Source organism: Haliotis cracherodii, unplaced genomic scaffold, assembly GCF_022045235.1.
Source record: "Haliotis cracherodii isolate W230 unplaced genomic scaffold, xgHalCrac1.p SCAF_20, whole genome shotgun sequence".
Taxonomy (NCBI): Eukaryota; Metazoa; Mollusca; class Gastropoda; order Lepetellida; family Haliotidae; genus Haliotis; species Haliotis cracherodii.
Window position 1 is genome coordinate 1,843,933 of NW_027266276.1, and position 288,358 is coordinate 2,132,290.

At 40.6% G+C, this 288,358-nt stretch overlaps 8 protein-coding genes and 1 pseudogene across 11 annotated transcripts; 6 read left to right on the plus strand and 3 right to left on the minus strand.

The window, feature by feature from the left end:
- Positions 1 to 31,445: 31,445 nt before the first annotated feature.
- On the minus strand, positions 31,446 to 32,123 carry LOC139470421 (uncharacterized). Its single transcript, XM_071252831.1, has one exon. The coding sequence runs from the start codon at positions 32,121 to 32,123 to the stop codon at positions 31,446 to 31,448; it is 678 nt and encodes a 225-aa protein (XP_071108932.1).
- Positions 32,124 to 53,140: 21,017 nt separating this feature from the next.
- LOC139470422 (transcription factor SPT20 homolog) lies at positions 53,141 to 55,227 on the plus strand. The gene is made up of 2 exons (XM_071252832.1): positions 53,141 to 53,266; positions 53,818 to 55,227. The coding sequence occupies exons 1-2, from the start codon at positions 53,141 to 53,143 to the stop codon at positions 55,225 to 55,227; spliced, it is 1,536 nt and encodes a 511-aa protein (XP_071108933.1).
- Positions 55,228 to 59,533: 4,306 nt separating this feature from the next.
- On the plus strand, positions 59,534 to 171,978 carry LOC139470207 (neuronal acetylcholine receptor subunit alpha-10-like). 3 transcript variants are annotated; one of them, XM_071252522.1, is made up of 8 exons: positions 59,534 to 59,713; positions 156,319 to 156,419; positions 158,681 to 158,823; positions 162,131 to 162,175; positions 163,237 to 163,346; positions 165,338 to 165,879; positions 167,972 to 168,168; positions 169,440 to 171,978. In XM_071252522.1, the coding sequence occupies exons 1-8, from the start codon at positions 59,673 to 59,675 to the stop codon at positions 169,794 to 169,796; spliced, it is 1,536 nt and encodes a 511-aa protein (XP_071108623.1). In that variant the 5' UTR covers positions 59,534 to 59,672; the 3' UTR covers positions 169,797 to 171,978. The 3 variants fall into 3 exon arrangements, with proteins under 3 accessions (XP_071108623.1, XP_071108624.1, XP_071108625.1); XM_071252523.1 differs by lacking the exon at positions 59,534 to 59,713 and adding an exon at positions 105,558 to 106,354; XM_071252524.1 differs by lacking the exon at positions 59,534 to 59,713 and adding an exon at positions 119,669 to 119,854.
- Positions 171,885 to 173,372, plus strand: LOC139470423 (uncharacterized). Its single transcript, XM_071252833.1, has one exon. It carries the CDS (start codon positions 171,885 to 171,887, stop codon positions 173,370 to 173,372), a length of 1,488 nt encoding a protein of 495 aa, XP_071108934.1.
- Positions 173,373 to 185,500: 12,128 nt separating this feature from the next.
- Positions 185,501 to 213,075, plus strand: LOC139470424 (P-selectin-like). Its single transcript, XM_071252834.1, is given in 20 exon segments — positions 185,501 to 185,570; positions 186,286 to 186,318; positions 187,663 to 187,845; positions 189,491 to 189,679; positions 190,346 to 190,528; positions 191,266 to 191,448; positions 191,934 to 192,116; positions 193,417 to 193,593; positions 194,073 to 194,252; positions 194,893 to 195,075; positions 195,297 to 195,441; positions 206,472 to 206,518; positions 207,055 to 207,237; positions 207,758 to 207,931; positions 208,350 to 208,466; positions 208,469 to 208,522; positions 208,927 to 209,100; positions 210,582 to 210,755; positions 211,387 to 211,563; positions 212,873 to 213,075. Coding segments are annotated over 20 exon segments (3,012 nt in total).
- A 568-nt stretch (positions 213,076 to 213,643) lies between these two features.
- Positions 213,644 to 217,483, plus strand: LOC139470426 (sushi repeat-containing protein SRPX2-like). Its single transcript, XM_071252835.1, has 5 exons — positions 213,644 to 213,815; positions 214,001 to 214,177; positions 215,862 to 216,116; positions 216,511 to 216,672; positions 217,257 to 217,483. The coding sequence occupies exons 2-5, from the start codon at positions 214,003 to 214,005 to the stop codon at positions 217,481 to 217,483; spliced, it is 819 nt and encodes a 272-aa protein (XP_071108936.1). The 5' UTR covers positions 213,644 to 213,815; positions 214,001 to 214,002.
- Positions 217,484 to 222,971: 5,488 nt separating this feature from the next.
- LOC139470199 (neuronal acetylcholine receptor subunit alpha-10-like) lies at positions 222,972 to 242,172 on the minus strand. Of its 2 annotated transcripts, none has more exons than XM_071252514.1 (9): positions 242,099 to 242,172; positions 239,709 to 239,798; positions 239,575 to 239,628; positions 235,326 to 235,453; positions 234,903 to 234,947; positions 233,975 to 234,084; positions 226,870 to 227,414; positions 224,419 to 224,609; positions 222,972 to 224,090 (listed from the first exon to the last, which is right to left on the minus strand). In XM_071252514.1, exons 3-9 carry the CDS (start codon positions 239,615 to 239,617, stop codon positions 223,803 to 223,805), a joined length of 1,350 nt encoding a protein of 449 aa, XP_071108615.1. In that variant the 5' UTR covers positions 239,618 to 239,628; positions 239,709 to 239,798; positions 242,099 to 242,172; the 3' UTR covers positions 222,972 to 223,802. The 2 variants fall into 2 exon arrangements, with proteins under 2 accessions (XP_071108615.1, XP_071108614.1); XM_071252513.1 differs by having other exon boundaries at positions 235,326 to 235,462.
- Positions 242,173 to 242,836: 664 nt separating this feature from the next.
- LOC139470427 (mucin-22-like) lies at positions 242,837 to 245,935 on the plus strand. The gene has a single exon (XM_071252836.1). The coding sequence runs from the start codon at positions 242,837 to 242,839 to the stop codon at positions 245,933 to 245,935; it is 3,099 nt and encodes a 1,032-aa protein (XP_071108937.1).
- Positions 245,936 to 254,586: 8,651 nt separating this feature from the next.
- On the minus strand, positions 254,587 to 273,950 carry LOC139470231 (neuronal acetylcholine receptor subunit beta-2-like; annotated as a pseudogene).
- Between the last annotated feature and the right edge of the window lie 14,408 nt (positions 273,951 to 288,358).

A 288,358-nucleotide genomic window follows, 5' to 3' on the forward strand; every position in this document is an offset into this window, starting at 1 on the left:
TGATTGAACGAAAAGTGGTCTTGAGGCAAGACCCTCTAACATGCTTCATTACATCGTGTCGTGTTGACGTGGAGATTGAGGCAGATATAGTGTGCAAAGTGGCATTATTCGCGGTCCACGGACCTTGCACGGCGTTTCATCCTCAAAGGGAAAAGAGGAAAACTGCATTATGGATTTTGAATGTTTGGCTTGATGGTTGTTAGAGTAGTAAAATGACAGTAAAACAAATGGTAGCTAATTTGTCATTGTTCAAAGGATGGCATATTTATGGTTCTTTTTTTCAGATGGATAGTTTTTATGGAAACTGTGACGTTTCTTACAAACATCATGAGACATCATCTGTTGCACTGTGTATTCGTCTATTGAGGTGTCGCTTGGTATACTCGTTTGAATGTACTGCGTGAAATGCTGTTTTGTTTTCTTTTCGTCCAATAAGGACTTATGATTTTTATATTGAGTGAGTGTTATGTCATTATCATTAATATGCCAATATTTAAGAGTCATGTCCACCAAGTTGTTCAGAAGGCAAACACCACCAAATACTACATCAAAATGCCATTGTTACAGGCCTACCATGTCTGCTGATTCTGAAGGTCATGCTACTTAATTTTGCAAATTTAAGTTAGGTCATGACATTGAAAACGTCATCGCTAGAGAATAATCTCTATCTGCGGAAATAGATTCCATCGGGCGTAAAAGACAAAGCAGTGATGACAAATGTGTGATTGGATCACTGAACAATCATTGATGACACCAGGTTTTCGTGAAAGGGGAAAGCAGGATATGTCATATTTGAAGATTACGAAAAAAACATCTAACACTGCCGCGATTCAGAATGCATATCCACTTACAGAATAAATTCTCTTTCTTTTGATGGTTTCCCCATATATGTATAATATCATTTACTTTCCTTTGTGCGTAAGAGCTATTGTGAATAGTATCTCAGTGGGAGACGGCATGTCAGTTTGTTGTCGAGGTACTACTGGTTGAAGACGTTTGTCACAGGTATGTTCACAGACCAAGGACACTCATCTGAGATTCAAAATCACGTCCAGTGGATTCTGGCAAGAGTAGGGGCGGTGGGGTAGTCCTTAAAGCGTTCGCTCGTCACGCGCGCTGATGGCCCAGGTTCGATTCCCAGTAAATTACTGAAAAAGAAAACTGTTCCAGAAAATTCATGGAAAATTCCTAAGTAAAAATCCACTATGACACCAGGTAATCGTGAAAATATTAAGCGTGTCCTGTCACACTGGTAGCACCCGCCCCTCACAAACCTTCATACATAAGTAAGTGTTCTTTGCCTGTCGCCCAACAGCAGTACTCCAAGACATACGATGGCGAACGAATAAATAGAAAAGAAGGTTTGTACTCGGCGGAAAGACTATTACTTTGTCGTCCCCTCAAACAAATAGATCTTTGCTCAGAAAGAAATAAAAAGTAACGAGAAAGAAGATCAAACAGTCGGTCTGTAACTTTGCTAGTTCGCAGCTCGTCAATTAAGACAACATTTAAGTACCACTTCTTGCCAAACACACGATAAATATTCTCATTAACTTTATTTCAGATCAAACTTGATATTGGATCTGCAGCAGAAGAAGAGATTTAGCATATAGTTTTTACTTGGACTGTGCCAAGTTGTATTTGTTTCAGGAAGATGTGTCCTGACAAAAAGTCTTTACACAAAACACAATCTGATTCAAACCATGAGGTAGAACGAACAATGAAAACAGAGTGTTTGATCATTTATTTCCCACTTCAAAGCTCTTCACGTGCTCCATGCTCCAGCCTCCATAATAAGAAACAAAAAGCGATATCGTTTAGTACGGGGAAACTACTTGGCAGAGTCTATGTGAACAAATGTTAGGTTTATTAGGAAACCGTCAAACGACTATCCTGGAGTCGTATAATGGATATTATAGGATTTCACGCTGAAACTGAAAGAAGTGCACATGTGCTCGTTAGGTACTTGCATTTCACAATGTAGCTGCCAATGATCATGCGAAGTGTTCTTTGCCAAGTCAAAACAAGTAGCTTTTGCATGGACTTTTCTCAAAAGAAAGTTTACAAAGAAACTTTTCACTGTGTAAAATAAATTCCGTCTCTAACACAATTCTCAGGCAGCATTTAGACTAGAAGCGAGCAGTCCGTTATGGTACTGAGTACAGTTTCCGAGAATGATCGAAACTGAATGGTTTGCTGTGCAGGATCTTTAGATCATGAGTTCGAGTCCCCATTTTTCACATATGATCCTTGATTTTATAGAAACATTCTTAGAAGAGGAATTAAACCCAATTCACTCACTTATTTATGTAGTGTTTGCAAATTGTTGTGCGGGCACTGCTGCATCGTGACACACGATGAAATCATTCAGGTGACTCAGTTGTTTGAAGGCCTACGTCGTATGGCAGGAGTATTGCGAGGTATGGGGTTGAGAAAAAAAACCAAAACTCACTTATTTATGCACATTTTGAGAGAAGTAGATTCTTATGGTAGAGCAGGAAATGCCTGGTGCTATCACTGATTTTCCGTTATCCGTTCATATAGTTTTAATCCCTATGTTGCCTTTGACGCCCAATGGAATTTCTTTTCACAGATAATCAAAACTGATTATTTTCAGGCAGTGTCACCATGATAACACATCTCCCATTCCGTAAGAATGATCATTTTCAAGACGATACATAGTTCGGATATAGATGGTAGAGAATGTTTTATTAAGAAAAATACACTCCCGAATCATATCATCGTAAAGTGTTAAGTGACGCCAGGCGTTACACTTGTTGCATCATGGTTGTAGGCCACGATCATTCAAACAAACCAAAGATGCCATGACCAGAACCTAGTGCAGAAAGCAAAACTGATAAAACACTATGGATCCTAGCCTAGGACACCGAGTCAACACAATTAGTTATTGTATATATACCTGATTGAGTAAGAGCCAATGCTTATTCTAGATAATTATTGTTCAGCTTGGAAGGTTAAATGTTTACCTTTCGAAAACTAAAATAATTGATTTTTGTTTTGTTAAACAATGTGAGAAAATGTTGTTGTCTTGACCTTGCAAGCTAAATTGAAAGATATGTCCAGCCAATAAAGGACTAATATACTATCATCTCGTATACACTTTGTACGATAAGTCTGGAAGCAGATTGTGTAATAGATTCGACGTTCCATACATTATGCCACCGACTTTGTACAAGGCTTAATATTGATACAAAATTCCAAAATATGAAACATTATGCACATATCTGAAGAATATCTAAGATTTGTATCATTTTACCTTTATGTGTCCATCCTTAACAGATATTCGAAAGCAACACATACCAAGTAAATATATAATTCGACCGTCATTCCGTGATTTTATTCGCCTTATGGTAACCTTTTATATCAAGATTTTTAATCTGTAATGTAATACTGTATTTCAACTATGCCTTCAAGACCAGAAACGTACTGAAATGAAACGTGAATTTATTTGCAAAATGATCATGTATTGTATTGCAGGCACGTATTTGGGCCCAATGCCTTTCATACAATAAAAATTAAAAAGTTTGAATGTCCTCGGATATTGAACGCATGGTTTCTATTGTCCGCGACCTTGAGTTTGTACGAGTGTTGCATCTTCGACTTAGAAGCCGGATCCCAAATGTACTAACACCAAAAACGGCGAACCAGACTGTAAGAGAGAGGCCAGAGCTTTTTTCCTTTCATGCTTCGTGTTTCATGCTTTGTGTTTGTTAAGTCATATTTAACTGAATTACACAAATGTGAGTTTACTGCATCGACCTCAGGAGACCGATATTGTGTCTACCAGACATGCTCTAAAAAGTACACTATGGTCCTGAGTAAATGATTTTTTTGTATTATTAATCGAATTCCTGCAAGACTGCCTTTGGCTTTATGTGTTATCAGGACACAAGTTGGTTGCTGAGCTGACCATGATTCGTCCACATATCTCTATCTGTGAGTAAATTAAAGGTTTGGGGCCTTTAGACGCGTGTATAATTGGATTGTTCTTTAAAATTGCCCTTCAATTCTGCCTCTGAGATCATGTTGTGAGAGCCTATGTGTAATCATGCAATATCTGGGTCACGACTGTAATGTGTGTCTTACGCTTATGGCTGTAATGCGAATCGGGAACTGTTGGTTATGATTACAGGATGTCTCTAAATAAAGATTGTTTTAAGTCAACGTAGACTCTATAGGCCTTTTCTGGAACATCTTGCCAATAAATCGATATATTCCAACTCACGTGTATTTCCCACGCATCTTGACAGACGTCAGTTGAAGGTGACAGCTCAAAACCAATGAAACTTACAGCTGAACAAAGCTAGTTCCGTTTTGTCAGTCCCAAACTTTGAAAATCCTTATTGTCCATCTATACTAACGACTTCCAAAAACTAATTCGAAAAGGTTTCCGTTTGATATATACATTAGCATATTATATTGACATTTGTTGTACCGAATTATAAAGCCTCCAAAATTACACTTCAGGTAATTAATAAACGCGTGGTGTCACCCTGGGCAAGTGCCTCTATTCACCCGGCAGGGAATTAGGACCCGATATGTGAGGTGGATGTAAAAACTTTCCAGCGACCCTGGGCAGCTTGGGTTGTATACTCCCCAGGGAGTTGAGAATGATAACTGGAATGCAAACGTATTTGAGCAGATACTAGTACCTGGATACCTGTGGTATATGAATGTATGGTTATTAAAAAATCAACATATGATGATCGCGGTCCCCAAACCCAAATGACCCCGATAACGATTCTTGGTGTGTCTGCATCATATATCTGGTGGTAGACATTTAGAACCTGCATCAAATTGAGCTTGCCTCCAAACTAATCTCGCAAAGATGTATTGATATGGCGAATGACTGAAGGAAGGATTTATAGCAAGCTGGTTGGGGCACTGACATACAGTACAGATGATTTTTCAAAGCCGTTTCCTTTTCTTAAACACATGGTGTTATCTGTGATTTTCAGTGATCCATTCATATACTTTTCACCGCTTGTGTGAATGGAATCACTCAATGGAATCTGTATTGGCAGATAATCGAGACTAGACTTTTTATATTATAGTGTTAACTTAAAAAGTTACTTCAGAGCAACAATGCATTATATATGAACATAGACACACTTCGTATACAACTGTTGTTGATAGAAAACATAAATGTAAATTGATAGATAATTCACATCTATTTGGGACTTCCATAAAAGAAAGGTTTGTGTGAAATTCGGGGACACGATTTGGGAGGAAGGCATCACAGTGGGATTAATATGAGAATTGAAGAGCTTATATTTTAATGCCTTTTTTAGGGGATACCTTACTTCTATAATTACAATGTATATATCTTAACGAGTTTTATCTATAGCAGAAAAGGGATGGTACACTCTGAAAATTCCATGAGTGACCATATCCACAGTCATTTAGCAGACATTTGACGTTGGACGTCCAGTTCTTAGCACCATGCAATCGAACATATGGTGACATCGCTGATTTTTTATTATCCATTAATATCAGCTGCTCTACTGTTTTGAATGGAGTATTGTTTGATGCGAATCACTTTAGATATACTAATGAAAAGAAGATCAAGAATAGCCGATGTTGTCCATATCATGACAGATCAACTATAGTCATATAAAAAACTTGGATGTTCTTCTTTGGAGTGGTATATTTATTCATAAATGGTTGGAACAAGTAATTGCCCATGTTTGCGAATATAGAGGATACACAACAGGTCAATGTCGTGGTAGCAAAATACCTTATCTTGTAATATTCTAAGGAATCAATGGAGAAACTGAGATTGAATTTGTGCGAGATTTCACCATAAAATGGATTCCAGTTTTTTTCGAGAACATAAAATAAACACAATCGTTTTCATCATCTTCATCCCAGTACCAACTTCTTCAACATGACAAGGAAATATATGGGCTTCGTGTCCATTAAGCCGTTTATAAGGCAAGCAACGCCAATAATCACATCAAAATACCGTCATTAGTCCTGTTTATATTCCAACTTGCCCTTCCATGTCCCCGTGTTAAGGGAACTAATCATCTGAACGTTGTTGGTGAAGATGTCGAGTTTACCTTTCTTGCTGATTCTGGAGAACATGTTATTTAATTTCAAAGTTTCAATTAAAACTGAGGAAAGATAAGAAAACCCTCCCGTTTTTACACTTCGTTTATTCCCCTTGATAAAACACATACTCCATCCCTCAAATAACCGATAAACCTTTACTAAGAAATGTAGTGATATGCACCTAACTTTCTACTGACTTATGGGACTCCTGCGATTATGAAAGTCTATTTACTTAATCACTGAAAGATAAGTTTCCCCTTGTATTTTTTCTTCTGGCGCCATGAAGACTTCCGTTGGCTTGGGAAAAAGCTGTTTGTTTTATCACACATTTTTAAATGAGAATAAATTCCCCGATTGGGAATATAGGCTTAGTGGGATGAAAGAGTGACTTTTACTCGGTGGATTTGAATAGACCCAATTAAGTGAATGTATTGCTCGTGATGTGTAACTGGTTTGTAATGGTAGATGTTATCATGGTAATGATGGATGTTTGTTTGATTCATGAAATGACAATCAAGGCAATTGAATGATGCTAGGGATGAGTAGTTTATACATCCATGACAAGTATACACAAATGAAGACTATTTGAAATGAATTAAATAAACCATGATTGAAATCAAGATATTATGTATGCAAACGACAGAAATCAACAGCTGTGGTTGCTGGTTATACAGGGAAGCAGACCTAATCACCAAAGTTACCGTTACACTGGAATCGTCCAGATTATCCAATCACGTTTTACCACGATAACAACTTTAATGTTGTAATAAACATTGAACTATATATATGTTGACACATGAATAAGTATTTTATTTGTTTGTTGTACATTTTTGTTTTATGTTTTATACAATACAAGAATGCACGCTGCCATAATCTATTTCATGCTAGAAATATTATGTCTTTATTAAAAATTCTGAAAGTCTATATTCAAATTTAAATTTAAATCTTAAATGCGTTCGTTCCTTCTAGGATTAGTATGTTCGTAAATGTATTCGTAAATATTATACAGTAGCAAGGTAATATACATATACATATTACATATTTGATTTATATTTACATTGGTAAACCATTCTTGTTAATGTCTAATTTACTCCATTTGGGAAGCATCGTGGTTAAAAGCCTTGGATCGGTAGGCCGAAGGTCAGGGTTCGATTCCCCACCGCAGTACAATTTCTACAGACCATTTCCGCTGTCTTCTGCTGTAATAATTGCTGGAATATGGCTACAAGAGACGTACAACAATACTCACTCATTCACTCTCATGTCATGACCAATGGCAAGATAGTGGTACTATCATTAAAGCGATAACAAACCCAGCAATCTGACTTTCATTTTTCTTTTGAAGATAAGAAAACGGCAAACGGTTGCATTTCAAAACCCCTGAGAACTAACCTTCCACAGCAACGATCACAAATATGCCATACCTGACCTGTGTGAATTAGGTGGCATTCGATGTAGTGTGCTTTTACTGCACGGACAATCATAGAGCCAATAATCCAAAAGCCATAATACAATTTTCGTCTTTTCCCTTTGATGATGAAACGCAGTACAAAGTCCGTGGACCGCGAATAATGCCACTTTGCACAGTATATCTGCCTCAATCTCCACGTCAACACGACACGACGTAATGAAGCATGTTAGAGGGTCTTGCCTCAAGACCACTTTTCCCTAATCAATGACATATATTAGTATTAATCTTCACAGTGTCATCCGCCGCCTTTCCTTATATCTTATTTATCATCGGTGTGTAGAAGAAGGTTTCTAGGAGTATTAAATCGCCTTTGCTCTGGCACTTCCTCGGAATGGCATTTAGAGAGAACAGAACATGCAATCATGAAGTCAATTACGCATGAGGGAGAGCAATGCGAAACGAGCAATGTCAAAATAAATGAGAGTTTTTCATAGCAAAATGTATTTTATTTTGACATTAATGGCATTGTTATTTGAAGTGTAACTTTCTTGTTTTCTACCTGGACTTTCTGTTAATGTTTTATATTAAAGCAGAACTTCAAGCGAAAAGCTGTGAACATATGTTGTCCAGACACTTAGTTTATAACAGCCAGGGCATATTGGCTCACCATCTTGTGGTTTACCTAAACATACACAAATTGCGTGAGGGCTTGGTAATTTAAACAACGTGAGGACCAGACGCAAAAAAACATAACACTTTCTAGAAAAAATTGAAATCAATAATATATATATCTTCTGGTTTTGCCAAAATAATAAATCATTCGATGGACATGTCTCATGGGCTGATACATAACGTGTTGTAATGTCGTTTTAAAGCTTACTGAGTGGTGGGTACCTCATTTGGAAAGAAACACGTTTGTGGAGCAGCAGTGGTAAGATAACATTTGCAATACTAGTCGCTCGTTGAAAGTGACAGCACCAAACAGATGGCCGTTATGCAATATATTGTAAGTCTTATATTTGGTTACATTGTATTACAACAAAGTTGTCCAAATGAACACAAATGAAAAGTACATTAGATTTGCACTGTTGATTACCATCTTGCAAAAATAGGAGATAATATATTGCGAAGTGAGTTATGAAACGAAGGGAAAGTAACAAGATCATACCCACAAGAACAAGACAATAAACAAAAATCAATTATGTACAGATATACATATGTAATACAAAGATATTTGTGTAAACTGTATTGTCCTCTCGGTTCACTTTCGCCGCGAATAGCTGCAAAGTTGCTGATGCGACGTCAAGCAATATTCACTCACTCACTGTTCACTTACCTTTCTTTCCTTTCTGTTCCTGTATAGTATAGAATGCTAATCAATGGTGTAAATATCTGGGAGAAGGTGTCCAAAGCTTGAAGACGTGTACCTAATCCCCATCCAAGTTTTCCGAATAAAATTAATGTACTCACCACCAAAAGAAACGCGAATACCACACATGTAAATATAAGAAGACTAACTCATATTCAAGAGATTGATATTAGATTTGCTAGATGTACAAACGAATATACTGTTATGTTGTGTGCACAGATGCTCGTGAACGCATCACATGTGACGTCATAGACACATGACTCAAGATGCTCTATTTGTCTCGAGCAGGATTAGCCAGTAAAGTTTTGAAATCATGTGCAGCATATCGTGATAAGAATAAAATCACTCTGTGGTAATACCTGACTGTGCGTTAGTTTTGTCATTAATTGGTACACGTTGGAAAATGTTTTCTTAAGGTTTTAAGGTACATGCTTCTCTATGCGTTTCTATGGATCGCGCTTCTTTTTGCAGTGAGTTTATGTTTAAACGATCTAAGTTGGAATGATCTAAAGAGACCCGAGCCTCCTTAAGCTTATCTTTGTCGGTGAAGTTGTTTCATGTCGGTGTGTACTTGAAGCGATGAACCCGGATATTGCTCTCTAGAAAGTCGGTCCTAGCTGTAGCATAAATAGTAGTATGTATATCGCGAGGACAGCTAGAGGTTACAGGGATACTGTTACATCGTCTGAGTGATGTCTGAGAAGGAAATGCGTGAGTGTTCATGTCTCGGCCTCCAGACGTGTCACGACTCAGAGCAATGAACTGCTTGCCTCTGTGGACATACTCGCTTGTCTAATCAGGGAGGGCAAGTGCTGTGTCCACTCCTTGATAACCCAAGATCACATTTTTGTAATTAGTTAGCAAAATCTTCCGTGGATCTATAAGGGTATCTCCCCTGCATCCATTGGCATATATACGGAGAGGATACATAAGAGAAGAGGTTACACATTGCATATCTCATATCATGACCACCATAGTGTTGATCATAGAGATGATCCAAAGATATGCTTCATCACATCTTGCCAGGAAAACCCAGGATCAAATGGTTTGCCGTGGCCGAGCCGCATCACATCTACTTGTACTTTCAAACAAATATTTATACTTATACCATACCTCAGTGCGACTGCAAAATCAAATAGACCAGAAATATCTGCTAGCTCATGCATCGCCATCATCTTCTTGACTGGAACGGTTCGCAACATCAACTGCACTTGGCCTCCTCCCTTCCTCCAATTCCTCTGCCATGATTTCATGCTGCTGTTGATACCGTACAACGCTCATACATTTTCCTCTATGCTATTTTGTGAAAGGTAAAACATTTTCTGGTCATGTAATGAAGGACGATTGACAGAACAAGTAAACAAGATGTATCGAGCACTTATAACAGTTCGTGAAAAGCCAAAGGTCTGTTACAGGAATACATAAGGGTTATATAAAGGTTCGATGACAGGCATAAGGTGTGTTTACAAAATGTTTTGCGGGATTTTGTAGTCCCTCATTTCGTGGTTACTGGTGAGTAATAATTTAAGAGTTGAAAGCTTTAAAGCATGCTTATGTCAATACTAAATAAGCGACAAGGCTTTTTGCCATAATAAAAAGAGCAAATCCCTCAAATTCATTATAACAATAAGATAGCTATACTATGGTGTAAAAATATTTTCTGCACACCCTAAATAAAAAAAACAAAAATACATTTGATTTGAAAACCCCAAATTATGGTATTTGTTGACGAAAGAGCATTGCTTTATCCCATATACACATAAATAGTAGATGGGTGCTGTAACAATCAGTCGGAAACTCCAAAAACGTGTGTAGATCATTTATTCCGATCCTTGATCCCGTCAGATTTACCAGAATAAACTGGCGATCAATTGAAAGTATACACCCAAGTCTGATGGTGGCCACCAATGAAACAAACAATGGCTATTTGATGATGATGTAATAAGCAGAGGGAAGAAGGTAATTTTGTTTTGAGCTCACAGATACCAGACATTAAGCCTGGTAACGTGTTAATAACGTTTGAATTTTATTTGGGCAAATCGAATTTTCAAGTGTATACTTTCTTTTGCTAGGCAGTTCAGTAGACCTCTACGACCTCCGACACCCAGATTTATCTTTCAGGCCACGTTAAGTTGCCACGCCTCGAGATCACTGGAATACTGTAAACCAACTCACTTGCTCAATGATCTCATGAAACAGTTCATTTTGATAGCCAACATTACAAACTGTGCATACATCAGCAATGCTCTTCTTAATTGTGCCTATTAACTTCCACTGATATACCAATCTTCCTTCCACTTCCAACTCGCCAATCTTATATTCCCTGTAGGGGAACATTATTCTTATTTTCAAAGAAGACAAAAACATTTATTTTTTTGGCCCAACCGACGGAAGTCGTCTCGGCGCCATCAGAAGAACAGCAAGTAGAATATTATCTGCAAGTGATTAAGTAAATAGACTTTCATAATCGCAGGAGCCCCTCAAGTCGGATAAAAGATGGGCGCGTATCCCCACATTTCTTACTAAAGGTTATCGTTTCTTTGAGGGATGAGCTATGTGGTTTATTAAGAGGAATAAACGAAGTGTAAAGACTGGAGGTTTTTCTTATCTTTCCACAGATTTAATTGAAACTTTGAAATGAAATAACATGTTCTCCAGAATCATCAAGCATGGTAGACTTGACATCTTCACGAACAAACATTCAGGCAATGAAATCCCTTGACACGGAGATGCACGGGCAGGATGGAATATAAACATGACTAACCACGATGTTTGATGTGACGTTGGTTGCTTTATGGACGCCGTGTTTGACAGGAAGTCCATGCATTTCCTTGTTATTATGAAGGAGGTGTTCGTGGGAGTGACAAGAGAGGTGGAGAGAGCGGGAAGCTGGTTGAAATTGACGGAAATATATATTGTACTCCGGTTAAATATAAAAATATATAGTTCACCGAGCATCCTGGGTGTTCTGGAAGAATATGTGTTCTTAGAACAAAACGGCAGTTGTCTTCTAGCATTTACTGAAAAATGCATTCTGTCTCGAACGAAAGTGACATTCAACAAGAAAACCGGATCTTCACGCGTCAATTACAGGTTCAATACTTATGGTTAAATTTATGTGTTTTTGTTTTATATATATTTTAGGAACGTAATAAATCGATATTTAACTCAAGCGGAGAAATACGATCAGTAAGAAGTAAATAGATCAATTGATTTAGTCTACACTACTCATGAAACTATCAACATGTGTTGGACAAGAAATGTTAGATAGCTTCTGTTGTATATTTTGTACTAATGTTATATATCAGCGATATATTCGATTTGGTTATTCGGGTTACAATTGGTCTTAAGTAAACTATGCTTGTTGTAAGAGGAGGTGAGGTGAAATGGGGTTTCCCGTCGTGTCCAAGATTATTGCACTTATATAGCATGCACGTGTGTGTGTGTGGCTGCTTGTACTAGTCCGAACTGATGCCGATTTATGGTGCTAGCCCACTGAGATACCATGCCGCAGTTTAACATAAATACTCAGACATAAATACTGACTCCGAGCCGACCGGTCCCTGTTTTAGCCCCTTAATGTCGAGCGCTAGAAAGGGTAGCAACAAGTACCATCTTTTAACGTCTTTTGGTATGTCGCGGCCCGGGATCAAACCTCGGACCTTCCGCTCTTCGGGAGGACGCTCTACCACTAGACCATGGAGGCGGTCTGTTGAGAGAGGAGATTAAATAGATAGGGTGGTAAGGCTCGGAGACTCGGAGACTCGGAGACTCGGAGTGAGTGAGTGAGTGAGTGTGTTTATGCTTTACGTCACATCGGCGATATTTCAGCCATATCGTGACGATCACGTATCTGCAGGACGTGGTCCATTGTTCGTAATATCAGCCATGGGTTGTGTGACCCAGACTCAATGTACAGACCGCAGAGCTATAGCTGGACCATTGTTGACCTTTGCCAAACAAACAACAAACATGCCGTCAACCAACATGTAATATTTGACCGAAATAAAGAAGAATTGAGCTGTTCTGTGAACAGTTGTTTTAACCTACATACCTTGATTTCCTTGTCAGAGTCAAGAGGCCCCGAATGACTCAGTCATGCAGCAGTTATTTCATATTTATAGAATAACAGTCGCTCACAACATGATTCCCGACATGTAGCTCTGATCTCTGCCCTTACGGAAACAGGATGAAAATCAATCCCGATGTTTACCACCGTCCAGTGCCCATACAGCCTCTAATTCACTCACAGCAACATCTATTTGGACGAATAATCACCCTCCGAGTTCAAACAGACGCCTTCTGTTAATGTCGGTGTCTCGAATTTACCTAATAATAACAGAATTTGCCTAGAGGAAGCCGTGCACTTCAAGTCGATTAATTTTCTTAAAGAATCTATTAGCGACTCCACAGCAAAGCTTAGTATCAAGAACCACTACTGACATTTGGAGGGAAAGGTCCCTCGATACACGCGGTTTTTTCGATGTTTTCGAATCAAATTGGTTGTCTAATGCGCAGGGTTTTAGTTTCTGTATTAGTAAGCATAATTGCTGTGAAATCAAATACTGTATCAAATGGCTCCCTGGGTTAAAGTTTCGGTTTTCGAACTGTCGGTACTTGTATAGCTTGTGTCGAATGTGGTTCTCGGATATCACAGATTTATGTTCATAATGACGCCGCGCACAGGACTCGGGTCCCATGTTTAACGTGGGTACAATTAGGGGACACCAATTATGGCACCCATATTCCCATACAAATAACCCACCCGCCCACTCACTCCCTCACCTTCCCACCCAACCAGAAACACTCACTCGCTCACCCACTCATCCACCCACCCAATCAGTTCATCCCTCATTCGCCCACCCACTCATCCACCCACCCAATCAGTTATCCCTCACTCGCTCACCCACTCATCCACCCACCCAATCAGTTATCCCTCACTCGCTCACCCACTCATCCACCCACCCAATCAGTTATCCCTCACTCGCTCACCCACTCATCCACCCACCCAATCAGTTATCCCTCACTCGCTCACCCACTCATCCACCCACCCAATCAGTTCATCGCTCACTCGCTCACCCACTCATCCACCCACCCAACCAGAAACACTCACTCGCTCACCCACTCATCCACCCACCCAATCAGTTCATCGATCACTCGCACACCCACTCATCCACCCACCCAATCAGTTCATCCCTCACTCGCTCATCCACTCATCCACCCTCCCAATCAGTTCATCACTCACTCGCTCACCCACTCATCCACCCACCCAATCAGTTCATCACTCACTCGCTCACTCACGCATCCACCCACCAAATCAGAAACACTCACTCGCTCACCCACTCATCCACCCACCCAATCAGTTCATCGCTCACTCGCTCACCCACTCATCCACCCACCCAACCAGAAACACTCACTCGCTCACCCACTCATCCACCCACCCAATCAGTTCATCGATCACTCGCACACCCACTCATCCACCCACCCAATCAGTTCATCACTCACTCGCTCACTCACGCATCCACCCACCAAATCAGAAACACTCACTCGCTCACCCACTCATCCACCCACCCAATCAGTTCATCCCTCACTCGCTCATCCACTCATCCACCCTCCCAATCAGTTCATCACTCACTCGCTCACCCACTCATCCACCCACCCAATCAGTTCATCACTCACTCGCTCACTCACGCATCCACCCACCAAATCAGAAACACTCACTCGCTCACCCACTCATCCACCCACCCAATCAGTTCATCGCTCACTCGCTCACTCGCTCACCCACTCATCCACCCACCCAATCAGTTCATCGCTCACTCGCTCACTCGCTCACCCACTCATCCACCCACCCAATCAGTTCATCCCTTACTCGCTCACCCACTCATCCATCCACCCAATCAGTTCATCCCTTACTCGCTCACCCACTCATCTACCCACCCAACCAGAAACACTCACTCGCTCACCCACTCATCTACCCACCCAACCAGAAACACTCACTCGCTCACCCACTCATCCACCCACCCAATCAGTTCATCCCTTACTCGCTCACCCACTCATCCACCCACCCAATCAGTTCATCCCTTACTCGCTCACCCACTCATCCATCCACCCAATCAGTTCATCCCTCACTCGCTCACCCACTCATCTACCCACCCAACCAGAAACACTCACTCGCTCACCCACTCATCCACCCGCCCAATCAGTTCATCACTCACTCGCTCACCCACTCATCCACCCACCCAATCAGTTCATCCCTTACTCGCTCACCCATTCATCCATCCACCCAATCAGTTCATCCCTCACTCACTCACCCATTCATCCATCCACCCAATCAGTTCATCCCTCACTCGCTCACCCACTCATCCACCCACCCAATCAGTTCATCCCTCACTCGCTCAACCACTCATCCACCCACCCAATCAGTTCATCCCTCACTCGCTCACCCACTCATCCACCCACCCAATCAGTTCATCGCTCACTCGCTCACCCACTCATCTACCCACCCAACCAGAAACACTCACTCGCTCACCCACTCATCCACCCACCCAATCAGTTCATCCCTTACTCGCTCACCCATTCATCCATCCACCCAATCAGTTCATCCCTCACTCACTCACCCATTCATCCATCCACCCAATCAGTTCATCCCTCACTCACTCTCACCCACTCATCCACCCACCCAATCAGTTCATCGCTCACTCGCTCACCCACTCATCCCCCCGCCCAATCAGTTCATCGCTCACTCGCTCACCCACTCATCCACCCACCCAATCAGTTCATCGATCACTCGCTCACCCACTCATCCACCCACCCAATCAGTTCATCACTCACTCGCTCACCCACTCATCCACCCACCCAATCAGTTCATCACTCACTCGCTCACCCACTCATCCACCCACCCAATCAGTTCATCACTCACTCGCTCACCCATTCATCCATCCACCCAATCAGTTCATCACTCACTCGCTCACCCACTCATCCACCCACTCAATCAGTTCATCACTCACTCGCTCACCCACGCATCCACCCACCAAACCAGAAACACTCACTCGCTCACCCACTCATCCACCCACCCAATCAGTTCATCACTCACTTGCTCACCCACTCATCCACCCACCCAATCAGTTCATCACTCACTCGCTCACCCACTCATCCACCCACCCAATCAGTTCATCACTCACTCGCTCACCCACTCATCCACCCACCAATCAGTTCATTCCTCACTCATGCCCAATGAAGATGACAATCCCAGATGTAAATATCACGACCTTTCAAATAATCTGCGACTGGCGATACTGCCAAGGAAACAAACGAAAACACGCACATCACTCGGAAAACGAAAGTAATTTTATTCTGCTACATCTCCGACAGAGCGGCCAACACAAATATTGAACTAACGACTATGAAGATGGCAGAGGTAGATATTTGTCTTCAGGACATTTAGGTAATAGAAACCGAAGAGTTGGTAATATGATTATCAATACAAGTAAACAAGAATATACATACTCACCGAACGCCTGCTGAGTAGGACATACATGTAGCTTACTACTTATACTTTGAAGGAGGCACGGCTAGCTCAGGCGTCAAAGGCGTCGCCGTTCGCTGGGCACAGTTGCGTCATGTATAACCTTTGGTCGTGGGTTCGAATCCCAGACTTTCCCTGAATATGTTTCTAGCTTTGTCAACATCAGTGCGTGTGGATTTCACCGATGTGGCATCATCTAAAACCATCACATTGGAATTTCCCCCCTAATCAAGCTGACACGCAGTAACATAACAGAAATGTAATGAGGCGTTAAACATCCTCACCCACTCATAATCTGGAAATATCACATTCAAAGCATGTATAAACATATCCAAGCTATCATTGACACCTAGCGATTATTGTCAATAAACTTGTTTCTCTGTTATACTACGTTTAGATTAATTTAATTAAATTAAAGTAAATGGCATAGTTTAAAGTGTTAAAATATTATTATGCCTTTTCCTCTCATTTGATTGGTTGTTCCATATAATGCTTCCTGACAGGTTGGAGTGATTTGTTCCCTGGTTCTGACGTCACGGTGACGACATACTGCTGACGTTTTATCGCACGAAATCCAAGTTGTAAAAAAATGCGTCAGGATTCAGATTTAATTGAGATGGCAAACTTCATTACAAAGTAGATTAAAATGAAATTCCCTCGTGAATACATTTATAATTACAAATTTAAATCACTCGGAGAATATAATACTTAATTCGTCATAGATCCAAGGACAGGAACATATCTATTAACCTCTCAGGCGACTGGGCAACAATGTTAAACCTCGGGAGACGTGTGCCCATTAACTCTGTAATTAGCAGGTACAAGTGCCACGTGTAAATCTCTCACAAAATCAATAAACATCAACAAAGTCTCAACTTGTTACGTTCTCCCTGCCCAGGAACTGTAGCGATGATGTTACCGTCATCGGAGACGTGAAGACGCCAATCGTGTAGAGAAATGGATGCTTCATCACCCTCACGGCGATCATCATATTTCGTCAGTTTCAACACACTGGTGATACCAGATGGTCCATCACCGGATGCGGTTTGTTGCCGTGTTGGCCTCTTCCGCTGTTAAAACAGCCGCCGTGTTACTTATATTTTGCCATTTATTTGATATAGCTTGTTGCTGTCAAAAGTGATTATCCCAACCGACACTGTTCTAATTGCTAAGGCCAAGGTTAAACACAACCCGTAACTGTTCTTGACAGCTGTGATACCACGTAAAGATGTCGATGCATGATCTTTCAACTAGTTCTTACCTACTTCCATGTGCATGGTTTTATACATTTACACGCGTTACATTTATGTTAAAAACAGGTTTTCCTTCTGTAATGTTTACATATTTCAAAACAGTTTACATTGATATACGTTTGATATATTTGTAACAATTACATTTACATCGTGATCAAGTCTAAAAGAACCTGCATACCACGTTTGCATACAATTTCCTAGCATAAATAAAACGAATTGGAAACCCTTTTAAGAAAGATATTAATAAAACATGCAAACCGAAAACACACAGACATATTAAAAGAAAAAAAGCTAAGCAGCAACCTTTCTTTATAAATATGTTCTGGTCTTCGATGAATCACAGGAATTGTTTGGATATCACGTTGATCTTACATTAAAATATCTCTGCCATACCACCAAAACCTGAAGAAAGGTCTGTTTGTTTGATGTTAAACCCCGAACTCAGCAATATTCAAGCTATTTGAGGGTGGTCTATAAATATTCGAGTATGGACCAGACAATCCAGTGATTCACATCATGAGCATCGATCCACGCAATTGGGATACGATGACATGTATCAACCAAATCAGCGAGCCTGATCACCCGATCCCGTTAGTCACCTCTTACTACAGGCACAGTCGCTTGGGTTGTTGAAGACCTACTCTAACCCGGATCTTCGCGGGTTGCAAAAAGGTCTGTACAAGAATGGTGTATGTTCCTGCACATGATTGCGTGAGGTGGGTTGCGTTATATGGTGCAATGAAGCAACGGTAGCAGTTCAAATAACATTGCAACGAGGTGAAATGGGATTTAGCTTCGCGTCTAAGATTATTGCACTTAGATAGCGACGTGCATGCATGTGTGTGTTCTTGAGTTTGGCTGCTTAGTCCGAGCTAATGCCGATTTTATAGTGCAAGCTCAGTGATATACCATGCCTCAGTTTAACATGAATACCCCACTCAGACACAGTATACTGACTCCGAGCCGACCAGTCCTTGTTTTAGCCCCTTAACGCCGGGCACCATACAGGGTAACAACCATCTTTTAACGTCGTCTTGAACCCCTTCCGCCCTCAGTTGCTAAGCATGTCATTAAATAACCGGTTTTGGTTCCTGGTGTCTCGGAATGATTATGTCACTTTGTGGTTTATTCGTCAGTACAACAGGCGAGCGAGCCTGCACGTTTGCTGTTTCATTCACTTCGGTTTCAAAATTATGTTTGGACAACGAATATGCATGAAAATCGCTAAATGTCCTGTGCATGACGATACACGTGAGCAGAAAGGGAATTCCCTCGACTGTAATATTGGGATTCTCCGACATTCCGAAGTAATAAAAGTAGTGCGCCTCGGTGGGCGGGGCTTAATTTTTCACATTCATTGGAAAATGAATCCAATAACACGTGACCAATTTAGCTAATCAGAACACAGAAATTTCAATGAACACAACCTAAAATTTAATTATTGATATTTAAAACCACGCATCTCGGTTATATTCCTCAGCTGCGGTTTTATTATATCATGGAAACCCCTTGAATAATGTGTTAGTCTTCACGTATAACTCCCTATATACATTCCCGGGTATAAACCTCTCGTTTGACCTTTAATAAAACCAAGGTATGAGAAGTAGCTCAGAACAACATGACGACCTTATTGGAACTAGATGTCTGTATGATTTCAACCTCCCAGTTGGATAACACAATTTTATACATGTTTAATGCGCAGAAAAAAATGAAGTCATTTCCAAATATGATACATAATCTTTTGGTGTTACCGATCTATATACATTTCTGTTCATGTGAATACATTACATAGTGGATGGTTGTGGGAATTTAGGAAATATACAAGATGTGCACTTTGTGAGATGTTATATTTCGTAATGTAAACGTTTATTATATCTCATCACATAATACCAGTTTGTGTCACCTCAAAGGGTTGGAAACTTTCAAGAGTCCCACCTCCTTATTAAACTTCGCTTTGGAAATCCAAACAAAACGATATCTAATTGTAAAGGCGATTCAAAATCACACCTTTTTGCTTCTTGATCGATGTAATTGTTTCAATATTTTTTACAAATGTTACAAAAACGAACTGGCGCATTGATTGCTAAAATTCTTGTACTCAGGTCATAGCTTCATTAAAAAAATCTATTTGAACCACAGGCTATGCATAGCGTGATAGAATAATTGATGTGTTTTCAAAACCCTGTGTGGAGGTATTCTTGTAAACTGGATAATGAAATAATTTCATCAACTCCTTGCACTCTCCAAAGGGCTCGCTTCTGCTACATCAAAGGCTGTGCAGTCTTATGGTCCCTGACGGTATCCTGCATGTAACATTGAAAGGATATTCCTATTATCTCAGCTAACGAATTGATAAATAATGCATGCAGCAGACACCGACTTTGGCAACGTTGTGCGCACGATGCTCGAGGACGGGGGAGGGTCAGCTATCGCTAGCGTTACAGATCTTACAGCCACTTGGCAATGTGGGTTACTATCTACACTTAAAGTGTTATTAACGATAATCGACGTGATAGAACCAAGATAACTGTACCTCCAACTACACCGTCCGTTACTTGAAGTATAAATGTTCTTATCGACCGGGTGATTAAACTGATATTTAAATTGGATGGTGATTGATCATTTCTATTTTGAAATTTTATAGCAGTGGATCCAGCTTCCAGCAATCTGAATGATAAACCCTAATCGACTGACGGAAATGGTGTTGGTGGGTGATAATTAAAATTTGATTTGATATACAGTGACTGGGTGGGGAGGTGACGTGGGTGGGATTTGAGTGAGTGAGTGAGTGGGTGGACAGAGTGAGTGAGTGAGGTGTTATATCAACAGTATTTCTGACTATGACAGTTTAATGTTGGAGAAATCCCAAAGTTACGCACGTCGTAGATTTTAACAAATTTATTAAAACCTACGTGCAGAATCATGATTAGATCGAAACTGAGATTCGAAATCTTGATTAGCGGATCCTGGCGCCTCGGTCTACTGGACCAACTACGCCCCAACATCTGGCGTACCTTTCAATTCAAGATACATGACAAGAAACAACCTCTGTCTAGTCTCCCTATATCGAGTATATGGACTACAGAACCATCAGACCACTGAACATCCGGGGTAGAGTAGGTCTTCAGTAATCCATTCTTACCGTAAAAGGAGGCAAATGCTTGTCGTAAGAGGCGACTAACAGGATGGGGTTGTCCGGCTCGCTGACTTGTTTCATGCATGTCATCATATCCCAATTGCATGACTCGATGCTCATGATGTCAATCACTGGATTGTCTGGTTAAGACTGGATTATTTACATACCGCCGTCATAGAGCTGGAATATTGCTAAGTGCAGCGTTAAACAACAAACGAAACAGTAAGCAGAACCATCACGCTATCAAGCCATGCTGTACATAACACAGTTATACGAGCGCCCTCTGGAGGACACCGCCGGTATCCGTTGTACATGTATGTACGAGAGCTTTTCAAGGGTTTGCGTGTACACACCAATCTGTATGCATACGCCAACTGCAGCTTGAACCATTGACTTACAAGCAGATAAGCAAACAACACATATACAGCACTAGTAAAAACTGAGTGAGTAGTTTTTTACGCCGCTTTTTGTAACATTCCAGCAATATCACGTCGGGGGATACCAGAAATGGGCTTCACACATTGTACCCATGTGGAGAATCAAACCCGGGTCTTCGGTGTGACGAGCGAACTGTTTAACGTCTAGGCTATCCCGCCGCTCCACCAGTGAAAACAAACACCCCTCGAATACCGACCGCCTTGTGGCGAAACGTTCGCGGTAACGTAACGATTGTGGAGGCGTTACATTCGTTTGTGAAACAAACGTACCATGTTTCTGTTTGCGACCGTGCTTAATCGTCCCTACGTCCCTATAATTGAGAACGTGTTTAATCGTCCCTACGTCCCTACAATTGAGGACATGTTTAATCGTCCCTACGTCCCTACAATTGAGGACATGTTTAATTGTCCCTACGTCCCTACAATTGAGGACATGTTTAATTGTCCCCACGTCCCTACAATTGAAGACATGTTTAATCGTCCCTACGTCCCTACAACTGAGGACATGTTTAAATGTCCCTACGTCCCTACAATTGAGGACATGGTTAATCGTTCATACGTCCTTGAGGACATGGTTAATCACCCATACGTTCGTACGTGTGCGTATGTATGTGTGTATGTGTGTGTGTGTGTGTGTGTGTGTGTGTGTGTGTGTGTGTGTGTGTGTGTGTGTGTGTGTTTAACCTGACAAAACACGGGGGCATATGGTACAAGTCAAAAAAGGGTGTTGCATCGGACATACTTCTTGTCACTGAGGCTTCAAATTTTGAAATGTCCTCCACATGTCCTCACCATAACTGAAGCCTTTGAAACCTTGATCAAACAGCTTTTGGGCAAGAGTCATATAACGCTTTTTGAAATCTTCGAGGAAAGAAAATATTACTCGAATGTTCCTCAATCGTTGTGGAATGTAGACACCACAGGCTGGAGCTGCTTGAATATTGCTCGACATGAAGGGAAAGTTGACTGTTGGAAAGTTAAAGTTTTCCCTCTTGTCTTGTGGAGTGTGTCTCCCTGTCACTGCTCCTGTCAGCTAACGGCCCCATCAACAACGCAGAATTGTCGTGTGGCAATTAGTGCCACGTAATAGTTAATAATACGCTAGGGGACTATATGTCTGGTTCGTGTGCAGAAGGTGCATGCAGATCTGCGAGCTTTAGCGAATTTTTTATGAGAAACGTTTGTGTCGTGGAGGATGTTTCACACACGCCTCCGTGGTTGTGGCGTTATAACAAACACATCAAGCAGGTAGCCCTTATTGTTTTTTACTGATCTAAATTCCAGCTCGTTAGCGCTGTTGGATATAAGTGCGCATTGACGCACCCGTTTCTGTTGGCACCGGGTGCTTTGTAGTGCATCGTATTGTACGTGGCTGGGCGTGGGTCGTGTGGCGCTTACAGCCGGCAAGGCTACTTCCACGGGGGATTAATAAGAATTATTTCTCTTTGATGAAGGGGAACAGAGGGGAATATAATGGAATAACAGTCGCAGTTAACATGATCATTAACCAGTATGATGGGACTGGTGCCATGTCCATTATATAGCACATGTTATAACGTTTTGTAGGTCAATTTAACCTAAACCTGCATACAGCTTATGTCCCAGGGCTTCGTCCGTCAGTCTGACTTATATGATTTTTTTTAAAAGCAAAATGCTCCATCAGTATGAACTTAAACTTCTAACTTATTATCCCATATACTTTTCCCGCCAGTGCGACCTCAAACTACATAGTTTAAGCAATAGAGTTTTATCTCTCCAGTCTGACCTTAAATTGCATACGGTTAATATTGTAAAAGCGTTTTGTTCGCCAGTCTGGCCTTACACTGCATATGGTTATTAATGTACGAACATTTTGTCCGTCAGTCTGACCTAAAATGCATAAGGTTGATGTTATGGCGTTTTGTCCGTCAGTCAGACTATATACTGAATATGGCTTTTGTAAGAGCATATTCACCGTCATTTTGACCTGAAACTGCATATCGCTTTTGCAATAGAGTTTTGTTCGCCAGTCTGACCTTAAAATGCACATGGTTATTGTAAGAACTTTTTATCCTCCAGTCCGACCTTACGCTACATATTGTTGCCCGTCCGTCTGACCTAGAATTCATAAGATTGATGTCACAGCGTTCTGTCCGTCAGCCAGACTTTAAACTGAATATGGCTTTTGTAAGAGCAAATTCTCCGTCATTGAGACCTCAAACTGCTTATAGAGTTATGACATAACGTTTTCCCACCAGTGCAACCTCAAACTGCATAGAGGGGCGGTCGGGTAGCCTAGTGGTTAAAGCGTTGGCTCTGCACGCCGAAGACCCGGGTTCGATTCCCGACATGGGTACAATGTGTGAAGTCCATTTGTGGTGTCCCCCGCCGTGATATTGCTGGAATATTGCTAAAAGCGGCGTAAAACCATACTCACTCACTCAAACTGCATAGCGCTTATGCAATAGAGTTTTGTTCGTCAGTCTGACCTTAATCTGCATAAGGTCATTGCAAGAGCGTTTTGTCCGCCAATCTGACCTTACACCGCCTATGGTTTTTGTGAGATCTTTTTTCAGCCAGTCCTACTGTCGACGCACATATGAACTTATGTAAAAAGAATTGAATGACCTCTAGTCATATAAAAATGATGTTACTTTTCGTTTGACTTGAAACGTACGGCACCCAACACCTCCTGGCTAATGAGTCCACTGTGGGATGAGGCCACTTCACAGCCAAGAATATCTAACCTTGGATCTTGGGAACACGCCAGGAAACATATGGGAATTAATGACTGATAATCTCCACATATTTAGACCCGCGTAACGATTTCAATGTGAGCGACACCGTCAGTTATTATAATATTTCACCATTGATCTATACTGCAACTTGTTCAATCACGGCGAGCGGCATAATTGACTTCAAATGACATCCCCGAAACTGTGGTACTCTAGACTAAAGACAACGTGTTATTTCTGTGGAATTGTAGATTTCAATCTCGACTGACATTGACAACACTTGGTGATCGATACGCCCTTATTTTCCCATAATGAAGACAACTACTGAAGGAAATGTATATGTGCATATTTCACGTGAGTGGGTTTTGTATCAGTCCAGCACTAGAGCTGAGGTCACTAAGTGTCCGGATCAAGTAACATACACATGTCAAGGGTCAAAAGAATGTGGCAAAGGTCAACACCTCAAGCTACAGGACATCACAGCGCATCCATTTCACCACTGTCATTCAAAGTAAGGATTGGTAAAGATTTCAGCCTTTTGAACACCTGGTGTCTTAGTTGGTGTTTAGCAGCATTCAAGACATTTAGCTCAGCTGGTGGATGTAACGTGGTGGAGTTTTGACACGGGGGTTTAAGGTGAGTGATTGGTGATTAACCTCCGTCATCCCTCTCTGGAAGATGTGGTAGAAACGCCGGGAGAATGATTATATTTTAACGTGTGTTCAGTTAAAGTGTCATCCATCACCCAGAAAGGTTATTGACATCGTGACATCATTCCCACACGCTCTCTTTCAATATATGGGTCATAATTCATTAGAATAAATCCAGGACTGTGTATTCTGTGTGGGGTCCACATAATGTAGTTAATTCAATGAGTGTGTTGGTAGATTTACGTATGCATTTAAACGTTTCTCAAAATATGTGCTGCTTGAAGCTTTAAGTATAAGAATATTAAGCCTATTTGTACAGATAAAGGAATTGTGACCTTTGAATGTTGCATATGTTTGTAATGGGTGTCACCAGATGGGCAGGATACTTTGACATTTCGCGAACACCTGATATCATTGCTGTTGGTAGTGATTCATAAACCCATGCTTATGACATATTCGCAAACGTGCAATGACCTCTGCTTTTAGTAGACATTTTGTACGATCATGAATTTTTTTGCTTTTATATAATTTTGACAGTCCGCTTGTAAGAGTGTCGAGTTAAATGAGGGTGAATTTCAGTTTATTTATTGCCGTAGTATTTTTTATATTTTTGTTGTTTTATATTCAGGACACATTCAATTAACATTATACTTTGTAAATTTATTTTTGTGCAAACATTTTTAGGTACAATTTGGAGTAAGAGAAGATACCACAGCATGTACTTATGTCGACAAAGCGACTATGCTTGTCGTAAGAGGCGACTAACGGGATCGGGTGGTCAGGCTCGCTGACTTGGCTGAAGAATGTCATGCTATCACAGTTGCGTGGATCGATTCTCATTATGTCAATCACTGGTTTGTCTCTTCCAGACTGGATTATTTACAGACCGCCGTCATATAGGTGGCATATTGCTGAGTGCAGCGTTAAACAACAAACTAAAAAACTTAAAACAAACGTGTGCCAGCACCACAGAACACGAACGAGTCTATCAACTGACTCCTGTTCATAAAGCACGTCTGTCTGTTTATGGTTAGTGCGCCATCACCTCTAAGCACTCATCCAACTCCTGTGAAAAAACGTGCGTACATAAGGGACTAGAATTATGACCACATTCGAGTTTCTCCCAAAACCTTTATCACTAAAAACTCTGTTTGTTACATAAATGTTCAGAACCGGTGATATTTCAATCCCTCAAAGGATCCTTAAATTTCCAAAGGTTGAAAGAATTTTATGAAAGGTCGAAGCTGAACAGATTTGTTTCAGCAGGCATTGAATAACGTGTGAAGTGGTTCCGAGCGTGCACAGCGTGTTAACTACGACTAACGAGCATCGGGATACAGTGACGGCGTGAGACATGGGCCGTATCGCATGTTTGTGTCAAGTCTGGGCCAGGCAAACAAATGGCAAACAGAGCAATAAAAGTTTTAAAGTCTTTCCACAAATAAGGAACCTGTACTATTCCGACTATATTATAAGAATTATGTTTATGAATAACTATCAAATAGTTATGATACCAGGTGTTCTCGATAAGGAGAGCGTGGCAAGCCTCACTATGGCAACCGTCATAAACACATGCAACGGCAAGTCAATTGTTCACCTAAAAAAAACCACGTGACTGTATCCGAAATCGGCCTTGTGCTGCAATCGGACTAGTTTAAGAAAAGGATATTCCATCTGGCATTATTTTGGCACTGATGCGTCAAATTTGGAAACGTTCTCCAAATGTCTACCAAAGTCACATGTCATATTAATATCGTTAACTTTCTTATGACTGTTTGCGTATGGTAAACATTTGAATAGAAACATTCAAGTCTTCTAAACATCTGTTCAATTTGACCACAAACAAATGGAAATATGGAACTTTGATTACAGTATAAAAATCCGAAGAATAATCTACCGTTACCGTCTTAACAACAGCAAAACTTCGCTAGCTCGAATATACATCGAGTAATCCGGATTTCGAAACAAGCGTAGTTATATCTTAAAACCATGGTACTATAACGGATTTGCATGAGACAGCAGAATGTCATCGTGTTTAACATATGTCGAGTTAATACAGACTGAGCTAGATTTCATGGTACAGAAACAATGTTTACCAAGATTGATAAAATCTTCACATTTTACACTTTATAAATCAGTATAATCGGACAAACACAATGTGATTTTGCTTCTTCAATACACAAGGCCATTATTTGGAAGTGGGTAAGCGAGCGGTAAAGCTGTTCGTCAGGTTCAGGTTCGATCCCCTGCTTGTGTACATTTCTGTAGTCCTCGAAGATATATCGATATTGCTGAAAATTACTAAAAGTTGTTAAAATCCATTCTCTCTCATCCGCTCCTTTAGAGGTGACTAAACGCATGATCACGTGTTGCCGAAGCATGCTTATGTCGTGGTGTTCACTCCAACATTGACTCAAGGAGACCAGAAATAGACACCATCTTTGACGTAAACAACCAATGTTGTTGGATGCACCAAACGCTTGTTGATCTGCTATGGACGATGATATTAACAAGCTTCCATCGTCAAGGCTGTTTATCCCAATGTGCCGTGCACGGACATTTTGCAGCTTTAATAACAATCTACGTTATCCGGAGTGGAGAAGCCATTAAAATGTCAAAGAGCTTTACGGTTTTGAAGCGTGACACTGCACCCCACACGACGTGCAATTTCTGTTGCTGAAATTGATAGCCTGTCGATCGTTCTGACTGCAATGCGCACCGATATTGACAACCAGTGTGTTATTACACAGGGGATGCAAAGTGCACGCCAATTCTCCGCTGAAATTATGGGATTTAGTATATGTCTGTGCGACCCTGAAGGGGCAACTTGGGGAGCTTGATTGAAGTCTTGACTTGCAGGGGCGTATATTACGTATGCTGGCTGTTTTTGTGTGTGTTCATACCCATTCCGTGTGGTATATATTCAATGCATGTTCTCTACCAAGTTTATGGGGGCACGGTTGATCTTCAATTCGTTATGTTAAGTTTGTCAACATCATACTCGTTCCGGTGGGTTTCACCAAATTGGTAAACAACCAAACTGTCTTACATCAATTAAGCTGACTTACCTTCAAATACTGTTCAAAGCTATGTAAAAAACTCATTCATTCACTCACCTGGTTAACCTGGCCAAATCGCCAACCGTGCCAGGATCCGCAGATCAAGCGGTCGAATCCCAGATTCGTCACCACTAAGTCTCTTTGGCAGTCACCACTGCTTGGGTGCAAGCTGCTTTTATGTCTTATACCTACGTCACCCCCGCACCCCCACCCAACATCCCCACCCAACACCCCCCCCCCCCCCCCCCCCCCCCCCCCCATCCCCGCCATACACACACACCTAAAACTTCGACAGTGACACTTTATACAACGGCTTCAAAACTCCTTGCATCATACCGTGTGGGTTTTGCTGGAGCAGATCTTGTTAATTCCGTAATCGGTGCTAATCTGCGTAAACCAACCACTAATACATTAGTAATAACATTAGTTACATTTCTAATAATATCAATCTCTGGTGTGTTTATTATTTACAGCATGTCGCCATTTAGCTAAGATAATATTATAGTGTGGCGTTAAAACATCAGACAATGTACACAAAAAATATTGATACTCCTTTAAATTAATTTTTTGTTGTTGTTGGTGACAGGATATTTTTTCAGTCTCTGCTACAAGACATACAATGTTTTCTATGAACGGATGAGCCGATTTTCTGAGGGCATCCAGCATGTTTTGGTCAATAATGTTTGGCAAAACCTTGAGGCAATATTTGTTGCAGTATTTTCTTTAGTGATGCCAAGACTACCTCCCAGAACTCTCCCCCTCTCAAACACATAATTCAAATGGTCTGTCCTTTAAAACAATATACGCCCACTTTCTCAATATTTTCTCCATCTAACTTTCTGCAGATACATCTGACAGCATCGCGGTACGTCATAGCAGAAAAAAACCCATAAAATATTAATTGCATCAGGAGTAAAAACAGTCTTGTGAAAATATCAATAATATTTTTATACGGTTTATTCACAGTCTCGTAATAATTACTTATTAAAATTATTTATGAATGAAAGAATAATAGGGTCGATTGATCAAAATACAATCTTTTTAAAAACAAACAGAGAGAGGTTGACTGCCTGGTCGATGCCAAGAGCGCGCTGCCTTGCACAAAGGTTACATTCATCACTATCTCAGCCTCAGCGCTGGTGTGAGAGGACAAGAGAACAAGGTCTAGCGCGTGGTGAGCGCTTGCCATGATTTAAAGCTTCTAGACGCCGCGAGGCTTACAATTCCCTGCTCAGGGTTGTGAAACCGCTTCTCTTGTTTTTACAAGGAGAATGAAAGTTTATATTTGATAGATTTTGTCGGTTATGTAAACATGGCATTTCACAAATGAACTAGCAAGTGATTCGTCACTGTTACAGACTTCTTCTCCGCATGCCTGGATAACTCGTGTTTTTGCACAGTTAACCGGTTGTAAACTTTATATGTATATTTACTTTCTTTATATTCTGAAGAGTTAACATCTTGGGGATTCTCTGATAGAATATGTACCAATGCTAATGTGGTGTGAAGTCAGTGTTGGATGGACACCAGGTGTTTATAATGTGCGACATGTGTGTCATCTACCCCGATGACGTCGGTGGGTTGTACACGTGACCCAATTTAACTACTTTGAGCGTCGATGGGTGCACAGGTGTCCAAAGGTAATCTACGTAAAGCGTCGAAGGGCGCACGGGTGTCCCAATGTAACCAACGTAAAGCGTGGATGGGTGCACGGGTACCCAATGTAACCTTCTTTCAGCGTGGATGGGTGCACGGGTGTTCCAATGTAGCCTACTTAAAGCGTCGAAGGGCGCACGGGTGTCCCAATGTAACCTACGTAAAGCGTGGATGGGTGCACGGGTGTTCCAATGTAATCTATGTAAAGCGTCGAAGGGTGCACGGGTGACCCAATGTAACCTACTTCAAGCGTCGAAGGGTGCACGGGGGTCCCAATGTAACCTACTTAAAGCGTGGATGGGTGCACGGGTGTCCCAATGTAGCCTACTTAAAGCGTCGATGGGTGCACGGGTGTCCCAATGTAGCCTACGTAAAGCGTGGATGGGTGCACAGGTGTCCCAATGTAACCTTCTTTCAACGTGGATGGGTGCACGGGTGTCCCAATGTAACCTTCTTTCAGCGTGGATGGGTGCACGGGTGTCCCAATGTAACCTACTTAAAGCGTGGATGGGTGCACGGGTGTCCCAATGTAACCTACTTAAAGCGTCGAAGGGTGCACGGGTGACCCAATGTAACCTACGTAAAGCGTGGATGGGTGCACGGGGGTCCCAATGTAACCTACGTAAAGCGTCGATGGGTGCACGGGTGTCCCAATGTAACCTACTTAAAGCGTCGAAGGGTGCACGGGTGTCCCAATGTAACCTACGTAAAGCGTCGAAGGGTGCACGGGTGACCCAATGTAACCTACGTAAAGCGTCGATGGGTGCACGGGTGTCCCAATGTAACCCACTTAAAGCGTGGATGTGTGCACGGGTGCCCCTATGTTATCTACTTAATGAATGGTACACGGGTGTCCTGGCAACAGTTCAATTTCGTAATCGTACTAGGGTCATATTATTCAGGGGTCGAACCCCAGAATCTCAGTAAAAGCGTCCATGGTACACTGTGTGTTGCCTTATTCTGGTGCCAGTTTCGAGACATCTTTCGGTAAAACTTTAGAAGCCTCAACAAAAAAACCCATCATGTCAAAAACAAGAAAACGTAGAATGATCCCGATACAGATTGCGAAGAAATGTCATGATTACCATCTGTTCGAAACACAATTTCCGTGGTGAGTGTGTTTGTGATGGAATGATATTCTGTTAATGTAAAACAAAAGCTGGCATGTTCTAATTCCGGCATCCGACCTGTGAAAAAAATCGTTAACAAAGTAAAATAAGAAACAATTTGGGCAATTCTTGTAAGCTGGATCGGAATGATTTCTGTCGAGAGTTTCAAACTATTCAAAGTACTTATGTAAAGGAACACATTGTTTGCACTGATATACCTGAGGTAATGTATTGTTTTGATATTCCAGTGGTATTCAAACAACATGCCATATTTTAATTTAATCAATTTCCTCGGTTACACGGTGTGCCTTTAGTGCAAGGCTGTGATCCTCTTGTTAACTGAGACACGTTGCTGTATGAGCCCGTTGTAAAACATGGGCATATTTTACGACGATAATTAACACAAAGAAAGGAAGCGATCACCTATTATTGTACGTATTAAATTCAAACATTACTTCAAGCATAAATGTTTGCATGCGATTGTAGAGTGAGTATATGGTTTTATGCCTCTTCTGTCAATATTCTAGCGAGTGAGTATTGTTTTACGCATTATTCCAGCAATATCAAAGCAGGAATGGACTTCAAACATTGTGCACATTTGGGAATCCAACCCGGGTATTCGGCATGCAGAGCGAACACTTTAACCACTGGGATACCCCTCCGCCCAATATGCTAGTAATATTACCGGGGGATGTCAAATGATTTGAAGTCTATAAGTGCACTGGTGCATGTACGTTAGTACAGGTAACCTCAATTTAACTCGTCGTATCGCTAGCCAAGTGGCCTTTGTCGTCACTCTGCCTTTGCTGCGTCTCTTATTCAAGGGTTCGAATCCCAGATTCGTACTGATCACTATCCTTGGTTTACCATCTCCATTCGTGGTAAACGTCTAAGACCTGCATCACTGCGAGCTTTCCCCCACAGTAAGCTGACACGCCGTGATATAACTGGAATATTGTTCAAACTCACTCACTCTATTCATGCTAGTGTGTTTCGACCTGCGTAATTGTGATACACCTCTCAAGATGATACGCCGTAAACCGACGCACTGTTAGTCGCTGTGGGTCGGGCGTGTGTGTGGACTGTTCATGCGGGTGATGGGGGATGGTGCTGGTGGTGGAGATGGCTGGGTGTGGGGGTGAGGGGTGAGTGGTGAGTGGGAGTGGGTGGGTGGACGGGAGTGGAGGTATGGGTTGATGGGTATGGTCTGGGGGTGAGGGGGGAGTAGTGAGCGGGAGTGGGTGGATGGACGGCTGGCTGGGTGGGGGTATGGGTTGAAGGGTATGGTCTGGGGGTGAGGGGGGAGTGGTGAGCGGGAGTGGGTGGGTGGACGGGTGGCTGGTCGGAGGTATGGGTTGAAGGGTATGGTCTGGGGGTGAGGGGGAGTGGTGAGCGGGTGAGGGGGGAGTGGTGAGTGGGAGTGGGTGGATTGACGGGTGGCTGGGTGGAGGTATGGGTTGAAGGGTATGGTGTGGGGGTGAGGGAGAGTGGTGAGAGGGTGAGAGGGGAGTGGTGAGTGGGAGTGGGTGGTTAGACGGGTGGCTGAGCGGAGGTACAGGTTGACGGGTATATATGGTGTGGGGTTGAGGGGGAGTGGTGAGCGGATGAGGGGGGAGTGGTGAGCGGGAGTGGGTGGATGGACGGGGGGCTGAGCGGAGGTATGGGTTGAAGTGTATGGTGTGGGGGTGATGAATGTAGCCTGCCAGAATTGTAAGCAATGTAGCATCATGTTTTGTGTTTATATGTCATTTAAGCACAATGTGCTTCTAATATATACTTTTTGTGTTTTAATTTGTGTCCCATAGGCCATGTTGGCCGGACAGTGTGCTGCATTGTATTCTCTATTGCATCTTTGTGATTGTATACTGTGCGACACATAAATCATTCTTCGTCTTCGTCTATGTCTGAACAATGCCGACGCGACGTTAAATTACAACTCACTCACTGACACCGTTCAAAGCGGCGTAAACCCAGCACCACCCACTCCTCTCCCGGGAGGACACAAAACACTGGTATATGAAAACCTAATCTTTAAAAAACGGAAATGTGTTGATAAAATCAGTCGCTTCCATAACACCAAGCAAAGGTCACAAAGTGACTGAAGTGTCTAAAAAATATGCAACTGAAAAGACACGCCACATAACTATTGAATTGGGGTCATTCTGTGCATTCAAAACACAGAATTACAACTCGTTATTGTAATTCGAACAGCGATGCACCGAACTATGGAACATGTTCAAATCAGCACGCAGCACATCTGAGGCAATAAAATCACTGACGTAGCAGAAATCACGTCGACAGATTTGAACACCTCAGTATCACCACCTCCTTTACAAATGATTGCAAGGAAAACGGTCTGCCATAGTGTGTCTTTTATGGTTAAATAATTTACTGTAATTGTGAAACATCGAATTAGAGCAACAAATTAACTCGTTCATCATCTTCATCATCATCTTCCTCCTCCTCCTCAACAGATTAGATAAATTTCATTATTTGTTTCCTCTCTTTTTTCATTTGAAAAGAGAGGAAACAGCTGTTTCATGAATATTATTACATCAAACCTAAGATGTTTCAAATTAATTTGCTATTTAATAATAGCCCAAGATTAGGTCGTTAGGAAAGCTGTCTAGGTTGTGTAAAATAATCAGGATAAAGTTCAAATCTTGAAAGAATAGTTCGTAAACGTTTGTACAAAATTCCAAAATTTGTCTTTCACCTAATCCTATTGATTGGAAAAGATGTTTATGAGAATGTAATACTGCTTTTACATAAATATATTTGTGAATAGTCAATACTTGAATGTAAATAAAGCTCAGTTCATTTCAGATAAAGCACAAAAAAATAAAAATTCATTTTTGTTAAACGAAAAGAGAGATGCACTTATTGTGCTTAAAACTAAGTGGTGAGATGAAATAGGGTATAAAGACTATTGCACTTACATAATTATATATATCGACTAAAACTAAGTAAATACATTGTAGGCTATCGCGTTTGTTTGCTGACAAAAAAAACCAAACGCAGTACCAGTAACCTGCTTCCGACCCTTCGCAATTACACCTTCGCGATGTACACACAGCTGATAATGTAATAAAGGCACTTACACTAATGTCCGGATATTTCATTACCTAATCTTCTTAAGTCCTTAGAGGGATTAGTCATGTTATTTTGCCTAATCGTACATTTCCTATGGGACAGCGTGGAGCCTTTCCGATATGCATGCCGTGCGTTGTGAAAAGATCCACAAGAATAGAAGAACATGGCTGAAAATAGCTGCCTGGTTTGAAAAATTAAATGTCAGCGTTCATAAAACTAACCGAAAGTGCATTGTTTTAATGCTTAGATATTCATAACTAATTATTTAACTTTGATTTATTCAAAGAGTTTTAAATTAAATAAAAATGTAAAATTATTTTAAAGTCTCATTTTAAATCTGTGTTTCTAATGTATTATATATGAGTGAGTGAGTGAGTGAGTATGGTTTTACGCCGCTTTAAGCAATATTCCAGCAATATCACGGCGGGGGACACCAGAAATGGGCTTCACACATTGTACCCATGACGGGAATCGAACCCCGGGTCTTCGGCGTGACGAGCGAACGCTTTGATCACTAGGCTACCCGACCGCCCCGCATTATATATGAAGGATGATGAGTTGGTAAACGATGTGAAATATTAATTATCTATATTTCAGACTGACGGACAAACAAGACTATTTAGATTTCCCCCGTGGACCCATGTAACTTGAATGACATAATTTATGCACGTACTTAACAGTTTAAGAATGCTGCATGTAGCTTTTGAAAACGGATGTATCATTACTAGTCAAAAGCTAAATAAATTTGCATTTGGTTGGTAAACATGATACAAGGTGAGAATATAATTCATTTCTGTAAACTTACTATCATAACAATTCCTAATGATGAGGAAATATCTCGTCATGCAATATACATTCAGACATTTATATACATGTATACATGTATTAATGAAGAAAGAACGATGAGGGGACATTGTGTACAGTACAATAAAACACTGCAGGGAGAATAAACCATGACGGGCATGCAATAAAACACTGAAGGGAGAATACACCTTGAGGGGCATGCAATAAAACACTGCAGGGAGAATAAACCATGACGAACATACAATAAAACACTGAAGGGAGAATAAACCGTGAGGGACATACAATAAAACATTGCAGGGAGAATAAACCATGAAAGGAGCACAATAAAACACTGCAGGGAGAATAAACCATGAGTGGAGCACAATAAAACACTGAAGGGAGAACAAATCATGAGGGGCATACAATAAAACACTGAAGGGAGAACAAATCATGAGGGGAGCACAATAAAATACTGCATAAATAAATAAATCATGAGGGGCGCACAATAAAACAAAGCAGGGAGAATAAACCACGAGGGAAGCACAATAAAACACTGAAGGGAGAATAAACCGTGAGGGACATACAATAAAACACCACAGGGAGAATAACCATGAGGGGAGCACAATAAAACACCGCAGGGAGAATAAACCATGAGGGGCATACAATAAAACATTGCAGAGAGAACAAACCATCAGGGGAGGACAAAAAAACACTGCAGGGAGAATAAACCACGAGGAGCGCACAATAAAACACTGCAGTGAGAATAAACCATGAGGGGTATACAATAAAACACTGCAGTGAGAATAAACCATGAGGGGCATACAATATAACACTGCAGGGAGAATAAACCATGAGGGGTATACAATAAAACACTGCAGTGAGAATAAACCATGAGGGGCATACAATATAACACTGCAGGGAGAATAAACCATGAGGGTTATTCAATATAACACTGCAGGGAGAATAAACCATGAGGGGTATACAATAAAACATTGCAGTGAGAATAAACCATGAGGGGTATACAATAAAACACTGCAGTGAGAATAAACCATGAGGGGTATACAATATAACACTGCAGGGAGAATAAACCATGAGGGGCATACAATATAACACTGCAGGGAGAATAAACCATGAGGGGTATACAATAAAACACTGCAGTGAGAATAAACCATGAGGGGCATACAATATAACACTGCAGGGAGAATAAACCATGAGGGGTATACAATAAAACACTGCAGTGAGAATAAACCATGAGGGGCATACAATATAACACTGCAGGGAGAATAAACCATGAGGGTTATTCAATATAACACTGCAGGGAGAATAAACCATGAGGGGCATACAATATAACACTGCAGTGAGAATAAACCATGAGGGGTATACAATAAAACACTGCAGTGAGAATAAACCATGAGGGGCATACAATATAACACTGCAGGGAGAATAAACCATGAGGGTTATTCAATATAACACTGCAGGGAGAATAAACCATGAGGGGTATACAATAAAACATTGCAGTGAGAATAAACCATGAGGGGTATACAATAAAACACTGCAGTGAGAATAAACCATGAGGGGTATAAAATATAACACTGCAGGGAGAATAAACCATGAGGGGCATACAATATAACACTGCAGTGAGAATAAACCATGAGGGGCATACAATATAACACTGCAGGGAGAATAAACCATGAGGGGCATACAATATAACACTGCAGTGAGAATAAACCATGAGGGGCATACAATATAACACTGCAGTGAGAATAAACCATGAGGGGCATACAATATAACACTGCAGGGAGAATAAACCATGAGGGGCATACAATATAACACTGCAGGGAGAATAAACCATGAGGGTTATTCAGTATAACACTGCAGGGAGAATAAACCATGAGGGGTATACAATAAAACACTGCAGTGAGAATAAACCATGAGGGGTATACAATAAAACACTGCAGTGAGAATAAACCATGAGGGGTATACAATAAAACATTGCAGGGAGAATAAACCATGAGGGGCATACAATATAACACTGCAGTGAGAATAAACCATGAGGGGCATACAATAAAACACTGCAGTGAGAATAAACCATGAGGGGCATACAATATAACACTGCAGGGAGAATAAACCATGAGGGGCATACAATAAAACACTGCAGTGAGAATAAACCATGAGGGGCATACAATAAAACACTGCAGTGAGAATAAACCATGAGGGGCATACAATAAAACACTGCAGTGAGAATAAACCATGAGGGGCATACAATAAAACACTGCAGTGGGAATAAACCATGAGGGGCATACAATATAACACTGCAGTGAGAATAAACCATGAGGGGCATACAATATAACACTGCAGTGAGAATAAACCATGAGGGGCATACAATAAAACACTGCAGTGAGAATAAACCATGAGGGGCATACAATATAACACTGCAGGGAGAATAAACCATGAGGGTTATTCAATATAACACTGCAGTGAGAATAAACCATGAGGGGTATACAATAAAACACTGCAGTGAGAATAAACCATGAGGGGTATACAATAAAACACTGCAGGGAGAATAAACCATGAGGGGTATACAATAAAACATTGCAGTGAGAATAAACCATGAGGGGCATACAATATAACACTGCAGTGAGAATAAACCATGAGGGTTATTCAATATAACACTGCAGGGAGAATAAACCATGAGGGGTATACAATAAAACACTGCAGTGAGAATAAACCATGAGGGGCATACAATAAAACACTGCAGTGAGAATAAACCATGAGGGGCATACAATATAACACTGCAGGGAGAATAAACCATGAGGGGTATACAATAAAACACTGTAGTGAGAATAAACCATGAGGGGCATACAATATAACACTGCAGTGAGAATAAACCATGAGGGGCATACAATATAACACTGCAGGGAGAATAAACCATGAGGGGTATACAATAAAACACTGCAGTGAGAATAAACTATGAGGGGTGTAAACAACGACCACGAGTCTTATATGAGATATCAACATTATGTACAGCCTCTTTCAGGGGTGTTAGTAAAATGTACACGCTTCAAAACTATTTACCCGTATTCAGATTATGCTGACTCCCTGAAAATAATTCGACTGCGGCAATGTCGGGCATATTCTCACAATCTGCACGTCGATTATCTGTACCTTTTCTCCATATACCGATTGTCATATATCTCCTACTTATGGATGCGATCGTTCGGTCATTGCCGTTATCTACGTTGCCCAGCAACTGCACATCTACAACTCATCTACAACGTCATTAAGTTGCGAGCGCATTTTCAAATCACCAGAAATGACGTCATGATAGAACAATGTTTCATCATGAAATAAACCACGCTTCGTTCGTCATTGTTCTTTGTGCTTTACCGCGTAGCTATCTTATATAATTACATATCAGTCCATGTCGTTGCGTGTTCTTAGATACATGTGCATCTGTTGCTTCTCCGTTTCCCTACACTATTGTAAGCCGGTGAAAGTCTTTACATTACAAGACCAAAAGGAAACCACACCGCTGTCATACCACAGGATATGACGTCATAATTTACAAGACGCGATGAAGTGGTGGCACAGGCAGGGTTTTCTCCGACTCAATTTCGGGGTTCGATTCTAAAGCGTTTATAATTCACCTCTTCCCGTCTGAGCGACGTCCGTTGTAAATTGCTTCCCACGTAGATGATGAGTAAATGGATGAGCTATTTGCCGGGGCATCCAATAGGGCATCAAGGTATTACGACAAAGACTCAACGTGTTGGTCAGTAAATGAACACACTCAATTTCCTGGTGGTGCTGGACAGAGAGGTGTGCATTCCAGACGAACTTCTCAGACGTGGGATTACTGTTACACGTTGTGAAATCACGTTGTCTAACTGTTCCTGGGAATCTGTGAGGAACGTGCGTTAAACGATGATCACGTGTCATCCTTATAGACAAAGACAAAGCGAATGTACACTGAAAGCATAAACCTGCTGGAAATATAATTTGCTTGAACAATGTATGGTCATGATATGTGCAGTGATGTAATTATTATTATAATAACAACATTAATGGTCCCCATCATCAATAGGCACTTTTGGCGCATTCGTCTAAAGCCGCTGTGCAAAGTTGCGTCCCTTGGGCACGCCAGGAACCTATGATAATTCGGTCGAATCCTAGTTCGCCCCGATTATGTGTGTAGGTTTGTCAGCACCATGTCAGTGCTCGTAGGTTTCACAAGTGGTAAACGTCTGAGACCTACATCAATTCACACTTTCCTCGAACATTAAGCTGATACGCCGTGATATACCTGGAATGATATTCAAACCAAACGTCACACTCATTATGATAAATATCATACATAACACAACTGATGCCACAAATGTACCCATAAGCATATCAAATACAACTTAACAAAAAATGTCCGCAGATAATGACAGTCAAAATATTCCAGTGAAAATTCCTAATTCACTAAAAACCGGCCATCGCAGTTACATTAACCCATTGTCTCCAACCACAGAGATCGGTACGCTTGTACTTAAGTAAGCAAGCATGTAATCGTCACCGAGTGAAGGTGTTTTGGGAGGGTCAAACATAGTCTGACCCCATCCAGCTGATGACATCGTCTCCCATCGATCTTTGCGTGCACTCACTTCCGCTGTTATCGATGCTTAAGAACCGGGGTAAGGTTACCGAATGTCTGAAAACAAATTGGCTCCTAGTTAGAAGGGTGTGCCCTGGCGGCTCCCTAGGCTCCGGTCACGGTGTGCGTGTCCGGGAGAAAGGAGGGGGTCCCTTCACACTAATCCTTTAGTTTCTTTCCATGTTAATTTTATTGAAAATGCAATCCTCTACTCGCGAGCTTACAGGAGGCGGGGTTTGCCGGTTTACGCCAAACACTGGAAATCGCTTAGAGTTGTGATTAACGAAGAGACATAGCGTACGAAGGTGGTGAATGGAAAATTGTTCTCATGGTTCGGCGTCCAATTCTGCTGGAAAGCAAAGGCGTCTACCGCTTTGCACTTTTAGCAACAAATTCTACTTACATTTTAAATCGAAATTGGAAATTAAAGCCGTTATTTGGCTTAAGAAGTGATTAATTATCTCATATCACGCTTAGATGAACACTTCCAAGTGATTTATGACTGTTGATTTACTCTAAAGAGAGGTTCATGAATTTTACTGACAGCAACAACTGCTGTTTAAAAATGAAATATCACTCATAGGCATCTCCGTTAAAGATCTTTTCATTTATTTAGATTCCGTCCCTTCGGATATTATTGTTTTTTGAAAGTATGTTTGTATATATGTTTGTTTATAGTAGGGGCCATCTTGTTTGTGCACATGTGGTGCCCGAACTAATAACATGTGACAGTGTATGAAAAATGAAATATTATAATATAAATCGTCAAGGGCAGACAATGAGTGTCTCGATTGTCTGTCCAAACAGATTCCATTAGCCTAAAAGGCAAAACAGTGGTCAAAATTGTATAAATGGATCATTGAAAATCAGTGAAGACACCAGGTGTTCGCAAGAAAAAAATGAGCATGTCCTGCTTTACCGGTATTACTATCAACTCACGCAAGTTAGATTCCCCACATAGGTACGCTTATGTGGTAAGATTCTTGGCGTTAACTGACATATTGCCGGAAGGTGGCTAACCCGTGACGTAAAAAAATACTCAATCACTCACTCAATCACTCACTCACTCACTCAATGATCGACCCTCTCATTTCAACTCAAGTTTCTTCACGTTTCGCACACTGTCCCCCCCCCCCCCCCTTGATGATTAGCGTAAACCGCAATGTAGTGAGTGAGTGAGTGAGTGAGTGAGTGAGTGAGTGAGTGAGTGAGCAAGTAGTTTGTGTCTTTCGCCATGATGTGGCTTCAGTATTGCATATTTTGTTGCATTATGACCGATGCTATGGACCAAGCAGAGCTATCTTGAATCACGCATTTTTCAATAGTTTTTTTATTTATTTATTTTTATTTTTGGGGTGGGGGGTGGGGTGGGGTGTGTGTGTGTGTGGGGGGGGGGCAGTCGTCTGTGCAGAGTTGCGTCCCCTGGGCAAACCAGAAACCTATGATTGATGGTTAAAAAAATCTCGATGCGCCCCAATTATGTTTCAAGGTCTGTCAGCACCAATCCCATGCTCGTCTGTTACACGACATTTGTAAACGTCACCTTGGGCTTTCGCCCACTTGAAGCTACCACGCCGTGATTTAACTCGAATACTGTTAATATCAGTGTTAAAACCAACTCACTCACTCACTCGATAGTGAGTTTCCTCTATATTCATCCTTTGCAGACTTGTGGCGAACAAGTCATTTTGAGATGATTTAGTTGTGAATGAGTTGAACCCTTCCGTTTAATTTAAAAACAAACAAGTTTCTAACAGTTTTCCTATTTGTCAATTGTTGACCAAATTGGCCCTGATCGAGCCTTATGTGTATCTCTTGATTAACATGGTTCAAAACCTGGTTAAAGTAATTAAGATGAAAGATGTCTACAGGAGCTAATCCTTCCCGTTCAGTAGACTCTGTAATAAGCACCACAGATAACACTGAAACCCAGCCATTTTATAACTCAATCACGGTCATAAAAATCGTGTTCCAAAATGAGGACAGCATTGCTAAACACGGTTCTAAGGATAAATTTGATAATTGACAATAATAGTCTGATCTTTAAAACTTCTACATAAATTTGACGAAGCGGCTCCAGACATGCGTTGAAAAAATCCTTCTTAGACAAACTGTATCGATTTCTTGTGATAAATACATGCAGGTCAGTGCTGATGATTGATAAACTGTCACAGAAACATGGGGGTCAATAGCGACAGTTTGTCAGCTGAGAGGCTCCATATGGGTTCCCACGTTAGACGGCTGCGATATTAAAATAGAATATCGAAATATTGTGTAATATTGCGAACACCTGGAGTCATGATTGTAAAAAAAACTATGTTTTTCTCTTAGCTTCAAATCTGTTGCCTGCCATGTTACTGGGATACAATTATGACTATGAACTTGCCCTGGACGGCGCTTGGATGTTTTCGGTATTAAAGAGACACGTTTTTGAAGCTCACAGACGAAAGAGTACAATGTCATGTCGATATTTTCAAAATGTCTGAAAGTGATACCTGTTTTAGATAAAGATTTTTTTCAGGTTTACGAGTGTTATTCAGTATTCGACGCATGGATATGTAATGACAAACCAAGTACGTAGCCAATCATTCTGACCAATTAAAGCAGTAAGTGAAGGAGTGATTTAGGTTTAGCGCACAGACGCAGCTCTCTGACGTTTATCACTTTGACGAAACCCACGAGCAGGTGGTGCTGACAACTCAAGAAACATAATCAGGACGTACCGGGATTCGAACCCATACTCAACGGTGTCACCGGTTAAAAGCAGACAGACATACATTTCTGTTTAAAAATTCATAATTTCAAAACTCTGTCCTTCGAGGTAAACTATCACTGATGAAGGACACTGTGATATATGAAATGCTGTTCACAACGGCGTTAAATCAAATTCACGTACTAACAAAAGAGTTTCATGTGATACGCTCTGTTAGAATTAGATTTCAATGTAGATACACGCCATGACTAACGGACCGCCTCTGTGGTCTAGTGGTAGAGCGTCCGCCCGGAGAGCGGAAGGTACAGGGTTCGATCCCCAGCCGCGTCATACCAAAAGACGTTAAAAGATGGTACTTGTTGTTACCCTGTCTGGCGCTCGATATTAAGGGGCTAAAACAAGGACTGGTCGGCTCGGAGTCAGTATACTGTGTCTGAGTGGGGTATTCATGTTAAACTGCGGCATGGTATCTCAGTGGGCTAGCACTATAAATCGGCATCAGTCCGGACTAGTACAAGCAGACACACACACACACACGTGCATGCACGTCGCTATATAAGTGCAATAATCTTGGACGCGACGTTAAACCCAATTTCACCTCACCTCACCTCACCATGACTAACGCCATCTTAATTATTAACTTCCGTTGTCGGAGGTCATCACATCCTCAAATTGGTTCAATTCCAAATATATCCGTAATGTATTGTAAAATTATTTAAATGTATTAGAACAGCCCCGACAAATAAGCAAAGCAGGTATACCAATTCCTACACTTTGTTTGTAATGTAATTGATCCTTGCTGTATGTAGCCAACCTTGCAAACAAACTTAGTGGCAATGCCATTCAGAAAACCCAAATAACATTCCTATGAAATAAAAGCGACAAACCCGTTTCTATAACCATAAGAAATCTCTCCTTAGGTCCGACTATATCATATGCATGTATTTCTGAATCGCTATCAAAAAGTAATGATACCAGGAGTTCGCGATAAGGTCAGCGTATCCTGCCCCACTGGTGGCAAGCGCACAAACGCATGCAAAGGCAAGTCAATTGTTCACCTACAAAAACACGGGGACAGATGGTAATTCAAAATAGGAAATTGTATTGGAAATTTATGAAGCTAACCTCTCTGCACTGCGGTATAGGCACTGTTATATCGCGTTTGATGCAGCACAGGGTATGTTATCAAACTGACTGTACCCTATGTTATGTTATCATCAAGCTTTCACGTTTCAAAACACAAACTTCCTCCAACCACCTACTATCGTTTATTCCGAAGCTCACATCCACTTACCCTTAACTGCAAAGCAAGATATGTTCCTTATGGAGATTACTCTAACAAGATTTTGTGGCAAAGAATCTTTCTAGCCTCGCTTTGCGACATCCAATTTGCTCATCGACCCATTTACGACAGAACTTCCGTTTCACGGAGCCTTGGTGAAAAGCTTTAACGAGTAAGAGTGCTCAGAGCTGAGTCCCGGGCTTCATTTCCGGCGTCTGGGAAACTCAAGAGCAGATTTATTTGGGTTGACAGATTTTGGGGTCAAATTGTCTTTCGACATGCTGGCTGAAAAAACCCGTTGTTAATTTCGGGATACTTTTTCTAAGAAATGGATCGAACTCGTTTTGGTCATTGTGGGCAGAAATATTTGATTCGTGTTGGAGCAAATGGGTTATGAATAAAGGAACCGTTTCGAATAACAGGGGATACTTATATTCAGCGACTTGTCGATATAGAGGGGCGAGAAGTGTCCCTTTTCTTCCCCTGTACCCGCTAGTTCACCACCAGCACACGAGTGTAGAACTGCTAACGTCATAGGCATTTCAAATTAATTGCCGTTTCTACTCCCGAAATCTGAGACTTTCCTGACAAACGCCTAAACTTCTCTGGTAGTGAGGAAGAATTAATAATCTGTCAAAGTTTAATAAAACTGCTCTCCTTGATGCTTCTGTATTTAATATTAAATGTTAAAGGGGAACATGTCTCGGGCAAATTTGCAGTCCAAGCAAGTTCAGTCTTCAAACACCGCTTTGTTTGTCCGTTAATGAATATACTTATAATTACTTACAGACAATATATCAGTGTTACACAGGTTCTAGGCCATGATTGATAAAGTTCTTCAATCAAATACGCTCAGGTACAGAAGCTCATGTTTATTGGATCAAACTGTGCTGAGCTTGATCTGTGACATGTTTTAGGAAGTAATACAGGTCATCAAAAGTATGTCTGGCCACTAGACTTTTGACGATTTCATAAAATGACGAATATCAAAGTTTCTAGCATCCTTGTAGTTCTTCACGCGGTTCAATTCTCTATCAGTATATGTGGCAGATGCTACATAAATATTACTTACATGGAGGTGTATATGTGTGTGTGGTGTATATGTGTGTGTGTGTATGTGTGTGTGGTGTATATATATATATATGTGTGTGTGTGTGTGTGTTTGTGTGTGTGTGTGTGTGTGTGTGTGTGTTGTGTGTCTGTGTGTCTGTGGGTGGGAGATGTATATGTGTGTGTGACTGTATGTGGTGTCTGTGATGTATGTACGTGTGTGCTGTGTGTCTGTGGGTGGACGGTGTATATATGTGTGTGTGTGTGACTATGTGGTGTATATGATGTATGTGTGTATGTTGTGTATATGTGTGTGTGACTGTGTGTGATGTCTGTGATATATGTGTGTGGTGTGAACGAGTGTGGGTTTATAATGTTCTTAGTACAAAGTGTCCTCTGGTCGGTATACCATGCATGTTGCAAGAAAACACAAGCTTGTGTATTGGGAGGGAGTAAACAGTCCATCCATCAACGCAGCGAATAACAAGTTGGAAGGTGGGGTGATCTGGTAAGCCATGCAATTATATGATGTGATCAAACAGAAATGCGTGTGTGCTTATGTACTCATCGCCAAATGAAATGCGAACCAAATAGAGACGTATATATATGTACGTTAAGAATGTTTCCAATGTGGACCACTTAGTGACAAAAATAGCAATCAGTCAAGTGTTACCACAGTGTATTTATTCTTATCGCGACATACTGCACGTGGTATCCAAACTTAACACGCTATTCCTGCACGAGACAAATGGTGCATCTCGAGTCATGGATGTATGACGTCAAAGGATGTTCATTTGTGCCTCGATCCAATCTAATACCTCTTGATTACGAGTAATTCTTCATATATTTACCGATATGTATGGTATTCGCGTTTCTTTAGCCGGTGAGTACCCTAAGTAGTGACCTTCACGAAGTCAGCCAATCATATAACAGAAACATCACTGTAACAGTATATAGCAGAGCTATGTATGGCAGGTGAAGGATGACACAGAGTTATATATGGTATGAAAGTGAAGGATGATACAGAATTATATGTGGTATTAAAGTGAAGGATGACACAGAGTTATATATGGTATGAACGTGAAGGATTATATAGAGTTATATATGGTATGAACGTGAAGGATGACACATAATTATGTATGTTATTAAAGTGAAGGATGATACAGAATTATGTATGTTACTAAAGTGAAGGATGATACAGAATTATGTATGTTACTAAAGTGAAGGATGATACAGAATGATGTATGTTACTAAAGTGAATGATGATACAGAATTATGTATGTTACTAAAATGAAGGATGAAACAGAATTATACGTGGTATTTAAATGAAAGATGATACAGAATTATGTGTATTATTAAAGTGAAGGCTGATACAGAATTATATATGTTATTAAAGTGAAGGATGATGCAGAAAGTACCTTTAATCCCCCACCTTCCACACATAGTTAAGCACCGTGTTCACATTACTGAGTTTTGATAAGAATGGTATACGGATCTACAACGAAATGTCATTACTACAGTATAATAAAGGCGTTGCCATCCATAACGTTTGTCTACGTTGTGGTTCAAGTTCAGTGAGCATGTTGAAGACAAAATCGAAATTCAAATGCCCTGTTTCTACCTTTTCAAATCCTAAATCCTAAAACCTCACAACATTCTAACGAAAGTTCCTTCTTAACATCCTCTGAAATATGAAAACAGTACATCAAGTAGTTACTGAGGAGAAGGGGATGCACATTACACTAATATGTGCTGCTGCGGCGGCCTTATTCATTATTATTTACTTAAAAAGGTTTATTTGTTGCCATGGATATGAAAATATGAACCGTCAACTCCAGGGACTAATCTCGATTATCTACCGAAACATCGGGCGTTAAAGGCCAACTAGCGATGAACATGGTATTAATTTATCCTTAAAACTCAGTGATGACAGCGGGTGTTCGCGATATACATGTCCCGCTCTACTGCTAACAGCCGTCACTCACACGATTTGCATAAAAGTAGGTGTTTCTGTGTTGCATAATACGGACCCAACCCTTTTTTGTGAAAACGATATTGATATATTCAGTAGTTGTGGAAGAGGTCAGATTTTAGTGGGGTGACAGATGCATGGATGATGATTTAAGACCCATAACATACATTCACAATGATTTTGACTAAAAGTACTGAATATGAATAACGTGTTTCATGTACATGTATCGAAGTGAAGTGCAAAGCAAATACACTTGTATCAATCTATGTCTGATATACACCCATTTTTACATAATCTGCGTGTCTAATCAGCAATGATGGAATAGTCTATCCAGTGAAATCATTGTGGCTTTCTTTTAGAGAAATAATAACCTGCATTTCTATGTTTTGAACGACTGGATCCATTTATCTTTCAAAAAATGCATAATGATTGTTGTTTTCTGCAATTCGGCTGTCTTGCCAATGAGTTGCCAGTATGATATATTGGCACGTCTTACCACCCATTCACCTTCATGACCCATTTTACACTATTTGAGAATATGACAGGTTATATCATACCCGTGGTTTAATGGCAAACGCGATTTCTTCTGACATAAGATTAGTGAGCGAGTATGTGCTTTTTAGAAACAGCAATATCAGAAATATTCTTCACACATTATACCCATGTTGGAAATCGAACCTGGGCCTTGGCTTTAACAAGAAAACGATTTAACCACTGGGCTATCCCACCGCTCCCATAATGTTCAGTTTTAAGATAAATCCGTGTTTACAGCATTACACGAGTCTGTAAAGCAGTAAACGTGTAGAGTAATCGTGATTCCCGACGTCATGAAAGACGAAAGAGGAGGCATGCAGCAAGAGTATTAAATAGTTATTTACATCTTGGTAAAAATAAAATAAAAAACACTTAAGTTCAAAACAGACACACTTTCAAAGTGTATATTCTAATGTTTGATGAGTTTTCATTGGATGTCTTCTTTCAAATTAAGTGTGAGTGGAATGGTACATATTGACGTAATCGGCTCAAAAATGTCATCCTTAATTACCTTGAGGGTTAAAATACATTTTCTTTAATTATAAGATATCTATAACCTTAGGTAACTGTGTCTGCAAAATGTTTGTGGTTACTATGTTTATGATTAATGAAATGGTTTTGTGGCTTGTATTAACGTAGGTTGGTTGGTTGGTGAGCAATATTCCAGCTTTATGACGTCGGTCTGTAAATGATCGAGTTGGGACAAGACAATCCAGTGATTAATATCATGAGCACCGATCCACACAATTAGGATCGATGACATGCATCAACCAAGTCAGCGAGCCGGACCACCCGATCCCGTTAGTCGCCTCTTACGACAAGCATAGTCGCCTTTTACGGCAAGCATGGGTTGCAGAAGACCAATTCTACCCCGGATCTCCACGGGTCTTATATTATCGAGAAGGTTCCAACAAGACCCGTGACACCACAAACAGTAACCTGACCTTATTACAATGCCAACCTGGTTATATTGCCGAAAAGCTATTGACTAAGGAGAATGTCAACACAAACAAGTATCTTCTGTAAAACCAAATCCCTTCAAAAAGGAAACAAAACATAATATACATATTTATCTTGTTTATCATTACATTTAGATAGTGTTCCCATTGTGATGAATCAGCCCAACAAACTGAGTACCACGATTCGATAGATATGCAAATGAGGCCACCTCGCAGGAACTATACATCGATGAAACTCCAAACATCGCTGACATGCTGGTTTGCTCAATAAGCTATTAACTAACATTCCCAGCATGGTAAGATGTGGTGTGTCTGAAAACAAACAGGGACCCATATCAAATAAAAGCGACAAAAGTCTTCCACAGCCACAGAGTCGGTTGTATGATTCCTTTATACAAAATACATATGTGACAAACCACGAGATAAGGGACCTTATGGGAGAAAATCCCATTTGGACGTTTCCTAATGTTTAAAACTACAGTATCTTCGGAACACAAAAATACTATTCGCATGCTCAAATTCATATTTATTACAGAGATGCATGGCATCAACCATGTTGACTAGTTTCCGACTTAAAACAGTTTATGTAATAACTGCAGCTTTTAGACATGATGTCTGATAAATTGAAATTAGTATGCTGAAATGTTTTGTCGCGATCTTCACTGAAGTTAGTTGACATCAGTTATTACTTCACAGCAAGATTGTATACTGGCACCCATAAGGTCCTTGTCACCAGATGGGTCACATAATATGCTTCACATACATGTACATAAAATGTATGATACAGAAACACAATCTCGGCTATCAAGATGTATCCATTCGTGCGAGTATATCTTGTCAGGCCGCTTGGCAGATAGATATCAGTGTACGTAATGCAGTTTATGTGTTAGTGGTCCATAACCCACGTTAATGCAATGTACACCACATCCTTATTACCATCCCGTGCTTTTACTATGGAGATTGTACAACCGTCGTGACATGAACATATTGTCAGGGACATTTATATCAATCACAGTTAACCCTAACCTAACGTCTTGTTTGCAGGCGATTTGGGTTGGGATCTGTCGTTAATTAGATTCCTAGGGAATGTACATAGCATTTAACATGTCAATTTACATCGAGTATCGAAATTGATTATTTTCATCCGTTATCAGAGCACAGTGTCCCAAATTATTGGCCCTGGTCGTGCAGAGGCTGTGGCCTGCAAACAGATTGCATCTTTGTTAAGCGTGGCTGGACATTTCGCTTCCTGGCATAGGTTTACTGCAAATACAACATGGTGGAACCGGGAGGTTAAATCTTATAATTTCAAACCATGACGTGTTTCAGGTTGCAGTGGAATATGTTTACCATAGTTTAGGGGATGGTCTCGGACTGACATTCCTGTCATAAAAATCCGAGAAACGGAAAATCTGACAAACTTTTAAAAGTCATTCAAACCCTGCCTCTTGAAGAGAGCCCTTGACTAGATCAGTCAGGGTCTATACACATTTGAGTAGTTGTTAAATTGATAAAATTTAGTAGTTGAAAAATGCGCTATACAAATTCTTAATTATTTTAAAATCAATTTAATAAAACCCTTTCCATGAATATATGAAATCTCTGCTGAAACCAGAGGCCGTACTGCGACTGCATCATGATAATGTGTTTATGAATCACTTTCAGAGAGTGTTGACACCAGGTGTTCGCGACAAGGTGAGCATATCCTGCCACACCAGTGACACCCGTCAACGTAAGACAGGTTCTTGATCGTCACGGAAGGCTTCTGACTTAAAGATGGACTGGAATTGTTTGTTCAATCATCCCAATGTTTCAATGTCATACATTGCAGTAAAAGCAACATCTGGAGCTAGGCACCACAGCATGGAGCAGAGTCTCCCTGTAAATCAATGCACGTCACAGACACATGTTGTTAGGATGGGCTGACTGCGAGTAACGTTTTTGATAGTACATTGATACCATCCTGTTTCAAGTTCACATGTTGATGTGATCCGAGGCTAAACTATATGACCTCTGTGAAGTGTTGATATGCCAATTTGCGATGTTCTGTGACAAGGCCAATATTTTGTCATATACTATATAAACTTTATAAACTATATAAACTTCACGGGTCCAAGGTGTGCCAGAATCATGGTTCGATTCCCAGATTCTCTCTGACTATCACACTTGGTTTAAAAGCACTGAGCTCTTTGGTTTCATGATCACAAAATTGGACATCGTCTACAATATTCATCCCCTCCGGTTTTCCGCTTGAACAAAAGGAACTGTCACTGGTTTTTGTGTGTGGAAAATAGCTGCTTTATGATGTTGAATCGAATTAATTTGGAAGATCTGAAATCTATATCATCTTTAATTAAGTATAACGCTAAGGAAAGATATTTATTTATCATATATCAAATTCAAATGTACAGGATAAGTCTCGAAAATGTTTGCCAGTTTTTCATCACGGTAAGACGGCCGTCGTGTAACCTCCTAGATTCGCTATGGGAATCCTTTATAAGATAATCGGTTCAAGATATTTATATATCCCGGTCGACTTGATATTAATATTGAAATATATCTAGGTATTGGGCTTGAGGGATTTCGAAGTTATGTGCTTTTTAATCAGAGATGATTGTCTGCAATACTCTGTGGAAGTCGACAGTATTGATCACTGGCATACGCTTGAATTTAGTTATTGTAACACTGTAAAACCGATATATTGCTTGACAGTGCCCTTGATATACACTTGATGAATATGTAACAAAGGGTAATTTTCTCCAAGGATAACCAAACAAACGAATAACAATGGTAACATTAATAATAATGATAATAATAATGATAACAATAAAATAATAACAATAACGTGGAGGCTCTTCATGATAGAATTGTTTTGTGTACCTTTTGCACACATTTATTTGTCTGATGATCCTCTTGTGAAGCATGTCAAGACTCATGATGAAAACAAGGCATTCCACAGTTTTCTTACACCAGCCAAGGATGTGGGACATAATCCCAACTTCAATGTTGATTTTGTTGATGTTTTTTTACTGCTGGAAGCGCCATATCAAATTGGCCTAGAGGCTATCTGAATGACCACTGCATCGAATTAATGTGAAGTGTGTTGATAGGGACAGCACCCATGCGGAGTCATTCGTCGCTTGGATGAAGTCGGCTGCCTGAAAAGTGAAACAGAAAGCTTTCTGTTTGCTGCTCAGAGTCAGTCACTTCCAGCGAAACCCTAAATGTTTGATTTTGCAAAAAAAAATGTAAATATAAAATGTAGATTGAACGTAATGAGACTGTCAAACACATTGTCAGTGGATGCCAAGCTTTGGCACAAACACAACATCTTAAACGACATGATGGAGTGGCTCGATAATTATATTACCGTCTATTATATACTTGTGGTTTTGACCCAGAATATGAAAAGGGCGTCATGAAAAATGATAGTTACAAATATCTTCTGAATAGGCCCATATACAGACTCAGAACTATCCAGGCCAGCAAACCTGATCTTGTCCTTTTTGATAAATCCAACGAAATCATATATATCATTGGATTTTCTGTCCCTTTTGACAATACTGTAATTGTCAAGATTCAGGAAAATCATATACGGACCTCGCTTACGAAAGTACCAAGTTGTCAGACTTCTCGTTGTACTCGGTGCCATAAGTTTGGTACCTCCCAACCTGTTGACTGACATTGGTAGAGTACCCGGGTTTGCAACAAGGAATACAGCCCTTGGTTTTGGTGGGTTCGACTAAGTAGAGCTTCCTTGGAGAAGTTCCATTCGCTATCTGGGCTGCGTATAGAGGGGGCACGGGCCCGGAGCTGATGATGAGCCAAATCAGCCTGACTGTGTCAGGATCACCCAAACCCTCTGTGCTGCATATTATATTTTAATCTGTGCATAACATTGATGCTGTAGTATAAGGCTGATGTATAAAATTACAGGTTTAAGAATATTTTGGGTAGAATCTTGGTAACAATGTTTAAAACCATGAAAATACATCACAGATTGAGAAAAATGATGTTGCCAGTTTTCCCACGAACCTTTATGGCAGCCATTTTGGATTTCAAAATGTCATCCATTGCTCGCTCGCTGTCTGTCTACTGTTGGTACTATTTCTTTCTTTGCAACTACTGGGAGCTAACTGGCTATGCACTGCTTGTTCCCTCACGCTTGCCAATGTCCTATGATAGTAGGTTCGAATCCTCGATCGCCCTTATTAGGATTCGTGGATTGTCAGCCATCGAGTCGACCGTCTGACACACAAATTTACACGAATGAACTTATCCAAAAGAATATTCACTCCGTAACGATTCTGAATGAAGTTAAGTATTCAATATGCTCGTGATCACACGTAGACAAATTAGCTGTTCTCATCAGCGATACTTCAATGGACCAATCTGTGCATTTTGACAGTTTTCTCCAGCCTTCAGAAATTCTACATTGAAATGCTCCTGGTAATGAAATCCCTTGACTCAGACCAAAGAGGCTCCTTCGCAAAATGATGCGACGTAACGATTTCATCTCATCTTTTGGCGTCAATATTTTCAGAATGAAAGGTTTGTGCTCTCGTGGTTTGGTTGCCTGAGAAAATATTTGTATTGCTGTTAGAAGCGCTAACTCTGCGACAAGCAGGGTGGATCAGAGATGAAGATGTGGAGGCGTTTGGAGAGGAATATGCAAATTGAGTCTTCATCAGTCATGTATCTTGGCCAATTGTTGGACGTTGACAGCCACTCTGTCAATGTCTTCTTATATGTATATGGCAACTGATGTTCGTACACATGGGGCACGTATAATTTACCCAGTGTTGTACAAGGTATGCGACAGCCGATGAAAGTTGGTCATCCATAAATCCTATCCTTACTTAGTACTCCAACTTCTAAATGCATGTCAATGAAGTTACCGAAAAGATGGATTTGACAAAACATTACAACCTTACTTGGTTGAACAGAGTCGCCTGCTGTGAGATAACCATTGATCTTAATGTAGTAAAGCCTATGATACCCGTATCAAATGCATCACAAATGAATAACTATAGTGTCGTTTTTGTTTTGTTGTAAGCCACCACCAAACAACATTCCTTTGACCGGCAGTTAGTGTTAGGGTGTATGAAGCACATTGCTGACTTATTGGAATATTGCCACGTGTGGGTAACACCATACTCACTCAAATATATATTGTTTCACAAACGTTTCAAACGCTTGTCCATTGTTCAGTGTGTTTTGCAATAAAATAAATATTTTCAAAACTAATTAACTATATAACAACATATTTCAGAGGTCGTTATCGTTCTCTTGTGTTTAATCGATCATAGTTTAACAAAGATGTCCTTTGAAATTAATTTGACATATTTCTTTGAAGTTTATCTGGTTTATATGGAAACTAAAAGAATTATAGAGTTGTAATTACTTAAGTTGATAATTAATGTTTCGTGAAGTATACAGGAAACTAGTGTTTAATTTGGAAAGATAATTAGTGCTCAAACCTGTTTCGGTTCAACACGTTGCTAGGCAACATGGTATCTTATACTATGAATTTTATTTGGAGAATCACTCCTCCTCCCGCACTGGTTGATTGCGTAGCGTCGTACCCGGACGGCGTGGGTCCTGGCTTATAATATCAATAACTGCATTGTCTGCTCCAGACTGGGTTTTTATAGGCCGCCGTCATATGGCTGGCGTAGTTCTAGGTCCAGCGTCAGACAACAAGCACAACAGAGTGACTGGATGATGGTACAGATAGAGCAACACGCACAACAGAGTGACTGGATGGTAGTACAGATAGAGCAACAAGCACAACAGAGTGACTGGTTGGTGGAACAGATAGAGCAACAAACACAACAGAGTGACTGTTTGGTAGTACAGATAGAGCAACAAGCACAACATAGTGACTGTTTGGTAGTACAGATACAGCAACAAGCACAACAGAGTGACTGTTTGGTGGTACAGATAGAGCAACAAGCACAACAGAGTGACTGGATGGTGGTACAGATAGAGCAACAAGCACAACAGAGTGACTGGTAGTAGAGATAGAGCAACAAGCACAAGAGAGTGACTGTTTGGTAGTACAGACAGAGCAACAAGCACAACAAAGTGACTGTTTGGTAGTACAGATAGAGCAACAAGCACAACAGAGTGACGGTTTGGTAGTACAGATAGAGCAACAAGCACAACAGAGTGACTGTTTGGTAGTACAGATAGAGCAACAAGCACAACATAGTGACTGTTTGGTAGTACAGATAGAGCAACAAGCACAACAGAGTGACTGTTTGGTAGTACAGATAGAGCAACAAGCACAACAAAGTGACTGTTTGGTAGTACAGATAGAGCAACAAGCACAACAGAGTGACTGTTTGGTAGTACAGATAGAGCAACAAGCACAACAAAGTGACTGTTTGGTGGTACAGATAGAGCAACAAGCACAACAGAGTGACTGTTTGGTAGTACAGATAGAGCAACAAGCACAACAAAGTGACTGTTTGGTAGTACAGATAGAGCAACAAGCACAACAGAGTGACTGGCTGGTAGTACAGATAGAGCAACAAGCACAACAGAGTGACTGGCTGATAGTACAGATAGAGCAACAAGCACAACAGAGTGACTGTTTGGTAGTACAGATAGAGCAACAAGCACAACAGAGTGACTGGCTGGTAGTAAAGATAGAGCAACAAGCACAACAGAGTGACTGTTTGGTAGTACAGATAGAGCAACAAGCACAACAGAGTGACTGTTTGGTAGTACAGATAGAGCAACAAGCACAACAGAGTGACTGGCTGGTAGTACAGATAGAGCAACAAGCACAACAGAGTGACTGTTTGGTGGTACAGATAGAGCAACAAGCACAACAGAGTGACTGTTTGGTGGTACAGATAGAGCAACAAGCACAACAGAGTGACTGTTTGGTGGTACAGATAGAGCAACAAGCACAACAGAGTGACTGTTTGGTAGTACAGATAGAGCAACAAGCACAACAGAGTGACTGTTTGGTAGTACAGATAGAGCAACAAGCACAACAGAGTGACTGTTTGGTGGTACAGATAGAGCAACAAGCACAACAGAGTGACTGTTTGGTGGTACAGATAGAGCAACAAGCACAACAGAGTGACTGGCTGGTAGTACAGCTAGAGCAACAAGCACAACAGAGTGACTGGCTGATAGTACAGATAGAGCAACAAACACAACAGAGTGACTGTTTGGTGGTACAGATAGAGCAACAAGCACAACAGAGTGACTGGCTGGTAGTACAGATAGAGCAACAAGCACAACAGAGTGACTGGCTGATAGTACAGATAGAGCAACAAGCACAACAGAGTGACTGTTTGGTGGTACAGATAGAGCAACAAGCACAACAGAGTGACTGGCTGGTAGTACAGATAGAGCAACAAGCACAACAGAGTGACTGGCTGATAGTACAGATAGAGCAACAAGCACAACAGAGTGACTGTTTGGTGGTACAGATAGAGCAACAAGCACAACAGAGTGACTGGCTGGTAGTACAGATAGAGCAACAAGCACAACAGAGTGACTGGCTGATAGTACAGATAGAGCAACAAGCACAACAGAGTGACTGTTTGGTGGTACAGATAGAGCAACAAGCACAACAGAGTGACTGTTTGGTAGTACAGATAGAGCAACAAGCACAACAGAGTGACTGTTTGGTGGTACAGATAGAGCAACAAGCACAACATAGTGACTGGCTGGTAGTACAGATAGAGCAAGTACCTGTAGTCATCACTGATTTTCAGTTATTCATTCACATACTTCATGCTTTTTTCGCCCTACGGAATGTTTCGGAACTCAGGTATTCGAGACATTAACGACTGGTTCATCCTGGTTTTCAATTTCCAATAAAAATCTCTGCATAAAGCAGAGTCGATTGTACGATTACGACCATCATGAGCATGTGTTTATGACTCACTAGTGATGATACCAGGTGTTCGCGAAAAGGTGAACATACCCTCCCACCCGTTACAAACACATGCAAAGGCAAGTCAACTGTTCACCCAAAGAAAGACGTGAATATATGGTACAAGTCACTGATACGTCAAATTTGAGAAATGTCCTCCACATGTTTATCATAAAACTTTTTGACAGCTTTACTGAGGCCTTGAAAGTTGTACCCTTGATCAAACAACTTCTGAGCAAGAGTCGCATGACGCTCTTTGAAATCTTGATAGAAAGAGCATGCTCGATTGCATCTCTAAAGGTTGTGAAATGTAAACTCATGTTAAGTCATCACCCCAGTCATTGTATGGTAAAATACAACGAAATTGGAACCGGTTTATAGAGTGCCCGGATTAACGAATCATGGTCATATATGGACGTCCTGAAAGATGAAGTTTCACTGTATATCTGCTCCATCACTCTTCCTCATCATGTATATCGTGGGATGCACATGTTTATTCATGATCATACCAGCACGAATTCTTCAGAGAAAGGTTTGAGATCCGAACGAAAAGAAGTTTCTCGCGCGTTCGGCACATTGACCCCAAATACTGGATTGACCCTCGTGTCTTTCTATCAAAGTTTATTAAATAGGTTCAGATGCAGATGGGAAATAAATCAATGAGTTCTTTCACAACTGACGGGGAGCCGCGTCGCAGACTTGGACGTTACAGAGGCAATTAAAATGGTCTTTTGAGCGTCCAAAATGTGCATGATTCGGGATGTAGCTTGAGAATTTTCTCCCAAGGGAAAAGTGGAAGAATTTAACTCTTTAAGTGGTAATGGTTAGTTAGTTACGTAAACGGGGAATTTAGTAAGTTAATGATTATTTTAAATTTACAATGCGCTGATGATAGCCCCGTGTTCGTCTTCTTAACGGTGCCTCAGGCTACTGAGGAAGCCATCTTTGCCTCAGGAGATAAACATATGTGTATATAGATTTGCGTATTCAATGCCCCGGAAGTTTCCTGTCAAACCGACATGTCTCGTTTTTGATTACAGTCAACTACGTTTCTTATAACGAACTGAGGGATATACCAAATTGTATTTTTAGGGATCCCGGCCATGTCCTGCATATTGTATCATTGTATCATACAGCATTGATGGATATAACGAACACGCTTATAGCGTACTCACTTTGTGGTTCCATTGAGTTTGATTTGAATAGGTCTCCAGCAACCCATCCTTTTCGAAAGAGGCGACTAACGGGATCGGGTGGTCAGGCTCGCCGACTTGGTTGATCGTTTGCATCGTATCCCATTTGCATAGATCGATGCGCTTGATGGCGATCACAGGATTGTCTGGTCCACACTCGATTATTTACAGAACGCTGTCATTTAGCTTGAACAAACAAGAAACTAAAAATAGTACTATAATCTCACGGCTACACAGTTACGGCAGTCGTTATACTTGAAGACATCCTCCAGATCAGACTCTGATTCCTTCTGTAACAGAACTCTCCGTTTCAGATACATATTGTTTTCAATTTTCCGTTACGAAATTGTAGCGTTTGTAGTTTGGTTAACGTGATCGCGTGTGCAACATTCACAGCCTTATACTGGTGTATTCTGTAGTGTGTTGAATTACAGATACGTCTCTGCCAGAATCCATCTTGCCTCAGGCTGCGTGGCCTTGTAATGGCAGTTGTAAGCTCCGAGAGTTAATTTCCGGTGTTTGCGTAAGAACAGCTCCCAAGTTTACACTGTTTACAAACATACGAAATGTTGTCGTGTCTGTCAGGCTAGTGACTGTGGTTATGTCATGTGAAGGTCAAACACACATCCTGAATACAGGTACAAGAGATAATCCAAAAACCTTTCATTTCAGACATTTGGGTAAAAAATAATATGTGTGCCCCTAATGGACTTCGTGTTTACAATGTCCCCAGTAACCTCTAGCTATGGTGTCGTACGAGGAGAGACTCGGTGTTCAAGCTCGATGGATAGCTTGATTTCGTATCAATCACCGGTTCTTCTCCTCCAGATTCGATGAATTAAAGATGGCCAACCCTTAACATGTAGCTGACAGTTACTTCTTTCAAATGACTTTTAGAGAATTCTGGTATCGACTTACCCTCTCTATGTAACAAACGAAATATGTTTGCCCAAATTATGTGCACCGCCTACTTGGCGCGTTGGTTCAATTTATCCTGGATTACCAGTATGCTTCAAGTATATCATGATCTGATATAATAATCAGCAAATAGCTAATTATTTTCACCTGATTTACCCACCTGTACGATAAATAAAGGAGAATAGTGAGACCGCCTCATCTGTTTCATATCTAGATCTAAACATAAATGTTCAGAGTGACAAACCACTCTCCACAAGACTGCATGACAAGAGGAATGACTCCAACTTGCCAGTTAGTTTTCACTTTATGTTGAGCAATATTAAGGCAGCTCTGGCTTTCGGTGTCTCCAATTAACAGTTTTTGAAGTACAATCGAACATGCTCAAAAGTTGCCTCAGTAAAGCTTTCAAAAGATTTTGTGGTTGACATGTGGAGGACATTTCCAAATTTGACGCGTCATTGCCAAAAATTATGTCCAATTCAAGTCCCTATGGTCCCCTGTGTTTCTTTCAGGCGATGAAATTGACTTGCCGTTGCATGTGTTTGTGACGGTGCCACCGGTGGGGCAGTCACGCTCACCTTTTCGCAAACACCTGTTATCATCACTATTTGATGGTGAGTCATACACAAATGCTTATGATATTGTCAGAATCTCCTTTTCAAAAGAGATTTCTTTAGATTATGGAAAGTGGTTTGGCGTTTTTATTTCATTGCAGCAGAGACAAAAATACAAATCAGAGCCGATTGAAGGATGCCAGTTGTCTCGACTTGTGTTTCAGTGTAGATCTGTTGGAAATGGTGCATTGTGTGAAAGTAAGACATTGTCTCCGTGTAATCATGTTCCGATAGACTGATCCAGATCATAAAACGTGAGTTTCCAGACGAGTATAGGATTGCAGGAATGAGCTGACAATTGGTTCGGCACTAGAGTCCCCGTAAAGAACGTTAAAGCGGTGAGCCACACGATTGACGATAGTCTCGCTAAGCTGGACTCCTGGGACATTGTTGACTGTTTATCAAAAACATCAAATGTAATTAAATGTAGCAATAAATAAATTATATAAATCAAATTCCTGCATCGACAATGTACCAATGTACCTGTTTTTGTAGGTCAATCCCACTTTTGTTCAGATAAGTATACGGTTTTTTTTAGTCTCTTTTCATCTCTAGGCCTGAAATTAAAATATTTGACGACTTCCATTAAATAACACTCATCCTTGTATAACACTGTTATTTCAACTTATGAACTATATGCAGTAATTAAGGAAAAGGTTCCAATGATCTTGTTAAGCCCGCACGTTACCCCGTGGACAAGACGGTTCTCTACCGATTCTCTATTTAATTTCCTGAATACATAAACTATTTTAAATAATCAGCGTTCATAAAAACCGATATTCTAATCTGTTTTATTTTCATAACAACTGGTTACCCTTAACGAGTGTTACCTCACTATGGCGGTTGTCTGAATGGTTTCACATGATTCACCCATCTTGAAAATAGAACCTCCCCTATGTTATACCGAGCTAACGCTTTCCCCTCTGAGCCAAACATAAAGGTTGTGATTGAAGTCTGTTTGTTTGATTGTTGTTTAACGCCGAACTCATCAACATTCCAGCTATATGACAGCAGTCTGTAAATAATCGAGTCTGGATCGGATAATCCAGTGATTGACATGAGCATCGATCAAATACGATAACAAACAATTAACCGAGCATGACAACCCGATGAATTCATCCGCTTCTTACAATTACGACTACCAGTTTGCTGAGGACCTATATCCTTGTTTGGAACCTTGAACCCAACATATACAAATTCTACCCTGGTACAAACTAGTGACACGTATATCCGATGTAAAAAAGTTCCGTACAAGTTCAGTACAAGTTCAGTACATGACTCTGGAGATCCCCCACACATTCAGCGCTAAAAGGGTTAGTGTTAATAATGCATACTACCATGCTTACTGTGAATAATTTGTATTCAAATCTCCTTTCCCACTGACGAGTATCCAGGGGCTTTTAACATACTGCACACAAGGTTGACGGACGAAATAGGCATTCAGTGTTACAAAATGGGCAGTAACGCCGAACAAACAGCGAACATCGCTGTAGCAAGTTTGCCTATTTCCAGAACGATGCATCTGGCTATATTTATAGATACGGATCAGGAAAGCTGGGGTCGGGTTGATGAAGATGGGCAAAATCTGTCTGAAGAGGATGAAAGCATTACCATTGTCGTGGAATTCCTAGATGCCTTATCACCTCTTTGACTGGAATTGGTTTCTATTAAGGTAGGGACGTGCCTCATACGGCGCTTGCTTTCTGTGAGGAGCGTTGTTTCAGAAACTGGTGACGGCGGTTATTAGCACGACCGTTCTTCAATGGGGATTGAAAACAAGACAAATATGCTGGGATATTTACATTGGGTAATGATCTTATGTGGCATCGAAACAATGTTAATATAACGTCGAAGTAGCTTTAATGGTAGCTATCCGTGACGTTGCCGTGCCGTCCTTAGACGTTATGCGCGTAACGTTACATGTATGTGACGTTATTCATGTTTAGTTTAATCACTTGAGAACGTATTGGCGACAGTCATGTCCAGGAAGCTTGAGTTACATTGTAGGTAATTGGTAAATATGAAAGGGTGTCTTTGGTGTCAACACTAATTATCAGTGATCCATTCATATTATTTTTACCAGTACGTTTCCTTTTATGCCTAATGATATCTGTTTCGGCGGATATTCGAGACAGATTATTCTCTGGCGTTGACGTTTTATATCAAATACTCTGATTTGCAATAACGCAAATCGATCGTGTGCAGACATCTTTTTCGAGTTTGATATAAATAGAAATGAATATGCTATAAGTTATTCTGAAAGCGCTATGCACGTCTTATAGAGACGTGGTGTGGTTACATGTATATCTATGTATAGAATCCTATATTACTGATATTAAATTAGGTTTAACGGGACTCTGTGAGACCTTTTTCAGATATGTACTGATACCGTCACGCATAGTTGCATAAGTAATTTACCGTCTATTACCGCATACTAAAACGCAGCACACGTCGAATTTAGGGGGCGTTTTTAATGCGACATGTTTCACAGATGAAATCCGATATAGCTGATCTTGGAATAAGTAGAGAAGGTGCCTACAGCGTCATGACATTTACTGTCTCTTAAAGTTATAATTTGCACACATAGTTAAACGATCGGCATCAATCATACGAGGGGTTGTTCCCCTCCTTAAGGAATCTTGGGGACAAACACTGAAGTGATCGCTTAAGTGACAATATTATGGTTGTTTTTTATGGGACGCTTCACACGTAATTACCCTTGGGTGTCACCTCATTAGGCAGTCAACACAGAAAACCCCTCCAAGAAATAACATTTGATTAAAGTGAGCATAAAGCCACTTTGCCATCTTGCTTGAGACATTCGCTGGGTCTTAAATTACATTTCATCTCACGAAATACCAAAGGCGACAGTTTCATGACATTTATTCATTGGATATCTCGAAGAGTAAATACAGGTTAAGCTGGAGTGAAGTTAAAATCTGTTTACGCGCCGTATCGTTCGTATATGCATTACGGTAACAATGTTTAAGGCTTTTTTCAACTCCATATCCTCGTGGTCGAACGTGTTTAAGTCTGAAATTAACCCTTTATCCTCCACAAAAAATAGTGACACACATTTGGGTCTTGAAAGGTGAGACCCGTCTTATGAATCGGAAATATTTGTAACATTTGTTTTAGAGGTAAGGCAAGCACAAAATGTTGGTCGGTGTTGGATATTCCACCTTCGGTTCTCTGTTATATGATTTTAGTTTGCACAGTTAGAAGAGAGATGCTCGATAAATCTTTTTACTAATAATGTACTTATGTATTATCCGTACACTAAATATAATGTGACTCTTGAAAAATATATATGAAAATTCGAATGCGTGTATTACTGACTGAAATTACACACCGGTTTGTAAAAGTGTGTTTCATATTCGGAGATACCATAATATCAATTATATTAATATTTAATTTAATTTAAATGTAGGTGTATCTACTGAAATCATTAAGTGGCAAGTAAGAGTTGTGTTGAACTTGTATTACAGTTAATTGACTATTGGACATTTGTCCCTGACAAAACAACAACCGGGCAAAACAAGGTATGCACAAACGTTTGATGGTGGCTGAGACAAACAAGAAATGGTAATTCGGTGGTGTATTTAATACGGGTATCATTGTTGTGTTTTGGAACTTAAGTTTCCAGTGTTTCGGCTTCCGTGTTAAGTCGCCTAGTAACGGTTTGATAAAGTTGGTATTTATTTTATCAGATCCAATTTCCAAGTATAAGCTTGATTTTGCCCGGCATATGGATATTTAAATATAAAAATTAAAAAAAATATTCACGTAAGTATTTAGAGTATATGGAAGGGATTGTGTGGTATCCTTGGGGTATGTTCGCTCGTTCAGCAAAATCCCTGGTTCGATTCCCAGCACGGGAGTCTGCTATGAACCCGTTGGTGGGAGGGTGCGTGCCCACTACACAAGAATACGTCACAACAAAAACACACGATGGGGGGCTCAAACTGGCCCGTACGGTGTAGGAAATAAAAGGGGATGCACCTCCCCCAATCCCCCCATCCCCCCATCCCCCGACCCTTCTGGTGCCGCCATTGCACTACATCACATTAAATCACTCTCTGTTCTTAAAGCGTATTGTCAGACAACAGAAGTCGTCTTGAAATTCCATCACTCAATTCAGTTCCCTCCCACAACCATTCTGTCTTTGCAGGCTGTGTTCGCGACAACGTTAATCAATACAGAGTTTTACAAGTAGCTTTAGAAAATAACGAAGGACTTTACGCCGCGTAATGTGTTTGAGTATTGTAGCTCCGTACGATGTTGTTCCGTGTAAGAGACAAAAGATATGTTGTGCTGGCTAAAAAACCCTCTAGACTAAAAAATAACCTGAAATGACCAGACATTTGAATCGCTTATGAAACTCATAGTATTCATTTAAAAAACTAAATTGATTCTATTAATACTATCACAGGAGTATTTAAGTCTATCTACTCAGTCTATGGTCACAATTCCTGCATCCATATCCGTATAATGCTCCCATTAATTCAAGAGACATCGATCACGGGACATTTCCCATCGCGCTTCCCCGTCAATGCATTGAAATTCTTAAAGGGGGAACCCACAGCACTAGCAGTCGATGGAATGACTTCTGAATCGATCTGCCTTAGAAAACTTTCTACACTCTCCTCTCCGAAAGTTTCAATATTGCTTTTGACTCTTGGACAAGTCTCACCGCGTCGATAGTTGGCGTGAGATGCAATGCCGTCTCGAGATTCATGTTTGAAGTCGTGAAATTGCCGCAATTCTCTCCTGGCCTGGGTGACGAGATCACACGTACGACCGCCATGCCGGCATTATGTCATTGCAAAATTTGGGATTCGGAAACTTCCAACGTCGTTATTCGGGCTTCGGCGAGCTGATGTTACTACCCGTCTCCAGCTGTTAATGCTTTGATATAAATGAAATAATAACTTTCAAAGTAGCGTTAAACTCAATTCACTCACTCACTCTAGATCGCTGGCTAGTTCCTCTCCGGCATATTTCTATATTATGTGTTATGGTATTTCTCCTTTGTTGCGTATACATATGTTGGGCTGATATTCGGGGTAATTGGGCCCAAATGATGGATATGCACTAACTTAATTATAACCAGTCGTATGAAATATGAGATGAGTGGACGGATTAATACTGAAAGTAAATGTGTGATAAGAATTTGTTACGAACACCCGTCTATATGAGCAGTGTAAATTATCTCAATGCTTTATTTCAAGGTGGAATTTTATTTTTAAAATCCACGGTTTTTGGGACGGTGCCATTGGTGGGGCAGGATACGCTCACCTTTTCACGAACACCTGGGCCCACTTGCACAAAGCGATCTTAGCGCTAAGACTATTGTAAGCCTATGCTAAAGTATGGGAGTTACGATCATCTTAGCGCTAAGATCGCTTTGTGCAATTGGGCCCTGGTCTCATCACTATTTGATAGTGATTCCTAAACACTTGCTCATGAACGTAGGAATCGCACAATGACCTGCTTTAGCCGAGATTTGTTAGGAATATGGACAGGGTTTTGTCGCTTTTATTTACGTACAGAGTAAATGTTTTATTCTCCTTGTACCTGTTCAATGTTCCACTTGACGTTTGATGAGAAATAGCATTTGTTTTTTTTCAAAAAGAGGGATTGCATGCATCTATCTGTTCTTGTAATCCTTCGGGTTAGGGTTAGGGTTAGGGTTAGGGCTAGGGTTAGGGTTAGGGTTAGGGTTAGGGTTAGGGTGAGGGTTAGGGTTAGGGTTAGGGTTAGGGTTAGGGTTAAGGTTAGGGTTAGGGTTAGGGTGAGGGTTAGGGTTAGGGTTAGGGTTAGGGTTAGGGTTAAATAACAGCTTGTTGACAGTAAATGTTTTGTAAATGCGAATTTGAGGTTCAGTCTGTAGCATACACAAAGACGTCTCTGCAACTTTGATTACTTACAGTCACAGAACACTTGATATATATGTCTGAAACACAACACGGACTACAGGCAGTCGGTTAGACTTACTCTTGCTCAACTAATTGACGTGCCTATTTTCAGCACTGTTCCCGTTTCACGTGCTGTGCTCTTTATGACATTCTTAGAACCATCCCACGTCTCCATACACTAGTCTCCTATTTCTTTGTTTTACCGTTATGAGGGTTTTATCGGCTGAAAGTGTCTCCCGCAATGTATAGATCTGTGAAAAGCAGTTATCGTACACCTATAAGCATGGCTTGAACATTAATCGTGAAAACGCAGGATATGTTTTAACAATCAGACGCCATCAGCCGAGCAGGGATGGAGAGCAAAACACGGGTTTTCCTTTAGTGCATATTTACATTTTTCCTGAATGTCAAGATATATTATTTATAGCAATAATCTGCTGAACATGCATTTTTTATAAGATGCGGTTCACAATGTTACATGCCGATAGTACTTTTCTTTCAACGGCTGAAATTTTATGTCTCACACACACACACACGCAAGCCAACTCCTAATCTCAATATATAGCTCTCTCTTTCTCTCACTCTCTCTCTCTCTCTCTCTTAATATATATACACTCTCTCTCTCTAAATATATATATCAATCTCTCTCTCTCTATCTCTCTCTCTCACACACACACAAGCCAACTCCTAATCTCAATATATAGCTCTCTCTTTCTCTCCCTCCCTCTCTCTCTCTCTCTCTCTCTGTATATATATATATCACTCTCTCTCTGTATATATATATATATATATATATATCACTCTCTCTCTCTCTCACACACACACAAGCCAACTCCTAATCTCAATATATAGCTCTCTCTTTCTCTCCCTCTCTCTACCTCTCTCTCTCTCACTTTCTCTCTCTCTCTCTCTCTCTCTCTCTCTCTCTCTCTCTATATATATATATATATATATATATATATCACACACACACACAAGCCAACTCCTAACCTCGTGGGGAATATAATGGCAGCCTGTTCGGTCGTCTCGGGACTAATGATGAACATTGTCCGAAGCAGCAGGTCTGCAGTTTGAACATATTTGCCTGGTGATTTTCTCCCTGTAATGAGACGTTTTGCAAGTCCAGCGACGGTAATTTGCGGTTGACTCAGGTTGATAATGTGCCTGGTTAACCACGACTTTCGCTTGAACATACCATAGTTAACCAAAAAGGATGAACACGGAGGGACTTTCATTATATCCTTCGCTATATGAGTAGTTGTAATTAATAATATTTGAGAGCTGCGATATCAGTGGCATATTAAAGCAGCGTTAAACCCACTCACTTATTGTATTATTCCCTAAAGAGTTTTTTGGATTATTACTTAGGTATTAAAGTTTGTTTGTTTTTTAATGCCTCACTCATCAATACTCCAGCTATATGACGGCAGTCTGTAAATAATCCAGTCTGAAACAGACAATCCAGTAATTGACAGCATGAGCATCGATCCACGCTATTGGAAGACAATGACAAGCATCAACCAAGTCAGCAAGCCTGACCACCCGATCCCGTTAGTCGCCTCTTACTGCAAGCACGGGTTGCTGAAGACCCATTCTTCACGGGTCGTAGTTATTAAAGTACCATTTCTATTCTGTTTAGTGATCTGCTTTATTGGGTGCAAATGATTAGCGAGTGAGTGTTGTTTAACGCCGAATTCATCAATGTTTCTGCTCTATCACGACGGTCTTTAAGTACTCGAGGTTTCGCCAGACATCCCAGTGATTGATACGATGAGCAATGAATCAGAACAACGTGGTCACAAGATCTCCTTTGTAGTCAGCTCTGTGACAAGGTACGAGGAACATATTTATGTTGTATAAGATTACGTTTAAGATCAACTTTTTATATTTCACAATTTTCGTCAAAATGTATATTTTCGCTGAGTTTGCTGATGTAAAATGTCTTAGCTTAGACCCTGCCACATTGTCTGTTTAACTGTCAGATTCTACTACGTATGGTGACAATATACGATGATCCTGCTGTATGGCTGGCTACCCGCTCTATAGCTATACCATTTGGCTTATTTACACCGTGCCCCGACAACTGGGATAGTCGACACTCGGACTATAAGCGACTCGTAAGCTTTTTGCAGCCCTATTCTATGAACGGTCGATGCACAACACAAGTGCAACTTTGTTGACTGAGGCGTAAAACCAAATCCAACTACGAGGGCCTTCTAGATTCTGCTTTGTTAGAGATAATAAAATCCCTTTATCTGCCGCTGTGCGTTTGGCTTCAAGCGCAATATGGACACTATCAAATTTACAGTTAACATAACCCTACAATGTAATTATAAAACGATGTTTTCCTAATCGGCGCACTCACGTTGGTTACGTCCGTCTGAAGGATACAGTTGTTAGTGAGAGGATCTTCCCTATATATCGCGGTAGAGATAAATAAGAACGACATAAAACCTTTTCCTTAATTACTAACAAGAAATATCTAATTAAAGGAGAGTTTGTCGTACATGTCCGACCTTATCAGGGGCACGTGTTTATGAGTCTCTATCAAATAGTGATGATACATGTTATGACACAAACTCAACGTTAACATACCGTGATATTGCTGGAATATTGCTAAAAGCGGCGTAAAAGCATACTCACTAACTCTTTATATGCAATTTGAGGTGAGGTGAAATGGGGTTTAACGTCGCCTTAAAGAATATTGGATTTATATGCGACGTGCATGCACGTGTGTATGGGTGTGGCTGCTGGTTCTAGTCCGGACTGATGCCGATTTATTGTGCTAGCCCACTGAGATACCATGCCGCAGTTTAAACATGAATATCCCACTCAGACACAGTATACTGACTCCGAGCCTACCAGTCCTTGTTTTAGCCACTTAGTGTCGAACGCCAGACAGGGTTACAACAAGCACCATCTTTGAATGTCTTTTGATATATCGCGTCTGGGTATCGAACCCCGGACCTTCCGCTCTCCGGGCGGACGCTGTACCACTCGACCACGAAGGTGGTTTTATATGCAAGGACAGGAGACTCAATTTGTAATGAGGTCTGTTATTTGTAATAAAACAAAGGGACCACGCTGCACCTTGAGGTGTTATTGGCCCATTCTTCAATCCTCTAATCATCACAGAGTGTTCTGATGGCGTCCACGTGCACATTTGTGTAGACATTTTTTCCCTTATCATTTAGAATTAAACGCCAACATTTTGCGGTTTGGTAGATAAATTGTTAAAGTGTCCGCTCTTAACGCCGGAGACCCGGTTTCAATTTCTCACATGGTTACACCTTTTGAAGCCGATTTTGGTGTCCCCCGCCTGATGGAATATTGCCATAAGCGGTGTTAAACCTACTCACGCAACACGAACTCATACTCTCATTTATATCACAACAAATGCAAACATAATTGAATGTGAAGTATTTAATATATGTAGGAATCATTGTATCACTGTCACTGACACCTGGTGTTCGAGACAGGCAATATTGGCACACACCATTCCATAATCAATTCGGAGGATTGGAGTTGCATTAACAAGAATGTTACAATTTGATACCTCTAAATTCAATTTGAAAGCAAACCCATTAAGTATATCATATTCATTCTACGAATTATTGCAAACTCTTTATTCCATCTGATAGCCCTGGTACGTAGCTTTGCCTTCAGGGTGTTGTGAGGTTTCCTATTCATGCTTTGAACCACATGATATCTTATTCATGCTTCAGGTGAATTATTTTTCCGGTAAAATGTTTTGTCGCATAAAATGAGCATGCAGCAAGTAAAAAGTTAGATAATTCATAAGCAAATGAAAAGTTAGATAATTCATATGCATTGATACAAACAAAAGAAAGGTTTTAGCAAAATACCACTTTGGTGAAACGCAGAGGCACGGGTATGGTGCTGACAAACCCAGAAACATAATCGGGACGAACCGGGATTCGAACCCACAATCATAGGTTTCTGTCGCTGCGCCTTAGATGACTGCCCCCCACCCCCCAGGACTACAATATGGGTTTCAACTTCTTTGTTCTTTCTGTGTAAGGTTTAGGTGCAGGAGCTTGTACTTGTCGGATGCAATTTCCTATTTTGACTTGTATATGTACCACATGTTCCTTTGTATTTTCACGTGAACATTAATTTGACTTTGCATGTATTTGTGACGGGTGTTACTGGTGGGGCAGGATACGCTCACTTTTCGCGAACACCTTGTATTATCACTATTGATAATGATTCATAAACACATGTTTATGATGTTAGCGTAGTCGTAAAATGGACTGCGTCTAGCAGAGACTTCTTATGGTAGTACGTCGTTCCTGCCACGTGACCTCATGTACATCGATAACACTATTATGTTTATCCTACCAAAGAATAAATACTGATTAAAACAGATGACCTCAACTCAAACATTCACGTGGAATTAAACGTGGATTCAACTGTAATCGCTAAACTCATCTGTATAAACATTCAATCGACGCGGTGGATTAAGTAGGAATTACGTCCAGTTTGGGGCGTGGAGGTCCCATCACCTTACGCGCATCAGAAACCCAAGATCGTGGGTTCGAATCCCAGGTTTGCCAGATAATGGTTTGTCAACACCATATCTGTGCTCGTAGGTTTCTCCACTGTGGTATACGTTCAAGACTTTCATTACTTCGGGCCTTCCTCCGACATCAAGTAGAAACAAAGTAAACAAATATTATTGAAAGCGGCGTTAAACCAAGCTCACCACTTACCACATCGTTGGAAGTTTGATGACTCTGAAAAGAATGAAGACGACTAATTTTTACATGACTAAATACGGTAGGGCGGAGTGTTCCTCCAGCAGTCAATTACATGTTGGACAATAGAAATAACATTTTGCAATATTGTAATTGGGAACTTATTGATTTGAATCCCGTGGTCACGGAAGCCGTTCAGGAACACAGTAGCTACATCCCAGACGCGGAGTCTGAAGGAAGCAGTCCAAATATAAAAGTTACATTAATGTCCCACAGAGCCAAAGCATGTTACACAATCACAGTAAATGTTCTTATTGTTTATAGGGGGCACGAAGCTGCAGAGACTGATGAAGTTTCCGATTCAGGTTACAAGGAGACTTTTACAATGGCGTGAGGTTTGCCTTGCAAATAATATTTCCAGTTAAAAGTAATACTCCCTCAAAAACATCAAAAGATAGTGCTCGAATCTTAATTTCACTGGCCGACCTATTTCCTTTCTTGCTGAAGATCTACAGGACAGGCTCATCTTTGATGTTCCATGAACTATGTTCTGAGACATTTATCAGTCAGCATGGAGAAGATTGTGTTATCTATCCATCTACATTGTATCAATACATCTCGATTACTTTATATATTTATATTCGAACCATTTAAACATCACATGCATCTATGCATCCATTCACCTAAATGCCCAAGAGACCAAGGTTACCAACCATTCATAGCATGCCTTCAGACAATACATCCATCAGTAATGACTATTGACTTGGCACGAAACATCTCGATCCTTACTCTGTTGTTTTACAACGGTTAACAATATCAACTTCTTGAAACATTAAAACTGCGAACACTACTTCTTCATGCAAGACTATCAAAGGAATTACTGATGTATATATGTCAGTTACGACCCAATAGGTTGTCGAGTCTCGGTATCGTCAACTGCAGAGCATTCCTCCTGCATCCTCGGCAAATCAATGTGTGACATCTGGTTATGCTCGGAACTGCCTTACATGGGCTATCACATAACCATAGTAATATCACACATAAGTAAAACAGATTTGCAGTTTTCCGTGCATGGATATATCACATCCCTGTGGATTTCCTAATGTAATTGTTCGGTATTTATACGCTGAGGATCAGGACTATCCACACTTGGAAAATACATTTCAGTAAGTAAATATTATGTCATGTCTGTGCTAGGTGTATATAATATATCATTATCTGTCTGATTACCTGAGCGCTCGTTCAGTGATGTGGATATATGCAGGGATAATGTGTTTATATATGTGGCATGCATGTTAAAATGAAGATGCGCAGTGGGTGTTTGGTTCTGTTGGAACGAAAGGAAGCACCATATGTGTCTGCAGGATTTTCGATGACCTTTCAATATCGTTATGTAAAGGTGTAAGAAACATATGATACCGAGAAGTATCTAATCAGGTAGAACGCATGAAAGACGGTATAGCGGAAGCATCATTTATACCTCTAGCGTGTTCGTATGACTATACATTTTACTTTGTTACATTATGCTCTTCATGTATCTTACAATAACAGAAACGCTATATGCCACATTATGTACACGTGTATGACTTGACAGAACCGTTTTTGTGAGAGCGGAAATGTGGAGTAATATAATTCTGGTTAAGTTCTTTCCAGAATATTTGGAACGAATATCCCTTCTTGAATATTGTTTTCTGCAATTAATGATTAAGAGATGAAAAGGAAGGGAGTTTCTGTATTGATTCCCATCCATAACATGCTGTTTTGTGACATTATTAATATTAAACATAATCCCTTTCAGAATCATAAGAAGTCAAGTGGACGATTACGACTATAAATATAGTTGATAAGACCATTTTCATAATGATAAGAAATGTCGGCTAAAAGCAGAGTAAAATTGTACTGTATCATACTCATGTGCTTATGAATCAATATGCAACAGCCATGACACCAGGTGTTTGCGAAAAGGTGAGAGTATCCTGCCCCAGCGTTGGCAACCGTCACAAAGCAATACAAAGGGAAGTTAAATGTTCACCTGAAAAAACACGGCATACATCAGGAATGGGGGCGTCAGTTGCAATCTGAGTAATTTATAGCGTTGTTTAATGGGATTTGATGCCAGACATTTTTTTTCTAATTTTCACCGCGTGTGAACTATTTTGTTCCTAAGCATCATACGGAACATTGCTGATGACTATTTGTATTTATCATTGTTGACGAACATTAAGCGTCACATATTTGTGAATGTTCTGGAGTATTCCGTGGTCGGAACTGTTTACATGTGAAACTTCCCGCTAACGCTGTCTGTTCCAAATGGATTTTGTAATGTAAAATTTTCCGGTCATCAAATACGCAATTAAACCCGCATAAATGAAGCAAATAAGGTAATCTCGTAATTGCAAATATTTCTACACTGTCACAACTCCTGTGGTTTATGATGGTGCAGGTATTTCTACATTGTCTATACAACTGTGGTTTGTGAAGCTACAGGTATTTCTACACTGTCTACACGACTGTGGTTTGTGAAGCTACAGGTATTTCTACATTGTCTATACAACTGTGGTTTGTGAAACTACAAGTATTTCTACACTGTCTATACAACTGTGGTTTGTGAAGCTACAAGTATTTCTCTACTGTCTATACAACTGTGGCTAGTGAATCTACAAGTATTTCTACACTGCCTCAACTACTTTGGCTAGTGAATCTACAAGTATTTCTACACTGTCTATACAACTGTGGTTTGTGAAGCTACAAGTATTTCTACACTGTCTATACAACTGTGGTTTGGGAAGCTACAGGTATTTCTACACTGTCTATATAACTGTGGTTTGTGAAGCTACAGGTATTTCTACACTGTCTATACAACTGTGGTTTGTGAAGCTACAAGTATTTCTACACTGTCTATACAACTGTGGTTTGTGAAGCTACAAGTATTTCTACACTGTCTATACAACTGTGGTTTGTGGAGCTACAGGTATTTCTACACTGTCTACACAACTGTTGTTTGTGAAGCTACAAGTATTTCTACACTGTCTATACAACTGTGGTTTGTGAAGCTACAGGTATTTCTACACAGTCTATACAACTGTGGTTTGGGAAGCTACAAGTATTTCTACACTGTCTCAACTACTGTGGCTAGTGAATCTACAGGTATGTTGCACTTCGATTATTAACACTGTTTCATTACTCAGCAACGTCTCTAGCCATGGGGTGTTGCTGTATGAATTGAAACATAAAGACTTGATGTCGTTTTCAAAGATTTTAGAAATATAAAATAATTTATGTCATATCTTTTCATAACTTCTAAAAGTTTAATTGAATAATATTTCAATGTTTTCTTTGTGACAAATACTGTCGGGTCATTGTAGCATCATTTGTGGACAATGGGGAGAACACCTTATATCCACGCGAGGAATTGAACCATGGTCTGCAGCGCGACGAGGCACAGCTTTAACCACTGGGCTACTCGCCAGTCCCGATTTAGGGGGCTGCTTGATATAAATAGTATATATGACATACGATTTCCTAAATCAAATCTAACTAAAAAAGTAATATGATTTAATACTGAGATAATAATTTTCTCTCCTCTTCTAAGACGACGGACCAGCTGTGTAAACTAAGATAAATGTTCCAAAGATTTCCTGTGACGTCACGTCATCATTTAAACATTCAAATATTATTCATTTACAGAAGTAGCATAATCTCAATGTTCACAAATGATCAATCAGCCGTCACGAAAACGTGGTCATGCTGCGTGTAACCTCACCAAGAAATCAACGATTTCCCTGACATTCATCAAATCACCTGTCACTGAAACCTGCACGTGTGCAAGTAAAAACGATGATTACGTCGAAAATACCATAACGCATTGGACAAAATCCTTCATATCAGAACAATCAGTAGCTATTGTCGATATCACACATGCTCTGATATGCCCCGTCAATGCCATTATTGGGTCACATGTGACAGCTCGTCACATCAACATAATCAATAGCTTTTACAGACAGCATGGGTGATTAAGTCCCGTCAATGACGTGATTCGAACAAAGCCGAGCTATAAACGTTTCTTTAAATGTGTTTGCAGGTATACGTAGGTGACTGTAATCTGCAGCTGTTGCATCGAAAACGCCGACATGTGTAACGAGAGGGTGTTTACCACTATGAATGCCCTGACCAACATAAAACCACCATATGGTCGAACATGTGCACTCTGCATGTCTCGAAATACGGATAACGCGATAGTACCCACAACTCCTGTGTATATGTATGGTATAATTGTGTTCGTGTTTGTGAGAGTAACTTAACTCCCTATATATCACAATTGAGTGGTGGGGGGTGGGTGGGGGTGGGGTTTGGGGGGTGGGGGGTGGGGTGGGGGGGTGGGGTTGGGGTGGTCTCTCGACTGAAGTGGTGCAGTCGAGGGTCAGAAAGTAAACTTTTCAAACATTCGGCGTTTTATATGAAATGTGCCTTATTTCCTATTTTAGGAAATGCATTGTTCTTATAACTATAACTTTTACTTTTAACCTATCAGTAGTAACTGTCACTGAATTGTCACCGTGTGTATGACGTCATCAATGACGCTGCATGTTAGAAAGTAAGGAAAACCATGCATTGCGAAACGATTTACCCATTTGCTGACAAATAAGAACAGTATGCGAAGGAAATATGATGTGCATATTTACATGGACGTTTTCACCACGTGTGGCTAAAATGGTTTTAAAAGTTGCAAACTTTAATAATTACACTTTTATGCAAACCTTTTAATACGGTGTTTTCTTAACAGTAAAGTGTGCAGTTGGCGTGGCAGTAAATACGTGCGTCTAGCGAACAGAATGCACCGTAACCCTTTCGTTTTCATTGGACAATAAGATTAAATCGTAAAATATTAAAATATTCCCAGGAATAAATACTTTGAGCGCAAGTCAGCGGATACCCTTAACACTGAAAATATAAGAGGAAATCTCTTCTTCTGAAATATCGACCACAAAGGCTTAATTATTGATTGTTTTTAAAACAATGCCATTTCATCTGAAATCCGGATTGGTCGTGTGGTGCATTTGTTATCGTCTAAATGATGCCTATTTTACTTGTTTGTGAATGAAGTCAATCACAATGAATACAATGTCGGATCACTGTAAAATCCTCTTCGCTCATAATGTGTTTTTTTAGCACCAGGAAAACTAAATTCCATGAAACAAATAAAACGGAATTGTTGACAATGCTGACATTCAAACATTACGAGCTATCATCTTAATGTTTTCTGTCACGAAAATGCGATAACATTTATTTCGCAGACAACATTATCGTAAATCGGGAACAAGTGCTTCACAAACTGTTAAACTGGTCTTTATGATTGAACAGCTCTGAATAAATTGCCACCATAAACGCACATTTCAATGCAAATCGCTCTTTTCGTCTTATGTATTTTTCGTGTTTTGTTTTATCATTCTTTGTTCTTTGTACATTTATTGTTCATGGATAATATTTGGCGGACTTTTTTCAAATAGCTTCCATTAAAGATATTTTTCGTTACAAATATTCAAAAAAAACCATGTCGAGTCAAGATAAAAGAGTTTCAAAGTCAGTTGTTGTTCACAGTTTGTTGTGGGTTGTTTAACGCCATCCAATTGAATATGGTAGCCTGTAAAAATCGAATCTGAGCAAGATAATTTAGTGGTTGATATTATGAGCAACATCCTACGAAAACTGGGTGCGACGACGCGTACACAACCAAGGCACCTAGCCTTCTCAACTGTTCTATTTAAGTTGCCTGAGTTGACAAATGAGTGAGTAAGTGGTTTGGGTGTACCAGCGTTTTGAAATGTATTTCAGTTATATCACGATGTGTCAGCTTATTGTGGGAAGGGGGTGGTCGGGTAGCCTTGGGGTTTAAGAGTTCGCTCGTCACGCCGAAGACCCGAGTTCGATTCCCGACATGGGTACAATGTGTGAAGCCCATTTCTGGTGTCCCCCGCAGTGATATTGCTGGAATATTGCTAAAAACGGCGTAAAACCAAACTCACTCACCCACTATTGTGTGGGGAAAACCCCACGAGCACGGGTACGGTGATGACAAACCTGACGACCATAGGCTTCTGGGGTATTCAAGGGACCGGACTTTGCAAGCGGTGTCCTAGACGCCCCCCCCCACACCCCCAACCCACCCCACACCCCTCCACCCTCCCACCCTCCTACCTCACACGACAAGCATAGGATAGCATACGATCAACGACAAAAGCGGTGTTCATAGTTTTGTCCTTACATTGGGCAAACCCCATCGTCTTTTCAACCGGGGAGAGCACCGGATGGACGCTCCTAGCTGTGTAAGTGCCCGCGTCTTCTAGATGGAATATTGATGAGTGCGGTGAAATCCCCAAACCCAAACATATTACCACTGTATTTCCACCCGGAACGCCACAACGTGATGCTGACCAGAAAACAGAGTAAGGGTCACTTGTCGAATCAATTTCCTTCTATAACTTTGGGGACAAATGGGAATTTCTAAATACGTTCCGTGAGAATTCCATTGGAATGCTAACTGAAATATTGCGTTATATACACATTTGCAAGTATAAATAGGGTAGAGCATACCCACGTGTCATCATGTTCATGATTGTCAATGATTTTTTTTTTAGAGAAATGTTTTGCAGGACATCGTTTTCCATAGCCGATGTCGTTATTGAACGTCACTGAGTCAGTTAAACAAACTTGATGTCAATCATTGTTTTTGTGTAAAACTGACCACAGTGGTACGGGTATATTACATTGAAAGAAAATACATTTAAAAGTCTTGAATGTCCGAATACATTGAATACTTTGGATAAATACAGCAATATGCACAGACTACATTTTTCGTCTTGTTTATTTCATACACTTTCCTATCTCAATCATGTCTCTGTGATTTGCTGGTCTTAATGTAGTAAGTCAAATACGAGATGTTCATATACATGATAATTGTAACAGATAGGGTTCTTAGTGAAGTAATTGCCTGTACATGATACTCTATTCTCCTTTTGATTGAACATTCTGCGAACGTACGCAAGAACTGTTTAAATTGATCAATAAAACTTATTGTAAAAAACTGACACTGGGTACGCTTTCAGACATCCAAAACAAACGATACACCAGGAGGATGGATTCAACGATTTGACTAACGCACAGTTACAACCATCAGTACTATTGGACGGATTATACATAACACATTGCATAATATGGGAAACCTATGGTTACAACACAAGCATGCCTTCCAGTGATACCATTCTAACCTTTATTAGGATTTCCGTGAAAATGGTCTATTGAGCGTCCAAAATGTGCATGATTCGGGAAGTACCAGCGTATCTATCTAATTCACTGTAGACCAACTGTCTGTAGACCTGTCCTTCGGCAAAAGTTGCAGGAGTCGTTTGATGTCTTTGAGTCGTTCCTTTCCTTGTGCAGTCACGATGGTGCCTCAGGGAAGGTCAACAAAAGTTCCAGATACATGGTATCATTTGGCCTTCGACCTTTCTTGTGACCACGGGTGACCGAATTTGGGATGCCAGAAACAGACTCAAAACATTGGCGTTGGCAGGTCTTTGGTTTGACAGACAAGACTGCCAATATATTTTATTTTGCGATTTCATCCATATGGCTTTGCTGTGCATCCAATGATCTTCCCTGGACAGTAATTCGACTGCATTTAAGGGTAATAGATGGTATATTTTCAGAATTGAAATGTTCTTAGACCCTTTCTGTTGATATCCGATCGTTTCGATAGTTTCTGTTGCGTTTCTCAATAAAGGAAGTTTAATCTATGTCATAAGGAGCCTGAAGCTAAATATGTTATTATTGGAATAATTGCAAAGCATTGATGCCTTTTTGAAAAGTCATTTTTAGTAAATGATAAGTGATAATCATATTATTATTTCAGACGCCCTTGTCACGTGTTGCAACAATTGCGGTGTCAGCTGGTTATATGTGCAATTCCAGTTGGAATAGCAATGCATACCGTGTTTGAATATATTTTGGTCATCGGATATCGCCGCTTATAGTGAGTGAGTGAGTATGGTTTTACGCCGCTCATCAGGCCAGAGTGAGTGAGTGAGTATTGTTTTACGCCGCTTTGAGCAATATTCCAGCAATATCACGGCGAGGGACACCAGAAATGGGCTTCACACAATGTACCCATGTCGGGAATCGAACCCGGGTCTTCGGCGTGACGAGCGAACGCTTTAACCACTAGGCTACCCGACCGCCCCATCAGGCCAAAGACCCGAGTATGATTCCGTATATGGATGCAATATGTGAAACCCATTTCCGGTGTCCCCCGCAGTGATATTGCTGGAATAATGCTAAAACGGCGTAAAACCATACCCACTCACTAACCATGGAGAACGCGTTACGTGTGGCACAGTGTGTAACATGCTGTCAGAACTAACTGTACTCATGTTGTGTTCGCATCACTTTAACAATTGTCAGTAATTAGGACGTTACAGTAATGGTTAAGGGTACCTTTAAGGGTAGCACAAATTGTGTGTGATTGCTTTCCGATATTTGCGCATGTGCATTTAAGCGATTCGTAATGAATCGATTTGACGTCACGGTGTTCCACTGTTGAGAAATATAGATATGACGTCCGATTGTTCATGATCCTTTCTGAAACGGAGACACCTGTAAGGCTTCTCTCCTTGATACTACCTCCAATGACAGCTTAACATGGGACGCTTCCGTTCACAAGTTTGTTGCCTCCGATGTACACGGGACACCAACAGGAGCACACGGGACACCAACAGGGGCACACGGGACACCAACAGGAGCACACGGGACACCAACAGGAGCACACGGGACACCAACAGGAGCACACGGGACAACAACAGGAGCACACGGGACAACAACAGGAGCACACGGGACACCAACAGGAGCACACGGGACGCCAACAGGAGCACACGGGACAACAACAGGAGCACACGGGACACCAACAGGAGCACACGGGACACCAACAGGAGCACACGGGACACCAACAGGTGCAGACGGGACAACAACAGGAGCACACGGGACACCAACAGGTGCAGACGGGACAACAACAGGAGCACACGGGACACCAACAGGAGCACACGGGACACCAACAGGTGCAGACGGGACAACAACAGGAGCACACGGGACACCAACAGGAGCACACGGGACACCAACAGGTGCAGACGGGACAACAACAGGAGCACACGGGACACCAACAGGAGCACACGGGACACCAACAGGTGCAGACGGGACAACAACAGGAGCACACGGGACACCAACAGGAGCACACGGGACACCAACAGGAGCACACGGGCTGCCCATGCGTGAACAGGGAATGAACTAGCTAGTGGTGTTGTTAAATAGTGATATATAACAATGGATCGGATTTAAGGGTCTAGCATTGGCTAGTATTGATATGCATTGGCTAGCGCTGATTTCTACTGAATAACATTGGTCAAGGTTTCATAGCATAGCATTGGACTGGAATAAACACATTTGGGTGATTGTCAGAGGATCCTGATACGACTCACTCTGCAGAGCGAAATCCTCGATGTGGGCCTTGGTGGACCTTGGGTCGTGTTTGAGCCGTGTTTGGGCCGTGTTTGAGCCGTGTTTGGGCTGTGTTTGGCCCGTGTTTGAGCCGTGTTTGAGCCGTGTTTGGGCCGTGTTTGGCCCGTGTTTGAGCCGTGTTTGAGCCGTGTTTGGGCCGTGTTTGGCCCGTGTTTGGCCCGTGTTTGAGCCGTGTTTGAGCCGTGTTTGGGCCGTGTTTGGCCCGTGTTTGAGCCGTGTTTGGGCCGTGTTTGGCCCGTGTTTGAGCCGTGTTTGGGCCGTGTTTGGCCCGTGTTTGAGCCGTGTTTGGGCCGTGTTTGGGCCGTGTTTGGCCCGTGTTTGAGCCGTGTTTGGGCCGTGTTTGGGCCGTGTTTGGGCCGTGTTTGGGCCGTGTTTGGGCCGTGTTTGGCCCGTGTTTGGGCCGTGTTTGGCCCGTGTTTGAGCCGTGTTTGAGCCGTGTTTGAGCCGTGTTTGGCCCGTGTTTGAGCCGTGTTTGGGCCGTGTTTGGCCCGTGTTTGGGCCGTGTTTGAGCCGTGTTTGAGCCGTGTTTGGGCCGTGTTTGGCCCGTGTTTGAGCCGTGTTTGGGCCGTGTTTGGCCCGTGTTTGGCCCGTGTTTGAGCCGTGTTTGGGCCGTGTTTGGCCCGTGTTTGAGCCGTGTTTGAGCCGTGTTTGGGCCGTGTTTGGGCCGTGTTTGAGCCGTGTTTGAGCCGTGTTTGAGCCGTGTTTGGGCCGTGTTTGGGCCGTGTTTGGGCCGTGTTTGGGCCGTGTTTGAGCCGTGTTTGAGCCGTGTTTGGGCCGTGTTTGGGCCGTGTTTGGGCCGTGTTTGGGCCGTGTTTGAGCCGTGTTTGGGCCGTGTTTGGGCCGTGTTTGGCCCGTGTTTGGGCCGTGTTTGGCCCGTGTTTGAGCCGTGATCTGTAAAAGGTTTGGATTGCAGTGCATAGAATGCGTTTGTATTGGATTACTTTGTATAGAACTGGATAGCAGTTGGAATAAACTGCATAGCAGTTGATAGCATTGGAATATACTGAATAGCAATTGATAGCATTGGAATAAACTGGATAGCAGTTGATAGCATTGGAATAAACTGGATAGCAGTTGATACAATTTGATAGAACTGAATATCATTGGGTTGAAAAAGTTTTCAGTTGATGGTATTGGAGAGAAATGGACAGCAGTTGATAACATTGGAAAGAACTGGTAACATTGGGTGGACACGGATGTCAGTTGATAGCAATGTATAGAGCTGGATGACATTGGCTTGAACTGGATGGCAGCTGATAGCACCGGATAGAGCTGGATAACATTGGCTTGAACTGAATGGCAGCTGATAGCACCGGATAGAGCTGGATAACATTGGCTTGAACTGGATGGCAGCTGATAACGCCGGTTAGAGCTGGGTAAAATTGGGTTGAACTGGATGGCAGCTGATAGCACTGGATAGAGCTGGGTAAAATTGGGTTGAACTGGATGACAGCAGATAACACCGGATAGAGCTGGATACCATTGGGTTGAACTGGGTGGCAGCTGATTGTATTCAATTTGTACTGTGAAGTTTAGAATATTCTGTAATAGAACTACAACGGTTCTGTATCGAACAGTTTGAAAAAATATACGCAATACGGTTGTATTATAAGATACCTCGTTTATAACGAAGTTATCGATGTGGTCTTTGCGGAGAGATACAGAAAATCAGCTGTGTATTTATTCCAAAAGTTTCCTTTTTTACTGATTTTTACGCATTGATTTATGTTTTGGCGTCTGAGTCACGTAGAGATCATCATGACCCATTTGTCTATCAATTGAAGCCCACTATCTGATATGCAAGCACCTACTAAGTGTTCTTTCATGTTTGGCTGTTTTTACAATACTTATTCATACACATTGATTTATAACTCTCTTCAAAGATGCACTTTAACATAAATTCCTAATTTTTAGTGTCAGTCTTATTCAAGATACGACCGCTTCTATGATAAAATAAACTTCAGATAATGACAAAATTCCCCTTTGATAAATACATAACATCTATCAAAACCAAATTACAATATCTTATCGTTTTATAGACTTTAGAATACAATGCGAAATACCAAACAGACAGCACAAACCTTTCTTATATCTTGAACAAGTCTACACGTAAAACATCCAAGCATATATCTTTGATTCTTCATTTTCGTTTTATGGTTTGTAAATAGGTCATGAAATGAAATTACTTGGTTCTAAATGGGAGGCTCTTTTCACTTTACCACAAACCCAGAAGCACCGTCGGCAGAAAGGCCATGTTCAATGGAGGCCTTTGCTAGTCTTTGCCCCTCGTGCACTACTTATCGAGAAACTAACAGTGTACTTCACTAATCCCAAACCATTGTAATAATTCTATAAACACAGCGTTTAAACTGAAACAGAGCCTTCTGGCGCCATCAGCATCATCGCAACATCGATTTCGTTCTAATTTTGTATTTATAATTCGACACGTGGCCTGGATTTGGTACCCTAACTGGGAGTTCAATTTGGCGAGTTCCTTTGAGGATTTGGTTAAATATAACTGACCTTACAGATAGTCCGCGCTATGAACGCCATTGCGGGGTATCTGTAATTTGATCAGGCAATAGGTCAGAAACAGACATAGTTATGTCAATACGTGAATAAGTGTCGGTAGAGTCTTGGAACATGCACCTGACTAGTAACCCGGAAACAGCATAGCCACTATATCAAATGAAACGTCCTTTACATGAATGCCTCTGTACCAAGTAGAATACAATAGAATGTTATTTGGGTTCCCAAGTGTTTAATATTTTCCTTGTTTAGATTAATGTTGCTTTTAACACAACCTACTGGGTGTGAAGATACGCTCTGGGACACATTGATGTTGCTCCAGAAGCAATAAAAGATAACTAAAAAATATCTGTTAAAAAAGTAACAGTTTTGATAATTAATTACAAAAATATTTTTCTGTCGATGCTATATCACTGGACGTGAAACCCTGTTTCCGAGCATAGAAGAACAAGGCGTGAAAACGTTTTCCATAATCATAAGAAACGCTCACCTCTTCGGGAACACCTGGTATCATCACTATTTCATGGTGTGATTCATAAACACATGATTTAGGATATAATAGGAATCGTACAATGTACTCATGGATATTGTTTTGTCGTTAATGTGGATGTTTTAACAATGTACACCGAGCATTTGGAAAGTTGTTTTCGTTTACAACTTGGCTGTATTGAGCACACAACAGAATCTATCGCTTTTTTAATCACCAAGTCCATGAAAAGGCATTTAGAATTGATACACATGAGGAAGAGAAGTTATGGATGTCAACTTGTTTATTATGAGGAACACAACGTGTCGGAGTATACATTTAAACCTTCATTCACCTGATGATTATTTTGATCATGTTGAAGCTTATCACTCTTGTAATTGCATAGTCGCGTGTTCGTAGTTGCAGCGGGTTCTCTGTCATCTGGCAATGTATGTATTCCACAGATATCAGGAAATTGAAAACGGCATTATCTCGTCAAACGGTGCTTTGAGCAGAAAGTCAGTTATATCACGTCGCGTCATCTAGGTGTGGAAAGAAGTCCGATGTGATTTAGGTTTTAGATTTTACCACGTTGGTGATCATGAAATCCACAAGCACGGGTATGGTGCGGACAAACCTAGAAAAAACAATTTGAGATTCGACCCCTTGATCACAGGGTTCTGGCAACCCAAGAGACGAAACTCTGCACCGTGAATACCGATGCTAGATTTGATTAACTTTGGCTGACCCCACCACCACACCCCAACGCCACCCTACTCTCCATTTTATTGAAATATCCTACATCAACAACATAGCTGAGACATGACCATTAGCCAACTCATTGTTGAACATATCCGAGTCGATGCCCACACAGCGAAATAACATATTGTCACGATGACATATTTTAATGTAACATGTTTAGCGAAATGTACTTTGGCTTTGAAACCTCTCACTAAACGACATGGCCAATGCCAATGGTTCATCGAATCAATAAAATTCAACTTTCCGAACCCGGAAAATGATTCATGTCCAGCAGAAAATAATTATCCGGAGACGAATTTATAAAGGAATTAATCCTCAAAAATTACCGTTGGGCTTGGCGATTTAGAGAAGGAAATTAGACCTAATTTTCTCCTTTTGCTCGATTTCCGTCAAATAATGCAATATCGCGGTACAGTCTTGGAGCACAGTGCCAAAGAAAGATGGAAATGTTTGATGATAAAAACTTAATTTCATATGATTACACTTACGATATTTGTAAGTGAATCCAATGTGAAACAGATTCAAAGTTTTACATACATATTGCCTGCATAGTGAATGTGATAAAGTGCAAGTCGTATACCACATCTTATACATGCACTTACTTACTATTTAGAATCCATTAGTGGTTGGCTCACTCCACGGTCAAAATTTTACTAATCGTTAGATTCGTTGTTCGTGAAGTTCCCACAGGGCATATAAAGAGTACATTGAACGCAACGGCGAGAAAGGCCCTCTGTATTAATTGCAATAAAATGAATGGCGGAATACTCGGTCCTTTTTTTGCATTGTGACTGTCCCTAACGGTCTTTACATGCCTCTGCGTGGTGTCTGCAGCTCTTTGCTAAATGAAGATCTTGCTCTGGCAGTGCTAGTCTGCATGTACTGGCGGTGATGAAGCGCTATATTATGTATGTCAAACATCATATCGACGCTGACGTTTTATGTATTCATGATGAATCAAAGTTCACCTGTTTTCAGACAGTAATATCAAATGTTGAACGCTAAGACGCCGTCTTATTGTACGTTCTGGTAAAGGATTTCATCGTTTGAGGGTCATGGCTGGGAGTCAGATTTATACCTATCAGATGTTGGATCGGGTACAGAAGAGTTCTATTTTTCTTTTATACAATTGGATAGAACTGAATATCATTGGGTAGAACAGGTTTTCATTTGATGGCATTGGAGAGAAATGGATAGCAGTTGATAACATTGGAAAGAACTGGTCACATTGGGTGGACACGGATGTCAGTTGATAGCCATGTAATTAAAGAGCTGGGTAACACTGGGTTGAACTGGATGGCAGCTGATAGCACCGGATAGAGCTTGATGACATTGGGTTGAACTGGATGGCAGCTGATTGTATTCAATTTGCATTGTGAAGTTTAGAATATTCTGTAATAAAACTGTAACGGTTCTGTATCGAACAGTTTGAAAAAATATACGCAATACGGTTGTATTATAAAATATATGTTGAATACAATTACCTCGTTTATAACGAAGTTATCGATGTGGTCTTTGCGGAGAGATACAGAAAATCAGCTGTGTATTTATTCCAAAAGTTTCCCTTTTTACTGATTTTTACGCATTGATTTATGTTTTGGCGTCTGAGTCACGTAGAGATCATCATGACCCATTTGTTTATCAATTGAAGCCCACGATCTGATGTGCAAGCACCTACTAAGTGTTCTTTCATGTTTGGCTTATTTCACAATACTTATTCATACACATTGATTTATAACTCTCTTCAAAGATGCACTTTAACATAAATTCCTAATTTTTAGTGTCAGTCTTATTCAAGATACGACCGCTTCTATGATAAAATAAACTTCAGATAATGACAAAACTCCCCTTTGATAAATACATAACATGTATCAAAACTAAATTACAATATCTTATCGTTTTATAGACTTTAGAATACAATGCGAAATACCAAACAGACAGCACAAACATTTCTAATATCTAAAACAAGTCTACAAGTACAACATCCATGCATATATCTTTGATTCTTCATTTTCGGTTTACGGCTTGTAAATAGGTCATGAAATGACATTACTTGGTTCTAAATGGAATGCTTTTTTCATTTAACCACAAACCCAGAAGCACCGTCGGCAGAAAGGCCATGTTCAATGGAGGCCTTTGTTAGTCTTTGCCCCTCGTGCACTATTTATAGAGAAACTAACAGTGTACTTCACTAATCCCAAACCATTGTAATAATTCTATAAACACAGCGTTTATACTGAAACAGAGTCTTCTGGCGCCATCAACATCATCGCAACATCGATTTCGTTCTAATTTTGTATTTATAATTCGACACGTGGCCTGGATTTGGTACCCTAACTGGGAGTTTAATTTGGCGAGTTCCTTTGAGGATTTGGTTAAATATAACTGACCTCACAGATAGTCCGCGCTTTGAACGCCATTGCGGGGTATCTGTAATTTGATCAGGCAATAGGTCAGAAACAGACATAGTTATGTCAATACGTGAATAAGTGTCGGTAAAGTCTTGGAACATGCACCTGACTAGTAACCCGTAAACAGCATAGCCACTTCATCAAATGAAACGTCCTTTACATGAATGCCTCTGTACCAAGTAGAATGCAATAGAATGTTATTTGGGTTCCCAAGTGTTTAATATTTTCCTTGTTTAGATTAATGTTGCTTTTAACACAACCTACTGGGTGTGAAGATACGCTCTGGGACACATCTCCAGAAGCAACAAAAGATATTTAAAAAATATCTGTTAAAAAAGTAACAGTTTTGATAATTAATTACAAAAATATTTTTCTGTCGATGCTGTATCACTGGACGTGAAACCCTGTTTCCGAGCATAGAAGAACAAGGCGTGAAAACGTTTTCCATAATCATAAGAAACGCTCACCTTTTCGGGAACACCTGGTATCATCACTATTTCATGTTGTCATTCATAAACACATGATTTATGATATGATAGGAATCGTACAATGTACTCATGGATATTGTTTTGTCGTTAATGTGGATGTTTTAACAATGTACACCGAGCATTTGGAAAGTTGTTTTCGTTTACAACTTGGGTGTATTGAACACACAACAGAATCTATTGCTTTTTTAATCAGCAAGTCCATGAAAAGGCATTTAGAATTGATACACATAAGGAAGAGAAGTTATGGATGTCAACTTGTTTATTATGAGGAACACAACGTGTCGGAGTATATACTTAATCCTTCATTCACCTGATGATTATTTTGATCATGTTGAAGCTTATCACTCTTGTAATTGCATAGTCGCGTGTTCGTAGTTGCAGCGGGTTCTCTGTCATCTGGCAATGTATGTATTCCACAGATATCAGGAAATTGAAAACGGCATTATCTCGTCAAACGGTGCTTTGAGCAGAAAGTCAGTTATATCACGTCGCGTCATTTAGGTGTGGAAAGAAGTCCGATGTGATTTAGGTTTTAGATTTTACCACGTTGGTGATCATGAAATCCACAAGCACGGGTATGGTGCGGACAAACCTAGAAAAACAATTTGAGATTCGACCCCTTGATCACAGGGTTCTGGCAACCCAAGAGACGAAACTCTGCACCGTGAATACCGATGCTAGATTTGATTAACTTTGGCTGACCCCACCACCACACCCCAACGCCACCCTACCCTCCATTTTATTGAAATATCCTACATCAACAACATAGCTGAGACATGACCATTAGCCAACTCATTGTTGAACATATCCGAGTCGATGCCCACACAGCGAAATAACACATTGTCACGATGACATATTTTAATGTAACATGTTTAGCGAAATGTACTTTGGCTTTGAAACCTCTCACTAAACGACATGGCCAATGCCAATGGTTCATCGAATCAATAAAATTCAACTTTCCGAACCCGGAAAATGATTCATGTCCAGCAGAAAATAATTATCCGGAGACGAATTTATAAAGGAATTAATCCTCAAAAATTACCGTTGGGCTTGGCGATTTAGAGAAGGAAATTAGACCTAATTTTCTCCTTTTGCTCGATTTCCGTCAAATAATGCAATATCGCGGTACAGTCTTGGAGCACAGTGCCAAAGAAAGATGGAAATGTTTGATGATAAAAACTTAATTTCATATGATTACACTTACGATATTTGTAAGTGGATCCAATGTGAAACAGATTCAAAGTTTTATATACATATTGCCTGCACAGTGACTGTGATAAAGTGCATGTCGTATACCACATCTTATACATGCACTTACTTACTATTTAGAATCCATTAGTGGTTGGCTCACTCCACGGTCAAAATTTTACTAATCGTTAGATTCGTTGTTCGTGAAGTTCCCACAGGGCATATAAAGAGTACATTGAACGCAACGGCGAGAAAGGCCCTCTGTATTAATTGCAATAAAATGAATGGCGGAATACTCGGTCCTTTTTTTGCATTGTGACTGTCCCTAACGGTCTTTACATGCCTCTGTGTGGTGTCTGCAGCTCTTTGCTAAATGAAGATCTTGCTCTGGCAGTGCTAGTCTGCATGTACTGGCAATGATGAAGCGCTATATTATGTATGTCAAACATCATATCGACGCTGACGTTTTATGTATTCATGATGAATCAAAGTTCACCTGTTTTCAGACAGTAATATCAAATGTTGAACGCTAAGACGCCGTCTTACTGTACGTTCTGGTAAAGGATTTCATCGTTTGAGGGTCATGGCTGGGAGTCAGATTTATACCTATCAGGTGTTGGATCGGGTACAGAAGAGTTCTATTTTTCTTTTATACAATTAGATAGAACTGAATATCATTGGGTAGAACAGGTTTCCATTTGATGGCATTGGAGAGAAATGGATAGCAGTTGATAACATTGGAAAGAACTGGTCACATTGGGTGGACACGGATGTCAGTTGATAGCCATGTAATTAAAGAGCTGGGTAACACTGGGTTGAACTGGATGGCAGCTGATAGCACCGGATTGAGCTGGATGACATTGGGTTGAACTGGATGGCAGCTGATTGTATTCAATTTGCATTGTGAAGTTTAGAATATTCTGTAATAAAACTGTAACGGTTCTGTATCGAACAGTCTGAAAAAATATATACGCAATACGGTTGTATTATAAATGATATGTTGAATACAATTACCTCGTTTATAACGAAGTTATCAATGTGGTCTTTGCGGAGAGATACAGAAAATCAGCTGTGTATTTATTCCAAAAGTTTCCTTTTTTACTGATTTTTACGCATTGATTTATGTTTTGGCGTCTGAGTCACGTGAGATCATCATGACCCAATTTGTTCATCAATTAAAGCCCACGATCTGATATGCAAGCACCTACTAAGTGTTCTTTCGTGTTTGGCTTATTTCACAATACTTATTCATACACATTGATTTATAACTCTCTTCAAAGATGCACTTTAACATAAATTCCTAATTTTTAGTGTCAGTCGTATTCAAGATACGACCGCTTCTATGATAAAATAAGCTACAGATAATGACAAAATATCCCTTTGATAAATACATAACATCTATCAAAACCAAATTACAATATCTTATCGTTTTATAGACTTTAGAATACAATGCGAAATACCAAACAGACAGCACAAACCTTTCTAATATCTAAAACAAGTCTACAAGTACAACATCCATGCATATATCTTTGATTCTTCATTTTCGGTTTACAGTTTGTAAATAGGTCATGAAATGAAATTACTTGGTTCTAAATGGGACGCTCTTTTCACTTAACCACAAACCCAGAAGCACCGTCGGCAGAAAGGCCATGTTCAATGGAGGCCTTTGCTAGTCTTTGCCCCTCGTGCACTATTTATAGAGAAACTAACAGTGTACTTCACTAATCCCAAACCATTGTAATAATTCTATAAACACAGCGTTTAAACTGAAACAGAGCCTTCTGGCGCCATCAACATCATCGCAACATCGATTTCGTTCTAATTTTGTATTTATAATTCGACACGTGGCCTGGATTTGGTACCCTAACTGGGAGTTCAATTTGGCGAGTTCCTTTGAGGATTTGGTTAAATATAACTGACCTCACAGATAGTCCGCGCTATGAACGCCATTGCGGGGTATCTGTAATTTGATCAGGCAATAGGTCAGAAACAGACATAGTTATGTCAATACGTGAATAAGTGTCGGTAAAGTCTTGGAACATGCACCTGACTAGTAACCCGTAAACAGCATAGCCACTTCATCAAATGAAACGTCCTTTACATGAATGCCTCTGTACCAAGTAGAATGCAATAGAATGTTATTTGGGTTCCCAAGTGTTTAATATTTTCCTTGTTTAGATTAATGTTGCTTTTAACACAACCTACTGGGTGTGAAGATACGCTCTGGGACACATCTCCAGAAGCAACAAAAGATATTTAAAAAATATCTGTTAAAAAAGTAACAGTTTTGATAATTAATTACAAAAATATTTTTCTGTCGATGCTGTATCACTGGACGTGAAACCCTGTTTCCGAGCATAGAAGAACAAGGCGTGAAAACGTTTTCCATAATCATAAGAAACGCTCACCTTTTCGGGAACACCTGGTATCATCACTATTTCATGTTGTCATTCATAAACACATGATTTATGATATGATAGGAATCGTACAATGTACTCATGGATATTGTTTTGTCGTTAATGTGGATGTTTTAACAATGTACACCGAGCATTTGGAAAGTTGTTTTCGTTTACAACTTGGGTGTATTGAACACACAACAGAATCTATTGCTTTTTTAATCAGCAAGTCCATGAAAAGGCATTTAGAATTGATACACATAAGGAAGAGAAGTTATGGATGTCAACTTGTTTATTATGAGGAACACAACGTGTCGGAGTATATACTTAATCCTTCATTCACCTGATGATTATTTTGATCATGTTGAAGCTTATCACTCTTGTAATTGCATAGTCGCGTGTTCGTAGTTGCAGCGGGTTCTCTGTCATCTGGCAATGTATGTATTCCACAGATATCAGGAAATTGAAAACGGCATTATCTCGTCAAACGGTGCTTTGAGCAGAAAGTCAGTTATATCACGTCGCGTCATTTAGGTGTGGAAAGAAGTCCGATGTGATTTAGGTTTTAGATTTTACCACGTTGGTGATCATGAAATCCACAAGCACGGGTATGGTGCGGACAAACCTAGAAAAACAATTTGAGATTCGACCCCTTGATCACAGGGTTCTGGCAACCCAAGAGACGAAACTCTGCACCGTGAATACCGATGCTAGATTTGATTAACTTTGGCTGACCCCACCACCACACCCCAACGCCACCCTACCCTCCATTTTATTGAAATATCCTACATCAACAACATAGCTGAGACATGACCATTAGCCAACTCATTGTTGAACATATCCGAGTCGATGCCCACACAGCGAAATAACACATTGTCACGATGACATATTTTAATGTAACATGTTTAGCGAAATGTACTTTGGCTTTGAAACCTCTCACTAAACGACATGGCCAATGCCAATGGTTCATCGAATCAATAAAATTCAACTTTCCGAACCCGGAAAATGATTCATGTCCAGCAGAAAATAATTATCCGGAGACGAATTTATAAAGGAATTAATCCTCAAAAATTACCGGTGGGCTTGGCGATTTAGAGAAGGAAATTAGACCTAATTTTCTCCTTTTGCTCGATTTCCGTCAAATAATGCAATATCGCGGTACAGTCTTGGAGCACAGTGCCAAAGAAAGATGGAAATGTTTGATGATAAAAACTTAATTTCATATGATTACACTTACGATATTTGTAAGTGAATCCAATGTGAAACAGATTCAAAGTTTTATATACATATTGCCTGCACAGTGACTGTGATAAAGTGCATGTCGTATACCACATCTTATACATGCACTTACTTACTATTTAGAATCCATTAGTGGTTGGCTCACTCCACGGTCAAAATTTTACTAATCGTTAGATTCGTTGTTCGTGAAGTTCCCACAGGGCATATAAAGAGTACATTGAACGCAACGGCGAGAAAGGCCCTCTGTATTAATTGCAATAAAATGAATGGCGGAATACTCGGTCCTTTTTTTGCATTGTGACTGTCCCTAACGGTCTTTACATGCCTCTGTGTGGTGTCTGCAGCTCTTTGCTAAATGAAGATCTTGCTCTGGCAGTGCTAGTCTGCATGTACTGGCAATGATGAAGCGCTATATTATGTATGTCAAACATCATATCGACGCTGACGTTTTATGTATTCATGATGAATCAAAGTTCACCTGTTTTCAGACAGTAATATCAAATGTTGAACGCTAAGACGCCGTCTTACTGTACGTTCTGGTAAAGGATTTCATCGTTTGAGGGTCATGGCTGGGAGTCAGATTTATACCTATCAGGTGTTGGATCGGGTACAGAAGAGTTCTATTTTTCTTTTATACAATTAGATAGAACTGAATATCATTGGGTAGAACAGGTTTCCATTTGATGGCATTGGAGAGAAATGGATAGCAGTTGATAACATTGGAAAGAACTGGTCACATTGGGTGGACACGGATGTCAGTTGATAGCCATGTAATTAAAGAGCTGGGTAACACTGGGTTGAACTGGATGGCAGCTGATAGCACCGGATTGAGCTGGATGACATTGGGTTGAACTGGATGGCAGCTGATTGTATTCAATTTGCATTGTGAAGTTTAGAATATTCTGTAATAAAACTGTAACGGTTCTGTATCGAACAGTCTGAAAAAATATATACGCAATACGGTTGTATTATAAATGATATGTTGAATACAATTACCTCGTTTATAACGAAGTTATCAATGTGGTCTTTGCGGAGAGATACAGAAAATCAGCTGTGTATTTATTCCAAAAGTTTCCTTTTTTACTGATTTTTACGCATTGATTTATGTTTTGGCGTCTGAGTCACGTGAGATCATCATGACCCAATTTGTTCATCAATTGAAGCCCACGATCTGATATGCAAGCACCTACTAAGTGTTCTTTCGTGTTTGGCTTATTTCACAATACTTATTCATACACATTGATTTATAACTCTCTTCAAAGATGCACTTTAACATAAATTCCTAATTTTTAGTGTCAGTCTTATTCAAGATACGACCGCTTCTATGATAAAATAAGCTACAGATAATGACAAAATATCCCTTTGATAAATACATAACATCTATCAAAACCAAATTACAATATCTTATCGTTTTATAGACTTTAGAATACAATGCGAAATACCAAACAGACAGCACAAACCTTTCTAATATCTAAAACAAGTCTACAAGTACAACATCCATGCATATATCTTTGATTCTTCATTTTCGGTTTACAGTTTGTAAATAGGTCATGAAATGAAATTACTTGGTTCTAAATGGGACGCTCTTTTCACTTAACCACAAACCCAGAAGCACCGTCGGCAGAAAGGCCATGTTCAATGGAGGCCTTTGCTAGTCTTTGCCCCTCGTGCACTATTTATAGAGAAACTAACAGTGTACTTCACTAATCCCAAACCATTGTAATAATTCTATAAACACAGCGTTTAAACTGAAACAGAGCCTTCTGGCGCCATCAACATCATCGCAACATCGATTTCGTTCTAATTTTGTATTTATAATTCGACACGTGGCCTGGATTTGGTACCCTAACTGGGAGTTCAATTTGGCGAGTTCCTTTGAGGATTTGGTTAAATATAACTGACCTCACAGATAGTCCGCGCTATGAACGCCATTGCGGGGTATCTGTAATTTGATCAGGCAATAGGTCAGAAACAGACATAGTTATGTCAATACGTGAATAAGTGTCGGTAAAGTCTTGGAACATGCACCTGACTAGTAACCCGTAAACAGCATAGCCACTTCATCAAATGAAACGTCCTTTACATGAATGCCTCTGTACCAAGTAGAATGCAATAGAATGTTATTTGGGTTCCCAAGTGTTTAATATTTTCCTTGTTTAGATTAATGTTGCTTTTAACACAACCTGCTGGGTGTGAAGATACGCTCTGGGACACATTGATGTTGCTCCAGAAGCAACAAAGGATATTTAAAAAATATCTGTTAAAAAAGTAACAATTTTGATAATTAATTACAAAAATATTTTTCTGTCGATGCTATATCACTGGACGTGGAACCCTGTTTCCGAGCATAGAAGAACAAGGCGTGAAAACGTTTTCCATAATCATAAGAAACGCTCACCTTTTCGGGAACACCTGGTATCATCACTATTTCATGTTGTCATTCATAAACACATGATTTATGATATGATAGGAATCGTACAATGTACTCATGGATATTGTTTTGTCGTTAATGTGGATGTTTTAACAATGTACACCAAGCATTTGGAAAGTTGTTTTCGTTTTCAACTTGGCTGTATTGAGCACACAACAGAATCTATTGCTTTTTTAATCACCAAGTCCATGAAAAGGCATTTAGAGTTGAAACACATAAGGAAGAGAAGTTATGGATGTCAACTTGTTTATTATGAGGAACACAACGTGTCGGAGTATATACTTAATCCTTCATTCACCTGATGATTATTTTGATCATGTTGAAGCTTATCACTCTTGTAATTGCATAGTCGCGTGTTCCTAGTTGCAGCGGGTTCTCTGTCATCTGGCAATGTATGTATTCCAAAGATATCAGGAAATTGAAAACGGCATTATCTCGTCAAACGGTGCTTTAACCAGAAAGTCAGTTATATCACGTCGCGTCATCTAGGTGTGGAAAGAAGTCCGATGTGATTTAGGTTTTAGATTTTACCACGTTGGTGATCATGAAATCCACAAGCACGGGTATGGTGCGGACAAACCTAGAAAAACAATTTGAGATTCGACCCCTTGATCACAGGGTTCTGGCAACCCAAGAGACGAAACTCTGCACCGTGAATACCGATGCTAGATTTGATTAACTTTGGCTGACCCCACCACCACACCCCAACGCCACCCTACCCTCCATTTTATTGAAATATCCTACATCAACAACACAGCTGAGACATGACCATTAGCCAACTCATTGTTGAACATATCCGAGTCGATGCCCACACAGCGAAATAACACATTGTCACGATGACATATTTTAATGTAACATGTTTAGCGAAATGTACTTTGGCTTTGAAACCTCTCACTAAACGACATGGCCAATGCCAATGGTTCATCGAATCAATAAAATTCAACTTTCCGAACCCGGAAAATGATTCATGTCCAGCAGAAAATAATTATCCGGAGACGAATTTATAAAGGAATTAATCCTCAAAAATTACCGGTGGGCTTGGCGATTTAGAGAAGGAAATTAGACCTAATTTTCTCCTTTTGCTCGATTTCCGTCAAATGATGCAATATCGCGGTACAGTCTTGGAGCACAGTGCCAAAGAAAGATGGAAATGTTTGATGATAAAAACTTAATTTCATATGATTACACTTACGATATTTGTAAGTGAATCCAATGTGAAACAGATTCAAAGTTTTATATACATATTGCCTGCACAGTGAATGTGATAAAGTGCATGTCGTATACCACATCTTATACATGCACTTACTTACTATTTAGAATCCATTAGTGGTTGGCTCACTCCACGGTCAAAATTTTACTAATCGTTAGATTCGTTGTTCGTGAAGTTCCCACAGGGCATATAAAGAGTACATTGAACGTAACGGCGAGAAAGGCCTCTGTATTAATTGCAATAAAATGAATGGCGGAATATATACTCGGTCCTTTTTTTGCATTGTGACTGTCCCTAACGGTCTTTACATGCCTCTGCGTGGTGTCTGCAGCTCTTTGCTAAATGAAGATCTTGCTCTGGCAGTGCTAGTCTGCATGTACTGGCGGTGATGAAGCGCTATATTATGTATGTCAAACATCATATCGACGCTGACGTTTTATGTATTCATGATGAATCAAAGTTCACCTGTTTTCAGACAGTAATATCAAATGTTGAACGCTAAGACGCCGCCTTCCTGTACGTTCTGGTAAAGGATTTCATCGTTTGAGGGTCATGGCTGGGAGTCAGATTTATACCTATCAGGTGTTGGATCGGGTACAGAAGAGTTCTATTTTTCTTTTATACAATTGGATAGAACTGAATATCATTGGGTAGAACAGGTTTCCATTTGATGGCATTGGAGAGAAATGGATAGAAGTTGATAACATTGGAAAGAACTGGTCACATTGGGTGGACACGGATGTCAGTTGATAGCCATGTAATTAAAGAGCTGGGTAACACTGGGTTGAAGTGGATGGCAGCTGATAGCACCGGATTGAGCTGGATGACATTGGGTTGAACTGGATGGCAGCTGATTGTATTCAATTTGTATTTTGAAGTTTAGAATATTCTGTAATAAAACTGTAACGGTTCTGTATCGAACAGTTTGAAAAAATATACGCAATACGGTTGTATTATAAATTATATGTTGAATACAATTACCTCATTTATAACGAAGTTATCAATGTGGTCTTTGCAATGAGATACGGAAAATCAGCTGTGTATTTATTCAAAAAGTTTCCTTTTTTACTGATTTTTACACATTGATTTATGTTTTGGCGTCTGAGTCACGTAGAGATCATCATGACCTATTTGTCTATCAATTGAAGCCCACTATCTGATATGCAAGCACCTACTAAGTGTTCTTTCATGTTTGGCTTATTTCACAATACTTATTCATACACACTGATTTATAACTCTCTTCAAAGATGCATTTTAACATAAATTCCTAATTTTTAGTGCCAGTCTTATTCAAGATACGACCGCTTCTATGATAAAATAAACTTCAGATAATGACAAAATTCCCCTTTGATAAATACATAACATCTATCAAAACCAAATTACAATATCTTATCGTTTTATAGACTTTAGAATACAATGCGAAATACCAAACAGACAACACAAACCTTTCTGATATCTAAAACAAGTCTACAAGTACAACATCCATGCATATATCTTTGATTCTTCATTTTCGGTTTACGGTTTGTAAATAGGTCATGAAATGAAATTACTTGGTTCTAAATGGGACGCTCTTTTCACTTAACCACAAACCCAGAAGCACCGTCGGCAGAAAGGCCATGTTCAATGGAGGCCTTTGCTAGTCTTTGCCCCTCGTGCACTATTTATCGAGAAACTAACAGTGTACTTCACTAAACCCAAACCATTGTAATAATTCTATAAACAAAGCGTTTAAACTGAAACAGAGCCTTCTGGCGCCATCAACATCATCGCAACATCGATTTCGTTCTAATTTTGTATTTATAATTCGACACGCGGCCTGGATTTGGTACCCTAACTGGGAGTTCAATTTGGCGAGTTCCTTTGAGGATTTGGTTAAATATAACTGACCTCACAGATAGTCCGCGCTATGAACGCCATTGCGGGGCATCCGTAATTTGATCAGGCAATACGTCAGAAACAGACATAGTTATGTCAATACGTGACAAAGTCTTGGAACATGCACCTGACTAGTAACCCGGAAACAGCATAGCCACTATATCAAATGAAACGTCCTTTACATGAATGCCTCTGTACCAAGTAGAATACAATAGAATGTTATTTGGGTTCCCAAGTGTTTAATATTTTCCTTGTTTAGATTAATGTTGCTTTTAACACAACCTACTGGGTGTGAAGATACGCTCTGGGACACATCTCCAGAAGCAACAAAAGATATTTAAAAAGTATCTGTTAAAAAAGTAACAATTTTGATACTTAATTACAAAAATATGTTTCTGTCGATGCTATATCACTGGACGTGAAACCCTGTTTCCGAGCACAGAAGAACAAGGCGTGAAAACGTTTTCCATAATCATAAGAAACGCTCACCTTTTCGGGAACACCTGGTATCATCACTATTTCATGTTGTGTTTTATAAACACATGATTTATGATATAATAGGAATCGTACAATGTACTCATGGATATTGTTTTGTCGTTAATGTGGATGTTTTAACAATGTACACCGAGCATTTGGAAAGTTGTTTTCGTTTACAACTTGGGTGTATTGAGCACACAACAGAATCTATTGCTTTTTTAATCAGCAAGTCCATGAAAAGGCATTTAGAATTGATTCACATAAGGAAGAGAAGTTATGGATGTCAACTTGTTTATTATGTGGAACACAACGTGTCGGAGTATATACTTAATCCTTCATTCAACTGATGATTATTTTGATCATTTTGAAGCTTATCACTCTTGTAATTGGATAATTGCGTGTTCCTAGTTGCAGCGGGTTCTCTGTCATCTGGCAATGTATGTATTCCACAGATATCAGGAAATTGAAAACGGCATTATCTCGTCAAACGGTGCTTTAACCAGAAAGTCAGTTATATCACGTCGCGTCATCTAGGTGTGGAAAGAAGTCCGATGTGATTTAGGTTTTAGATTTTACCACGTTGGTGATCATGAAATCCACAAGCACGGGTATGGTGCGGACAAACCTAGAAAAACAATCTGAGATTCGACCACTTGATAACAGGGTTCTGGCAACCCAAGAGACGAAACTCTGCACCGTGAATACCGATGCTAGATTTGATTAACTTTGGCTGACCCCACCACCACACCCCAACGCCACCCTACTCTCCATTTTATTGAAATATCCCACATCAACAACACAGCTGAGACATGACCATTAGCCAACTCATTGTTGAACATATCCGAGTCGATGCCCACACAGCGAAATAACACATTGTCACGATGACATATTTTAATGTAACATGTTTAGCGAAATGTACTTTGGCTTTGAAACCTCTCACTAAACGACATGGCCAATGCCAATGGTTCATCTAATCAATAAAATTCAACTTTCCGAACCCGGAAAATGATTCATGTCCAGCAGAAAATAATTATCCGGAGACGAATTTATAAAGGAATTAATCCTCAAAAATTACCGGTGGGCTTGGCGATTTAGAGAAGGAAATTAGACCTAATTTTCTCCTTTTGCTCGATTTCCGTCAAATAATGCAATATCGCGGTACAGTCTTGGAGCACAGTGCCAAAGAAAGATGGAAATGTTTGATGATAAAAACTTAATTTCATATGATTACACTTACGATATTTGTAAGTGAATCCAATGTGAAACAGATTCAAAGTTTTATATACATATTGCCTGCACAGTGAATGTGATAAAGTGCATGTCGTATACCACATCTTATACATGCACTTACTTACTATTTAGAATCCATTAGTGGTTGGCTCACTCCACGGTCAAAATTTTACTAATCGTTAGATTCGTTGTTCGTGAAGTTCCCACAGGGCATATAAAGAGTACATTGAACGCAACGGCGAGAAAGGCCTTCTGTATTAATTGCAATAAAATGAATGGCGGAATACTCGGTCCTTTTTTTGCATTGTGACTGTCCCTAACGGTCTTTACATGCCTCTGCGTGGTGTCTGCAGCTCTTTGCTAAATGAAGATCTTGCTCTGGCAGTGCTAGTCTGCATGTACTGGCGGTGGTGAAGCGCTATATTATGTATGTCAAATATCATATCGACGCTGACGTTTTATGCATTCATGATGAATCAAAGTTCACCTGTTTTCAGACAGTAATATCAAATGTTGAACGCTAAGACGCCGTCTTATTGTACGTTCTGATAAAGGATTTCATCGTTTGAGGGTCATGGCTGGGAGTCAGATTTATACCTATCAGGTGTTGGATCGGGTACAGAAGAGTTCTATTTTTCTTTTATACAATTGGATAGAACTGAACATCATTGGGTAGAACAGGTTTTCATTTTATGGCATTGGAGAGAAATGGATAGAAGTTGATAACATTGGAAAGAACTGGTCACATTGGGTGGACACGGATGTCAGTTGATAGCCATGTAATTAAAGAGCTGGGTAACACTGGGTTGAAGTGGATGGCAGCTGATAGCACCGGATTGAGCTGGATGACATTGGGTTGAACTGGATGGCAGCTGATTGTATTCAATTTGTATTGTGAAGTTTAGAATATTCTGTAATAAAACTGTAACGGTTCTGTATCGAACAGTTTGAAAAAATATATACGCAATACGGTTGTATTATAAAATATATGTTGAATACAATTACCTCGTTTATAACGAAGTTATCGATGTGGTCTTTGCGGAGAGATACGAAAAATCAGCTGTGTATTTATTCCAAAAGTTTCCTTTTTTACTGATTTTTACTCATTGATTTATGTTTTGGCGTCTGAGTCACGTGGAGATCATCATGACCCATTTGTCTATCAATTGAAGCCCACTATCTGATATGCAAGCACCTACTAAGTGTTCTTTCATGTTCGGCCTACTTCACAATACTTATTCATACACACTGATTCATAACTCTCTTCAAAGTTGCACTTTAACATAAATTCCTAATTTTTAGTGCCAGTCTTATTCAAGATACGACCGCTTCTATGATAAAATAAACTTCAGATAATGACAAATTTCCCCTTTGATAAATACATAACATCTATCAAAACCAAATTACAATATCTTATCGTTTTATAGACTTTAGAATACAATGCAAAATACCAAACAGACAACACAAACCTTTCTAATATCTAAAACAAGTCTACAAGTACAACATCCATGCATATATCTTTGATTCTTCAATTTCGGTTTACGGTTTGTAAATAGGTCATAAAATGAAATTACTTGGTTCTAAATGGGACGCTCTTTTCACTTAACCACAAACCCAGAAGCACCGTCGGCAGAAAGGCCCTGTTCAATGGAGGCCTTTGCTAGTCTTTGCCCCTCGTGCACTATTTATAGAGAAACTAACAGTGTACTTCACTAAACCCAAACCATTGTAATAATTCTATAAACACAGCGTTTAAACTGAAACAGAGCCTTCTGGCGCCATCAACATCATCGCAACATCGATTTCGTTCTAATTTTGTATTTATAATTCGACACGTGGCCTGGATTTGGTACCCTAACTGGGAGTTCAATTTGGCGAGTTCCTTTAAGGATTTGGTTAAATACTAACTGACCTCACAGATAGTCCGCGCTATGAACACCATTGCGGGGTATCCGTAATTTGATCAGGCAATACGTCAGAAACAGACATAGTTATGTCAAAACGTGAATAAGTGCCGGTAAAGTCTAGGAACATGCACCTGACTAGTAACCCGGAAACAGCATAGCCACTTCATCAAATGAAACGTCCTTTACATGAATGCCTCTGTACCAAGTAGAATACAATAGAATGTTATTTGGGTTCCCAAGTGTTTAATATTTTCCTTGTTTAGATTAATGTTGCTTTTAACACAACCTACTGGGTGTGAAGATACGCTCTGGGACACATTGATGTTGCTCCAGAAGCAACAAAAGGTATTTAAAATATATCTGTTAAAAAAGTAACAATTTTGATACTTAATTACAAAAATATGTTTCTGTCGATGCTATATCACTGGACGTGGAACCCTGTTTCCGAGCATAGAAGAACAAGGCGTGAAAACGTTTTCCATAATCATAAGAAACGCTCACCTTTTCGGGAACACCTGGTATCATCACTATTTCATGTTGTCATTCATAAACACATGATTTATGATATAATAGGAATCGTACAATGTACTCATGGATATTGTTTTGTCGTTAATGTGGATGTTTTAACAATGTACACCGAGCATTTGGAAAGTTGTTTTCGTTTACAACTTGGGTGTATTGAACACACAACAGAATATATTGCTTTTTTAATCAGCAAGTCCATGAAAAGGCATTTAGAATTGATACACATAAGGAAGAGAAGTTATGGATGTCAACTTGTTTATTATGAGGAACACAACGTGTCGGAGTATATACTTAATCCTTCATTCACCTGATGATTATTTTGATCATGTTGAAGCTTATCACTCTTGTAATTGCATAGTCGCGTGTTCGTAGTTGCAGCGGGTTCTCTGTCATCTGGCAATGTATGTATTCCACAGATATCAGGAAATTGAAAACGGCATTATCTCATCAAACGGTGCTTTGAGCAGAAAGTCAGTTATATCACGTCGCGTCATCTAGGTGTGGAAAGAAGTCCGATGTGATTTAGGTTTTAGATTTTACCACGTTGGTGATCATGAAATCCACAAGCACGGGTATGGTGCGGACAAACCTAGAAACAATTTAAGCGCTAAATTTAACATTGAAAACCTCATGATCACTCTGTGCGTTCGGTTCCAAATTCAATTTAGCGCGATTACATCTACAGAGTGTGTTTGTCTCCTAATTGAATGAGGTGATGACCCAGTATAGCTGCAATCTTGCCTCTAGTTGTAACCGCTCATGACAACAGGTAGGTGAGTGAGATTGTAAACTGGATCCAGCAAAATCCTATATAATTGTAGCAATATATGTATAACACTGATAATCACAATAGGAATCCATCCGATGATCGTGTACACCAATGTCCACTGCTACCAAAGAAACTGAGGTTTGAGACCCCAAGTGCTTCATACAAATATTGCAGTCAGCTGTTGTTTTATAGGGTTTGCATGAGTCAGATGACAAAATGAATGATTGAATGACTGACATTCTTCCCTGTAACTCGCTGCCAACGTTTTACCAGTTTTCTCACGCAAACGCCTACGTCATCATAACCATCTACTCTCTTTTCGAATCCGCAACAATGAGCCCGGGGTGGAGGAAACTTATTCAAGCCATGATTTCCCACGGGCACAATTTGCAAAAGATCTACCCTTGATGTCGGAGTACGCTAATACAACAAGACAACTGCGGAGAATGGTAAATGTACACAATAGTCCACTTATGCCATCCACAGCACGCACAATCTGAAATCTGATCGTGATGGCCATTATTGTGGTGGAAGACAGTAGTGTATCTATACACCCTGGGGACGACCTTTTAATATTCCAAGGGATGGTCTGAGATATTTGTTTGAAACTAAGTTGGTTTCGGTCACAGCTTCAAGAAGCGCATACCTTCTCTGGAGCTAAAAAACCTTTCCTTTGACAGATGCATATTTTTCTGGACATTTATTCAGCAATTATATTTTTTGGTATCAAGTGTTTTGTATTATTTTTTTCCAAATGATCAGTCCTTTACAATATACTTTCATAAGACCTTCATTCATGAATGACATTGATGACTTTAGTTATCGCGTTCTCAAGGTAACAAATGCAGGCAGCAATCAAGATCAAAGTCTCCAGGTGATATTGGAGGGTATTCCTGATCTGTCGGTGGTATAAATTAGTTCTATAAATACATTTATCGATACAGGCAAATGTCAAATGACTTGACAGTCACTGAAATGACCAAGGCATTCATTGTACAGTAAACTACGTTTATAACGAACACGCTATGATGAACTGACGGATATAACGAACTATTTTTGTCCTGTCTATTTGCTGTAAATATTTTGTACATTTGCTTATAACGAACTACGGTTATAACGAGTTAAAATTTGTGGCACCTCTGGGTTCGTTATAACCGTAGTTTACTGTACATGACATGGATACCGAAGGTAATATCTCCAAGAACATAATTCTATAAATGTCTTAAATACAGACAAGATGTATATAGTCTTAAATATTTACTGGATGGCATCGGCTAGTCTGACGTATCATCTGACAGATGCCCCCTGTACAGGTACAGCACTACAACAGGTCAACCAGGTCACATGGCCATTTTGGGGGATGTAACTTTCAAGTTAGTCACACTAATTACGTGTTATATCTAATGAAATCCTGAATTAAAAACAGCCATTAAATTAGTCAGGTTTCCCATGCAGCAAGTCCTGTTCCTTTGAAAATCATTATACCCCCTCTCCCTGTGTTACATCACGCAGTCCATCTCATTCCAGCACGGCACTCGGTCGACTATTGAAGTATGAATAGTCAAAATGTTGCAAGCACTCACTAGTTACCTTAGGCTTTAAATTACCGGATTAGACTTAAAGACATTTGTCCCAAAAACCACCGTCATTGATTTGGAGTTGGAATGAAGTCCCTTGAACTGTTCAGTCGAAACGGAAGTTCCCAGCCGTAATTTGCATACCGTGCAAATAAAGTCCTGGGGTTATTATTGACCGGAAAATAAGGTCCCCGTTGAATGATTGTGACTCTAATGGAGGCTTATGGCTTCTTTCGTTTGTGCGTTGAAGGACCTGATTCAGCCATGCGATTGTGCTGGATAGTTAAATCCTAGGTCACACATATTTGAGAGCCAAATGATGTAAATTTGTCAGTTTTTCTTTCCCTCGAGGGCCAAGGTTATCAAAATGTTTAATTGGTGGGCCATGTTATAGTGCCCAATGTGGCCACGAAGCAAAGGTTTATTGATTCACCGGACAAATGCAAAGCTGGTTATGGGAAATTGCCATCAGATTGTGATTTTTCAAAATGTACGTTTACTAAAGCATTACCAGAATTTCATTTCAAACAAGAGTTTTTACTCAGTGAAATAAGGTGTGTCGATGGAGCCGATTCTTCACTCAAGCCGGCTGAGAGTTCATTGACTGGGTCAACACTGAGACGCTGAGACCAGCGGGCAACAATAACAGTGTCATTAAGAACTAAAGCATAAGTCATCACATGAAAAGCCTAATCCTTTATAATTCTATCATCAATGCAATACATTTATTGAAATAATATGATACGATAATTTCATTGACTTGTGTCAATAACTTTAGTTTTTTCTTATCTTTAATTCAGTTTCATCTTAGTTTTAAATTCGGATATAGTTTAAGACAATAAAATTTATTTTCAGTCCCATAGATTTTTTAAGAATAGTCTAAGAAACGAAAATATTTATGTATTTTCCGTCAAACCACGCTTATGCTTTCAGGAGCTCTCAATATTTAAGCTGTGTCTGATGATCAAGGGTCATGAGGTTATTGCTACATTAGTGCTATAAGTGCTGCTTCATCAGCTGAGCAACACTTGTGACTATTCGACAATAAACCCGTCAAGCTATTAGAGTACTCATGGTATGATATGGACAGAAACAGCACAGAACAAAATAAATAAGAATTAAATCGTTAGTCTGAACCCCGTTAATCCAGACACCCCACATATCGGGCAATTGCTGCTGGGTAAGCTTACATGAGTATAAAGCGCCTTATTACTTTGAAAATGTGTTGACGATGACAGTGGGAACGCTACTGTCTGGATTAATAGTGTTCAGTTTCTAGCATATCACAGTCTGTGGTGATGAATGTATATGCGGGTAGGTTACAGTGTTACGTAGTCAGCTAACTAGGTTCGATTCCCCATAGAGGTACAATGTGTGGAGACCAATTCTGGTGTCCCCCGCCGTGATGTTGCTGGAATATTACTGAAAGCGTCGTACAACAGTACTCATTCACGTATATGTTGTCGCTGTTGGTGTTACAGCTGTTACCATAAGTGCATAGACATAATGAGGCATGGAGGTTCAACCAATGGACAGGCCTCAAAGAGTTCTTCATTTGGGTGAATATTCATTTGCTGTTATTTCACTACGACTGTCGTCAAGTCAACACCGAATGTAACTAACTCCAACGAAATAGGAATGTTTGTTGGTTATATCCGATGTTACTTATATAACAATCTTATCATTAACGATGTGATGACCAGTCATCGTGGCATCATAATACTGGACCGTTTTGTTTATAATTAATAATTAATAACTGATGTCATACCATTTAAGCGAGCACAAACCATGCATTCCTTTGTGTCGTACCCAGGTTTAGTATGACCTTGCCACGGAAAGCTTTAAGGGCTGATTTGGTATCCGGCAATAGTCTGAAACATAATTCGGAGTAATTGATATAATTACATCGAACTGCGAAGGCGGTGTCGTTTCCAGCTTCATGATACTTAGTGACTGTGGTCAGTCGCCATGTGAACTATTGGTTTTAAAGACACTTAGTCAGCGCAACTCTGCTTTAAAGAAAATGATAGTGAGTGAGTATGGTTTTACGCCGCTTTTAGCAATATTCCAGCAATATCACGGCGGGGGACACCAGAAATGGGCTTCACATATTGTACCCATGTCGGGAATCGAACCCGGATCTTCGTCGTGACGAGCGAACGCTCTAACCACTAGGCTACCCGACCGCCCCTAAAGAAAATGATAAGCGACCAGGATTCGATGAGCTTATTTTGTTACAGCTGGGTTAACATTTTTTTTCCTTTAGGTCTACTGTAGTTTTTCATATAGATCAACTTTAGTTAAGTTTTTCATACAGGTGAGATGTAGTGAAGTATTTCATACAGGTGAGATGTAGTGAAGTATTTCCACATCCATCTAAAGTTAAGTATTTTATATGGGTCAGCTTTCGTTAACTATTTTCATATAGGTCAGCTGTTGTTGAGTATTTTTATATATGTCGGGTTCAGTTACGTATTTTGTAACAGATCAGTTCTAGTTAAATAATTTCATATGGGCCACATTAGTTAAGTATTATCATATAGGACAAACGTTTTGACGAGGTGCATGATTGTGCCCGACAGCATTGGGCGTTGCTCACGTTATCGACCGTTGGTTTTCTTGATGCAAACTTAATCACACGCCACCACGATACACCGGAAATATTGCTGACTGCGGCGTAAACAACAAATAACAGTTACCCTACCATTTGTATATCGCTTACAGTACATGTTTTACCAGTCAACCACACTTGTCTTGTCTCCTGGGAGGGGCCCAAACTGGATCGGGTGGTCGGCTTTTGTGACTTGGCTGCGTTATCATTTCACATTCCTCAGTCACTGGTTTGCTGGTCTAGACTTGATTGTTGACAGTCGGCCTTAATATAGTGGCGGCTTACCCGTCATTCACTTGCTTACGTCAAAGATCCGGGGTAGAATAGGTCTTCAGCAACCCATGCGTGCCATAAAAGGCGACTACGCTTTCGACTAACGAGATCGGGTGGTCAGGCTCGCTGTCTTCTTGGTTGATGCATGTCGCCGTATCCCAAAAGTCATAGTATCCATATCATCATTGAATAACGAATTCTTCATATTTACCATGTTCTACAATCTTTGTGTATTGCAGCACCACCAACATAAACTGTTGCAAAATGTTCTTCGGTTACCTTCATCTGATCGATGTGTAACATTATCGTAAATACGTTGATTCATATATGCTATTAGACCTGTGAAGATCCGGGGAAGAATAGGTCTTCAGCAGCCCATGCTTGCCGTAAAAGGCGACTACGCTTGTCGAAAGAGGCGACTAACGAGATCGGGTGGTCAGGCTCGCTGACTTCGTTGATGCATGTCATCGTATCCCAATTGTGTAGATCGATGCTCATGATGTCAGTCACTGGATCGTCTGGTCCAAACTCGATTATTTACAGACAGCCGCCATAAAGCGTGAATGTTGCTGAATGCGGCGATAAACAACAAACAAACAACCAACACTCCTCAGCTCAGTGATATAATCGTTATGCCATGGCTGTTAGGAAACTTTCATTCCATGTCAAATATATCATCTAATCTGAAGAACAGAAAGAGTTGGTTCCAAAGTGATAACCTTTTTCACTCCTTGCTGTCTTATTTTCTGCAGCTGTGTGTTGACTGAAGATCTTGCTCTTAAACTATTAGTCTACATGTAACGACTGTAATACGACGCTACATTATTTATGTCATAAATCACAACACAACTGAAATGTTATGCATACATGACGAATCAAAGTTCGCCTGTGTTCAGCACGTAATAAGACATGTTAACGCCGTAGAGTAACTGCACAACCAGCATACATTGACAGGAGACAGCTTCGGAACCCTTGATTTAAAGATTTATCCAGAAGATTTTCCAAATGCTCATTCTTGAAACTTAATCGCCATAACGAGGCTCCAGCAAAATCATTTTGATCATGGACAGCTGATTCCTCTTCCCAAGAACAATTTCACAAGCGTTTGTCATCTCTAAGAACGCTAAGACTTTTCATTCTTAACCAGACAAGACATTTCTTTTTATGTGGTCCAGCACGACGGTCCACACTATATATAACCGGAGTCATCAAGTCAAATTAGTTACGATGGAGGCCAGGCAAAGAGATTGAAAACTCCTACCTACGGCGTCTGTTCACAAAGGGACGATCCGCTCTTTTACATCGATTGAGGAATGAACTGTTTGGTGTATTGTGGACAAGCCATTAGCTATGGGACCCGAAGAGGCGCGCTGAGTTTAGCCAGTTGGTTCTTCAACCCTGCTAACTTCAAATTGAATGTTGCACGCTTGCCGAGATCGCGCTAATCCCTGCTCGCATTCCTGGGCACAATTGTTGATTTTTCATTCACACGATCAGCAATTAATGCCTGATTTATGATGTTTCCTGTTTTATCGTCTAGTGGGGATGTTTCTGCTCCATATGGCTGACGGAATACGCGAGTGGTCGAGGACCTAGAAGATCCGACTGACGAATTTATCAACTTTTCCCCCTGGCTGGAGGATTTCATTTGTGAAAGGAGCAATGCGTTTGTGCAGGAGGGATTGTGCTATGCTTAGAACATTCTACTGAGCTTCCACGACGGAGAGTTAACGGATACTTGTAAACGAGGTAATCTACTTGATAATATCATTTGTCAATTGCATTGATAACAATTTTCCATATTAATGTTGTTGGCGTTAAATTGCAATTTCGTCGCAACATCTCGTGATGTTTCTTCCTTCAAATATGCCAATTTCATGGTTGCTTTTCGAATGATGTTTGTTTTGTGTTTTTTTTAGCATTGCGAGACAAATACTGTACAATGAGTTTGTTTCTGATGTCCGGTTTAATAACGCAACTCATTCTGGATTGTTCTTATGTAATTCATGTTAATTAATTTTAACATATGGTACACAATTTGAACTTCAGAAACATTACAGAACAAACACAACATATTGATTTTCCATTGCTCCCAGTGTCAGATCTTCCTTCTTCGTTATTGTTTTGCACTGTTTTTTTATGTATTTCGTACAAATCGACCAGAAAGGACATGAACATATTTTACTATATTCACAAGATCAACACTTTTTCCTTTAGATACAAGACAAAATCTGTGAAGGTACATATTCCTTTAGCGATTACACTGCAGAACACGCATTGGTTTTTCAGTACAGTAAGATGGATGAAAACTTCGTAATACGTAATACGTATTACGATCCTGCAAGGGTTGTTACATGTAGCCATTATCATATTCCATAAAAAATGGTCGATACCACACAGGATACCACACACACGTTTAACACCATACATAGCCATGTATCATATCATAATATGTAGAACGTGTTATATATTAACATATTATTTTGATACTTGTAATTCAGAATACAACATAGTTCGTCTTCAACTTGCATGTCTATCACTATGTTATTTACACTGTTCATTTAGTCAGTCAGCACCAAGCAAAGCTAGGCATGCTTCTACAACAATACATGAATAATACCATGTCCCTCCGCGTGTGCTGTAGTTACCGACAACGATGCCATCCTGGGTGCACGTGTAGTGAACCAAAAACGTTAATGATTTGTACACATTGGTAATGTACATGCGCACATGCTGTGATCAGAAACGCATATGTATAACCATGGCTTGTGTGTGTACACTGATCTGTGAAACATATTGCAGGATATAATAATAACCTATGTTAAATCAAACTACTTCATCGTTCTTCAGCTAATATTAGGCCCGTTTTAACTTTAAACGTCTAAACTGCCGGGGGCGAATAGCATACATTTGAAAAACGGATTTGGACAAAAAATTACAAACGTTATCAGAACGTTACTAGGCTGAAACAGTTCAAAACACAATCTGGATACCCGTATCAAATACATCACCATCGAGTAGCCATTTCTTGTCTGTTTCATTTTTAGCTACTATGAAACATGGTGTATTGTTTCCTTGCCCGACAGTTTACATCGTTAGAAAATTGAATATTTCATGGTTCTAGAGGGTATATGCTCTGAAATGGTTTAGAAATATCTTTGTCAATCAAGTGTATTAAAGCAGTGGTAAGAACGTTTCTCCGGTAGCTCTATGTTAACGTGGGGATAGCATTTACCCACACGAAAATGTAACTAGGACGAACGAAGCAAAATGAACTACTGACACACGAACGTGTTTGTAAAGCTTGATACTTGTGATTCATGTGTAAGGTCTATAAGATAGATTAATCACATCAGAAAATGATCGCTATTTCCTGGGGAACAATTAGTGACTACTTTCCTCCCACTTATCTTACTATTAACACTAATGGTCTCTGAGGATGGACACGGTTCCAGATAAAGCACGACTACTTGTACAACTAGCAATATATGCTAGAAGACCGCACGACGCGTTTATATGGACTAGCCAAAGCGATCTTAGCGCTACGATTGGCGTAAGTCTACGTCTATGTTAATCCGTGAGAGTTACGCAACCTTAGCATCGCATTGTGGAAAGGGGACCTGTTCCTGTGTTTCAGTTCAGAGAAACTCTATGAGACATAATTCCAAGAACCCTATAAAGGACATTGCAAGCGATACGTGTTGTGATATGAACATGATAGCGTTGGAGCCAAACACGTATGTTTCTACGACCTCACCGTATGTTTCAAGCAGTGTGAGGTAAAGTTATTATAAGGTTATTGGTGAGTTTTTCGTCTTAGTGATAGTTACACTAGTTCCATGTGTATTCTGTATTTGATGTGGAAACTGGTCAACAATAACATTAACAGCTGGTGTTCAAATAAACTTAATCTTGGTGTGTTTATTTGATTCGTCTTCAAGGGAGCATACCGTTGTAAGAGATCAGCCAGTTACTATTATATCAGAAACAGGACTTTGTCGATCACCACTTCAAAACATACAATATATATCTTTAAAAAAATATTTTACGATGAATATTGTGAAGACAAATTCACCGAACATCAACTTATATCGGATTTATCCAGCTAAACTAAAAATCTCATGTGTGATAATTGAGTTTTTGAGTAGACTTGATCAGTCTCCATTTATTATATAATCGCAATGTCTCAAATATCCACAATCAACAACACAAACTGCAACGGACAATTGAAACATAGAGAATCAGTTTTCAGAGTTTTTTGTGCATTCGGAACAACCAATGCAAGAGGAAGAATATAATGGGATGTTTTTTTGTTATTTGATATTTATGCTTGTTCTTCTCCGAGAGTAACCGTAACACAAGTTTCATTATGTACTTCTCAGACCGTAACCGCTGCGCGCTTGTGATTATATACTTCTCAGGGAGTAGCATCATTCTAATTATTTACTTTTCAGAGGCTAGTCGCATGACAATATTAAATCATATACTTCCCACGGGATAGCCTCTGTAAGTTGATCACAGAGCATGGGGGAAAACTATGTTGACTTCAGGGTAACACAGTTATGAAGATCACAGGCTAGGGGAGGTAACACAGTTATGGAGATCACAGAGGGTTTAGCAGAATTTTGATTTATTACCGACAGGGTTAGAAATAACCGAGTTCGTAAAAATAGTTTGTGCACTAGTGCAAATATCACTTCGCGCGCACCAGTGTATTGTGTTCGTCATCCGGACATTGTTGACGTCATTCGAATCTCATTGTGATTCTCACTAGAAACGACGTCATAGCTGAATATTGTTGACGTCATTCGACAAATTGTTGTTTTCTAGGACAGCGGTGGTGATCTGTACATTATTTTGTAAAGGGGAGCTCAAGAGGATAAAAAATACTGATTGATAAAGAAATTATTACACTTACATGTGTGTCATACTGATTTTACGAAATAAATGTAAGAATTCATGTATTACCCTCGCTCTCGCTCGGGAAATACAGTAATTCTGACACTCGTTTCGTAAAATTAGTACGACACACATGCTCGTATAATAATATCTATGTACGTACTAGGATGTATTTGTATTTGTTTGTCCCTGATGAGGATAAAAAGTTAGTAAGTAAATAACGCCAGTTTAAACTGCATTTCAATTGTATCAAGGAGTATCAACTTGATGTTGGGGGAGAGCCCGAAGTGATGCAGGTCTTACACACGGATACAGTGCTGACAACCTAGAAACATGATCAGGTCGACGGAGGATGTAAACCCACAGTCAGAGGTTTCTGGCATACTAGTGATGCTGACACTAAACATGCATTGTATTGTCATCATATACATACGTTTGTCATAGAACACAAAGTAAACTAACAAAAGTAAAAATGGTATATTTGCAAACTGAGATTATTTGTAGTAACCAATATCTCCAGATATGACGTTTCGCTCAATGTCGAAATGAGGTAATGTCATGACGTCATAGTGAATCTACTAGGTGAAGCTTGTGAGGCATTTAGCGAGCCTGGTTATTGAGTCTTCAGATCGTCGCCCACGTACTGCCTTTAATGTCTGTATCATACACTGAATGTGCAGTTGTCGTTTTAATTATTTTGGGAGCATAAAGGATTAAAATTTATTTTATTTCCTTTGCATATTGTGAGTGATGAGGTGTTTTTTGACTAACAGACCAATCCTGACAATGAACGGAAAAAGCTGTGGACCGACTGTTAGACAGTGTCAGATGTACGATTGTTATACAGTGTCAGTGGAACGACAGAGAAACGACTGTTAGACAGTGTCAGTGGAACAGCCGTTAGACATTGTCAATGGAACAACCGTTCGACAGACGCTCTGGAACGACTGTTAGACAGTGTCAGTGGTACGAGTGTTTGACAGTGTCAGAGGAACGATTGTTAGACAGTGTCAATGGAACAACTGTTAGACAGTGTCAGAGGAACGATTGTCAGACAGAGTCAGAGGAACGATTGTTATACAGTGTCAGTAGAACGACAGAGAAACGATTGTTAGACAGTGTCAGTGGAACAACTGTTAGACGCAGTGGAACGATTGTCAGACAGTGTTAGTGGAACGATTGTTAGACAGTGTTAGTGGAACGATTGTTAGACAGTGTCAATGGAACAACTGTTAGACAGACGCAGTGGAACGATTGTTAGACAGTGTTAGTGGAACGATTGTTAGACAGTGTCAATGGAACAACTGTTAGACAGTGTCAGAGGAACGATTGTCAGACAGAGTCAGATGAACAATTGTTAGACAGTGTCAGTAGAACGACAGAGAAACGATTGTTAGACAGTGTCAGTGGAACAACCGTTAGACAGTGTCAATGGAACAACTGTTAGACGCAGTGGAACGATTGTTAGACAGTGTTAGTGGAACGATTGTTAGACAGTGTCAATGGAACAACTGTTAGACAGACGCAGTGGAACGATTGTTAGACAGTGTTAGTGGAACGATTGTTAGACAGTGTCAATGGAACAACTGTTAGACAGTGTTAGAGGAACGATTGTCAGACAGAGTCAGATGAACGATTGTTATACAGTGTCAGTGGAACGACAGAGAAACGATTGTTAGACAGTGTCAGTGGAACAGCCGTTAGACAGTGTCACTGGAACAACTGTTAGACAGACGCAGTGCAACGATTGTTAGACAGTGTTAGTGGAACGATTGTTAGACAGTGTCAGTGGAACAACTGTTAGACAGTGTCAGAGGAACGATTGTCAGACAGAGTCAGATGAACGATTGTTATACAGTAACAGTGGAACGACAGAGAAACGATTGTTATACAGTGTCAGTGGAACAACCGTTAGACAGTGTCAATGGAACAACTGTTAGACAGACGCAGTGGAACGATTGTTAGACGACAGTTAGACAGTGTCGGTAGAATGACTGTTAAACAGTGTCAGTTGTACGATTGTGAGACAGTGTCAGTGGAACGACTGTTAGACAGTGTCAAAGGGACGATTGTTAGACAGTGTCATGGGAACTCTTGTTATGAAATGCATGTTAGTAGATCGATTGTTAGACAGTGTCGATGGAGCGACTGTTAGATAGTGTCAGTAGGACGATTGTTAGTGTTAGTGGAATGACTGTTAAACAGTGTCAGTGGAACGACTTTGAAATAGTGTCAGTGGAACGACTGTTAGACAGTGTTAGTGGAACGATTGTTAGACAGTGTCAGTGGAACGATTGTTAGACAGTGTCAGTTGAATGATTGTTAGACAGTGTTATGGGAACGCTTGTTAGACAATGTCAGTGGAATGACTGTTAGACAGTGTTAGTGGATCAATTGTTAGACAGTGTCGGTGGAACGACTGTTAGATAGTGTCAGTTGAACGATTGTTAGACAGTGTCGATAGAGCGACTGTTAGACAGTGTCAGTGGAATGACTGTGAGACCCTGTGGGTAGAACGATTGTCAGACAGTGTCAGTAGAACGACTGTTAGACAGTGTCAGTGGAACGACTTTTAGACAGTGTCAGTTGAACGATTGTTAGTGTCAGTTGAACGATTGTTAGTGTCAGTTGAACGATTGTTAGACAGTGTCGATAGAGCGACTGTTAGACAGTGTCAGTGGAATGACTGTGAGACCCTGTGGGTAGAACGATTGTCAGACAGTGTCAGTAGAACGACTGTTAGACAGTGTCAGTGGAACGACTTTTAGACAGTGTCAGTTGAACGATTGTTAGTGTCAGTTGAACGATTGTTAGTGTCAGTTGAACGATTGTTAGTGTCAGTGGAACGATTGTTAGTGTCAGTTGAACGATTGTTAGTGTCAGTTGAACGATTGTTAGTGTCAGTGGAACGATTGTTAGTGTCAGTGGAACGATTGTTAGTGTCAGTTGAACGATTGTTAGTGTCAGTGGAACGATTGTTAGTGTCAGTTGAACGATTGTTAGTGTCAGTGGAACGATTGTTAGTGTCAGTGGAACGATTGTTAGTGTCAGTTGAACGATTGTTAGTGTCAGTGGAACGATTGTTAGTGTCAGTTGAACGATTGTTAGTGTCAGTTGAACGATTGTTAGTGTCAGTGGAACGATTGTTAGTGTCAGTTGAACGATTGTTAGTGTCAGTTGAACGATTGTTAGTGTCAGTGGAACGATTGTTAGTGTCAGTTGAACGATTGTTAGTGTCAGTTGAACGATTGTTAGTGTCAGTGGAACGATTGTTAGTGTCAGTTGAACGATTGTTAGTGTCAGTTGAACGATTGTTAGTGTCAGTGGAACGATTGTTAGTGTCAGTTGAACGATTATTAGTGTCAGTGGAACGATTGTTAGTGTCAGTTGAACGATTGTTAGTGTCAGTTGAACGATTGTTAGTGTCAGTGGAACGATTGTTAGTGTCAGTTGAACGATTGTTAGTGTCAGTTGAACGATTGTTAGTGTCAGTTGAACGATTGTTAGTGTCAGTTGAACGATTGTTAGTGTCAGTTGAACGATTGGTAGACAGTATCAGTGGAACGATTATAAGAAAGTTTCTGTAGAGCGACTGTTAGACATTGTCAGTGGAACGATTGTTAAACAGAGTCAGTGGAACGACTGTTAGTGTCAGTGGAATGATTGTTAGTGTCAGTTGAACGATTGTGAGACAGTCAGTGAAACGATTGTTAGTGTCAGTTGAATGACTCTTAAACAGAGTCAGTGGAGCGATTGTTAGACAGTCAGTGGAACGATTGTGAGACAGAGTCAGTGAAACGATTGTGAGACAGTGTCAGCGGAACGAGTTTTAGACAGTGTTAGTGGAACGATTGTTAGACAGAGTCAGTGGGACGATTATTTGTGTCAGTGGAACGACTGTTAGCACAGTGTCAGTGGAACTATTGTTAGACAGAGTCAGTGGAGCGATTGTTAGACAGTCAGTAGAACGATTGTTAGGACAGTGTCAGTAGAAGGAATGTTATTCAGACAGTGTTAGTAGAACGATTGTTAGAGTCAGTGGAACGATTGTTAGACAGAGTCAGTGGAGCGATTGTTAGACAGTCAGTGGAACGATTGTTAGGACAGTGTCATTAGAAGGAATGTTATTCAGACAGTGTTAGTAGAACGATTGTTAGAGTCAGTGGAACGATTGTTAGACAGAGTCAGTGGAGCGATTGTTAGACAGTCAGTGGAACGATTGTTAGGACAGTGTCATTAGAAGGAATGTTATTTAGACAGTGTTAGTAGAACGATTGTTAGAGTCAGTGGAACGATTGTTAGGACATTGTCAGTAGAAGGACTGTTAGACAGTGTTAGTAGAACGATTGTTAGAACAGTAGCAACAGACAGTTCCGGATCATGTAATATGTATCCTTTCGACCACGTAGCGAAACGAGGGCCATCCCCGTTGTAAAATGTCGATTCCGAACAGCAAGCTTCATTTGAAACGATGAAATCAATAGAAGTCCTAAAACAGTCACTACACACAATAACAAAAAGGCAATCAAATATGATCTTTTGGATATAGTTTTGAATGGCAAAGCATCTAACAAATTCAAAACCCAGGGGTCCCTTTGAGATAAGGGCTGTTTCATCGAGCGTTTTATGCCTTATGGCTGAACACAGTGCTCACACGGTGTGTTCAGGGTCGACGAAGAAGTTATTCTGCACTGGCACTGTATGGACCGACTTGATACTGCCATTCGACCTTTCAAGAATGTAAGCGAAATAATCTGTTGGATCTTAAAGGTTAAGTATGAGAATAAATATCAAGCGCTGTATCCGTGAACAATTTAATACGCTCTAAACAACCACGGCTTTTAAACAAGATTAAGTTTAAGATTATATGCAGGATGCAATGTGAGTAATGGCTTAGTGAAACTTTTGATGGATTGCAATTTACCTTGGATCTCACGCCACGTATATTTTCCTGATACACCTGGTATGAATTAGTTTGGGATATCTATAAGATATATTACATAGGCCTGTTGTATCGGTAATTAACTAGGATAAGAACATAATTAACGTAATGAAATACACTTGGTCCTAATTTGACGCTTCTATTAATAATAGAAGTTTCTGGACGGGATGAAAACTATGGAGTCTCAGTTTGGACAAAATCGTTTTGAAGTTTGCACAAACGAAGAACATGGAGTAGCACAGTTATTAATCACTACTCTGTATCCCGCGGAGATTTCAGGGCACTACAGGTCGCATGTACACGTGGCTAGTTCTGAGAGGATTAAAATGGGGAATTGGGGGTTACGGTGTGTGACCTTGCTGATATGTGTCATCGGACTGTGGTGGTCGTTTGTTTCGCTCACCATGTGTTTTCTGATTCAGATCCACAACAAAATAATAATCCATAAAAAACCCAAAACAAATCAAATAAACAAAATTATATAAATGAAACAAAAATAATCATAAATGTATAATTAAAAAAAGGTAACAAAAATAATATTCAAGAAATACATATCACACACATAAATTTGCATAACATGTAAAATGAAACATCAAATACGCTTCAATTAAGAAAATCATTGTAATATTATAGGCTGCAGAAGCAAGCAACGTTTGATACTGAAGAATGCCCATCGATTATCTTAATGAATCTCAGATTTGACTGTGCGGTATCAGGCGCACCCCAACTCGCGTCGTCCTGGCCTCGGCCCCTGTCTAAATGGTCTGGGCCAGATTGTGTGAGAGCGAGATAGGACCGGAGGAGTGCCTTATCAAAGTCTGGTGGAGGTGATGGCTTTCTAATTAGGCAACTGGTGCAAGATTCCTGAGGTCTATTTCAGAGAACGGCAGAACATAGCACTGCAACTCGTGCCAAATACATGCAAAAAGCCCCACAACATTCTGCGAAGGATCTCCCCGACGATTAAAACCATTGATAACCTTTGATATATTCCTTTGCAATTCTCGTGATTTCTGTGCTTTTTTCCCAGTTCCAAGTATGTCTGTTATTCTTCGCAGATGGGGTGGCCTCGTTAAGCTGCTTAAAAAGTATGTTTTAAAAGGATTTGTCGAAACGCGGCTCATCATTTTGCGAGATAAGGATAGAGACATTTTGTATACAGCTAATTATTGGATAAGGGAAACCATATGATTGAATGTTTTTTCTCGATCGCATATTTGTTATGCCATCAATTTACGTAAACATTCAGCTCCACGTGTATGGCAGACATGGTGAGACATATGGAGGACATGGTCAAGTTTGACGCATCAGTGACCAAAAGGATCTCACATGCAATTTTCCATTTTAAATTGTGCCATAGGTGCCCGTGTTTCTTTTAGGTAAACATATCACTTGCTTTTGCATGTGTTTGTCACAGGTACCATCTGTGGGACAGGATACGCGAACACATGGCATAATCACTGTTTGATAGGGATTCATAAACACATGCTCATGACGTAGTCGGAATCGTACAATCGAATGCGTTTAGTTTTTTTCGTTTATATTTACAAATCAACGAATATTCGATTAAGCATCTCGTCATTCACTGTTAGATATAGATATCTTTAGGCCTCTAGATTAAACTTGTGATATCATCACACTGTTGACGTCACAAGCCTTTCATTTACGTTTGGGGGGTGGGGGGGGGGGGGGGGGGCATAAGCTTTGTTACAAAGTATGTAAAAATAACACAATTAATAAAATATGCCATGCTGTGTTTATGACATTCATAGCCTCTCCGTCTCCTGGGAAATATAATAACCGTAGCACTCAGCCTGTAAACATAAATAAGAGAAGGACACTCGTGTTATATTCTCAGCTATGCACATGGTTTAGTCAGGCAGGCATACATTGGTGCGTTTTATAGTACTTGGTCATACTCGTGAATTATGTACGCGTATAATATCTCGTGTATCGAGACATCTTATAGAGGAGCAAAGGAATGTAAACCGAGTTTGTTTTGTAATTGAAAATTGGAAGAAGGTTTTTTAAATTTCATTATGTTTATTTAACCATCACTCACTCCTGCAACAGTTTGTAAATCGTAATTTTTGTGTAAAACTAAATTGGTTCAGTGAAGACTAGGGTAAGAAATGAATTTGCAACCATGTGACCCCTACCATGTTTGAAATGTTGTACCGAAAAAGTTAAATGTACCGAAAAAGTTAAATGTAATGATAACATGTCTACGATATCCAGCAGCAGTAATTAATAGTTTTTAATCAGTAAAACCATTAAGAAGTATTCTTTGAGTGCCAGCACATTTCTTTTTAATATACTATCTCTAACGATACTTTCCATAGGAAATCAAACGTATGATAATATCCACGAGGAGACGTAATTCCTTTCGCGTCTCAATCTATTGAAGTCATATTTTAAATAATTTTAAAGATCTTCTTTGTCTTGTTAATTCTTTGATCTAAGAACGTGTTCCTGTAGATTGTTGTGCACCAGTCGTGCGTGTACAAAGCGACTGGAGTAAGTCTATGTTAAAGCATGGGAGTAACGACTGGAGTAAGTCTATGTTAAAGCATGGGAGTAACGACTGGAGTAAGTCTATGTTAAAGCATGGGAGTAACGACTGGAGTAAGTATATGTTAAAGCATGGGAGTAACGACTTGAGTAAGTTTATGTTAAAGCATGGGAGTAACGACTGGAGTAAGTCTATGTTAAGGCATGGGCGCTAACATGGTACTGTGGATAAGCTCAAAGCGACATAAGCTATTGTAAATTGCTGTGTGTTTTACAACAGTCGTAGCTATGTAAGGCCGGTAATTGCAACAACTATTGCGATTTAAAAAAACCCAGGAGAAGCTTTAAGACTGCTATGTGCAACAACTGGTGTGAGTTAATTTCATCACTCTATACTTCCGACCCGTCAAGATCCGGGTTCTAATAGATCTTCAGCAACGACAGCAATGCTTGTCGTTAGAGGCGACCAGCGTGATCGGGTGGTCAGGCTCGCTGACTTGGTTGATGCGTATCATCGTATCCCAACTGCGTGGATCGATGCTCAAGATGCCAGTCACTGGAATGACTGGCCCAGACTCGATTGTTTACAGACCGCCGTCATATAGCTGGGATACTGCTGATGGTGGCGTTCAACAACAAACAAATAAACAAACTCTACACTTGAAACAGTTAGCAATACGATTAGTATGGCTTGTTTGTTTGTTTTGAATGTGTGCCTATGCGGGTGTGCGTGCATATATATGTGTGCGTGTGAGTGTATGTGCGTGTGTGCGTGTGTGCGTGTCACGCCGCATCATTTCATCTGTATGACATCGGTCCTTCAATGATGGAGCATTGACCAGACATTCCAGCAATTGTAATAGTGAACACTGATCCAGTCTGTCGAGACACGATGTCAGGTTATCACTCAAGTCGCGAACCTGACCATCCAATCCACGACGTCGCCTTATACAGCAAGTATCGGTGACTGAGGACCAGTCAAAACCCGGGATTCCAAAGGCGGACTCAGTAAACTTTTCAAATGTATGTTATAGTAGTCTAAGCACTAAAATAGCCTTGTATCGTCACGACAGTGTGGTTGAACGCATCATCACTCCGACAGTCATTAAGATAAACCAGAGTTGTGACAGTACAGAAACAAACGGACAAATAATGAACCCAATTTCTGCCCAGGCCTGCTGGATCGCTCCAAGAATCGGGTTCGAGGTAATTGAACTATTCCGAGGAACGCCCCTAAAGAATGTCCCCAAGTACAATAGCTGAATATAGAACTTATTTAAATAAATCGTTCAATGCAAAGAATGAACAAGAGAAAGCATGTCTTCCTTGACGTACAGACAGTGTATGTAATCTCGGGAGGTTGGCGAAAGATTTTCTGTTTATTTTTGCTCCACTGCCAGTTGTGTAAGCAAAAGACGCGGGGAATAAAGGCGACATAGACAGATACCACCAACTGTGTGTGCATTGTTTATTCGTTTATCTGTGCAATGAGTTTACAAGAATAAAAATGCATTGTTTCTTATCTGCACTTGGTGGTTTGGGTGCATTTCTACCGCTTCTTTTGCGATATACTACCTGGTTTATGAAATGTACATGTACACCTGGTTGTTGAAATGTACAACTGCTTTTTGAAAAGTACAGCTGGTTGTTAAAATGTACAGCTGCATGCTTTAATGTACATCCGCTTGTTGAAATGAACAGCTGTGTGTTGAAATGTACATCCGCTTGTTGAAATGTACAGCTGTGTGTTGAAATGTACATCCGCTTGTTGAAATGTACAGCTGTGTGTTGAGATGTACATCCACTTGTTGAAATGTACATCCGCTTGTTGAAATGTACAGCTGTGTGTTGAAATGTACATCCGCTTGTTGAAATGTACAGCTGTGTGTTGAAATGTACAGCTGCGTGTTGAAATGTACAGCTGCTTGTTGAAATGTTTCAGCTGTGTGTTGAAATGTACAGCTGGTAGTTGAAAAGTACACCTTGTTGAAATGTACACCATGCTGTCAGATACACAACGTTTTGCTTTTGTTTTGGTGAACGAATTTTCCCGAATAATATTAATAGCTTTCGTCTAGATGATGATGAGATGGTTAAAAACATAACCACTGGAAGGATGTCAATATGTTTGTTATCCGATGTTATTAATGATGAAAGTTTCGTTAATATGCACAATGTTAATATATTTGCTCAATGCGAGACATTAAAGCTTAAGTACAAAAATATACTTCTCAAAGACGAATGAGAAAAGTGTTCGCTAATGACCATTTCTATTCAGAGGATGTTCTTGTGGCTCTGTATAATCGAAATAAAATCATTGATGTCTCCAGCATGAGTGCAGAAATAGTCTCCGCTGTCTAGAAGACGAAATGGCTGGAGTAGCGATATTGTATTCTCTGAATGTTCTGCACAAACGTCTTTCAATATTGCACTTCCATTTGAAGGTTAGAGCTGAGATTTCTCTGTTGGCTCGTAAACTTGGCTATTTTTGTGTGGTAATTTTAAGAGCGTGTCCCGACACACAAAATGCCTCCAACATTCGCATATAATGACCAACCATAGACTAACGCCGTGCAGCGTAGATCAGGCGCTGCAATGGTAATGCTTTCACCACAAGGCTAAAGTCAACACTAACATCGCTAGCGTGCTGCTATTGGTGCTGGAAAACCACGCCGCCGTCAATCCCTCTGTAGTATTCAATCATATTTTGTTAAAAAGTTGGCAGCGTTGGGATATGAAGTTATTTCCCTCGTGAATCAGGATTCGCGTGGTATCGCGTGGACAACTTGATAAGGGGCAAAGTGTCAATAGGAAGGACTGAGTTAAAAGCTTTGAGAGTACGTATGGTTTTACCAAGTGCAGAGCTGCCTGAGAAGGGATTTGTCGATTAAAATCAGGTAAATGTCACCGACCTTGTATCGATTTTCGTGTGTTTTACATATCGCTTGAACTGGTTATGAGTGAAACGTTTGTGATCGCCGGGTGTATTGGATAAGCTTCAGAGACAGCTCGGTAGTTTGATTTGATTTCAGGGCAGTGCAGATACTTGAATATTGTGTGCATGTCCATTTTCAGGTGCAAAGTTATCAAGCTGTACTCGTATGGGGTCCAGTACCTCTACTCAGGATTATTATATTGTGCTGTATTGTGTTATATTGCCTATGTCTTGATTGTGTAACATGTACTTATATATATAACGAACTCGCTTATGACTAACTGATGGATATAACAAACTGTTTTTTGCTCCCGTCCATTTGCTGTATATATGCTTATAACGAACTGCGGTTATGACGAACTAATATTAGTGGTCTCTTTGAGTTCGTTATAAACGTAGTTTACTGTACCATATAAACAAAATTAATATGATATCAAGAAGATAGGTGGTTAGCCTTGCAGTTTAGGCGTTCGCTCTTCATGTCGAGGACCAGTGTTCAATTCCCCACATAGGTACAATATGTGAAACCCTTGTCTGGCGTTCCCCGCATATACCGTTTGTTTGTTTGTTTGTTTGTCTGTTTGTTGTTTATCACTGCGCTCACAAACATATGCGGCGGTCTCTAAATGATCTAGTATAGGAAAAGAAAATCCTGTGATTGACATAATGAGCATCGGTCTTTACAATTTGGATACGACATGTCAGCGCCGCATGCATATATATATATATATATATATTGTGAGTGCAGTGATAAACAACAAACAGATAAACAAACAAACTATATGCATAAGGATGAAGTCTGTTGTCTGAAATGATATTATTATCAAATATCGGAATTTGGTTATCTCGAATGCACCGATATTTCAAATCCATTGTTGACCCGTCTGTACTACATTATTGAATATTAACCAATGTATGTCGAAGTGATAGTACATACCAATTTATCGAACGCATTATTGACCCGTAGGTTCTACATTATTGAATATAAACCAGTATTTGTCGAAGTGATAGCACGTATATACATACCAATATATCGAACGCATTATTGACCCGTAGGTTCTACATTATTGAATATAAACCAGTGTATGTCGAAGTGATAGTACATACCAATATATCGAACGCATTATTGACCCGTAGGTTCTACATTATTGAATATAAACCAGTGTATGTCGAAGTGATAGCACGTATATACATACCAATATATCGAACGCATTATTGACCCGTAGGTTCTACATTATTGAATATAAACCAGTGTATGTCGAAGTGATAGTACATACCAATATATCGAACGCATTATTGACCCGTAGGTTCTACATTATTGAATATAAACCAGTGTATGTCGACGTCGAAGTGATAGTACATACCAATATATCGAACGCATTATTCACCCGTAGGTTCTACATTATTGGATATAAACCAGTGTATGTCGAAGTGATAGTACATACCAATATATCGAACCTCTAAGAAGCTCTAACGATGTATTTACATTTAATGTATACAGGGACGGTGGGATAGTCTAGTGATTAAAGTGTTCGTTCTTCACGCCTATGACCAGGGAAGTCACGATATGGCTGAAATATAAATATTAACTCACTCACTATGACCAGGGCTCGATTCTCTACATGGGTGCAATGTGTGAACGCTTGTCTAGCCTTTACCGCCGTCTTGTACCCGGAATATTACTGAAAGCTTCTGAAACTTAAACTCACTCACTCATTGTCTCAATGAGAGATCATCAGAATATTCTGATAGATTACAGATCTTGAAACAATCTACACAGTTGGGAACTTTCATCATTACATTTTGTGAGTTTTTCTTTGAATACAACCGAGGTCAGTAATTCCATCGTTCCTGGAATGTTCGGATACCACTGTGGCTTTGAGACGAACAAGATGCCAAATGACATATCTGGTCTCGATATCTCAGAATAAAAACGCGACAAGACCTAAGACCCTAATCATAAGAAATCTCTACTAAAAGCAGAGGCCGCGGTACAATTCTTACTTTAATCGGGTGTTCATAAATCACTTTCAAATATTGAAAAAGTGAACTTATCCTCCGCCACTGGTGTCGTCGAGACTATTGTTACATATTTATACATACGTTATTATCATGGCGTGACAATGACGCTCGTGATGTCACAAACATTTTAAATCTGACGTCAGTATCTAAAGGCTGATTAAGACAATCGGATTGTAGGATGGTTGTTCTCATTCAGAAATGATTATTCGATGGGGATGCATTTGATACAGCTATCATACTTGTGTTTGGACCTTGTTTGCCCGGCAGTTTTTTCGGTTGATACAATCAATAGAGACAAGATTCCAAAATCCAGATGAGTTATTCTAGCATTGTAAAGGTTAGGGAAACCCGACCCATATTCCCACTCAGACAGAATGAGAAGGCGAGTGTAAAAACTATCTGCCATTGTTGTGGATTGTTTTAACGCCCAAACCATACAGTCTATTGTCTGCAACTGTTCATTACGTTTCCGTCGAACAGACAACATGACGTTAATGATTGTTTTTTAACTCCCGTTCCGCGAAAGCCGCGCACAATTAGATACCTATACCACGTGGCTTGCACGCGTGCCTGAAGGAAGAGCTCACGTGATGTTGGTAAACCAAACATGTACTGTTGTAATGGATTACATTCTGTTTGTTTTGTTACATTGTAACTACAGCTAAGTCGAACCTTTGATCTGTATTACATACAGGTGGGTTTAACCTCAAAGGTATTGAAAATAATATTTTGTGTTGGTATGATCATAATCGTAAATCATCTACCTGCTGGCGAACTTTTACACACGTAATCTTCCCGTATTTGATGTTTTTCATCTCGCCTTCATCCAGCGATATCTGAAGAGTTTTCCACGTATCTCCAACTGTATGTGAGTTGAGGGACTATTTTTATCATCTATGCCCACTGATAATAAACACAGACATTTCATGTATGCGCGTAATAATTTAAGTACACTTATTGCACTGACGTTCTTGTATACGTATAGCGAGTTTCAGAAGTCAACTCTGGTAACTGTATATAATGGAACCTCTTTAATTTGGACTTTACTTAATTGGAAGTATGTGTATTATTATCTTGTGTATGACATAGTGCTGATGTTAGTTTGTCTTTCGCTTTATATGTTTGCAATTCATGGTGAGATCCGGTGGTCCACTGGTCCGTGAACGTGCACAGAATACGTTTTCCTTCGAATAACATACACACGAATCTTAACCATTTCAAGGACAAGTCTCTGAAAGGCATAGAGAAGTGATACACACAAGGAAGAGAATTTATGGATGTCAACTTCTTTTTTATGAGGATCACGTTTCGGAGACTGTACTTACTCCTTCATCGGGTGAACCATTTCATTTGAAGGACGATAATTTATTCTAATTTCTTAAGTATTGATAAAATGAATGCAATCAATTCAAGGGAGGTAAATCCATGGGGACTGTTCAAGGATTTGGGTCAAGTTGAGGTCACTCATGCATGCGATTGTTGTATTTACAATTTAGGAGCATGGGCGACCTATGTTCCTTAAAGTATGCTTCTAATATGTAAATATGAAAGGGCAAAATGGGGTTATTTTGATTTTTATCATACTCTTAAAATGTAAACGGGAATAGGGGATGTGTTTTGAGGATTTTATACACTCAAGATCATTCAACCACAACCGCAATTGAAATATATCTGCAGTTTTGTACGATACAACACCATATATCGAAACATATTGAAGGTACACCTTTTGATTTCCTTATCTTGCAATCAACATGTGATGATTCTTGATACTGAATCTCTGTCACGATCCTGGACCTTTGGTCCCCATTACCTATGTGAGATCCTCCAGTATTCCTCAGTATTCCAGAGTGGTCGCTTTTCTCTCGGTCCTTCAGCACTGCAGGGTTACCTCGTTAGTACAAACCCCGTCAATCCAGAAACAACTCCTTCTGGACGATTACTGGGAACGATATACATGGCACGACAAAACCCTTTCCGTATTCATGAAAAACATCTGCTAAAAGCACGATTGTACTATTGTACGATTGTACGATTCCGACTACTAGTATATGATGTGTTTATGAATCACTATCAAATAGTTATGATTCCATGTGTTCGAGATGAGCCTATACTGCCGTACCGGTGACACCCGTCACAAACACATGTAAAGGCAAGGCAATTGGTCACCTGTACTCACGAGCTACGATACTGTGCTGAAGTACAAGGGGTCAAAGTCAGGTCATTTATGGAATTGGCACCCTTGCCTTCTGATCCTGGTCTAATGGTAGAGCGTCTGGCCGGAGAACACAAGGTCGTGTGTTCGATCAGTACAAAAAAGACGTTTAAAGATGGTACTTGTTGTCAGTATATTAAGTCTAAGTTTGGTATTCATGTTACAGTGCGGCATGATATCTCCGTGTGCTAGCACTAAATATCGGCATCAGTCCGGACTAGTCCAAGTAACCACGGAAAAAACACACGTGCTTGCACGTCGCTATATATGTGTAATAATCTTGGACGCTACGTTAGACCCTCATTTCACTTCCTCTCATCCCGCCTCTATACTGCTTACCTGAACACTGAAATTCAACATAGAATTGACATTAACGGACTACAAAATACACGATTTCCTTCAAAATTCACATCGTCTTTTCAAGACACATACTTAGATAACATTATGTCTGTATATTTCACGGGCTGTGGGGTAGTCTAGTGGTTAAAGCGTTCGTCCGTATCGGCAAAGACCCGGGTTCGATTCCCAACATGGATACAATGTGTGGAGCCCATTTCAGCTGGGCCCTGTCGTGATATTGATTGAATATTGCTAAACGCGGCGTAAAACCATACTCACTCACTGTATATTTCAGTGTACACTATGCTGTGGAAGATTTAACATTAAATGACCTTCTGTAAATTACTGTTGTACGAAGAAATACCTTCTCAAGATATAAACAAATAGACCAGACCTGATCAGTTTTTATGCCCTCTAAAGCCAGTTTCCTCGGATTAAGAATGTAGACGATATGCTTTAAAAAGTTCAATTATCACTACGGCACTCCAACACAAAAAAAATGTGTTTTTGATATTTGAGTTTGCCTGCAGAGTAATTGCAGAAATGGAAGGGCTGTGATGTCCCCCACTGAGATTCTGGTAAAAAACCCGGGGAAATATTGTTTTTAGTTTAATGGAAAATCAGTTTTATGTAATGTCTATCAAGCATGCAATCCATTTTCTAAGAATTGTGAGTGTTGTGCTGATATTTTCATATAATTCTGGCTCCGTCCGCATTCGCCTGTTATTTGCTTAATATGTTTTTACATGGCAACTCTATTGCGAGGCACATGCATGTGTTTGATGAACTTTACACTCAACATATACCTACAGTTTGTATGGGGTATTTCTTGGTGAAGCGATGGAGTTATATGATTATTTCACATGTGTGTGTGTGATTGTACTAGTCAAGCCAAAGGTTATAGTGTGAACACCCCACTCAGACACAGTATACTGACTCCAAGCCGACCAGCCCTTGTTTTAGCCCCTTAATGCCGGGCGCCAGACAGGGTACCAACAAGTACCATCTTTTAACGTCTTTTTCCTTGACGCGGCCGGGGATCGAACCCCGGACCTTCCGCTCTCCGGGCGGGCGCTCTACCACAAGACTACGGAGTCGGTCCAGTATCGAGAAGTTCTCAATACAGGAACATTGTAGATTCGTACAAAACCTCACATTAATACACAACAAATAATATTGACAAAAAACATTTCCGTAAGCATAAGTCATCTTTACTAGCAGAGTCCAATATACACTTCAGACTATATCACGAGGAGCATGTGTTTATGAATCATTATAACAAATAGTGATGATACCAGGTGTTGGTAATGTGTTGATTGTGTACGACAAGTGTAATATATATCGGCTCGTCGGGTACAGGGGCGATGGAATAGTCATGTAGGTCATGCGTTTGTTAGTCACACCGAAAAAGGCTTCTACTCACCAGATTGGTAGGATGTCTGAAACCCATTCTTGTAGTCCTCGACTGGACATGTCCGGAATAAATCTAAAAAGGGCGAAAACCCAAAGCACTAATTCTTCCAGTATTACGTTCTGTTACAACATTAACATTTCCTTTTAACGTATTACAAGTTCCGCAGCCTTAAATATTAAACGTCACTGATCACGTCGTCATTCATGATATTAGCAACAGTCGACAAATGTGCAGATGATATGCGACGCCGTGATTGATACGTCAAAACCTTTTCGTGTCATCAGTTCGAGGTCGGAACGTCATAACGTGAAACTAGCATCACAGCGTTGTTGTAACGTCAAACTGTGAAACTGCAATACTGTGAGATCTAAACGTCATACTGTGAAACTAGTATCACTGTGTGATCGTAACGCCATAGTGTGAAATTACATCTAACGTCATGCTTTGAAACCTCATCACAGTGTAGTAGTAACGCTATACTGTGAAATTAGATTGATTGTTTCGTCGTAACGTCATACTATACATGGATCAAGGAAGATCGCAACGTCGGGTTATGACAGTAGCGCATGGCATGGTCGTAAAACAGGGGACAAAACTAACGTCTTGAGACTGTCTTGAAAGTCTCATTGTGCCGTGTCTCCGTGTGAAAGTAACGTCATTCTATGATCGTAACGCCACGATGTGAAAGCAACGTCATTCTATGACCGTAACGCCACGATGTGAAGCAAACGTCATTCTTTGATCGTAACGCCACGATGTGAAAGCAACGTCATTCTATGACCGTAACGCCACGATGTAAAAGTAACGTCATTCTATGACCGAAAGCCATGATTTTAAAGTAACGTCTCCGTGTGATCGTAACGCCACGATGTGAAAGTAAAGTCATTGCGTAATCACAATGTATGCAACACACATTACAAGAAGAGCAGCAACAAGGCGTCTCCGTATGTTGATCATGTTATAGCATGAAAGTACACCGAGGTCCTAAAAAGTTAAAATGTAAACACACGTTTCATCTTTATAATAAAATAGTATCCCAAATTGCTTTCTCTTCCTACTATCAAATGAAACGCCAGGAACTGTTTATATAATGTAATCAATCCATGCTGGAAATTATTATAAAGATGAATGATCTGTAATCAAACTAAATGTTTCCATTGCTTAAGATGCCAGGCCTTATTGGGAGCAATTAGTGATAATATTGCAGTTTCAACAGGTAGATTACGCGGAGTACACTGAATCCGCAAAGTGGTACTGATTTGGGTATTTACACACAAACATCAGTTAATTACGATAGCCCCGTGGATACAAGTAGTGAATTGACATCACTGATTCATCAGCAAACAAACAAGCAATCAGCTGATCGTCATCGATTTGTGTCAATTTCAACCTTTGGGTTGTTGACACAGGTGCTATGTACCAACTAGGTTTGGCTGTAGGAACGGCACCATCGACGGAGAATTACTTCCTCACGTGTCTATGTCTTGAATATCGGCTGTTAACTGACAGAAACAATTTGGAAACATTCAGGTTGCGATCGAAGTGAAATGACTTGATGAATATTGACAGACGCATGAAGCACGGGCGCAACGTTTCGTATAACACTTTCAATCATTGATGTGTGACCAAAATAGACGTTGAGTCGTCCTGCTTCAAAGCATTCGGATGACACTTTCATTAACTGATGTGTGACCAACTTACATGTGGATTCTTCATGCTCATAAACGTTTAGTATGTCACTCTCAAATCATTGATGGTGTGGAGTTTTGATACTTCACTTTCAAAAACATTTCAGTTAGCAATTTATCAAGTGTGGGGTATAATTTGGATGATAATGCATGCTATTTGTCGAGAGAGAAGTCTATCCGTGATTCCTTGCTGGCCTAGATAAAGATATTTCATTTAAGACAAATAAAAGCGACATAATTATATCATAAGAAATCTCATCCACATAGGACCTAGACGCCGCACATTGTTTCTCATATCATTCTGGATTTATGTCAGCTTTTGAAGTTATGTTCCATATATAGTCATCTATCTATATCTGTTAATCGTTCTGTATACATTCATCTGTATATGTTCATTTTCTATCTCTATCTACATCTTTTATCAATATTTATCTTTCTATATATGTTCACTCATCAATCTGCATTCATTTATCTATATTCATCTTTCTGTCTGTGTTAATCTACATATTTGTATTCATCTATCTACATGTATATCATTCTATCTGTTTTCATCTTTCTATCTGTTTTCATCTTTCTCTCTATATTAATCTTTCTACCTGTTTCATCTTTCTATCTGTATTCATCTTTCTCTCTACATTTATCTTTCTACCTGTATTCATCTTTCTATCTGTATTTATATTTCTCTCTATATTTATCTATTATCTATATTTATCTTTCTATCTATATTCATCTTTCTCATTATATTCATCTTTCTCATTATATTCATCTTTCTACCTGTTTTCACTTTTCTATCTGTTTTCATCTTTCTATCTGTATTCATCTTTCTCTTTATATTCATCTTTCTACCTTTTTTATCTTTCTATCTGTATTCATCTTTCTACCTGTTTTCATCTTTCTATCTGTTTTCATCGTTCTACCTGTATTTATCGTTCTACCTGTATTCATCTTTCTCTTTATATTCATCTTTCTCCCTGTTTTCACCTTTCTATCTGTTTTCATCTTTCTACCTGTTTTCATCTTTCTCTCTGTGTTCATCTTTCTATCTGTATTCATCTTTCTCTTTATATTCTTCTTTCTATCTGTATTCATCTTTCTCTTTATATTCTTCTTTCTATCTGTATTCATCTTTCTCATTATATTCATCTTTCTCATTATATTCATCTTTCTACCTGTTTTCACTTTTCTACCTGTTTTCATCTTTCTACCTGTTTTCATCTTTCTCTTTATATTCATCTTTCTATCTGTATTCATCTTTCTTTTTACATTCATCTTTCTACCTGTTTTCATCTTTCTATCTGTTTTCATCGTTCTACCTGTATTTATCGTTCTACCTGTATTCATCTTTCTCTTTATATTCATCTTTCTCCCTGTTTTCACCTTTCTATCTGTTTTCATCTTTCTACCTGTTTTCATCTTTCTCTCTGTGTTCATCTTTCTATCTGTATTCATCTTTCTCTTTATATTCTTCTTTCTATCTGTATTCATCTTTCTCTTTATATTCATCTTTCCTTCTGTATTCATCTTTCTCATTATATTCATCTTTCTACCTGTTTTCATCTTTCTACCTGTTTTCACCTTTCTAGCTGTTTTCATCTTTCTATCCGTTTTCACCTTTCTATCTGTTTTCATCTTTCTCTCTGTATTCATCTTTCTCTTTATATTTATCTTTCTCTCAATATTCATCTTTCTACCTGTTTTCATCGTTCTATCTGTATTCAACTTTTTATGTGTGTTCATCTTTTTCTCTATATTCATCTTTCTATCTGTATTCATCTTTCTACCTGTTTCATCTTTCTATCTGTATTTATCTTTCTCTCTATATTAATCGTTCTACCTGTATTCATCTTTCTATCTGTTTTTATCTTTCTATCTGTATTCATCTTTCTTCTGTATTTATCTCTCTCTCTATATTCATCTTTCTCTCTGTGTTCATCTTTCTCTCTATATTCATCTTTAAACCTGTTTTCATCTTTCTATCTGTATTCATCTTTCTCTCTATATTCATCTTTAAACCTGTTTTCATCTTTCTATCTGTATTCATCTTTCTACCTATGTCACCTATGTCTATCTATGTCACCTATACCAATATTCATCTTTCAGTATTTATATTTGTGTCTGTATTCGTCTATCTATATTCCCTTTTAATATACTTCTTTCCTTTATATGTCCTCTCTCTACCTATATCAATATTCCTTTCAATATTAATCTTTCTATCTATACTCATGTTATACATGCATACATCTGTCTATATTCATCTTTCTATATATCTATATCCTCTATCCACTGATATCACACCTATTTTTGTTAACTATTTATGTTCATCTATATATATTCACCTTTTTTCATCTATCTATCTTTCTGCATCTACCTTGTCAGCCATGAGTTCTATTTAAGAATGCCCTCCATCACCAGTCGGAATGCTGCCACCATGCCCATATCCCACATTGCGAGTACACACTGAGTACACATTAATGCGAAATGAAGCGACCAGCATGAGTTGATGCTCTTATTATACGTGTTTAGTGTTATTAACTAAGCCTTGTCCTCGGTTTATGACATCACCACACATAAAAGTGCTATCAAGCAGATTAGAAAACCCAGGCTCGGCGTGTGATAGCAGCAGCCACGGCAACAACTTTATGTCATTTTGGTGTCCTCATTGCCTTTATGTACAATACAACATGGCCAATTTGAAGCCCAAATTGTAATTATGTTGCCAAAATATTTGGGAACCACAAATTGTTCCACCACCATAATTGTATGTTGTCTAGACAATGTGACATTATATCCCACATTTCTCTCTTAGATAATATTTTAAAAGATAAAACATACTCTGTTTTAATAAGGCTGTATAAGTTGGTAATTGGGACATGCATGGCTTTGATGGCTTCGGATTTTCATCGATCGTTGTGCGCTGTTGGCTGTTAAAGTCCTTCCATAACCTCCTCTCTGCATGAAACACAATCAGTGCAAAGGAAACAGCATTATGCTGAATATACTCGGTAAATGATGCAGAGGACAAACTACCCCTCTCTGCGTGGTGTCTTGAAACAGATATCATGATCGGTTTAGCAGTCATGCAACATTATAAACGTGTTGCAAGTAAATGTACACCTTCTAACTTTTTCATACTTCAAGCAATAATCGATGTTTTCAAAACGTAACCAGGCTGTTAATTCTATGGAATTAAGTTTTAAATTATAGTGTTGAAATATCTTACTTTTACAGGGTTAAAGTGATTCCATGTTATATGTGGAGACATCAGTTTGTTTACATGGTCTTAAACGTTCCAGGTATTTACTCTTTGAATTGATACTGCTAAAGTAAGGTCTGCGAAACAACTTGCCAACGTTATGGGGTGTATCTGGCAACATCTCCCTAACCAGGCGTAACCCAACCATGAGAAGATACGTGCTCCGGCCCTTAGGTTCTCAATCAGTTCATCCTCTATCAACAACATATGGTGAATAAGCTCCTGTTTGCATCTCCTACAGGAATCATGCTTGTGTTCCTCCCAGTGTCTGTTTACCGTCACGAAGCTTCTAACATAACATCACCACAACATGAGAAGGCTACTAACTCTGATGGGCTTGTATCTGTGTTGTGGCGTAGTGTAGAAGCAGTTGCACTGAGAAGTGACATTCGTGCATTTCACCGTATATACCTGCATCACTTTGAGTGAATAGCACATCTGTGCATTTCATCGTATATACCAGAGTGTGTTAACTTTGAGTCAATATGACACTTGTACGCTTCACAGTATCTACTGGTTAACTTTGAGTCAATTTGACACTTGTACAGTCCGCTGTATCTACTGGTTAACTTTGAGTCAATGTGACACCTGTACAGTTCGCTGTATCTACTGGTTAACTTTGAGTCAATATGACACTTGTACGCTTCACAGTATCTATTTGTTAACTTTGAGTCAATATGACACGTGTACGGTTCGCTGTATCTACTGGTTAACTTTGAGTCAATATGACACTTGTACACTTCGTAGTATCTACTGGTTAACTTTGAGTCAATGTGACACGTGTACGGTTCGCTGTATCTACTGGTTAACTTTGAGTCAATATGACACTTGTACGGTTCGCTGTATCTACTGGTTAACTTTGAGTCAATATGACACTTGTGCGGTTCGCAGTATCTACTGGTTAACTTTGAGTCAATATGACACTTGTACACTTCGTAGTATCTACTGGTTAACTTTGAGTCAATGTGACACGTGTACGGTTCGCTGTATCTACTGGTTAACTTTGAGTCAATATGACACTTGTACGGTTCGCTGTATCTACTGGTTAACTTTGAGTCAATATGACACTTTTGCGGTTCGCAGTATCTACTGGTTAACTTTGAGTCAATATGACACTTGTGCGGTTCGCTGTATCTACTGGTTAACTTTGAGTCAATATGACACTTGTACAGTTCGCTGTATCTACTGGTTAACTTTGAGTCAATGTAACACTTGTACAGTCCGCTGTATCTACTGGCTAACTTTGAATCAACGTAACACTTGTACGGTTCACAGTATCTACTGGTTAATTTTGTGCTGAGAAGTGGATTTGACATTTATGCATTTCTCCGCATCTAACAGTTAACTTTGAGTGAATATGGCATTTGTAAATGTCACCGTATCTTCCGCCTTTGAGCTGATAAGTGAATTGATCTTTTGTAGATATCAAACTGAGTGCTTCGCGGAAGATGTCCCATTCGCGGCTGCGTGAAGATTTGTTTGTTTTGAGCAGAGATTTCTTTTGATTATGGAAAGGGTTTTGTTATCCTATTTACATCTAACAAAGTGTTCATTATATTCAGAAGTGGACACAACCGACTTGAAAAACATTTTTGTGTGTTCATTCGTTTAACAAAATGACGATGATTAGTTTTGATTTACACCACAATCAACACCCGCGTCCTACACACAACATGTGACAGACATCTGGAGTATTGATAGTCATGTATTTCCGCAATTATTGACAGCAAAGATCAAAATACTGCATCACTTTGAAACATAAAAAGTCGATATGTCTGAAATTGGAGACTACTTTAACGCACATACGAACCTTTGATTCCTCCTTTCTGTGAATAATGAAACAAACTCCTTATAACGAAAGCACATGTGTCCATTTCCCTTAAACCAATAAAACCCACCCACCATGTTTGTTGGCGTGTATGCTTTGCGAAGACTTTGATATTTGGGATTTAAGAAATATTTTTTCCTAACTTAAATAGAAGTTGCACTGAAGGTGAAAGTACTTTTTAGAAGTGTAATACCCTATTTAACTTCAACGTGTCTACACAACACAGTGCCCATGATTTCTTATATATGAAATCTGGCTTTATTTGCATGACGTTAAAATGATGCATAAGATCAACTTTTTGAGCCTGTGTTATGGGGCTTGTGTAGAGTCAGTCGAATAGCTTTCTGTAATATGAGTAATGGGCTTGTGTACCATCGAATGTTCAAAACAACTCACGTTTCAGATCATAGATGTCATTAGGCTGGTTGCTATTATTCATAGCTACTGGTAGACATGGTGTTTTTAATCTTGGTTATCTATAAACTTAAAATGACAAACAATCTGTTCCTTTTGCGGTAGGGAAGTCCCTCTTACCATTTTTGTCATCACTAATTGTCAGTGATTCATTTACAAATCATGTTCACACTATTTTGCCCTTTACGCCCAATAGAATCTGTTCTGTCGGATATTCGAGACTGGTTATTCTCTGGCGTTGAAATTTTGTATTTACCTTTATTCTAGACTGTCTACTTACATGGATATTATGCATTCAAATAATAACAAGCTCATCTCAACCCTGCCCCTACGTACATCTCACGTTCCGTGAGTGATAATCCAACATATATTAGAAAGGACCCCAGATACCTAAACTGAAGTAATCTACTATATAGTAGACGTGCATGGGATGTGTTGGACATATTTGTTTCGTGGTCTGTATGACTGACTAACCCTGCAATATTCGTCGATAGGTTCAGGAACATTCCAGGGTTACCAGCTTCCTGTTAAATCCTTACATGAAGAAATCAAGACGAAAGTACATGGCGACCTTATACGTGCCTTCTCTGTAAGCAAGGGATGGTTTAGCAGAAACCTGATGATCCCGCATTAACTCAGAACATGGCTGTAGGGTGAAACACTACGTGATGTATTTTGGAAGGTGTTGGGAGGTCACTCGTTAGTGGCCTTTAGAGACTGGATAGCTTTGTTGTTCGTGTAACGGGCCGGGGTTCACATATGTGTGTTTATTGTATGTGTGTATCTATATAGGCCTGTGTTCATATTCTGTATCCATACCACGTATTTATGCCATGTGTGTTATGCATATGTTGTCTATATGTAAGTATGCTCGGTGCATATTTGTTGTGTGTATGTTGTGTACATGTGTGTATGATGTTTACATGTGTGTATATTGTGTACATGTGTGTTGAGTATGCTCCGTGTACTTATTGATGTATGTATGATGTGTACATGTGTGTATGTTGTTTACATGTGTGTATGTTGTGTACATGTGTGTATGTTGTGTACATGTGTGTATGTTGTGTACATGTGTGTATGACGTGTACATGTGTGTATGTTATGTGTACATGGATGTATGTTGTGTACATGTGTGTTGTGTATCTCCGTGTGGGTATTGATGTATGTATGATGTGTACATGTGTGTATGTTGTGTACATGGGTGTATGTTGTGTACATGTGTGTATGTTATGTGTACATGGATGTGTGTTGTGCACATGTGTGTATGTTATGTGTACATGGATGTATGTTGTGTACATGTGTGTATGTTATGTGTACATGTGTGTATGATGTGTACATGTGTGTTGTGTATGCTCCGTGTAGGTATTGATGTATGTATGATGTGTACATGTTTGTATGTTGTGTACATGTGTGTATGATGTGTATGTGTGTTGTGTACATGTGTGTATGATGTGTACATGGGTGTATGTTGTGTCCATGGGTGTATGTTGTGTACATGTGTGTATGTTGTGTACATGTGTGTATGTTGTGTACATGTGTGTATGTTGTGTACATGTGTGTTTGATGTGTACATGTGTGTATGTTGTGTACATGTGTGTATGATGTGTACATGTGTGTGTGTTGTGTACATGTGTATATGTTGTGAACATGTGTGTATGTTGTGTACATGTGTGTTTGATGTGTACATGTGTGTATGTTGTGTACATGTGTGTATGATGTGTACATGTGTGTGTGTTGTGTACATGTGTATATGTTGTGAACATGTGTGTATGTTGTGTACATGTGTGTATGATGTTTACATGTGTGTATGATGTGTACATGTGTGTGTGTTGTGTACATATGTGTATGATGTGTACATGTGTGTATGTTGTGTACATATGTGTATGTTGTGTACATGTGTGTATGTTGTGTACATATGTGTATGTTGTGTACATATGTGTATGTTGTGTACATGTGTGTATGTTGTGTACATGTGTGTATGTTATGTGTACATGTGTGTATGATGTGTACATGTGTGTTGTGTATGCTCCGTGTAGGTATTGATGTATGTATGATGTGTACATGTTTGTATGTTGTGTACATGTGTGTATGATGTGTATGTGTGTTGTGTACATGTGTGTATGTTGTGTACATGTGTGTATGTTGTGTACATGTGTGTATGTTGTGCACATGTGTGTATGTTGTGTACATGTGTGTATGTTGTGTACATGTGTGTATGTTGTGTACATGTGTGTATGTTGTGTACATGTGTGTATGTTGTGTACATGTGTGTATGTTGTGTACATGTGTGTATGTTGTGTACATGGGTGTATGTTGTGTACATGTGTGTATGTTGTGTACATGTGTGTTGTGTATGATCCGTGTACGTATTGATGTATGTATGTTGTGTACATGTGTGTATGTTGTGTACATGTGTGTTTGATGTGTATGTGTGTTGTGTACATGTGTGTATGTTGTGTACATGTGTGTATGTTGTGTACATGTGTGTTTGATGTGTACATGTGTGTATGATGTGTACATGTGTGTTGTGTATGATCCGTGTACGTATTGATGTATGTATGTATTGATGTTTACATGTGTGTATGATGTGTACATGTGTGTATGTTGTGTACATGGATGTATATTGTGTACATGTGTGTATATTGTGTACATGGGTGCATGTTGTGTACATGGGTGTATGATGTGTACATGTGTCTATGTTGTGTAGATGGGTGCATGTTGTGTACATGGGTGTATGCTGTGTACATGGGTGTATGTTGTGTATGCTCTGTGTAGTTATTGATGTATGTATGATGTGTACATGTGTGTTGTGTATCTCCTTGAAGTTATTGATGTATGTATGATGTGTATGTGTACATGTGTGTATGTTGTGTACATATGTGTATGTTGTGTACATGTGTGTATGTTGTGTACATATGTGTATGTTGTGTACATATGTGTATGTTGTGTACATGTGTGTATGTTGTGTACATGTGTGTATGTTATGTGTACATGTGTGTATGATGTGTACATGTGTGTTGTGTATGCTCCGTGTAGGTATTGATGTATGTATGATGTGTACATGTTTGTATGTTGTGTACATGTGTGTATGATGTGTATGTGTGTTGTGTACATGTGTGTATGTTGTGTACATGTGTGTATGTTGTGTACATGTGTGTATGTTGTGCACATGTGTGTATGTTGTGTACATGTGTGTATGTTGTGTACATGTGTGTATGTTGTGTACATGTGTGTATGTTGTGTACATGTGTGTATGTTGTGTACATGTGTGTATGTTGTGTACATGTGTGTATGTTGTGTACATGGGTGTATGTTGTGTACATGTGTGTATGTTGTGTACATGTGTGTTGTGTATGATCCGTGTACGTATTGATGTATGTATGTTGTGTACATGTGTGTATGTTGTGTACATGTGTGTTTGATGTGTATGTGTGTTGTGTACATGTGTGTATGTTGTGTACATGTGTGTATGTTGTGTACATGTGTGTTTGATGTGTACATGTGTGTATGATGTGTACATGTGTGTTGTGTATGATCCGTGTACGTATTGATGTATGTATGTTGTGTACATGTGTGTATGTTGTGTACATGTGTGTTTGATGTGTACATGTGTGTATGATGTGTACATGTGTGTATGTTGTGTACATGTGTGTATGTTGTGTACATGTGTGTATGTTGTGTACATGTGTGTTGTGTATGATCCGTGTACGTATTGATGTATGTATGTTGTGTACATGTGTGTATGTTGTGTACATGTGTGTTTGATGTGTACATGTGTGTATGATGTGTACATGTGTGTATGATGCGTACATGTGTGTATGTTGTGTACATGTGTGTATGTTGTGTACATGTGTGTTGTGTATGATCCGTGTACGTATTGATGTATGTATGTTGCGTACATGTGTGTATGTTGTGTACATGTGTGTTTGATGTGTACATGTGTGTATGATGTGTATATGTGTGTATGTTGTGTACATGTGTGTATGTTGTGTACATGTGTGTATGTTGTGTACATGTGTGTTTGATGTGTACATGTGTGTATGATGTGTACATGTGTGTATGATGTGTACATATGTGTATGATGTGTGTATGTTGTGTACATGTGTGTATGATGTGTACATGTGTGTATGTTGTGTACATGTGTATATGATGTGTGTATGTTGTGTACATGTGTGTATGATGCGTACATGTGTGTATGTTGTGTACATGTGTGTATGATGTGTGTATGTTGTGTACATGTGTGTATGATGCGTACATGTGTGTACGTTGTGTACATGTGTGTTTGATGTGTACATATGTGTATGATGTGTACATGTGTGTATGATGTGTACATGTGTGTATGATGTGTACATGTGTGTATGATGTGTGTATGTTGTGTACATGTGTGTATGATGTTTACATGTGTGTATGATGTGTACATGTGTGTATGTTGTGTACATGGATGTATATTGTGTACATGTGTGTATATTGTGTACATGGGTGCATGTTGTGTACATGGGTGTATGATGTGTACATGTGTCTATGTTGTGTAGATGGGTGCATGTTGTGTACATGGGTGTATGCTGTGTACATGGGTGTATGTTGTGTATGCTCTGTGTAGTTATTGATGTATGTATGATGTGTACATGTGTGTTGTGTATCTCCTTGAAGTTATTGATGTATGTATGATGTGTACATGTGTGTTGTGTATCTCCTTGAAGTTATTGATGTATGTATGATGTGGACATATGTGTATGATGTGATTGTGTGTGTATGTTGTGTATGCTCTGTGTAGTTATTGATGTATGTATGATGTGTACATGTGTGTTGTGTATCTCCTTGAAGTTATTGATGTATGTATGATGTGGACATATGTGTATGATGTGATTGTGTGTGTATGTTGTGTATGCTCTGTGTAGTTATTGATGTATGTATGATGTGTACATGTGTGTTGTGTATCTCCTTGAAGTTATTGATGTATGTATGATGTGTACATGTGTGTTGTGTATCTCCTTGAAGTTATTGATGTATGTATGATGTGTACATGTGTGTTGTGTATCTCCTTGTAGTTATTGATGTATGTATGATGTGTACATGTGTGTTGTGTATCTCCTTGAAGTTATTGATGTATGTATGATGTGTACATGTGTGTTGTGTATCTCCTTGTAGTTATTGATGTATGTATGATGTGTACATGTGTGAATGAATGAATGAATGAATGAATGAATGAATGAATGAATGAATGAATGAATGAATGATCTTTATTTCCTCCATTAATTTCGGAGAGTGATATACATTTGGAATCATTTTAACACAGCATATTTGCAAGAACATTATGCAGAGAAATTGGCAATACTGAATTTTTACATCTCGTGGTGTTGGTATGAAATATACTGTCTATAGATAGAGCATTGATCGCAAGTTCCTGGAGCTTACATCTCGTGATATAGAAGATATGAATTCAGCCCAGCTGTCAAGGCTCATATCCTCTACAATAGTGGTTATACCACCTTGTGATGTCACTAGTTTGACTTCGTCATCTGCACAGTCCCCAATACACATGTATTGTTAGAGGTTTAAAGTGTCAAATAGATGCTCATAGAGGGTGTTCCTTGCCTCAGCTAAAGCTGTACAACATAGCAGATGGTGCTTTATTATGTCATCGCACTCGTCATCACACATTAAACACTGTCCGGGTGTTATTGGTAGTGTTCCTAGCTTCACAAATGCATACATAGTTCTAGTTTCTATATTGTACAAAATACACATATTACACAGTCTATGAGGCACAAGCTTACTGTGAATTTTAATAAATCTGTTTAATTCAGGGTGATCTCACAGACTCGTGTGCCAATGAGCAGTTTCATGTTCTGTTATTTTAGTCTGTACGGTTTTGTTCCACACATCCTTGGATGGAAAGTGGTTAGTTTTCATAAAGTGAACTATTGTGGTCCATAATTCATACTTCTTTGCCACATTGAGTAGATCATGTGTTACAGACTTGCTTTTGTCACTGCTTGTTATATAGTGAGCACAGTTGAGCACACAATGTGTGTTGTGTATGCTCTGTGTAGTTTGTTTGATATTTGACACGAAATGAGTAATATCGTGCAGCGTAAACACAAGCCCAGCCCATTTTATTTTCAGCCAGTCAGAAAACAGTTGGCCATTACTGGGCCTGGCCTAAATTCATTTTCGGCTAATGGAAACATGAACGCAAAATAAAATGCCTGGTTAGTCAGTTAAATGCCACGGAATCACTTGCAATTCATTGCTATGAAGAACGAAGTGCCGTCGAAATGGGAAATTATAATTCGGACTTAATGCTTCTTGAAGAGTTCCGACTCCACAGAAACGGTGCGACTGCTCCCTTGACTTACGATTGTGTGACAGATAATATACGATGCAAGGGAGGGTCTCTTTTATGATCACAACATCCATCAAGTCACAAATGAGTAGGAAATTGCATTCTTACAAAATTGAACCTATTCATCTTTATCGGGCAGATAAACGTAAAACCCTTTAGCTGTCAAAACACGAACCTTTCTTATCAAAATGCCTTTTCATTCAACTTCAAAAATAAACTGAGCCAGTCTTTGACAGTGTGTTTAACCTTTTCATCAATTATGTAGTTGTGGTAGGGTTGGAATAAGTACGGAATTTTTACTATACAACATAAACGTGCCAAGGAATACCATGATCTGTTAACCACAAGATATGTTTTAGGCAAGGACGAAGACACCCCTTGATCTTCTATGGAAACATTTCAAGATAACCAAATCTTATCTGATACCATTGGACCCTTAATCTTAGTTTAGTTGGAGATGCAAATCAGCCTGTTGTAAAGGGTCCGGAAATTTGAAATGAAAGTATTTTGTGTGCCTCGATCTACTGATCAGCTCCACTGTAGGGCAAAGGCTACGTCAAGTTTGAATTAGATAGAGTTACTACTAAAGAAAGTCGATTACGATTTATCGATTAGCTATGTCTATCACTTAGTTTGTGAGACGATTCCTCTATTCAATAAATGCAAGCGCTTCAAGACGATAATGTTGCTGCTTCTTTTCGCGTCTACTTGACGAAGGAGCAGTAAAAAGCAATCTCGGAGCTGTGTTTGCACATAACATGAAAAATTATCATCAATTGGGTGCGAAGACATCTCAGCCACAAGGCAGTATCTCTCGATAATAAAACTAGCGACCGCGGCAAATTAGAGTATTGGTGGAGTGGCACAATTTGACCAAGGATCAACCAGAAGCAGTCTTGATTGTTCATATTTGAGTCATGATCAATCCATAAGCTCTGAAAATGAACTTCATTGAATCAAGGAGATTAGCAGTGTTACTGCATTTCAAGATTCTTGGCTCGGGACTGAAGTCGTATGGAGGCACGTTCGGGCCAAATTAGCCTATTTGCTTCTTTCCAAACATGTTTTGGGTTATTGATCTTCGTTTGTCGATTCCATAAGCGCTTTTATAAGCGAGATCAAAAGGGACTCCTTTTCTCAAGCGTCGCAGTGCTGATCCGGACTTTCTGCATATTCTGTGTATAGTTCCATCAGATAGCCCCACTGGGCTCTTTAACTGTTTATCAGTTTGTATGCAGTTCTTCATACTCACCATAAGCGCTGTGTTTTCTTTTGATGTGAATTGAGTTTGTCGTTTTTGAAAACAGATATATTCTCCTGTATCACCTAATTTGCCGTATGATCCATAAACTTCAAAAAGAAAAGGGTGGCTTGGAATACATTAGACAGTTTTGTGAAATCAGGGTAACGATTATAACAACAGGACTATTCATCGCAGTAGGTGCTTTACAGATAAAGACGATAACAGCTTCTACAAATGTATGCATCATGTTAATTATCCTATAACCGTATTGTATCGCTTGTTGCTGATGGGATATGTGGGAAGTTGCCATCCATATGTTGTCTTGCTTGTCATTCGTTCCCACTGGCGATGAGGTGAATCTGGTGAAAACGTTAGCTCGTTATTCTCCCTCCGATTTCAGCTTTATGATGCCAACAGTGATGGCAATGGAGATGGCAATGGTGATGCCAATGGAGATGGCAATGATGATGGCAATGATGATGGCAATGATGTTGCCAATGGTGATGGCAATGATGTTGCCAATGGTGATGCCAATGGTGATGGCAATGGGGATGCCAATGGTGATGCCAATGATGTTACCAATGGTGATGCCAATGATGATGACAATGATGATGCCAATGGTAATGGCAATGGTGATGTCACTGATGATGCCAATGATGTTGCCAATGATGATGCCAATGGTGATGGCAATGATGTTGCCAATGGTGATGCCAATGGTGATGTCACTGATGATGGCAATGATGATGGCAATGATGATGCCAATGGTGATGCCAATGATGATGCCAATGGTGATGCCAATGGTATTGCCAATGATGATGCCAATGGTGTTGCCAATGGTGATGTCAATGGTGTTGCCAGTGATGCCAATGGTGATGCCAGTGATGATGACAGCGGTGATGTCAATGGTGATGCCAATTATGCACAAGTGTCACTTATCCTTTTCCAAACCCAAACAAGTTATTATGAAATACGTGCGTTAAACGCTGATAGACACGTACTTCACAAACAAGATTCCACTTTTTGTACGTTCACGTCTCAATGAAATACTTCAGATACTATTCTGATAATGTTTTCTTTGAGTGCCAGGGTAACTGAGTTCTCAATGGACTCAGCATCCTCTGCCCATCCCCTTAACATCCCCATCCTTCCATACTGCCCCAGTCCCTCCCAAACAATTACAACAATCAAGAACGAGGAAATCCCAAACCAAATAGATGATTAAGTTTGAGATCGTCTTTTCCCTAGTGTGAAATGACCACTCAGTCGAGGCTAGTGCTCACCGTTGACATTGTAACCAACTTAAGTCCATTGATCTAAGCGCGGCTACTCGCAGTTGTTTGTCCATCACTGGCTTGAATAAGCTAGCTGTTCCAGTCTGGTGTGTGTGAGAAGTGTCTATGTCTAGCCATACGCATGATGAAGCATAAAAGCGGTACATTCATAAGCTGGATGTCCCTGTCTTGTAAGCGTCATGCGTATGAATAACCAGATTACGGAATTAATGACCAACATTAAATGCTGAAATAAGTTTACATAGAAAAACATAATATGAACGTGTAGAACGTGTAGCCATGTTCTTGTTTACCTTAAACATGTGAAGATATACTGACGATAAGAAGTAAGGTAGCATGTGGAGCTATTGAAGAATAGTGTCTACTGCTGCGATAAATGACATCTGGTACTTTCAATTGTTACTAAAATCAAGTACAGAGATTGACTGCAAGAACATCATACAGGGCACGGAGCATTCACTATGTGTGAATGTCTGCGATATAGAAATGCATCATCATCATAATCATCATTATGATTAGAACTGAAACCCATTTAGTAAAATGTATGTAACTGATGTGTTAACATCACTGTGAGTAAATATAGAATGTCAACACCAGAGAACAAACAGTCTGGACTGTCAGACGAAACAGATTCCACTGAGACAGCCCCTGGTTACTAATCTCCATGTGCCCCGCTAGTGAGTTATCCATGACATCTTCGTCTCTGAGTATACCTGTGGTACATAACAGGTACATAACAGGTACATAACAGGTACATAACAAGTGCATAACATGTACATAACAGGTACATAACAAGTGCATAACAGGTACATAACAGGTACATAACAGGTACATAACAGGTACATAACAAGTACATAACAGGTACATAACAGGTACATAACAGGTACATAACAAGTGCATAACAGGTACATAACAAGTACATAACAAGTACATAACAGGTACATAACAGGTACATAACAAGTACATAACAAGTACATAACAGGTACATAACAGGTACATAACAAGTACATAACAAGTACATAACAAGTACATAACAGGTACATAACGGGTACATAACAAGTACATAACAGGTACATAACAGGTACATAACAAGTACATAACAAGTACATAACAAGTACATAACAGGTACATACCAGGTACATAACAAGTACATAACAAGTACATAACAAGTACATAACAGGTACATACCAGGTACATAACAAGTACATAACAAGTACATAACAAGTACATAACAAGTACATAACAGGTACATAACAAGTGCATAACAAGTACATAACAAGTGCATAACAGGTACATAACAGGTACATAACAAGTACATAACAAGTACATAACAAGTACATAACAGGTACATACCAGGTACATAACAAGTACATAACAAGTACATAACAAGTACATAACAAGTACATAACAAGTACATAACAGGTACATAACAAGTGCATAACAAGTACATAACAAGTGCATAACAGGTACATAACAGGTAGATAACAAGTACATAACAAGTACATAACAGGTACATAACAGGTACATAACAAGTACATAACAAGTACATAACAGGTACATAACAAGTACATAACAGGTACATAACAGGTACATAACAAGTACATAACAGGTACATAACAGGTACATAACAAGTACATAACAAGTACATAACAAGTACATAACAAGTACATAACAGGTACATACCAGGTACATAACAAGTACATAACAAGTACATAACAAGTACATAACAGGTACATACCAGGTACATAACAAGTACATAACAAGTACATAACAAGTAGATAACAAGTGCATAACAAGTGCATAACAAGTACATAACAAGTGCATAACAGGTACATAACAGGTACATAACAGGTGCATAACAGGTACATAACAGGTACATAACAGGTACATGCTTTAATGGCATGTTCCAATTTCCAATGTGCTGAGCAAGTACTAAATATAGCCACTGTACTCACGTGAACTATGAGAGGAAGAGTTACTCGTTACGTCATGTACCCTGACTACAGGTGTATAATTGAGAACCTACGGCATGCAGACGGCATCAGTAGACAGCACCAGCCATGGAGGTTACACTGACTAATTCTTCAAACGTGATGTAGAATACTACTTTCAACATTGTTTTGAGTCATAGTTTGAATTGATATTGTTTCTTCTTTGTTGTCAGTTGTTTACTATCTTCTGCCAATTTGGCAATAACCATAATTCTTTAAAGATTCTCTTAAGCCAGTAAAGAGAGAGAGAGAGAGAGAGAGAGAGAGAGAGAGAGAGAGAGAGAGAGAGAGACCAATCAATATCGTATAAAAATGGTTCTGTCAGCAAAATGATGTTCACTTTCAGAAAGGAGTGTTTTTAGTTCATGAACAGATCGACACACCTGTAATGCTGTAATGCGAGACTATATGTATAAATATCCGCGGTTACCTCTGAGTGTCTGTCTGTAGATGTCAAAGACGAAAGAAATGAAATTGCTTGCTTAATGTAAGGACAGTTCTATAATGCATGGTAAGTTGCTATGGTTACAATCTGAAATGTGTAGGTTTGTGATGAAATATGTTTGTCTCATTTGTGTGGCTCAGGCGACATATTGCACTGTTCTTACTTCGGAGGTCACAACAAGCTGAGTGTTCGTTTCTCGGAGTGTTAAAAACAACGTGGGATCATGTTTTGGTTGTTGCAACGTCAACGTGTGTGACCTAACCACGAGATAAGGGCCCTTATGCGTGAAAGATCATACTCATTATGATTTAAAAATACAGTATATTAGAAACACAGCAACACAATATTTATTGCTTTCAAAGATTGTCTTCACTTGCTGATGTGAGATAAGTGCATGGAATATTACTGAGTAGAGAGTTTGATTTGTTTAATATACCGGAGACTTGATCTGTATCTAATACGGGAATTAAGCGTTTACAATCTGGGTGAAACCCGTGAGCACGGATGTGGTGCTGACAGAACAAGTGCAATATTCAGGATCTAAGAAGCACAAGATCCTGTCACGCCTAAGGGATGCAACTCGCACGTGTGAGTCATGTGGGAGAGTAGGTTATGGTTTCTCTTTTATATTATGAGGTAGACATCTTAATATCATATCTATATTATCAGAAATATTCATCAGTATAAACAGGGATGGGATTTTGAGAAAAATCGGAAAAATACTTTGTTAGTTTGTTGTGGCCTTACTTTGTATGTAACCGTATACGTGTTCCGTCAATAGATTGTTAGTGGCAGATACTTTGTTGATGTTGTGTGTTTCGAGACATATTGACTTCATTAGGGGAATCAAACCCACATGTTCTGCAGACTCTCAGCTGATGATACAAACATCACCAACTGTAGCAAAAACAAAAAACCAACATGAAACAGAATTCAGCCACGTCAATGACAAACAACGTCTTCTCCTTGCACATAATCAATCAACGCAGGGGGTGGGGTAGCCTAGTGGTTAAAACGTTCGCTTGTCATCCCGAAGGTTCGGGGTCGATTGGACCACATGTGTGAAGCCTATTGCTAGTGTCCCCCACCGTGATATTGTTGGTACTTTGTCTACGAGCGACATAAAACAAAACTCACTCACTATGTCGATGAAAATAACATTTGTGATGCAGCGTTTCGCAATAGTCAGAGTCTTAAGCAGAGGAATCATTTCAGCTACTTGTGTTGTAATATTAGACAGGGTGAAACATATTGCACATTATCAGGCCGTATTGTACATGTATTGTGTCACTAACTGTGTTAATAAACGTACATTCCCATTTTAGGGAAAACGTAGTTTTAATATATGTTTATATAATTATTTCACATTTTCTAAAATACATTTTGAATTCCTGTGTTGATGTATATTTGCTTCAATTGAACTCCGAGCACCGAGCTGTTCATGAAGATAGACTGCCTCCTTCAGGTTTTAGAAGCCGGAACGAGCAGTTTAATTCTGGCGTGATATGGTTAGAAATTCTGACTATAAAAACCGATGTCACATCTCTCACGTTGTAATGTGACTAACGTGGGCGTGGTAACTGGGACTATTCTCAAGCTGTTGAAACCTGGTGACTTGCCACAAAAACTGGATACTTGTCGCTAATGGTCTTGGTTGAAGGCGTATCACTACGAGTTGTTTTAATCAAATATGTAACGTTGGTATAACGTGTCTTACCGAGCCAGAACCAAGCCTGAAATAAACCTTCCGCCTCCAGACATCACCTTAATGGCAAGGTAATGACACTCAGTAATTCGATGATTTGTTCACTTGAAAGAAATGTGTCACACGTCGACGCAGTCATGGTCACATGACAGGACGAGAGCCAAATGATTCCATTCATTTGGACGATTTGTTGCCTCTACCTCAGGAACCATTGGGACTGCACAAAGAAAGTGCAAGACTCTACCCTGTGTCATTGAAAGAAATTAAGCAAATTTTGCTGACGGTGGATCTGCAGACAGTAATATGTGAGTTAGTGAGTACTGTTTTACGCCGCTCATAGCAATATTCCAGCAATATCATGGCGGGGGACACCAGAAATGGTTTTCATACACTGCACTTATGTGGGGAATCGAACCCGGGTCTTCCGCGTTAATGCGAACTCTTTAACCACTAGGCTACCCCAACGCCCCTCTACGAAGAGTAAGAGCCCACAATATCGGCAAGAGAGTATAGTTCTTTATATTGGTTTGAAACGTTTGGCCAAACCAGAAATTGTGATGCCTCATCTTAAAATAGTTTTCTCAGAAAAAAATCAGTTTCCCAAAATATACCGCGATATATCAAATTTCAGGAAATATTAATAACTTCATTTTCTTACACGAGACAATTTCATCCAGGTTGTTCAAATATAAGAACGTGTTGCAGCACGTGGACTTGGCATCTCATGATGTAAATTCCTCTGGTTGTGGCTGCCAAGACTCATCCTAATTCTACCAACTTGTAGATCATATAATCACAGGTGATTTCTCTACTGTGGATAATAACAACTTTCCTCAGTTATTAAAATTTGGACCAAATATCGTGAACAACCTACTACCAACTGGGATCACAACATTAACATGGGAGCTGTCGAAGCATATGCCAATAAATAGGCTATAAGAGAATAAGAACCTGTTGTATTTCTTTGAGAGTTGGTTACATCAGTACATGATGTTGTCATTGGTAGAATGCACAAACTGGAAAAGAGGAAACAGAAATGAAACAAACCCAGTCTGTCCCAGCCAGCTGTCACCCAAAGTCTGTCTGCCCTACGCGGAAAGTGTGTAGATGTTCCCACTGACAAGACTACATTCACTACACTACATCACCACATTCAATGTTTGATCATAGAGTTTGGCATAAGGGCCATATGAAATAATGCCTCATATAAGGCCAGCATGATAACTGAGGAAGAAATCTGCCCAAACCATGCATCATTATATCAACTTTGGCTTGACTCTTAAACCTGAAGACATGTCCATTCCTCTTTCGTACTGGATTCCAAAGCACCATAAAAACGTACAAAGAGAGAGATATGTCCCACCCAGTCTCAAAGATGAACCATAACCCTTAATACAACCAAGGAAGGACTTTCTTTATATTCATAGAAAGTATTTGAGATAAGTGGATTTATACCATGTGAATTTTCAAAAACTCAAAGGATTTGCTTGACTTTTTGCAATCTCAGAAGGGAACTAAGTTCCATTCTGTCAAAACATTTCCTTTTCAACTTTGTAAATATCCCACATGACAAACTTAACGTAAAACTTAATTCCTTGGTCCATGTTTATTTAACAAAACGTGGTGACCAGAGATATAGTAACATATCTATCTAAGAGGTACAGGTCAATTTGTCAAAAATGAAGGCAAATGCCATCAGAGGTTTGCTGGAAATGTGAAATGCCTTGTGACATTTGGGGTTAAGACATTATAGCAAGAAATAGGCATGGGAACCAACTGCGCTCCCCTTCTTGTTGGTCTGTTTCTTTTAGCACATGGATCAGGATTTCTTCTGCGATTGACAAAGTCGAAACAATGTAATTTGGACAAGCTTTAGGTATATCGATGATCTGATATCGTTCAACAAGCAAAAAATAGCCAATTCCCTTCCACTGATACACCCATCTGAACTTGAAAAAAAGGAGACAAGGGGGACCGCTTCATCTGTTTTATATTTAGATCTATGCGTAAATATCCAGAGTGACAAAACACTGTCCCATAGTCAACTTTCCCTATATATCGATCAGTATTCCTGCAGCTCCCGTCCTGGGTGTCTATATTTCATAACTTTTGAATTACAATCGAGCATGCTCTTTCTGCTAAGATTTCAAAGGCTTCGTACGACTCTTGCTTAGAAGCTGTTTGATTAGGGGTACAACATTCAAGGCCTCATTAAAGCTTCTAACACGTTTTATGGCAAACATGTGGAGGACATTTCCAAATTTGACACATCAGTGACAAACTGATGTCAGATGCAACTTCCTATTTTGACTTTTACCATGTGTGTTTCGTGTGAACAATTGACTTGCCTTTGCATGTGTTTGTCACGGGTACCACCGGTGGGGCAAGATATTTAGTGGTTCATAAACATATGCTTATGATATAGTCAGGATAGTACAATCTACTCTGATTTTGGCAGAGATGTCTTATGAATATGGTCTTGTCGCTTTTATTTGAACACTTCGTCAGCTATATCACGGCGTGTCAGCTTTATGTATGAGGAGAAACCAAAGTGATGCAGGTCTTAGACGTTTATCCTTAATGATGACTCCTTAAGTGCCGGGCTACAGAAAGTATACACTTGAAAATAATTCTCTTTCGATATTTCGACAATTCCCTCATATGAATCCTGTTATTTGATCAGGGTGGCAACATGCTAGGCCTTCGTAAAGTGTTCAGTAAGTTTTTGTGGTAGACATGCAGAAGCATTTTTCAAGTGTGACGCATTAGTGACCAAACCGATGTCCAAGACATTTTGGCTATTTCGACCTATCTTCCCATGTTTATAGTCTGAGTCGTACAGTGAATCCTGCTTGAAAATTGTTCTCACCTCTCTCTCTGTCACTCTCTCTCTCTCTCACTCTATCTCTCTCTCGCTCTACCTCTCTCTCTATCTCACTTTCTCTCTCTCTCACTCTATCTCTGTCGCGCTCTCACCCTCTCTATCTCTCTCTCTCTCGCTCTATCTGTCGCTCTCTCTCTATCTCTGTCGCGCTCTCCCTCCCTCTATCACTCTCGCTCTCTCTCTCTCTATCGCTCTCTCTCTGTCGCTCCCTCTCGCTCTCGCTGTCGCTCTCGCGCTCTATCTCTATCGCTCTCTCTCTTTCTCGCTCTGTCTCTGTCGCTCCCTCTCGCTCTCGCTCTATCTCTGTCGCTCTCTCTCTATCTCTATCTCTCTCTCTCTTTTTCGCTCTATCTCTGTCGCTCCCTCTCGCTCTCGCTGTCGCTCTCTCGCTCTATCTCTGTTGCTCTATCTCTCTCGCTGTCTCTATATCTGTCGCTCACTCTCTCGCTCGCTCTCTCTCAATATCCCAGTCTCTCTCTCTCTCGCTCTATCTCTGTTGCTCTATCTCTCTCGCTGTCTCTATATCTGTCGCTCTCTCTCTCGCTCGCTCTCTCTCTCAATATCTCGGTCTCTCTCTCTCTCTCGCTCTCTCAGTTGATGTTGCGAGGCGTTGTAGATCGAGAACCAGTTCATGACTATTCATATATATCGTGAGCAGTTCATTTCTGTTGGACAGGAAATTGACAAATTGCCTGTCAATCAAACTCAGACACAACATCAGAAGCTGTCAATTCACATTGCAACATGACACCAGGTTATTAATGCATCACACGCAGGCCTCACACAACACTTACATCTTACATCAGTCTAGCTGTGTAAAGAAGTGCCGCTTTCACCGTGTGGGAATTGGCTCTCAGTTAGAAGCTGGATTATTTAGCTACGTTTGTTTGTTGTTTAATAACCCTTCTGTATCACCATGGTCTGTAAATAATCGAGTATGGACCAGACAATCCAGTGATTGACATAATGAGCATCGATCTACACAATTGGGATACGATGTCATGTATCAACTAAGCCAGCGAGTCTGACCACCCGATTCCGTGATTCGCCTCTGACGACTATAGCATGGGATGCTGAAGATAAAGTCTAACGCGGAACTTCACGGGTACCTGTGGTTGAGAATTGTGAGCATCGTCCAACGCCGTTGCGGCAGGATGTCACGCGATCTAGAAGCCAAGTCTGACCACCCTATTTAGTTAGAGTGCGTGAGTGAGTGTAGTTTTACACCGTATTTGGCAATATTACACCAGTCTCACGACGGGGACACTAGATATGGGTTTCACATATTGTACCCTCGTGGTGAATCGAACCCGGGTCTTCAACCTGACAATCGAACACACACCGTGTACAAGCAAGCATGTACATGTACCTTACATGTTCAATCCGGAATCCCCACTGGGGTCTAAAGCTACGAGGCATATATACAACCAACCATAGGTTTTCAGTATATGCCTTAATTGCTCCTACGTTTCTGGAATAATATTCAGGTAAAGGCAGAGGCAGTTGTACGATTCCGACTATATAATGAGCATGTGTTTATAAATCACTATCAAGTAGTGATCATGCCAGGTGTTCTCGAAAAAGGTGGGCGTATCCTGCCCCATCGACGGCATCCGTAACAAATACATGCAAAGGCAAGTCAACTCTTCACCTTAAAAACAGGAAAATATGGGACAAGTCAGAAGAGGCAACTGCATCTGTCATAAATACAGTAGAACACGGATGTAACGAGCACGGATATAGCGAACAAACAGATACAACGAACTGTTAAAAAATCCCCGATTTATGTCCTCTATATTATCATATAAGATTTACGTATATAACGAACTCTCTACAGCGAACTAACGGATACGGCGAACTGATATCTGTTTGTGTTTGTGAATTGAACCCGGTCTTCTGCGTGACGACCGAACGCTTTAACCACAAGGCCACCCCAACGTCCCCAGCTTATAAGAATTACCACTGAAATTGAGACGTATGCTGCTGTTATTAATACTATATAAACAGTCCTCGTTGACAGTCGGTTGTACAATGCTGGTCAGTTATATACACAAGTATTGTCTAGAAGGCGTCATGATGCTTTAAATCGCTTTTAGCGACATTAAAACAGACCGGGCCATTCAACATGACTGCCACACATTGTATCCATGTGGGAATGAACCCGTGTCTTAGGCGTAATTAGCGAACGCTTTAACCGCTAGGCTACCCCACCGTTCCAATGAAAGAGACTATTGGTCTAGTTGTCCGAAGAGCGGAAGGTCCGGGGTTCGATACCAAAAGACGTTAAAAGATGGTACTTGTTGTTACCCTGTCTCGGCATTAAGTGGCTAAAACAAGGACTGGTCGGCTTGGAGTCAGTATACTGTGTCTGAGTGGGGTATTCATGATATACTGCGGCATGGTATGTCAGTGTGCTAGCACTATTAATCGGCATCAGTCCGGACTAGTACAAGCAGCCACACACACGTACATGCACGTCGCTATATAAGTGCAATAATCTCGGACGCGTCATTAAACCCCATTTCACCTCACCTCACCTACAAAAATGAAAGAATTCTGTCATGTTGTTTCAATTTGAAAAGTAAATATTGCTTTGAATAGTTAAATACAGTATTGTTCACAATAAACATCCCCCTTGATGTCAACAGAGGCGTGCAAATCATCGGCGCACATTTTACGGCTGTACTTCGTTTCTTTTGCTTACTAGTGTACAAACAAGCATGAAAATGGTCGCACTCGGTAAAGATACAGGTTACGTTTGTCTTGAACAGTTGGACCACAGTGGCTCAGTGTCGTCCAAGGCGCCGCGATTCGCTGTGCAGAGTTGCGTCCCTTGGGCATGCCAGAATCCTATGATTGTGGGTCCGAATCCCGGTCACCCTGATTATGATTCTAGGTTTGTCAGCACCATACCGTGCTCGTGGGTTTCACCATGGTGGTAAACGTCTAAGACCTGCATCACTTCGGGCTTTCCTCCCACATTAAGCTGACACGCCGTGATATAACTGGAATATTTTTATGAACGGCGATAAACCCAATTCACTCACACACTGAAAGCGGCGTTAAACCCAACTCCCTCACTCACTTGAACAGTGATGCAGCCGCACGCTGGTACATGTACTAAATCAATGTATAAATGCCTGTTCGTGTTCCATGCATTCAATATCATTAACAATTCCAATTTTGCACGCAAAGGGGATACCGCTGAAGAAATAACAAAATCTAGGATGTTGGCTACTATCGAAGCAGAAATAACACAAACCCTTTTCATATTTTCTATGCCGTTATAAGTAATACAATCCCCCCGTGAAGCAATCAATACGTAATCCTCCTTGATATCGTGTTTTACGAGACGCTTAGAGACCTTAACGAAATTCTGTTTACCAACCAGAAAATGAAACATACATCATTTACCTGTCAATCATAAATCTACATAACGAGGCAAAGGGGGGTAACTGGTGTTGCGCTGCAATGGTGTGTATCAGCGAGGATTTGACCGCAATCAAGTCTAGCACCTCGGGTTATCTGTCATGGCTATTGAAGAAAATTGGTTTATTACAATACTTGCTGGTCTTGCTTCTGTCTGCACCTCAACTTGATTGACCGTGAAGGTTTTGTAATGATTTCAAACAATCACTGTCAGGCAATTTGGCAATAATCGAAGGATTTGTTTCACACATTGCGCGCGTTTATGTTGGCTGTTGATCTTCGCTTGTCTGCTGTGAAACATTTATTACGGTTCCCTGAGTGATTTAGTGGGGCCGGCAATCAGCGCTATTCAATCCCTCCGTTTGATGGCTGCTCATTCTTCTGTACAAGAACAAATGGGGTAAATTTCAAAAGAACACCAAGAAAGCGGTTGTATACAGTGTACCTTAATAAGAAAACGTTTTAAATCACATACGTGTAATGATTTTAGCTATCAGTTTGTTGATGCAAGACTAATGACGGTGGCAATTGCAACATCAATACTGAAACATCTCGATGTGGTTCCAGAACATCCAGTCCTTGGATACATTCATGTTCCTACGAAATGGTCTTCGATTTTGATGTTTTGTAGACATCATGAGCAGTATTGGCCCAGGATATTTTTTTCCATCGTAATTAAACATATTTTAAACATGAGTTTCAAATTGATGTTAGTAGACTTCAATTAATATAGTTCAATGATGCCCGTAGTGTTGTGTGTTATAATATGTCTTGGTATTTTAAACGCAGTTTTTTATTTAACAATGTCTGCGTGTTGGTGTGACCCTTCTGATCCAAAATACTTGAAACAACAACACACATGTATTTCTTGTGGAAATGGTGAGTTGTAACACACGGTCTACTTAATATAGTATTTTACTTTTGAATTCTGGAAGATTCTGTTGATTTTATGTTTTATATCCAACCGTACAACAAACTTTATATACCCACTGAAACCAGTCGAAAACAAACATACTATGAAACATATCGCGAAAATTTGGGCCCCTCGTAGTTATGTTAGCGACGAGTTTCATTTTATTAATGTTTTGAGGTCTTTTCAAAACGGAAATAAAGACAATACAGAAAAAAATATCAAATCTTGTAAAATCTGTCAAATTAAGTAAAATATAATATTTTAAAACAATCTTAGACGTCAGCAAATCGTGTACGCTTCCTTGTTTTAGAAACGCGTGAACAACATTCTAATCTTTATTAACTTATTCATTGGGTTTGATTTACTGACGTACAACCGTTAGTGGGTTTACGACAACTATTCTGATTCTGACATGTACATGGAGTCAGAGTAGGGTAGGAACTTAACGAAGTAGCCCAGAATGGAAAATTAATCGTCAACTCGACAGGGACGCGATGTATGTTTAATCCATGAAAACGTTAATGAATTACGATTTTACGACAAGTCACGTACTTTTAGCAAAATGGATCGCTAGATGCGCCACAAGGCCCTTTAGTTTCCACGTCAATCACGTTGTATGACGTCGTGGCTCTATAATTTCCATGCACATTGAACGTTCAGAGAAATTACGTAAAATTAGCAAACTAAAGGTTTTATCCAATTGCTTAAAGATACCCAATATGGAGATTGGGGTGTGTTCTTGAAGATAAATGCTCTTATGTGGACTTTCCGTTGATGAGAATTATTTTTTCGTCACGGATAAAATGTATAAGTGTCACTGCTAGAAGGAGCAGGATCTGTAGCTCACCTGAACCGGGGGTGGATGATCATCGACATATTTCAAAGTCTTTCTGACTATCCTAAGAGTAAAACTAAGCTAATACCTTTCAATATTCACAAGGAGTTTCTGCCAGAAGCAGAGTCGATTGTATGATTCCGACTACATCATGAGCCTATTTATCACTATGAAATAGTGATGATACAAGTGTTCACGATAAGGTGAGCGTATCCTTCCCCACCGGTAGCACAGTCACAAACACATGCAAAGGCAAGTCAAATGTTCACCTGAATACAGTAAGGATGACTTCTACTATGTTGTGTTATATATGGATTCATTTTTATCAGCGTTGATTTATGACAGGTTTATAACCTTTGGCCATCAAGTAGTCACTGCATTATCTAGTAATGCCTCAGATATCAGCCCCGCGGGGTTCTGGTTTGAAGTGTCTCTCCAGCAACCTGGGCTGGTTGTCAGGGGCAATTTAGTGGATCGAGTGGTCACGCTCGGTGACTTAGTTGATTCCGTTGACTGTTGCTTATGATGTCAATCATTGGACTGTCTGGTTCAGAATCGATTATTTACAGGTCGTCGTCATATAGCTTGAACAGTGCTGAGTATGAAATTATCCCCCTGGCTTACAACTGCAAATGAAATGTTTGGTCCGAGACTTGAAAACTGCTTCACACTGTTTTGCAAAATGAACATATTTTTAAACGTTTTTCTTTACTTAAAAGCAGCAAAATATCTGCTCTTGTACACAGCAGACGTGGTTCAAAATTAACATACCGTATTTATTTGTTTCAACAAAATCAGTGATGGTACTCTCGTGTCACTGGATTTTCTGGTGCATCGATCACTTGATTGTCTGGTTTGTTGACAGACTGACGTGGCATGGCAGAAGTACTGATGTGTTGCGTCAGGCAATAAATACTTACTATTTTTGCAAATTGTATGAATGGCAGGTAAGGATGTGTGGGTGTGGGGCAGAACTACCTTACCCTTATCGCAAACACCTGGTGTCATCACTGATTTTCAATGATCCATTCATACAATTTTCACAGCTATCTGCCGTTTACGCCAAGTGGAATTCGTTTCGGCAGAAAATCTAGGCTGGTTATTCTCTTTTTAGGATTAGGATTAGGATAAGTTTTATTCCATACTGAAAGGCCTCAGGCCCATAGTACAATTCTGTTTTCGGGAGTGGTTACAGATCCGTTTAACAGGTCATATTCTAATTAACATAGCATGCTAAATGAACATTGATAGATTTTTTAGAGTATCTTTATCAGTTGTTGACATGATCGTTGTAAATTTTTGTAGAGTGGGATGTACATAACCCTTCTTTTGCATTGACACTTTATACTGCACAACACGTACACAAATACAGTTTTGAATTCTGAAAATTAAGTACATCGTAATTATCGCTATGTTTCACCATTCACAGCGATATTTCGTCAATGTTTTGAAATCTAGTGTACAGTGTACAGTGTATTTATATATAAAATGTGGCATTAGTGTTCTCGGGTATCTGATTTATCAAGACACAAAAAATCATTCTGAATCGTCCTCGATAATCCGAGACTCAAACGCTGAAGTGAACGCACCGTCTTATCGAAAAGTGTTGGAATCAAATGTTTAGATTCAGATGACCAAGGACCCTTGAGGATCCGGGTAGATATGTCTTCAGCAACCCATCCTTGCCGTTATTTGCGACTATGCTTGTGGTAAGAGGCGACTAACGGTATCGGATGGTCAGGCTTGCTGGCTTGGTTGATGCATGTCATCGCATCCCAATTGCGTGGATCGATGCTTATGATGTCAGTCACTGGATTGTCTGGTCCAGACTCGATTATGTACAGACCGCCGTCACATTGCTGAGTGCGCCGTTAAACAAACAAACAAACAAACAAACAAACTGATTGCCAACTTTGTGTTTGTTACTAATGCAAATTCTCCATTTGAAATCATGTAAAAAAAGCAAGTTGAAAACTCTTTTTAGACACCTATTCGTGTACAAGTCTTGTAAACAACCTTGCAGCGTTGGGACAGATAGGTATGACAGGTTGGGACGATGATTTTAGACAATTTGGTCAATGAATATTCCAGATTATTTAGGTGAGCTACAGAACTTAAGTCTTCAGAATATCTTTTGTAAACTTCCTCACAGCGTCGTTTGTTTGCATTTCAGTCTCCCAGATTCATCTGCTGTGAGCATGTTGCTAGTGAAACTTACCAAGATGATCACGAATGGCTTCATCCCGACATGCGTTATTATCGGAGGGTTGTTAGGTGAGTAGAACTTCATTTTACCCTAAGGGTAGAAAGCTGGTGTGTGATAACTTTTCGACATTTTCACATGTGCATTATTAGTGATTTTCAGTGGTGATTGCTAAGTGGAATCCATGTGACGTCACGGTGCTTCATTTTGAGAAAATACAATACGTCATTCATTGTTCATGACGTCACTCTTTGATTAAATTGTGGATTAATTGCATCGTGGTAATTTATTTTTGCGTATTTAAGCAGATACGCAGCTTATGATTATTGAAGCTCAGCATAAATATATATTTCATGGCGGCGCCGCTTATGAAAATATCAACATTGTCAGGTCACAAGAAAATAAAACACCTCTACGTTGGCAAAGTGTACCAACCATATTACCATTAATTTACTTTATCAAATGTTGTTGTGGCATATATCCTTATAATCAGATCTGGATGCTCGCTGCATCTACACAAAGATCTGAGGACATCCTATTACTGATCACGTCAGAACGACCTTTCGCGACCTTTGACCGATCAATGACATATGATCGGCCGATCTATGCGTAGCGGTAGCTGGCACTAAGGTCTGATTTTAATGACTTTGCAAACGGTATGATGGGTATGGCAAACGTTCAGGTGACAATTTCTTCCTAACGTCCTTATTGTGGCTATAAACAATGTTATTGTTTCACATGTTTCATATTTTGGACATTCTAGCAGAGTGAGTGAGTTGGGCTTAACGCCGCTTTTAACATTATTCTTGTTATTTTACGGCGCGTCACCCTGATGTTGGGGGCAAAACCCGAAGTGATGCAAGCCTTAGACGTTTACAACTTTGTAAAATCGACAAGCACGGATATGGTGGTGACAAACCTAGAAACATAATCAGGGCGAACCGGGATTCGAACACGCGATCATAGATTTGGCGTACACAAGGGACACGACTCTGCACAGCGAATTGCGGCGCTTTAGCCGACATACTGGTGGAGCCATAAGTCGGATGTACATGTAAATAATAATCCTAAGAACTGATTCCTAGTATCTGACCACTGGCCCACACATGCCCTGTTCCAGCAGAGATCAGCATTTATCATATAATGAGCAGGTTTCTCGGCAGGATAAAGTCAACAGATAGACACGATATCAGTTGGGGTCATATGCGGATAGAGATGCAAATATCAAAGGTCAAGTATGGACTACTTTCAGTGTTTACAAACAAACATGGCGTCGCCCTTGTCATTCGGCGATCTAGCCAGAATTTACAATCGGGAATCTGGAGATAGTACTGTGGTAATTGCTATTATTAGCAAAATCATAGTCTAATACGCTGAAAATCAGTGTTTAGCAACTTTGGAGATATAAATTTCAAAACAATTTAGCGAGGACACTTAGCCTAGCGGGATCAGTTTCCATGTACAAATGTATGTGCTTCTATATCTATGGGGCTTGGAAGCTTTCCCCCAAATTAAAACAGATTAATGTGGCCGAAATTATCCGAATTGTTACCTTGTGTCGTTTTGTCGCTGTGTGTACACCTGACTGCACTTAAACGAAACGTTATGACAGGACAGTCACTCAGCCAGACTTTACAAACATGACGTCTCACAGACTAGGATTAGAGTAGCTTCCCTTTGATAAAGGGCAGAATGTCTAGCGGACAGACCGATGCATTGCCGCGAAAGGCAAGTAAAGGCAATTTACGTGGGTAATTGTTCATTGCATATATGTAGTTACGCCACTGTTAAGAAACAGGTTTCAGTTGGAACTATATTGGCTGCTGTCACTGTCCGACTGACACATCACTTACCTTCTGATGTAATACATATTAATGCGCACAATCCAGAAAAAAATGCAATGTTTAGGTAATGTTTGTGACAGATGGGAAGAGTCTTTCAAGCACAGAATTGAAGAAAACAATATATGATAAAGAGGTTATCACGCCTGTGTGTTTTGGGTATGGTAAATATCATGTAGTAGAAATAAACACTCTGTATTTAGCTCGCCAATCTCGCTAAATACAATGTCTTGCTGAAGGGAGTTTGATTAATACAAAACGCAAACGTGCCAGCTGTGTGACTTTATAACGTAATAGGCTGGAGTTTTTATCATTTTTTATTCTTTTTATTATTTAGCGCTCGATGTTAACCACAAGTACAACGGCCTGATATCGGTTCTTAAACGAACAAGAACACGAATATGACTAACTAATGTCAATGTTCACGTGGATTTCGTGATTTCCGAAATTAACTATTTTTCAACCTGTTAATTTAATTTGTTTTCTTTCAGCCCTGGTTGCATGCAGTGAACAGGAATACCGTCTCGTGCGGGACATTCTGAAAACTTACGACAAGCGGATTAAACCCTTCGTCAACGGGTCGGGCGCTCTGAACGTCACCATGGGCGTGGCTCTGGCCCAGATAATTGACATAGTAAGTTTCTAAACGTATTGGGCAAATCTGATTGATTGATAATTCATTTGCAAAAATGTGTTAATGAGACCGAATGATATAATCATTAAGTGACAACAAATTCCATCTGTACGGTTCTTCAAGTCACAGTTATATATATTCCATAATATTTTGATAGGGTTATAACGTGCTTCAGAATCATATGCACTTGGTCTTCTCTTGTCCTTGTTAGAACAAGCGGTGCTCGTTGAAATAAACTACACCCCCGGGCAAAAGAGATTTTGGATTTGATCAAACAATTACAAACGTTATCAAAATATTACAGGGATGAACAAAGTCGCCGAAACACTGCAAACTTAAGGTCCAGATCATACCTATGATATCAGTATCAAATACATCACCATCAAAAAGCAACAATTTCTTGTTTGTTTCATTTGTAGCCATTATCATATATGGATGTATTCTTTCTTTTGCTCTGCAATTTATTTCTGAAGCCGATGAATCTGTGTAAACAATGCAAAAAGCCGTGTTCAAGATATTCATGGTTAAATAGTTTAATCTGGTCATTCAACAATCACAAGACTGTATGTTGATACGGGCCGTTCCTCTGTCCCTTGATAAGATATGCCATTTGCAAGGACACGATCTGTCAGTCTCTTGAGGACAACCAACCATCCGTCTACTGTAAATAAGAGAGCAATTATAATGGCAAGGTCAAGGTAAAGACCTTGCTGTGATTGCTTTATCACGTTTGCAAGGTCCTTTCTGACTAGACGGGATATGTATACGAATACTTATAGCGTTAAAACGTTCTTACTCTCATCATGAGTTCTACATGTAGCGCTTATTCGGCCGTGGTATTGATGAAAGTAGCAAAACTTATGATGTATTCTTGACAATGCTTCTGTTTGTGATTATTGCCCGTGTGATCACGCGGTCTTTTACAAACCGGGGGTTGAAAGAAGGAGCATTTATCCATTCCTTAGAGGTGTGACGTCACACTATCAGCAAGATCTCTTGCCCTGTCCGACTCTGTGTAAGACTGTGTACACTGTTTACCGAGTAAATCATGATGATGATAATGATAAAAACTTAATAATGAAGATTGTAATACAACAGGGAAATTGTCCTGCGAACACCTGGTATCGTCATTGTAACGTTACAGCGTTTAATGTAGTCAATGTGTTCAGTGACGGACTGTTTACTGCATGAAGGGGCCTTGTATTTCCGTATTTGTGTATCACATACACTGCCAAATATATATACGGCAGTTTTGTGATCTGTTATATGTCTTCATGTCAGGTGAGCATATATAGTCCTACTTTGTCTTCATCCCAAATTCTTTATTAATCCGGGTTCGATTCCCGACATGGGTACAATGTCTGAAGCCAATTTCTGGTTCCCAAGCCATGATATTTCTGGAATATTGCTAAAAGCGGCGTAAAACAATACTCACTATCCCGAACCATGTGATCTGACACACGTTCATTTAGCAAATAGATAATCGGCTGTAGAGTGAGTGTGTAAGTTTTGATTTGCGCCACTAGTAGCAATATTCCCGCAATATCACGGTGGGGGTCACCAGATATGGGCTTTCACATGTACACAAGTCGGGAATCGAACCCGGGTCTTCGGCGTGACGAGCGAACGCTTTAACCACTAGGCTACCCAGCCCCAATCAGCTGTAGATACATATTAGGAATAAGATAGTGTTTTTCCGCTATAGTACTGCAGCATTTGATAATATAATTACAAATTATAAATACTATAGTTAGTTATCCGTTGTTTGGTTGTATTGCAAGAGTATTCAGAAACGGTGTTCTTGTGATCGAAATATGAACGATGCAGAGGAAGTAGTCACGTGAAGTCCTAGAATAAATGAAGCGACATAGGGAGTATGTGCAACTATCGGAAATATGTGCAATGATATGTTCTACCCCTGGGGTAATAAAGTCTTTAATGAACAAGCATTATACCCCGAAACGTCGTTACTAATAAAAAGAGTATCATGTATTCATGTTCGTCCAACTTTTAAAATCGTATCAAAGACCTGAATAGAGATTAATGATGAAAAACCATTATGAATCTTTCTATTTTTTACGTCAAACACATGGCATCATCACTATTTGATAGTGGTTCATAAACACATGTTCAGGATATTGTCGGAATCGTACAGTCGACTCCTTTTTGGCAGATATTTGTTATGAATATGGAAAAGGTTTTGTCGCTTTTATTTGTTATCAAGGTTTTAGTCACCAAGTTACGTTTACATTGTACACCCAGGGTCCTTCATATAACATAAGATCAAGGCTCCGAATCACCCATTAGAGCCAGTCTTGTAGCAATCTGTAATTGGATCCCTTTCGCGGCGCCCCATTTTAATCCGAACTGATATTAAAAGACCAAAAGCCCTGTAATTGAATCTCACAATCAAATGTGATCATTCTACTGCGATCACCATGGTACATTTGGCCGATGTGGTGTTGATTAAAACAGACGGTTGCCTATTCTGCCTGTTTAGCTTGGAGACACGGGTGTTCTCGGGAACCGTCATTTCAATCCTGAAATAATCCGAGTAAATCCACTAAGTCACGCCGAATGGAAATGAATGTTCCGATTGACTCATACCCAAGTCATCGTAGACGAAGTCGCGTGTAGGGCGATGTCGTTCCTGGTTTTAATGAAGGAAGATACATTTACGACGAATCTATTTATATCACGTTACCACCAGTCATTGTGTAGCACTGAACTTGGCTTGACCTCATGGAGCTGGGATCATTAAATGAATTGTGCGTTGATGTGGAGCGAGTGTGGGATAATGACGTTCGTAATGCTATCAAGCAAAGAATAAAAGAACATTACTTTGTCATTCATTTAACTGATTTGAGACCTTTCATCTTTCGTTCTTTCGATGATTTTGATTAATCAAGTTTACAAATCTAAATGTAATGCCCGGCTTGGTTACCAGTCACACCGTCATGTGCACTGCGAAGACGTCGGGCAGAACGACATCGGCAACATATTCAGAATCGTTACCTTTTAGCTGATGGTGTGAAAATAAAAGAGACAAAGCCTATTTCCATAATCACAATAAATACCTTCTCAATGCAAAATCCATTATACGGTTCGACTATATCATGGGCATGAGTATAAACATGATCAAATAGTGATTATACCAGATGTTTCACAAAAAGCTGAGCGTATCGTGTCCAACTGGTGCACTCGTCACAAACACATGCAAAGGCAAGTCAATTGTTCATTTGATCAAGAACACGGGAACATATGATATATATGGAATATATGGTATATACTTTTGTATATTTTTCAGGACGAAAAGAATCAAATTATGACAACAAATTGCTGGATAAATCAGGTGAGTAGGGAATGGAACTCCGTAGAGTGACACCAGATACCAGTAATCAGTTCATATCATCATCACGTACATGTACACACGTCTCACTGCTCCAGTCGCCCTTGGCGTTGCAATTCGCGATTCTGGGTTTATAGGCACCATACCCAGGGTCGTGGGTTTCAGCAAAGAGGTGAACGTAAACGTCTGACAACTGAATCTATTCGGAAATTTCTTCCCACATCCAGCTGTCAGTGATATAACTGGAATACTGTTCAAAGCCGCGTTAAACCCACCTCACTCAATGTGGACCTATGTCCGAGTGAATGAAATAGACGTTCTCACTTGTTTGCATTACAGTGAAAACTACAGTTATGTAATGTTCTTCAGATATCAGAAACCCCAAAATAGTAGAAATGTTTGCATTACAGTGAAAACTACAGTTATATAATGTTCTTCAGATATCAGAAACCCCAAAATAGTAGAAATGTTTGCATTACAGTGAAAACTACAGTTATATAATGTTCTTCAGATATCAGAAACCCCAAAATAGTAGAAATGTTTGCATTACAGTGAAAACTACAGTTATATAATGTTCTTCAGATATCAGAAACCCCAAAATAGTAGAAATGTTTGCATTACAGTGAAAACTACAGTTATATAATGTTCTTCAGATATCAGAAACCCCAAAATAGTAGAAATGTTTGCATTACAGTGAAAACTACAGTTATATAATGTTCTTCAGATATCAGAAACCCCAAAATAGTAGAAATGTTTGCATTACAGTGAAAACTACAGTTATATAATGTTCTTCAGATATCAGAAACCCCAAAATAGTAGAAATGTTTGCATTACAGTGAAAACTACAGTTATATAATATTCTTCAGATATCAGAAACCCCAAAATAGTAGAAATGTTTGCATTACAGTGAAAACTACAGTTATATAATGTTCTTCAGATATCAGAAACCCCAAAATAGTAGAAATGTTGAGTGGAGTAGAAATAGTCAAAGGGTCTTACACTGTAATTGAAAGTAACATTCGTGAACAATATGTCCTAACGATCCATGTTTTTTCTTATCACAGGGTTGGATTGACAAAAAGTTGGCCTGGGTACCAGAGAAATATGGAAACATATCTGTAATAAGAATTCCATATGATTCAGTATGGCTGCCAGACATAGTGCTGTACAATACGTAAGTATGTCAGATCTTTCAGAGACACAGGTATTGAAGCTCGTTCAACGTTGATGGGAGTTTTTATAATTTAGTTATATCCGGCATATGTTACATTAGCAAAACCTACAAGCATGGGTTTGGTGACAAACCATGACGAATATTAGATTTGAACCTTGACAGCGAATCCTGGTTGTGGTGTACCAGGATCCGCTTGTGGTAGGACTGTAGATTCGTCTGTCAGGACGGTATATAAGGTACTTGTGCTCTTATGTTTGCGGTTCAAACTATTTAACTAACTTCTCACGCTAAGGAACCAACCATGTGGTAGTGAAGGGGGCTTGGATTGTTTTGAAAGCAAAGTATTGGTTTAAGAAAATGCTGGAAATATATTTTACTATATTTTTCACCAAATAAGTTCTGCCCCGGACATGATGGACGTCCCTACACACAGTAAGATGCAATCTCCGCCTCCTCTTGTCATAGGGAGTGAGTGAGTGAGTGAGTTCATGCTTTACGTCAAAACGGCAATATTTCAGCCATATCGTGACGAGAAATTACGCATTTTTAATGCATATATTTTAACTTAATAAAAACCTGTCATCGATGGACAGTAAAATTACTAGAATATCACAGATTAATCTTTACATAGAGAAGAAAGAATGGGGTTTAGCATTAAGTGGTTGTAGCATTATGAACCTATAACTTAGACGAATGCTCACAATAGTGGAAGATAATTTATGGATGTTAACTTATTTATTATGAGGAACACAACGTTTCGGAGTACATACTTACGCCATCGCTTGAATGATGAAGGAGTAAGCACATACTCCGAAACGTTGTGTTCCTCATAATAAAGAAGTTAACGTCGACAGATTTTCTTCCTTAAGTGTATCATTTCTAAATAGCTTTCAAAGACTCACAATAGTGTTTCTAGACTCTTTACATGGAACGAGATATATATATTGTATTATTCTATTTGCGAAACGTTGTAAGAAAATGTCTGACATAAACGTGAATAGATGACTTGTGCTTCCTCTGTTGTTCGGTATTGAATTAACATAAATATATTATTTAACTATTGAACCGTCTCCGTTAGACTAACATCTAGACTCTGAAATGAACACATCTTACATAAAAAAAACAGTTGTTAAGTTATCTTAATATAAATATAATAAAAAGGCGCCCAGTGACTCTCTTCATTTTCAGGTTTATAGAATTGCATGGGCTGTATTTGATATATATTTGTATCAGGGTCTGTAAGACAGACTACGTCTCCGTGTGTAGTGAGTAGAGAATAGATCGTTCTGCCCGGAGAGTGGAAGGTTGGTAGTTATATCCCATGGCCGCATCATACAACAATACGGTACTTGTTGTTACCCTGCCCTTGAACGGAATAGAACATGGTCGGCTCGGTGTCAGTTAAACTGCGGCATGGTATCTCAGTGGGCTAACACTATAAAATCAAGATAAGTGCGGACTAATACAAGCAACCACTAACACACGTGCATGTAGGTCGCTATATAAGTGAAATAATCTTGAAAGCAATGTTAAGCCCCATGTTAAAAGAGAGACTCAGCTTGGAGCCACTCAGGACGAGTTTGCAAGTGTCCAACGTGTAAGAGAACATATACATGTCATATATATTTATGCCAAAGTCTTTGTCCCCAGGGGGCATGGGTGGCCCAGTCGTCTAAGGCGCCGCTATTCGCTGTGCAGAGTTGCGTCCCTTGGGCACGCAAGAAACCTATGATTGTGGGTTCGAATCCCGGTTCGCCCCGATTATGTTTCTAGGTTTGTCAGCACCATACCCGTGCTCGTGGGTTTCACCGAACTGGTAAACGTCTGAGACCTGCATCACTTCGGGCTTTCCTCCCACATTAAGCTGACACGCCGCGATATGACTGGAATAATGTTAAAAGTGGCGTTAAACCTAACTCACTCACTCACTCACTTTGTCCCCAAAGTGAAACACCAATAATTCATCAATGTGTTTTCTATTTCCGGTCCAGGGCGGAAGTAACAAGTAAGGAAATGTCAAGCGTGAGTACCAACGTCATCGTTACGTCAGACGGCAACGTGACGTATCTCTCAATGGTCATCTATAAAAGCTCCTGCTCAATCGACGTCAAACACTTCCCCTTCGACGAACAAAACTGTAGTATGGAGTTCTCGTCGTGGACGTACGATGCCACGTCTCTAAACATTATGAACGTCGGGGAGGAAGGAGACACATCCAACTACATCCCAAGCACCGAGTGGAATCTCGTCCAATATGTCCAAAAGCGTGATCCCGTATTGTTTTCTTGTTGTCCGGAGCCGTATATTTTCATGAAATATTTTGTCCTTATCAAACGGAGGCCGCTGTTTTATTTGTTCAATATGGTGATGCCGTGCGTGCTTATCACCATGGTTGCCCTGCTGGGATTCTATATGCCGAATGACTCAGGGGAGAAGATTTCAATGGGAATAACCACGTTGCTGTCAATGACAGTCTTTTTGATGATTGTGGCCGAGCAAATGCCCCCGACATCGGATTTATTACCTTTAATTGGTATGTGTAATTTTCTATATTGTTTCCTATATATACAGTTTTATGTGTTTAATATGATCATGAAGCAATATGCTAAAAGCATTTTTATATTGTATATGAACAATTCCCGCAAGGTAAGTAACGACTTCCCTAAGGGACATATGATCAAGAAAATTGTGTGCTTATTTGATTCTATACCCGATTTGTTTTGGGTGTTTTTTCTAAGTAACCATCAATAGTAGGTACAGAGGGGTCAGGAAAAAGTACGCGACCATCAATAGCAGGTACAAAAGAGTCAGGAAAGAAATAGGACGTAACCACCAATACCAGGTACAGAAGGGTCGGGAAAGAAATAGGACGTAACCTTCTATAGTAGGTACAGAAGAGTCAGGAAAGAAATAGTTCGTACCCATCAACAGCAGGAACAGAAGGGTCAGGAAAGATATAGTTCGTACCCATCAACAGCAGGAACAGAAGGGTCAGGAAAGAAATAGGACGTACCCATCAACAGCAGGAACAGAAGGGTCAGGAAAGAAATAGTTCGTACCCATCAATAGCAGGAACAGAAGGGTCAGGAAAGAAATAGTTCGTACCCATCAATAGCAGGAACAGAAGGGTCAGGAAAGAAATAGGACGTACCCATCAATAGCAGGAACAGAAGGGTCAGGAAAGAAATAGGACGTACCCATCAATAGCAGGAACAGAAGGGTCAGGAAAGAAATAGGACGTAACCTTCAATAGTAGGTACAGAAGAGTCAGGAAAGAAATACAACGTAACCACAAATAGCAGGTACAGAAGGGTCGGGAAAGAAACAGGACATAACCATCACTAGTAGGCACAGAAGGGTCAGGAAAGAAATAGTTCGTACCATCAATAGCAGGAACAGAAGGGTCAGGAAAGAAATAGTTCGTACCCATCAATAGCAGGAACAGAAGGGTCAGGAAAGAAATAGTTCGTACCCATCAATAGCAGGAACAGAAGGGTCAGGAAAGAAATAGTTCGTACCCATCAATAGCAGGAACAGAAGGGTCAGGAAAGAAATAGTTCGTACCCGTCAATAGCAGGAACAGAAGGGTCAGGAAAGAAATAGGACGTACCCATCAACAGCAGGAACAGAAGGGTCAGGAAAGATATAGTTCGTACCCATCAATAGCAGGAACAGAAGGGTCAGGAAAGAAATAGTTCGTACCCATCAATAGCAGGAACAGAAGGGTCAGGAAAGAAATAGTTCGTACCCATCAATAGCAGGAACAGAAGGGTCAGGAAAGAAATAGTTCGTACCCATCAATAGCAGGAACAGAAGGGTCAGGAAAGAAATAGGACGTACCCATCAATAGCAGGAACAGAAGGGTCAGGAAAGAAATAGGACGTACCCATCAATAGTAGGCACAGAAGGGTCAGGAAGGAAATAAGACGTAGCCACAAGTAGAAGGTACAGAAGGGTACCCATCAATATCAGGTACGAAAGGGCCAGGAAAGAAATAGGACGTAACCATCAATAGCAGGGTCAGGAAAGAAGAGCATAAGAGATCCGCACAAGGAGGCAATGTTAAGCTAATTTCTTGTGTACCTGGCCATGATGTTGTTGGAATATTCTGAGAGCGGAATAAAATTATGCTCACTCTTAAGGCCAAGGACAGGTTTACCACGTGTATCTGTATAAACGTATGGCGGTTTTGTCGTGTAATTGTTATCAACTTCACGTCCTGAGTTAGGTTTTATACATTATATACGTTCCTTCTGTAATGGGTATCCCCTGTTCAGACTGACATAACTTATCAACAACAACGTTTGTGAATTTATGTGTAAAACCCTCTCTTTAGAGGTGTTGCGAAATCTAAATCTATTTGATATACTTCCAGCTAAAATTCTCTCCTTTATATGAACACGTCAGATTTCAATGAGGGGAGATTGGGTAGGATTGTGGCTAAAGTGTTTGCTCGTCGTGCTGAATGGCCTGGTTCGATTCTCCATATGGATACTAGGTGTAATGCCCAGTTCTGGTGTCGACCGTCGTGATTGTACTACAAACGGCGTAAAACCATACTTTGAAAACTATATTCTGGAATAACTTGGTCGTATTGGTTTAATGAATTCTATTTTCTCTTCCAGGTCTGTATTATGGGATAACTATAGCGATAGTGTCATTCGCTACAGGGATGACTGTACTAACACTCAACATTCACCATAAAGGAGCGAGGGGACAGGAGATTCCACGGGTTGTCAAGATAATATTTTTTAATTATCTCGCCAAAATTATGTTCATAAAGATAGACCTCGCGGAGCCTCACAGTGCCCCAGTTGGGATGGTAAGTTGGTTTCTCGCCGAATCTCCGAAGTCCTGTCCACTGTTGCTTGCTCGAGGTACTTCCGGTTGTAGCCCGCTGTACAAGTATCTGATTCGTTCGCGTAATTGCAGCTATTTGCCGCATGGCTTGCGTGTTATTAATCCTAGAGTATCACTTGTGCCGTAGTTGTATCGCGTTAGTACTTGATTCTGAGCACGAAAGGTGATCATTTGTGAGCAGTACTGTATACTGGCCAGCCAATTCCGGTGTAAGGGACATAACTCCATATATTCCCACAAGGAGTGCGGCATGAACATCTGGCATCGTTACTATGGTGATAATGTAACCAGGTATCGATGTTACTATGGTTATGATGGTACCGTGTGACAGTACATGAAATCATGGTAACGTGTGTCCATGTTACTAGGGAGGTACCGGCACAACCTATGGTACTAGCGGATGACAGGGAATCATGATACTGTATCATATAGCACACACTTAACTGGGATGACAATGATTTCACGCCGCTTTTAGCAATATTTCCGTAATATCATGGCGGGGGACACTAGAAATGGGCTTCACACATTGCACCCATATGGGGAATCGAACGCGTGTCTTCGGCGTGACGAACGGACCATGTAACCGCTGGGCTACCCAACCGCCCCGATACCACTAGGAGATCGTATGTGAAATCAGCAGTATTTACTACAACTTTTAGAGTAGACCAACTATTTCATTCATATGAGATAGTTCCTATGACCACGACATCTGTGGTGATGTATTCATGACAGGGTCCTACAATAGATTGATAGTCATGCGTTAGAACTTTCTAACATGCCAGTACTTTTCTTATTAGTAAATATATTGAAAACATTTAGACTGGAAACATTTCTTGTATATGAATAGTGTCTGTTTAAGTATTCGTAATATCGCTCAATGGAGATTCCGGGGTCGGTCCCCAACACTAACAAGTATGGTGATGATTGAAGGAGGTGGCTCGGTGGACAGGTTGTCAGGCTCTGTTTCTTCGTTCTAATTAGTACCGTGTAGATGTACTACAAACAGCATGAGACGTTACACAAAACATCCAAGCCGCCGCCACATAGCTAGACCATTCCTAAGTGCGGAAAATATTGGTAATATCAAAAGTTACACCAAACATTAACGCCCACCGGTATCTGTCATTTTACATTATCTAATCCATAATGTCTTTATATATCTAAACTTTATATATGTAATATGACAATCAGGCTGTCATGGACTTGTCTTGAGTACTATATATCTTGTTTCAGCATCAGGTTCCAACAACGGATTACTATGACGTGTATGATGCTGATAAACTGCCGAAAAATGGCGGCCTTTCTCCGCGGTTCTCCCGGAAGTTACCCACAGGGGGAGCCACATCAGGAGGGGATAGCACCGAGAGACAGTTCATGCGGGTTCTACAGAAAGTGTACCAGACAATAGAGAAAAACGAAATGCGATTGGCTGAGCAAGACAGGCGTGATCAGCTTAAGCTCGAATGGCAACAATTGGCTCTTGTTTTGGATCGTCTTCTGATGACAATATTTATCATTGTCACTGGGTGTACAACTGCTGGAATATTCCTCCCCTCCCCCCACTCAACAGCGTTTGGAAAACCATTCTGAAGGAACAATGAAGGAAGTGTTGATAATCCTACGGTCAAGGATAAGGCATTATCATTCTTGTTGACGTCTACCCGTTTGTGCTAGACAGTGAATAATGAGGCTTGCAAGGCGTACCATATGTTTCCATGGTTTCTTATGAAATTATGTTTAACTGATATCGTATTGTTTTATTTAAGATTTTCTTTGAAACTGTGTGTGGATTGTAGTTCTTGAACTATGCACTAAATACGAAAGTGTCCAGAACGAGTTCTGTAAGGTCATCGCACGAGAGACAGATGGTGTGGATACTCTAAGAAACATTCGTTACATCGATTGTAAATGTGCTCTTGAAGACACTTTGGGTCATCATCTGACCTCAGTCATCTGGACTTGTGTATATGTTGAAATGTTTGATTCCCTGGGGATAGTCCTGGAACTTCCCGACATGCATCCTGGTGTCCAGATACACTTCCGTATACCCTATCCATAGTATCCATCATCGGATCATCCACCTTTGTGGATTGTCAGTCTTTTAGAATCGGGTATCGGGTATCGGGTACCGGATACCTTTGTGGACACAGTTCCTTCTGGAATCCAGATATCCGGCAGTGGATGCCTTGACGGATACCTCACGGTGATGTACAGCTGGATTTACGGGACTAGATGACGAGTGTTTGGTATCACAGGAATCAACTGTACTGGGTACTGCTCAGATGTATCAGTGATCGGCCTTGACTGGTCTTGTTCTTGAAGATGACGCACCGATGTCACTGCGCCAATCTCTGTATGGACGTGTATATTCATGTGTTCTGCTGGAACAGTATTGGTACCTCAGGAAGAACAGAACAGCTTAGGTCAAGGATGAGGTACCACGTATTCTTTAAACCGCACAACATGATAGCAAAATGCTTGTATAATTTGTTTGGCATACTGTAAATCAACGGATTTACTCTTTCTTCCGAGAAATTGATTTCGAGATGTATGAATATATTTTATTGCATTTTCATAGATGTATTCTATGTTGTTTAATGGTATATGTGATGATGCGTTTGAAGCGGGATTTATTATCTATTGTTTTTAAACATGTTCTTAAAATATGCACATATATGTATGATATATACATTGCAGCATTTACAAGTTACCACAAGATAATGTTGTATCTATAATTATTTCACACCAGTTTGTTCTATATTGGTTGTCATCATTGTGATGTCATTTTGGTAGTTGTATCCACCCGTCCCTGTTCGTTGCATCTACATGTACGTGGTGTAAGATGGGGTCGTGGATATCTAGGTGCTGGCGTACACATGGAAAGCAAGATCTACGTGTCGTATATAAACATGGTATTAAAGTGATTCGTGGTGACTGATTCATCGTAAAATATATTCATACTTTTTATATGTATTGCCCATACTGACAGCAATGACAAGAACTGTTTGGTGCCCATTGATATGGACAATATGCATTTTATTTCTGCTGTAATGTGTCTTGTAGGGGTGTGTTATTGTAATGGCATACAATGATGTCCTGTGATGGTGGCTCCGTATTTCTGCTTTCAGTGATCACTATTAATTTAGCTTCCCTTTCAGAATTAGATATAGCACATGACACAGATTGACGAATCTATAAATAAATTGGACACTATAGATCCTTTTGAAACGGAAACGTATCGAATCTGTTGTCAAGGATATCTACCGAGAAAGCGGTTGGTATTCATGTGGTTTAATTATTGCCGAGATGGAGCTATAATTGATTGCCGTTTTCTACAAAGCTGATGTCCAGAGGCAAGCTTCCACGTGTACATATTTATTTCACTACCTCCAAATTGTTACTCGGGTTATCTCGGATGGGGTTAGGGTGGCCGAGTGGGGATCTCACATTGGTGGGGTGGGCGTGGTCCAGTTGTGTAACTTACATTAGTGGGGTGAGGGACGCCGTGTGGAGTTCTCATATTGGTGGGGTGACTTGGCCCAAAGGGATCTCACATTGGTGGGGCACGGGTGGTGCAGAGGGGATCTTACATTGGTGGGGTGAGGGTGGCCCAGTTGGGATTATCACATTGGTGGGGTGTGGATGGCCCAGTGTGGATCTCCCATTGGTTAGGCGAGAATGGCTCAGTGGGGATCTCACATTGGTGGGGTGAGGGTGGCGAAGTGTGGATCCCACATTGGTGGGGTGAGGGTGGCGCAGTGGGGATCTTACATTGGTGGGGTGTGGATGGCCCAGTGTGGATCTGACATTGGTGGGGTACGGGTGGCGCAGTGGGGATCTCACATGGGTGGGATGAAGGTGGCGCAGTGGGGATCTCCCATTGGTGGGGTGAGGGTGGCGCAGTGGGGATCCCACATTGGTGGGATGAGGGTGGCGCAGTGGGGATCTTACATTGGTGGGGTGTGGATGGCCCAGTGTGGATCTGACATTGGTGGGGTACGGGTGGCGCAGTGGGGATCTCACATTGGTGGGGTACGGGTGGCGCAGTGGGGATCTCACATTGGTGGGGTGAGGATGGCGCAGTGGGGATCTCACATTGGTGGGATGAGGATGGCGCAGTGGGGATCTCACATTGGTGGGGTATGGGTGGCTCAGTGGGGATCTGACATTGGTGGGGTGAGGGTGGCGCAGTGGGGATCTCACATTGGTGGGATGAGGGTGGCGCAGTGGGGATCTGACATTGGTGGGGTACGGGTGGCGCAGTGGGGATCTCACATTGGTGGGATGAGGGTGGCGCAGTGGGGATCTCACATTGGTGGGGTGAGGGTGGCGCAGTGGGGATCTCACATTGGTGGGGTGAGGATGGCGCAGTGGGGATCTCACATTGGTGGGATGAGGATGGCGCAGTGGGGATCTCACATTGGTGGGGTATGGGTGGCTCAGTGGGGATCTGACATTGGTGGGGTGAGGGTGGCGCAGTGGGGATCTCACATTGGTGGGATGAGGGTGGCGCAGTGGGGATCTCACATTGGTGGGGTACGGGTGGCGCAGTGGGGATCTCACATTGGTGGGATGAGGGTGGCGCAGTGGGGATCTGACATTGGTGGGGTGAGGGTGGCGCAGTGGGGATCTCACATTGGTGGGGTGAGGATGGCGCAGTGGGGATCTCACATTGGTGGGATGAGGATGGCGCAGTGGGGATCTCACATTGGTGGGATGAGGATGGCGCAGTGGGGATCTCACATTGGTGGGGTATGGGTGGCTCAGTGGGGATCTGACATTGGTGGGGTGAGGGTGGCGCAGTGGGGATCTCACATTGGTGGGATGAGGGTGGCGCAGTGGGAATCTCACATTGGTGGGGTACGGGTGGCGCAGTGGGGATCTCACATTGGTGGGATGAGGGTGGCGCAGTGGGGATCTCACATTGGTGGGGTGAGGGTGGCGCAGTGGGGATCTCACATTGGTGGGGTGAGGATGGCGCAGTGGGGATCTCACATTGGTGGGATGAGGATGGCGCAGTGGGGATCTCACATTGGTGGGGTATGGGTGGCTCAGTGGGGATCTGACATTGGTGGGGTGAGGGTGGCGCAGTGGGGATCTCACATTGGTGGGATGAGGGTGGCGCAGTGGGGATCTCACATTGGTGGGGTACGGGTGGCGCAGTAGGGATCTCACATTGGTGGAATGAGGGTGGCGCAGTGGGGATCTCACATTGGTGGGGTACGAGTGGCACAGTGATTAAAAGCACAACAAAATGCTGTGCTCCGTAGCATCCAAGGATTCTCTGAGCATGGGTGCGAATCCCAGATTGTGTGATATACCCTCACGCCCTGCTTTCCTTACGCATTACTTTAAGCCGTGATATAACTGCAATTCTGTTCAAAGCGGCGTTTAGGAATACACTCCCTCAGTCTCGCATTAGTTCCTAAAGGTTTTAAAGGAGACTTACAACTACACTTTAAAACATTTCATAATTAAACAAAGATAATGGATTGGAATGAATATCGCTTTGTATATATAGAAGTCCATCCCTGGGAGGATTCCGGGTTAAACTTGGCCCCAAGCAATCTCGGCTTGTCGTCAGAGTGTGGGATTCAAATTTAATGTTTGTTGTTGAAATATGTGGAGGATAATATTGTCATACCCACACATATATCACCCTTCCCGCCCCAGCAATCATCTCCGGCAATCAATGCTTGTCGCAAAGATACCGGATGGTCAGGCTCGGCGACTTGATTGATTGTGTGACATCATGGACTGTTGCTCATAATATCAATCACTTGTTTGTCTGGCTCAGGCCCGAGTATTCCTTTCCTCCTCCAACTCCAAATTATTTTCTGGTATAAAAGTAGTCATCATCTTCCCCCTCAAAGATCACCAGGTTCATAAGCCACACTGTGCTCAGTGCCCTTGCATAAATGATCAAAGACGTTTATATCTACCGCATCGTAGAACACTCAAGTATTTATTGAAAATGGCCAATTGTTGAAGGAGTTGGTGGATTTGTTTGTACCATTCGTGGTTGTCCTCCATGCAATACATCCGACACTCTTCATATCACAAGATTGTGTGCATGTGTGATGAATGTATATAAAAAAACACATTCAATTCTAACATAATTGCAATGATTTCTCTATATTTCTCAACATCCCTCCTTCCAATATTTGTTTTACAAACCTGTTTGTAAGTGTACCTTGTTGGTGTACATATGAATCCTATTGAGTTTATTACGTTTATCACATATCCGTCATCTTAGGATTATTTGTTTTTAAAATGTATTCATGTTTATGCGAATTTATTGCAGCGTCCGGTGTAAAATCTTCAATGGATTGATTTTAAATTTTGCATGTAATATGTTTGAACCGAGATTTATCATCGTGTGTAAATACAACACAGTAAACAACTTCTCAACCATTTTGTTAAACCCTGTTGATTGTAGCTGGAAGAAGAAGAAGCGATGGCCTATTGCACTCATCCTTCTAACAATGGTCATTTATTTGTCAAAGGAATGGAGACAGAAAGTTACAAAAATAAAGTGGGAAATGATGTTTAATTTCTTTATAGTTTGTTGTTATTTGTTTTTGTTCATAATAAGTAAATATATGAAGAAACATGAGCAATAAGGAGCAGCAGAATACTAATATAAAAGCATCAACCTAATTTTTTTTTAATGAAGTTCGTCACCTTTACACTCTGACCTCAGTGCCACAGACGATCTGAAAATATTATTGTACCATTAGAAAACTATAAACCCATTTGACGGAATGTGAATGCATACAGATCTATACTAGCAAGCTCTGGATTCGTGGGTGCTGCCAACTGGTATTATTAGCCTGAACTACCTGGAGCCATTAAGTCACCTGTATTTCAACATCAAGGTGAATTCAGAAAAATGCTTTCTCGCTATGTGAAGCACCGTACAAATGAATAGGTATAAAATATAGACATTGTCATTATCATGTAATAATTATCTCATCACTACTATACATTGCACATTAGCTCCTGTATAGAGAATGCAAGGTATATTCATAGTTAAAACTTCCGTCGTTAACACAAACTAGGCTTATTCGATATCGCATGCATAAAACCATCGGCTCTATAGGTTTTAATGTAGGCATTATCCGCTTGTCTCAAACTATAGAAAGTTCTATATATGTATATTTCCTCATGATAGTCATATGAACGAGGTTTCAATGTAAGTACGTATAGCACAATGATGACAGCGCGAGATAATCGGAAATCGTGTGAAAGGATCAGTATCAACTTGACGTTAAATATCAATGCACATTATATCTGATGCTGACTTATTCTTATTTCAAACAGATGCAAGTAACAGATGTAGGATAGATGCGAGATCTTGGCGAGATCAGTGGTAAGCAGAGCAAAGAGGACATGTAGCTCACCTCAAGCTTTCCTTTGGTAATTATCAACAGAAAATGTTACCTTACCTTGCTTTAGATACAAGCTTTGCTCCAGAATATCTTTGGAGAGATAACATGGCTCTGGTATTCATACAAAGATACTGCTTCTACAGGTGTACCATTATAAAACAACCATGTCTAAACGCAACAATCTTGGTGGTTTGTTAAGATCTACTTTCATGCCAGTATGTTTACGAAAACATTCTAGTAAAGATATCCTACCAGGCGAGTACATATTTCAATCATGTCATATCAATTCAGTTCTAATCGTTTTAAAGTTAATATGCAGGATAAATTGAAATCCATAATACGTTTTCATCTCACGCACGGTGTATGTAATAACAAAGATATACCTCTGGCTCGTATTACAAATAGACGACAGACTTAACAACGGTCTGTTGATCAAACTAGTTTTTAAAGGGAGATAATTATATCTATTATAGTTGTTGAAAGCGACTCGTTAATGACTCTCGAATGTCAATGCGATAGACGTTAATGAATGTCAATGCGACAGACGTTAATGAATGTCAATGCGATAGACGTTAATGAATGTCAGTGCGACAGACAAAAGCAGGAAAATGATTGTGTGAGGGAAATGGCGGATATACACAAGTATTTCATCGGGGATTGCTTTGTACTGTCTGTCGCACATATTCTCAACTATCAGATCCAAAATATGGACTTGTAATTGGGTTAAAAATATAATTTCCGAAACGGAACATGAATATGTCATGCTAAGAACTGTGGGCTTGTCAGGGAACAGTCTTGAAAAAAACCTCTTGGTATTAACACAGATGATGCAGCAGTAAATCTTGGCAAGAAAGGAAGAGCATTTAAGATGATCTCAAACAGACTCACGAGGCAGTGCATTGTGCGATTACATTGCTGTGGCACACTGTATTGTGCACAACCTTGAGTTGGCAGTGTGTGATACACTTAACAAGGCATGTACATACCTGAAGAAGTCAATTTTGCTGAAAATCTGGATAAAGACCTGAAATGAAGTGAGATGGGTTGCAAGCCAAACAAGAGCCTTGCGGTCACTCCCAGACAACTATGAAATAGCGGCAGGAAGAGATGAAGTACCAGCTAAAGCAAGAAACAACTTAGCTGAGGTGAAAACTTGAAGATGTTGCATTCCATGATTGATTTCACAAACTTGGGGACGGAAGTGTCCAAAGTGTTCCAACTGTAGAAGGAACTGGTATCTGAAGTTGGAAGGGGAGTTGAGATCAGTACAAGAAAGAAATGAAGGCCCTCTAGTGAAACCTGAAGAGACAGAGGGGAACATTGACAAAGACATTGACACCATTTCAGAGACAGCTGAGATATTCATTAAACACTTTGGAGGGGGACCCCACTCTCTGTTCCAGCTGTTTTATAATCATATGTGGCCAAATTTCACAACACAACAAGACGAGTTCAGGGCATATGGAGATGAAAATGTCCAGAAGCCTATTGATATTTACAGTCCTCATCTAACCAGTGCATTGGAAGAATAGCTTGACCTGCAGATCAGAAGAGCAGGCCAATGGTTGATGTCTATGAAGGTCTGTTGTTACCCTACTGTCACGGTCAGTCAGAGGCATTCAACGCATCTTACCTCTGGATTTAATCATGTTGACGATCTCCCCAAGTACCGCAGATTGTAAGAGAGGCTTCAGCTGTATGAACAGGCTCAAAACCAACCTGATAACATGCATGATCATGGACATTAAGTCTGTTAAGGGGCAGCATGAATGGACCGAATTTTTCAAGATTTTCAACCCCAATATCCGTCACTGGATGAAAGGTGCAGACCGAGGTCCAAGGCTGCTACATCAGCTCCCTCCATCAGCAATGAGCTAGACATAACCATGATTACAGACTCACTGGCCTAATTGTTACTGTTGAAGCTGCTTAAGTTATTCAAAAAACAAATCCGACAAATGATGTGATTGTGATGTTATATATTCCACAAAGTTTAATTACAGAAACTGGTTATAATAACTGAGAACATAATAGAACATAAAGGGAAGGGAAAATGTTGCAAAACGAGTATAAAATAATATCTACTTGTCCTGCAGGACAAGTTGGGATTATAAATGTTTCGAGCCCTGTGCAAGGGCAAATCACATTTAAAAAATATGATAAATATTTCTTGAGTTCAAACACAAACTTGACGGGTGCCCATGTTACATGTAAAACACTTAGGTATGTTACAGTCAATGTGTAAAATGACTGAAATGTTAATTCAGTCAACTTACATCTGCTTTACCGTTTGAATGACTAAAAGTCAATTAGAAGTTCAAAAGAGCTTTTAAGTAAAATGAGTGACATATTTTGGCGTTTTGTAAATTGTACAAAGTGACTGATTGTACACATTGATTGTAACATATATACCTTTAAAAACTGATGTTATTATATTTAAAATACCCTTAATACCAACTTAACACAGTGAATGCATGAACATATCATGTCTTAGAGTCAACGAAGAGGCAGTAAAATAATATGCTTTACGAATAATACATTCTGTAATGAAAAAATATTGTCAATAGTGGAGTAATGAGCCCTGTAGTTCATTGATATTATTATGAGCCTCACACCAATTCTGTAGACGGCTGTTAAAAAAAAAGAAGTGAATTGTGGGTTGAGTGTATGGGAGAAGTTCCTTCATAGCTGTTTAGGTAATTTTACAGCCAGACTTTAAGTGTATGATATTAAATGCTGTAACGAAAGGTTATGACAATTAGGGTGAATAAGAAGTATGATCTCACTTATACACAGTTACTATGGTTACATTCATGCCGCTCTGAAGTTAAATTATAAATCACTCTCAGTGAATGATGTTAAACCAAAACGTTTGTGGCTTCATGTACACTTCCCCAAGAAATAAAACGCATATGTGATTTTCAAGAGATTCATTATCTGACTTCTCAAACGGCGTTTAAACACAAAAGATGATAAAATAACTTATATTGAGGTTAAGGTTTTCATACTTTTGAAATTTCCCAATAAGCCCATGCTTGTAATCTATTCAGGCAATATCTTATGAAACAAACGTGTGTCAAGTAGACTCCATGCATATTTTCAAAACCACGAAAATGCACGATTTTATCACAGTCCTAATACCATGACCATTACCTCCAAATTATTTAATTACAAAAAAGTCCTGTAGAGTGAAAATCATTTCAGGAAGTGTGATTGCCGCTTTCGCTATGTACCTGCTGATCTCCCAATAATTGATGTGTTATATGAATCTTATTTATCAAACTTACGGTACAGGAATTTTCGTAATATCATTATTCGTTTTAGACTTGGCCTGAATGATCTAAAAACTAACACGGGGAGATTCTGTGACATTGTTATCGAAGATGAATACCATTTTATGTATATGTGCCCGATATACGAAAATCTAAGAAACAAGTACTTACCGCAGTGGTCTTTATCTCATTTTAATGCTGTAAGATTGTCTTCATTACTGTCCTGCAAGGATCTTCTAACACAACATCAACTGGCTTTGTACATACATCATTCGTTTTTGTTACCAAGTGAATTGTTACCTTGACTTTGTATCTTATAAAATATGTTATGTAAATCCGTTGTATATGGGCCCGTGGCCTTTCATACAATAAAGAATTGAATTGAATTGAATTGTATGCCGTAAAGTGGGCAAAACGAGATGAACCATTTGGAAGTTATTTCATCCGTAACATAGCTATTTGAAGGATTCACAAGACCAGTGTTGTCACAGCTCTTGCTGAACTGCACGAGAAAGGTATCATTTAATGGCAGTACATACTATGACGCCAGTGGTCAGTATCAAATGCAAAAATACAGTGGTGATAGGAAAAGCCAGTGATAAAAATATAGATAAATAAAGATATATCATCGCTAACTTCTAATGTTTTCAATATCGCTTAAAAGATGATAAAAACAACTCAGAGTTTTAGTTTCTTCTGCCCTATATTCATGTGGTTATATATCTAGGCTTTAGGACACTACTTATCTAAACACACACACACACTCGAGGGCTGTGAGTGACCTGAGAGTGTACTCTTAGTTTGCCGTCTGCAGGTCCCATCACATGCAGACTATCGACATACATAGGAACACTGTGCATTGACCGAAATGCTTCGTCCATCCGGGTTACAATGGGTGTTCATCACGCTGTTGCTTGTGGTGTTCCTGGTTAGAATACGACACCATCAATCTGTTGCATGTGGTGCTCTGGGTTAGAATACGACGCCATCAATCTGTTGCTTGTGGTGTTCCGGGTTAGAATACGACGCCGTCAATCTGTTGCATGTGGTGCTCTGTGTAAGAATACGACGCCATCAATCTGTTGCATGTGATGTTCCGAGTTAGAATACGACGTCATCAATCTGTTGCATGTGATGTTCTGGGTAAGAATACGACACCATCAATCTCTTGCATGTGATGTTCTGGGTAAGAATACGACGCCATCAATCTGTTGCATGTGGTGTTCCGAGTTAGAATACGACGCCATCAATCTGTTGCATGTGGTGTTCCGAGTTAGAATACGACGCCATCAATCTGTTGCATGTGGTGTTCTGGGTTAGAATACGACGCCATCAATCTGTTGCATGTGGTGTTCTGGATTAGAATACCACGCCATCAATCTGTTGCATGTGGTGTTCTGGGTTAGAATACGACGCCATCAATCTGTTGCATGTGATGTTCCGAGTTAGAATACGACGCCATCAATCTGTTGCATGTGGTGTTCTGGGTAAGAATACCACGCCATCAATCTGTTGCATGTGGTGTTCCGGGTTAGAATGATTGTCGCGGGTAAAGGGACTCTCCACCCGATGATAACCCAAAACTTTTTAGACAAATAGTTCTACATTCCAATACAAATCGAGTACTTTTTTATATTTTCCAAATGTAGAAACGAACAGACGAAGGGGTTTGTAATTTTCTACAGCATTGACAACACTTGAGTTGGATGTCCGCTTGTTTCATTGACCGCATTTCTAGACTGAGTGAGTGAGCTGGGTGTAACGCAGCTTTTAACAGTATTCCAGTTTTATCGCGGCGTTTCAGCTTAATGTGGGAGAAAAGCCCGAAGTGATGCAGGTCTTAGACGTTTACCAAATCGGTGAAACCCACGAGCACGGGTATGGTGCTGACAAACCTAGAAACATAATTGGGGTGAACCGGGATTCGAACCTACAATCTACAAGGTTTCTGGCGTGCCGAAGGGACACAACTCTGTACAGCGAATCCCAGCGACTTCGACGTCTGGGCCATCGTGCCCCCGCATTTCAAGAAACACAGTGACACTGTCTGTGCACCTCGATATGTCCGCAAGAAATGCACGCATCGAAACAAAGTCAACCTGGCGACGGGCTATAGGGCTGATTATTTTTCTTACGTCCTTTGAAAAGAAGGTCAGATTGTGACGTTGGGTAAGGCTATGCGTGGATAGTGTGTATGTTGATCTATATTCGTATGGCGTGAGATAACGACGTCATGTAAGTCGATCTATAGGCTCAATCTTTAACGATGACATCACTGCATTGGAACCATGTTGTGTGACGTTGAATGGAATGTAGAGTTAGAATAATATCTACAAATATTTTGTAATGTTTTCATTTTGATATTAGTATTATCAATATGAAATAAAAATAATTATTAAAGAATAATTATACTGTTACTTTAATGCGAAGCTATTAACAGAACTAATGGTTTCTATGCCTGCGTAGTAATGTGTCCAACTGGCGCGGTAATAAGCAAGTACAAATACTCTCTGGCCCTTCTTAGTCTCATTTGGATAGTCAAAAGGTTTCAGAAATACCTAATTAGAAAAGGATAAATACTCTGAAAACTCCTGACATCTTTAAGTTAACTGTAGAGTTTTGTTGACATTTGTGTGATCAAGACCAATATATGTGTACTATGTCAAGTCGTGTGATCAAGACCGATAGATGTGTACTATGTCAAGTCGTGTGATCAAGACCAATAGATGTGTACTATGTCAAGTCGTGTGATCAAGACCTATACATGTGTACTATGTCAAGTCGTGTGATCAAGACCAATATATGTGTACTATGTCAAGTCGTGTGATCAAGACCAATAGATGTGAACTATGTCAAGTCGTGTGATCAAGACCAATACATGTGAACTATGTCAAGTCGTGTGATCAAGACCAATAGATATGTACTATGTCAAGTCGTGTGATCAAGACCAATAGATATGTACCATGTCAAGTCGTGTGATCAAGACCTATACATGTGTACTATGTCAAGTCGTGTGATCAAGACCAATACATGTGTATTATGTCAAGTCGTGTGATCAAGACCAATAGATGTGTACTATGTCAAGTCGTGTGATCAAGACAAATAGATGTGTACCATGTCAAGTAGTGTGATCAAGACCAAAACATGTGTACTACATGTATGTCAAGTCGTGTGATCAAGACCAATACATGTGTATTATGTCAAGTCGTGTGATCAAGACCAAAACATGTGTAGTATGTCAAGTCGTGTGATCAAGACCAATAGATGTGTACTATGTCAAGTCGTGTGATCAAGACCAATAGATGTGTACCATGTCAAGTAGTGTGATCAAGACCAATAGATGTGTACTACATGTATGTCAAGTCGTGTGATCAAGCCCAATAGATGTGTACTATGTCAAGTCGTGTGATCAAGACCTATACATGTGTACTATGTCAAGTCGTGTGATCAAGACCAATATATGTGTACTATGTCAAGTCGTGTGATCAAGACCAATAGATGTGAACTATGTCAAGTCGTGTGATCAAGACCAATACATGTGAACTATGTCAAGTCGTGTGATCAAGACCAATAGATATGTACTATGTCAAGTCGTGTGATCAAGACCAATAGATATGTACCATGTCAAGTCGTGTGATCAAGACCTATACATGTGTACTATGTCAAGTCGTGTGATCAAGACCAATACATGTGTATTATGTCAAGTCGTGTGATCAAGACCAATAGATGTGTACTATGTCAAGTCGTGTGATCAAGACAAATAGATGTGTACCATGTCAAGTAGTGTGATCAAGACCAAAACATGTGTACTACATGTATGTCAAGTCGTGTGATCAAGACCAATACATGTGTATTATGTCAAGTCGTGTGATCAAGACCAAAACATGTGTAGTATGTCAAGTCGTGTGATCAAGACCAATAGATGTGTACTATGTCAAGTCGTGTGATCAAGCCCAATAGATGTGTACCATGTCAAGTAGTGTGATCAAGACCAATAGATGTGTACTACATGTATGTCAAGTCGTGTGATCAAGACCTATACATGTGTACCATGTCAAGTCGTGTGATCAAGACCAATACATGTGAACAATATCAAATCGTGTAGTCCAGGTAGTGAGAAATCATGAATGAGAACTATATAATGTAGCCAGGTGTTTATCTTGGAAGTGGTTTATCGGTCTTCACAAATGCTTGCACGCAGTGTTCTTAGACACGGAAACCGTGAGTACAGTCTACAGTTTGACATGAAAATGAACTTGCTTAAAATGCTAAATACTTGAGTGCCACATGCATGTAGCTGAAGTGTTATGTGACGGGATTGAATTAGTCTGAGTGAGTTGGATTTATCGCCGCTGTGAACAGTAGATCAGTTATATCGCGGCGTGCTGGCTTCATCACGGTTTTGATGGCTTTGATTGCTAATTATTTTTCCACATAATCCCTCCGAGGTCCACACACTGTTGCCAACGATGCTTGAGTCCCGCTGTTGTAAAAAGCTTAGTTTTGGTTTTGTAAAAAGTCTTCAACGATACAAATGTCGTCTTTATCATTCGCACAAGGCTTGCGAGACAGTTCTTTATACGTGTTTGGGAAGAAGTGAGTGAGTGAGTGAGTGAGTTTGGTTTAACGCTACTTTTAACAGTATTCCAGTTACATCGCAGCGATTCAGCTTTATGTGGGAGGAATGCCAGAAGCAGGTCTTTTACGTTTACCACTTCGGTGAAACCCACAAGCACGGGTATGGTGCTGACAAACCAAGAAACATAATCGGGGCGAACCCAATATCATAGGTTTCTGGCGTGTCCAAGGGACTTGGGAAGAAGTGGATACGGAGGATCATTGCATTCAGTGCATTCCATGCATTACAGCCATGACGATTTGTCAACAGATTTGTGCATAGAGTCTTTGTCTTGGTGGAACAACCCACCACGTTTCCACGGCGTTAAGCCTTGATATTCTCACGCAGCTGACTTTGAAATTATAATAAAGCGACAAACCCTTTCCAGTAGAAGCCTCTGTACAAAGCAGAGTCAATTGTACAATTCCGACTATATCACGGGCATGAGTTTATGAATCACTATCAAATAGTGATGACACCAGGTGTTCGCGAAAGGGTAAGCGTATCCTGCCCCACCGGTGGAACCCGTCACAAATACATGCAAAGGCAATTCAACTGTTCACGGAAAAAAACAAGTGAACATATGTAACCAGTCAAAAAAGGGAATTGCATAGGGCATCATTTTGTCACTGATGCGTCAAATTTGAAAATGTAAAACGTTTTGAAAACTTTACTGAGGCCTTGAATGTAGTAAGATTCATCAAACAACTTCTGAGCAAGAGTTTGTATAAGATAAGCCTCTGTTTGACCATTAAGTGGCTGAACGTTCTGGAAGTAGACCATCAATAGCATTTCCTTGTAATCCCAGAAAATCATACCCGCTACATTGCCAGCTGATTGAACGGACTTTTTTCCGGGGGAGGACGTGCTTGAGTGTTGTTTAGTCTCCGGCTTAAAGTGGTGAACTCTAAACACAACTATGTTTAGGAATCAGCTAGCTCTGCGTCAAAACGACGAGAGATGAAGAACCTAGTGCTCTGTTTATCAGGAGTCCAAAGCATTGGAACCCAGCGTGCTGAAGCCTGTGTCATGTCAACTTCATTCCCCAGAATGCTCCCAACTTTCTCCTGAGAGTTGCCTCCTGTATTGGCTATGTGGCGTGTGGCTAGTCGTCAATAATCCTTAATGAAATCAAAACGTTTTTTAATCAACATTATCCTCAGTGGTTGCAGTTGAAGGTCTTCCATATCTTAGATCATCTTCGAGGTTCTCTCTTCCTCTCTTCAACTCCTCTGCCCATATATTTACAGCAGCAAAAGAATGAGCATCACCCTCTGACGTTGCCACCATGTCCACATGGCTGTTGGAGCTGGCCCTTTCAGTTAGAGATACACGTGTACTTCCTGACAGCGCGAAGCCAAATCTTTCCATTTTCATCAGCAGATACACCTGGTCACTTTGAGTGATCGAGTTCGGATTAAACGGATTGGCAATATGTCAACCATATCGTGACGAGTAGTCACTCTGATGCCTGCAGAACTATGCTGCCTGGTTGTGTAATTGATTAAAATGAATTGTGTATGCATGGAAAGTAGAGAGCGTGTACATGTTGTTGAGGGTAACATATTATTCAATAAGGCTCAGGATCTTTCAGCGTCCCCTCGTGTTTTGTAATTATTTTGACGCTTCGTGTACACCACTACATGTAGAATTCCTGGCTTTTAAATTAAATTAAATTAAATTAAATTTAAATTGTTTGCATTCCGCCACATGTTATTAGAAGCTAATAAATTAATGAAAAGGTAAAGACCCATCGTTGCATAACAAAAGTATCATTTCATAAACAAATTCAACCTTGTGAACAATGTACCGGGGAGTTGTTTCCACATGAAAATAGCACTGTGCAAACTCTGGAAAGCAAACTCAAATTGAAATACATAACGGTGAAGACCCGTGATCGATGTGGGAGGCTGGACGGTGGAAGGGAGGTAACTCTGATGCGCTATATTGAATTATCTCATATTTTCATATTTTCTCGATGTGAAATAGCTGATCAACGCCGTTGTATTACAGATGGGCACAAATCTGCGTCTCCTGGTGATTCAGGCGGTGTTTATCGTCGTCCTTGCAGGACAGGAAACAGGTACCACGTGTCCATCACAATACACCTTCACTTTCGGCGTTCAATGTCTTCGTGGTAGAGATGCAGATGTTGTAAATAAATTGTCATGAGTGTCAGCATTGTTGTTATATACGTGTGTTTTTGTGTATTTGTTTGTGTGTGTGGTGTTTGTGTGTGTAAGTGTATGTGTTTGTTTTCGATTCATGCATGTTTGTGTGTATGTGTATGTGTTTGTATCTGTGGGTCTATGTATGTGTATGTGTTTGTATCTGTGGGTTTATGTATGTGGATGTGTTTGTGTGGATGTGTCAGTGTGTGTGGATGTGTTTGTGTTGTTCGTGTCTGTGTGTATGGGATTGTTTGCATGTGTGTGCGTGAGAGAGAGAGAGAGAGGGGGGGGGGGGGGGAGAGAGAGAGTTGCGAGAGAGAGAGAGATTGTATCTGAGACTTTGGCAGTGTGTGTGTTTTGTGTGTGTGTGTATGTCTGCGTCTCTGTGAGTGCGTTTGTGTGTGTATATGCGTGTGTAATTGTGTTAGAAATCACATGTGAATCTAATGGTACAGACGTATCTAAAGAAATAAATTGATTAGTCATGCTATTAGTGTCATAACTTACGTATCGCTGCGCAAGTTCGAATCCGAGATGCGCCCTGGTCATCATGCCTGACGGCACCAGGAGATACTTTGTTAGTTCGCTGGATGTCTCTAATTCATGGGGCTTATTGTTGTTTTGCAGGAAAACAGAGAAGGGTTCTCTTTTCCCCAACTAGTGAGTGCACTTTATATTATAATTGTAAATACGTAAATATAGATAGAGGCACTTATGAAAATGTATTCTTTCCCTCCGTCACTAGATGAGAGAGAGAGAAACACGATTTTTCACTCGACACATGAAATATCCTATTCATTATATACTTTTTGATTAGTTATATTATCTATCGGAAAATCCCTTGTAAGTGCAATTTACATCCTACATGTAGTTCCATATTGGCAAAATCTCAAAGAAAATATACAAAAGTAACAGAAAATATTTGATGTAATTCATCTCGACATGATTATATACAAAATGGATTCTCGCTGGTTAAGTAACAAATGTAACGCTTTGTGAAACGGACAGTCTCGATTGACGCTTTAAATGGGAAATTTACAATACAATACGAAACATTCTCAAAAAGAAAACAAACTGCACGAAGCGATATTAACTCGATAAATGAACACGATTTTTCACTCCACACATGAAATATCCTCGTTATCATATACTCTTTGAATAGTTATATTATCTATCGGATAATATACAAATAGTATTGAAATTGACAATACAATACGAAACATTCTCATCTGACTATCTGCCATTATTTTGCCTTGTCAATGTGGAACTAACGTAAAAAGGACGTCAACAGTTTGTGTACAGCCTATTGTAGACACATGATAAAGGGGAGATAATTTGCGGGCAGGTAACTCTTGTAAGGCTATAGTTAAACGTCCAAGTGTTTTCGTCTCTGCAGTGAAATATCAAGTGTTATGTTCACTGTAATGAACATATTTGCGTATAGATAAGAGTCATCATTGTAGGACTTGAACAGAACAATTTTCTAAAACGAATGACATAGATTTAGCGCATGAGGCTTTACTGGTCGATGGTTCGTATCCAAGATATTTCAGGTTTGTCAACACCATACCCGTCGGTTTTACCAAAATGATGAACGTGCTCGACCGCACGACCTGTACGCCTGTCGACGTTTGTCTCAAATCCAGCTGTAACGCCGTCAAATCTTTATTGACCCAGCTCGTACGATTGAAATATGTTGACAGAATACGACCACCTTTCCCAATGCCTTTCTTTTTTCAAGTCGCGACCAGATTCGTTGAGATTCGGGTTAGAATTGGTGTTCGTAAAGCCCATGCTTGTCGTTAGAGGCGACAAACAGGATCGGGTAGTCAGGCTCGCTGACTTGGTTGATGCATGTCATTGTATCCCAATTTCGTGGAATGATGTCAATCACTGGATTGTCGGATTCAGACTAGATTACTTATTAACAGACAACCATCATATAGCTGGAATAGTGCGGCGTAAACAACAAACAAGCCAAACCCCGACCTTTATTTGTTCCAGTGTTTACCTGCCCTAAACTAACTGTGGTCCACGGCAGTGTGAAGTGCACCCATAGCAACGCCATAACATCACAATGCACTACCACGTGTGCCACAGGTTATAGAGCGGTTCATTCCAAAATCACCTGCACCTACCATGCAGAACTAAAGAAATCCGCTTGGTCGGCCACACCCGCATGTAAAGGTTGGTACCTCGCCGATATTAAACCAAACCATGCACCGCTTAAAGGACCTAGAATTCTCCCTAATAATGTTTCTAGGTTTTTCAGCACCATAGCCGTGTTTTGGGCATATGGTCCCAATGTTTGGATTTTTCACCATGTTGTAAACGTCTTTGATCTGCACCACCTCGTGACACGCCGTGATATGACTGACACGCTGTTCAAGGCGGCGTTATACCAAACTCGCTCACTCCCACATCAAGCTGACACGTCGAGATATAACTGAAATATTGTTCAAAGCGGCGTTATACCAAACTCACTCCCACATCAAGCTGACACGCCGTGATCTAACTGAAATATTGTTCAAGGTGGCGTTAAACCAAACTCACTCCCACATCAAGCTGACACGTTGTAATATAACTGAAACATTTTTCATGGCGGCGTTAAACCAAACTCACTCCCACATCAAGCTGACACGTTGTGATATAAATGACATATTGTTCAAAGGGGCGTTATAACAAACTCACTCACTCCCACATCAAGCTGTCACGCCGTGATATAACTGAAATATTGTTCAAAGCGGCGTTATACCTCACTCACTCCCACATCAAGCTGACACACCGTGATATAACTGAAATATTGTTCAAAGCGGCGTTATAACAAACTCACTCACTCCCACATCAAGCTGTCACGCCGTGATCTAACTGAAATATTGTTCAAGGCGGCGTTATACCTCACTCACTCCCACATGAAGCTGTCACGCCGTGATCTAACTGAAATATTGTTCAAGGCGGCGTTATACCTCACTCACTCCCACATCAAGCTGTCACGCTGTGATCTAACTGAAATATTGTTCAAGGCGGCGTTATACCAAACTCACACACTCTCACACGCCTGACACGCCGTGATAAATCTGACTAATTGTTCAAGGCGGCTTAAACCAATCTAACTAACCGAGAGCTCAAGAGTGCTGTCAGTGTTGCACCGCACTTGTTGGATCCACCTATGTGGTAAATATATCCAATAACTTTCTACATTTCCCTAACATTAAGATGAAACACTGTGATATAACCATTTTCCTGAAGCATGGAAGTAAACTGACTATAAAAGTCAAGTTTCCAGCCTTACCGAGCAAGGGCTGGGCGTCTACAAATCTTTTCAATTTTTTAATCTAGGTCCGCAAGTGTTGTGCGACAGGGAAGGCGAAACTATTTTTCGATTAACTTGATCAAATCGTCTGATTTGGGCGCCGCCATTTTATTTGAAGCAAATGCAAGGGATATGAGAGGTGGAATCTGATTGGTCAAGGTAGGGGGTATGGGGGATGGAAGGAACATTATTCGTAATGTTGGACAAGGGTGGAAACTAGACTTGTATAGTCGCTTACTTCCCTTGCTTCGTGATCGCCGTATCGCTTCGACAATTGTAAGTCTACATCGAAGTATGGGAGTTGCGATCACCTTAAGGCTAAAGAACCGCCTCCGTCATACTAATCACCAGCCGGCTTTAGACGTTACACAACCAAACAATAAAACAAACATACATTCCTTCATTGAACCTTCAGTTTGGTTTGATAAACAGGAAAGCATGTCATCGACAGCAGAGTCGGGATCTATGTAAGGATTAATTCAAATATTATTAATTCAAATGTCCCTTCAATGTTTATAGCCACCACATGTCCAAAACCGCCATCCGTCTCCCACGGAGCTCTACACTGTCCATCGTCGACCCACGTGATTGGTCAAGTGTGTACACTTTCCTGTAGCACTGGGTACCGGTACACCAGTTCTAACACCGCTTACCATTCCATACGATGTCTCAGCACAGGGGCCTGGTCTACACACACCAGTTGTAAAGGTAGGCAGGTGCAACGGGAGACACTTGTCTTGCGCAGGGAGTGAGTGAGTGAGTGAGTATGGTTTTACGCCGCTTTTAGCAATATTCCAGCAATATCACGGCGGGGGACACCAGAAATGGGCTTCACACATTGTACCCATGTCGGGAATCGAACCCGGGTCTTCGGCGTGACGAGCGAACGCTTTAACCACTAGGCTACCCGTCCGCCCCCTTGTGCAGGGAGACAGGTATCTTGTACATGTAGGCAGTTGACTTGTACAGATTGTCAGTTGTCTTGTATAGGTGTGCCAGGATCTGCTGATCTTACTCACTCCACTCACATATTACCTAACCACAACCTAGAACCCTCTTTCAAAGGTGTAGCCCACACTCTGAAAGTAAGGCACCTAATCGCCAGCACACAAACTCACCCGGCCACCAAGGCTTGCAGAAAATGGAAGTCCGACATCTGGTAGTCTTGATCACGTACTTTGTGTTCCCCTCAAAAAAGTAAATTGGCAGGCTCCCATGGCTGAGAGCTATGGGTAGACAATGCCTTTCAAAAAGTCCTTCAGTATATGGGATGTTGAACTGTAAGAACATAGCACTGATACCCAATAACACCACCACCTCCTCTTCAGAATATAGGTTTCATGTCTCATACATGTGCCTTTGTCTGCAACACAGAAATACGTTGTCCGGCTCCATCAAGAATAAGTCATGGGTCCTACCTCTGCTCTCCTTCAACCGTGCACAACTTCGGTCAGAAGTGCAGCTTGACCTGCTCTACGGGATTCAAACCCAGTACTTCTACCCACAGCATCTCATGTCTGGCCACATCCAAGTGGTCGACGTCGGCATCATGTGTTGGTACGTAGGGTCTCAGTATTTCTACGATATTTTTTGCAGATCCTACAAGAACCTTGTTTATGACAATGACGATGACGATGGCGTCATTTCTGATGTGGAATTTTTACACCACCAGGATGAAACTTTCTGCCACAGTGTGATCCAGGCACTCCAGCATCGTTGGCAAAGTGTTAAGATAATTATCAATAAACTTCATCAAGCAGTCTACCATAGTTCGGCTCAGAACATTTCAGTCACCCCGCTTATATAATTGAGTGAGTGAGTATGGTTTTACGCCGCTTTTAGCAATATTCTAGCAACATCACGGCGGGGGACACCAGAAATAGGCTTCACAATTTGTACCCATGTCGGGAATCGAACAAGGGTCTTCAGCGTGACGAGCGAACGCTTTAACCACTAGGCTACCCGACTGCCCCCTATATAATTGAGGATCAAGTTTAATAATGATATTGAGATTGATTCTTGACTTGGTGTGCCCTTTACTTTGGTATATTTTGCAGCCTACTTCATTTGAAACCACGACGTCCGAAAGTAACACAAGGACCCAGAATCCACTCAGTTCAGAGTCCACCAGTCCACTAGTTGGGCTCAGAAATTCTCATCCACCCCAAGAATATTGTTGAGCTTGGTTGGATCCTATGTTGGAGGGTCGACAGGGATGGGGATAATCGTCAAACTTAACCCTGGTAGTATTGGAGTTCCAAAATGACCTCAGCTTCAAAGTCTTGTATTTCCAGAGATAAGATGTCCGACTCCACCCAAGGTAATTGCAGGAACATACCAGTGTACATCATCGTCCATCCACAAGCTGAACGACACCTGTCATCTTCATTGCAATGCTGGCTACAAGCCCAGCTCCACACGATCTGACATCAAATGTCTGTCCACCTCAGCGTGATCACCTCCGGCCAAGTGTGTGGGTGAGTATATAAGATGTCTGTCCACCTCAGCGTGGTCAGCTCCGGCCAAGTGTGTGGGTGAGTATATAAGATGTCTGAAGTTATTAGTTCATTCGAATTATACTTACTAACAATACTTTCAGGAATATTTAAGAAGCAATAGTTTCATTTTATTTTATTTCTATAATATTCAAAATAATTTCCTTTGATATTACTCTAGGCTATTTGCCATGTCATGATACTTTAATCAACTGTAGTAACATGTAAGAATCGCGTGGTCCTAAACTGCGTTTGAGTAGTATACGTGATTTACATCAACATATTTAAATAAGAGCATGCTGTTGTAAGCAGCATATTTGGAGCTGTGGTATTAATTGATTCAATGCAAAGTTTTGGTACAGGTGCTCGTACCTTTATCAAGTAAGTGTGTTTGTACATAAGCTAGCATGTATATTTATTTAGGTTCTACCTGTTTAAATGAAAATCCATTTTGTTCTCTGTGCCAGAGATCATATGTCCGCCTCCAGCCAAGGTCAGCCATGGAGCATATTGGTGCGGTTCAGCTACAACCCATAGACTGAACGATGTGTGTAACCTGCACTGTAACCCCGGGTACAGACCAAGGTCTGCCTCCTCTGACATCCACTGCCTCCCTGCTGGCGCATGGTCCACTGCGGCTACTTGTGTTGGTCAGTTGTCAACCTTTCTATATGATGACCGACATAAACGTCAGTCACCGACAGCATGAAAGTGGTACGGGAGAGGGAAGGTTGGATGTGGGGGGAGGGGCGGGCCGAGGTTGACGTTTGTGGCTTAGTGTTGTGGGGGGTAGGGGGTGAAGGAGTGGGTTGGGAGGGAAGGGGGTTGAGAGGGGTAGGATGTAAAAAATATACTTTTCTCTAGATAACAAAGGAAAAAATAAGTTCGCCTTCGGCTTTACATAAAATATTCGATGGACATGCTATACGAGAATACGAAATATCAAAAAGATTGCAATCATGATTAAGTATTTAATACCAAGATACTGTAAGAAGAGGCTTGAATAAACATAAGAACGATACAGGATGACTGTGAAAGCTACACGCTCAAAGACTTTCATATGTTTTGTGACGTTTGAGGGGACAAGAAGACATGACACTTGAATTGTCTTCCACGTCTTTATAATCTGTAAGGCGTTTCAGTGTCACGTCTTGCCCTTCATCACTTTCCATGGCTTTATAATGGGAAATGTGGAACGAACGTACATCCAGTGCCCTTCAGAGGACATGGACTTGGATTAAAGGTTCGACTACGTGTCCGTGATTGTTGTCACTGTAATGATTCAGGGGGATGCATGGTCTACATACACGATGCCATATTGTCACAGGACCTTGATTGTGTGAACATAGGGCCATGTTCGCAGGAAATAAAGAACTGGTCAGAACTCCTATATCCGGTAAGAGGAAACCTTTTAGTAAATAAACTCACGTGTCTACTTCTGACGAGCAAATAATAAAGGGAAATATCCCAGGTATTGTGGTACATTGCGATTTTGAGTTAACCGTAGTGATCATAAACAGATGCTTATGATATAACAGTGGCACATGGGTCTGTGCAAAGGTCACACATTGTGTTGAAGTTAAGCAACGTTGGTCACGGGGAATAGGGGAATCCTGAGCGTTTTGGGGGTTTCGGTCCTGCTCCACAGCAAGTGTTAACCTTCTAGCGCAGGCAGTTTGGGTTGTATACTCCCCATGGAGATGAGAATAGAAATCGAGTGCACACTGATCCATTGAACGGGGTAATAATAAGGTAGCACCTTGGTGGTTAAATTGTTTCCTCGTCTCTCCCAAGGCCTGGGTTCGATACCCAGTTGGTACAATGTGTGATTTGTAAGCACCTTTTTGACTATGTTGCTGAAATATTGCACAAAGCGATGAAAACGCCTACTCCTCACTATATATATGTACCGGAAGGCGTGGCTGACATGACACTGACCAAACTTTTCAGAAATCCGATGTCCAGCACCAGCTGCAACTCGCCACGGTACATTCCACTGCTCCTCGGCCACTGTCCACGCTGTAGGGAGCACGTGCGGACTGACCTGCTCCACGGGGTACCGGCCGAATGTCCACTCCATCTCCTGCCTCTCTGACTCGACGTGGTCAGCTCAACCAGTCTGTACCGGTATGGGGGAGGTTCTCAAACAGTCACATGACACACGTCTCGTTATTATAGCAATGACCTTGACCCCCCTGAAATGGAGAGGATGCCCGGTGTCATTTCCGTGGAGGGAATGATAATTGTTTATCCGGCTTTAAAAAACATATTCGTGAAGGAATAATTAATATCACCCTCGCGGTTGCGAAGCTATTCAAAATATTGGCTTCGCTCATTATCATTGTCGTTAACAAACGAGTTCGAGTTTAACTGTGTCGTTCCTATATATCAGAGATGTTTTATAGATATTTTGTTTTATGTTTTCATTTAGACGGCATTACTATCACATTTTAATGAGTTCAAATATACATGCACACAATATGTATTATGAAAACGAAGTATATTGATCTCCTGAAGGTACATAATCAAATTTGAGTTACCAGACAAACAAATTAGTTTTGAACGCCTTGAACGAAACACGTGCAAGTGGAAACCTGGTGTTTCAGCAATCAGATGCCCAACGCCTAAGGCACCGCAGCATGGTTCTTACAGATGCTCCCCCTCGCCATCGACCCATAAACCGACGGACACCTGCAGCCTCACCTGCACCTCGGGATACACCCCCAGCACCCACACCATCACCTGTCTATCCGACGCCACGTGGTCAGCGGTTCCCGGATGTACCCGTATGTTGATTGATTGTACAAATCCAATGTTTCACTTTTGGAAAGGGATCATTTCAATAAGCAGCCGCAATTAAATGGAATGCGTTGCCTCACGATATTAAATCTGTACAAAATGTTACCATCTTCAAGAAGAAAACGGGGTCACGGGTGGCCCAGTCGTCTAAGGCGCCGCGATTCGATGTGCAGAGTTGCGTCCCTTGGGCACGCCAGAAACCTATGATTGTGGGTTCGATCCCGGTTCGCCCCGATTATGTGTCTAGGTTTGTCAGCACCATACCCGTGCTCGTGGGTTTCACCGAAGTGGTAAACGTCTCAGAACTGCATCACTTCGGGCTTTCCTCCCACATGAAGCTGACACGCCGCGATATAACTGGAATACTGTTAAAAGCGGCGTAAAACCCAACTCACTCACTCACTCAAGAAGAAAACGAAGACTCTACTTTTCAATGATTCATATCCAAACTTATCTCTGCAGTCTGGACGGTGACAATGCTTCAAAGCCAACGGAAAGCATCGGTTGCTGGGACTTATTTTAATCTCGGAATCCCAACGACTTTGGAATATCTAAAATTGTTCATTATCCTTTGACTTTCAAATATTGATGCCAATTATCCGATGCTGTTCTGTATTAACTATGCAGAAATCCGCTGTCCGATCCCCGCAGCAGTATCACACGGGAGCTACAAGTGTACCTCTGCCTCCGTACACACACAGGGAGAAACATGTACCCTCACCTGTGCCACAGGGTACACACCCAGCACCTCCACCAAAACCATCACCTGTCGACCGGACTCCACCTGGACCGCATCGGCGATATGTGTCGGTGAGTGAGTCAGTCGGTGTGTGAATCAGTGAGTGTTGAAGGTCGCATCTTGATGACCGTCAACCCATGACCACTGACCTTCTGTTAGGAAGCCAAGGGTACTGCTCTTTAAATTAAAATAATCATCATTACATCATCCGGTAATGCATTTGGATGATCCTTCAAATCTATGATGTTTGTCTTCATACAATTCTGTTTTAACATGCATTTGATCGTTTTAGAAACACGATGTGCAGCTCCACCTACGGTGACAGGTGGGGTCTACAAGTGTGTTTCAGCAACTGCCCACAAGATGAACGACGTTTGCCATCTTCACTGCAACACGGGCTACAAACCTAGCTCCTCACATTCTGACATCACATCACTGCAAACACGAAAACGTCGTTTTTTTCCGTATATGGTCATTGGACGGAAAAACGACTAAAAATTCATTAAAATTGATTAATTGGTCAGCGTCTAGAAAGTGTCCAGAAAAGGGTCGAGTTTTTCAAGCGTAAAATGGACGGAAAAACGATGCTTTTTGCTCCGCCTTGTACAACTGTTAACGGCCAATCAGATGGCGCTGGTCCCCCGACGCACGTGATGTCCAAGGCTTCCTTTCGGAAGCTTTAGGTTTCGTATTTCTGGCATGCCTTGCTCTAGTATCTCTCGCGCGCAGTGCAGCGAGATTTGCTGATAAGCTAGTTTTAGGATATGTTACATGTTAATGGAATTCAGACACGCGCCAAGAAGTCAAACCAAACAATGTTACTAAGTTTATTGTGGTAACGGCTATGTACAGTTACCCCTATCGGATAATGGGTTGTGTTTCATTTGGTTATAACAATAACTAATTTTTTAATGTGAAGTTTACAAGATATACGACTTGGACGCGAGGTCGTTCACATGACGTTCTTCACGTGACTGTATTCTTGAAAAGCCGTAAACACTGACTACTTCCACATTCCTGGGGAAAACCCTTGGAATTCCCTGGTACGAATTCATACAGAAGCGTGGTTGCAAGCCCATTTAAGGATACCCTCGCTACAACCCATCCCAGAGAGAAAAAAAACACGAAAAAAAATCCAAACTGTCGCAGTGACAATTTACAGAAATCTATGAATTTACCTTAGTATCTATTTGACACATCTTCACAATCACCTTTCAATGATCGGCCAATTGATCAGTGATGCCAAAGGCTTGAAATAGCCACAGGTTAATTAACAACTTCGAAAATATCTCCCGTCACGTTTATCGTGTCGGCCATTTTGACGTATTGTACTTGATGTAAATGTATTACGACGCTGTCATTGTAATTGACTTACTGAGGTAATTCTGTAAAAGATCTTCTCATCTTATGAGGATATTGTTTGGAATATATTTCTTGTAAACATACTAAAACATATGTTCCTCGCTTTGGGGGGAACTATTTTATTCCGGGGTGGCCCATTAAATCTAGTAGTAAGTCAAGGCACCATGCGTGATCTGTTATTTTATGTGTTTAAATTACGATTTGGGGCGTTAATAAAATACACTGACGCAAGTATATTCTATTCAAATCAATTGGATAATTGAATATGCTTTCTTTTACTTATTACATAACATCACTGCACAAAATATGAACAGTTGCAGTAACACACTACGGTAATCGCATTAAACATCATTTTCAACTGTACAGTATTTCAGTATTTCAGTTATATCATGGTGTATCAGACTGCTGTGGGATAAAAATCCGAAGTGGTTCAGGTCATCCAATGGGTGTTCGGGAAAAGGTGAGCGTATCCTGCCACACAAGTGGCACCCGTCACAAACACATGCAAGGACAAGTCAATTGTTCACCTGAACAAAGCACGGAAACACACAATGATGCCCGTCCTCAGTTTTACCGAGCATGTAAATTATTTTGTCCGTCAAAAACATGGACGAGTATAAACAATATGTTTATTCACGTAATACATGTCATACATTTGACAAAATGTATTGACTCGGAGCATTATTGTTAATCACAGAGTATGCAGTTGAACTCATCACCCATCCCATTATTGATAACCCCTTCTTGAAGATCTATGAAATCAGAAGCTGCAACACTCTATCTTTTAACTGGCATGTCAGACTTCTATTTCATTACTCAGTTTTATTTGCACGGATTACTATGGAAGGGACATTGTCTCGTTGTCGCATTGTCGCATTGACGCCTTTACAACAACAAGCAAAACCTGTCAAAATTAACAAAAGCGCGACAATTGGCCATTTGTCGCATTGTCGCGTGTTCGCATTGTCGCTCTTTGATAATCCTTTTCTTTATTTTACAAAAGGGCGACGATGCCGTAACGCGACATTTTCAAGGTCAAAATGTGTCTCGTTGTCGCATTGTCGCCCCATCACAAATGTGTATAAAAAGGCGTAAAGTTCAGTTATTGTTACAGTTAGGAAGTTCAACCTGATAAATGTACGTCTTGAAATGAAAACACAAGTCCGTCCGCGAGTCCATAACGTTTTATTATGAGCTCTTCTCTAAAAGTGCTTAGTGTTCAACTCCCAGTTCCAAACACGTAGTACCTCCTCAATAATCCACATACCTCCAGTGCAGTGGTCTTCCGGAAGATCTTACTCTTGACCGTATTAGACAACTGACGAGTGCACGCCTGACCTGTGACCTCGTTGCAACCCTCATGAGGTGTTTGCCGAAGGGAGAGGTGTAGGAAATGTGTGCTCCAGCCCAGCGCAGAGCTCGCGACACACTGTATACTGATGTATACAGTATATTGCAGTTGATATACTGTATACTGCATGTGATACTTATTTGCGGAAATGTTACAACTTTCAAGATTCAAGATTCAATTTGCATATATTTCATATACAACAGACCGCCGTCATATATCACTGGAATACTGCTGAGAGCGGCGTTAAAACAAATTGTTTTCATAATGGAGCGCTGCAGTCATTTAAAATAGAACCGTATACATATGTACATGTAGTACCAACTCACTCTATTTGTTTCGAATATTCAGCAGAAAATATATTATTAACCAGGTCTTTGGGAAAAGATATCAGATTTTCATAAGCAGCCACATAGGGATGATAAAGGACCCCTCGCTGATTAGGTTCTTGTTTACTTAAGAGCAGAGTTGGCCATGTTAGATGATATAACCAAAATCCGGGAGCTCCGGCGGGGGGCAAGCTGGTCTTGTTAGTGTATGGTATGAGCTGTGACGTTGACCCAAGAGAATAATGTAAAACATGAGACCAACTCAAGTCTATAATGATTGGGAAAGTCTAGATTTCCACAGCTCTAGCCTGAAATTAAGGATTGTTCTATGCTCCATTTTAATTGTATTATTTTCATTTTGTAGACATGGATGGACCAACCAGGAAAGAAATTGATGGAATATTAATATCACATGTTACCACTGATCCAGTTAAATTCATCACACAATAATAAATTAGTATTTGACATTACGGCATTTGATTATTAGGGCATGATCATGTACATGTTCACTGTAGTAATGTACACACCAGTCAACTTGATTATAATTTTTATCAAAGTGTAGCGCGGCATCAACGATTACGTTATGATATCCTCACTTGTCATCGATGTATTGACATCGAACAATGGACGGCAATTCGAAATTCTTATGGATAGCTTCAATAGGGACAGCGCCGGTGTCAGTACAATTTTCTTAGTTAAAATAAGTATCTACAAAATATAATTTGAAGCAGACAAGAACAATATTTTTTTATTAATGCTTACTTTCATGGATAGAATTAAGGCAATCTAGGCTTGCCAAATCGTTCTAGACTTGAGCTGGATTCCTTTTAAATTTATTCTGTATGGTCTGGGAGACGAACAGGCGTCAGTATCGCATGGAGAACTGGGACAGCCTTAATCAGTGTAATCAGATATGTTGTGGGGTTTCGGTTTTGGGCTGTTTGCTGAATATATAGAATTGCGAGTTATGTATACTCTGTATTCTTTCGTCATGGAAGTCCATATTTCAAGGCATGTATTTGATATTCATAATAACTCCACAAAAGCTACACAATGGCAACAAAACGGTACCAGCATCACAGATACCAATAATACATGAGATACATATAATTACTTTAAAGTTAAAACATGTATCTAAATAGAAAATTAGAAGAATACACTTCCGACATTTTTCGTATTTTGTTTTTGTTTGGAGAGAGAAGCTGTGATTGGTATCTGATGGGTGCAAACAGGTGTTCCCTTCCGCCCAGGCCTTGCGGCAATGCTATAGCCCAAAATGAAACAAGCCTTGTTCAACAGCTCAGACTCCCACTTTCCCACAAATTTCTATCCCACTTGGGCTCCTTTTAAATTTAAATATAATTTCTCGTGTCGATATGTGTCAGAAGAAATGAAATATTACAGCACTGGTGAATAGGTTATATGCGCGTCAGCGTCGATCCTATAATATCCTTTTATGCAAAATACATATATACTGATGAATTAAGGTAGTAATACTACGCAAATATGTGTCCAGATGCATACATCAGTATCATCTCGTGATCTTAATTCGTGCTTTGAGCCCTTTTTCTACCGGAGATTCTGGGGTGTTACATCACACCAGAAAGCCAGGTCCAAATTCAAGTCATAATTTCATGGTCCGTCTTGTATGTTGGAAACCAATATCGCAATATGGCTAAATATTGCTGAACGTGGTATTAACCCGATTACTCACATAATTATTCCATTGTCTACAGTCATCTACGAACACTGTACTATCTTTAAGGAGGTATATCTGTATCATCCAAATGTCCATACATATATGTCCACATTTATATGTATAAAGCAAGTCTTCCTGCACTCTTCCCTAAAAGATAAATGTTAAGCATTTCCTCTGTATGAATTTATATAATGTAATATCGTTTTAATGTAATGCTGATGCAGTAAACGTACCACAGACCTGATGCTAGAATAACATCTAATTTCTGAAATGAACATATTTTACAGAAAAAAACAGTTGTTTAAACAATATTTATAAAATATAAGAACAAGGAGCCAAGAGCCAAATATTGGGCTGTGTTGGACATATTTGTTTCGGGGTCTTATGACAGACAAACCTGATGCCTTTAAGTATAAAGATAAGTAAGTATAGATGTTGTACATATTCAAATATGTTCGTGATTAACCCAACCTTGAAAAATATTGAAAGATGAGTGGTAACTATTTATGCCATTATTTCAAATTAGAATGAGAGCACATCAGGAAAGCATGGTATTTTAATATACGTATCCTGTTAACCCTTGTTATTCTTTTTTAAGTAAGAGCAGCATGTATATCGAGAGTATAGGTTTGGTGCGTGACTTATCACACAGTACTTTCAGAAAGTGTGCATATTCTGTTTATCGGCAATAAATAACATAAGACGATTCATACGGGTAAATACGATTTACTTCAGAACTAGTAGAGATTATTTAAGGTTAGGGGGAAATGTATGTAATTAATTAAACTTTGGCCCGGTTTGAAGGATTTGGGTCCTGGCTTGGGCTTTGTGTTGGACGTGTAGACGGCATTTCCAGGTTTGACGTATCAATGACAAAAATGATGTCAGATGCAATTCTCTGCCTTTTCGGGTGAACAATTGGCTTGCCTTTGGGTGTGTTTGTGGCGGGTGCCACTAGTGGATCGGAATGAGCTCGCGTTTTTGCGAGCATCCAATGTCATCATTTATTATGGTGAGTCATGAAACATGCTCCTGATGTTGTCGCAATGGTGCAGTTGGCGCTACTTTTGGCAAGGGTTTCTCATGATAATGGAAATGCTTATGTCGCTTTTGTTGACCGATAAACATGAAAAGATATAAAGTTAGTGTATATGGTCATGTAATTAAGAAACAAACGACGAGTGGGAGTTGTTTATTGTACGATAAACAACGACCGAGACTCGTTTATTTCTATATGAGATATCAACATTACGTACAGCCTCTTTTAGGGTGTTAAATTAGGAAAAAATACACGCTTTACAATATTTACCCGTACTTAAATAATGATGATTCCTTGAATAGAATCCGACAGCGGCCATGCTAGATAAATCCATTTTAGGATTTGAGTTTGGTCCCGCATATTCTCACAATTTTCTCGTCAATCATCTGTACCTTATCTCCCAATACCGATTGTCATATCACTCTCACTTTCGGATTCTCCAGCAACATTTATTGTGAACAACTCACTAGACACATACCTCTCAAAAATAAGGTCAAATTTACAAATTTTACTTTTCAAGTTGCGAGTGCATGTTCGAATCTCAATAAATGACGTCATGATAGAACAATTTTTATCGTGAAATAAATATCGCTTCCTTCTTTGTTCTTTGTGATTTATCGCGTAGCTATCTTATATCATCAAATGCCAATTTCTAATTGCTTTATCATGACGTATCCGTGTCATGTAGCAATAACATACACAAATATCGTTGACTTCGACGTTGAATAGTGTCATGAAATATGATTATCCTCTTGTGTGCAATATTTCTGGTTGATAAATCTAACATATTCTTACTTTAAGAATAGCGACTATACATTATTATATATCCCTTATCAGGTCTCTGTAACATTTGCAAAATGATACAAATATAAAAATACAACTGAACCTAAATGTAATGTTTTAATATCCTTACGTTGCTGAGTGCAGCATTTAACAACAAACAAACAAAACATAATATCTTTAAGAATTATGTTAACAATTCCGATGCTAAAAATAATCTCACAATCTCCATACCTCTTTCTCTCTATGAAAACATAATAACTTTTTTTTTAATAATTTGAAGGAATAATAATGGCAATACTATCATAATTATCATCATTATTTATGTTACTTATCCTCAAGCGAAGTAGTCCTCCACATTATACATTCAGTGTAGAAGCCCATGAACATATGAACTATGTAACATACATTCATGGAAATTAGGAGAACAGTTGAAGTTAGCAAATGATATTATTCGGTCGAACGTCTATCAGCCATCTATTCTATTCGTGAAGAACATTTCACGTGGGACCAACAGAGGGAATTATGACTATCGACTTGCTAATTATATTTTATATTCATGCCTGCTCAAACGATCTATTGGCTTGATTTATTGTTATGGTATCCACAAAATAAGTAGGATCCGATTTTTTCCGTTTTTGTTGAAATAAAACTGAATAATATTTGCTGTTTACATATCAAAGTTTGCCAAATTGTTACAAAATGTTTGCCCACAGTAAGGCTACGTATCCCCAACATATTGTGCTAGGAACAGTATCACTGGACTGAGGGAGGGCGGTATTCCTCCTTGTGGGTCACCTGCTTGGCAATATGGGACGGGAAAACTGCAGGGGGTGAGGGCAGTTAAGTTGATGGTACAGACAGATAAGAGAGATCATTTTACAAATGTGAAACCTCAGTCCACAAAGGAAGAGGCGAAAGCTGAAACTTGGTGAGGTTTACAGAACAAAGGCAGTTATTTCTAGTTTCTTACTGACTCTCGAAGATACATTTAATAAAACAATTAATGCGCGTGTGTGTGTGTGTGTGTGTGTGTGTGTGTGTGTGTGTGTGTGTGTGTGTGTGTGTGTGTGTGTGTGTGTGTGTGTGTTTGTGTGTGTGTGTGTGAGAGAGGTAGAAGAAGAAATGTACACCATATAAATGGCTACGTATGTAGTTGGGGTAGATATGTTGAATGCCCGGCCAGTATGACCTTTGAGTCACTACAGTTTCAGTCATTAAAATGCGTAAAACAGTATTTGAGTGAAAGAAAACACTATAAGTGAGTGAAACAAAAGACCTCAGTACAGGCACACCCAGTCCCCCAACCCCAAGTCTGCATGTACGAATACTCATACCCGCCACATCCTCAACCACTTAACTTACTCACACAATCATCTGACAACATGTTCGCCAACCCTCGTATCACAACGCATGCACGCATGCACACACACACACACACACACACACACACACACACACACACACACACACACACACACACACACACACACACACACACACACACACATTCTTCTTTACCCACCAGTATGTCTACGTCAGCCATCATGGATCCATGCGCATGCTTTCATACATAATCCACCCTCCCACCATTCCCCAACATCCATCGAACTATAACTATATCCGCCCTCATGTATCGGTATTCGTGCTTTCATACATACATACACCCCCCTACCATTCCCCTACATCCATCGCAGTATAACTATGACTATAACCGCCTTCGTGCATCCGCACTTATGTTCACACTGCATTGCATATGCATCGAATTACACGTTTAAAATATCGTAAATATTTTACAACATGTACATATTATATATCAGCAAACAGAGATTATTATAACGCAATAGATTTCATCCGTCAAAACATCACAGAAAGAGGGGCAGCCTGGAATTTTACAATGGGATCTGAATGCACTAAGACGTTCAACTGGTCAGGAGGTGAGAGTTGCGGAAGATTACGGTAAACTTCAGTTACAGATCTCCATTACGAATATCTAAAGTATGAATAAAGATCACAGCTTGCTATGGCGTGTACTTCATGCCTGCAGAATTAGCAATGTCCTTAGCTTTAAATTGTATGTCTAAATGCTTATGTAGACAAAGACCCAAATGTATATAGGCATGACCATATTATATTCTACGCAAATATCACCACATTTAAAAACAAAGCTATATTGAGTCTTTGAAGGGCATTAAGAACTGATACACACAAGGAAAAATATTTATGGATGTCAACGGAGGAACACTGCGTTTCGGAATATATACTTTCTCCTTCATCAGGTGCATATTATTAAATGCTATGAGGCAGAGAACATATATTTGTACCTGTAAGAACAACAAAAGTAAAAAGATATCAAAGATGGGAACGCAACAAGGGAAGCCAACAGATAACTGGCATGGCGCTGATTACCCCGCCTCCCGTTTGCCCATTGTCCATTTCCCATTACCAATCATTCATAAGTTAAGTTTTGGCTTTAATTTGTCCATTGATAATCAACCATCAACGTCTATTATCTCCACCCTAAAAATATGTAGTTTACTGAGAAAGTGGTATCCAAATATAATGTGTGTTACTGTTGACCACTTTCTTAAAGGCATTGTTGGTTCAAAGCTTTCGGTCATAGAAGCCGTGCCATTTTTCTCTTGTCAGAGGAGTACACAAAGTATACGTCATCTGGACTAACATTTTTGGTTCGGTGGCTGGGTTAGATCGCCAACATTGTGTTCTGGCGATTGGGTGCCTCACTCACAGTGTGGGTTCAAATCCCGGACGGGACTCAACCAAAGAAAGTACGAGAATCTGTACTTTACTCAGAAAGTGTTATCCCAATTATAACATTTGTTGTCAAGAAAACACAATAAATGTATATTCGGCTTTGGATGGGTAATGATATCACAGACATAAACGGATATTGATGATGACTTGGAGGAGCTTCGTAACGCACGTCTTCTCAATTCAGGGATTGGTAAATCCAAATATGTGTGTGCGCGTGCGTGCATGCGTGCGTAAATGTGGGCTTGTTGGATGTTACTTGTCCACCATCGTGGATGCAAGGCGAAAACATTTCAGCACGTTTGAAGCCACTGAGAATGCCCCCTGCAGAGTTGGACGGACATTCTGCGGTGGCGCGGCTGAGTTGACCAGAGGCTATCAGCAGTATTTCCTGTCCAGGTTATTTAGGTCAGTTGTGTGTGTGTGTGTGTGTGTGTGTGTGTGTGTGTGTGTGTGTGTGTGTGTGTGTGTGTGTGTGTGCGTGTGCGTGTGTGCGCGCGTGCGTGCGGGGGGCGGGGGGGGGGGTGTGGGGGGGGCGTGGGGGTGAGATTTGGGGGATAGATGATAGATTCAGCAACAAGTAAGGTCATCTTGAGTGGGAGGGTATTCGCAGATGGATTAGCATATGAACTATGATTCTCTTTAGGCAGAAAATGAGGATCCACGATGTTCGATCTGGTGGAAGTGTGTTATCAAACCTCACAGCATTGGTTTTTTGACTGACTGTAGCGTCAAAACAAACTCATTCATTTACTTGAACTGAATGTTCATCTTAATTGTTATGGAAAGTCACGGAGCCATGATCCAGAGAACAGGGTGTCATTAGATAGAAATAAACTAAGTAATAATAGGATTACCAGAAAAACGGGGTTTTACACACAAGCCAATAAACTTCGCTCATGAACACTGAGTAAGTCAGTGCAAGATTGAAAACTGCCCCATAATTATGTATGACATGCTTGTCGGGTATTGCTACATATATATGTGAAAACAAAGTTATTAAAATGAAGAGCAAAACTGATGAAAGTTAACAATAAACGTGTATACGTGTTATATCGTCACTGTAAAAAAAATGATTGTTTGTCTTTAGTATTAACATTCAAATACGTTATATCTGTATTAGCGATATTGTCTTTGTTCCACCGGTGAGTCACGCGTTAGCCGTACTATCTCGTAGTATAATTGTATTTCTGAAGACATCACGATACAGTTTTACGATGCATCACGTCTGCACTAGCGCTTGATAACAGCCTTGTGTTTGGGTGTTTCAGTGGTTTAAATCGCTGCTCTTGATATTGTTGATTAAACTTTGATACTATGAACAATATAATGTTATGTGAGAGGATGACTTTAGAACGGTAACATACTAATAGTATATAGGATGACATAAACAGAACAATGAGAAGTTCGTCCAGATTAGTGTATAGGCAACATTTAATAATTAAAAAAATTACATTCAACAACTCCCCTTTTAAGTCCATTTTCCTGACTTATAAGTAAATGCAAGAACAATCGGCCGGAATACAATGTATAGTTCTTGTCCACTTCCATATGACTAAATAGCATACAATAAGCTATCGGGTCCCGTTTAGATCGGTTTGGGTGGCAGCCTAGATAGCCATAGAATAGTTTCATCTTGGAATCTCCCATATCACTGGGGATACTCTTCAATTTAAATGGAGTTACTCGTTACGATTCCGAACCTTCACGTGACTGTGTTTATCAACCATTGTAAAAATAGTGGTGACATTAATTCTAGGAAACAATACGCGAAATCGCGCATGCACAGAACGGAAAATTTGGTCAAGGCATTAAGTAATCCGCATGCGCAGAACGATTGATTTCAGTACTTCCGCTAAGCGCTTCGAGTGCAGTGTCAAACGCGGGCCTGTAATCTAACACGCGGGGACTGACCAATGAAAACTGAGAAGTAGAAATACCGGTAGACGCTGTTGCTTGATTGACAATGTCAATCAAGAAAGGGAGGAGCTTAACGCTATCGTTCTCTCCCAGTAAATTCCGATGTCAAATAACGACGTTATTTGGACGGAAAAACGATGGTTTGAAAACGTCCAAATAACGTCGTTTTTCCGTCCAATGACCATATACGGAAAAAAACGACGTTTTCGTGTTTGCAGTGCATGTCTGTCAAGCAGGGCGTGGTCAGCTCCATCGACATGCGTGGGTGGGTATAACACTACAAGGGATTCCTGTGAACTTTGTCTTGTTTGTTTGTTGTTTAACGCCACACTCAGCAATATTCCCGCTTTATGACGGCGGTCTGTAAATAATCATCGAGTCTAGACCAGACAATCCAGTGATTGACATCATGAGCATCAATCCACGCAATTGGGATACGATGACATGCATCAAACAAGTCAGCGAGCCTGACCACCCGATCCCGTTAGTCGTCTCTTACGGCAAGCATAGTCGCCTATTACGGCAAGCATGGATTTCTGAAGACCGATTTATCCCGGATCTTCACGAGTAGTGAACTTTGTCACCAGCATTGGAAAGTTATTATCATCAGGTACCATTTCTTACCGCTGCCATTCAACATTTCATCGTCAAGCATGGCCTGTTGATGACTGGTGTGGTTTCTTCCCCTAAATCACGATAGCGGATAAATTGATCCAGTTATGATAACGATACCAATTTCTTCTATATTAAACTAAGTGACACTGAATGCTTCATGATGTGGGTTATCTTCATAATTGACAGAAATTATGTGTCCAACTCCACCCACTGTCAGCCATGGAACATACCTGTGTGCCTCGACCAAGGTTCATCGCCTGAACGACGTGTGTCACCTCCGCTGTAGATCTGGATACAAACCAAGTTCAACGTCCTCAGATGTTCGTTGTCTTTCGCATGGGGCGTGGTCTCCTGTGGTGCCATGTGTTGGTCAGTTCACAGAATTAATCATTAACCAACTGTCGCAAAAAAAATAAATACTGTTGCAGTTACATCAAGTCACTATACATGTATGCCGAAAAACTGACTCCATTGTGTCCAAACAACGTTAACTTGTATCTTGAAATAGTTATTATGTTAGGGATAACACTCCCTTAGTAATGTACAAATTCTAGTTCCTTTTTTTTTGGTTGCGTCCCATCCGGGATTCGAACCCACACTCACAAAATGAAAGTCCGATAACTGGTAGTTTAGATCACGTACTTTGTGTACCCCTCTGATTGTGTATTCATAACTTATATCTTTTCGTAGGATCTGTTGTCAGGTATCATATTACGGATATTAAAAAATTAAAATACACCAGTTAGTATTTTTTTTACAAATAGACGTTGAGGCAGAAGTAAAACGTATACCTTTCCTTTACACCCAACATTTTGGTGTCAGATTGTTGACACCAGGTTGATTGTAGGCATATTGACTATTGAATCCACAAACCTTCTCACTTTTCCAGAAATACGTTGTCCCAGTCCCCAAGCAGCTTCCCACGGTTCATTGAACTGTTCCTCCGCCATCCATGAAATAGGCAGCATCTGTAACCTGACCTGTGCAGCGGGATATGAACCCAGCGTCCACACCATCTCCTGCCTGGCGGACGCCACGTGGTCGGAACAAACCTCCTGTATAGGTTCGTTATATCCCTGCAGATATGTATTAGAAACTGGGGTTCCAGTCAGTCAACACAAGTCTCAGAGCAACAGCAATGTTGTATCATGGCGTCCGGTGATGATGATGACGATGATGATGATGATGACGACGATTATGATGATGATGATGATGATGATAATGATGATGATGATGATAATAATAATAGTGAGTATGGTTTTTCGCCGCATTGGCAATAATCCAGCCATATCATGGTGGGGGACACCAAAATGGCTCCTCATTGTTCAAATATGGAGAATCGAACCTGCACCTTTATCGTGACGAGCCATTACTTTCATCACGAGGCTACATGTACCTCATCCCCCAGGCGGTTAGAAGCTGGTCCTTGTTTGTTGTGTCAGAACATTGTCCAACACTAAACATGTCTTTTTCTCCTTCAGGAACACGGTGTCCCAGTCCAGCAGCAGGTCGACATGGCTCGTTCAATTGTTCATCCCCTGCCCATAGCATAGGCAGTGCATGTAGCCTCCATTGTGCTGCAGGGTATGAGCCAAGTGTCCAAGTGTCACCTGCCTTCATGATGCTACTTGGTCGGAACAAACATCCTGCATTGGTATGAATGAATAAATTCATTTGAAAAATTGATCCGCCATTCAGATCATTAGCCAACACCATGGGAGATAAAACACATTGTATTAGAATGTAGAATTTGAATATACCGATTTATATATGTGTTCTTCATATGTGTGAAGATAGGCATATTCAAACCATACATGCATTTATCTTGAAATCCCTGCGGGAAATAGGGACAGACAAGGTCCTTGCAGTCTATGCTTGCCGTAAGGGCGACGAGCATGTACAGCGGTGTGGTCACGTTCGGTGACTTGGATGTTTATGGGTCATAAACGCTGACGTCGTGAGACGTTGAAGGTTAGTCATTTTTATACCGGTCATTGTGATAAGGGTTGAATGATACTGAGTGCGGTGTAAAAACACATTCACTTAAACATGTTTCAGGGATACGTTGTCCAAGGCTGTCAGCAGTGAGTCATGGATCCTTCAACTGTTCCTCCCCAGCCAGTACAGTAGGCAGTACCTGTAGACTCACCTGTGCTGCTGGATACCAACCCAGCGTCCACATCATCTCCTGTCTTGCTGATGCTACCTGGTCGGAACAAACTTCCTGTATCCGTACGTAAACTACACAACTATGTCTGTTGCTGTTTGTCTGCTGTCATCTTTCAACCTTTCCTTGCCAACTTCCGCGCAGTAATGACATAGCATTACACCACTACCACAAGCTAACTTACATATCGCGCGACCGGACACGTTTATTCTGAAATCAGAACAGACTGGATAAATGCAAGCCTTTCGGTGTGCTTTGCACATTGTTTTGCAATAATTATAGATGAGCTACTACAAATGCGACACTGAAGTGTACGAAAATATATGTTTATACATCAACGTGACCTTTAGGCTAGCTTGATGACAGCAGGGCTAAGATGACAGCACACGAGACGTACAACAAATGTAAACAAAAGAAAACTACGCAAATTTAAATATATTTTTTCTCAATGGAAATTAACCACTCTAGGACATGTGTTTATATAGATATGTAGACACTCAAATATGAAACATGAAAAATAAATGTAATATCTTCTGAGGACTGTGTAAGATGTCACGAATCGTCACGTCACGTTGGCCTGTGGCAGAGGTATTATGCTGGCTCAAGGAACCCTGGCTATGGGTAGAAGAGTGCTTTGCTTTGCATACTGGGCACCTGATCTACACAAGTGTCTCCTTGATGCTCCAATGCCGGCAGCATTATCTTGTTCAGGTACACATGTACTCACAACTGCTTATCTCTACATGGAGGTACTGACTTGTGCATTTACCGCGGTACATTTGTAGAATGTCGTTGCTGAAGAGCACTCTTCGCCAATTTCTCTGCTGCCACTGCTGTACACTCATCTCAGTCTGTGACGTCGTAGAAACGTTAACGTCGTGCCCTTTAAAGGTCGATAGGCACGACGTTCAAACAGGCGGAGCGGTCCAGCAACGGTCCTTCTGCTGACGTCACAGTTAGGAATCGGGACATTAGGTGAAGCAACCGTAAATACCGGTCTTCCTGTGGGGACGTGACCTTTGGTCTTCCACTCCTCGGCCTGTCTGCAGCACTGCCAGTTTGCCTGTGACGTGTGACAAGTCTGGCGATGGTGCACTTGAAGCAGCCCATGATCCTGGCAACGTGCTCTTGCGTCGCTCCCATTTGCAACATACCGTTGGCTCTCTACCTCTGCTCTGCAGTTAGTCGAGGCATGTTCGTTGTTTTAAACGGTTTCATGTGATGAGAGAGTACAATCCTGCTCATGTTTTATACCAGAATTTCATACGGGTAACTTTGTGCATATTTTGCATTTTTTAGTGATTAAATTCACTTTTCTCGCACATCACGTGAAGCACGTGCACATGTTCACAGGGAATAGGTAAGTTGCATTCCAGTTATGTGTTCCCAACTGTTTTCGTGCTGTTTGGCAAATTTGTTGAAAACTGACGACCATTATTTATTTGGTAGCGTTTATTTTGCCGGCTAGTTTATCTACGGTGACATTTTGTCCTGCACGGCGCCAGTACCAGTCATATGTGGACAAAATTAAATTTTGAAACTTCAGAAATACGATGTCCTAAACCTCCAGCAACACTTCATGGTTCCTTTTACTGTTCCTCCACTGTCCATGAGGTCGCCAGCACCTGCAGACTCAGGTGCCCTGCCGGATATGAACCCAGCATCCACACCATCTCTTGCCTCCATGATGCTACCTGGTCGGAACAACCCTCCTGCAACCGTACGTACATGTTCAATACATGCATCTGTCATCTAGTGCCAGTTCTCCACACGATGTACTGCACATTTTCAAACAAGTAAATTTGTCAAATAGTTGGAAAATCATCTGTCATCCCGTATAGTGCTAGTTTCAATTAGTCCAATATTTAATATAATTGTTAGGGATTTTCAACATATAAATAGTATTATCAATATAATCATGAGAATATTAACATAAGTATTTCCATAAGCTTCAGGTTGGGTTCCATATCAGTGAAGCGCCATTTAATCGATAGGAAACCTAACCCTACATTGGAACCACAGAACATTAATCAGTATGAAATTTCAATGTCTGTTAAATGGTATAGATAAGTTAATCATGCCAAAATAGTCCATGTAGATTTACCACGCAATCTTGTACAGAGACAAATTTGTAATAATGGTTAAAGTCTCTGTAACATAGACATGCGGTTTTATATTGATTGTGTGGTTGGTTGATTAGATGCTTGCTCGTTGGATTGTTGGTTGCATGGTTGGTTGGATGGCTGCTTGGTTGCTTGTTGGATGGTTAGTTGGTTGGTCGGTCGGTTAATTAATTGATTGATTAATTGATTGACTAATTGAATGATTGACGTCTTTGATGTATGTTCCAGGAATCCGATGTCCTCCTCCAACTGCTCCACCAGATGGTTCCTTCCGCTGCTCCTCGACCACGGTCTCTAGGCCCGGAGACACCTGTGACATAACCTGTGCCACAGGATACACGCCTAACATCCACACCATCTCCTGTCTCCCAGACGCCACATGGTCGGCCAAACCAACCTGTGTCGGTACGGCGGGTACACTACATGTACATGCAATGCTTTATGCTGGATCCATTTCATAGGCTGCGATGAATACCTAGATCGATTTAAACAGACCTGTTCACCTCTTTGCTTGGGAAGCATGCTTTCAGAATTGTTGGTCGCAACATGACAGACCTAGTTCAATAACTTGCAGTCCTCTATGGGCGGATATCACAGACTGAATAAATTAGGGCATTTGTTGAAATTCTAAGGATGGAGTCCTGATATGTAATTGTATCACAATTAAAATGGATGTAGTCAATTTGTTAAAACTGAAAGTAACTCTTCTCAGAAATATTCATATACTCACATATGTGAGATTTATACTATCTTTAGTAAATTCAAGCAAATAGAAGTTGCTGTGTCAGGCTCCAAGCTCGTCAGTTTTCTCTTTGCATAGGAATCATATTTTTGACTACTCCACCAGTGTTGAAAATGAAAGAACCATTTCATATCTGGATGAATGCTTATAAATTCAAAATGTTAGCAACCTCTGTACCAAGCCGTATCACAAGAGGAATGATGTCCATTCTCCAATCGAAACTGTATGTCGAACAGTACAGTATGAGATCCAGCCAACGGCGTCAACATGTCTTATTTGCTTATGTACTTAAAAGCATGTACGTTTTATTCTGCATGTAAAACTTATTTTACTAACAGCTAAGTTTTCAATCTAGGAGTCACCATCAAAGGTCTAGCTGAGTCCTTCCAGTGATGTTATCATGGAGGTGCAAAGGAACGTACTACTTAATACACGCAGCTTGTCAGCATGATGCTCGATGCTTTCCAGTACACACCTCCGTACTCACTGGCACATTATTTATAGGACCGACCATAATATTATTTTTTTAAATGTCATTCTTCTTTTTGTCAACAATCTAAAGCATAATTGTTCTTTTCAAAAAGTTCCGAGGAGAATTTAATTAAAATCTTCGATGAAATCGGGATGGTGTTGATTGCTACATTGGGCAGCAAATAAACAACAACTCTTTCTTCTTTATGAAAGTTGTGTGAGTCGACATATATCTCTACACTTATATAGCGCCTCTAAATCCCGTGTTGAAGAGGTCCATGAACGATCTCTGACCGCGATTTTCTGTAACGGCTGCTGGTCTAAACGATCTGCTTGTCCGTGTTAACTGTTTAATCAGTAGAAGCTGACCACTTGATCTTAGTGCCCCGATAGGCAGGTACGCGTGGATGGTACTTCGGTTCTTGACTCGGCTGTGTTGGGAATAAAAGCAAATAGATTTTCTATTCAGTATTCATATTTAAGTGAAGATGTACATTTCAGATAGTCGTTGTCCGAACCCACCCACAATACAGCATGGAATGTTCAAGTGTTCTGACACCGATGGATATCACCAAGGGGACACGTGCGACCTTCTCTGTGATGCAGGATACAGGCCTAGTAGTACGTTCCAGATCATCAGTTGCCGGTCTGACAACATGTGGTCCCCATCCGCGACTTGTGTTGGTATCTGTCACTACTTGTAACTACCTTGTTTGTTTGTTTATTTGTCTTGTTGTTTAACGCTGCGCACGGCACTATTCCAGCTAAATGACGTTGGTCTGTAAATAATCGAGACAATCCATTGATTTGTATCACGAGCATCGATCAACACAATTGGGATACGATAACATGTTTCAATCAAGTCAGCGAGGCTGAACATCCAATCCCATTAGTCGCTTCTTACTACAAGTATAGTCACCTCTTACCGCAAGCATGGGTTGCTGAAGACCTTTTATTACCAACGTACAGTCACAGGCACCTTTGGAACTATATAGGCTTCTAGCATTCATTCCAACGTTCCATATCGGATAAAATAATTTAGAGTTTTCGGGTTGCAAATCTTTCATCCGACAAATTATTGTTCATGAAATTTTCAGGTCAATGAAATGGGTTTCATGCAATGTACGCATGTCGGGAATCGAACCCGGGTCTTCGGCGTGACGGGCGAACACTAGGCTACCCGACCGTCCCTGTTAAAGTGAGAAATTAAGAGCACGATGAGCATACTGAAATGTAACTGAGGCACATCTTTATTTATCCAATTTAGAGATAAGCTGCCCTGTACCTCTACCAGTCAACCACGGGTCTCTGAACTGTTCGTCAAGGACAGTCCACCCTGAAGGCGGCACCTGCAGAGTGGCCTGTGATGAAGGGTACAGACCAAGCGAACACACAATCACCTGCCTGGCCGATGCCACGTGGTCGAACACAGCTTCATGTAACAGTAAATATGTTTATTAAAGTCGGTTGGAAAGGGTATCCGAAGAAACTTGTACAAAACGAGTGTAGCTACTTGAGAATTTCGCATAATTTTTTAAAGATGTGTGAGAAACTAGGACTTCCCGAGTGGTTGTTGTTTGTGTGCTTACATTTCCAGTCATAGTTTGAGGATATGGTTCATTGTAACAGAAATGTTATGTCCGCCTCCGCCTGTGACGCCTCACGGCTCCTTCAACTGCTCATCCTCCGTCAACCACAGACTTGGGGACACGTGTAAGCTGACATGCCGTACAGGATACAGACCCCTCCTCCACACCATCACCTGCCTCTCTGACTCAACATGGTCAGACTCCACCTTCTGTGTGGGTAGGTACAACATGGTCAGACTCCACCTTCTGTGTGGGTAGATACAACATGGTCAGACTCCACCTTCTGTGTGGGTAGGTACAACATGGTCAGACTCCACCTTCTGTGTGGGTAGATACAACATGGTCAGACTCCACCTTCTGTGTGGGTAGGCACAACAGGGTCAGACTCCACCTTCTGTGTGGGTAGGTACAACATGGTCAGACTCAACCTTCTGTGTGGGTAGGTACAACATGGTCAGACTCCACACTCTGTGTGGGTAGATACAACATGGTCAGACTCCACCTCCTGTGTGGGTAGGTACAAACTCAACATGGTCAGGCTCCACCTTCTGTGTGGGTAGGTACAACATGGTCAGACTCCACCTTCTGTGTGGGTAGGTACAACATAGTCAGACTCCACACTCTCTGTGTGGGTAGATACAACATGGTCAGACTCCACCTTCTGTGTGGGTAGATACAACATGGTCAGACTCCACACTCTCTGTGTGGGTAGATACAACATGATCAGACTCCACCTTCTGTGTGGGTAGGTACAACAGGGTCAGACTCCACCTTCTGTGTGGGTAGGTACAACATGGTCAGACTCCACCTTCTGTGTGGGTAGGCACAACAGGGTCAGACACCACCTTCTGTGTGGGTAGGTACAACATGGTCAGACTCCACCTTCTGTGTGGGTAGGTACAACATAGTCAGACTCCACACTCTCTGTGTGGGTAGATACAACATGGTCAGACTCAACCTTCTGTGTGGGTAGATACAACATGGTCAGACTCCACACTCTCTGTGTGGGTAGATACAACATGGTCAGACTCCACACTCTCTGTGTGGGTAGGTAAAACATGGTCAGGCTCCACCTTCTGTGTGGGTAGATACAACATGGTCAGACTCCACACTCTCTGTGTGGGTAGATACAACATGATCAGACTCCACCTTCTGTGTGGGTAGGTACAACATGGTCAGACTCCACCTTCTGTGTGGGTAGGTACAACATGGTCAGACTCCACCTTCTGTGTGGGTAGGTACAAACTCAACATGGTCAGGCTCCACCTTCTGTGTGGGTAGGCACAACATGGTCAGACTCCACCCTCGCTGTGTTTTCACATACATGTACGACTTCAATCACTCTATACTTATTAGGGATTGGACCAGCATTCTCTATGCAGTAATATGGTAATTAATGCATACAATTGAGTGAGTGAGTGAGTTGGGTTTAACGCCGCTTTTAACAGTATTCAAGTTATATCACGACGTGTCAGCTTAATTTGGGAGGAAAGCCCGAAGTGATGCAGGTCTCAGACGTTTACCACTTCGGTGAAACCCACGAGCACGGTGCTGACAAACCCAGAAACATAATCGGGGCGAACCGGGATTCGAACTATTGCATAAAAGACATATACGATGATACAATGATATGTTTTGCATACTTCGTTGAACAAGAATAAAACTTATTCATTGGCGGCATAGTCACTTACAAAGGCATATACTTTTGTCTGAAGTGCGAATATTCTGTGTGTACACACAAGCATAACGTCTCCATTATGAATGGCAGCGTCCTGACATGATTCTAACCCAGTCACATAATGCTTGTGGTCGTCACAATACAGCATGGATGTCTTCAGATTCCCTTTACACAATTCAACTGAGGTAACATTCGTCAACAAATAACTTGTTTCTGTACACAGACAGCACTCCTCCCGTCATTGAGTGCCCAGTGGGTCACACCATCGCTCTCCTCCCGAACGAGACCGGAACCAACATCACGTGGCCAAAGGTCACAGCCACTGACTTTCCCAGTGGTGCCGCCATTCCCGTGACCTTGACCTCTAGCATAGGACCCGGAAGCAATGTCACAGTTGGTGCCTACACTGTAACGTATGCAGCAGTAGATGAAGCCGGGAACAGGGCTGAGCCTTGTTCATTCTTGGTGATCGTATCCAGTGAGTAGGAAGTTCCAGCATTGGCATTCTAGTGATGTCCAAACGTTAACGTCCATCGGGCGTAAAAGGCAAAATAGTGATGAACGTTTTCTGAATGGATCAGTGACAGTTAGAGATGACACCGGGTGTTCGAGAAGTCAGGATTGGCCTGTGGGTTTTACCGCCTTTAACGGAAAACATGGGTTGCTGATGACCTATTGTACCCTGGAACTTCGCGGATGTTACAATGTGTTATTACTGTGCACGGTTACACTGTATTCCTAGTGTGTGTTGTAACAGTATGTTGTTACAGTGCCATGTTACAGTATGTTACAATTGTGATACAATGTCAATGAGAACCCACACTGTCACTGCAAACGTAGACATGATAATTAACCACAACAATTTTTACCAGATTCCTGCCCCATGGGGTCCTTCCTGTCCGTGACAAAGAGACAGTGTAGGGCGTGTCCGGTAGGGGCGTATAAGCAGCACAAAGACAGCCTGGGTTGCGTCCCTTGTCCCGACGGTTTCTCCACCTCCTCCGAGGGTTCATCCTCACCGACCAGTTGTAGAGGTGACCGTCACTCCATTCTGTCTTTTAAAACAACGACCATTTCAGTCGCTGATCGGCAAGTCTATGGTAACCATTTAATACAGATATTATATTATGGCGCTGGGAATATATTTCAAGCAGCTCTTCAAAACATACAGTATTTCTTTGAAAGATGAGGTAAGGTCAGGTGAAATGAGGTTTAACGTCGCGTCCAAGATTATTGCACTTATAACGTGTTTGCGGCTGCTCGTACAAGTCCGATTGCCGATGTTATAGTGCTAGCCCACTGAGATACCATGCCGTAGTTTAACATGAATACCCCACTCAGATACAGTATATTGACTCCGTGACCAGACCTTGTGTAAGTCCCTGAATGCCGAGCACCAGACAGGGCAACAACAAGCACCATCTTTTAACATCTTTTGGAAACCCTCGACCGTCCGCTCTCCGGGCGTATGCTTTACCACTGAGCCACGGAGGCGGTCGTCCTTGAAAGGTGGATCCAAAAATGATTTATTGCACATCAACACATAACATTTCAGAACATCCAATGTTTCAAGAATATATGTAATAATTCAGTCAGGCTTATGTCTTCACATTTCCAGATTTTCTATATATATCCTTTCAGGCATATGTGGAGCCGGAAGTTTTTCATCAGAAGGCCTTGAACCCTGCTCCCTATGCCCCCTGGGGACATATCAAGGCATGCCTGGAAGTAAAAAGTGTGACCCTTGTCCTCAAGGGCAGACAACTCAAGAAGGCGCTAAAAATATGCAAGATTGTAGTCCATCATTTACCTGAACGATCGTGTCACGTGTCTGCTCCTGATTAAAACCTTTTACACGGATGAATTTAAGTGACCCAGTCGTCTAAGGCGCCGCGATTCGATGTGCAGAGTTGCGTCCCTTGGGCACGCCAGAAACCTATGATTGTGGGTTCGAATCCCGGTTCGCCCCGATTATGTTTCTAGGTTTGTCAGCACCATACCTGTGCTCGTGGGTTTCACCGAAGTGGTCAACGTATGAGACCTGCATCACTTTGGGCTTTCCTCCCACATTCAGCTGACACGCCGCGATTTAACTGGAATACTGTTAAAAGCGGCGTTAAACTCACTCAGGTGGGTACGGTGGGTCAAAGGAGAAGCAGCAACAAGTACCAGTGAGAACACTCACAAATGTTCCGAATTTGTCATTGACGAATAACCGTTGAATCCGGACTTGGAAGTTGGCAAGACTTCAGTGTTTTCAAACATGTCTCCAATCCTCAGTTGATTGTTTGGTTGGTTGGTTTGTTGTTTAACGTCGCACTCAGCACTATTCCAGCTGTATGACGGCGGTCTGTGAATAAACGAGTCTGGACCAGACAATCCAGTGATTAATATCATGGGCATCGATCCACGCAATTGGGATCGATGACATGCATCAACCAAGTCAGCGAGCCTGACCAACCGATCCCGTTAGTCGCCTTTTACAACAAGTATAGTCACCTTTTACGGCAAGCATGGGTTTCTGAAGACCTATTCTACCCCGGATTCTTCACGGGTCAATCCTCAATCCTCAAAGTAGAAACGACCCAAGCCAGGTCGAAAGTGGTCTCGAACCAACCTCTTCTCGCTCATATATAGAAAGCCTTGTAGACACTATCCACCCCGAAACTTCTCCAACGAACAAGACTCTTATGTTCGTAAACAACCAGGGACAGATAACTCTAACTATTCACTAGCCTTTTACTCATTGTCACTGTCAATCACTACAAATATGAAACGCAGTTTACTACCACAGAAGGGGCTGTCTGGTAGCCTAGTGGTTAAAGCGTCCGCTCGTCACGCCGAAAACCCGGGTTCGATTCCCGACATGGGTACAATGTGTGAAGCCCATATCTGGATTCCCCCGCGGTGATATTGCTGGAATATTGCTAAAAGCAGCGTAAAACTCACTCACTTTTATCACAGAACATTACTTACAGGGATAGACTGACATTATCTGACTTGTTCGGCCTCGTATGGAGGGTTGATTGTTGTTTAAGGCCGCACTCAGCAATATTTCAATTATGTAGCCACGACCAATATGGTAGTCATATTAAAGCACTTCTGAGTGTTTTTGTCATATATATTGCATATATTGCCGTTTGCACCCCCTTGGGATCTATTAGTGGTAATGACAATGACATTACTCCCCATATATTATTTCATACATGCCATTCAGTGTCATTAAACAGATTGCTTTCGTCCGTCCCCATCACAAGATTAATCGCTTCTTCAATAGTGAGTGAGTGAGTTTGGTTTAACGCCGCTTTTAACAGTATTCCGGTTAAATCACGGCGTGTCAGCTTAATGTGGGAGGAAAGCCCGAAGTGATGCAGGTCTCAGACGTTTACCACTTCGGTTTATCATTATGATTATCATGGTATGCACCGTACGGACCGCACCGAGAACATCCCAAGCCCCGTGCAATGACAGGTGTCATCCGGTCATGACCGGAACATAGAATTAGGTGCACGTGTAGCACGTGAATCATTTCCCGAAGGTGACTGACTGTTACGGTGAAAGCAAATGCGAGCGACACTCGGAGAGGTGTATTAATCACAAAGAACCCCTAGGTTTTGACAAATATCAAACATGACTTTAACCTTGATTGCCAACTAGCCTGATTTGTCAATCCGCCAATCTCCAAACGTGTGGAGAAAACAGATTAACGAGTGAGTGAGTGAGTTGGGTTTAACGCCGCCTTTAACAATATTGCAGTTGTATCGCTTAATGTGGGAGGAAAGCCGTTTACCACTTTGATGAAACCCATGAGCACGGGTATGGTGCTGACAAACCTAGAAACATAATTGAGGCGAACCGGGATTCCAAACCACAATCATAGGTTTCTGGCGTGCCTAAGGGACGCAACTCTGCACATCGAATCGCGGCGCCTTAGACGACTGGGCCACCCGTGCCCCCGCTTCTTCAATAGAACTAAATTTGCTAACAAATTGAAAACCTTGAACGATACGACAGACAATTAATATTTTTATTTCAATAACAAAATGACAAAACAATTATGTAGCAAGACATTCTGAAAAAAGAAACATTTTGAAATTTTTAATAATACTGTAAACTTTCAAAAAAGTTAATAACAACCCTGCCATTTGGATTACGCTAATAAACATGTCTGTATCCATGAAACCAGGCAAACGAATGTCAACTTGGGGAGCTCAGAAAGCAGGTTTCATCTGTACTGGTCCAATGTGTTAGTGTGAAGTGCTTTGAGATTTGTCCCCTTGGGTGTTAATGCACGCCTCGTGCGTGGCACCATAAACCTGGCTCATGATTTGTTGTTGTTGTTTGTTGTTGAAGTTTGTTTTTGTTGTTTGTTTTTGCTGCACATTCTAAATGCATTATGCCAAACCGGTAAGAATAATATGTGAATTATAACAATAACTTATCACGTGTTGACGTAATGAAAATATTCATAATTAAGAGATCGTAATTAATTGTCTTTTGCTACATTAAATACATTTATGAATTCTAATTGAAATTGATAAGTTATACACCGAAGCAAGTGAGTGAGTCATTTTGGGTTAACGCGGCTTTACATACACACATGCACAATAACGATATTGTTAATATTATGTAGTAATTGTAAAGAGCCAGATGCGAATTATATGCGTACATGCCAACAACTTGTTCAAATAGTACACAGGTTGTATAGCTCATCTGGAAATGTGGTCAACATTTGAAAATATCAACAAAGACCGCCATTTAACAACAATAGCTATCGGGGTAGATATATTGTCTATTTTCTGCATATATAGTCAGGGCAAAAGCCTAACATTGAAATCTTACAACGATTGGAACAAATATCGCCATCACAAGAAGAAACATACATGCAAAACTTGGCGATTTCAGAGAATGGTTGACAGAAGCCAACTAGTTCTTTGAGCTTATATAATATTAGAACATGGCCAAACAATAAGGTCAACACAAAGGCAAAAAATCAACATAAAAACGGAAAATATATGTTGAGCCCAACTACTAATCAAACATCGAGTAATGACCAGCAATGAAAAGTAATAAAAAGGATTCGAACCTCGAACGAATAGGGTGGGGTCATTGGTGGGAAAAGTATATGAATCATCAGCTTCATTGGTCCAAAACACAATTCGGAAGATCAAGATATCAACTCTGCGTTCCAGAAACTGGCATAATTCACACAGCACAATATGAACATCAAGTTAAAGAGAATAAGAAGTGAAAAGGGTGACGGCAACAATAAACTCTTCTGTAGAAGAAAACCTTAGTGGACCGAGGAATTGCAGTGTTTGTGGAGCGGTGTATGTAAAAAGGAAAAGCAGTGGCTTTCGTTCAGAGGCTGTGCTCACCAGGAACTTTCAAACCCGAGTGAAAGAAATTTGATAAACTTAATTGGAAATCAAAGAGACGCTATCAATTGTGTAAGGAACAAGAACTGATTGATCTTCAGAATGGGAATAACGGGAGAGATTTCTGGAAGATGATTGGCCGCCTTGGTTTAGAAAATGACAGGAAATCAACTGATGATTTACGTTTTGATCTTTTACGAGAAGTGTTTGCTATTAATAGGGATTTTGTAAATTTAGGTAGCTTAGACAAATTGGTTTTCTTAGGAGAAGATGCCTACGACGGACAAACAGGCTAGGACATCACCTCACTCGACTTCTAGTCAGGTGAGATAAAGTGCATATATAACATGTAATAATTGAATTGAATAAATATATAATTATCTAGATATGAAGTGTACAAAGTCTTCAAATAATCTGTCATGAAGATTATGACTCAAACATTGCAAATATACATATTGTTATATGACAGTGTAATTTATTGTTAAACAATCTTGTAATTGTATTACATTGTGGCTCTTGAGATTCAGTAGAAATCATAACACTGTTTACAATAATTAGCTGTCCGGAATGTAGTACTATCTAATGCAAGCAGTGGTGTTGAAGTAACTATATTTAGATGGTTTTTGAGTCAATTGTAATCTAGAATCATACAGAACAGCATAGGCTAATCCAGCAACTTTTGTAATGTTCTTGAAACAATCTTAGCAAAGAAGGGCCATGAGCGCGACTCTCTCATCTCACATTACATCAAGACCAGCGATTGCGTGAAGATCATTGTTTTCACGCTGGGTATTGACCTCTGTTGCTGTGGAGTTTCACCACTGCTATTGAGTATTGCACTACCACTATATTGTGTACTGCCAGGGTGTTTGCTTTCCAGTACTTTGTATTGATTTGTAAACCTGGTTAATTTGGAATACAATTGTCAATTTTACACCATTCCATTGTTATATGTTGGTTTCACTGTGAATTCTTTTACGCTTGGATTTCTGGCTTGAGTGATTGCTTCAATTTGGAATTCGACACTTAACAAAATATGCTCTCCAAATAGTAGGGGATCATGATATAAGATGTACATGTAATAATGACTCCAACAGCAATTCTAGTGTACTTACTTCCATTATACAAATCCTAAAGCGAGATTCTGAAGACAATTCTGAAGCACCAAACAACGTTACTTTTGTTTGTCGTCATGCAAGCCAAAGTGTTGCTGGGGTCATTGGTGTTGTACGCCTATTTCAGTACACACACACACACACACACACACACACACACACACACACACACACTGAACCCATGTTGGGACACACACAAACATCGCACCCATGTTGGGACACACACACACACACACACACACACACACACACACACACACACACACACACACACTCACAAACATACACACACACACACACAGACACTGAACCCATGTTGGGACACACACAAACATCGAACCCGTGTTGGGACACACACACACACACTGAACCCATGTTGGGACACACACACAAACACACACACACACACACACACACACACACACACACACACACACACTGAACCCATGTTGGGACACACACACACTGCCCCCATGTTGGGACACACACACACACACACACACACACACACACACACACACACACACACACACACACACACACACACACACACACACTGAAACCATGTTGGGACACACACAAACATCGCACCCATGTTGGGACACACACACACACACACACACACACACACTCACTCACTCACACACACACACACACACTGAACCCATGTTGGGACACACACACACTGCCCCCATGTTGGGACACACACACACACACACACACACACACACACACACACACACACACACACACACACACACACTGAACCCATGTGGGGACAAACACAGACACACACACTGCACCCATGTTGGGACACGCATACACACACACATTGCACCGATGTTGGCACACACACACACACACACACACACACACACACACACACACACACACACACACACACACACACACACACACACACACACACACACTGCACCCATGTTGGGACTCTAAACCAAGAAACTCTTTAACCCAGTTTCTAGAGGCTGTGAGGACACAATAAGTGTCGTACATATAAGGACTAAAGACCATTACTGCTGCCTGCCAATCGAACACTTTAACGACTGGGCTACCCCCGAATTTTCTAGCCAAGAAGAACTTGATAAATACCGTACTTATATCGAAAACAGAAGCAAGGTCTCCTGCTTGACGTGCGAACATTTTTCCCACTGGTCTACCAACTGGCTATAGCGTCTAGGTCAACATTGCAACCGTCCTGTAAACAATGACGACGGCACATGTAGTCTTATCAAGGCTGTCGTGCTTTGCGACCCTCCTCTTCTGTAGCCCTATGCAGCTACCCGATGGCAACTTCCGAGCACCAAACAAATGATACTGGTGCCCGTCGTCATGCAAGACAATAGGTTGCTAGGGTCATTGTTGTTGTACGCCTCTTTCAGCAATATTTCAGCAACATGGGACACCAGGTATTCCACACACACGCACGCATGCATGCACGCACGCATGCATGCACGCACGCACGCACGCACGCACACACGCACACAGAGCACAATATGGGCACTTGAAACCAAGAAATTGGTATAATCGCCGGACTACATCCAGGTTATAGAGCTTTGGATAACATAGTAAGTGTCTTACCCATACGGGGAATAGAAACCTGCTGTCTGACAAGCGAACACTTTACCACCAGATTCCACCCACATCTAGAGTCTAGGAGAACATTGCAACCGCCGTGAAAACAGTGACAAAGAGAAATATGATTGTCAGAGCGCGTTCGAGAACAATGGCTAGCTGCTTCCATTCATATGTAATCTGGTCAAGGCTGTCTTGTTTGGCGACCCTCCTCTTCTGTAGCCCTACGGCCTGCTCTACTGTGTGGAGCAGTCGGTTGAGAACATCCACCACGTTAGTCCCCCCAGCCTGCTGTCCCTCCATCAGGCTCAGGGTGGGTGCAGGTTTGTCTGCATGGTTGGCCTCGTCATAAGCGGGATTTCGGGCCTGTGTGTGAAGTATGGAAATAGAGAGCATGTCAGAGGGAAACCCGAGCCTTTAATAGAAAGCACACGAGGACTTAGAAAAAGCAATTAAAGGACATCAGTTCTGAGAATCTTTCATCAACAGTCACTATGTCCCCCCAATCTCTCATTCTCTAGCATTATCATTTGATCACAGTTGACAAGAATATTGTTATCTATATACCACATACGATGTTAAAAACATCTGCATATATAAATTACTGAACACAAGCCTAATGATGAAATAACAGTTTTCACCCAACGAAACTATTGCCGACAGTATCAAAGAATCACTTAAGCATCAAACATACCATTTCCTGGTCGTCAGACTCTGGCACGTCTATTTTGATGAACAGGATCCTGGCAAGAAAACTAAAGCACACAGTTTTCACAAGCCTTGGCAGTTTGTGTCCCCTCGCTCCTCGGTGATGAATATTGAGAGTGAGCACGGCCAGGCCTGTACTCAGCGACACAATGAGGATACTGACAGCGTAGTACTTACCTGGGGGAGAAGAACTCACATTAAGGATATTTTATTCGAGAGCATGATATTATGCAACCCAAAAAATATAAGGAGGTAGTGTGTGTGTGTGTGTGTGTGTGTGTGTGTGTGTGTGTGTGTGTGTGTGTGTGTGTGCGCGCGTGCGTGCATGCATATAAGAGTGTGTGTGTGTGTGTGTGTGTGTGTGTGTGTGTGTGTGTGTGTGTGTGTGTGTGTGTGTGTGTGTGTGTGTTTTGAGGGGAGTCTGATTATCGAATATACAGGAATTATGATGAGAAACAATATCGAAATCAGGGAATGCTGATAACAAACTCTTTCCAGGCCAGAGGGCATCCAATAACAAACTATATCAAACTCTAATGTCAAACTCACGTCTTTGAAAAGCATTTAGAAGTGAAACACATAAGGACGAGATTTTATGAATTTCAACTTCTTCATTATACGGAACACAACGTTTCGGAGTATATGCATATTCTTTCATAATTGAATTTATGGATGTCAACTTCTTTATTATGAGGAACACAGCGTTTCGGAGTTAATGCTTACTCCTTGATAATTGAATTTATGGATGTCAACTTCTTAATTATGAGGAACACAACGTTTCGGAGTTAATGCTTACTCCTTGATAATTGAATTTATGGATGTCAACTTCTTTATTATGTTCCTCAAAATAAAGAAGACCCGAGACCTGGTATTTTATTCAGTTACAGTTTCAAAACCAACTTATAATTTTACTTAAACATAAACTTAAACTTAAACTACGAGCCTAAATATATGTTTTTAAAAAAATATCTTGCAATAATTTATTTGCTTCAAATCTTCATATTTTTCAGACATAAAGAACATGTTTTTTCTCCATGATGGCATAAGGCGATGCACACATTTATTTTAGTCCATGTGCGGGATTGTGATACGAGGGTTGACTGATTCGCGAATAGAGAGACATAAAAACGATCTTTTTTTCAAACGACCTCCCTTCCATTGATAATTGATAAACATCTGCAAACGATGTTGGAGGGATGTATCACACTTTCGTAGAAGTTCTTCTTTTGGCTGTCCACGAATCTGCTGTCCATGGCAATAACTAATTTATGAACTGGTGCATTGTCCTGATGCAAGAGCACACCACCTTTTGTCAGCATCCCACGTGTCTAAGTTTTAATTTCATCCCGTAATCGCCAGAAAAAATTAATGCAGCATAATATGTTCAGATAAAGTCTACCATTTTGATAACCTCTCCAGCTAATGGGACATAGTCACAAATCACTGGAAGAACCTGTCTGGGTCTTCAGGCTTTAACTCTGCTGCCCTCCATATTACAGTGGAATAGAACGGAACAACCCTCCCTTGTGTAGAACTCATATCTCATGGATGACTTTTGATGCTACGGCCTCTCACAGAATCTTGCATATTTTACTGACTCATAACAGCGAAACGATTTGCTCAATTAACTCAAGTTTGTGTGGATATTCCCCTACGACTTCATGCAATGTCCACAACACAATTACCTATTTGTCCTATTACGCCATTCCTTCTATTTGAGGTTCAGAATTTATCAGTCAACCCTCGTTTTCCTCACAGATACCAGTTGCCTCAGATCAGCTAAACAACTGACAGGACCACTGAAAAGGAAGCCCATAGCAAACGCTAAAATGACCAGTTTCTTCACCACCTGCCCACGAAAGAGACAGAATGCTATTACAGCGAAAATACCTATTGTTTTGGAGGAACAGCAAGGTTAAAACTGCAAGATTACACCTGACTTTGTGTTTTGTCGTTAATACGGATACGTGTTCAAATGATACATACATGTAGCTAACTCAAAGGTTAAAAAGCCTTATTTTGTTTGTTTTTGACACTGATAATGTAAACATGATTGACAATCATAACACTATTTGTGTGCTTTAAAAGTTTGTTTTGTAAAATCAAGTTCTGAATGATAAACCTTCTATTTGTTTTCGATAAGACTATATGTGTGTAAAAAAATGAGAGTAATTTATTTACCATTGGACCTCTTATGAGCGTTCACATCTGGCGCCCGTTACAAAGTAGCTCAATGTTTTTCAAGATGTTTGTCAATCATATTTTCAACCGTGTACTTGGACATTTTCGGTGTCTTGAATAAACCCGAGCCAACCACTCGAATACCAAATGCCCAGTCCCTGGAGCTGTTACGCCATGAAATATATGAAGTACTGCGGAGTTAAACTCAACTTACCCACTCACTCACTTAAAAAACATTAAAGAAGTAAAAACATACCAATAAGAGGAATCGCTAAAGACGTCGGTGGCAATAATGACGAGATAACAAGCAACAATGCTATCATTGCCAGGAGAGACGTGATTCCTATGGATATTTTCTCTCCAGATTCATTCGGCACCAGAAGTCCCAGCAGAGCAACCAACGTGATGACTAGACAGGGCATCATTAGATTAACCAGGAAGAACAAGGGCCTCCGTCTCACGACCACTCGGTACGTCAATGTGAGGTAGGACTCGGGGCAACATTGGTAAGTTAAGACATTACGACTTTTCTTGAAGGAGACCATGTCCCATTCCGCACTGACAATGTATTCATATAAACCTACGTCTCCACTTTCACCATTTGTGATATTTAGTTGATCACCATTGGATGTCCACGACTGGAACGTCATCTGACAGTGTTGTTGATCCATGGGGAAGTAGGCAACGTAAATTGTACACAACGTTTTTAAGATGACCTGATACGTCAGTAATACTTCTCCACTTGACTGTACTATTGCGTTGTTGTGCTCGCTGGGCGACATTTGGTTGTTTACTTCCACTCTGCACGATAAATGAATAAAACAATTTCAATCTGTCACTGTAACTAGTTTAAGGGGCTTTGAACAATTCCTCAACATTGGGCAGTAATGAAAGTATGTGTTTAGGTATTCCACAACATATTATTTCAAATTTAAATAATTGTCTTTCCAAAATGATTCAGCATCTGACATTTCACATGCACAAGAAAAGGAACGTACACGCACGTGCATATTTAAACACGCATGCACAAGACACACATACATATATAGTGACAAAAAAAGATAAGCACCGCTTACTGTATTATATATCAACACAAAATTGCAATTTCTACATTTCCCAGACAAAACATATTTGTGACTTATTCGTATTGACATACAGTGACCGAGTGGTTCATATATCGGGGGATAAACGTACGTTTTCAATGCAGAGTTTTGTAATCGGAAGATTGAGAACCAGCCACAGAACGCATACAGTCATATCTCCATCGGAGGTGGTAATTTGAAACCAGAGAATGACCAAGCACACAATAGTTTCCAACCTAATAGTGGCTTTTGCAGCTGCATCATGACAAGTAATCAATTGTATGATAGGCATTACTTAGAAGTTGACGGATGACAAGATAGACACAATTTTATGGATAACAACTTCTTTAATACTGTGAAAAGCGACGTTTCGGTATAGATCCTTATACCGTTGTCAAGCAAGACTGAATGAGGGTACTTACTTACTTACTTTGGAGATTTAACGTGCGCTTTCCTACCGATGCGTATTTCGCACTTGGGCCCGGCCAGGCCAATTAATGTGTTTCCGAGAGGGGCGAAAGTGGTGTGTGCAACCCAAGAGGGGGGTTTAGGGGTTGCTTATATAGAATTTGGGAATTTTGAGATTTGGAATTGATGCCGATGGGGTTGGGGAGGAGAACTAAGGGAGCTGGGTATGGTGGATGTTTGTTTGTTTATGTGATTTTGATTTGGTAGGTTATTGTGTTTTTAGATGCGTTTTATAAGTTCCGTTTTTATTAAGAATACGCCTAAGGCCTGGAAGTTTTCTAGTTTATTTTGTGGGTTTAGTATTGCTTCTAGAGTGGGAGCCTTGTTTAGATTGAGGGTGGTTTGTAATGCGGTTCGATGTGTTAGGTAGTGTGTGCAGTGGATGAGTGCGTGTTCTGGGGTTTCTGGTTGTTTGCAGTGTGGGCAGTTACCTGTAGTGTGTTTTTTTTTTAAAATTTAGGTGGTTATTTAGGTTGGTGTGTCCTGTTTGGAGTTTAGTGATTAGTCTGTCGACTTTTGTTGATGGATGGAGAATTTATGGTTTGGTTAGTGGTTTGCTGAGCACTTTTTTGATTTGGCTATTTGAGTTTAGATATAGGTTATGCCATTTTTTTGTGATTTTTTGCTTTTTTACACTTTTAATTTCTGATTTTGAGATGGGTAAGTTTAAGCTTATTTCTGGGATTTTGAGGGATAGTTTAGCTGCTTTATCGGCGTTTTCATTACCGTATATTTCTACGTGGGCGGGTATCCACAAGAAAGTTATTTGTTTGCCTGCCTTAGTTAGGTCGTTGGAGCTTTTAAGTATTTGATTTATTAATTTAGGTCGGTTTTTGGTATTTTTGTTTTAGAGGGCTTGCAGTCCACTTAGGGAGTCGGTAAGTATTAGGATTTTTTTGGTGTTTTTTGGATTCTTGATTATGGAGGGCTGAGGCCATGGCCATTAGTTCTGCCGTGAATATTGATTGGTTGTTTGGGAGTCGGAAGGACTGTGTGGTTTTAGTTGGTTGTGTGGTATGGACTCCAAAACCTGTGTGTTTGGAGGTCGGATCTGAGAACCGTCCGTGTAAATGTGACACCAATTTGGCCAATTTTCGTGTATGTATGCTAGTGTGGTAGTTTTAGCTATGTTTGGGTCGGTTTGTTTATTTATTTGGCTAGCTAGTGTTGTGTCTATTTTGGGTATTTTAAGTTTAGGGTTGAAGATATTTGATTGTTTGCAGTTTTGTTTAAGATTTTTAATTTGGTGTTCATTTAGGTAGTTTGTTATTCTTTGGGATATTGGGGTAAGTAAGGGGTGTTTACGAGCTAGAGCTTGGTTTTTGGGGCTGATATTTTGGTTTATTAAGTTTTGGATGAGAGGGTTTGATTGGGACGCAGCCCAGAAATTTAAGCTTAGCTGTTCCCTGCGTAGACTTAGTGGCATTTCTCCTGTTAAGGCCTGAAGTGAGGTGTAGGAGGTGCCATGTTGGGTGCGTGTAATTAGTTTGAGAGCCTGATATTGTATTGAGTCAAGTTTTTTAGATAGAGAGTTGTTTAGGGTGTTGTATATGGCGCAGCCGTAGTTTAGTTTTGATCTAATTAGTGATATGTAGAGAGAGAGGAGGGTATCTTTGGAGGCTCCCCAGTTAGAGCCAGTTAGGCATCATAAGGGTGTTTAGGTCTTTACTGCATTTAGTTGTTAGGTTTTGGATGTGAGCATCCCAGGTGAGATGTTCATCGAAAATAAGTCCTAAGAATTTGGTTTGTTTTTGAAATTTGATTGTTTGATTGTTTAGCTGGAGGATTGGGGAGGCGGGTTTCGTGTTTTTATGTTTGAATACTATTCCTGTTGTTTTTTCTGAGTTAAGGGAGAAGCCCCATTTGTCAGCCCATTGTTGTATTTTATTAAGATATTTTTGGAGTAAATTTTGGACCATTTTCATGCTTTTAGTGCGGATCCAGATGGCTCCATCATCCGCGAATTTTGATGTGTTTACTTTAGGGGATAGGTCCTCGAATAGATCGTTTATCATTATATTGAAGAGGGTGGGGCTGAGGATACTGCCCTGTGGAGTGCCATTTTCTAGGGGACATTGGTCCGATAGAGTTTGGTGTATACCCACGGTTATTTTACGATTGTTTAGGAAGTCCTGGATGTAGTTTATTATCTGACCTTTGAGTCCTATTTTTTAAGTTTTTGTATTAGCCCATCGTGCCATACCAGTTCGAAAGCTTTAGAGAATTCTAAGAAGATGCCTGTGGTTTATTGTTTATTTAGTTGTCCTGTCTTAATATCTTGTTCTAGTCGGGCGAGGTTATCTAGGGTTGAGCGGCCAGGAGTGAAACCGCTTTGATCTGGGTTTACGATGTTATTTTGGGTTAAGTAATGTTGTAATCTATTTTTAGCCATTGATTCCTTTACTTTACATAAGTTTGAAGTAAGGGATATTGGTCTATATGAGTTAGCTTGATTAGCTGGTTTATTAGGTTTAGGGATTGGTATGACTAGGGCCTGTTTCCAGGGAGTAGGAACCTGTCCGTTTAGGTAGATGAGATTGTATAGTTTGAGTAGTGCCTTGAGTAGTTTTAGGGGGAGTTTTTTAATTATTTGGTAAGAAGTTAGGTCTAATCCTGGGGCTGTGCCCTTTTTCCTGTTTTGGATTACGTAGAGGAGCTCCTCCATTGTGTAGGGTTGATTTATTTCTAGATTGTTATTGTTTGGTTCTTTTGTGGGTTTGTTTTCTGTTTTAAGTTTATCTTGGAATTTTTGACTGAAGTTGGTGTTACTGCTAACGGCTTGAAAAGTGGTTGGCGAGATTATTTGCTTTTTGGGCGGGGTTGGTTGAGTTGTCAATGTTAGGTTTTTTTATGTCGTTTTAAGCCTCTAATGGCGTGGATTTTGCGCCAGACCATTCTGGCATATGTACGGTTATTTATACCTTCGCAGAATTTTTTCTAGTCTCTACTTTTGGCTATTTGGACTAGTTTTTGAACCTGGTGGTTTAGTTCGTGGGCTATGTTTAAATATCTGTAGTCGCTTGTGATTATTGTTTGATGACTTCATAGTAGGCGGGTGGGATGAAATAGCCTTGATCTCTGTTGATTGATGGCTTGTGGCGGCGAATGTGGACTGCTTCTGTTAGTTTTCTTTTAGTGAAATCATGGAGGTTGTTGGCGAGGATTTGGACGTTGTCCCAGTTGATGATGTGATTGGGACAGTTGCTTATATGGTCCGAGATGGCAGTCTTGCTTGACAACGGTATAAGGATCTATACCGAAACGTCGCTTTTCACAGTATTAAAGAAGTTGTTATCCATAAAATTGTGCCTAACAATTAATAAATTCCTCTCCACCTTTGCATCCTGTCATATAACGAACCCAGTATGTGCCCCGCGTGAAGAAACACACAGTGTTCTTTCACCAACCTTCAGCAGGAATCAGTGGTGTAATGCTATCCATGAAACATGTAAGATTAGTGTCATATATATTGAGATATTTCCAAGAGACGCATGGTTCTTCAGGATATATGGCGAAAGAAATGAAGCACGAGTGGTGCTTTACATTTTTCCAGGAACATGTATCTTCCTATTATGAAGGTACTGCACTCCTTATTGATAATTGAGATTATTGCTAATTGTATAAGATAACAGAAATATTCATAACATCACATTCTCGCCATAAAACTAACATTAGAAATAAATAACATGTTGTTATCATGATGTATAAGCATATTCCGTTTACTATCAGTGGCCAGTAGGTTAGTAAACAGCGAATGTACTATGCTGCCAGGTAGACTGCATGATACTGCTTTAGGGAGAAGGTAATATATTTCAGTTTTGGCACCTAGACTGATAGTATTGTTCATTTCCACTTTAAGCAGTGTCACGTTCACCGTTTTGCGGAACGAAGGAGAAAATGAAGTTGCTAACAAATAATCTTTTAATATATTTTATAGCCTATCAAACTCAAGGTAAAACATATAAGTTCTTCATATATATTAAGTGCCGCGAAAATGTGTGCATCATTGTTATACAACACCTTCACCCTGTGTGATCTCACGTCGCTTATTTTGAACCAGTTTTAGCGCTGCTAACTCTAATTAATGTTCCACCATATTTGCAAAATACGGCATTGCTAAATGGAATGACGGGTTTAATCTAACATCAAATAATATTTTTTTAGCAGTGTTTAAGCTAACTATCATTGTTGATCTGTGACAGAACTCATGTTGAAGGAAGGTACCGATCAATTGTATTTTCAGTTACTGACATAATTCGGGCCGAACACAGCTTCCTAGAACATTGAGGACCTGGAGGGCCCGTTGATGTATGACACCCAGTATCATCACTATTTGGTTGTTATTCATACACGCATGCTCATGATATAGTCGGAATCATACAATCGACTCTGCTTTTGCCAGAGATTTCTTATGAATACGGTAAGGGTCCTGACATCCCGAACGCGACTCAACCCCCAAAAGTTCGAGAATCTGTACTTTACTAAGAGAATGTTTTTCCAAATATAACATTTGTTACATTTGGTCACTTTCTAAATGACATTGAGTATTCAGAACTTTCGACCATGGGAGCCGTGGCAATTTACATTTGCCAGAGGGTACACAACGTTCGTGATCTAGACTACTAGTTGTCGGATTTTCATTTTTGTGGAAGCCTCGGTGGCTGAGTGGGTTAAATCGCTGACTTTGTTTGCTGGCAGTTAGGTGCCTCACTCTGGCAGTGTGAGTTCGGGACGGGAGAATCTGTACTTTACTAAGAGTTATCCGAAATATAACATTTGTTAAATATGGAAATGTTTGTGAATTTTGGTTTATCTTTTTCAGTTTTCTTCACAACACATTTTGATACTTATGAGTCAGAGTTTCAGGTATACATTGGTTTTGTAACGTTGCTGATGACATTTTGTCATGACTGACAAAACTATAAGCTTTAGAGCAAGTACGCAATGGGAGGTTGGTTACATTTGCCAGTGTAAAACAAGATTTGTTTATTTTATTTGCCTGCCAATTGCTTTTTGTTGTATCATGTAAACAGACATACACAGCAACCAGAAACAATTATGTCATCTTTCACCTGTTGTCATTTCTTATGTACATTGTACATGTTTTCAGTAGCCGTCAAAAGCACAGAAACAAATCTGTATTAAAGTGCCGTGCAACTTTCTACATGTATTGTATTGTTTGTTGGTTAACGTTGCACTCAGCAATATTCCAGCTATATGATATAATAATCGAGTCTCATAATATCAGTGACTGATATCATGAGCATCGATCCACGCAAATGGGAAACAAAGACATGCATTAACCAAGTCAGCGACCCTGACCACCCGATCCTGTTAGCCGCCTCTTACGACAAGGACAGACGGCAAGCATGGGTTGCTGAATACCTATTCTACGCCGGATCGCAACTTACTACAGGTAAAGATCAATGATTAAATTAGTGGATTTCACTACTTAAACCAGTAGTTCTTTGAAAGATGGATAGTATTCTCTACAAATTGAGTAGTGAATTGTACTAATGTAGGATAGGGGATCTACCAGTCTAATCAGTAAACAAAATACAATGTGGTTACTAATACCCTCGTCACGATATGGCTGAAATAATGCCAATGTGACGTTAAATTTTAACTCACTCACTCACTCACTAAAGGCTACCAACATGTTAGTGTCTGAGTTGACAGTGAAATTCACTGACCAATTTAACTTTACTTACTTTTTCTGTCAGTGTCAGTATATACACATACAAACAACATTAACTATTTCTGATATGTTTTCATCAATATGCATGCACTTTCTAACAAAGGGGTACTTACGAGTTTTTTATTCGAATGTCAGGCGTCCATATGGCATCGGATGGGATCCGTAGGTCGGTCACGTTTTCATAATCTTCCTGTTGCCATGCCAATGATGTATCCCTCCATACCTGGAAAAATATGCATAATCCAATATCCTGAAACTTGTGATATATTTTAGAGAGTATAATGGAAGTGTGTCTGGTTTTTACTATAATCTCAAAATCTGAATAAAACGTCCTGCTCAAAAGATAATCGGGATTTGAAATAACTTTGGTACAATTACACCCACACTGATTATTAAAAACACCTCACTCTCATTATCACAGATCGTGTATAAACCTGCTTGGTACCGGTGGTCTAACGTAGCCAGAATCATCGTCAACACTTCACAGTTTGTATACACCACAATACACTCGGTCGCTAGTGACGTGTGTCTATTGTTACTAATGAAATGAGGTCGTGTATAAATTCCCGTGCATGAATTTTGGGCAAAATCAACTACTGCCTGATATGGAACACTGTAGAGAAGATCGATGGAGAGCACATGTCGCACGAGGATGTCAACGTTTGTGCGATTTAAACTCGCATAAGTCGGACAGGGCACTCACTAGTTTCTTTCACGCTGGAGCAAGCCCGTGGCATGATTTGTATGGCCTAGAACAAAGGGACTACACCCAAAGCGCCCCATTAAGCGTGTATTAACGGTTGATGGGAGAACTGTAAAGTTATTATGATATTCAAGGATCCGATGATTTTTGGTTCGAATCCTGGACTGATTATGAACCTTGATTTGTCAGCCCATGCACGTGGGTTTCAGGTAAACGGTGGAAGGTGTCCACTACCTGTATCATTTATTCGACTTCTTCTCACATAAAGCTGACACTTTGGGATATTACTGGAATACTGATCAAAACAGCGTAAAACTCATTCACTCTCTCATATTTACCAAATGTATCCAGCAATTTGTCGTCATCACTTGCTTTCTCTCGTCCTGCAATAAGTGAACGGAAATATGATGATGTCTCTACTACGCAGACTAAAGTATACGAAGAAAGTACTTTGCTTTTCATTTTATTCAAAACAAACAATTTTTGCAATACAAACGGCAAATATATTTTGTTTTAGATTCAAGCATGACGTTATATAAAACACTAAACACAGCTCCCTCACTTACTCAGTAACAATGTCCCTGGCAGCCTAAGAAACCTAGGAAATGGTAACATCGTACTGAGAAAGTCAATTCGAATGTTGGAAGAGTAAGGTGCTCTTCACGGCATACCGCCACCTTTGCAACATACAACCTAAGTGTATCACAACTGAGTTTTAACTACTGGGACAATACTGCAATATGAATATTAAGTGCACTTACGATGTCGGACACCTCGACCAGGGTAACGTCCATCCACACGTCCAGTGTCTCGTTAGGCCCGAAAGGTTCAACACGTTTGTCGTAGTTGCGAAACAAATCAGTGACGAGGCTGTGTTTGGGATTACAGGCTGCAGAGGCTGACAACAGAACAATATCAGGGATGCTCGGGAGATAGAAACAACAGAGAACAATATCAGGGATACACGGGGGATGGGAAACAACAGAACAATGTCAGGGATACACGGGAGATGGGAAACAACAGAACGATATCAGGAATACACGGGAGATGGGGAACAACAGAACAATATCAGGGATACACGGGAGATGGGAAACAACAGAACAATGTCAGGGATGCTCGGGAGATGGGAAACAACAGAACAATATCAGGGATACACGGGAGATGGGAAACAACAGAACAATGTCAGGGATGCTCGGGAGATAGAAACAACAGAACAATATCAGGGATACATGGGAGATGGGAAACAACAGAACAATGTCAGGGATGCTCGGGAGATAGAAACAACAGAACAATGTCAGGGATACACGGGAGATGGGGAACAACAGAACAATATCAGGGATGCTCGGGAGATGGGAAACAACAGAACAATATCAGGGATACACGTGAGATGGGAAACAACAGAACAATATCAGGGGTTCACGGGAGATGGGAAACAACAGAGAACAATATCAGGGATACATGGGAGATGGGGAACAACAGAACAATATCAGGGATACATGGGAGATGGGAAACAACAGAACAATATCAGGGATACACGGGAGATGGGGAACAACAGAACAATGTCAGGGATACACGGGAGATAGAAACAACAGAACAATGTCAGGGATGCTCGGGAGATGGGAAACAACAGAACAATATCAGGGATGCTCGGGAGATGGGAAACAACAGAACAATATCAGGGATACACGTGAGATGGGAAACAACAGAACAATATCAGGGGTTCACGGGAGATGGGAAACAACAGAGAACAATATCAGGGATACATGGGAGATGGGGAACAACAGAACAATATCAGGGATACACGGGGGAACAACAGAACAATATCAGGGATACACGGGAGATGGGAAACAACAGAACAATATCAGGGATACACGGGAGATGGGAAACAACAGAACAATGTCAGGGATACACGGGGGAACAACAGAACAATATCAGGGATACACGGGAGATGGGAAACAACAGAACAATATCAGGGATACACGGGAGATGGGAAACAACAGAACAATATCAGGGATACACGGGAGATGGGAAACAACAGAACAATGTCAGGGATACACGGGAGATGGGAAACAACAGAACAATATCAGGGATGCTCGGGAGATGGGAAACAACAGAACAATGTCAGGGATACACGGGAGATGGGAAACAACAGAACAATATCAGGGATACACGGGAGATGGGAAACAACAGAACAATATCAGGGATACACGGGAGATGGGGAACAACAGAACAATATCAGGGATACACGGGAGATGGGAAACAACAGAACGATATCAGTGATACATGGGAGATGGGAAACAACAGAGAACAATATCAGGGATACATGGGAGATGGGGAACAACAGAACAATGTCAGGGATACACGGGAGATGGGAAACAACAGAACAATATCAGGGATACACGGGAGATGGGAAACAACAGAACAATGTCAGGGATACATGGGAGATGGGAAACAACAGAACAATATCAGGGATACATGGGAGATGGGAAACAACAGAACAATATCAGGGATGCTCGGGAGATGGGAAACAACAGAACGATATCAGTGATACATGGGAGATGGGAAACAACAGAGAACAATATCAGGGATACATGGGAGATGGGGAACAACAGAACAATGTCAGGGATACATGGGAGATGGGAAACAACAGAACAATATCAGGGATGCTCGGGAGATGGGAAACAACAGAACGATATCAGTGATACATGGGAGATGGGAAACAACAGAGAACAATATCAGGGATACATGGGAGATGGGGAACAACAGAACAATGTCAGGGATACACGGGAGATGGGAAACAACAGAACAATATCAGGGATACATGGGAGATGGGAAACAACAGAACAATGTCAGGGATACACGAGAGATAGAAACAACAGAACAATGTCAGGGATACACGGGAGATGGGAAACAACAGAACAATGTCAGGGATACACGGGAGATGGGAAACAACAGAACAATGTCAGGGATACACGGGAGATGGGAAACAACAGAACAATGTCAGGGATACACGGGAGATGGGAAACAACAGAACAATGTCAGGGATACATGGGAGATGGGAAACAACAGAACAATGTCAGGGATACACGGGAGATAGAAACAACAGAACAATGTCAGGGATACACGGGAGATGGGAAACAACAGAACAATATCAGGGATACACGGGAGATGGGAAACAACAGAACAATATCAGGGATACATGGGAGATGGGAAACAACAGAACAATATCAGGGATGCTCGGGAGATGGGAAACAACAGAACGATATCAGTGATACATGGGAGATGGGAAACAACAGAGAACAATATCAGGGATACATGGGAGATGGGGAACAACAGAACAATGTCAGGGATACATGGGAGATGGGAAACAACAGAACAATATCAGGGATGCTCGGGAGATGGGAAACAACAGAACGATATCAGTGATACATGGGAGATGGGAAACAACAGAGAACAATATCAGGGATACATGGGAGATGGGGAACAACAGAACAATGTCAGGGATACACGGGAGATGGGAAACAACAGAACAATATCAGGGATACATGGGAGATGGGAAACAACAGAACAATGTCAGGGATACACGAGAGATAGAAACAACAGAACAATGTCAGGGATACACGGGAGATGGGAAACAACAGAACAATGTCAGGGATACACGGGAGATGGGAAACAACAGAGAACAATATCAGGGATACATGGGAGATGGGGAACAACAGAACAATGTCAGGGATACACGGGAGATGGGAAACAACAGAACAATATCAGGGATACATGGGAGATGGGAAACAACAGAACAATGTCAGGGATACACGAGAGATAGAAACAACAGAACAATGTCAGGGATACACGGGAGATGGGAAACAACAGAACAATGTCAGGGATACACGGGAGATGGGAAACAACAGAACAATGTCAGGGATACACGGGAGATGGGAAACAACAGAACAATGTCAGGGATACACGGGAGATGGGAAACAACAGAACAATGTCAGGGATACATGGGAGATGGGAAACAACAGAACAATGTCAGGGATACACGGGAGATAGAAACAACAGAACAATGTCAGGGATACACGGGAGATGGGAAACAACAGAACAATATCAGGGATACACGGGAGATGGGAAACAACAGAACAATGTCAGGGATACACGGGAGATGGGAAACAACAGAACAATGTCAGGGATACACGGGAGATGGGAAACAACAGAACAATGTCAGGGATACACGGGAGATGGGAAACAACAGAACAATATCAGGGATACACGGGAGATGGGGAACAACAGAACAATGTCAGGGATACACGGGAGATGGGGAACAACAGAACAATATCAGGGATACACGGGAGATAGAAACAACAGAACAATGTCAGGGATGCTCGGGAGATGGGAAACAACAGAACAATGTCAGGGATACACGGGAGATGGGGAACAACAGAACAATATCAGGGATACACGGGAGATGGGAAACAACAGAACAATGTCAGGGATACACGGGAGATAGAAACAACAGAACAATGTCAGGGATGCTCGGGAGATGGGAAACAACAGAACAATGTCAGGGATACACGGGAGATGGGGAACAACAGAACAGATTATTTAATTCATTCATTCATTCATTCATTCATTCAACACAATCACACAACACAACCATACTATACAACTAGACAATACAACTAAACAACACAACCATACAAAGCAGCCATTCAACACAACAAATATATATGGACAGATGACCACCTTAACTATGAAACAAGGATCATTCTGAGGCAATTGCTCGCGTGGTCCAATTACCCATTGCGCACCGTAACCGTGAGAGGATCCGTAGATCGTAGGTCAGAATCGAGATTCTCCCTGATTATGCTTCTTGGTCTCTCTGCATTATTCCCCACTGTTTGCATCCACCGAATCGATGAACGTCTTAGACCAATCTGACACACCTGACTTAACTTAAATACTGTTCAAAGCGGCGTTACATTCAATTCACACACTCTGAAAGATTGTCCTCACCTAACATCCCTGCCACCAAGAGAAGCACCGTCTTCACATCCATCTCCAAGAACTCTACAACACAGACAAAAGCTGGTTAGTGAAGCTGTGTGACAAATAAAACATGTTTTATATTTACTGGACGTATTACTTACCTAGTGCCTTCAGCAATGCGATGTCTCTTTCCTCTGCAGCATAAACCCCAGCTTCCAGCACAGACGGAGGCAGCTGCTGTTTGATTCACTCTGCGGCAGGGATGCGCCACGATGGGAAAGAGATAACAACCCAGAATTATTCATCACCGGTCATTGATAGACACACACGATCCATAACGTTGAAGGCTTGTTATTGTGTAATGTGGTTGTAATTGTGAAGAGAAATAGCAAACGTGAATACATTGGAATCTTCGCGTTACTTATGTATACTCAAGAACTGGGATATAATCAATTTATAAATAACTGCATAAGCACCTTGATGATATTTGTTACATGGCTTTACACAATTATCCCGCCGTCAAATAGCTGGAATATTTATTGCTACGTGCGGCGTTAAACAACAAACAAACAAACAAACAAACAAACAAACAAACAAACAAATAAACAAAGTGATCATCTGACTGTGCACAAAACACATGCCAAGGCAACAGTGTAGCTTCCTGCAGTTTAATGATATTGGGGTCAAAGGGAAAGACTAATTTCACATATTCACTTCCCTTTCCAACTGCTGAATAACCAGACATTTCAACATAACTCGCGTGAGAAAGATACCAATCGCTAGGTAAAATTTCAATTTGTTGGAACTCGGTTCTTTTAAAGCTATCATTTTTTTTATTGATGCCTATTTTCAGCCGTATTATGTTTGACACGAGAACAGTTGAAATCACAATAGCAAGGCGAGGACAGGAGGGCCGTGGGGTGGGCGTTGAAGCCCCGGGCGTGAGTCGACCTGTGTGCAAGCCTTGGTGGCAGCAGAGATGTTGAATCAACTCTATATCTAAATATAAACTTTCCACTTGTGTGAGTCGTGGTTGAAAAACGTGCAGGGGGTAAATAAGTCTTGCTCTAAGGCTGTACTGAAAGATAAGTGCATGGATGTGTAGTAGTTCTATCCTCTTAATGGGCGAGGCTAGATATGTGGAGGACTACAGTTTCTAATAGGGACAACTAGAAATTATGATTTAACTAATAATTTGCCTCAAAGATATGTGCAAGTGTAGGGGTCAATAAAACAGATGTTTGTTGGAGAGCGATAAAGTGTGGTCAGAAAATTTGTTTAAAGGAATCCCAACAGGATCCGTTCGTATAACCGAGGTTCATTAGAGTCAGCATACAGGCCCTCATCCGCATAGCACGTCTTTGGGCCTTGAACTATTTGCAGTTTCGTACGAGATAAGACAATATTTTATTGTCCCTATGGGAATTCATGCAACTCGTGCTCAGAAGCTGTTTGATCAAGATTCCAACGTCCAAGGCCTCAGTAAAGTTTTTAAAAAGGTGTATAGTAGACATGTTTGACGCATCAGTAGCAAGAATGATGTCCGATGCAATTTCCTATTGTACCATGTGTTCCCGTTTGTGACTTGTGCCGCCGGCGAGGCAGAATACGTTTGCCTTTTCTTAAACATTGGTATCATCACTTTTTGATAGTGATTCATAAACTCATGTGGTCGGAATCTTACAATCGACTCATTTCTTATGAATATGGCAAGGGTTTCATCGCCTTTATTGTACAGAAAAGGAGTTCGATGCATGTGTCAAAACAAACATATAAAATAACGAGAACAACATAAAAACTGTTTATACGCCAATCAGAGGAGAATAGATACCAACAAGGCGGCAATCAAAACAAAAACACGTTTGTGCAGAGACTATAAACAAGCGCAGGAAAAAAGAGGTAAACTTCTGAAACCTGCACAACTTGGGGCTTTCATCCCACATTAAGCTGACACGTCGTGATATAACTGGAATACTGTTAAAAGTGGCGTTAAACCCAAATCACTAACTCAAAATAGAACGTTGTGGGAAAATCGCGGTCGTGCGGCATAGGGTCTGACTATAAAAATGCGAAATCCTAAACACAAACAGATACATGGTCATCTGGCAATGCAATGCGACACTGAACAAGAGCCCTTGCCGTGCATTATAAAGGCGAAATTGCGACGAAACTTGGCGCTTCAACACTTTACAGGATCCCGATCGTCAACATTTGGCTCATGCAGGAGGCAAAGGCGGCTCACACAGTATACAGTAAACTACGGTTATAACGAACTCAATGGGACTACTAATTTTAGTTCGTTATAACCGTAATTCGTTATAAGCATATATACATCATAACTACAGCATATAGTCGGGACTAAAAAGTTAGTTCGTTATATCCGTTAGTTCGTTATAAGCGTGTTCGTTATAACCGTAGTTTACTGTACATACATACAACAAAGTTTTCTGGTTTTTTTGTCAAATATATTCCAAAAAGGAATATTTTGTCAAAGTCTAAAAGCGGGGATGTATTTTAAGTGTGAGAAAGTGGGAATAAATTAGGAACATACCTGACTGCTCGTGACTAAGAATCACTCCACCACAACGGGGCTGTTCCTGTTCACAAACCGACAGTTCCTCGTATATTCTCCGTAACGTAATGCCATTCACCACTTCTGACAGTACACTGGCAGCTCTGCACACCGACATTATACATTTAAATGTCACTGGTGGAAACACATTATCGCTGATGAGACAGACTAATTGACGAAGCTATCCAGACCATTCCATCGGTGGACAATTAGCATTGTCATGATATCATTCATGCCTATGTCACCCCACAATGGAATCCCAGAAGACACTTCTTGCTTGTTTTATAGTGGACGAGTGAGTGAGTATCGTTTTACTCCGCTTTCAGCAATATTCAAGCATTATCACGGTGGAGGACACAAGAAATGGGCTTCACAAATTGTACCCATGTCGGGAATCGAACCCCGGTCTTCGGCCTGACGAACGAACGCTTTTACCACTAGGCTACCCGACCACCACCGAATACATTCAGAGACGCAATTAAAGATTGTAACGTCGATGAGCGACAACCTGGCCATCTTGCGGGTCCCCTGGGGAACTATGGTCTGTCATGCAGGCTACTATTGCAAATTAACAACAGGATTAGGCAAATGGTTTTGTTAGAATGCGTAAAACGTCAAAGCCAGAGAATAATCAGATTATCCTATGAAACAGCGTTGAAAATTATATGAATGGGACGCTATAAATCAGTCATGCAGATGCTCGCGAAAAATGTAAGCATGTCCAGCCCTACAGGTAGCAACGTCGACTCTAATACTACTGGACAACTCAACACAGCCTGTCCTACAGGTAGCAACGTCGACTCTGATGCTACTGGGCAACTCAACACAGCTTGCCCTACAGGTAGCAACGTCGACTCTGATACTACTGGGCAACTCAACACAGCATTCCCTACAGGTAGCAACGTCGACTCTAATACTACTGGACAACTCAACACAGCCTTCCCTACAGGTAGCAACGTCGACTCTAATACTACTGGGCAACTCAACACAGCTTGCCCTACAGGTAGCAACGTCGACTCTGATACTACTGGGCAACTCAACACAGCTTGCCCTACAGGTAGCAACGTCGACTCTGATACTACTGGGCAACTCAACACAGCCTGCCCTACAGGTAGCAACGTCGACTCTGATACTACTGGGCAACTCAACACAGCTTGCCCTACAGGTAGCAACGTCGACTCTAATACTACTGGACAACTCAACACAGCCTGTCCTACAGGTAGCAACGTCGACTCTGATGCTACTGGGCAACTCAACACAGCTTGCCCTACAGGTAGCAACGTCGACTCTGATACTACTGGGCAACTCAACACAGCCTTCCCTACAGGTAGCAACGTCGACTCTAATACTACTGGACAACTCAACACAGCCTTCCCTACAGGTAGCAACGTCGACTCTGATACTACTGGGCAACTCAACACAGCTTGCCCTACAGGTAGCAACGTCGACTCTGATACTACTGGGCAACTCAACACAGCCTTCCCTACAGGTAGCAACGTCGACTCTAATACTACTGGACAACTCAACACAGCCTGTCCTACAGGTAGCAACGTCGACTCTGATGCTACTGGGCAACTCAACACAGCCTTCCCTACAGGTAGCAACGTCGACTCTGATACTACTGGGCAACTCAACACAGCCTTCCCTACAGGTAGCAACGTCGACTCTAATACTACTGGACAGCTCAACACAGCCTTCCCTACAGGTAGCAACGTCGACTCTGATACTACTGGGCAACTCAACACAGCTTGCCCTACAGGTAGCAACGTCGACTCTGATGCTACTGGGCAACTCAACACAGCCTGCCCTACAGGTAGCAACGTCGACTCTGATACTACTGGGCAACTCAACACAGCTTGCCCTACAGGTAGCAACGTCGACTCTAATACTAGTGGGCAACTCAACACAGCTTGTCCTACAGGTAGTAACATCGACTCTAATACTACTGGGCAACTCAACACAGCCTGTCCTACAGGTAGCAACATCGACTCTAATACTACTGGACAACTCAACACAGCCTTCCCTACAGGTAGCAACGTCGACTCTAATACTACTGGACAACTCAACACAGCCTGTCCTACAGGTAGCAACGTCGACTCTGATGCTACTGGGCAACTCAACACAGCCTTCCCTACAGGTAGCAACGTCGACTCTGATACTACTGGGCAACTCAACACAGCCTTCCCTACAGGTAGCAACGTCGACTCTAATACTACTGGACAACTCAACACAGCCTTCCCTACAGGTAGCAACGTCGACTCTAATACTACTGGGCAACTCAACACAGCTTGCCCTACAGGTAGCAACGTCGACTCTGATACTACTGGGCAACTCAACACAGCCTGCCCTACAGGTAGCAACGTCGACTCTGATACTACTGGGCAACTCAACACAGCCTGCCCTACAGGTAGCAACGTCGACTCTAATACTACTGGGCAACTCAACACAGCTTGTCCTACAGGTAGTAACATCGACTCTAATACTACTGGGCAACTCAACACAGCCTGTCCTACAGGTAGCAACATCGACTGTAATACTACTGGACAACTCAACACAGCCTTCCCTACAGGTAGCAACGTCGACTCTGATGCTACTGGGCAACTCAACACAGCCTTCCCTACAGGTAGCAACGTCGACTCTGATACTACTGGGCAACTCAACACAGCATTCCCTACAGGTAGCAACGTCGACTCTGATGCTACTGGGCAACTCAACACAGCTTGCCCTACAGGTAGCAACGTCGACTCTGATGCTACTGGGCAACTCAACACAGCTTGCCCTACAGGTATCAACGTCGACTCTGATGCTACTAGGCAACTCAACACAGCTTGCCCTACAGGTAGCAACGTCGACTCTGATACTACTGGGCAACTCAACACAGCCTTCCCTACAGGTAGCAACGTCGACTCTGATACTACTGGGCAACTCAACACAGTCTGCCCTACAGGTAGCAACGTCGACTCTAATACTACTGGGCAACTCAACACAGCCTGTCCTACAGGTAGCAACGTCGACTCTAATACTACTGCGCAACTCAACACAGCCTGTCCTACAGGTAGCAACATCGACTCTAATACTACTGGGCAACTCAACACAGCCTGTCCCACAGGTAGCAACATCGACTCTAATACTACTGGGCAACTCAACACAGTCTGCCCTACAGGTAGCAACGTCGACTCTGATACTACTGGGCAACTCAACACAGCCTGTCCTACAGGTAGCAACATCGACTCTAATACTACTGGACAACTCAACACAGCCTTCCCTACAGGTAGCAACGTCGACTCTGATGCTACTGGACAACTCAACACAGCCTTCCCTACAGGTAGCAACGTGGACTTTGATACTTCTGGGCAACTCAACACAGCCTTCCCTACAGGTAGCAACGTCGACTCTGATGCTACTGGGCAACTCAACACAGCTTGCCCTACAGGTAGCAACGTCGACTCTGATGCTACTGGGCAACTCAACACAGCCTTCCCTACAGGTAGCAACGTCGACTCTGATACTACTGGACAACTCAACACAGCCTTCCCTACAGGTAGCAACATCGACACTGATACTACTGGGCAACTCAACACAGCCTGTCCTACAGGTAGCAACGTCGACTCTGATACTACTGGGCAGCTCAACACAGCCTGTCCCACAGGTAGCAACGTCGACTCTAATACTACTGGACAACTCAACACAGCCTTCCCTACAGGTAGCAACGTCGACACTGATACTACTGGGCAACTCAACACAGCTTGCACTACAGGTAGCAACGTCGACTCTAATACTACTGGACAACTCAACACAGCCTTCCCTACATGTTAGGGGGAAAGGGTGGCCCAGTCGTCTAAGGCGGCGCGATTCGCTGTACAGAGTTGCGTCCCTTGGCCACGCCAGAAACCTATGATTGTGGGTTCGAATCCCGGTTCTCCCCGATTATGTTTCTAGTTTTGTCAGCACCACCATCAAGTTCTAACTATTTTACAGGGGCTTCAATCAATGTCCCACATTCACCATAAATACAGTTACGATGTACCAAACAATACAACATTCATGACAATATTAAAGTGGTAAACATTACCTGTTGATTGTCTTTCCATATTTAGCTGTTAAACGATAAAACAATCCTCTTCAGATGAAATGAAGTATGAATTTAAGCACTAATAGGGTTAATTCTGCTGATTGCACCCAAGTCATCGATCACTTAATAAGTAGCTACCCCATCACTCCCAGAGAAAACAGAAGAACGCTGTCAAGTTATAGAAGACATTTATTCAGAACATAATTAAATAATTAGCATGTTAGATTAAACAGAATTTTACTCAACTTTACTAATACTACTGTTGTTGATAATAATATTGTAGCAAGATCCCCACGGGATAAAATACGAAAGGTGTGAAAAATGTAGACATTCGAACCTATGTACACAATGTAATGAAAGTTAATTTCCATTGACACGAAAATTTGAACTACTAGGTGTGTGCGTTTTGTTGTTTATCGTAGCACAATACGACGATAGTTTTGAATGTTGTTTACTCCTAGTCCATTAATACATGCCAACCGTGTACAAATGTCATAATATTGATTTGTAACTGTGAATAAGTATGAACACAACACCGATAAATATCATGAAATAATAATTCACTTTATTCTGCTGATTACCATCAACTTCCGCAAGCCTATGTTAAACTATTGGATCAACGATCATCTTAGCGTTAAGATCGTCAAATTAATGATAGTTCGCATCAGTGGCACGATCGTTAAATTTTGCCACGCTTCTTACTCTGATTATTATTATTATTTGTTTTTATTCATGAACACTTTTATTCTTTGAAGATTCAAATGAGTACACAAATTACAGACACTCTTACAGTCACAACCAATTTCTGATGTGCAGTTGCAACAATCACTTACACAGTGGTGGTGACAGGGAGTATCTGTCACAATACAAACATGGTTGCCAAAATATCTTTCCTTGTAAGGAACACAACTGCAAAACGCAGCTTTGGGTACAACACAATTAATCATTTCTATTAACGACTGAGTCCTATTTCTCATTTTTTTATCATTTTCCACAAAGCATGTAATGAAATTGTATTTTAGGATCAAAGAATGTATATATGCATACTGCTGCAAAGGCTAACATTTAGATTTCACATTCAGGGCCACATCAAAAATTCTGAAATGTCAACTGTAGTTATTTATCATTTTTTCAAAACCCTGATACACAAACATAGCCATATCTTCCAGTTAAGAACAATATCCTTTTTTCTGATTGCATAATTACACATTGGCTAAATTGTGCTTATAGTTTGAATTGTCCAATCCCAGGACAAAGCAATGTAGATCCATAATCAATGCTCAGAGATCCTGAAATTTCAATCAAAACATAAGGTGTTATGTCATGTATCCACATCATAATCAAAACATATATCAATATACTTATGGGAACTGACAATTAAAAAATAGATCACATTTGGTAACAAACAACGTCTGCAAAAAAATGAATATGGTTTGATAATAAAATTCTCTATAAAATAGGATATAAATATACATAGCGTACCCATCTGAATTAAAGTAAATTTCAACATATCATAATAATGTATAGCATTGAATACACTGGTTTAACAACTAGTGTACATTCAAGTTGAAGCAAAGAAACCCTGCAAACACAAAGAGCAATTGACTAATCAAATACTATAGTGACTAGAAATGAGACAAAACTACTGAAAACCCACCTCAAACAGGCAAATGTTTTTGACAACACCAACTATTTCCTTACAAAGACAAGACTAAGCATCACAATCAAAGTCTGCCGGCTTTATCTACAAACCAAGAACAAGCAATTATTGCTTCAGTATATACAATGTTTACAGGGTTGGGTTAGAAATAATGCATCTGTAAATCATGAGCATGTCAACCTTTGCATTTGGAGTGTTGAAAGTTGTGAAAACAAGATATGTTAGCATATTTGCAAATAGCAAAGTTACTGGTATTCATGTTTACAGTACACCTTGTCAAAGTTGAATCTTGTATCAAGAATGTGTGTCTTCTCTATTTAGAAAACGTAGCAGATGTGTGCCTTGTACAGCAAATTTGCGAAAGCAATAACATTGCAGTTATGACTGTTTAAAAACCATGACCTCATCAGTAGGGCCAGCTGATAATAAACAACTGGCTCACTATTCCAAAGTGTGAAATTCAGGTCCACGTGAACATATTTATATGTTGGTCTCATTTGGTTTTCTGTTGACTGCCAGACATGTTTGTTAATTATTAGACTATTTATGTGAAATCATCTGTAAGTTGATTCAGAATCTATAAATTGAAAAAGGAATTGTGACTAACTGGCACACTGCTTGAATGATATCTCTGTTGGCCCCAACTAAAAGATCCATAGTTACGTGAACCCAGTGTGTCAACTTACTCTGAATATTATAGTTGACAGTTGATATGGCGTCTGATTCCACCACCTTCAGCAATATTCAAGCTATATGACCAGCATACCACAAACAGTACGTCATAGTACAATATGCTAACGCACTATGAACAGTATTTCAGTTATATCCCGGCGTGTCAACTTGACAAGAACCAAAATATGAAGGTACCGGTATGTTGCTGAAAAACTTAGGAGAACATTATCAGTCAGAAACTGGGATTCGAACATGTATTTAAAGGTTTCCGACACGCATAAGGGTGTATTTCTGCACAGCTAATTGCGGCGCCTTTGACGGCTGGGACATGCGTGCCACATAAAAATAATGATTACCAGAAATATAATAATATGTCCCATATTGCCATAACCAGGAACAGGTTTTATTTGTTAGAACCTTCTCTTCAGTTGCATGGTGGAACATAATAAAGAAATATCAGGCAGTGAACCATGCGGGGAGTCAAACACGAACCTTGGATGTGACGATCGAAAGCTTTAAGCTGTAGCAGTTGTAGCAAACGTAACAGTACTGGCAGTGGTAGTGGTCGTAGTAGTGGTAGTGGCAGTGGTAATGGTAGTAGTACTGGTAGCGGTAGTAGTAGTGAATAAATGAGTTTGGGTTAACGCCGCTCTGAACAGTATTCCAGCTATATCTCGGCGTGTCAGCTTAGTGTGGGAGAAAAGTCCGAATTAATGCAGGTCTCAAACGTTTACCACTCTGGTGAAACCCACGAACACGAATAGTAGTTGTAGTAGTAGTAGTGGTGGTGGTGGTAGGAGCGAAAGTGGTGGTGATAGTAGTAGTAGTAGTTGTTGTTGTTGTTGTTGCAAATATGACAGTAGCTGTGGTAGTAATAGTAGAAGTAGTAGTAGAAGAATGAATGAATTGGGTTTAACACCGCTCTGAACAGTATTCCAGGTATATCACGTTCTGTCAGCTTAGTGTGCGAGGAAAGCCCGAAGTGATGAAGTTCTCATACGCTTACCACTTTGGTGAAACCCACGAGCACAGGTATGGTGCGGACAAACCTAGAAACATAAACGGGTCGAACCGGGATTCGAATTCACGACCATAGGTTTATAGCGTGCCCGGGGGACGCAACTCAACTCAAGTAGTAGTAGTAGTAGTAGTAGTAGTAGTAGTAGTAGTAGTAGTTGTAGTGTTGTTGTTGTTGATGTTTTGTGTGGTGGTGGTTATTGTGTAGTAATTTCATTTTGTAATAATTCAAAGGCTTTTGTAGAAGAAAAGGCAACCAAGCAACAAAATATCCATTAAAGTCATCGAGGTTGATGGGTTGGGTGGTTGTTTTTACATGTAAATATGTAAGCTCTAAGCTTCCTAGAATGCATTTACCTGATGAAGGAGTAAGCATATACTCTGAAACGTCGTGTTTCTTATGATAAAGAAATTGTGTATCACTCACTTCTAAATGCCATGATAAGACTACAGTGACAGTGGCTAACAATAAACCTCCCGGGTAGCCCTTGCAGAAAGCTGAACCAAATAGTTTCGGGCATATGGGAACGAGCGTTGGGGTTAGGGTTAAACATAACCGCCAAGCAATGCAGGGCATTGACAGTGAAGAAGCAGACAGCTGACCCCAGCTGAACCCACAGTACGAATGGCAACTGCAGCCAAACTTTTTCAAGCTTTTGGATCACATGTAGGAACCTCACCGCGTGGACAGGTTAGCTTCAATAGTCAACACGTGCACACAGCTACCTTTGTACAAGAACAGGGTCTAAGACCCCTCAACATCAGGCATAGATGCGTCAGCCCAACAGGACTGGGAAGAGCTGACCCATTTTGTCCATCCACCATTCAGGATGATCCGCAGACCCTTGACATGCTTGAGGCCCAGGGAGACCACACCACGCTAGTAGCACTGTTGTGGAAAAGTCAGCCATGGTTCAGAAAGCTGACACATATGCTTTAATTGTGGCTCAACCATTCAAACTGCGAAATCCAGGACTAATGTCCCTGATGAGGAACGAAACGCCAGTGTCATGCAGCAACTTGTGATGGGAAGCGTTTGCTTGGAGGCTTTCTGGTTGCAGAGACTATTGTGGGAGGGCTGGTCAGCTCGATACAGAACACAGTTACCCTTCTGTCTGGCCAAGGGTACATAAGGGTTGTTCAATAGGCTGTTAGGCAAATTAAGTAAATTGTAAGACAGTTGGTGCCTCATTCCCTCGAGTTTCAACCACTATATTCGGGTAAATTCTCTGTTCAGTAACAGATAAAAATCACAACGGCCTGCATCACTAAACTCCTGCCATAGCTGCATCAATGTGTCTCTGTGATGCAATGGGGACATTGCTCATAACAACATTAGACATTAACGCAATGTCTTCGTTAAAGCCATGCATATTTTTTAAATGTTGTATATGTCATGATCTTAAATCGAGAACATGCTGATAAAAGATATGCGCGAGAAAACACGTGATATTAGCCTTCGCCGTAATGAAAAGGTCATAAGACGTGGCGCCACCTGGCGTCTTGTTCAGTCCGAATGGTGAAATGACGAATATATTGTTCAGGCTGTCTTAGGTACATTTCAAGGAGGGTGGATCACTTGACCTGGATTTCCATGGCAAAAAGAATGTCAGTGACATGGATTATGGTGCCCATGCAGCCTGGGTCGGTTGAGGCTGGGGACCCTGTCACAAGATCCAAATCATCCGCAGTGGGGCCAGTGGACATCTTGTGTTCCTAACTCCAAAAATATCCCTGTAAAGTGATCACATCTAGCACAATGGCTTCTGTTGTGAATGCTGCTCTATATCCGGTTGGCTTAAGACGTTCGGGATTTTGTGCCAAAATCGTTGGACCCTCTCGGTCTACAAAAAGCCAGGCGCTCCCAACAGGACTTGGCAGACGACAGAGAGCGTGATCTATGAACATTGGGTTCATGAATAACCATCAATGTTGACAACAAATTCAATACCATGCATGGGACATAATTGTCTCGTGACACTGAATGTGTTTTGTATTTACTTCATCAGTTGACGTTCGTATTCTTAAGATGGTTCAAGTTAATAAAGATCATGATGAGCTAAAGTAGGTGGTATTTCTCTCAACTAAGGCAGTCTATGTATTGCAGTAAATAAACTTTGGAATTCGGCATGGTAAGTTTCATCTTCCCGAAGCAAGAGAGTTAACTGACTTTAAAAGTCCAGTTTCCACCCTTGCCGAACTAGGCTGGAATAACTGGGCGCGATCGTACCGCCACCAGTGGGTATTACCAGCTATGTCCCTTCTAAGCCTCTCCTGTGGACCAATCAGATTCCACCTCTCGTATCACTTGCGTTTGCTTCACTCAGAATGATGGCGCCCAGTCAGGACGGGTCTTACATCGATAAATGCATCAAATCACGCGAGCACATTGATTAAAAACATGAAAAGATTTGGAAAATATCTGCTGACAACCAGTTGGTGGTGCACATGCTTTGCAAATCCTGCAATTGACCGAAATCTGCACGACGGTTTACGAACCTGATTTCGATTTCGGTTCACGATTTTGATTGGACTATGCATAGACTCGTTAGCCCAGCCAAAATGTAACTCCATAAAACCAGTCTAGTTCGACAAGGGTGGAAACTGGACTTTTGTAGTCAGTTAACTCTCTTGCCTCGGGAAGATGGGTAAGTTTTCTCTAAAATGAGTTAGAGATATCTGGAAAAAATCTCTTTGAATTACATTATAAATCTCTGCAGGACGATTCCAAGCCGTATGTTGAGCATGGTGAGGAACAAGAAACAAAGAACACTGTAGGTATCATTTATCTCATTTGTACAAGTCCAACTGTATCATAAGCATGCATGTGTTTATCAATCACTCTCAAATAGGGAGGATACTAGGTGTTCGTGACAATATGAGTGTATCTTGCCGCGTTAGTAGTTGCTTTGTTTGCGACCATATGGTATCCTACTATTTTGCTTTTTGCATCTAATGGAATCTTGTGTCTGCAGATAATCGAAGGTTCTGGGTGGTAAACATTGAAAGTTGTCATTCCGTATAAACATTGTTTCTTTTTGGGTGCATATTAAAAGTAACGCCGCTTGGGGGCCAGAACTGGTTCTCACGTGATGTTATATACCATAGGCATTCAAAAACCGTACTGAAAGAAGCGTTAGTACAATATGCGAAATTTAGACGAAATTTTTTTTTTTGTGATTTCCATGACAACAAACCATTTGGCCAATTAAGATACAGTGATATGAGTGTTTATGTATTTAGTTTGAAAACTCAAGCCGGGTGTATTTATAACTTTGTAACACATGGAGCGAGAACCATGGGTGTATAAGGTTTAAATGCAAAGGGAAGTGTTTTCCGACATGATACAAAACGGACGTATTAATAGCTTTGCTGTAAGCTGAACTAGAATCAATGGCCTCTTTTTAATTTTAATGCAGTAAGAAAATGTTTTACGATCCTGTAGTCACATGATCCACACTGGATGTACTGATAGTTTCCTTATAAAACTCAGTTTGAACTGTTTGACATCCGTTTTGCTTATAAAATCCCGCTGATATATACCCGCGCTAATGTCGCCCATAGGTTTGCATTTATCTCTCTGTTGGTGTCTGTACTGGTCCTTCTGATGACGTTCGGAGGAGTTTGCCAATGATAATAATGGGGCCCAATCGGGAATTCGGAATCTGTGGTAACAAGATCGTGGCAAGTCCGTGAACAACAGCGTCTGACTGAAATAACAATCGCCTAAATATTCCAGTCAGTTTACAAATTACTGTACAAATTGGCCATTTATTTTATGAATTTTATTTTTACGAATTTTATTTTTACGAATTCATCACATTTTGATGTTCAGTGTAATCACCCAGTGAAAATGTAAGGGTTAACAGAAGACAATACATATTTTGTTAGTTTTGTTGTTTCTAATCCTAGCATAACTATTGTATTTTGCTCTTTGGGGCCCTTTTCAGGTTCTAGATAATCTTCACTTTAGTCAGTCTGTCAAATAAATGAACTTGTCAGTCAATTTGTAAAATAACTGAAATGTGTAGGCATTTTGTAACCTGCCTGAGTGAATCACATTTTACACATTATCTGTGACAGGTTATTAAAATATGCTCAATAATGGCATTGTTGACATCACAGGTAAAAATTGTAACGGGACGGAACATACTCTAAACAACAGTTTCCGTCAGCATTGATATTCAAATACTCTCTGCATATACAGTGAGGACTAAACCCTGACACTAAAATCCTACAATGATTTGAACAAATCATTATGTCCCCGTGAGAGGAAACACACAGGAAAGTTCAACTTCTTTTGTATGGGTATTCCAGTTTACAGAAGTCAAATATTCATTTTACGCGAATATCAAATAAAAAAACGCGAATATGGCCAAAACAATAAGGTCAATACAATGACAAAACTATTGCGAAACACGGAAAATATATGTTCAGCCCAAACATTAATTAAACATGCAGCAAAATGTATTCCATTTTGAACAAAAAAGAGCTGAGTAGTGGCCATAAAAAGCTATAAACTGGATTCGAACCTCTTGAACAAATGTGGGGTCGTCATGGATGGGACGAAACATAAAATGATGTCGCGATGTTGATGGCGGACCACGGGCAAACAGGCTGCGACATAAGCTCACTCGATGTTCAGTCAGGTGAGAAAGGATATTCAATATAATGTGTAATAATTGAATTGAATTTAATGATCTAGATAATAAATGTTCGCAACTTGAAAATAAAGTTTACGAATCAAACATTGCAAATCGAAATAACATGTAATAAGTGACCACAAAAAAACAATGCCCACTTTTCTAATGTATTCACTTTCATCATGCATATTTACGTGAAGCGAATTTCTGAAGAAAATGCAGCTACCCTATGACAAATGATACTGGTGCCCGTCGTCATGCAAGCCAAAGGGTTGCTAGGGTCATCAGGCCTCTTTTGGCAATATTTCAGCAACATGGAACACCGAGTATTCCACCATACACAGCACAATATGGGAACTTGAAACCAAGAAAGTGAGTATAATCACTGGCCATAATAAGAAGCCAGGTCTGCTGTCTGACAAGCGAACACTTTACCACCAGGTTCCACCCTCATATAGAGTCTAGGAGAACATTGCAACCGTCGTGAAAACAGTGACAAAGAGAAATATGATTGTCAGAGCACGTTCGAGAACAATGGCCAGTTGCTTCCATTCATATGTAATCTGGTCAAGGCTGTCTTGTTTGGCGACCCTCCTCTTCTGTAGCCCTATGGCCTGCTCTACTGTGTGGAGCAGTCGGTTGAGAACATCCACCACGTTAGTCCCCCCAGCCTGCTGTCCCTCCGTCAGGCTCAGTGTGGGTGCAGGTTTGTCTGCATGGTTGGCCTCGTCATAAGCGGGATTTCGGAGGTTCTGTAAATGGCAATAGAGAGCATTTGAAAGGATCATCCGAGCTTTTAAAATGAAACGTATATAAGGACTTGGCAATAACAATCCAAGGACAAACATACATACTGTGTCTGTCTGTATCTATGTCTCTCTGTCTGTCTGTCTCTCTCTGGGTCTCTCTCCCTGTCTCAGTCTCTCTCTCTCTCTCTCTCTCTCTCTCTCTCTCTCTCTCTCTCTCGCAAATGTTTGTTTGATATTTAAATTGCCAATTGATGAAACAACAGACCAAGTTTGTGCCAAAAGAAACCAAACTATTTCACGCCAGTAGTGACAATCAAACATACCATTTCCTGGTCGTCAGACTCTGGCACGTCTATTTTGATGAACAGGATCCTGGCAAGAAAACTAAAGCACACAGTTTTCACAAGCCTTGGCAGTTTGTGTCCCCTCGGTCCTCGGTGATGAATATTGAGAGTGAGCACGGCCAGGCCTGTACTCAGCGACACAATGAAGATATTGATAGCGTAGTACCTTACTGTGGGAAAAGAACTCAGGATATTTGGTAGGGATCATAATATTATGCAAGAATGTCTCATAAAAAAAGTATAGTGTAAGATTGCGTTGATAATTTATTTTCAGGTAATGGTAAAAAATGTGTCACGCGTCATAATCAATGAAACAGTTTGACACAGAGGTAATTGACAGGACATGTTCCGGATTCGATACATAATACAGCATGCAGTATAAATGTAGTATACATATAGTATAAATATAGTATACATGCAGTAAAGATGTAGTATACATGCAGTATAAATGTAGTTTACATATAGTATAAATATAGTATACATGCAGTATAAATGTAGTATACATGCAGTATAAATGTAGTATACATGCAGTATAAATGTAGTATACATGCAGTATAAATGTAGTATACATGGAGTATAAATATAGTATACATGCAGTATAAATGTAGAATACATGCAGTATAAATGTAGTATACATGGAGTTAAATATAGTATACATGCAGTATGAATGTAGTATACATGGAGTATAAATATAGTATACATGCAGAATAAATGTAGTATACATGCAGTATAAACAAAGTATACATGCAGTATAAATATAGTATACATGCAGTATAAATGTAGTATACATGGAGTATAAATATAATATACATACAGTATAAATATAGTATACATGCAGTATAAATATAGTATACATGGAGTATAAATATAGTATACATGCAGTATAAATGTAGTATACACGCAGTATAAATATAGTATACGTGTAGTATAAATGTAGTATACGTGGAGTATAAATATAGTATGCATGCAGTATAAATGTAGCATACACGTAGTATAAATATAGTATACATGCAGTGTAAATGTAGTATACATGCAGTATAAATATGGTATACATGCAGTATAAATGTAGTATACATGCAGTATAAATATAGTATACATGTAGTATACATGTAGTATAAATATAGTATACATGCAGTATAAATATAGTAAACATGCAGTATAAATGTAGTATACATGTAGGATAAATATAGTATACATGGAGTATGAATATAGTATACATGCAGTATAAATGTAGTATACATGGAGTATAAATATAGTATACATGCAGTATAAACGAAGTATACATGGAGTATAAATATAGTATCCATGCAGTATAAATGTAGTATACACGCAGTATAAATATAGTATACGTGTAGTATAAATGTAGTATACGTGGAGTATAAATATAGTATGCATGCAGTATAAATGTAGCATACACGTAGTATAAATATAGTATACATGCAGTGTAAATGTAGTATACATGCAGTATAAATATGGTATACATGCAGTATAAATGTAGTATACATGCAGTATAAATATAGTATACATGTAGTATACATGTAGTATAAATATAGTGTACATGCAGTATAAATATAGTAAACATGCAGTATAAATGTAGCATACATGTAGTATAAATATAGTATACATGGAGTATGAATATAGTATACATGCAGTATAAATGTAGTATACATGGAGTATAAATATAGTATACATGCAGTATAAACGAAGTATACATGGAGTATAAATATAGTATACATGCAGTATAAATGTAGTATACATGTAGTATAAGTATAGTATACATGCAGTATAAATGTAGTATACACGTAGTATAAATATTGTATACATGCAGTATAAATGTAGTATACATGGAGTATAAATATAGTATACATGCAGTATAAACGAAGTATACACGTAGTATAAATATAGTATACTTGCAGTATAAATGTAGTATACATGGAGTATAAATATATTATACATGCAGTATAAATGTAGTATACATGCAGTATAAATATAGCATACATGTAGTATAAATGTAGTATACATGTAGTATGAATATAGTATACATACAGTATAAATATAGTAAACATGCAGTATAAATATAGTAAACATGCAGTATAAATGTAGTATACGTGTAGTGTAAATGTAGTATACATGCAGTATACATGTAGTATACATGCAGTATAAATTAATGTAGCATACATGCAGTATAAATGTAGTATACATGCAGTAAAAATGTAGTATACGTGTAGTATAAATAGAGTATACATGTAGTATAAATGTAGTATACATGCAGTATACATGCAGTATAAATGAAGTATACATGCAGTATGAATATAGCATACATGCAGTATAAATGTAGTATACGTGTAGTATAAATATAGTATAGATGTAGTATAAATGTAGTATACTTGTAGTATAATTGTGATATACATGCTGTATAAATATAGTATACATGCTGTATAAATGTAGCATACATGCAGTATAAATATAGTATACATGCAGTATAAATATAGTATAGATGCAGTATAAATGTAGTATACATGTACTATATATATAGTATACATGCCGCATAAATGTAGTATACGTGTAGTTTAAATATTGTATACATGTAGTATAAATGTGGTATACTTGTAGTATAAATGTAGTATACATGTAGTATAAATATAGTATCGTGTAGTATAAATGTGGTATACTTGTAGTATAAATGTAATATACATGTAGTATAGATATAGTATACATGTAGTATAAATGTAGCATACACGTAGTATAAATATAGTATACGTGTAGTATAAATGTAGTATACGTGTAGTATAAATGTAGTATACGTGTAGTATAAATATAGTATACATGCAGTATACATGCAGTATAAATGTAGTATGCATGCAGTATGAATATAGCATACATGCAGTATAAATGTAGTATACGTGTAGTATAAATATAGTATAGATGTAGTATAAATGTAGTATACTTGTAGTATAATTGTGATATACATGCTGTATAAATATAGTATACATGCTGTATAAATGTAGCATACATGCAGTATAAATATAGTATACATACAGTATAAATATAGTATAGATGCAGTATAAATGTAGTATACATGTACTATATATATAGTATACATGCAGTATAAATGTAGTATACATGTACTATATATATAGTATACATGCAGCATAAATGTAGTATACGTGTAGTTTAAATATTGTATACATGTAGTATAAATGTGGTATACTTGTAGTATAAATGTAGTATACATGTAGTATAAATATAGTATACATGTAGTATAAATGTGGTATACTTGTAGTATAAATGTAGTATACATGTAGTATAAATATAGTATACATGTAGTATAAATGTAGCATACACGTAGTATAAATATAGTATACGTGTAGTATAAATGTAGTATACGTGTAGTATAAATGTAGTATACGTGTAGTATAAATATAGTATACATTTAGTATAAATGTAGTATACATGTAGTATAAATATAGTGTACATGTAGTATAAATGTAGTATACGTGTAGTGTAAATGTAGTATACATTCTATCCTTAAATACGTTGGTACATCAATAGGAGAGACTTTACATATTGTAGAAAGTAAAATATGTCAAATCGTATGTTCCTGTATATACATACATATATATACCGCCTCCGTGGTCTAGTGGTAGAGCGTCTGCCAGGAGAGCCCGGTTCGAACCCCGGTCGCGTCATATCAAAAGTCGTTAAAATATGGTACTTGATGTTACCCTGTCTGTCGCTCGGCATTAGGGGCTAAAGCAAGGACTGGTCGGCTCGGAGTCAGTATACTGTCTCTGAGTGGGGTATCCATGTTAAACTGCGGCATAGTATCTCAATATGAATCGGCATCAGTCCGGACTAGTACACGCACGCACGCACGCATGCTATATAAGTGCTATATAAATGCTATAATCTTGGACGCGACGTTAAAGGGGCTCTGATCTAACGCAATTCCCCGGACTGGTTGTTGCCTTTGTTATTGTTTTTTCCCCCTTGACTACCCGGATGATACGCAACGCAACTGAGCGTGACCAGAGACTGGGCTACCGTCTGCAAGGACAGCTAAATAAACTTGGAGGCTAGAGGCAATATTTGCTTTACGAATTTTTGCATAAACACTGATTGGTTAACTGTGATCTATAAAGATTTCGACAAAGGGCGCATGTTAATTAATTTTTTCAGCCTAAACAAACAGACAAAAAGAACGGCGGAGCTCATCGGATGTCGTCATTTGGAAATACCCCAGATGGTTATAGTTTAAGACTAAAAAAAGTATCTATGCAGTGAAAGCAATTTCGGATTGCGTCGATAATACGATTACTCCTCCCTTGTTGTCATGCACGTTTTCTAGTATAACCCTACACTTGTGTATTTGTCGTCATTCACTTGATGCTCAGTTAATGAATTTATTACAGGTACAATTAGTGGTAGCACCACTTAGATTACCTGACAAAGGTTCCCATTTGGCTTTTATTGTGTCTGGGGTAATTATTCAATCTAAATCCAGGTTTGAAGTGAGGTGAAATGTGTGTTATGTAATATGCATGTGGCAGACCAGTAAGAGGTGAATGATCAGTTGATTTACTTTTTTTTGTAAATCAACGGATCGTTCCTAGTCATCAAAGGATTAACAGAAAATATGTTGATTGATTAATCACTGTTATCTTGCAAAGTGGATATGTCAAAAGTGAGTGTTTACATGTCTAGGTTTACTAAAACAAAGGGAATACACTCATATCATGGCGTGAAGTGCCGATGTAAAAACAACATACTTTGTTCAAAGGGTTAACTGATAATACGTTGATTGATTGATCATTGTTATCTATCACTCAATGGATTTTTTAGGAACCGTGGACGTTATGAAAATAGTTGTCACGTGGGCTTTCTCAGCCGACCCTTGAGACTTGACACCTATGTGAAACACCTGAAACAATCCAAGTGATCAGTTGAGAAACGAACACGGGTTATAATATCCCGAAACGATGTATATCTTTTAAAATATTTGATTGTTACAGAGACACGTGACATCGAATAAGTTTCTTTGTACAGCTGCAGACGAGTGGGATATTGTTCCTTTGTGTGGATATTCACGGGTACATTCCTCGAACAAGGAAGCTCCTAAAATTTATACACATAAATTTGGTAGGTTGCAATTATGGTATTTGCATTTTGTTTTCCTTCATTTGAACCGATTCGTTCTTCTTTATCTACGTCTTGGTTGGGAAATTCTTCAATGCGCGATAGACGCTGTTTTCACAGGTCTTTTCCTTTGTAAGCGTGTATATATTACCGTCAATTTGTAAAATGTGATTCTCTCAGGCAATTTATAAAATGTGTAAATATTTCAGTCATTTTGACTAAAACATCTGTCCAGATTGATTAAGATGATCAAAAGGGCCTACAAACATCACAACAGATTATTGTGTAGGATTAGAAGCCTAACAACATAGACATTTACTTTTCAACGTAACATTTTCAGTCTCTTGGTGATGACATTAAACATCAAAATGTTTGGAATTCGTTATCATAATAATACAGATGGAAATGTTTTTCAGTCACTTTGTAAAATAACTAAATATTTAGACGTTTAATAAGTTTGTTACACATTTTGACAGTAAAAATATATACACACTATAAAAAAAAGCAATGCTCAGGTGAAATATTTACTTTGTGTTGCAAGTCGAAATAGTATAAACGAAAATCGCAAAATTACCAAGCAAGTGACTTATCAAAACTTCGTCACCATTACCGATGCTACCCACAAAGATACCTACACTTCCTTATTATCTCGAAAACTGTATTTCATTTTGTTGATCAATGTGACCATACGCCCTTATTACTACCCATAAAAGTGACTGATGCGCTTACGAATTGCGCAGCAGAGGTCGCGAACTAGCCTAGATTTCTGCTATACATCCGGGTACTCACTGGGAAAAAACAATAGCAAAGGCAACAGCCAGTCCCAGGGAATTGCGTTAGATCAGTGCCCCTATAAACCCCATTTCACCTCACCCAACTAACGTACAAAAGGTATAACGAAATAATTATTGCTTAACGTGTTTTATTTTACTCAATCAACGGAGATCAAGGCAATGTCATCCCACCCGCCTGCACACATGAAGTAATTACAATAATTCCACTCATGCACTTAATCCTGTTTACTTGGCTTCATCGTGTGTTGACTGTCCATAAGTTGTCTCTACGTTGCCAGTGTAAGATATATACTGAACCGCAAAAGAAACGTCACCATGGATAGATATATGAGAAACCTCATTTGTCCAAACACTTTAAACATACTTTGAGAAATATTAACAGGATGAAATTTGGCAAAACTGATCCTCAAGGTTGAAATGAAAATATCAAATGTTCTTAAAGTGAAACACAACACTAGTTTCTGAGAAAATGGCATCACAAGTCAGTATGTCGTGTGTCCGCCATGTGCATTGATGACTGCCGTGCAACGTCGATACATGGAATGGATGAGGCGGTTGATGAAGGCCATAGGCACTTGAGCCCACTCTCTGAGGAACACCTGACGCAGTTCTGCTGCAGTTGTCGGTCTTGGTCGGACGTCATTCAGTCGTCTTTGAATCTCGTTCCACAGGTGCTCAATTGGATTTTAACCGGAACTGAGGGCTGGGCACTGCATGGTTCTGATGCCATTCTGCTGGAGGAAGTCTGTTGTGGCTCTCGCAGTATGGACACGGGAGTTATCATGCTGAAACTCGTGGTTGCAGCGACGTGCAAAGTGAGGTATGGCATGGGGTCTCAAAACCTGATCAATGTACCGAGCTGCTGTGACAGCATTGCCTCTCCCTGGACCGACGTTCTGGAAGACCACAGGGCAGACCCTGTGTGCAAGACCAATTTCACCCCACACCATGATGCTCGGACCACCCCCCGAGTCTCTCTCAACAACACAAGCATCCGAATAATGATCCCCACGGCGTCTTGAAGATGCTGTCGCACAATCTGACGTACCTGACGTCGGGTGGTGACCCTTGGTCTTCATCTGTAGTGTTGGTGGTCTGGTACCGTTGCTGGAGCCTGTATATGGTCCTTACGTGGACTTGAAATGCATTGGCTACTTGCCGGGCGGTTTGTCAAGCTTGCAATCATCCAAGGGCTTGGTGTCTCTGATTTCTTTTCAATCTTGGTATGTGGTAGCAATTCAACAACGAATGAATGTTATCCGATCTGGGTGGATCTTCATTTGGCAAGAAATTGGGGAACGCATGTGCATTTCAATTTGTAACAAACACACGTGCATCGGGTTACCATTGCCGTTGCCGTAATGCGTTTGGGCGATCGGTTTTATTGTCATCTACTTTGTTTTTTTATCATCAAATTTCATTTTTCCGGACAAGGTAATGTTAAATTTTAGAAGCTTTGACAAAAATTACCCAGATATTTAAATGACAACTTTTCAAGTAATGTTACTTGGGTAGACGTTTCTTTTCCGGTTCAGTATATATAACAATTTATTAGTGATTATATTCGCGTATTCAATTCTTTAGTTGACCTTTATCAAAGCGATGAAACCAGTCAACTGTTTACATAAAGCAGAATGAAACTCAGACTAGGAAACCAGTGGTGTTTATTTCTATAGGCCAACTGACCCTCAGGCCAATTGAGAAGCAGGCCAATGAGGTTCACTTTTGTTTGTTGAACGCGGTACTCAGTAATATTCCATCTATATCATATCAGCTTTAAAAAACTCGAGTTTCAACCAGAGAAACCAGTACTTAATATTTTGAGCAATGTTTTGTTTGTTTGTTTAACGCTGCAGTCAGCAATATACCAGCTATATGACGGCGGTCTGCAAATAATCGAGTCTGGACCAGACAATCCAGTGACTGACATTATGAGCATTGATCCACGCAATTGGGATACGATGACATCCAAATCAACCAGGTCGGCGAGCCTGACCACCAGATCCCGTAAATCGCCTCTTATGACAAGCATAGTCGCCTTTTTTACGGCACGCTTGGGTTGCTGTAGACCTATTCTACCCCGGATCTTCAAGGGTCTTTTGAGCAACGTCCTAGGCGTCTCTGTAAGATGACAAACTATGGACCATTTCACCTATTTTCAGTTTCATCACTCACCCACTCATTCACTCACTCACTCAAGTATTTGTTCCAGATACATAATATTCTTTTTTTTAAATGGGAGCACGGTAGTCTGATCGTCTTGGACACTACAATTCACTATGCAGGGTGCTCACTCTAGGACATAACTGAAATACAGTGGTATTCAACCCAACCTATTAACTCGGTCTTTTTAAAAAAAATAAAAAAGTAAAACATACCAATAAGAGGAACCACAGACGACGTCGGTGGCATTGCTGTCGAGAGCACAAGCAACAATGCTATCATTGCCAGGAGAGACGTGATTCCTATAGTAACTTTCTCTCCAGATTCATTCGGCACCAGAAGTCCCAGCAGAGCAACCAACGTGACGACTAGACAGGGCTCGTCGTGAATGACAACAGTTCCCATTCTGTCTGAAATCTGTAATCACTTAAACTTGCGTCCCCACCTTCTCCATTTGTAATATTTAGTTGCTTGTCATTGTATGTCCACGACTCGAAAGACATCCGACACCGTTGTTGATCCATGGGGAAGTATTGAAGCTCAAGGTGACACGGCGTTTCTAGGATGGCCTCATACTTGAGATCAACTCCTCCACTTGAATGTAGTATGGCCTTGTTTAGTCCGCTGGACGATATTTGATTGTTTGATCCCACTCTGCAAACAGTTTGTTTGTTTGCTTGATGTTTAAAGCCGCACTCAGCAATATTCCAGCTATATGACGGCGGTTTGTAAATAATCGAGTCTGGACCAGACAATCTGATTAATATCATGAACATCGATCCACACAATTGGGTTACAATGACATGCATCAACCAAGTCAGCGAGCCTGACCACCCGATCCCGTTAGTCGCCTTTTACGACAAGCATAGTCGCCTTTTACGGCAAGCATGGATTGCTGAAGACAAATTCTATCCCGGAATCTTCACGGGTCTGCACCGGAAAGTAATACCAATTACTAAACAAACTCCATCTCTCAATGTACCTAGGTTAATGGGCGTTAAAATGTCCATTCAGGAAAGTATGCCTTTAGATGTTTCATACATTCATTTAAATAATTGTATTTCGAAAATGATTTCGCATCTGCATTAAGAATTTCGACCCTCTGAATGACCAACTACATATTGTGGCTTGACAAGATTTGCAGCTGTATCATGGCTACCGTCATTTGACTTCTCTTCCAACCGATTCATCCCCATCTTTGCATCCTATCATATAACCCAGTACTTGCCATGCATGGCTGTTCGGGATATATGAAGGAGTAAGTGAGTGAGTTTGGCTTTACGCCGCTTTTAGCAACATTCCAGCAATATCACGGCGGGGAACATCAGAAATGTGCTTCACACATTGTACCCATGTCGGGAATCGAACCGAATTGGCGTGACGAGGGAACGCTGTAACCATTAGGCTACCCGACCACCCCGATATTGGAAGGAAAAAGCAAAGCAAGAGTGGCACTTACTTTCATCATAATGCATGCTGTTTCTATGAAAGAGGTACATACGAGTATTTTGCTCGAATGTCAGGCGTCCATATGTCATCGGATGGGATCCGTAGGTCGGTAACGTTTCCATACCTTTCTGGTTGCCATGCTAATGCTGTATCCCTCCATTTCTAGAGAATGAAACACCATGCGGAAAAAATACCCTAAAGCCTGTTATTTATATTAGTGAGTATTATGGCCGTGTCTGGTTTCCATTTATCAGACAATTTGAAGAAAACATTCACAAGATAATCTGAATTTGAATTAACTTGGGTACAATTCAACCATAATGATCGTTAAGAAACACCACACTCTCATTATCACAGATCGTGTATAAACCTGCTCGGTCCCAATGGTCTAACGTAGGCAGGATCATCGTTAACACTTCATAAGTTTGAATACACCACAATACATTCGGCCACTTTGTGGTGTGGTAGTGACATGTGTATATTGCTTATGAAATGGAGACGTGTATTACAGTCAAATAACCCTATCTCCGTGGATGAATGCTGTGCAAAATCAACCACTTCCTGATATTGAAGCAGTGGGGTAGAGAAGGCCACAAAGCACATGTTGCACGAGGATATCGCCGTCGGTGGGATCTGAGCTCTCATTGGTCGAACTGGCCAATCACTGCTTTCCCTGTCGCTGGAGCAAGGACGTGGCTTGATATTTTGGATTTAACAGCGACTACACCTTAAAGCAGACCTATGTATTAATGGGAGTTGGAAGAACCTGTGAAATATTGATGATATTCAAGGATCCGATGATTGTGGGTTCGAATCCTGAACTGGCCCTGATTATGGATTCAGGTAAACAGTGGAAGGTGGTACACTTGAACCACTACCTGTATCATTTATCAGACTTCTTCTCACATTAAGCTGACACGTTGTGATATAACTCGAATACTGTTCACAACAGCGTAAAATCCAACTCACTCACTCTCTGATATTTACCAAATTAATCCAGCAGTTTGTCGTCATGATTTGCTTTTTCTCGTCCTGCAAAATTGAAATAAAAATATGATGATGTCTCCAAAGGGTAAGTAAAGTGCAAGGAATAATTGCGATTTTGTTGCGAATATTAATCTTCCTAGATACATTAAGTAGAACGTATTTTAATGTTCAAGTGAAAGTGCTGAAACCAATTGGTTCAAAAAAAAAATTATTTGGCGTGGCCTGAAACTATTGGCAACGGTGCGTGCCAAATGTCATCATTGGCTGATGTGTTGGTTGGCTTGGTTGCGGCATACATGTTGTTTGCTTATTTGTTGTTTAACGCCGCACTCAGCTATTTTCCAGCTATATGACGGCGGTCTGTAAATAATCGAGTCTGGACCAGATGATCCAGTGATTGACATCATGAGCATCGATCCACACAATTGGGATACATTGACGTGCATCAACCAAGTCAGCGAGCCTGACCACCCGATCCCGTTTGTGCCTGTTACGGCAAGCATGGGTTGCTGAAGACCTATTCTACCCCGGATCTTCAAACGGCAAACATGTATATCTACTGTATAATCTATTTGGTGATGCTTAGCAGATATTTGGATAAGTCAGGAACTCAACCATCAATCACGTGGATGTTTCTGTGAACTACGCAAATAACAACATTGCATACATTGTTGTATGTGAGAAATGACCTCATAGCTTGACCTTGTGAACAATTAGCATAACAACTACTGTCGGAAACTAGCTTTTTATGACTAACACCATGTTTGTTTACAATAAACCTATTCCACACAATGTATGCCTGTCGGGGATTTATCCCCTGAACAGACAACTGAAGGCATCTCTTATAACTTTACTTATTCTTGGCTATAGTTGTTGACACGGTAATTAAACGGAAGGGCAGACAGAAAAGAATTGTAATTCGATTAAAAAATCCGAGGCGGAGCAGGCAGACTGGGCGCTGGCCTGATGGTTGTACTGGTTTAACTCCAGCGAGGGGAATTCTCAAGTGGCGGAATGTTTCGTTTGGGTGTCGATTACGCCTGTTGTATTTTTATCGTCTGTTTTACGCTATTTCTGTTTTTCAAATTGAATTTTTATCAAGCAGTTATGAGTAAGTACGCCCTATATATACTCTGCCCATTTGCGATGATGAGTTTGCTCGTCCTTTGTTACGTATCATTGCAGTGGTGGCAGATTTAAACAATAACCTATGCGAAAGAAGTACTTTAATTCTCACTTTATTCAAAACAAACCCATCCCGTGAAGTTCAGGGTTAGAATAGGTCTTCAGCAACCCATGCTTGCCCTAAGAGGCGACTAACTGGATCGGGTGGTCAGGCTCGCTGACTTGGCTGTCCAAATTGCGTGGATCAATGCTCATGATGTCAATCACTGGATTATCTGATCTAGACTCGACTATTTACGGACCGCCGTCATATAGCTGAAATTAAAAGTTAAACAACAAACAGAGAAAACAAAAGAAACCCGCTCTGTTTATGTTTGTAGGTTTGTCAGCAACATACCCCTGCTCGTGGGTTTCACCAAAGTGGTTAACGTCTGAGACCTGCATCACCTCACACTTTCCTTCTACATTAAGCCGACACGCCGTGACATAATGGGAATACTGTTAAAAATGGCGTTAAGTCCAACTAAGTCACCTTACACTCACTCACTCAAAACAGACGTTTTTTGAAACGACACACAGATTTCCTTACAGATCCGATCATATATATCTACCATTTATATCAACCACTCAACACAGTTACCAAAAACGTCAAAAAGTATGACGGGAGATGAAGGTGTTGATCATGGCATCCTGACATAATTGACAACACAACGTAAGTGTATCGCTATTTTGCGTTCCAACAATTCCAGTATCCAGCGTAAGCGTATCGCCATTGCGTTCCAACAATTCCAATATACAACGTAAGTGTATCGCCATTGCGTTTTTTACAATTCCAGTATCCAACGTAAGTGTATCGCCATTGCGTTTTTACAATTCCAGTATCCAACGTAAGTGTATCGCCATTGCGTTTTAATAATTCTAATATTCAACGTAAGTGTATCGCCATTGCGTTTTTACAATTCCAGTATCCAACGTAAGTGTATCGCCATTGCGTTTTAATAATTCTAATATTCAACGTAAGTGTATCGCCATTGCGTTTTTACAATTTCAGTATCCAACGTAAGTGTATCGCCATTGCGTTTTTACTCTTCACATGCATGTTCTAAACTGCATCCAACGAATAGACAAATGGATCTCTTGACATAGGAGAAAATACAATGTAACGTCTGAATTGTGCTTTGTGTTGTTTTCGGAGCACTGCGTTCGTTTTCACACCTCATGTATTAAATTCAGCCAGACAGTTTGTATTTGTGACAAAGACCATTTATCATTTCATTCAAAAATGTATGCGAAATTTTGTATCGCAGCTGAGCTTGTAATATAGGTGATGCAATAGTTGTCTCATAACCAAAACGTGATTTTGTAAACTCTGTCCAATATGGCGGAAAGTTCACATTGTCGTTCGTGTTTGCGTATTTTCCAAACCATTCTAAACGATTCTAGGGTCGGCGACGTTTCAGAATTATCATTGGTGATTTGACAAAAATGAACAGATACCCGTGATCACAAATACGCTATTTTTTAAATTCAATTTTCCGAGTAAATATCCGATATTTCTATTTCAATACATACGCTTACACAAGACATTTAATTCTCCACCACAGCCCAGGATTGATACGAAAGATACCTTGTTCTTCAATATTTTGTGTGCGCGATGTATTTTTGATTTTATTCGACTTAAAAGTGAGGGTTGGAGAGGACGGACATATATGTCCCTGTTGCATCCAGGGGGTTAATTCTAATATGTAAATAAGTGTTTTAATGAAACCTTGTGTGAAAAAGAAATGACAATTAATTGTCCCATATTGCCGATGCTCAAGATCGTGGTAAACAGGGGAGACAACAGAGAAATGTTCAACTCAGGGATTCCCCATGAAAAATAGTTCCTTATAAAAATCATGTAAACGTCAAAAGGTGAAGTTTATACTTTGTAAACGTCACCTTTTGAAGTTTGTTGAAATATGAATGGGTCATGTGATCAGCAAATAAACCAATCGCATTAACGGAAATCCTTTAAACTTCAAAACAAGAATTTAATACTTTTTAACTATTGCCAGATACAACATAAGTGTATTGCGTTTTAACTATTGTTATTTACAATATAAGTGTGAGCTATTGCATTTTAATTATTGCAATGTGCAGCGTAACTATTGCATTTTAGCGATTGAAACATACAATGTAAGCGTATATTAGAGAGAAAAATTCTTCCAACAACCATGAGTGAAGTAGTTTCAGGGAATATGTCTAAGAACTTTGTCGTTAATTTAGGGAATATGTATAATACCTGAACATTTTAGGGATTATGAATATTCCCTGCATTTCACATATTCCCTGAAAATTTCAGGTATTATACATATTCCCTGATTTGGCGTATTCACTGTAACATATGCACCGAGAACTCAATTAAGCAGCCCCTGATATAATAAAGAACAGTGATATACCCGCAATTCAATAAATAAATTCAAGTGTCATTATACTCATTCATTGAATGGCTGTCGATCTCGAGTATGACAATAACTGACTGTGTTGCTCAAACACACAGATCTATGAACGTGAAGCATGACACCCTCGATTTTCAGCTTCAGAGGCTGCATTGCATCGGGAATGCACATCTTGATCGTATCAGAAGACTCACAGCGGGATGAGGAGAAGGGTAGGGTCTGTCATCCAGGCACAGGGTGGTTACACTCGCGTCTGAGTTTCGGGATTGTAATTATCTTTGTAAGATTACAATGAACGTTTTTGGACAGTAATGGTCGTTCATACCTGATCATAGAACTTCCGATATCCATAGTTTTCAGTATGCAGTACTATGGCAAACTGTGTTATTAATACAATTAAAATACTGAACATTTGCATCCTTCTCTGTGTTTTCATTAATCAAGAGTCTCATCTTACACAAGACATTTAATTCTCCACCACAGCTCAGGATTGACACGAATGATACCTTGTTCTTCAACAGATATGGCCGCAAAACCATGGTGTGCTTAATTAATGTCTAGGTCCATACAACATTTGTGTATCGCCATATCGCATTTTAATTACTGCAATATACAATGATTGTGTATTGCTTTTGCGTTTTAACTGTTGTAACATATAGGGTATGATTAAGTGTGTCCCTATTGCAATAAACAGCTATTGCAATAAACAGCGTGAGTGTATCCCTATTGGTTAAGATCTTTTGAAATGTACAACGTAAGTGTATTGCTATATTGTAACTATTGCAATATACAAAGATTTGTTTGTTTGTTTGTTTTCACACTCAGCAATATTCCAGCTATATGTAGGCAGGCTGGCAGGCTGTAAATAATCGGGTATGGACCATACAATCCAGTGATTGACATCATGAACATCGATCTATGCAATTGGGAGCCTGACCACCCGATCCCCTTTCTCGCGTTTTACGGCAAGCATGGGTTGCTGAAGACCATTATTACATCCGGATCTTCATGGGTAAATGTACAAAGTAAGCGTATCGCTGTTGCGTTTCAACTATTGCTATAAACAACGTGGGTGTATCGCTTTTGTATGTTCACTACTGTGCTCTAGTGATCGGTTGCACTTACGATGTCGGTAATCGCCACAAGGTTGAGCTGCATCTCCACATCCAGTGTGGCGTTAGGCCCGAAGGGCTCAACACGCTTGTCGTATACGCGAAACAGACTAGCCATCAGGCGGCGTTTGGATTGACAGGTTGCAGAGGCTGACAACAGAACAATATCAGGGATTAACAGGGGACGCGAAACAACAGAACAACATCAGGGAGACGGAGAACAACAGAACAACATCAGGGACATGGGAAACATAATAATGATATACTCATCAACAAAAGTTCCTGTGACACCAATATTTTAGTGTATTTTTCAAACAAGTAAAGTTTGGTTTTCAATTTCGTAGTACATGTATGGAATCAAGTCACAAAAACGCAACTGCTGCAGAAAAGCATGCATTCAATGCAGAAATTGACTTTTATGCAAGCCCTATGCATTTCACTACCCAAGAATGGGTATAAAAACGTGCGTTAACGGGATTCCATATGCATTGTTTAGCATCGTGCTGACAATAACCACAAAATTACGCAATTATTCAACATTACGGAATGCCACGCCTGTCCGAAAATAAGCGTCTGCGAGCTATTGGTATGCTTGAAGCAGGATCGAGTCAACGTGATGTTGCAAGACAATTTAACGTCCACAGAAACACCATTTGGTGTTTATGGCAACGTTGGCAACAGTCAAATGCAGTCAGAGACCATCCTCGGAGTGGCAGGCCACGAGTAACCAATAATCGACAAGACAACTGGATTCGAAACAACACACCTACGAAATCGATTCCAGCCAGCAACAGTGACTACAAGAAGCATCCCTGGCCTTCGACGAATATCTTCACAAACCGTACGTCGCCGCCTGAGATGTGCAGGTATTGCCGCACCAATCCACCAGACCCACCAGAGGTCCCATTTTGACAGGACACCACCGTCAAGCACGTCTACACTGGTGCAGACAGCGTCTACGCTGGACGGCCATGCAGTGGAGACAAGTTCTATTCACTGACGAGTCTCGTTTTCACCTCAGCCAAAGCGATGGACGGATTCGAGTGTACCGACGTCGAGGTGAACGTTACGTCAATCATTGTGTCATGGAAGAAGATGGGTTCGGGGGCGCCAGCGTTATGGTATGGAGTGGGATTACAGCAAGACAGAGGACCCGTTTGATAGTGATAGAGGGAAATCTCAATGGACAGCGCTACAGCGACGAGATCATCGACCCTGTTGTTCTACCGTTTTTGCGTCGTCATGGCCCAGGCATTCCCTTTCAACATGACAACGCCCGGCCTAATATTGCTCGACTTGTTCAGGATTCCCTTCAACAAAACAACGTGAATGTCATCCCCTGGCAGGGTCGCTCCCCTGATCTCTCACCAATCGAGCACATGTGGGATGAGATGGATCAGCGCCTTCGACGTCAACCACGTGTTCCACAGACACTCCAGGAACTTCGAAACATGCTCCAGCAGATATGGACAGGTATCCCACAGGACTTTGTGCGACGCCTGGTCCATTCCATGAAACGAAGATGTGTTGCTTGCATCGCAACCAGTGGTGGACACACACGCTATTGATTTGTAAATTGCCATTTTGGCATGGTCATGTTTGTTATGAAATCACGCATTTTTTTAAGTCAGTATGGCAAATTAAACCATTTGAAAACCTACAGGAGTCTTTTATCTGTTACAAACCGAAATTGTCTCAGATTTGGTAAAAAACATTACTTTGCATTAAATCTTATTCAGTGTCACAGGAACTTTTCTTTTTCAGTATATCAGGGATGCAGAACAATATCAGGGGTACACGGAAGATGGTAAACAGCAGAACAATATCAGGGGTACACGGGAGATGGAAAACAAATGAACAATATCAGGGATACACGGGGGATGGGAAACAACAGAACAATATCAGGGGTACACGGGAGATGGAAAACAAATGAACAATATCAGGGATACACGGGAGATGGGAAACAACAGAACAATGTCATGGATACACGGGGGATGGGAAACAACAGAACAATATCAGGGATACACGGGGGATGGGAAACAACAGAACAATATCAGGGATACACGGGAGATGGAAAACAAATGAACAATATCAGGGATACACGGGAGATGGGAAACAACAGAACAATGTCAGGGATACACGGGGGATGGGAAACAACAGAACAATATCAGGGATACACGGGGGATGGGAAACAACAGAACAATATCAGGGATACACGGGGGATGGGAAACAACAGAACAATATCAGGGGTACACGGGAGATGGAAAACAAATGAACAATATCAGGGATACACGGGAGATGGGAAACAACAGAACAATGTCAGGGATACACGGGGGATGGGAAACAACAGAACAATATCAGGGATACACGGGGGATGGGAAACAACAGAACAATATCAGGGATACACGGGGGATGGGAAACAACAGAACAATATCAGGGGTACACGGGAGATGGAAAACAAATGAACAATATCAGGGATACACGGGGGATGGGAAACAACAGAACAATATCAGGGGTACACGGGAGATGGGAAACAACAGAACAATATCAGGGGTACACGGGAGATGGGAAACAACAGAACAATATCAGGGATACATGGGAGATGGGAAACAACAGAACGATATCAGGGGTACACGGGAGATGGGAAACAACAGAACAATGTCAGGGATACACGGGAGATGGGGAACAACAGAACAATGTCAGGGATACATGGGAGATGGGAAACAACAGAACAATATCAGGGATACATGGGAGATGGGAAACAACAGAACAATATCAGGGGTACACGGGAGATGGGAAACAACAGAAAACAATATCAGGGGTACTTGGAAGATTGGAAACAACAGAGAACAATATCAGGGATACTTGGAAGATTGGAAACAACAGAGAACAATATCAAGGATGCATAGGAGATGGGAAACAACAGAAAACAATATCAGGGGTACACTGGAGATGGGAAACAAGAGAACAATATCAGGGATGCATGGGAGATGGGAAACAACAGGAAACAATATCAGGGGTACACGGGAGATGGGAAACAACAGAAAACAATATCAGGGGTACAAGGAAGATTGGAAACAACAGAACAATATCAGGGATACACAGGAGATGGGAAAAAAAACTAAAAAAATAAACTGTGACGCTAGTATATTAATGTACTAATGAGAAAAAAAAATTACTCTCGAGGTCCGATTACCCTTCAGTTTCGTCCCTTAACCGCGACAGGATCCGATTATTTTTTGTCAGAATCCTAGATTTTCCCTGATTATTCTTCTTGGTCCCTCAGCTTAATACCGGCACTGTCTGGATCTACCAAATCGGTGAACGCCTTAGACCCAGCTGACACACCCTGACATAACTTAAATCCTGTTCAATGCGGCGTTACTTTCAATTCACATGCTCTGAAAGATTGTCCTCACCTAACATCCCTGCCACCAAGAGAAGCACCGTCTTCACATCCATCGCCAGGAACTCTACAACACAGACAAAAGCTTGTTAGTCAAACCGTGCTACCCCACTGTGTCAATTGGCACTAACAATGCACTTACCACTCGCGGCCTCAGGTAAATAACAGAATTGCGTCACTTATGAGTACCAGTATCCGATGATCGTATTGTCTTTGAATTCCAGATTAATTCCGATTATGATCCTTGGTCTGTCATTGTCAATACCCAGAGCTACACGTTCGCTACCTTCGTCACTATAGCATTACTCCCAGACACACATAGACCACCGCCCGGAAGTTCATTACCCTTACACACATGGGCAACGCGTTACACACCACGTGTGCACCGTGTTGGTCACCGCCCGACCGCCACGCGTGTGCAACGCGTGACACACGAATTTCGGAGAGAACAAACCTTTGACCAAAGGAGGACCAATGTTCAGTTGAAATTAGAGGTAGTTTTCTTTTGTTTTGTTTTGTTTTGTTTGTTGTTTAACGTCGCACTCCAGCAATATTCCAGCTATATGACGGCAGTCTGTAAATAATCGAGTCTGGACCAGACAATCCAGTCATGATATCATGAGCATCGATCCACACAATTGGGTTACAATGACATGCATCAACCAGGTCAGCGATCCTGACCACCCGATCCCGTTAGTCGCCTCTTACGACAATCATAGTCCCCTTTTATGGCAAGCAAGGGCTGTTGAAGACCTATTCTACCACGGATCTTCACGGGTCTATACTTTAGGCGATTCACCAATAACCAGGGGAATGGTTACAACAGATGATAGATTTATGCTGTGGAAGGTAGACGACGCTGTTACATAAGTAATTGTTACACATATCTAAATAAGATCCCTGAAAAAGGGCAATTTCTGTTTTGAGCACATGAAGTTAATACGACGTATTTTTTGTACTTAGGATCAAGCAACAGTTACTGTATATTAACATTTACTTTGAAACATTTTTTTTGGTTTTGTTTTGTTTTTGCTTTTGAGTCAATAGATATTTCATGAAGCCCCTAATATTGGGTATCATGACATGCACGTGGGTCACTCGTTGTCCACGCCTGCTCAACGGGTTGTCCACGCCTGCACATCGGGTTGCACACGCGTGCTCAACGGGTGCTCAATCCGTGTGCTGCCCGTTGAGCACCCGTGACACAAGCGTGTTACACGCGTTCTTAACGCGTGAAAGGGGAATGAACATCGAGGCAATGGCCTAGTTGTGATGAGACTAAAATACAAAGGTGGCGTGAACCGATTTTAACTATCCGAATTGAACAATCGAGAGTTGCAGGGGAACTGTGTACAAACATTGAAAGTGAATTTATAATATTATGAAAAACGCTTCGATATGAAAACACCACAATATCAATAGATGCATATTCTCACTACACATGTACATATAACTTACTCCGCGTTTTTCACGTTCCCGGAAAAAATCCAAATAGGTCCAAGCTTCCCCAACAGACGGTGGCAATTGCTGTTTGTTTCAGCTTGCAGCAGTACATGGATCCCTGATTATGTATTTAACAATCACAAACTCATTATGTGTAATAGGGTTACAATTTTGAATACGAAATGGCAAAGGTGAATACATTGCAGTCTCACTATTCCTACTCAACAACGCAATTACTTTGATATTACCAACTGCATAATAGCTATGATGGTATGATTTACATGGCTTTACAAAGTCTGACTGACTGAGTATGGTTTTACGCCGCTTTTAGCAATATTCCAGCAATATCACGGCGGGGGACACCAGAAATGGGCTTTACACATTGTACCCATGTCGGGAATCGAACCCGGGTCTTCGGCGTGACGAGCGAACGCTTTAACCACTGGGCTACCCGACCGCCCCCTTTACAAAGTGATCAATCATCTGACTCAGTACACCACACATGCCAAGACATCAGTGTAGCTTCCTGCAGCTTTAGTTATATTGGGGTCAAAGGGAAAGACTATTTTCACATATTTCCTTCGCCTTCAAAATGTTGTATATCACACAGAGTTGGAATGGCATTTCAAGATTACTCGTGTCAACACGACACAAATTGCTAGGCAGAATTGGTTCAAGTTCATTGGCACGCCTTGGGTACTGGAATTTGGTTCGTCTATTTGCTATGTGCAACTTTGTTATGAGATAATTAAGGAAATACTTTATTGCCCCTGAGGGTATTCTATGATAGATATTCATAAACACCTGTTTATATTACCCTGAGAAAAAAGTTGAGTGAATTGTACAGAGTCACAGCGGCCAGATGAGTAGTAACAACGAATTTACTACCCTGCCTGGTAGATTGCACGACGATGCTGACGATTAGTAAATATCACTAATTAAACTAGTGTAATGCACAACTTAAACCACACCGTAAAATGTTTTAAGAATGTAAACACTTACAAGATATCCAGATATGATAGAATATAGACACATTTAAACATGTTTAGAATGTAAACACCTTTTAACATGTTTAGAATGTAAACAACTTTAAACATGTTTAGAATGTAAATACCTTTAAACATATTTAGAATGTAAATACCTTTAAATATGTTTAGAATGTAAACACCTTAAAAAATGTTTAAAATTTAAATACCTTCAAACATGTTTAGAATTTAAACATCTTTAATTAAGTGCAAGTTTTCAGGCTATAAATCAAATATGGATACGATGTATAATATATATTGAAATTGGATGTGCAAAACAGATTCACAGACACTTTCATAGTACATGTACCACCAGGATTTACAACGAACTTGGAACAATATTAACATTAAAATGTACAAATAAATCAAGCTAATGGTGACCAAAACATTGACACTTGTGACGACGAAAGCCTCCGGGGCACAGGTAGCGTGAATGAAGGCAAATCAAGAGGCTGTGGTGATAAACGGGGTGTTGCTGTCTGCCGAATAGTATTTCTCTCATACAGGAAGCTGACAATGAAAGTATGTCTAATCACTATTAAACCTTCATGAGTTAGTGACGACAGACGACCTGGTAAAAAAAAAATACTCATTGGTTGAGTCTACTAAAATGTCAGTGTCTGAGAGTACAGTGAAATTCTCTATTAAAATTTACAAACTATTTCTGTTACTGTATATTCGGCACAATTGACTCTTTTAGCAGAGATTTCTGATGAATATTACAAGGTTTCTGTGTGTCCATGTGCCCCGAGTATACGGTCTTATGTACCCTCTGTGTGGCCATGTACCCCCAGTATACGGTCTGATGTACCTTCTGTGTGTCCATGTACCCCCAGTATACGGTCTGATGTACCCTCTGTGTGTCCATGTACCCCGAGTATACGGTTTGATGTACCCTCTGTGTGTCCATGTACCCCGAGTATACGGTCTGATGTACCCTCTGTGTGTCCATGTACCCCGAGTATACGGTCTTATGTACCCTCTGTGTGTCCATGTGCCCCGAGTATACGGTCTGTGGTACCCTCTGTGTGTCCATGTGCCCCGAGTATACGGTCTGATGTACCCTCTGTGTGTCCATGTACCCCGAGTATACGGTCTGATGTACCTTCTGTGTGTCCAAGTACCCCGAGTATACGGTCTGATGTACCCTCTGTGTGTCCATGTGCCCCGAGTATACGGTCTGATGTACCCTCTGTGTGTCCATGTACCCCCAGTATACGGTCTGATGTACCCTCTGTGTGGCCATGTACCCCGGGTATACGGTCTGATGTACCCTCTGTGTGGCCATGTACCCCGGGTATACGGTTTGATGTACCCTCTGTGTGTCCATGTACCCCCAGTATACGGTCTTATGTACCCTCTGTGTGTCTATGTGCCCCGAGTATACGGTCTGTGGTACCCTCTGTGTGTCCATGTACCCCCAGTATACGGTCTGATGTACCCTCTGTGTGGCCATGTACCCCCAGTATACGGTTTGATGTACCCTCTGTGTGTCCATGTACCCCCAGTATACGGTCTTATGTACCCTCTGTGTGTCCATGTACCCCCAGTATACGGTCTGATGTACCCTCTGTGTGTCCATGTGCCCCGAGTATACGGTCTGATGTACCCTCTGTGTGTCCATGTGCCCCGAGTATACGGTCTGATGTACCCTCTGTGTGTCCATGTACCCCCAGTATACGGTCTGATGTACCTTCTGTGTGTCCAAGTACCCCGAGTATACGGTCTGATGTACCCTCTGTGTGTCCATGTACCCCGGGTATACGGTCTGATGTACCTTCTGTGTGTCCAAGTACCCCCAGTATACGGTCTGATGTACCCTCTGTGTGTCCATGTACCCCGAGTATACGGTCTGATGTACCTTCTGTGTGTCCAAGTACCCCGAGTATACGGTCTGATGTACCCTCTGTGTGTCCATGTACCCCGAGTATACGGTCTGATGTACCCTCTGTGTGTCCATGTACCCCGAGTATACGGTTTGATGTACCCTCTGTGTGGCCATATTGCCCCGAGTATACGGTCTGATGTACCCTCTGTGTGTCCATATTTCCTGAGTATACAGTCTGTAGTACCCTCTGTTTGTCCATGTACCCCGGGTATACGGTTTGATGTACCCTCTGTGTGGCCATATACTCCGAGTATACGGTCTGATGTACCCTCCGTGTGGTCTTTATTTTAGAAGTTAAAAGAACTTACTTCGATATGGTGGAACGTACCTTACAAAGTGCTTATCAGAACACTTTCACCTCGTTATTACCACCGGATACATTCCTGCCCAATGGAAAAGAGGCTATCATACCGATATTCAAAGGAGGCCGCAAGTCTCGGGTGTTGCCGGATTCCTAACAAGGGGTAACCTTGTGGTCGGTTATATACAAGGTATTCGAAGTACTTGAAACAAAAGAATAATGCAGCTCGCCCACACTATACATCATTTCCATGTATACAACCACAACAATGTGGTTTCCTGAAAGGCTTTTCCTCCAATGACTCTTCCTTTATTTTCTAGAATCAATACTTCATCATAAAGAACGATCAGACGCCATCGATGTGACCTTTCTAGACAGTTCGAAAGCGTTTAAAATTGATACAGTAGGGCACCAAGGACGTTTATACAAACTGGATCATCCTGGAATCCCAGATTGATTGTGGAGGATATATGACAACAGCAACAAGTCCATTATTGCAGCCTCCTTGTTCATAACACAAGATCATAGATCAAGAGGTGTTCAAGGAAAGAGGTCGGCAAATCTCTACCTGCTATACACAGATGAACCGTTACAGAAACTGTCCACCAGCAAACTTGGTGCCGTTATCTTGAATATCAATGTAATGGCACCCACTCAAGCGGACGACATAGCCATTCTTGGTCCAGTATATTGCTTTCTCTCCCTCCAAGAGCCAGATTATCAGATTTAGTGACAGGAAGGCAGTTGCTTCTAGCGTTGTGCTCCATGGACGTGATATCACAGTGGCAAATGAGCTTAAACACGTTGCTGTTATATTGAAGTTATCTCAGTTATCGGTACATAGGAAACGTCCAAGGTGAAGGTCAGCTACCATCAATAACGCGTACGTCCCCCGTTGGAATCGATAGCGGCCTGATATCTCCTGCCCGTTGAAGAGACGAGAATGCGGATCACATCCTGGTTATTGGTAGTCCACTCGGCCTGCAACGCAAAAGCCAACTGCTGGGTTGTGGTTGACGTCGGCGTAGCCGTCTATCCAATTCCTCCTACAGGTGCTCTACCGGGTTTAAATCCGGGGATCTGGAGGGCCAGGGGAGAACATCAACGTTGTTGTGGTGTAGACAGGCTTTTGTGATCCGTGTTGTAGGCGGTCGAGCGTTGTCCTGCTGGAATGCAATTGGGAGGACGTGTGGTAGGAGAATTCCGTCGATGTATCGTTGAGCGGTATGATTGCCCTGGATCTTGACTAAACCTGTCCTGCCATGATGAGAGATATCCGCACACATCATAACGCTATCCCACCAAACATGTACACTTCCTGTAGGCAGTTTCCGGCGTAACGTTCTCCCCGATGTCTGTAGACCAGTGCTCTTGCATCCCCTCGACGGAGATGAAATCTTGATTCGTCGCTGAACCAGATATCTCTCCATTGCAGTTGAGGCCATACCCTGTTTTGATGACACCAATGCAGTCGTTGTTGGCGATGTTGTCGACTCGATATGACGCGTCGAACAGGACGTCTTGCTCGTAGACCTGCGCAGTCCGGGTATTTGGGAAGCGTTGAGGTGACTGTGGTCGTCCTTACACGTAGGTGGCGCAGTCGGATGTAGCGATCTTGGGCGGGGGTGGTTACTCTTGGTCGTCCCGACCTTGGCCGATCACGTGTTGACCCATGCTGTTGAAACCGATCCTATAGCCTTGTGATGGTGCTGGGCGCTACTTTGAAAACCCAGGCTACTGCTGATCAGAAAATTTGTTACTGACACTATAACACATTAAACCTCTTCATTTTGCACCTCTTCGTCCACTGATTTTGCTTTTGTGGCAAAAAATATCCGTATTGCATCTTTTTAAAGAGTATATCCCGACTGCTCGCTTTGTTATATCAATTTACTTGACTTCTAAATTCGGGGATTATAATGTGGCATTTCTTATCAGGATTAGCTTTCATGTGCTGTTTCCCATAACTGTCCTTCTTAAAGCTAAGATTGTCGGAAAATGAAATCTCGTTTTTGATAAATAAATTCTGAAATATTTACAAATATTACAGGCATAAAATAGAATAAAAGTCAGGAAAAATGGCAACGATGTTTTACAATAATGTTAACAACTGAGTCAATACTGTGTCCATAACGTCACATTTGACACTTGTATAACTCGGCATACATTCCGATTAATTAACTAGTTCAATTAATTCAGTGAACATTGGTTCATCCCCACGTGAGGATCCGGGTTAGATCCACGCATAAGAAACGAGTAATGGGATCGGTGATCAGGCTTGCTGACTTGGTTGATGCATTTCATGATATCCCAACTGCGCAGAACGATGCTCTTGATGTCAGTCACTGGATTGTCTGGTCCAGACTCGATTGTTTACAGACCATCGTTAATCAGCTGTTAAACAACAAACAAACGCTTTGGTTCGTGCTAGTTGTCCTTGAGTTATGCGGGGGCACGAGTGGCCCAGTCGTCTAAGGCGCCGCAATTCGCTGTGCAGAGTTGCGTCCCTTGGGCACGCCAGAAACCAAGCTCCACACAGCGATAGTACGTTCCCGGAGCTCTCTATACTATCGCTGCCACCAGTCAAAACTCCCCACTGTGAATAGGTGGCCACAACCATGCTTGGAGTTGAACTCGCAACCGAATGACCGTTATGTTTACAAACAAGTGACGACTGTCGTGACGCCGAATACACTTATCGCTGCTAAATAACTTTCTTCGTTTGTCAATTTGAATTTCTGTTTCATTAAAACTATCGTGTTATTGATAAAGTAAGAATGTAAGGGAGAAGTTGGTTGATTTTCCGTTAGTCTGCAATCTCGAACCAATCTGATTATCAAAACAACAAAGTGAATTCATCTGGGAAAACATGGTCAGTCGTAAACCTTTTCAAATTGAAATATGATGGCATTCCCAGAGACATAAACAAAAGTATAAACGTTACTACATATGGGGTTGGAGGGCAAATTTCAAGATTCTTGAAATGGCCGCGCCCACACTGGTGGCAGCGATGTTACCGAGAGTGTAACGAAGGTGTCACGCGCTGGGAAGGAGCTTGCGCCAGAAACCTATGATTGTGGGTTCGAATCCCGGTTCGGCCCGATTATGTTTCTAGGTTTGTCAGCACCATGCACGTGCTCGTGGGTTTCACCGAAGTGGTAAACGTCTAAGACCTGCATCACTTCGGGCTTTCCTCCCACATTAAGCTGACACGCTGTGATATGACTGGAATACTGTTAAAAGCGGAGTTAACCCCAACTCACTCACTCACTCCTTGAGTTTTGCACTATTATCCTTGGTCTTATAATTGCTTCTATTAGCTGCCAGAATGTGATGGTCGGGGTTCGAATCCTTGATTCATAGGTTAGTCAGCACCAAACCAGTGCTCGTGAGTTTCATCAAATTGGTATACATCTATACAACCGGAGTCACTTCGGGCTTTCCTCCCACTTTTATCCAACACGCTGTCAAGTATACTGTTTAACCCAACTGTCTCTCACCTACTCACACGGAGTGCCGACACATGATTGGCGTATAGACAGGGATATTGTACAGGCCTCGAGGCACCCGGCGTTCAATAAAACCTTGTTTATCCGGACCCGTTTATCAGGAAATCCCCAGGATGACCTTGTCAGGAATACCTGAAGACTTACAACTCCGTCTCCATTGTTGATTTATCTGGAAATGTGTTAATCTTGACGATTTCAATGAGTACGTACCGTCTGGATGAACGAGGTTTCTGTGTATATGTATATAAATATGTAAATTTATCAGCGTAAAAATCGTCCGCATGCGTCTGTTTGTTTTTGTAATAAATCTATGTATAGTTCCTTATTTGGCAAATTCACTTTTGTTTGTTATTTATTTACAATACGAATAGAAACGCATCAAGCGACACTCCTGCCTTTGGTGTTTACATTTCACAACTATAGAGGTACAATCGAGCATGCTCTTTCAAAGAGCGTCATACGATTCTTGGCCAGAGGCTATGTGATCAAGGTCACAACATCCAAGGTCTCAGTAAAACTTTCAAAATGTTTTATGGAAACATTTGGAGGACATTTCCAATGTTGAGTTAGGAAAATTATGTCCGATGCAATTCCCTGTTTTGATTTGTACCATATGTACAAATACGCATATGATAGTCGGGATCGTATAATTGACTCTGCTTTTAGCAGACATTTCATATGGAAAGGGTTTCGTCGCTTTTATTATTCTAAAAGTAAAACGATCGTGACTAACTTATTCATGACCAGAGGGAACTTGTGAACTTCAGATTGTGAAAATATACAGTAAAACAAATAAACTGGGAATGGACCGCTACAGACCAGCGCAGTGGCCATAACGTGTTACAGAACAGCTTCATTGGTAAATCCTACAAAGAAACAGAAAAGTGTGTTTAGAGTACAGCCCTATTCGGTTCGTAATTACGACATCCTCAAATTGTATCAGTCGACTCCGAAACTTTAAATATAATGTTACTAATTTTAGTATATATAATTGTATCCCTGTAGTCAATAATACAAGTTTAACAAGTAGCCACATCTGTTTGTTTGTTGCAATTGTTATCGTAAACTGGTGCGCGTTTTGTAAACTATTTAGTATACAACTTATTACACATAAAACATTCAAAGTACTAAAGATAATTAAATATATTCAAAAAAGTAGTTCCTAGTTACAATAGACGTATTAATAACAGTCATGTTATAACATAGTAAATGTTTACAAACAAAACTCAATAATTGCCGATTATCAATTTCACATCAAATAAACATATATCATTAGTTGTTAGGAGAATCATCCGATGCCAGGATCATATTTCAACTTGGCTCATTGAGAAATTGGCCAAAATATACCACTGACATGATTCCAACATTACTCACGCCTAAGATATTTTGGGAACATGGTTCGTCATAAGGTATATTACACAATAAACTCTGTATGTTAAGCTATCATCATCACTTAAGTTTAAAGACTTTCAAAACTTTCACTGAACCTGTCAACTTTGGGCGAATGGGTCACATTTCGTCTGCTAGCGTGCAAGTCTACTGATCTAGTTATGTATGTAGGCTGGCGAACCAGGTGTTTCCGTTCTTATCATATGATGCTTTTGCGTCTCGCGGTAGTAGGCATCGCGTTCTTCTGGTCCAAGTCTATTTTAAGCGAATTCCATCCTGCGCTAGATCAGTTCAGTTAGAGGACGATGTCGGAACAAAGAATATTATGGATAAACTCGTGCTTATATCGGAACTAGAGCGAATGTCTGTTGTGTCTAAGACTGCCCTTTTGACTTGGTGAGTTTGTTTATATTTCTCCAATGGTTGTTTCTTCATTTCCTTTATTTTGACTTAATCTAAGCAAATTGAAGTAGTTACACCCAGTACACTAACTGTCGAGTAAGATGTCAGAACGGGGTGAAATCAAATGGTTGTTAAATCATCAGCTAAGCATTTTTTTCGCTTTTTAGCTTTAAGTTCTTTCTCGTCTTTTGGTCTTAAGTGTTCGAATTATGTATAAGTAATCAGATAAGTGGATAAGGAGCAATAGTAAGGGTTTTGCAGTGTTTGTATATTTTAGAAATATGAAACAAGTTGATGTTTTCGATAATCAACTTGACCTCATGAGATGGTTTCTATTTCCAACTTGTTGGGTATATTTGTTTGATAACCATGATAACACTGGATACATTTATTTATGTTTAGACTCACAGATTATCTTTTTTTTTATGTTAAAAATGTTAATTACAACAGATGAAGTAATTATTAAAAAATGTTTTACAGCATGTTTTCAGAAGATGTTGTATCTATATTATTTATATATGATCAATTTATTCAATCATATTGGCCATGTAGTTAAACAGCAATTGGCTGATCACTCCAACATAATTATCAATAATTTGACAAATACACTGGTCCACTAGACAACTACACTGATCCACTAGACAAATACACTGGTCCACTAGACAACTACACTGGTCCACTAGACAACTACACTGCTCCACTAGACAAATACACTAGTCCACTGGACAACTACACTGCTCCACTAGACAAATACACTGATCTACAAGACAAATACACAAATACTTGAGAAATACACTGGTTCACAAGACATATACGCTAATCTACTAGACAAATACGCTAATCTACTAGACAAATAGACAGGTCCAAAAGATATATGCCAGGAAATATTAAACAGGAGAATGTATTTGAATTGAAGTGATCTGCCCTGAACATCTGAAGTGCTCAGGGCTGTTTACACTAACAGACTGAGTGCATGAATGCATTCATGTTGTTTACACCACAGTCAGCAGTAATCCAGCTATATCACAATGGCCTGTAAATAATCAAGTCTGGACCAGATAAACTAGTTTCAGAAATCATCAGTGCTCAAAATTAATGGGGGTCCTTGCAGTCTTCTCCTATGGTTGTTGTTGTTGTTGGTGGTGGTTTGTTGTTTATCGCCACACTCAGCAATATTCCAGCTATATGATGACGGTCTGAAAATAATCAAGTCTTGACCAGATGATACAGTGATTGATGTCATGAGCATCGATCTACCCAACTGGGATACTCTCACATGCATCAACCAAGTCCGCAAGCCTGACCACCTGATCCCATTAGTCGCCTCTTACGGCAAGCATGAACCTGACCAGCAGTGGGGCACTGTGAACCTGACCAGCAGTGGTGGCACTGTGAACCTGACCAGCAGTGGGGCGCTGTGAACCTGACCATCAGTGGAGCACTGTGAACCTGACCAGCAGTGGGGCACTGTGAACCTGACCAGCAGTGGGGCACTGTGAACCTGACCAGCAGTGGGGCACTGTGAACCTGACCAGCAGTGGAGCACGGTGAACTGTGAACCTGACCAGCAGTGGGGTGCTGTGAACCTGACCAGCAGTGGGGCACTGTGAACCTGACCAGCAGTTGGGCGCTGTGAATTTAACCAGCTGCGGGGGCACTGTGAACCTGACCAGCAGTGGGGCACTGTGAACCTGACCAGCAGTGGGGTGCTGTGAACCTGACAAGCAGTTGGGGCACTGTGAACCTGACCAGCAGTGGGGCACTGTGAACCTGACCACCAGTGGGGCACTGTGAACCTGACCAGCAGTGGAGCACTGTGAACCTGACCAGCAGTGGGGCACTGTGAACCTGACCAGCAGTGGGGCACTGTGAACCTGACCAGCAGTGGGGCACTGTGAACCTGACCAGCAGTGGGGTACTGTGAACTGTGAACCTGACCAGCAGTGGGGCACTGTGAACCTGACCAGCAGTGGAGCACTGTGAACCTGACCAGCAGTGGGGCACTGTGAACCTGACCAGCAGTGGAGCACTGTGAACCTGACCACCAGTGGAGCACTGTGAACCTGACCAGCAGTGGGGCACTGTGAACCTGACCAGCAGTGGGGCACTGTGAACCTGACCAGCAGTGGGGCACTTTGAACCTGACCAGCAGTGGGGTGCTGTGAACCTGACCAGCAGTGGGGCACTGTGAACCTGACCAGCAGTGGGGCACTGTGAACCTGACCAGCAGTGGGGCGCTGTGAACGTGACCAGCAGTGGGGCACTGTGAACCTGACCAGCAGTGGGGCACTGTGAACCTGACCAGCAGTGGGGCACTGTGAACCTGACCAGCAGTGGGGCAATGTGAACCTGACCAAGTGCAATAATCTTGAACGCCTCGTTAAACCCCATTTCTTCTCTTCCCTGTTCACTACTCTGTACTGTAGCATCATCTTGTTTGTGTGTGACTATAACATGTGCTGCCATGGAGGGCAGGCTGACACACATCCCCAGCACTGGCAGAGGGCTGCCTGGTGTGAGGTTACACATTCACTATGAATGATTATGCTAGTGAATACCTCTGTCCTGCTATTCCACTGTGTGTGTTAGTGTTTGCAGGCTGGGAAGTGCTACGCAGTTACAGATTTAGCTGGTTGGCGTACACAGAATATTCTCTGTTAGTAAACAGTTTTTTCTGTGCATATAGACAAGGTTGTGAGGTGTTGTTGTTATTGCTATGGTGATTCTGTCTAGTGTCGTTGGGTCATTCTCAAAATTAGTCCTTTTTATGGTCAGTTAAGTAATTCTCACAACATGACCATTTGGTGGGGAATTCAAAAATATTTGATTACGAAATACATTCATATATATTCATATAAGTAAACAAGATTGAATTACGTTTTATGTACATTTTTATATTAATTTTTTTTCAAATAAATCTAAATACAGTAAATTGCCTCGTCAGGGGACAGTGACATCACTTTGAGCTTGCATTTTTGCCTGTTACATTACATGTTTTGTCCAATTATTAATTGTGATGTTTTCATTATACATTGGGGGGCACGGGTGGCCCAGTTGTCTAAGGCACGCCAGAAACCAATGATTGTGGGTTCGAATCCCGGTACACCCCGATTATGTATCTAGGTTTGTCAGCACCATTCCCATGCTCGTGGGTTTCACAGAAGTGGTAAACATCTGAGACTTGCATCACTTCGGGCTTTCCTCCCACATTAAGCTGACACTCAGTGATATAACTGGAATACTGTTAAAAGCCACATTGAAACCCAACTCCCTCCCTCACTCATTATACCTTGTGTATCACTCAAGGCATACATATACAAAATTAAATGCTTGTCCAACAGAAGCAGTCAGTGGTGTAACATTCCAAAAATAGCTAAAAAATTATAAGTAGTCACCCTTTGAAAATTGAGAAGAAACTGATTGGTCCCTTCTGGTCCCCTCCTATGCATGAGGCAAAGTACGAGACGACATGAAAAGCAGGCAGCAGATCAGTTCTTGAGCACAGTGGTGTATCGGTCAGTGGTGTATTGGTCAGTGGTGTATCGGTCAGTTGTGTATCGGTCAGTGGTGTATTGGTCAGCGGTGTATCGGTCAGTGGTGTATTAGTCAGTGGTGTATTGGTCAGTGGTGTATTGGTCAGCATTTTAAATGTGTTTTATCACAGAAATATATTTTAATTATTTATTTTTTCAAAATAACATTAAAAAACCATAAAACATATCTTAAGTAAGTGTTACACCAATGACAATTTGATGTCAATATGTATTATATTTACATTAATTCAATTGTTACGATCTATTAGTTTGTTTGTTTATTGCTGCACTCAGTAAAATTCCAGCTGTATGACAGAGGTCTGTAAATATTCGAGTCTAGACCAGACAATCCTGTGATTGATATCATGAGCACTGATCCCTGCAATTGGGATACGATGACATGTATCAGCCAAGTCTGCAAGCCTGACCACCTGATCCCATTAGTCGCCTCTTACGACAACCATAGTCACCCCTTGTGACAAGCGTGGGTTACTGAAAGTCCAGTGGTATATACTGTGTCTGAGTGGGGTATTCATGTTTAGCTGCGGCATGGTGTTGCAGAGGGCTAGCACTATAAATCAGCATCACTCCGGACTAGTACAAGCAGCCACACACACTCACTGCATGCACGTCGCGATATCAGTGGACATGACGGTAAAGCCCATTTCACCTCACCTGGTATACCTTGAGACAAAATTGCTGGTTAAGCACATCCTTACCACTGAAATGTGTCACCCAATAACAATGAGCCTCTGTGAGTGAGTGAGTTGGGTTTAATGCCGCTTTTAACAGTATTCCAGTTATATCACGGCATGTCAGCTTAATGTGGGAGGAAAGCCCCAAGTGATGCAGGTCTCAGACGTTTACCACCAAATCCCGGTTCCCCCAATTATGTTTTTAGGTTTGTCAGTATCATACCCATGCTCGTGGGTTTCACTGTAGTGGTAAATGTCTGAGACTTGCATCACTTTAGGCTTTC

Coding starts and splice junctions, on each gene's coding strand:
- LOC139470421 (XM_071252831.1), bottom strand. CDS start 32,123: ATGATGCTACATTGCTTACAATTCTGGCAGGCTACATTCATCACCCCC.
- LOC139470422 (XM_071252832.1), top strand. CDS start 53,141: ATGGTACAGATAGAGCAACACGCACAACAGAGTGACTGGATGGTAGTA. Junction 53,267..53,817: donor CACAACAGAGTGACTGTTTG/GTAGTACAGATA, acceptor TTGGTGGTACAG/ATAGAGCAACAAGCACAACA.
- LOC139470207 (XM_071252522.1), top strand. CDS start 59,673: ATGCCTTATCACCTCTTTGACTGGAATTGGTTTCTATTAAG. Junction 158,824..162,130: donor TGGCCCAGATAATTGACATA/GTAAGTTTCTAA, acceptor TATATTTTTCAG/GACGAAAAGAATCAAATTAT. Junction 163,347..165,337: donor GACATAGTGCTGTACAATAC/GTAAGTATGTCA, acceptor TTTCCGGTCCAG/GGCGGAAGTAACAAGTAAGG.
- LOC139470423 (XM_071252833.1), top strand. CDS start 171,885: ATGGCTCAGTGGGGATCTCACATTGGTGGGGTGAGGGTGGCGAAGTGT.
- LOC139470426 (XM_071252835.1), top strand. CDS start 214,003: ATGTTATGTCCGCCTCCGCCTGTGACGCCTCACGGCTCCTTCAACTGC. Junction 214,178..215,861: donor AGACTCCACCTTCTGTGTGG/GTAGGTACAACA, acceptor TTCTGTACACAG/ACAGCACTCCTCCCGTCATT. Junction 216,117..216,510: donor ATTCTTGGTGATCGTATCCA/GTGAGTAGGAAG, acceptor AATTTTTACCAG/ATTCCTGCCCCATGGGGTCC.
- LOC139470199 (XM_071252513.1), bottom strand. CDS start 239,617: ATGGATGTGAAGACGGTGCTTCTCTTGGTGGCAGGGATGTTAG. Junction 235,463..239,574: donor CTTGGTGGCAGGGATGTTAG/GTGAGGACAATC, acceptor TTCTGTTGTCAG/CCTCTGCAGCCTGTAATCCC. Junction 227,415..233,974: donor GACATTCGAATAAAAAACTC/GTAAGTACCCCT, acceptor TTTATCGTGCAG/AGTGGAAGTAAACAACCAAA.
- LOC139470427 (XM_071252836.1), top strand. CDS start 242,837: ATGTCCAGCCCTACAGGTAGCAACGTCGACTCTAATACTACTGGACAA.